Below are 288,358 nucleotides of genomic sequence, written 5' to 3' on the forward strand. Positions count from 1 at the left end.
TGGGACTTGTGTCTCTCAGCAGAGAAGTCCACCAAGTAAGTATTTCAACGGTTCAAGATTTTACAAAACAAATCAAAGGTGAATACAGTGACCTTTTTTCTAATGAGCTTGGAAAATTACCTGTCACATATTCAATGACCCTAGACCCCGAGATAAGACCCGTAGTTCGACCAGCACACCGCATTCCAGTTGCAATGAAGGACCAAGTCAAAGCTGAACTGGACAGAATGCAGGAGCTAGGTGTAATCACACCTGTCTCGGAGCCCACTGACTGGGTTTCCTCAATGGTTGCTACCAGCAAAAAAAAGGACAAAAAGAAAATTAGGATCTGTATCAATCCTAAGGACTTGAACGTTGCTTTGAAAAGACCACATCACCCAATGAGAACAGTAGATGAGGTTGCATCTCAGATGTCCAACGCAAAAGTGTTCTCAGTCTTAGATGCAAAGAACTCATTCTGGCAGATATCCCTTGACCAGAAATCCTCAATGTTAACCACTTTCAGCACCTGTTTTGGCCGTTACAGGTTCCTGCAGCTGCCGTTTGGAATCAGCTCTGCCAGTGAGGTGTTCCAGGGCTCCATGGAGCAGATTTTCGCTGGTTACCCCTGCGCAATCATTGTGGATGATATACTGATTGGAGGCAAGGACATTGAGGAACATGATGCACATCTGAGAAAAGTACTCAACCGAGCTAGAGAGGTAAAGTTGAGACTCAACCCCCTCAAGTGCAAGTTCAGGCTGAACCAGGTCAGTTACGTCGGTCATGTTTTCACTGCTCAGGGTCTAAAAGCTGACCCATCTAAGACTAAAGCGATTAGCGACATGCCGGTGCCAACCGATGTAGCAGCCTTGGTATGGTGAACTTCCTTGGGAAATTTATCCCCAACTTCAGCCAAATCGCTGCTCCACTTCGACAACTCACACACAAAGATACTGAGTGGTCATGGTATGAACAGCAGCAATGTGCTTTTGACACGCTGAAGAAACACATGTCTAACCCCCCTGTACTGTCATATTATGATGTTCATAAACGGGTGACGTTGACATGTGATGCTTCGCAATTTGGACTTGGTGCAGCGTGCTTGCAGGAAGGCAAACCTGTAGCTAATGCCTTACGTACCCTCACGGACACAGAAACTCGATACGCACAGATAGAAAAAGAGCTGCTAGCAGTTGTCTTTGCATGCTCAAAATTTCATGATTATATTTATGGCAAACCAGTCACCATAGAAACTGACCATCAACCTCTGGTTACAATCATTAAAAAACCTATTCATGCAACACCAGCAAGATTACAACGCATGATGTTGAAGCTCCAGAAGTATAACATCAAGCTCGTGTATAAAAGTGGAAAGGAAATGCACTTGGCTGATACTTTATCACGGGCTCCCAGTAACACCAAAACTCAGCTGGCGGACGAAGTTGATGATTTTGATGTGATGTCAGTGTGTTACATGTCTTCTGCTCATTTACGGGAACTAAGAGAACACACTGCCACTGATCCGACTCTCCAGATGCTCAGCAACTTTATAAGACATGGCTGGCCAGACAAGCTTCATAATCTCCCAGATGCGGTGCATCCCTACTTTACTTTCAGGGATGAACTGATCATTGAGGATGGCATCGTCATGAAAGGACAGAAAGTGGTTATTCCTCTATGCTTACAAAAACTGTACACTGGCATTTTACACAGAGGGCATCCAGGTACAGAGGCCACAAAACGGAGAGCAAGAGGAATAGTGTTTTGGCCGACAATGACTAGAGATATTGATGAGGAAGTGCAAGCATGCTCGGTGTGCAACAGCACAAAACCACACCAACAAAAAGAGTCGCTTCTTCACCCTATTCCAGAGATACCTTGGTCGACTTTGGCAGCAGACATCTTTGACTGGCACAACCGACAATACTTGGTACTTGTAGATTCCTTTTCAGGCTGGTTTGAGATTGACCTGCTGCGTAATCTCACATCAACAACAGTCATTGGTAAGTTGAAACGTCATTTCTCTGTCCACGGTACACCTCACACTCTCATCACCGACAATGGACGACAGTTCACAAGTCAGCATTTCAAGGACTTTGCAAGGCAGTGGGACTTCACTCATGTGACAAGCAGCTCTGAGTATCCCCAATCAAATGGATTGGCGGAGAGAGCTGTCCGTAGTGCTAAAAGCCTCATGGAGAAATCTCACAGAGACAATACCTACATCTGTCTCAACCTACTCAATTTAAGAAAAATTCCTTGTGACACTAAGCTTGGGTCTCCTGCACAAAGACTAATGTCGCGACAGACGCGCGCTACTCTCCCTGTCTCCAAAATGCTGTTTGAACCCGACACGTGCAAGCTGGAGGACGTACGTGCTCAACTTCTCAATAAAAGACTCGCGTAAAAAAGCTACAATGACAAAACGAGCTGACCTCTGAAACCTCTAACGGAAGGACAGGTAGTCAGGCTTCAAACACTGAAAGAATATGACCGCACAGGAGTTGTGAAAGAAACATGCAATGAGCCCAGATCATACCTGATTCAGGACAAACATACAGGAGAAACAGAAAACACATCTTAACTGTTCCTGAACCCGCACCGACTCAAGTTGACCTAAGATACTCTTATCAGGACACTGGACCTGATCCAACAAGGCGTATGACAGTTACCGGACATGGACATGCAGAACAGCATGCGGACTCTGAGTGCCCAGCGGATCAAGGCTCTGCTTCTGAACCATCAGTAAACGTGGATGTTTATAGAACGCACTCAGGTCGCATCAGTAAACCTAACCCCAAGTACAAAGATCGATACTGCTAAGAGGGTATTTTGTTAATGTCTGACTAAGTTACATGTTTCCTTTTTGAATGGTTATCACAGTTATTTGCACACTTCTTTTCATTGTTTGGATATGTCGTATTTCATGATTCAGTCACATAAATATGGAATAAGTTTAACACTGTATTACTATTAAGATGTTGAGACAGTGTTCATGGTTAGAGGTTCCAACTAACGAAAGGGGATGTAGAATATTGACTGTGGACACAGTAATATTGAACAATTAACCATATATGTTTACTTGCAATCTGCACCTGCGCAGACTCTCTGTAGGCGGGCTCATGTCTATTGGTACGAATTGCTATCATCACCTGTGCTCTGCTCTTCAGTAAAATAAGTAAGTGCTACTCTAATATCTCCGGTCGCCTTTTTTACGCAAGACACAACAGAATACCAACAGTTTTATTTCACGAGCATTCAAAAGGCCCTCGGGAAAATGACTAAAGCCCACTCAAAGAAACGCCACAGGCAGGTAACACTGAATGTCCTCCCGGGAGGATTTCAACCGGCCACTGCACAACTAGTATCGGAACTAGCACGATCACGGAGGATGCTGATGTCAAGTTTAAGTCAACAGTGAAGTCAATCACAGAAAGTGAAGGTACAACAGGCTCTCTGTTAGCAAGGCAATGCAATATCCCGCAAGCACACCAGCTACTTTTGTCAACTCATGTCTTTGTTCATTTTCATTTCAAGTACATTTTGACTTAGGTCTTCGGCGTTATCCGTTGTCTCACTCACATCTCTCAGATTCAAATGGAGAGGTTGTACAGATGACGTTTTTGCTGTGGGACCGAGCCCGATCGGCCTCGGGACATCACTACCCAGACAGCGTCGCTTCGTAACAAGAGCAGCCCATGAGTGAAGTTTTTGCACACCTTTGTTACAAAACTATGGGGGCCCTGGGTTCCCTAAGGCTCTGGGTGACCCTGTCAGTGGTCGCCACGTAATTCGCACACAAAATACCAAGAAACTCCCCTTTTAAGATATAATAAAGTTTATTTGACAATCCAAGATCCCAGTGTGTGTGTGTGTGTGTGCTGAAGGACTACAAAAATGGCGGTTGCCTCAGAATACTACCAAAATGGCGGTCTGAATGCAGAACTGCCAAAATGGCGGCGGTTGTAGTCCGAAGGCTACCAAATGGTGCTACCATGTGACCGGAGGCGGAGGGCCAGAAATGAAACAGGAAAGAATGAAACGCCAGCAGTTAATGCCCCTGTGTAAAAATTACGTGGAGGTGCGTCTCTGTTACGACAAGAAAGTGCAGTCAGTTACACGGGCAGCGAGTTAACAAGGTAACAATAATAATGACATGGGAATACAGTGATCACCCAAGGCATTGTCAGGAAAGCAGCTGTTACAATCCTTCCGCAAAACTCATCAATAACTCATGCTTGCCCAGATGCTAATATTAGCCCCTTGTAATGGGCCGATCAGGGGTGTGATATTCCGGGCCGGAAAGGCCGATTCCAAAGACAATCGCGTAGGACCGCAATGGATTTGTGGTCGTCAACAGGATATGTATCCTCTGGGCATACCACCGGGGGACGGAAGGCGGTTGGCTCTTGGAAATTTTCGGATGTAGTCTTCATGTCCGGTAGTAGGGTCGGGACATCGAGCTTGGGACCACGGTCTGAGTCGGCGAGAAAATTTGCCTCTACATATCGTGAACTCGATAGTAGCTGCTTGAGCAGCGTTTCCAAAGAGCTGACGACGACACAGCATGTGCCCCGTTGTGGTCCAATGGGTGGGGCACAGAGACGGCCCCTCCCCGTCGTAGGCGGCATCCCACGCTCATCGCTCGCCTCCGGAATGAGTTTACGGCAGGGGTCGGGAACCTTTTTGACTGAGAGCCAAAAAACCCACATATTTTAAAATCTGATCCTAAGAGAGCCATATGTATATTTTGATACCAAAAACAGCTAAATGGAAGAGAAAGACCAACAATTCTAGTGTACAATAAGACTGAATTTATTTTGAACAACATACTTTGCTATAACAAAGTAGCTTAATAACAAGAAAAGTGCTTCTTAATTATAATGCTACTTAATGTGACCGCAGGTTCGTCTTAATGTTTTCTAGGTGCGAGAACGACTGTCCATTGTCAATATTATAACAAGCAGCTGGTCTGCAGGCTGAAGTTTTTTTTCTGTAGATTTGTGTTTACTTGCCAGCTCTGCTTATTTACCCACATGTCCGAAAACTACTGAAATACTTAGCTGCATTTATGTCATTCACCTGTTGTTTCACTTGATTTGACATCATAATGGTACGATCATGTACAGTTCTTGCTGAGAAAGGCATATCTTTTATCCGTTTGATTATCTTGTCTTTATCCTTAAAGTCGTCAAAAAGCTCGTTGGCCTCATTAAGCATGAATGATTTGGCGTATTTGCCATCTGTAAACGGCTTCCCGCTTCTCACAATTGCTAAAGAACCAGCAAAGCTAGCCGAATTGTAATCACCTTGTTTGGCCCAGACACGGAGATGCTGCTGACTAGCCTGCACTCTGGACACTTGTTCTTGACAGGCCTTCTTTCTGTCATCTCCCGCAGGATATTTCTCTGCAAACGTGGCATGGCGTGTGTCAAAGTGTCGCTTTATATTTGAACGTTTCATCGATTAAATTTTATCATTGCATAAAAGACACACTGCACAACCCGCTCTCTCCACGAAGGCGAATTCTTCTGTCCATTCCTGCTGAAACATACGGTAATCCTCATTATTTTTTCTTTTCGTCATCTTCTTGGTTAGAAGGGTTCACTGCATAAACAAGCTAACCAAAAACGAGGGAATATTACTTCTTGGCCTCAAAGTGACGTGTGCAGGCTGTTGTAAATTATCCAATAAAATCAGACTTTTAGGGTATCGGACCCTCCCGCACACCGGAGTACAGAAAGGATTGGCTCTTTGTTGCATGCCAGCGCGAAAAGTTGCGGGTGAAAATATTTTAAGATTAAAATGTATGTGGATTTTTTTTATTGTGATGGCTTTTCCTGTATTTTTTTTTTTTTTACTAAAGTGACATTATTAGTAAAATTATAGATTAATTTTTCTGTTAAGGAATTTTCAAAGAGCCAGTGGCAGTCATCAAAAGAGCCACATCTGGCTCACGAGCCATAGGTTCCCGACCCCTGGTTTACAGGAAGGTGAGAATTAGTGATTGGAATTCCGTCTCTTTTTAGAGAAACGGCTTTTTCGGCTCGGCTCACTAAAAAGAGCCGGCTCTCTCGGCTCCCAAACGGCTCTTAAGATTTTTTTGTTGCTTTAATCGATATATTACCAACAATAATGTAACATTATGCACAAAATGAATTGATAATTTATAAAAAAAATATATTATACTACTATATTATAGTAGCCTTTATTTTTCACTCTCCAGTGAACTTTTAACTAATTTAAACTTTTAACTTTTTTATACTAAGCAACTGTAAAGTCAAGCAACACAGAATCCCTGAAAAACACACAACAAAATGTAAATTAAAAATATTTACTTTTCAGTGCAACAACAAATAAACTATTTAATACAAGAATAAACTTTTAGCTTTTTTTATACGTAACAAATTTAAAGTGAAACACAGGATCCCTGAAAAACAAAGGAAATATACATTAAAATATTTTCAGATCTATAAAAAATAAATTATAAAATACAAAACAAATTTTAGCTTTTTATACACTCAACAAATTTAAGTCAAAGTCAAACAACAACACAGAATCCACAAAAAAATGCAAAACAACAAAATACAAATCAAAAATATTACCTCTTCAGAACTCACAAGAACTTTTAACTATTTACAATTTAACTTTTAACCAATTTAGACTGAAACAACACAGAACCCCTGAAAAACACGCAAAAAATATAAATTAAAATGTATAAAACAAAAAGAAAAAAGATCAGCAGTCTCGACTGAAAATTGAATGCAGCCACAGGGCAGCACTGGCCTGTGTCTCTCCAAGCCTGCCTTGGGGGGGCACGGAGCAGTGTCTTCCTGTGCTGGTCCCAAGCCCGGATAAATGCAGAGGGTTGCGTCAGGAAGGGCATCCGGCGTAAAACTTTTGCCAAAACCAAACATGCGAATCAACCAAAACTATACCATACCGGATCGGTCGCGGACTGGGTTAACAACGACCGCCATTGGTACTGATGACCTACAGGGTACTAATGGAAATTGGGCAACTGTGGGTCGAAGAATAAGAACAAGAAGAAGAGGAGGAGTGCGTGTTCGGAAGCAGAGAGAGAGGAGGAAAGGAAAGAGTCTGGGACTAAGAGTAGGGACTTTGAATATTGGGACTATGACAGGAAAAGGTAGAGAGTTGGTCGACATGATGCAGAGAAGGAAGGTGGATATACTGTGTGTCCAGGAGACCAGGTGGAAAGGTAGTAAGGCCAGAAGCTTAGGAGCAGGCTTTAAGTTGTACTATTATGGTACTGACAAGAAGAGAAATGGAGTAAGAGTTATCTTGAAGGAGGAGTTTGAAAGGAACGTCCTAGAGGTGAAAAGAATGTCAGATAGACTTATGAGTCTGAAATTAGAAATTGAAGGTGTGATGCTCAATGTTGTTAGTGGTTATGCACCGCAGGTGGGTTGTGAATCTGAAGAGAAGAAGTTCTGGAATGAGTTGGATGAAGTGACACAGAATATTCCCAGAAATGAGAAAGTGGTAATTGGTGTAGACTTCAATGGACATGTTGGTGAAGGCAATAGAGGGGATGAAGAAGTGATGGGCAGATTTGGTATCCAGGATAGGAATGCAGAGGGACAGATGGTGGTAGATTTTTCAAAAAGGATGTAAATGGCTATAGTGAATACCTCTTTCCAGAAAAAACAGGAATATAGGGTAACTTATAAGAGCGGAGGTAGGCGCGCGCAGGTAGACTACACCTTGTATAGACGAGGTAACCTGAAAGAGATCAGTGACTGCAAAGTAGTTGTAGCTGAGAGTGTAGCCAGACAGCATAGGATGGTGGTTTGTAGGATGACTCTGGTGACAAGGAAGATGAAGAGGACAAAGGCAGAGCAGAGGCCAAAATGGTGGAAGCTGAAAAGGGAGGAGTGCAGCATGGTTTTCAGGGAGGAGTTGAGAAAGGCTCTAGGTGGTCAGGGTGAGCTTCCAGATGATTGGACAACAACAGCTAGTGTTATCAGGGAGACAGGTAGTAGAGTACTTGGTGTGTCATCTGGAAGGAAAGTAGATAAGGAGACTTGGTGGTGGAATGAGGAAGTGCAGGAGTATATACAGAGAAAGCGGTTAGCGAAGAAGAAGTGGGATACTGAGAGGACTGAAGAGTACAGACAGGAGTTCAGGGAGATGCGGCGAAAGGTAAAGATAGAGGTAGCAAAGGCAAAACAAAGGGCGTACGATGACTTGTATGCTCGGTTGGATAGTAAGGAGGGTGAGAATGATCTATACAGGTTGGCGAAACAGAGAGATAAAGATGGAAAGGATGTACAACAGGTCCGGGTGATTAAGGACAGAGAGGGAAATGTATTGACTGATGCTAGAAAAGTGATGGGAAGATGGAAAGAGTACTTTGAAGAGCTGATGAATGTGGAAAATGAAAGAGAGGCAAGGGTAGAAGAGGTGACTATTGTAGACCACAAAGTAGCAAAAATTAGTAAAAGTGAAGTAAGGAAGGCATTGAAGAGGATGAAGAGTGGAAAAGCAGTTGGTCCTGATGATATACCTGTGGAGGTGTGGAAGTGTCTAGGAGAGGCAGTGGTAGATTTTCTGACTAGATTATTCAACAGGATCTTAGAGAGTGAGAAGATGCCTGAGGAATGGAGACAAAGTGTGATGGTGCCTATTTTTAAGAATAAAGGGGATTTGCAGAACCCCTGACGGGAAAAGCCAATGACAATGTTCTTTCATTTGTTGTTGTCGTCCTCCTGTTCTACGTTCCTGTGCCTGGTGGTGTTTTATTTGGCAAAGGCCCAATTAGGGTAGCCACAGGCTCTCTAGGGTTTCCTAACATGATGTATCTCGGTCTTGCTACGTTTAGTGGTTGATGGGATGCTCTTGGCCCGGTGGGGTAGAGTTCTTATTACTCCTGGTTTGTGCTCAAGGTGGTGGTGTGAGTCGAAAAGTAGAAACTGGACGGAAGTGACGTGCTGTCAGTAGAGGCAGGGGAGGCTGGGCCTCACCTGTCATCATGGAAAGACAAAAATGCATAATGAAAAAATAAATTAAATGGTTATATTTACACAGTTATTTTTAATATAAAATTATTTTCCACATAGCTTCACCATTTTTAGTTCTTTTTGTTCAAAATCACAAAAAAAAATCACATTTACCATTCAAACATGAAGAAGAGACATGCAGTGACGTGGCAACCAGCTGAGCCTACTATGTGCAATGATTCTGCTAGCTGTGCTGGCATGCTATGCAGAGACTGTATTGCTGTCTTTGTGGATATCACTATTAAAAAAACACTTTTAATATATGAACTGAGTTTCCATAGTTTAGCTGATGTGTCGAATGTTTTCAACCATCTCCATGTTGAGGAGAGCAACCACTTCAGGGCAGGACTCCAAAGTCCATCTATACCTGAAGGACAAGGGCCATTCGTCAAAGAAGCCATCTTTGTCAAAACAGAAAAAACATCTCTGAACAGAGGAGGGTGCCTCAGACATAACCTTTCTCAAATGTACAACGGTGTGCGGGGATCAATACCAAGACGGATTTGCACACACAGACCAGGCCCATCTGTACCCTCCAACAACAAAGAAAGACCCACCATCAGAACCAGCCCCCGGCAACATCCACATGAGCCTCAGTTCATGAGATCCAACAGGTTTCACTGCTTTGTTTAGCTTTACCTTTTCACATTGCAATCCAGGTAATCCCACCAATTTGCTCTTTTATTCCAACAAATGACAACCCCATTAGCCCCCTTACACCTATTTTCTCCAGATCAACGCTTCCACTTACATAACAAGCCACCATAATCTAGAGTCTAGATAGCTGCCAAGTTTTTGGCAGCAAAAACTTGGCAGTTATATTTAGAAACTCCTCATAGGTCATTAAAACTGAAGAAGCTTCTCAGATGAGGGGTGAAATGTCTTCAAGAAAAGAAATCCAAGTTGCCAAGACAAGACGATTTCGACAAGAATTCAACATGACCTGAATGACTGAGTGTCAGGGTTCACACCTGATCCCCATTGTAATCGGCGCCAGCTGCAGCAGATGCCGCTAATCAAGATCCCTATAAAGGGCAGCGGCACGCTCTGCTTAGTGCCGGGGGATTGTGGTCCTCACAGACCACTGTGAAGCACTGCCACGGCTGGACCCCATTCCTGTCATCGTGGCTCGCAGTGCCTTGCCACGACCAGGACCCCAGGTGTAACCTCTGTCCCCTCCCTTGTTATGACCGGACCAAGTTGGCCGGTGTAACCTCTGTCCCCGTCTGCAAACCGTCCAGTCTGCCTCCAGTCCACAGTCCAGTCTGCAACCAGCCCCGTCTGCAACCCATCCTGGTGAGCCCCTGCATCCCGTCCAGTCTGCAACCCGTACTGGTGAGACCCAGCCTCTGCAGTCCCGTCTGCACACCTGTCCCCTCTGCAACCCGTCCTGGCGAGACCCTGCAACCCATCCCGTTCCGCCATTTCAACCCCAATAAAAACGCTTTCAACCCATCTCTGCCCCGAAGCATGGTTCCCTGCTCGAGTCCGCCCCAGCGCCTCGTGACACTGAGAACCTTCACAGACATGGAGCAGTTATGACTCTCAAATGATGAAAAAGACAAATGGACCTGGTTGTCTTTTCACAGGGAAACAGCCCCGGGGAAGAGACTTAATGACAAGTGTCTGGTGGCCAAGCTTGCACCCATAGAACCTGGCTGGGCTAAGCCCAAAAAGGCAACATTGGTCCCCCTTCCCTTTGGACTCACCAACCATAGGAGGGTCCATGGGGGTCAGGTGCAATGTGAGTTGGGTGGTTGCCAGAGCAGGGGACCCTGGCAGTCAGATCCACAGTTGCAGAAGCTGACTAAGAACATGGACCATGTTCTGTGCTGCCATTGTTGAGGCAGCAGACCGGAGCTGGTGGTTTGGTGCCTGTCAAAGCGCTAAGTCCCAAACCTGTTGGTGGACCTAAGTGGTGAAGGATGCCGTTAAGTGGAAGAAGGCCTGTGGGGATCCAGAGGCAGCTGACTCAGGCATGGGAGGTGCTTAGTTAGCCCATGGAGAAAGACATTCGTAAAGCACCAAGGGGATTCTGGTCCGCCATCCGGCTGCTCACAAGAGGGCAGCAGGATGCCATCAACACTGTGTACAGTGGAGATGGTGGGATGCTGACCTCGACTTGGGATGTTGTGGATCAGTAGAAGGAAAACTTCCAAGGTCTTCTCAATCCTGACAATACACCTTCCAATGAGTAAGGACAGTTGGTAGACTGTGGGGTGGACTTTCCTATTTCTGGGGCTCCTTGGTGCCCCGGAGAAAGCTCCTCGGTAGTGGAGCCCCGGGGTTGGATGAGATCTGCCCTGGGTTCCTTAAGGCGCTGGATGTTGTGGGCCTAGCCTGGCTTACAGGCCTCTGCAGCATCACATGGAAGGCGGGGACAGTGCCACTATATTGGCAGACTGGGGTGTTCATCCCCCTCTTTACAGACAGGGATCGAAGGGTGTGCTCCAACAACAGAGGGATCACATTCCTTAGCTTCCTCAGAAAAGTTTACTCAGGGGTGCTGGAGAGGAGGGTCCAACAGGTCGTTGAACCTCTGATCCTGGCTGTGGAACAGTGAACCAGCTCTTCATCTACAGCTGGGTCCTTAGGGGCACATCAGAGTTTGCCCAACCAGTTTACATGTGTTTTGTGGACCTGGAGAAGGCATTCAACCATTGTCCTGTTTGAAATACTGTTGGGGGTGCTCTGAGAGTATGGGGAGTACCTTGTAATACAGGCCATTTGGTCCTTGTATGATCATTGCCAGTGCATAGTCCGCATTGCCAGTTGTAAGTCAGACTCGTTTCTGGAGCAGGTTGGACTCTGCCAGGGCTGTTCATTGTCTCGAATTCTTTTCATAAGGTTTATGGACAGAATTTCAAGGTGCAGCCAGGGTGTTGAGGGGATTCAGTTAAGTGACTTCAGAATTGGTTCTCTGATTTTTAGTGATGATTTGGTTCTGTTGGCTTCAATACACTGTAATCTCCTTCACTTGCAGGAGTTGTTCACAGCCAAATGTGAAAGGGTCAGGATCAGCACCTACAAATCCTAGGCCATCGTTCTGACCCACAAACCGGTGGAATACTCTCTCCTGGTTGCGGGGCGTTCCTGCCTCAAGGGGAGAAGTTGGAACAGGTGATTGACAGGCAGAACGGTGCGGTGTTGGCAGTGATGCAGACTCTGCACCAGTCTGTCCTGATAAAGAGCTGAGCCAAAAGGCAAAGCTCTCAATTTACCAGTCAATCTATGTTCCTACCTTCACCCATTATCATGACCAAAAGAACAAGGTTGTGGACCCAAGCAGCTAGAATGAGCTTTCTCTGCAGAGTATCCAGGTTCTCCCAGGCCCTCCCCTAAAGCGAGGAGCTCGGCAATCCGTAAGGGGCTCAGAGTAGAGTTGCTGCTCCACCACGTGCAGAGGAGTCAGATGAGGTGGCCCTCTCCCATCTGGTCAGGACGCCTCCTTGGTGAGGTGTCAAGGATGTCCACTTGGGAGGAGGTCCGGGTAAGACCCAGGACCCACAGGAGACACTATGTCTCTTGGCACGCCTGGAAGCACCTTGGATTCCCCCCAGAGGAGTTGGAGCAAGTGGCCAGGGAGAGGGAGATCTGGGCCTCTGCTTCAGCTGTTGCCCCAGCTTTATTTCTGCACTTCTGCCACTTCAGAAGAGGTAATTGTGTGTGGGTTTAGATGTGTTTAACACATAACACATTCGGGGCAGCATTGTGCAGGAGGTAGAGCAATTGTCTTTGGAACCAAAACATTCCTGTTTTGATTCCCGGCTCCTCCTAGTGTGTCGAAGTGTTGTTGAGCAAGAAACTGAACCCCTAACGGCTCCCCTGCCACTGGTGGACAGCAGCCTACTGCTCATGGTTCAGCCATGGTGGGTGAATTGCAGAGAAAACATTTCCCCACAAGGGATTAATAAAGGATAAATTACTATTAAACAATGGTCTGTATGAATAAACAACAGAGAGAACCTTCATATTCACACATTTCTTTATTCTAGCAATACTGTTTCTGATAAAAGCTCATGCACAATTTTAGAGGAAAACTGCACCTAACAAGAACACAACAAGGAACTTCTATTTGAATATGACGCTTGAGATCATGTTGGCCAATTCTTGGGCCTACATACAGATTATAGTCAATATAAAACATTGAATGTACAGCAGGATACTTCTCTTTGGTATGGATGAGGACATCGGGAAAACAAATTTGAACATGAAACACATGAAGACAAAGACTGTTCATTGTTTGTCAGATGTGCGTTGAAACTCAAAAAGAAATTACATTGATAAGGTCAGAGGTCAACTTCATTTCAATACAAATAAATGAGGGTCAGTTTTAATGCTGGAGGGCCATTGCTTGTTTTATCAATTTGCAAATGCCTCTAAGGCACCTTTCCCTGTAATGAAAAAAAAACTACATTCCCTATGTAATAAAAAAAAATACTGACATTTTTTTGGATTCATCTTCAACACAAAAACAACAAAACAGCTATTTGTAACCAATACTAAAAGACCATCAAAAATATGAAAAGCCATATTCAAACATCTCCCCTTTTATTCACATCTTCTGCACATCACATGTACAAAATTCATGTGCAGTGATGTGCTCTCCTTTTATTCTCAAAAAGCATCCCTATAGATACAAAACTAAATACACAATGATTCAAAACAATTCAAAAGTGAAATACTCAAACAGTTTACATCCCTTCATTACTAAAAATGCAACATGAAAAGCAAAACCTGACACATGAAAAGTTGAAACATGAGAAGCAATGAGAATGGTTTGGTGCTTTACATCTAGCAATGCACCTACGATGATTTATTCTAAAGTTGAATGGACATCCAGAAACACTTCAGCTGAAATTCAATTTGAAATTTTGCCACTGGAAATAAACTGCTCACAATGCAACAATGTTCTTTTTGTAGTATAGAGGATTTTCCTTTGAACAAACATTAAAAACATTAACATAATATGGCTCAAACGCAATTCAGAAGATTAAAACAGATCTGAGATCTAAAGGAAGATCCTGTTGAATAAAAAGTAGAGTTAGCAGCTAAATACATGCTACCCTGACACATTTTTAACAAGCCAAGTGGAAACTACTGATAAACAAGGTTTTAGTTTAAAGACCACAGTGGAAGGATTATGTTCTAACAAGTTTCGCTGCTGACTATTATTTGCTACTCAGGGCTTTACAAACTTAATTTACTCAAACTTCGTGTTAGATTTAGGCAGCGAAATGTATTGGTCAGGTTTTGGAGAACATTGTGACTTAGCTGAAAACCAGGTTCCCAAAACTATAGTCCCTGGATCAGAAACAATTTGCATCTAACATCATGAAACACCCAAAGTAACAGCAGAAAAAGGCATAGAGGGATTAGACCTTTTGAATGTAACTTGAGTTTCCAATGGTCAATAAAAACCTATCACAGCGGGTTTATGAAATAGTTTTGAATCAAGGTTCCTCTGCACATCAATGTTCTTGTGAGTCAGTTTTCATTTCATGGGACCTTTACATTGTTTAATCAACATATTTAGCACTAAGCTACTTTCGACACTTTTAAAAAGTAATCCATACACAGCATGCCACTTCACAATTACAGTCTAACTATACACTAATCAGAAGAAAAGTCAACAGACATGACAGAAGATGCTGTGTTGATCTAGATGAAGATGCAGAATTCTACAAGTATGCTCTCTTATACAACTTAAAACATCAAGTTGCCATTAACTGAAGAACACAGAGCTGAGTGTTACAGGCAAATACTGAATGCTTTCAGAGAAACATTACCTGTCCTACCCCACTCCTTTACAGAGGTCAAAGTTCAGGGGTGCAGCAGGAGAGCCTGATGGAATAGGCTTAAGCATTGGGTGAGGGAGAATGGCATTGTGCTCGCTGGATTTTTAGTTCCCAATCCGTTATTCACTATCAGCATTTCAACGAAGCTGGGTGTCACTCAGATGTTGGCTTGCCAGTGGAAGATCAGTCATCCTGCTGCCCTCATTGTGAAGTATACACAGTTGGCTCCAGAGAATGGGTGGATGTTTGCCAACCTTGAAATCTTGAAAGTTTAGCTCAAGCAAAATGGGTTAATATGTTAGTATTTCAAAGTTGAAACATTTCCAAGACGGAAGCTCCTTCCATCTGATTGGTTAGTAGAAGTCAGCTACATACAAGCAACTGTGGAAAATGTGAAAAAAAACTAAAAAGTGTGTGATGAGAGAATAGCATTCAAAATCATTTATATCTGTGCTATCAATGGATTTATTTTCTGCTTATTTTTGCAGACGAAGCAGACTAATCATACCATAATGTGGCTCTGATTAGGCAATAGTGCAAATGTTTACAGAACAAGTAAAAATCACAGTAACAGAGCAAGCTAACTGGCAGTCTCTTTAAAGGTGATGGTAGAAAATGTAAGGCACTACAGTCTAAGTGTCTGCCTCCTTCAGATTTCCACTCAACGACTGGGGAGATACTCCGATCATCTCTATCCTCAAACTTAAAACTTGCATAATCAGGCGCAACAGGGTTAATTTCTAAAGATTTCTAGCAGAAAGATGTGTGGGAAATGTGAATTACAATTATAGACTACTGCTGGCATGTGGTAGCTCTCAGATTTAGGAGAAGGGTGGAGTGTGGAAGAAGCTTCTAGTAGGGACTGTTACTGTGTGTTTACAGTCGAGTGAAGGGGCCGACATGAAGTGGCGCTCTCAGCTTTGGAGAAGAGCAGGAGTTGGTGGTGGCCGTGAACGTGGAGGATGGGGATGAAGAATAAGGGGAAAATGAAGCAGATGACTCACTGCTGCTGTTGTTCAGGATAAAGACACTGGAAATGGCCACATCCACTATGCCTTGACAGAGCTCAGGGTACAATTTCCTGCAGGGGAATGATAAGACATACAGTGAAGAAGCCAGCAAAACCTTTATTATTATAAAAATCAAAATAAATAACTTAACCAACAACAGTGGAAGAGACCATGTTTTTTTTAACGGATTTACAATTTAAATTAGCAAAAAATGAGGCTTAAAACATGTCCTTTATTAGTTGTGCAACAACCTGGGTTAAAAAAGAAAGAGGAAGGCATCATCATAGGGCAGAGACAGAGAGAAAAGGCAAGAGGACAGAGTAGGAACTTTGGATGCTGGGATTACAACAAAAAAGCTAGAGTTGGTTGACATGATGCAAAGGAGAAAGGTGGATATACTGTGTGTACAGGAGACAAAGTGGAAAGGTAGCAAAGTTAGAAGCAGGATTTAACTTGTTCTATCATGGTATTGATGAGAAGATAAATAGGAGTTATCCTGAAGTAGGAGTTTGCTAGGAATGTTCTTAAGATGACAATTCTGAAGCTAGAAATTAAATAGGAGGATATTGAAAAGAATGAAGAGTGGAAAGGCAATTGGTCCTGGTGATATACCTGTGGAGATATGCGAGTGTCTAGGAGGAATGGCTGTGGTTTTTGACTTTATAGCTTAACGGGATCTTAGAGAGTTTAGCCGAAGCAAAGTGGAATATCCCTGTAAATGGGAGGGACCCAAATGGAAAGCAGAGGTTACAGGTAGTAGAGATAAAAGATAAAGAAGTGAAGAAAGGCATTCAAGCCAGTCGTAATGAGTGGAGATCAGCATCAAAGGTAATGTGAGATAAAGAGTACCAGCGAGAATGAAAGGAAAGGTATACAAAACAGTGATGAGACCATCAGTGCTATTTGGTTTAGAGACAGTGGCACTGAGGAAATTAGGAAGCTGAGCTGTAGATAAGGATAGATAAGGATGTTGTTGAGGTTCTCTTGAGAGTGACAAGGATCAGGAATGAGGCCATCAACGGGACAGCACATGTTAACATGTTCTGGAGGGATTATCAAAGAAGCCAGCCTGAAATGGTTAGGACAGGTACTGCGAAGAAATAGAGAATATACACGTAGAATGATGCTGAGGCAGGAGGTCCAGAAGAAGACCAAAGGTGTGTAAGAAAAGAGGATGTACAGAAAAATAGTTAGATGAAGGCATATGATTCACTGTGGGAACCCCTGCAGGGAGGGAAGGAAAAGAAGAAATAATAGTGCAACAAAATCCAAAGTCCCCTCATGACTGCATCTAAGCATGAAGTTTGTTTTAAAGACGACTTGTTTAATGACTTTTGAAGTAATGCATTTTTTATTTGAATGGAAAAATATTCTTATCGCAAGCAAAAAAACATAACAAAAAAAAAGATTGTTTGTCAGATATCACAATCTTGTAAGGCTGCAAACCTTAAGACTTCAGACTTTGTTAAAATGAAATAATATTCTCATAAATGCAAAGCCCACTATGCGACTGGCACTAAAGTGTTAAAGAAATCTGTCTTGTAACATTTTTCATGAAATCACCTTAACTGAAATTAGACAAACTTTCTTGACAAGAGTTTGAGTTGTGTTATCAATCAATATGCACACATTAAATTCCTGTCCTCTCCTTACAGGATTAAAAAAAATGTGTACAAAATGGAAAAAAAAACATCAATGTGTGTGTTTACGGGCTGCAGAAATTTAAAAGCAAGCATAGAGCCCATTGATTACTGCTTGTGTGCGACGGTGCACCATTTATTTATTCATTTTCATCTTGCCCTCCTTTCACCACACAACAAAAATATTCAATCAATGAAAAAGAAAATAGCACAAGCTAGCAAAATTTTTAACATCAGCTGATACTGACTGGGCACAGGCTGGAGCTCCATTAATCTCAATGAGCCACACTTTGAAGCTCTCGTCCACCATGAAATCGAATCCGAAGAGCTGGAAGCTCTGGTAGGATAGATGCTTGGTGCTGATTGCTGGCTCAATGCATGTCAGACAGCTCCTGTAAAACCAGAACATAGCCATTCCAAAGTTAAATACCACTCCATATGACTTCATATCCTACAAAATCGGAGACAAACACTTTGTAACACAATAAATGGGGCTTTAAAGGCATAAAACAATCTCTTGAACAGACACCAGATTTTTTTCTCCACTGATAAAGATTGATGACAAATATAAAAAATATAGCTATATATATCCAACCAGAAATTCAACATAATATTTTTTAACTCCAAACCCCCATAATGTTGTTTTTTCCTTATAATGGCAGAAAAAAGAACCAGTGAAAGTCTTAGCAGTAGAAACAGGTTGTCCCCCTGGTAGACTGCTGTGTCACATGTAATTCAGCTGTTACAATTTCTGTGCTGTTTAGGTGCACTGGTGTGAAATTACAGGCTTTAGAATTTTGCAGACAAATGAATTTCTCAAGTCATACATGAAAAATCTTGACTCTAACCTCTTGACCTTATCATCACATTTAGAAAAAAAGAAACAATGTTAATGGTTAACTGTCAATATTAGCAGACAAAGTTTGTTGTTTTGTTTAAGACATTGAGGAGAAAACCAAGTTACTGAATTGGTTTGATCAAATACTTGAAGCAATAATGAACTTACAGTATATCTATACGCAAGACATTCTGCACATTGAATTGTTAAGGGGCGTTTTTGATATACCATGGAATTATTAAATTTTTGGTATCTATCAAGTTGTCTAGGTGGATTTTTTTTTAATTAGAAAAGACTTCAATTTTGAAATTATTTCAACTTCAAGTCTGAGCTGAAAAGGAAAGTCAAGCTAACACCCTTGTTAGTAATCAAACAAAGAAAGAAAAGAAAAGCTGTAAAGCTTAAAAGAAAAACAGCAGTAAGATAGGGTTGCTTACTTTATGATCTGCTTGATCTGAGGTAATATGGTGGTCTCCAGGGCCACTTTGTGGGTGTGCAGTAGATAAAATCGGAACTCATCAAAGAACATCTCATTTCCTTCCTCATATCGTCCGTAGTTCTGGGAGTGCTCCTTTTGGATGCAATGATTGGTAAGGTGGCTGGTCATGTCCTGGAGATCAGAGCTATTGTAGGGCTCAGACGAGGTCCTCAGTACACCCTCCCGATATAAATAGATGTTGTACTGGTGGTCCACTAGCACCCAGCTCCTGGTTAGAGATGACAAACAATCTTCCTGAATTTGCAACTGGAAGTTCCTTCGATTGAGATTACCAGGCAGACAACTCATTGTCTTTTGGTTGGCATTAAACTGATAGACTTGCCTGATATCAAATTTCCGATGTCCAGGCTCCAGAAGTAGAGGTTTCTCAAGGTACTTCTGAATAACATGAACCTGACCTTGATTGTCAATGTACTCCAAAAGCTTATTAGCATCTTGGGATATCAAAATACCAGCACCTGTTGCAAATAAACTGAACCTGTTATTCATCATGCTATGGTAACTTCCTCAGTTGCGACAGTTTGCAGAAATTGTTTTGCAATGCAGCAAGGTTTAAAATGGATTAAAATAACCATCTTTCCCTATAATAGAATCTGCGACACTGTTATAGGGAACTGGCATTTAAAGACGTGCCAACATTTTATGTGCAAACAGAGCTATTAATATTACCTTTAGCCCCAGCAGATGACTTGGCTATCCATACTGTCCCCTCCCCACTCTCCTTAGTAGAGTGATAGGAAGCCAAGAAAACCTCTCGTTCATCAGTTTTGGGATTGTTCTTCAAATGGCTGATGCCGTTTCTTGCTGGAGCAACTGGGGTGTTAAGATTGGTGGGGTATATTATGTAGGACTCTGGGAACCAGTTGGAGGAATCAGAGAGCTCTAGACTGGTCTTCATTAGTCTGATGGTTAAGGGGGGAAAATGTCAGCTAATGTAATATTTTTTGAATTATTTACTTGCAATGTTATTAGTAACATTTAGGGAGGCAGGAGAAACAGAAGCATACAACAATACGGATACACACTTGACCAGAGAAGCTTTCCTGCAGAGCTTGTCCGCTCCTCTGTAGTAATTCACCAGCTGCACCAGTCCTGGTTCATGACCTAATAGATTAAAGTGAAAACATCTTAATTCAGATAACAGCACGTCACGACCTGAGTGCAGAATGTACACGGACAAATTATCTGTCACCGCACCGGACCTAGCAACGCAGCTGGCTCATCGGATGGGGTGGACATTTACATTAACCCTTTACAAAACAAGACAATTTACCGAGGCGTCCGAAGGGCAACCTGTTCCGTTCACCGAGCATTAAATTGAATCTGGGATTGTCTCTTTTGAGTCTCTTCCATTTTCCGGTTGACAGAAGAATTTTGGAAACTTCTGCATAAACAGTGCTGTTGTCATCGCGGCTGACAAAGGTGTACATCGGGCCGTTCATGGTGCCACGGTGGAGGGGAAAATATGCCAGAGGAAGACAACAGACCCACACAAACTTTCGAGCTAGGTTGTCACTAGGCTGTTTGGCACTGCAGCGGACGGGTTGTCGCGGGTTATCTCCTCGGTCCGAGCCATGATGATGATTCAGTCATATCCAGTGCAGACCTCCCGGTTAAGTTGAGAGCCGAACCACAACTTCGTGGCCGTGGCAGTCGCGTTGCTATCCAGTCACAACACCATATCGCACTAAGAAGAAGAACAACAATTCTGATGACATGAATCGTCCAGTGGCCACAGACTCACGAGGGTGTGACTCCTGCCACAGGCTGACGAGGTTAGTCCCGTCTGGACAGCTCTATTTATCGTATCCGGTCTAGCTAAAGGACTGCGACTGTTGTGGTCGGCTGCCGGGGAAATATTTCTGAGACCTGTAATATAACATATCTTTCAACCTGAAAAATACTTGACGAGAAACAAGAGCCAAGCTTTCAGGTGAATGCTGTAACAATAAAAGTGCAGCATTATTCTGAAACAGCGGCGTGTGATGTCATTTTCTATAGCTCAGCGGCCACTAACCTATCACCGATAGCATAACCGCAAGTCTGAATGGATTTGGTTAGTGTAGTTTCGTTATATTTAAATATTTTCTTATTTTATGTTTTGCCAAACTTATTTGCTCTACTTTCAAATAGAGGATATTTTGGAGCATGACATTGATCAGTGTTGCGTTTTTGAAAGGATATGTATGTCAAGATTTGGTGGCTGGTGGATTTTCTGTTGAAAATGTAATACAAATCCCAAAATGCAATGGGGCAAGAGCGCTTTTAATCTTCATTGTTTTTAACCATTTGACACCGCAAGATGGCGCCTCGCACTTCACTAATTAACGGTGTCGCTTGGTGTCGCAGATAATCCTTTAGAAAATGATTTGCAACCTTCTAGAGGCCACGTGGCCAGTAATGGCAGGCAATGCTGCACTTATATGATTCAATATCAAACCGATTACTTTTTTGACATATTAAATTGATACCGATCTCGATTACTTGGCTTCATCCTGATCAAAATATTAAAGACAAACACAATGTTCATTTTACAGCTTTAATTTGCAAAATACATCACCATTAACAAATACATAATACTGAGTTAGTATTGGCAGGCCAGTCGCTGAGCTGCTGGTTATGTGGCATGGATGGACAGGTTCAGTAGTTTGTTGCCGAGCGGTTTGGCACAAATTCATACGTCACACTCAGACGTCCGGAAGTGACGCTTTTCAGTCAGTATCGACTCTTTATACGTGTACGTGATACAAAAATGAATATCCTCTTATTAGTAATATTTAGATACCACGGAACCGATGCTCCCATCAATATTGGCCAATAACAATGAGTTCTATATTAAAGGTTATGCTCGAAAATGTATTACGCCTTCTATTAAAATCTAGATACATGGTTACCAGTCTCTCGACTAACCTAGAGGGTAAACTGAGCACTCCCAAACTATAGAGCCCTGTTTCTCGCTTTTAATTCCTCAGCGTTACCATAATGCACCTTGAGATTGTCGAAATGAAACGTATTGCGTCGCATATTGGCTTTCCGTAAATGAGTTTGCTGAGTTTATGATGTAGACGTGGAACTGTACAGGAAGTTGCGCAGATGACGAAGAAACGTTGTGGCGGGAGCAGAATTCGTTTGGCGAGGGTTAGTAGATGAGCAACTCTTGTTGTTTTGTTACTTAGAATATCACGTTTCTTAACAATGCCTTTTTTGGGTGTTAACAGTAGTGAAAATCAAGTGTCTGTTTCGTATGCTAGCATGTAAAGGGAAGTGTAGCCGTGACATAATGTTAGCTTGATATTTTCAATGGTATGAATAAGGTTACTGGATTAAATTTCCGGAGCTCCAGTAATAAACGTTTCTTGGTTCCAGCTTAATATGTCAACGCATGACGAACATTAACTTCAGACTGTGAACAGGGTGTACCGGGTTCTAGATCTATATTACGTACAGAGGGGATGGAACAGACCATAAAGGAATGAGAAAAATGTCTAACGCCAAATAATTTATTTTCTCACGGAATACATATGGTAGAACTTACAAGGCATTGTTTTGTCAAACATAAACTACAGAAGTTTGTCAAAATGGATCGGAATAAGCAAAATTGGTTTAATAATGTAAAGATGCAGCTTTTGAAATACCTACACACCACAATCAAGATTAGAAGGTCATTTGTCAAACACACAACACAAATGCATAAACGTCCCCAAAGAAGAAATGGGGAATAGTTTAATTATTTGCTTTAAACAAACATTTTGCATGATATCAGAGGAGTTATAGCCGATTGAAAGGCACTGTCATGCCACTTTTCAAAGTGCACTGTCATTGGACTCATGGCATATTCCAAGAATAGGGAAAATTAACACAACACGAGTAAATATTTATTAATAGATTTACCAAAAAAAGGAACACTAGACAAACAAACAAAAAACAGGATTGTATCAGAAGTTATGAAACAGAAAAATTATAGACTATACTGTGTATATACGCATATGTGTTGGAGGTTACTATGTCTGCGTATTGTTGTAGTTTTGCTACAGCTTTTTTGACATATTTCTTTACGGGAGGTTTTTATTTCCTTTCCTAAGTGTCTTAAGTATCTCCTCGAAACGGTCCTTGTATTATGTGTACAGTTGTCATCAAACTCAATGTTATTAGATATTATTATGTAAAGATCACACAAAATGTTGTCTTTTACTGATGTCATGTTTTTTTTAATAATGTTTGTCCTCTTTCATTCATCAGGCAGGAGCAGTCCAGGCATGAGTCGCGCACACCTGGACGAGTGGCAGAGGAGGTCCTTTGACATTTCATCTGGCAATTGCACACCTGAACAGACGGCTGAAGTCTATCGAGCCCACATCCTCTCCATTCAGTATGCATGGGCAAACACCCAGCTCTCTCAAGCCAGCATGGCCTGCCTGTTCAGGACCTACTCTGAACACTATGCCACAGTGCTGGACTCAGATGACCCCTGCAAGGGTCTTAACAACTATGCACAGAGCACCCTACATCTGGCTCGGAATCAGAGGAACTATAGCGACACATGGGAGTCGTCTCTGACCATGGAGAATGTGTTGGAGCTGTCCTGCGTGCAGAAGATGTGTCAGGCTGTTCGACAAGGATCCTTGGTCACAGTAGCAGATATGAACATATCTGTTGGACAAGAGAGCAGAAACAGCTCTCGTTCTGCTTCACTCTTGACCACTCGATCAAAGAACATACTTTTCAAACACTCCGCAGCACCGGAGTCTAAAACAGGGATTTACAATTCCCTCTGTAACCTAACAAACAGATTTTCTGCCGTAAGAACAAAAGGCCCAGAAGGGTGTGTGTACCCTCAGTCCCCCTGCCTCCCTGCCTCCAATCTGTTGAAGTGCAAGACTGTGTACAACTCAGAAGGTGGTGATTGTGGTAGAGGACATGAAGGTCAAGTATGTTCTGCCCCAAGAGCTGTCAATGAATTTAAAACCGCTCATGAACAGCTCATTGTTGATCGACAGAAAAAACATTCCCATCATCCCCAACGTAGTCAGGCCCCTGGGGTGGCAGCAACTGTGAAAAAATCCCTGGGTACAAACCGACCTCGAGGTACATTTTCTAAATTTGTCTCACCTATGCCTCGACAAGAGGAGGAAGAGGGCGGAGCAAGGCATAACTTTAATCAGGAACCAGAAATTGTGGATGACCGTTTAAAAAACTTTGAGTCAAAGATTGTGGACCTAATCATGAGTGAGATCATGGACCATGGGCCTCCTGTAGTCTGGGATGACATAGCAGGCTTAGAATTTGCCAAGACAACCATAAAGGAGATTGTGGTTTGGCCTATGTTGCGGCCTGATATCTTCACAGGTCTCCGAGGTCCACCTAAAGGCATTCTGTTATTTGGACCCCCAGGAACTGGGAAAACTCTGATCGGAAAATGCATTGCTTGCCAATCGGGGGCTACCTTCTTTAGTATCAGTGCATCATCCCTTACATCCAAATGGGTAGGTGAAGGGGAAAAAATGGTGCGAGCATTGTTTGCCATTGCTAGTTGTCACCAGCCTGCCGTTATTTTCATCGATGAGATTGATTCGTTGTTATCCCAGCGGACAGATGGGGAGCACGACTCTTCTCGTAAGATAAAGACAGAGTTTCTGGTTCAGCTGGATGGGGCAGCCACAGCAGCAGAGGACCGTATCTTGGTGGTTGGGGCTACCAACCGACCTCAAGAAATTGATGAGGCTGCCCGTAGACGTCTAGTGAAGAGGTTATACATCCCCCTCCCAGCAGCAGCTGCTCGGCAGCAGATAGTAACCAACCTCATGGCTCGAGAGAAGAACCAGCTGAAAGCAGAGGAGATGGAAAGCATAGTGATGGCAAGTGAAGGCTTCTCTGGAGCGGATATGACTCAGCTGTGCCGAGAGGCAGCACTTGGGCCCATTCGCAGCATTAAGCTCAGTGACATCACTACCATCACTGCTGAGCAGGTGCGCCCCATCCTGTTCAGCGACTTCGAAGAAGCCCTGAAGAATGTACGACCCAGTGTCTCCTCTAAAGATCTCGAACTGTATGAAGAATGGAACAAGACATTTGGATGTGGACGATGATGTAAGAGTTTTGTCTTCCTGTTTTTGAAAGACGTCACATCTGGACAAGAGATGTGAGCAATTTTCTGCTATTGTGTTATAGCATGTCAATAAACACTTTTAAGTATTATTAATGAGTGATTATTGATTCTTTGGTCAATAAAATTTTCTTGAACTCTAGGAAAAATTTGTTCTCGGTTTTTAAAACTTTGAGAAATCATCACATTTCATAACTCTAAAGTTTAGAGTTATGAAATGTGATGATTTCTCAAAGTTTTAAATGTTTAGAGTCTAAAAATCAACCTACTATAACAGGATGGGAAAATTCACCAAAATACTACTACTACCAATAGTATGATTAATTGGAACTGGATAATTTTGGTTTCATGTCTTGATATTTGATCGAAACAGGTGATCTCTTCTGTTTGTCAAATATGCTTCCATTCTTTGTAATAATAAAAAACTGAAAATGTTATTTGCAACTGTTGATCAAGATGTGATGAATCACATTGGACAGTGTGCATCACTGTCTAGTCTCCGATATTTAAACGATAAATCATTGAAAAACAATCTCCTCAAAAAACAAGCTTTATCATTATACTAGCTGTTTAAAACGTCATGATTGAAAATTGAAACTGAATGTTATGTTATTGATTATTAAGAATTTTTCTTTTTTAAATTAACAGTTTTGTAATTAGTCCCTGGATTTTTTAAAATTTTGTTCTACTGTTTTATGGAAATATTTTTTAATTGTGCTTTAGATTAGGCAATGACTTGTAGCACCATAATAAAAGCTAACCTTTGAACACATTCTCTCATGTTGAGATTTAAAATAGTCACTACTGCATTTCTTTCATTGTCTCTTTTCATGACATCACCAAATATTTTTGTCATATGCTAGATTGTAGTTAAACATGTCTTGTATTACTATATGGTTTAATGCAGTAGAACTGCAATGCAGCAATTGTTTGTGTATCTGCAGTAATATCCACAGAGGGCAGTGTGTGCACTTCTTCAGCCAGCTCCCCTCTCACTGTGTCAAAAATTTTGAAGTCTCGTCCTAAAAATCTCCTAAATGTTAATCATGTCCAGAGAAAGTTTGGCAACACTAAAAGAATTATGTGTCTCATGTTATGGAAAGAAACTGCCCAATTGCCTTTCTTTCTATTTGTAAGACTTGGAGTGGACTCAGCAGGAACATATTGTATTTTACTGCAACACAACCAGGGAGGGACAAAACAGTAATCATTTAAGGAAATTAAGAAATACTGTTCCCTCAATTCCACGTAAGACTCAATTATTTAAAATGTCACTTGAGTGAAACTATAGACAGATCTGCAAAATCTACACAGTAAAAGTACTCACTCTGTATACTGCTTTGTATTACAGTCTGCTGTGTCTTAATGACAAACCAATCCATTGTAGAGCAGTGTGACAGTATTTGAGATATTTTGAAAGCATCAATTGCTACTGCGAAGTATTTACACAAACAATATCTATTTAACAAATTGATATGTCATAATTTTACTGAAGAACACTGCCTACTTTACATCACAGAGTATACCCTGACATACATTTAGTGTCCTTATGACAAAAATGTATGTAAGAGCACCTAAATGTAGTTCAGATACTTGATATAAAACTGCACACTTTATATAGCAGTTCAAAAGTTAAATACAGTGGATAAGAAAGTGTTATAGTTGCCTGTACATATGTTTAATTCTGAATTAGTATAAAACTAAACTTCTTAAAACTAAGAAGTGTGTTTTGCTGCACTTTTGGATAAACATACTTTCAGTCGCTGCCTAAGTTCCTTTCTGATGCATTTAAAAGATGTATATCTCTTTCTGCAATTTCTCAGCTGTCAGTCTTACTTTATTAAAACAAGTCCTGCAGCTGATGACATCTCTTTTGCCAATATGTTTTCAGAGTCTCACTGGTCACACACACACTGGGCTGTTGAGGGGACAATTATAGAGGCTGTGCACATGAAATGACATTATCATGTAATTTTAATGATACAATCTTCACATATCTGGAAGACCATGAAAAAAGACCTTCATTTATTTTTCATCTTTTTGTCCAGTCCCTAATAAATATTTCAGACTTGTGTGGTTGGCCACTGTATTTAAACTTTGTTGGTTTAGCCAGCAGTGAAAGTGGTCACATAACCCCCCAGTGTGTGTGTGTGTGTGTGTGTGTGTGTGTGTGTGTGTGTGTGTGTGTGTGTGCGCGTCTTGTCACAGCTGGACCAGGACAGATGTGCAGAATTCCTGTAGTGCTGGTGGGATCCATAGAGTCTACAGAGGATGGACTGGAAACTCAGCCATATGGTGGTAGCTTGTCTCTTAATTTCAATTTGGCTGTGCAACACTGTTTACATATTCATAAACACACACACAAAGTACCATCGACAACCACAGCCATGTAAAGTCTAAAATATCATATATGCATCTTTTCTTTGTTTCCACAAGACAAAGCGACCAACAAAAAATATTTAACTGCCTGAGCTTTCTCAGGTCTTGCCAACTTAACATCCAAAATCTTTGGATATTTAACAATAATTGAATCTTGTATGTTAAGGAAATTTCTGTCTTGGTCTTATTTGGGAAGGATTATAATCTATTTGGCATTCTTGTCAGTTGTGCAATATATTATCCATCCATTGTCATCCTCTGCTCCACTTAACCTGAACTCAGGGTTGCGGGGTGCTATTTAACTAATTTAAATAGGGTCAATAAACAGAGCCAATTGAACTCCTTCCCACATGAAGATTTTTGTTTTTCTAACTTTCTCCATCAGTTATTCTTTTGCATATAAAATGAAATAAATGGGGAATATCGAAGTTTAATGGTAGACAGTTGTAGAAAATGCTTCTTTTCTGGATATATTCTTATTTTTGTTATGAAACAATAGCACATATGTGTTTCAATATATTCATTGTTTGAGCATTAGTATCATGATTGTCTGAAGCTCTTCCATCCTTAGCTTCACGCAACTCCCGGAAAGAATGACCTCATATAATAAACTGAATGTGAGAGAAAAAAATTCTTAATCTTTCAATGAACCATTTGATATGCAAGGAACGTAACATTTCACAGAGTTGGGTGATTTGCAATGTTTTGCTTTGATCAAAAGGGCAATACCAAAAAGGTGTAAATATCAATCCCAGCCCCCATATTGAAAATATCCTCACAGAAAGCAAACATCTGAGGAACTGGAATCAGGGAATTCCCTGACAGCTACACATCTGCTTAGAGTTGTTGTCTGTTAGTTGAATGATAAAATTCTTTTTGATTGTTTTTTGTAAAACAAAAAATAGGATGTTTGAGACATTTCCATTCATATATTCCTTTGTCTTTGAACCTTACCCATAAAGTTTTAGTGTAATCACTTTATTTAGTAGCAAATTTAAGAAACTTCTCATGCTTGATTTGTGCATATAAATCAGTGTTTTGTGTTGTTTGAGCTACTTTGTTTGTTTTTGATGTTCAAATTTTTCTTTGATCCTATCTTCAAGAATTCATGAGACAGACACCTCCAAAGCAATATCACAGGTGAATATGTAAAAATTATATTCATAAGTTTGCAAGACATTACCTGAGGGTTACACTAGTAATGATGTTTAAAAAAACAGCTTACTGTTCAAAAGCTAAAAAAAGAGTTGCAATCAAAACAATTTGGTATAGATATTACATTGCCATTAAATTCTAATTGTGTGTGTGTGTGTGTGTGTGTGTGTGTGTGTGTGTGTGTGTGTGTGTGTGTGTGTGTGTGTGTGTGTTTGTGTGTTGTTTGCCTGTACAACTTCTTACATTACTGTGGATGGGGGTACAAATCCAAGAGGTCCATATCTGGTGGATCCGGAGCGGAATCATTTTATGTTCATCTTTATAAAAATTTGTAAAAGATACCAAATATGTAAAACTGGCACTACATTTGTCATTTCAAACATCTCAGACCCTTAATTGTGAAAAATCCTTGAGCGCAGCCATCTTGAAGCTGCTGGATGGCGTGAAGATCACACCTGGATTTATGTGATTCAGTCAACTGTCTGAAAGAGGAAGTGAGATCTGGGATCCTGGCAGTGGGAGAGTGGGTTGGCCAGATTATCCCTATCATGCAAATGTCCTCTCACCCCTGTTGGTTCCTAGTCAAGCGTGGGGGCTCAGCGTGGGCCACAGCTGCTTCCCATTTCTGCTAAATCACATTGCAGCCATCTGGACACGACTGCCACCGTACAAAGTTGCTGAGCTCCTTCCCCCGTCCCCTCCCAGGCCGCTCAAGACAGGTTTGGCCCTTAGAGACCATCCTGCCTTCTGTTCCACTGCCGGGTCCACTTTGTCCCCACTGCTCTCGCTGTTCCCCCAGGAAACCCCAGCCTCCTCAGGTCGTAGCTCTGGCACCTGCTGATGTCTTCATGTCTTCATGCTCCCACACACCGTTCCTTGTATGTACTTTTTAATTTTCTCTCTTGAGACCACAATTTTAACACACAGATTTCGATAAAGGGAAGGGCTCAGCACAATAAGTAGTATAAAAAACAAAGAAATTGGAGCATTTTTGTTTTGGAATTAAGAAAGTATTAAAGAGTGACCCTCTTTTGTCAGATGTGACAACGTTTAACCATATTTTCTATTCATTTATTCACAGTTGTTTTTGTTATAGCTTGTATAGTGCTTCTGCAGTTTGTTTGCAAATGGTTGTCTCTCAGTCTGTTTGAGTTATGTTGATTTGCAGGAATGGGCAGTGTCCTGAGTGACTTGAACTTAATTATCTCACCTGGCTCCTTGGAGAGAAATCAAATTTTCATATTTCTTTAGGTCAATTCAGAGAAAGATTCTGCTAACACCCATTGTTATTTACAGTAAATGGGTGTCATTTCCATATCATTTTGTTAATTTTCTAATAAATCACATTTATAATAAGAAACTTCATTGCGATGATATAAAAAACTACCATATGAATGCAAAGACATCCCTCTTTCTTGGCAGCTCCCTCTTCATTAAAGAAGTGTAAATTTCCAGTTTGCATCTCATTACATCGAAAAACAAATCACTTTTACACTGCAGGCATATATAAAATATATTTTATTATTTTTTTGCAAGCATTAAGCTCCCTTCAGACTTCCAATGTCTCTTGATCTTGGAGTGAAGTTATGTTTTGCAATTCCTGGTGAAAGACCGAGTTGACATTGAACGTCCAGCAGGCTTCATGTTTCACCTTAAACACCTTTAGTACAGTTAAACAGAAGTGGATGCATTTTTTTGTTAACTAACCTACAGACAAACATCAATCATTGTAATAAATACAAAAAAAAACAGAGAGGCAAGTAAATGTAATATAAATAATACACAGGTTGGTAAAAATACATGAAGGAAGAATTGAAAGTGAAATAGAACACAGTTGGATTTATCTATAATGACTGCAATATCTTTATTGAGTTTTGTACCCATATTTTGTTTGCACCTAAATCCACTACAGTCATGTTTCTTCAAATAATTGAATGCATTCACCAACTTCAACATATTTCTATTTAATCCTGAAACCTGAATAAAATGCTGCCAGGTTTTTGGAAAAGAAGAGACACATTTCTACACTTTATACAATTAACAAGTGATGAATAATTCAATATAAAACTTGACAATATCTTCGGTGAACATCATTACTTGAAATGAAAATAAATGAATTTTTAACATTTGTATTAATTTGTCTTCAACAAACATGCACACTTTGTAGAAAACACTTTCACACATCAACAGTGTATTTTTGACATGTATTTCTATGCATTTCTTTCATGTCTAAGAATATGTTTGCTCAGTAGCGATGCTCCCCCCGTGTTATATGAGAAGAGAACTCGTAACGGTCTTGGCTGCGATGGCCACACAGGTTGCACTCGAAGGGGTCTCTGAAACCGTGGCAGCCCATGTGAATGGTGTACATGACGTGGTCCAGGAAGAGAACACGGCAGTGTTCACAACGGTATGCCTTCACCTGCTCGCCATCTGCTGTCACCACCTTAAACCCTTCAGAGGCCATCTCCATGCTGGCCCTGATGGCCTCATACTGCCTCTGCTGTTCCTCCTTCACCAGGGGCAACACACCATTCCTCACACCAGGGGTGATGTGGTTGGTCAGGTAGATGAGGCCTGATGCAGCACCGCCTGCTCTGTCCTCGTTGTTGCTCTCAGTGTCAGTGGAATCTTGGCCGCTATGGCTGGGAGAGCCATCCTTCTCACTGGATGCAGACTTGGACTTGGAGAGGAGAAGAAGGTTCTCAGCCGCACTGTCTTTGGCAGACAAGCTGTGGCCCGTTGCTGTGTGGCCCTCAGGTGGAGGCTTGTGGAGTGGATATATGGTGCCAACATCAGAAGATGAGGCTGGAGAGGTTTGAACAAGAGGCCGGAGCGACTCAGCCCCAAGGTAACTGATGGCACTGTTAATGGCCTGGTCAATGACGTGCGGCTGAATCAACTCACTTGATCCTCCATCGTAGGAGAGGTCTGGCAAACGCTTATCCCCTGGAGGCCACACAGATGGAAGAAAGGCATATGAGGCTGACCACAGTCTATGCGCTGTACATTTAGTACATTCACACCCAACCTGCCCCTCCTTCTGAAATGATTACTACAGCTGGTATCTTAATAAATGTACAGGACAGAACAAGATAAAAAAAAAAAAAAACAGTGGAAAATTATAATTGTGGAATAAGTTGGGCACAGTTTGCAGACAAGCCTTTGAAACACCTACATATGTAAACACAAACACACGGACTTGGTAAGAATTGTTTTCTATTTTATGAATTATTTCATTTCTTTCATTTTTTCTTATTTCGTCATTGACTCATCACCTATTCTGATTTTTTAGATCGTTTTCTAACAACCCCTGGAAAGCATCCTGTGTATCAGGTAAACATCATATGAAAATAAGTTTAAGGTAACGATGACTTTTCAGGAATTAGGAATAAATCATTAAAATACTGTCTTGTCAATATTACTTTCTTTCAAAACACATAACTTTGAGATTTATATTATAAGTCTCACTGGAATTACTAACATTTTTTACACTTCTAGTACTGATTTGACAAGTAAGTACGATTAAGGTCTGAGCTTTACCCAGAATATTCTCAGTTGGAAAGTATTTATTTACTGTTTCTTGAAGAGCATTTCACAGAGCCACAGTGGTACATCAAAATTAAGGAGCCATCCGAGACTACACTCAGGACAGCATTATCTAAAGGGTGCAGCAGCTACACTTGTTTGTCAGACACAATAATGAGAGCGTAGTCATACAAAGGAAGCAGATTTAAGCCCTTACCCACAAACTTCTGTGGCATTGTGCTCTTACGCTTAGCTACATTATTAGCTAATCTGTCTAGCACCAAGGCTCTGTCAGATCCCGTTTGGCTTAAGTCTTCCCTCTGTTCACTCTGGCTGCTTTCTTCCTTTACTACTGGAAAGCAAGACAGAGAAGTATATTTCAGTCAGTATATTTTTTAGGCAATGAGCAGTTATGACAGTGCTTTTTCTGCCATCAGTAATTTACACATCTGTCTTTTTTCTTAGAGAGATTCTGACACATGTGAAGCACTTGGTCTTTAAACACAGAATTTGTTCATGCACACAGATGGGAATGCTTTTTTTCAATTCAAGTTAATCCAAGTAGTAAGTGCCTATCAAAAATAACTATAATCATACAGAAACGTAATTACTTTAACCTGACCTTTTGGAAAACTCATAACTTTGTAGTGTGCATGGAGAATGGCGTGGTCAGGTTAAGATTCTCATCAGACTTGGCTGAAAGGGAATGTGAGCAACCACCAACCTGTGTAGATGCTGTTTTGCAGCCCCATGTATTGTAAATAATTGTGACATCGCTCCTTGTGCTCCTCCAGAGAACTCCTTTGCTTGTAACTCCGCCCACAGTATACACACTTGTGAGGTTTTCCAACTGTGCAAAAAGAAATGTCACTATCTTAGTAAACCCAACAAAACAAAAGAAAAAGAAAAGAGGGAATGAGGATACAATTAATTTTATTGATGGAAGATTTATTAAAAAAAAGGAAAGGGCAGCATGTTGTTACAGTGGTTAGCCCATCCGCCTCAAAGCAAAAAGGTTCCTGGTTTGAATCTGAAAGGGGACCTTTCCATGTGGAGTTTGCATGTCCTCCCCTGTCTCAAAATCCAACAACATAAAAATAGGTCAATTGGAGACCCAAAATTGCTCAATTGTGTGCCCAATTCTCATTCCAGAATGAGAGAGAACGAATGAGTGTGCGTGTCTATATGGGGCCCTTTAATGAATGAGCGACCAGTCCAAGATGTACCCTGCCTCTCGTCCAATGACAGCTAGGGTAGGCTCTAGTCCAGGGGTGGGCAACTACAGCCCGCAGGCCACATCCAGCCTGTTGGCCTTTTTAATCTGGCCCGCCAAAAATTGGTACAGAATTCACACTTGATGTGAATGACTGGATAAATGAATGTGGGAGCTCAAACAGGAGATTATTTAATTTTTGGAGCTGCTTGAGAATTTTCCTGAGCTGAATGACACAGATTGGCTTTGTGATTTAGCCTTTACTGTGGACATACTGATAGACACACATGAATGAGCTGGACGTGAAGCTACAAGGGAAAAGCTGGTTTGTGCATTAAATGCAAGCAAACGTCAGAGCCTTCAAAACCAAGCTGGTTTTATTTTCAAAGCAAATGCGTAACAAGTCTGATATGTACACTTAGCAAATGCATTTTTTTTATATATATATCGTACCTTGTGCTGACTTGGCCCGTCTGTCAAATTTTAGTCAATGCCGCCCCTGAGCCAAAAAGTTTGCCCCCCCTGCTCTAGTCCCTCTGCGACCCAAAGTGTAGTGTAAATGGTGTAGATAACGAATGAATGAATACAAAATTTGGATGATTCAATAAAAATTGAATTCAAGGACTTCAACATTAAAATATTTATTTATTTGATTATTAATGGAAAGGTATATTCATTAAATGACATTCTGATTGCAATAACTGCATCCTTGATTATGAAAATGAATGGCATGTTGGAGGATAATAAATCAAACAAACAAATAAATGGATAAATTAGTGATAACTTTACTATAATGATGGTGATGATAATGATGAAAATTAATGTTATTGTTATCATTATCAATTCCACATTAATTAATTAAATCATGTTTTTTTCTTCTCATGAGCATTAATAATAATGAAAATTGTATTTATTTCAATATGTTATATTTTACTTTTTGAGTGTATAATTGAACATTCTAAACTAAATCTAAACTAAGGCAAAACATATGTAGTGTCTGATTAAAGGTTTGTGTTTGGAATTTTGATATTTTCACTGATAAGTGACTATTGCCTTAGACATGAGCCACTATCACATTATCTGCCTTACCACTGTTCTTTCAAAGGCCATAGTTATATCCTTAACATAAAACTACAATTGATATTGATTAACAACACTATGACACAAAGCCATTACAGGAAATTAGATCATCAACTCCCATCAGCTGCTGTAGATACAGGCCTTTTGTATTAATGTGCATACATTTTAAAAGTATTGCAATAACTTTTTTGGAAGGGTTTCTTAAAAATTAATTTTAAAATAAATGGGTTTATATCTTAAATGATCAGTTTTACATTTTGTGGTGTGACGGTATAATAATCTATAGTAAAGGGATTTTTATGAAATCACTCACTTTTAAGCACTAAATATATAATGATCCTTCTTACTAGATTATTCTGAGCATGGAGTGCTTCTAAACATATTATTAACCTTCACCTCTGAAAAGGTTGAGTAAAAAGTGACAGCATGTTGGCACCCTGACAATTTCCTCTTACCCACTTGATGAACTGCAGAACTTAAGACTTTTTTTTAAACGTTTCACCCACTTACAAGGAGAGGCAAAACAGAGCTTGCGGAACACACAGATGCCGTTACATAAGTTCTCAAAATCAAAGTGAGTTGAAAGATATCGTTAGAAATATCAGATTTTAGTGATTAAAAAAGTAAGAAAATTACATTTACTCAAATCAAGAAGTGTTCATAACAGTTTTAGTACATCTCTATAATGGTATAAAAATTGGATAGACCTGTGTGAGCATACTTAAATGCTTCAAGCACATCAGAAATGTGGGGTTGTAGTTCAATTTTTGGAATCCAAGCTTTGAGGATAAAAGTGTGCTTAGCTCTGGTCTCTCACCGGAGTGGGTGCGCAGATGTCCAGTGAGAGCATCCCTCCTGCGACAGGCGTAGCTGCAAAGGTGACATTTGAAGGGCTTCTCCCCAGAGTGGAGCTTAATGTGACGCAGGAGGTTCCCTTTCTGGGTGAAAGAGGCACCGCACTGGCTGCACTGGAAGGGGCGTTCTCCTGAGGAGAATCACAACAGACAAACACTAATGTAAAAGAGGGCAGCGGAAACACAATGGAAAGAAAAAAATATGGATGTATATTTTACAGGAAGTGGGATAGCTTTAAGACCCTGCTGCCCCTTATCTTTTTATGTGATGCCTTCACTGACACTACAAGCTTCCCACGTGCCAAAACAAGCCAGATGACAGAGTGTCCCTTAGGGCAGGGAGCAATTCCCCAGCAACCAGGAGGGTTTATCTACAAAGTGACACCCCATCTCTCTGTGCCCCCCCTGCCCCACCTAGTCTGGCGCACTGATCGAACAAGAGCCTTTCAGACTCAGCCTGCCAGTTCCGTAATGCACCATTGCCTAGGTCAATTTGATCTGAAAATCTCATTTTTTCCTCTTCTTCGTCTCTAAAATAAGAGCAGCACTTCACAATGCAAATTCGGCCTCATTTGAATAAAGTGAAGGAAACACTTTGTGTTGAGAGCCAGTCTTCCTGATCAGCGCGTCTGGAATAAACCAATATCCAGCCTCTCTGAGTGTTGTGGCATTCTCTGAGAACGTTTTAATATTGCCTTTTTTTCAAAGGCCCCCCATAAAATAAGAGTCACCAGTGAAGCAGTAAAATATATGAAAGGAAAATTCATTAAAAATGCATTTCAGGAGAAAAGTCTCAGCACAGAATATTTTCTATTTAAATAGGAGGCACTTCATTATATCCTTTATTGTACTTTCTTTTGCATTTACATCAGTCTAGTGTTCCTTTCTTCCATTTTGAGATTCATTACTTTCTAAAGCTTGACAGTTAGCATTTTTTTAATGTTCCCCACGAGTGGTTTGGGTTCATTATAGCGGAATATCAATTTTGAAATTTGAAAACGTTTCCATAGCCAGATAATTGTTGCTCTGCTACGATTCTGTTTAATTTCAGCCTGTTCCTTCAACTTTTCACACCAAGATAATTTTAATAATTGAATCAGTTACAGTTTCTTGTTCAGAGTTAATTCATAGTCATTTAGACAAGCAATAATGAATGCCAATGGCTTGTTGAAAGTGCATTTGTCATGGGAGGAAGGTCTGTGGAAGGAAAGCCAATCACAGATGCTACCACAAATCTACCTGCAAACCTGTTTTAAGAAGAAGCTGAAGTTTATTCCTGCTCTCAGATGTGCATCAACCCAGCATCCCAGAAACTGGAAAAGGGGCTATTGGCTTTCTTTAATACTCTTGAAACAGAAGCCAGAGCCACAGCAGACAACGTCCTACCCTTCATCCATCCTCATCCTCAAACTCACAATAAACATGGGTGCAAAGGAAGGGCAAGAAGTATTGCAGATGGCTTACCAGTGTGGCTTCGCTTGTGCACCATCAACACATTGGGACCAATGCAAACTATCCCACAGATATCGCACTTGAGCTTCCCGTTGGGCAGGCGGATACCGCCAGCTGAGGAGAAGGCCTTGGCTTCAGGGCTCGGCTGTGAGCCGTTCACCTTGGCCCTCGAGGCATCGATCACGCGCAAGTCTTCCGCGCACTCCTCCTCCTCCACGCCATTCATGTCACAGGCCAGCCCATTCTCCTCATCACTGCGAGCCTCAACTTTAATGTTACAGGCTGGAAAAGAGGGTAAGGGGGGCCACGGTTTAGAATACGTGCAAGGTTCTTTCATACATGCTGGGCAATTTATCAGTGACATGAGAATAGTATGATAGAGCGGTACATTTACCTACACCCCATCTTCAACATACAGCTATGAATAATTTTTTGTTTCAAAAACTTTAAGATTGTTCAAGGTTCTTCTATAAAAAGTAGGTCATTTGGCTATCCTAATTTCCTGGTTAAATCATTCTATTACTAGCCCTGAGTATACCCTTTTGTGATTGCCTTTTTTTTTGCTTAATTAGTTCATTTAGTTAAATTTGAATATATTAATGAATCACTTAATTTACCATTAATTTGACTTCATCTTCATTCTTTCATTTATTTTTCTGGTTGGACTCTTCGAGGGTTTGTATATATGCTAATAGCGAAATTCGTGTTTGTCCTGTATTTGTTGAGTTACTCATAAAAATATAAAACTACTGGTTCTTTTTACAGAAATACTATTTAATACTGTCATAGCCATTTTAAAAAAATGCAATGTGGCTGTATCTGCACGAGGACAGCAAAAAAATGAACCTCTTCCTACACTTTGCTGACAAATTTCTCTAAAATATATCTAATATTTTTGACGTGTTGAGTTTGAGGATGTGAGCGATGAGATGAAGAAACATATAAATCATCTCACACCATCACACTTGAAACAAATGAAAGCGAGATGAACAGGAAACAGTCAAGAAGAAGCGTTAAACTAGGGAAGGCAAAGTGTGATGCGCACACTCACTTTTGTTGATTGCATTGTTCAACAAATAGTATTGCATTAAATGTTGTTGATTGTTGTAGAGTGGAGATTTAAACTTCTTTCCATTACATACACTAGAAGCCAAAAAGCCCCCCTTCCATTTAGGTTTTCGGTGTTCCCAAGAAATGAGAAGTGTGCTTGAACCACTGTCTCCCTCTTTTATTTCAAAGGAACTGAAGAAACATTAAAGAGTGTAGGCAAGTCCTGCAACCTCCATTCTGTGGTTTGCATGTCTGGGTCTTGGCCTGATTTCCCCATGCGTCCAATCTGTTTGTACAACCAAAGAGCAAGAAGAGGAAATCATGAAATATAGGAATCCATGGAAAAGGGGAAGCTTCAGAAAGAGGGCCTGTGTCTAACTGAAATACCAAGAAGTATGGAGAAGTGACAGAAAGGGAAGCATGGGAAAGGAATTGTAAAACAACCTGTAACTGTAACAAGATAGTGTTATGTTACAGGAGTCACTGAAAGAGCAAATGATCTCAGATTTAAAAAAAATGTAAAGAACTAGTTAGAGCAAAACAGGAGAACTGAGTAATGATAGAATCACATGACCCAATGTTACAATCTCCCACAAATACTTAGATCAACCAGCTGGGCGAGCAATTTCATCCTGTGTTGAATTGTGACATTTGTGTACTATTTTGCTGTACTGATGAGATAACACTCATGGATAAGTCATGGGCACATCAGAGAGGAAGGCTTGAGTAATGCTCAAGGCCTGTTTCAATGTGATATGTTATTACGGAATAGCACATGAACAACCAGTGCATTTAGAATATAATTATGTTACAGTTTTGATAAATAATACATTTTGAGGGCCTCAATCACCCATATTTTGAGACTGCTATGCTACAGTAGAACTTGAATGAGTTAGTATCTTTGTTTCACCCCAAAATAGACACCCATATACAACTCCATAGACCTCCCATCCAACTATTTCAGGTGATGGTGTTTATTTATTTGTATTATACCTTATCATTACATCATTATATCATCACTACATATCTATGGCACAGATTAGAGATATATAATATTGGCTTTTGTAACTTAAATAATCCATTTCATACATTATATTCAACATTTATGAAATCTCCATTACTTTATACAGTTATAAGCTGCTTTATTGTTGTTATTTTTAATTATTACTTAAACAAAATTTAACATTATTATTTACTGCCCATAAAAGCTATTTTAAAGTTGTCTGATATCTGTGAATGTACATATTTTTTTTCTGTTGTCTATGTTTATTCATTTTGGAATTAAAAATAATTTAATTCTAAAAAAAAACTACTAATTGGCCCAGTGTCTGGGCAGCCATGGATGCCAGGGGTTCGTTTGCACTATCATCTAAGTTTAACGAAAGCTCCTAATAGTGGTACACACATCATCTGTATCAGATGCTTTTTTATTTTGTAAAGTAGATAGTTGAATTTTAAATATATGGCATCTCAGGAATGGTTAACAGTAACATAGTTGTGATTAAAAATTAGGATAGGTGAATTTTGTCCTATTTGCAAACTGTGGAACTACTTCAGTCCTGCCAATTAAATTTACAAAATTTCAATCAACAATTTCCTTTTGTCATGTCATTTGTACAATTAGTAACTTCTTTAAAAGGCATTCAAAACATAAGCTCACTAGCTATGTTGCTAAAGCATTCCAAAACTCAATTACAAAAGCCTTAATTCATTTGTTTGTGCTGCTGAGTCTCAATCTAGAGACACAGATGAGCTGTTTATCAGTCAGTTTCATCAGCTGAATCAGACAGAAGGGCAGAAGAACCATGAGCTCTTCTGACACCTACGTCTCATGGATATGGGGAAGTTAGGTCTGAATTGGAAGTAGGAAGAAGGTTTTTTCTTTATATCATATTTTTAAGGGTCACGTATCCTGATTTGCTTTTTTGGGAAGTGTCAAATAACAAAGACAAACAAACCACATGCCACTAAAACAAGTGGCAGCCTGATCTAATCACAATGGGCTGTGGAATTAATCATTAAGGCATAGAAATAGCATAGAGAGAACAAATACAAAACTGAACTTGTGGACTTTTAGTGATAGTTATAGGAAGTAAGTTCTGCGTGAGCTCTCGTTTGCAGTGTGTAGACACGAAGAGAGTTCTGGTGGTTCCTGTTATAGAGCTCTCACTGCCTGAAAATAACTTTTTGTGCAAGTAGGAACCACATGTGTTAAACTGCACCAGAGATACAACTTGTAGGAAAAATAAACTAAATTTTCATACAATCCTCTGTTCTTTCAAATCTTTTTGATTTTTTCCCCAGAAACATTACATCTTAAACTATCTGTTCATTGAAATTTAAAAGAACCATGTGTTCAGATTTATTCCAAGCCACAACAAGATGATAGATCTACAATTTAACAATGAATAGCAAAAATGTTTGGAGAAAACAGTCACGTTGACATTTACACATCATTATTTGTGGATCGCTGCAATGAGAATGCAAAGCAACGATCTGTGGCTGTGAAGATTGCTTTTCAACAGGAAACAACCTGGTTTGAGCTTTTGAGCATTTGGTACTTTGAGGTCCCATGTCCCATATATGGTCCCCCTGCTTCTGGCCTTTTTCACAACAGAGCATCTCATGATCCTGAGTGATAATTATAACTAGCTTTTATCAAAGACCCAGTGATGCATAGATGTGCAAGATACTTACACTTCCCTTCTTTCTCTCTCTCTGTCACTATATGGAGACACACAAACGCATGCATGCATGCATGCATGCATGCACACAAATGCAAGAACACACACACCCATAAAATCTGCAGGAATTAACAGAACCCTTTATTAAAATGTACCACTTTGTGCCTGGGAAAATTTAAATAATCAAATATTTGAAGTTTCCCCCAGTTGTACCTCCATTAGTCACATCGTTATTTGTTTGAATGTGTCAGTTTTTAAGATGTCATCACATGAATACCCGACAGTGATCTTATAGAAAAAGAATTTTCATGTGCATGCCCCCTTATGTGTGTGTAGTCCTGTGTGTTTGCATATCAGTATGTGTGCATGTGCGTGTGCATGTGTATGCATGCGTTTGCATGCGTGTGTGCAGGTGCATTGTGACGCATTGATCTCATGTGCTCAGCTCTGTTCCTGAGCTCTTTATCTCCAGGAGTGTTGAAACCATCTGACTGCAAGTTCTTCTTAGGAAATTCTTGCACATCCTATTTCAGTTTCCTCTCATATCTTATTTTTTGACTTTGCGCAGCTAATCTTTGCCATTCTGGGTAAGATGAAAAACACTTATAGGATTGCTGAGGCTCCACAGTCAAGTGCCAAAGATGACAATATTAATTTGCAATAAAATCTATAATAACACTCTTTCTTGATACTGGGTTGTACATATTTAATGATATTTAATGTTCTAAAGGGCTGTCTCACAGCTATTTTTCTGGGATATGTATTTAGATATTTATATACACTAAAATTATGAAAATGCCCCCTCTCCGTGTATACACAGACACACACACATATATATTTGTGTGAAACATTGAGAAAAATTGAGTGGGTGAATGGTTGTCAGTTTTCTGTATTTGGCCCTACAATGGACTGGCGGCCACTGTGTACCTGATGACAGTTGGGATAGGCTCCAGCATCCCCCGCGACCCTGAGTGCAGGATAAGCGGCAGAAGATGGATGTATATATATGTGTGTTTGTGTGTGTGTGTGTGTGTGTGTTTGTGTGTGTTTGTGTGTGTTTGTGTGTGTGTTTGTGTGTGTGTGTGTATGTGTGTGTATGTGTGTGTGTGTGTATGTGTGTGTGTGTGTGTGTGTGTGTGTTTGTATACAGCAGGTATATATGTAAATTTGTGTCCCTCTCAATGTGATCTTAATATTTTTATCATCTCAACGCATTAGAAGTTTTCAAAATGTTTTTTTATGAAAATAATGACATCATTCAAATGACAGTCCTGATGTTCCACAATTTTTTTTTGTTGTACTGATAAGTATTAAGTTTGCTGATCTGTGCTGTTGCTGATTTAGTTTCCAAAATGTAGGTGGTGATTTTTTCTTCTTTTCTTGTCTTTTGATTTTTTTTATGTCCCATGTACTATTGGTCAGGAAAAGATGATCAGTGATCACTGTCACTTCTCAACCTGAACTCCCTGTTTCATTAAAACTAGAAAGGCAAAATGATCCCACATATCCTGTAGATTTGTAAGGAAGAAGATATATCATAGCCTGAGGTGAAGTCAATATGTTAGCTGTAGATTCAATATCATCAGGATTAGAATTGCTGTTTTTAGAAATATAACCAGTTTGTCAAACTGGGGTGGCGTGGCATAGGAGGTGGAGGAATCGTCTTTGGAACAGAACATTCCTGGTTTGATTCCCGGCTGTGTGCCAAAGTGTTGTTGAGCAAGACATTGAACCCCTAACTGCTCCCCTGGCTCTGGTGGACGGCATGCCTACTGCTCATGGTTCATCCATGATGAGTTAATTGCAGAGAACGAATCTCCCTACAGGGACTGACAAATTAATTTGTTAATTTTGTAGTGATTGAGTTAAGGAAGTGCAACTGAATTCACATTAAGGTCATTCCGAAAAAGAATGAGTGTATATTGATTTGTTAAATCCAAAAAATGAAGAGAAAAAAAGAGAATTCTCCACCTAAACCTCTGTAAACAATTTTCACATAGCCTGATTTCTCTTTTGGATTTTATTTTCTATTTTACATTTATTTACTAGTTCTGATTGGGGTGTCCTAATTTTAACAATTTTCTCAAAAGTCATATTATTTTTAATATGATCAAAATTTATTCCATTCTGACTTCCGTGAAACAAATGAATACATTTTCATGTGATAAACAGTGATAATATTAAAACTGATTAATTATGGGAAACTATTATTCCTGTATTGCTACACCAACACGAGTAGAGGCTTGATATAAATATACCCTTCAGATGTGAATTCCCTCACAGACTCCATCTTTAATTTCAATGTGATATCTCCTGGCTAGATGTTCACAAACTCAAATCAAGGTCACATTAGCTATTCCTTAAGATTTGACTTGTGAATGACATGCCATGGATCAAAAATATGTATTTTTAAATTTTTACTGCCAATGACCCAAATGTGTCCTTGTGCAGATTTAAAGCAATTTTTTTTTCTAAACGATTTGGAGCATCATGTATCTCCCACTGGATGTGCCAGGAATTAAATTCTTAACCATTTGTTGCTTTTTTATGTACCCTTGACATTGCTTTGATACTACCATCTACCTTTGATTTGGCAGCTTTGGGACCATTTTGAAATGGATATGCTCCACTTAATGCAGTGGTTACACAGTTCTTTGCATTAAATTTTAAATTTTTCCTGTGATGTTTTGATTTCCAATGGGTACATTCGGACAGGTACCGTTTCATACCTTTGTCCACTCTGTTGTTCTGCTGGTGGCCAGTGCTGGAGCTGGACAAGTCTTCTGGGACAGCCATGGGCTCCTCAGTTTCCTCTGATGCGTCATTGGTGGGTGGGCTATCCCTTCCTGGGTTGGCATACACAGCAGCAAGCATCCATCAATCACCAAATAACAAACTGACCAGTCTAATTCTGGAGAAAGAAAATTGCCTTTTGGTAGAAAGTTTTTTTTGTGCTCAAAGACTCAATCTGGTAATCGTTTACCTGGCATCTGGGCCATTTCCTGGGCCTCCTCTGTCTCCATGCGTTGCAAGTACTCTAACAGAAGAGAGATGGACATTTAAAAGTATGTGAATTTAATCAAGAGCAGCCTAAGGACAAAACATTATACAGGCTTGTGTGGAATAAAGTCAAATTCTCCGTGACCCACTCTGTCACCCAAGTGAGATCACTCTTGTCACAATTGCAATGTCCCTCACATCACATTACAAAGAATTACAGACATTTTCATTAACTCTGATGGAGAGACTGAGCTTGGAGAATGGCTCAGCTCTGGCTGATGGGCCTGCTAGTAGTAAGGGGTCGCTGGGAATTGGCTTTCAGACCACATTTGTTATTTATTGTTAATTTCCTGCCACGTAATCATCCAAAAATGCAAACTGACTGCCGCAAAATTAAGCAGAAAATTAACTGGCCCCAGGTCACTGAGGATGTGGATGTTTGCCGTGCCCAGCTGATCGGTGCTCGTGTTCTCTCTAATTTACTAACCATGCATCACTGAGCCCGCAGTTCAAGCACAGATGCATGCAAGACACAATCAGAAACAAAGAGAGGGGAGAGGAAAAAAAAGAAAGAGTGGGCCACCAAGACAGCAAGCTGGGCAGAAAAGTATATTGTGATGGGGGGCAAGAAGTCAGAGAAGCAGAAGCAACAGGAAGACAAGAGATTAAGAAAAGAAGATAGAAAAGCAGGACGAAGAAGTTCTCTTTTTTTTCCTTTTTTTACAAGCGGAAGCAGTTGAGTCCAGAAGCAATTCTCCGGCCAGGGCTGAATATCTGAGGAGTAACCAGCGCTTATGGCCCCATTAATAATGGATGGCCCTCAAGCTTGAAGCAGATGGGCCTGACAGTCTCAGCCCTAGCTCCGCCACTTCAAGAAGCCGTTGGTGGGGCTGCTGCCCAGTCCAAGCAACCACACAGGGAGAAGTGAAGCTCCCGAAAATAACGAAACAGGCCCAAGGGAAAAGGGGAACCTAGGCCTTCCTGTTTTACTGACAGATGGCTCCACACATTTGGAACAAATTGTGGGAAGCGACAGGCTGATATGTTGCAATGTGTCGAATTTTGCGGAGTCAAGTCAGGAGCTCAGTGGACTACAGACGCCCAGGATGCAAGTCTGAAGAGAAGGAGGGGGGCAAAGGGGGGCAAAGGGGGCAAAGGTCACTGTCAGATGATTTGTTCTGCACAACATGGGTTGTTGCGTGCTACTTTGCTAAGCCCGACTCCATCACTATCGTTCATCATCTGGAGTTTGGAGGTCAAAAGCATAGAGGGGTATATTCGCATGTACCTTTTTTCTGGGCGGATAATGTGAGGGGAAATATGGATTTGTTGGTAGGGACAGAGATATGACAGAGATAAAATAGAGAGATCCCACACTAAGTCAGAACACACTTGTGTAGGTATGTGGAAAGTATGGTGCATGACAAAATGTTACAAATTAAATATCTATTTTGCTGAAACGGGATATCATAATGTTTTTTATTTACATTTTCAACATATAGGTCATTAATTTGAATAACATTTGTCTGCGTTGCTGGTACTTTTACCATATAACTGTCATTTAATTTAAAATTGTTTATGTATTTTAAAAGTAAGTAAAATAATAAAAAGTTTTTAAAAAGAAACACTTTTCTATGCATATCAATGATTTTAACCTAACTGAAATTTGAAGGTCTGTCAGGAATTAGGGCAATGTGTGGACACATCTTTCATTTACAAACAAAAGCAAGTCCACATGTATATACATTATCGATATGTTAGATTTAATGAAAGCTTAATAGAGACAAAGACTAGAGTATATATCCTGAAAATGAGCACAAGGCAATGATGCAAATATGAGTGTGTGTCAGTGTGCGATGGCGTGAGTGTGAGTTTGAAATGGGGCAAGTGGAATCTTTTACCAAGCAAGATAGATGTCTTTGTAAAGAGTTCTGACCGCAGGGGGGCTGGAAAAGTTTTGGTCTGAGTGTGTCGAGAGGTGAGGAGAGGCAGGAAGAGGCTTGTGGGTTGAATTCTATGTCGTCCTCCCTATTTGTATTGTGTGCGTGCGTGTGCATGCGTGTGTGTGTGTGTGTGTGTGTGTGTGTGTGTGTGTGTGTGTGTGTGTGTGTGTGTGTGGTTGGAAGAGGGAAGGGTTGTAGATGGGGGGGGGGCAACTGCACATATTGAGGTGCAAAGTTAGACCAGAGCACAGGGTGGAGATGAGAAACAGTGAAACCGTTAACAGATACAGAGGACCACGCCATGAAACTATGATCATCTGTTTGTTTGTGTTTATGTGCATGTGTGTGTGCATGTTTTGCAACGCAGCAATAAATGTGAAAACAAGACGAAACAAAGACATCAGAAAAAAAAGAAAAATAATACTACATATGTTCATAACATTTCTGTAATCGTTGAAATTACAGAATGAGTCGTTTTCTTACAATTAGTAAGATGTGAGCCATGTAAAAGAATTAAAAAATACATTCAATTTTCATGTTACATTAAGATTTCAATATGATATGCCTGTGCATTTGCGTACATATGTGTGTTTTTCTGTGTGGTTGTGGGACATATGCTCTATACATTTTAAATAAAATATGACAAAGAATATTTGAAGCAGCAAAATATGGGTAAACAAGATATAAAGGCATTTGAAAAATAACCTAAAAAATGACACTGCATGTGTTTATAAAATTCCATAATTGTTGTTGTCACACCATGATTCTTCTTCTTTACTTGTAAAACTACTAAGACATAGTTACCACCCACATTAACCCAAAATGACTGAGTTAGAGTTAGATAGATTTCGATATGAAATCTAACCAGTACTGCAATAAATATCTGCATTAATAATGGTAGTATTGTAGTAAGGCTGTTGGCACTTGTTATCAATTATAAGAAGGGGAATATTTGACCAAACTCAGTTATGCGTAACTTTGTCCATTCAGAGATTCTCATCAGTAATTGATGAAATATACGGCCACTGGGAGGGGGGATGTGTTTTTGAGATTATTGACCAGCCAACAAGAGAGTAACTGTATGCTAAGGAAAAGTTTCCTTCATTTGCATCTGACACACTTCACTACTCTGCTTTTCAGACAGTACAATAATTTTAATAACTGCCTGTCTTCCTTTGCGACCCCCTTGCCCCCCCCCCCCCCCCCACACACACACACACACACACACACTTCTGTTCTTACTGACAAGGAAAATGACTTATCTGCAGACGGATTCTCAGCGCTGCTATTCCAGTTTGCGCTGTGAAAAAGTCCAATTTGTGCAGGTGCATTTCCATGTTACAAGCAGTTGTAACAACCGACAACAAATACATTTACCTAATGCAATTTTATATTTAAAGCTGTCTGTTCTTTGAATAATTTCTAAAACAGAATTTTATTGTTGAAATAGAAATGATATCAAAAGAGGAAACTTGACCATTCAAGAACAATGTACAACAGTTGGCTGGCTCAACTTAAATAAATTCCAATGAAATATGTCGTCCCCAAACTGACTATTGTTGTTAAAAAAAATCAGGATTCAACCAGTATGTCTCATATTTACACACTGTTGAAATTGGGACAAATGAAAGAAAAAAAGAAGTTGGTAGTGTGTTTGCTGAGCAACTTTCCTCCTCAGTTTACCTCAATCTTGCCTCCTGAAGGATTAAGAGACTTTTCCGCTCTCGGCACAGTCTTCAACAATGACCAGATTAATTTAACACGTGTATTGATTACTTTAAATCACTGGAGTGTGTTTAGTCTTTGCATACGTTTTTTTAAAGTTATGCTTGACTTAGGTTGTGTATTTGGCCGCAGACAAGTGTGTATTAAAATGTTAAAAGTCGGTAAAATAATCGAATATTGTTAGTATAATCATTTTACGACTTTTAACGAATGAAATAATTGCGTCGAGCTATGAAATCAATGGCTCTGTGGTGCTGCTGCAACAGGTGCTACATCGCAATGATATAAAGTATGAAGCCTATTTAAGCGATTAAAATTGTCACCGATGTATTGAGTGGCAGCCAGCAGAAGTTAGAATAATATTTTTCAACTATTTTTGAATAGATATTGCAGACACAATTTTCCCCAAACAATCCAAAAAAATGGAACACGTGGAAAATTGGAACAATTTGACGACATTGAATAAGCGGTTGGTTCTCTAATTTAATATAGCGCAAGCACGCGCCCGCGCGCGCACACACGCACATATGTGGAGATATATACACACATATTCATGTATATATATAAAATGTATAATTCTGAAAGTACATTGTTTGGTTGTTTAAAGTTTAGTGTTGGTGTGGAATCGCGCGGCATCAGACGGGATATGATGCTGCGCCGCACCTGCAGCCGAAGTGTAAGGAGACTATTCCAGCAGGTGCATCTCTCCTATAGACCGTGAGACCGTGAAAAAACAAGTCTGAGGATTTGACCTCACCCTTGAAAGTGATGCGAAGCTACAAAGCGCGGTGGAAATGACTTTACCTGCTATTCCTTGTGTTTGCAGTATGAAGTTCTTCCAACTCTCCCCGGTTCCATGTGCAGAAGGTCGCAACGCCGAGGCGGCCCCATGGAGCGGCACCCTCAGTCCCTCCCCTCTCCACTGCACTTCCTCGTTCCAGCCCAACATGACTAAGTCTTTGAGCTCGACTGAGGCATTTTGCTTGCTTTTATCCACAGGCCGAGTCTGCGGCGTGGAGTCGAGCCACTGAGCCTTTGGCACTTGCTTTGTGCCGTGCCAATAAAAGCTGACACCCAACAGACCATTACTGGCAGCCATGCATGAGATGGGATGAGGCGCGCAAGAAGAGTGGACCGTTCATTGTTTATTTATTTCATTCTCACAGAGGATGGGGGGGGGTTACTTGCATATGCCCCCCTACCTCTACCCACCGAAAATCATCACCTGTTCTAATGCACAAAAGCAGCCCATAAAATGAACGCAAAACAACATGAACACAAAGGGGTCAGGGATAAAGGTTAGGCATTTTGTTGTTAAACTACAAGTGGAAGTAAGTTAGTGGCACCCACAACCAGAAGATTCTTACTCTGCAAAAGATTGGGCAGAATTGCAGTATTTTTCAATATTTTTTTTTATATTTTTTATGTGGCTTTGCCCCCAAGTTTGTCACACAGGAGTGCTAAAAACAGAGTCACCGACCTTCAGGTCATATCCTGCCACACACAAAGTCATAAATACACACAACTTTGCATGATTCCAACAGAAAACACGGGAGATTTCGATGCAAAGTCAGTCATCCTGGAAGTGGGTTTTACAGTGTTGCAAGAAGCACATTACTCTCAACATCCACGCTGAACACGAGACAAGTGCATTTGGCTGTGTTGAAGCAGCAGCCCCCTATCATGACCAAACCTTTTTAGCTTTAGAATAATTACTGTCTAATTTTTACCTATACTCCCAATATGAGCTTCTGGGCCAGTGCAGTTAAAACTGGAGCAATAAATGTCAATATATGGTGAGAAATTATCAAAATAAATATAAATTGGAGATTAATATTGATAGAAATGTTAAATAAATAATGAGTTTTGCTTTGGCTAAAATAACTTACTCCTGTATATTTTACTCCTCTATATTTTCTCAAAAATCTATGATGATCTTTGCAATACATTTTATATTTTAAATCACTGGGAGTCTTTAACTGCCTTGGAATATTTCCTACAATGAGTAATGCTTTACCTTCTGTGGATTTTTTTCCATTCTATTCACTATTTTTCCTGGTATCCCACTGTCCTTAGGCCCCACTTCATGCTTATCTTAGGAGAAGCTGCGTGTGCTGGACTGCTGAGTCACCTTTCATGTGAGGCTCCCCTTATCTCCTAAGAAGCACAGCATTAGGCAGTTGGTTGCAAAAGGAGGAACTCTGATCAGGAGTAAGATGATCTGCTGTGTCCTCACAACTTGAAAATGTATTGCAGCAATATCTTTTGACTTCCTCATTGCTTCCTCTGCTAGGTTTTTAGGTATGAAAAGATATAGATCGGGCAAGTCCTGGCACAGAAGGATGTCTGTGCTTGCTCTATCAATTAGTCATCCAATCACAACTATGATCTTCCATCATTAAAAGACACTCTCACATCATGGTGATGCCGTCACTGTAACTGCTGAGCCTTAATCAATATGCAAAGTTTATATCATAAAACAGCATTTAAATTGATAAGGAATGGATCAAATCAACTTTTTTCAGCATTTTTATGAAATCCAAAACATTTAGACTCTAATTTGCTTTGGTATCTCTAACTAAACACAAAATTCTGTCCTACAAGTTAATTCTTCTGCAAACTGTGTTATTGTAATTAATATCAACACCTGGCAAAACATCATCAAGCAATGTTGCTGGTTGACCAACTAACAATAAGCCCCGACTGCTTCTTATTTCATGGATCTTTAAGCTGTATTCACTGTTTCACACTTCAGACCAAACCGGCACGTAACACTTAATTGGTTTTAACACCTTAATAAGTCAGAGACATTCAAGACTGATAATCACATTTAATAGTCCAATTTCTCTAAAAATTCAATCACAACTGAAAAACTCCCTTTCTTTTGGAATGCATTATGCAGTGTGGATGTCAGGGTAAATTAAATTTCCCTCTGTACACTAAAGCATCAATTTCCTTATGGTAATTATACTGCTGGAATAGACGTGTCACTTGAAGGAGTCAGGCATGCTTGACATTTAGCCTTTTTGTGGAGAAGCAATGAGAGAAAATTAAGATGAGGAAAATAAATTAATCTCCAGCCCAGGCAGGCATTGAGAGATCCTGGAGGATAGTGGCTGAATCAATCATTATGTTTCTGTGGGTATTTTGAAAAGGAACCAGTGATGAGATTCAGTCCATGAGCTGGACAATCCGAGTGGCCGGGTGGTGGAGGGGTAGATTATGTGTGGCTTTCTTTCTATTTTCACTAATAGAGTCATAATTGTAATGAGAAGGTTTATGTCGTTTTATTGATACCAAACACAACTGCCAACACAGACAATTGGGGAACATTGTGAATTTATAATTGTTGCAATTGTTGTCAGTGACTAATTCTTGTGTAGATCCTGAGAAGAGCTGGTCCTATACAAAATTCTCATATCAAACTATCAGCTGAAAATAATTATAAATTAAATTAAATTTAATTATATAATTAAAAAAGTCCTTGTTAAAATACTGCTATGTTCTTCTAGGTGTTCTTTTACTATCTGTACTTGAAGTGAAATGAGAAGTGAGGGATGCTGCTGGTGATTTAGGGTTTAAAGACCCTCACAGCTTTGATGGGAGATGAGGATAAAAAAAATACTTTAATACTCTGTAGAATGTTACTCTCACATGTTGTTGCTGTAAAAAATAAAATAAAGAAAGTGGAAAAAAAAACTATCTCCTTCTCTTTATTGTGATGTGGAGAATTCAAATCTTAGTGATAATTCTGTACATGGCTACAAGACATATGTGATGTAGCAAATAATGATCACAAGCTCAGATCTTAAATACTTATATTTACAGTCCCATCTAAAAACTCTGCAAAAACATCATCAGACTCTGAGGCTCAAATATCCAGCAACAGCAGTAACCAGAAAAATGTGCATTAAACAGAAACAGGAACACCTAATGTGAGATTTACAAATTACTAGATTCAATAGCCAGCTCACATCAAGCCATTTTGAAGCTTATTGTCACTTCATTTTTGGAGATGTTTATAGAAAAGGCTTCATCTTCACAAGTGTATTTTGATGTTAATTATAGTTTCGAGAATACAGGTTTGAATTAAGAGAGATGATTAAGAGAGATTTATTCCTTTGGGATAAATAAAGTTGTTCTCTCATCTCATAACAGACAACTTTAAAGCCTTGTACGTGCTAGTGCTCAAGTAGAAATCCTTGTCAAATAGAGTTAAAATAAATATTAATAAAGACAAACAGGAAAACCGGCACATCCCTATTTCCTGTCTAAGCGTGAGAGTGACACAAACCACAGCTATAAAGCAATAGCTGGCAGACACTTCTTGATAATGAAGATTTGCATGGCAGTCACATCTACAGAACTAAGAGTTCTGAATTATTTGTGGAGTCTGGACTGCATGCAGTTTTGAAATTGTTTTTCTGCTATGATTAGTTGGGCTTGATATCAAAACTTTCCTTGTAAATTTGTATATTAGACGTTTATGTCCAATAGGTGACATTAATTCTGAAAATGATTCATTTGAAGTATTCCCATTTTTTCTCCAATTACTTAACTTTCCATGGCAGAAATAGTAAGAAAATGTACTCAGGAAATGAATGAGAGAGAGAGAAAGAGAGTGAGAGAGAGAGAGAGAAAGGAGAGAGAGAGAGAGAGAGAGAGAGTTAGAGGGAGAGAGAGAGAGAGAGAGTATATTTAAAAGGAAGATGCAATGCCAGAGCTCACTGACAAGAGTTAGAAAACCACTCATCTATATCAGGGAAATTATGATAATCGAGCATCTCATTATTCTCTCACTCACACCAAATCAGTCACTGACATAACATCATTATAGACGTATTCATATAAACTGATTGGAAGGGATGAAGTAGGAGCCAAAACCTTCAAAAGTTTCTCATCTGCTTTGGCTCATGTCTCCTTGTGTGTTTGTGCATGAGACAGGAGATACAAAAGTCAGTGATGAGTTGTACTGGTCAGCATTTGAGACATGGGGGACATGGCAAAACACAGCTCTCCCTGCATCTCCAACTGGCCTGTGGATCTATGAATGAATTGTATGATTTATATACAGTACAGGAATCTACCAGTTATCTTCAAAGTGAAAGCAGTTTGGCAGGCTGACAGTCAGTAGTCTGCACCATGCTTCAGGTGGTAATCTTTATAAAACAATAATTACCACACTGAGAAAATACTTCATCAATATTTTGAATTAAAAACCTGGAGTAAGCAAAAGTATGATAGTATTATTATAAAAGCACTTGGCCCCCTTAGACTGCAGTCTTTGTTCATTTTTCCTTCTTTATACAATAACTGCTAGCACTTTTACCACAACATGATAAAACAAAGTCTAAAATATTAATAATTGCCTTTTAATATGACATATCTCTTGAAAATGCATATGTATTTTATTTCAAGTACTTATTTTATTTATCACATTTCATTCACCATCATAATTTAGTCACCTTCACTAGCTTTCACTTATTATCATTTGGTCTAGAAGATAAGAGTCGAACAATGGTTGTGTATAGTTTGCAAGCACATAGAAATTACATGCCAGAGTGACTGTTCATTGTCACTGTGCAAGTAATTTAGCTGCCTGTGCATGGCCCTGCAAGTGCAGAATTGCAAGCAATGCAATAAATTCATTGCTGTATCCCCTGACAGGCTCACTGTTACTATGGGCACTGCTTTGTGGAATCAAGATGAATACAATCTTCATCATTTGGTTTATCACCCACAGGGTTCCAATCAGACATACCTCACATGAGACTTGTCTCCTGTAGCATTTCAGCATATGACAGAGAAAATATGGGCTTTGAATGTATCACACAAATTTATTTGTTTAAGTTATATAATAATGCAAAGTAATCGATAAGTTACTTTAGATGTCAGACATGGGGTGATATGTGCTAAGAGGACATAATAGTAGACGAAGTAATAGAAACACTCAAGCAAAGTACAGGCACCTTAGATTTACTTTGGGATAATGTGCTTGATTATATGTCCTTAGTCACTGTCCACTTGTGATTTCATCTTGAAAAAAAACAGCAGTCGTTTGGTTGAAGACTGAGCTGTGACAGAACCAAGAACAAAAGGACAGCTGACCGTTGCAAGAGACAGTTAATCACTTCAAGTGCTTGCTTTTCTCTGTTTTGGGGAGAAAATATGGGAGGCCAGTCTAATCAGCAGAGGAAACAGATCTTGGGGGGGTGTAGGGTGAGGGGAAAATGGATCTGGGTTGTGAAAACCACGATTACCGCGAGCTGCTCTGGATTCTGCCATCTGGAGCTGGCTGCTCCAAAAGCCGGTAGAGTTTGCCCAGCTGGGGCTTGACTAGGAAACAGGTTTGAACCTCCTCAACAGACACTCAGCTCTTCCAGAGACCAGGGATGTGTTACTGATACAGACAAGCGGTATAAAGAGATATTGGTGTTGTGGAGCAAACAGTCAGACCCTTATTTATAACATCATTTTCAATAAGTGTGCACCGATATAGTCCTTATAGAAAAAAGGGAGAAGATGCTAGCCTCAAGTCAACCTTCTCCTCACTATTATTTACAGATATTATTCCCAAATCATTTCGAGTTAATATCCTTTGTTTTTTCTATCTAATTACAGAGAACCACAAGTCTTTCCTCCTGGTAAATTAGCATTTTATTATACCTTCTCTTAGCAATACTAAGCTACAATGCTGCAGCAGATTAGCAAATAAAAAGCAAAACAGAAAAAATACTTCAGTTAGGTTAACATAACCTAACATACCACATTTCTGTATCTCTTTTCCTGTTGTGACTTTATGTCATAATTATTGCAATTTTGAGATGAGATGAGATGAGAGAGAGAGAGAATCCAGATATTTCATTTTCAATTTTTATGGTAGTGACTTTCACTTAATGCCTTTGTAGCAAACACAAATAAATGAAATAAATAAAAAAATGAGCAAACAAAAACAAACAGAGAGAAAGAAACTAAAAAGGGAGGAAAATGAAGTGAACCCTTTACTGCTGCAGCGAAAAATGTCTCACTCGCAATGACAGGGTGTCATACTTCTCTCACACTCCTGTGAACACACTGTGTATGACATACATTTTCAGCACAAAAACATTCCATTCAACTTTTAAAAGTCCAAAAGGTTTCAGTTTAGTCTCAGGTTACTTTTGTTATTCTTGAAGTAACAAGTTAGTGGACCATATTGTCCCTCAGCTGAATCATTCTTTCTCATGGTTTAAATTCCCCCACCTGTTCAGCACACACTAATACAATGCTGACAACCTAAAACCTGCTGACAACCACTCCATCCTCCCTGCACTTTAGTCATATTCAGATCACCCTTCATACCATTAGCAACGTGTATATAACTATGCACCATGTCAATGATGTTTCTGTCTACTTAATTTTATTTCTATCAAAAACCTGTACATGCTCCAAGCCAGGAGCTCTCATTGCAAAATTCCACTGTGCCTGGACAATGCCAATTAAAAAAAATCTTGATTCTTGATTCTTGAATTCAGCCAATTCTTCTGAATACAACTGAAACCATTAAAGAGATTTAACTGCTTGGGTGGCCATGTTTACAAGAATTTTGACCGAAATATCTGTCAGTTTGACTCTCACATACGTTGCAACACAGTGTTTCATCATGTGTAACTTTGAGCAATGACCCTGAATCCTGCCTCAATAACAACACAGGCAATATTTCCTAGACTGTTTGAGTTTCTGTCCTCACTACACTACTATTTAATACAATCTTGATCTTACATGCCCACTCCATAGTAACACTAGGTACCCTTCATCATTTTGTTACTTCCCTTAAAGACAATATACCTTAATTTTTTTTTTATTTTTTTTTTTTGGTGACTTTTTGCAATTTGCTTCTGTTATTGTCCTCTGTCATTCAAATGAAGGCACCAAAAGCAGCCCTTTTGTCTTTGGACTTGTAATAAATTATCAGTGAACTATGTACTTGTAAATCTTATCAACCTGCTGCATTTTCACCGTTTTGAAAAAGGTTGAAAAGATGTGTTGTTTTGTTCAAAAGTTCAAACTTTTCCTGCATATCACAGGGCCATCCTTGAGTTCCTCAAACAACCGTCATCTCATAAATTTGATAACTTTATTCATTGCAATTTTTAGAAAAGCTTGTGATGATTTAAAAGAATTGCTTGAAAACAGTATAAAAAAATATTATAAACATGAGATATAATTCCATAGCTGAGGCATCGTTTCAAGATTTCAAGAGGGCATTATACCGCCCTCGAGTGGCCAGATGTGTACTTCTGATTGAAATGCATTAGACTGCAAAGTAAAATATCTGATAGGAGACACACAAAGAAGCACCAGAAGGGGGTTAAAGAATAAGTCTCTCATTACCTTTTTTATTTTAATGATTTTTCAAACAGTTTAAAGGATTTTGCAATGAAACCAGAGCCTTTTTACAGACTTGGAATCAAAAGTCTTATATGTCATGTTATGATTAAAGAAGACAAAAAAAAAAACACAGGACATTTCAGCTTTTTGTCAATATAGCCTTTTTTTTCTTAGTTTAGGTATCACCATAGAGTATTGATAATAAGCGTATATGTGTGTTTTCACAGTATATGCTTACTTGCATTGCAATTTTCTACATACAGTACTTGTCGCTCTGGCAGCATATGCAGTCCATCATCATGCTCATGTCATGGGACTGAAAAAGTGACAAAGGATTTGTCCTATATAAAATGTATAACTAATGCCAAAGAGGATCAGAGCAGAACTCATTAACTGGATCACTTCATGATTTTGTTGTTTATCACCTCTGCATTTGTTTACTGATGGTATTTTCTGTGAATGAGAGAAGATTTTTTTTATTGCAGATCTTTGAGAAAGTTACAAGGATCAGCAATTTTGAGACTTCTTAGTTATTTTTTCAACTTTTATACACACAGTTTCAACATAAAAGTATGTCCTTAAGAACCAGTAGCAGATTGATGCAGCCCCATTATGTGAACTTTTTTCTTAACTTTTTTCCTCAACTTTTATTCCTTTTTTCCTGGGTGATGGACCACTGAAAATTCACCTTCAAGGAGCTTTCCGCTTGAAAAAAAAAATTAAGTAGCAGTAGGCAGCCTTGATCCTGTTGTGCCTGTCTCACCTGCAACAGCTGAGGTTTTTCTATTGTAGCACCCACTTGAGGGAAACTCAGCTACAGGGTCAGCAGTTGTCTCCAGAGTTGCTGTCCGATTACTTCAATTTAGGAACAAACATTGCATGTCAGCCAACATCCTCATAACTCCTGCTAATGAATTCTGGTCATTACACATTCAAGTCAGAGTCAAGATCATTGTCAGGACAGCAGTAAATATAATGATATTTACTGCTCTTAGAGTGGGGTTGCCATAAACAAGAGAAACAAACATGTTTATTTTGCACAGGTAAGATGAGGGTCCTTGAAACATGATGGAAAGTACATGGAATATTTTCCTGTTGAGCAATAAACTTTGTGCTTCACCTCCCACTTTAACACCATATGAACATAAAAATAAAATCAGCATGTAAGATGCTCAACTGCTGTTGCACAGGAATAGCATTCAGACTATTATCTTTTATCAATTATTATGTTTCACAATAAGTAAAAACCAAACACAGGGAATAGTCTAGGGGCAATGATACTGTCTGTTATGTCTGTCATGACTTCCCTTGCTGGTGGAGTATAAAATTTGGATTTAAGGAGAAATTTTAAATCTTTACACCTTGTCACACCTATTTTCCATCACAATATTACACTGCATCACATCAACCCAAGCTCCCATCAAGGATCTTTTTAGATTGTTTCTCTGCTGTCAGTGTTTAGTGTTGGCCTGTATTTTTGATATTCCATTTTGGACACCCTTCCTCTTGACATTTGCATCTTGGATGTGGAAAAGCTTTATTTACAGAGACTTGAGACATACCCTCATCCTTTATTAGACTTAAGATTGGAGGCCAGTGTTTCATGCAGCCTTGGGATGGCACAGGCCAGTGTACCCCGGAGCCGATCCCAAGCCCGGATAAATGCAGAGGGTTGCTTCAGGAAGGGCAGAGATGAGAGAGTAGTAATTGGTGCAGGCAATAGAGGGGATGAAGAGATGATGGGCAGATTTGGTATATAGGATAGGAACACAGAGGGACAGATGGTGGTAGACTTTGCAAAAAGGATGGAAAATGGCTGTAGTGAACACTTTTTTCCAGAAAAGACAGGGGAGGTAGGGGCAAGCAGGTAGACTACATCTTGTATAGACAAGGTAACCTGAAAGAGATCAGTGACTGCAAAGTAGTTGTAGGTGAGAGTGTTGCCAGACAGCACAGCATGGTGGTGTGTGGGATGACTCTGGTGACAAGGAACATCAAGAGCACAAAGGCAGAGCAGAGGACAAAGTGATGGAAGCTGAAAAGGGAGGAGTGTTGCATGGTTTTCAGGGAGGAGTTGAGAAAGGGTCTGGGTGGTCAGGGTGAGCATCCAGATGATTGGAAAACTACAGCTAGTGCTATCAGGGAGACAGGTAGAAGAGTACTTAGTGTGTAATCACTTGATGTGTAATCTTGAAGGAAAGTAGATGAGGAGACTTGGTGGTGGAATGAGGAAGTGCAAGAGTATATACAGAGAAAGTGGTTAGCAAAGAAGAAGTGGGACACAGAGGACTGAAGGAAACAGACAGGACTACAGGGAGATACAATGTAAGGTAAAGATAGAGGTAGCAAAGGCAAAACAAAGGGCATATGATGACTTGTATGCTCGGTTGGACAGTAAGGAGGGAGAGAATGATCTATATAGGTTGGTAAAACAGAGAAATAAAGATGGAAGGGATGTACAACAGGTCCAGGTGATCAAGGACAGAGAGGAAAATGTAATGACAGATGCTAGAAGAGTGATGGGAAGATGGAAAGAGTACTTTGAAGAGCTGATGAATGTGGAAAATGAAAGAGAGGCAAGGGTAAAAGAGTTGACTATTGTAGACCACAAAGTGGAAGAGATTAGTAATAGTGAAGTGAGGAAGGCATTGAAGAGGATGAAGAGTGGAAAGGCAGTTGGTCCTGATTATAAACCTGCGGAAGCGTGGAAGTGTCTAGAAGAGGCAGTGGTTGAGTTTCTGACTAGATTATTCAACAGGATCTTAGAGAGTGAGAAGATTCCTGAGGAATGGAGATGAGGTGTGATGGTGCCCATTTTTAAGAATAAGGGGGATGTGCAGAATTGCGACAACTATTGAGAGATGAAGTTGATAAGCCATACAATGAAATTACGGCTTCCACTAAAGACTAGTGGAAACTAGACTGAGAGCAGAAGTCAACGTTTGTGAACAGCAGTATAGCTTCATGCCTAGAAAGAGTACTACAGATGCAATATTTGCTTTGAGAGTATAAATATAGACAGGGTGCCTCGAGAGGAGCTCTGGTATTGTATGAGGAAGTCTGGTGTGGCAGAGAATGTGCGGGACATGTATGCTAGCTGTGAGACACAGCTGCGGTGTGCTGAAGGGGTAACAGAGAAGTTCAAAGTGGAGGTGGGACTCCATCGGGGATCAGCTCTGAGCCCCTTCTTGTCTGTAGTGGTGATTGACAGACTGATAGATAAGGTTAGACAGGAATCTCCATGGACCATGATGTTTGCAGATGACATTGTGATCTATAGTTAGAGCAGTGAACGGGTTGAGGAAAATCTACTAAGGTGGAGGTATGCGCTGGAAAGGAGGGGAATGAAGGTTAGTTGCAGCAAGAGAGAGTATATGTGTGTGAATAAGAGGAACCCGGATGGAACAGTGAGGCTAACGGGAGAGGATATCAAGAAGTTGGAGGATTTCAGGTACCTGAGGATTTCAGGCACTGGGGGTCAACAAGTCCAGAGCAACAGAGAGTGTGGAAAGGAGGTGAAGAGACAGGTTCAATCAGGTGGAAAAAAGTGTCAGGGGGACAATGCTATAAAAGACTATCAGCCAGAATGAAAGGAAAGGTGTGCAGGACAGTGGTGAGACCACCGATGCTGTATGGCCTAGAAACAGTTACAATGACGAATAGACAGGAGGCAGAGCAAGAGGTCGCAGAGATGAGGTTCACTGTAGGACAATCCAGGATGGATAGGATCAGGAATGAGACTATCTGATGAACAGCACATGTAAGATGTTTTGGAGAGAAGGTCAGAGAAGCCAAACTGAGATGGTTTGATCAAGTACAAAGGAGGGATAATGAATATATTGCAGACCGATGCTGGAATTGGAGCTACCAGGCAGGAGGTCTTGAGGAAGATCAAGGAGAAGATTTATGGATGTCGTGAGAGAGCATATGAAGGTAGTTGGTGTGAGAGAGGAGGATATAGAGAATAGGGTTAGATGGAGAAGGTTGATTCGCTGAGAGGAAAAGCCCAAAAGGAGAAGAAGGAGATTGGAGGCCAGTGTTTAAAAAAATCCTACTATTCAGAATCAGTCCAATATCCATGATCTGTCCTTTTTACTGGCCTGAGGACAGTATCCCTATCAGGAGAATGGATGGCTCGGTGTTGCATCTTTTGATTAAACTGAATCTGAATTAGCTTTGCAAGATCTCTCTTTTTGTGTAAAGGTTTGCTGTGATTGAAAAAAATAACTTGAATTGTAATTGCCAAGCCAGACATGATGCATTCGCTTCTCTTTTCAGACTTGGAAACTTAATCAGCTTAGATGTTTTATTGAGTTCCTGAATGTATTGGGAATCATCATCCAGAAATGAGTCTGTCTTTGTCAGCCATCATTATCCATTCAGGATGGTTGGTGAAATCTCAATCCTTTGCAAAGGGTTGAGAAATAGTGGCATAGTCAATTATACAGGCACACTGCCTGGCACAGATCATTGTCGGATGTGCAGGATGTTAGCATGATAGATAAATTTTGACAAATGTCTAAGAGGAAATCTTGAATGAATCAATGATTCAATCATACAGTGTTTCTTCAAATCAACAGGCTGGAGGAAAGATTCCACCATTGTAGTTAGAACTCTCCTCCCACATCTCTGCCGAATCAAACACACACACACACGCACACACACGCACACGCACGCGCACACGCGCACACACCCATACATTTGGACACATAATCAGGCGCAGTTTTTAAATGCACTCATCGATCAACCCTTTATTAGCAGATGACATTTGATAGCCGTCACAGCGAAGTACTTGTGCAACTTATTTCGAAACATAACTGTGTATTTCAAGACAATCTATCGAATTGAACAGATTGAAAGAACAAATGATAAAGAATGATTATGTTTTTCAGCAACAACACCTGCCAATGTAATATTGAGCAGGTGTAAAGCTTAAACGTGTCAAAAACGTTCAAATTTAATGTGTGTCTACATTAGTCGAGTGATTGATTCACTGTCTATCCAAGCAGGGGAATGATAAATTACTGCTTATGTGCTTAGAAATTAATGGAAAAAATATTTTAAAAAGCAGACAAGCGAAAAAAATATGATGGGCTCCATGTCGGGATTATGAAAATCACTGTGTGAAGAACTAGTGCTCCACTAAAAATTACACACATATCTAAGACCCAATTGAGCTGTAGTGTTGTTATCAGAGAAACAGCTATGCATCATTGCTTTTGTTGGAGGTATTGTTGAGCGGTTGAATTTTATCAGGTTCAGTTGAGCTTTAAAAAAGACAACAACATCCAGTAGATCATTGAAATATGGGAGAACGAGTCCCAGGATCTGGAGGATGTATCACATCTTAGCCAGATTGCACTCAGTCTCTGTTAATTGTGTGGAAATATTCAATACTCATCAAGTACAAAGAACTTTAAGGTTGAAAGAAAGCAAAAGAAGACAAGTGTCAGCACCGCTACAATAAAAAGTACTACCACCACTGCAGTACATTCCTACCGTCTTCTTTTTTACTTTCCCTAATTTCCCTTAGTTAAACAAATCAGTTACACTTATTTTTACATAACTTTTCCATACTGACTGACTATGCAGGTTGTTTCGGGGAAGACCGAAGAGAAGATTTATGGACTTAGTGAGAGAGAATATGAGGGTAGTTGGTTTGAGAGAGGAGGATACAGAGAATAAGGTGAGATGGTGAAGGTTGGTTCGCTGTGACAACCCCTGAAGGGAAAAGAAAATACCTTTCACAATGGATGTCTACGGAAGATATGTCGCATTTTTTTTGGCCAAAAATCTCCAATGTGGACTTGTGCAGAAAAACAAACTGTTGCAATGTCGTGCTGAAAATTAAGCATCACCGACTCAGATGGCACGGACATGTCCTCCAAATGGACCAGGACTGCATACCTCAAGTAGCCCCAAGATGGACCCCACCTGGAAAGAGGAAACAAGGAAGGCCAAAAACAACCTGGCGGGGAACTGTGACCTCAGAACTGATGATGGCAAGCCCTACATGGGACGAAGCACAACATGCTGCACAGGACAGGACCAGATGGAAGCAGATAGTCGAGGCCTTAAATTCCAGGATTAACTAACTAACTAACTAACTAACACTCAAAGTATTTTGAACTTTAAGATGACAGAGAAAAAAAACATCATTAAATGTACCGTACTTTGAAGAATAAGGCCCCTAGGAAGGTGAGCTATGACAGAAGCAAAAATTAGAAGTACATCCTAACATGGAATAATTTATGAACCCTGTATAAAACATGAAAAAACGTGAACAACATGGATGATGATGAAACTGTTAACTCTGAAAATGCCTATAACTAATATTTATCAGTAAAATTGATAATGCAAATGTAATGCAAATCACAAGTTACAGTTGTTTCAACGACGTATCATTATCTTAGTCGGAACTTTATGTTAATGAGTTTTATGCACTGCTGCTGGCGACAATGACAATGGACAACCTGATACCGTCCATCTGATAACATATTGTCAAAATTAACAACTGCACCACCTTGAAGACAGAGTGTCCTGCTCACCAATCAAATCAACTGGATATATATTTTTATGGTTATAGTGTAAATCAAAAATAAGAAATATTTTAAACAGCAGTCATAACAAATGTAATAGTATAAGATTATAGTGCCAATGTTTGCGAGCAAAAAACATTGCGAAGCAGTGATTTAGCATTTATCAAAGCTAATACTTACTGACAAAATGTGTTCATTTAAAATTGTAAAAACAAATTTGCACAATTCAATTACCTAATCTTATGTCAGGGGGCATAAGTGGATGCAGTATACAGTAGGTCAATAAACAAGACTTAATGGCCATGTGCACTCAGAGACCAGCAGCACACACACAGCTCTCTTTTCTTTAAGAAGCCATTGTGGTAAATAGATTAAAGAACTAACCAAATAGATAGCAGAGCAGACTAAAATTATACTGAGCAGCTTCCAGGTTTGATGAACCCTGGAGTTTCAGTGCAAATCTTTGTTAAGATCAACGCAGGTACCAGAAGACTTATGGCTTTTTCAGTCCTGTGTCTTAGACACAGTGACACAAACAAAGCAGGTGGCAAGTGGTGAAAATCTATTAAGTTGAGCCCTGGTTGTTGGGAGTCTTTCTCTGTTTACTGTTTGGATCAAGTTACTGACATGCCCAGGGTTCACATGACCTGCTCGGTTGTGGAGGTTTGCGGCATCGCAAACAAAATTTACAATGAAATTGCTACATTAACTCATGGTAAATAAAATCTATCAGACAATTTATAGTTTTATTGCATTTGGCAAATGTAATACAGGAAGTGCAGGACCATATTGTATATGGTCCAATATGACCCCTGTAGTCATATTTCATTCTGCGATTAATTTCTTAGAGTGAACCAGCCAACAATTTTGTCAATCAGTGAAGAAGATTTTTACTTCTGGAAAATTACTCCACACAAATTACCGAAGACAAAAAAAAAAAACAGAGGGGGAGCATGAAAGATTTTAGTCATCTCTTTGTTAAGTAAATAACGATCTCCAAATTATACTTTGCTTATTTGAGAAGATCTTTAATTTGTTGTTGATGGCAGAGTTGTTTCATCTTCTTTTGATTGATCACTAGATGGGGTAAAAGAGCTTGTAGTGGACGATGGTAACAGCAGCAACAAGTCTACTCAAGCTGCTTTGAGACATGACACAAATGTCACTGCATCAAGACCCTGAAAGAAAGGTTTTGATAATGCATTGTAAGTTTAAAAATAGCTTAATGGCACAGGAAGCTGACCAAAAAAAGCATTATTGATCATCTACCCCAGACACCATTGAAATATGACATTTTTTCTGTGTGTGTAGGCAGGAAGATTTTATTTTTATTTCATTTTTTCTTTGTGAGTAGGACTGCACCTAACAAAGATATATCTAATGTTGGTAGTTGATAGCAAACCAAATGGAAAGTTATGTAAATCACAAGGATGTTAAGTGTTTGTCTTTACAATGGGTGCAATCTGGTCTTTGTGGAGACTTGAAAGAGATGTCTTATATTCATTGGAGAAAAAAATACCACATACTATATGCCCGGGGACCTATTAATTAGTTAACCCTGGCTGACTATATTGTAATACAAAAATATAAATATTCAACTTAAATACATCCACCCTGATGCTACACTGTTTCATGTTCACAGACAGGCTGTGTGGCATTTTTCTTGGGAGAGCTTCATGCTAATATGTCAGTGATGATGATGATGCTTGCTGAGAGATGATTTTTACTCAGGCTGTCATTAGGAAATACAAACACCTACGGGCTGTTGAGAATGATGTGTTAAAAAAAGCCTAATTAGGGTTATTTTGATCACAAAAGTGGTGAATATGCCTCACACAATCTTCTTCCACAAAATGAGAGCAGAAACGACACTTGTGAAATCTGTTGAAGGCTTGGTTTTTAAAATATCCCTGGAGATGAAAAAGAACTAGTCTTTGCATCTATGTTGCATCCATGAGAGCAACATAGATTGTATATTGTATACTGATTGTATATTCATAAATTTATGATAAATGTAGTTATAGAGGTTTCCATTATTTATTGCATTTTGAGTTATTAATTGTGCTTAATTTTGAAATACATCATGTATCATATCATATTTCCCCTATGCTTTGTATCCCAATTACACAGATCTCAATACATACTCCTGTCTTGAAAAGCTATGTTTTGTTTTGTTTTACAGAATTTGATATTTTGGGCAGGGGAAGTCATTACTGTAAGAATAGCCCTTGTGACAAATACCTGGGATACTTAACTTGGCACTCTCAAGACTCCACCACAGCCTAAAAAAATCTAAAATACAACTTTTCTAAAAATATCAAATTCCCTGTACCAAGTCAATGCCACTAAATTTAGACAAGCCATGCTTTTGTGTTATGCAGAGAGTCATCAAAGCAAAGTCACATTGCTGTGGCTGACAACAATATAGGCAGCTGCTATGGCCATGGCTTTATTTTTGTTATATTTCAGTAATCAGACCACCGGGAGAGGGTGACCCGGAATGACACCTAAGTACCAGACAGTCAAGACCTGCAGGTAATATCTCTACTGGGCTAAGGGAAGAGGTAATCCAGAGAGAAGAATCAAGAAAATACACTGACAGCATTCTCCGTGGCTGAGTGTGCCAGGGATTCAAAGACACAGTTAAAAAGATTCATTGGAGCAGATGATTGATACATTTTACATTAGTAAAACAGCACTTCAAATAACTTATGAATGAAACTTTGATACGATTGCTTGCATACAGTCCATTCATATGGGACTGTATCACATAAAAGTCAAAACTACTTCCAGTTGTCTCTTTGTATGTAGGAAATGAATCACATTTGTATTTAACATATCTTCCACTGGGATTGTGTACATATCTTGCAAACTGATGAAAATGCATGACCCTATTTATAACACAAGGGCTCTGGGTCATATCACATGCCTTCAATTCATCACACTTTAAAGGCAATTAATTGATTACTACCCGATGCCCATCCATGTGCTAGATTAAAGGGCTAAGAGGCTGAAGTGAAATCTGTTTTAAGATGTGCACGGCTCCCTCAGCAATTTGGATAAATCCAAGCAGAGTGCATATGAAGCTCCAACAAGCGGCAGGGGTAGCTATGTCCTCAGAGTGTGGCCTAAGGCTGTATTCTAGGCTGCTTTCCTGCCCCCGGTTGCAGCAGCTCTCCACTTGTCATACTCACTTAGCTCAGTGAAGTAATGAGTATGCTGCTGTGCATTTTTCATGAGGGGAGGTAAGAGTGAAAAATCTGCTTCTTATAATGCTTTGTATATGGACATTCTCACACACTCTGCTGCTGCAAAGGATCCTCCAGGCTATCATGATGCTGCATGAGCATGATGTTTAATGTTAACATTCCCCAGGGGAGAGCCAACATAATGCAATGTCACATTCAGTGATGATTATGTAAGATTTAAAAGTGAAGTAAATCATTATTATAGCTAAACTGGGACCAGAGCAGCCTAGGGTGTTTATAAAATTCACAATTTGCACTTTCAAGTTGCTAATTATTATTTAGATATTTTTGTGTTAAAATCAGTGGCATTAGAAAAAAGATAGATTTTCACACTTCCTTCCCTTGGTGTCATTTCTTCTACTTCTGATTGGTCAGTTAATACACATGTGGTTACAAGGTTGTTGTTGTCAAGCTACAAATGCATGGATATTTAAGCTAAGTGCTGCTAAAAAGAATTCCATCTCCTTCCTGCTGTCTCTCCAATGCAATTGTTCAACCACCACACAATGAGCCCATGTTTATGTTGACTATATGGCAAACAGCCGTCAATCCTGAGTAGGTTTTGATAACAGTGTCTGTCCTCCTTTGCAAACAGACAGGGAAGTAAGAGGGGACCCATTAGAAGATCTCTTGATATTAAGATAGTAAGGTCTGAAATCCTTATGGTTATTTATTCATTTACAAGGATCCATTCTCCCGAGCCTCCAAAATTGGGAACTTTTCAATGAATGAATAGGGGCAGCAATATGGACACCAGGTCCCCTCAACAAATTCAAAATGTTAAGAGGCAAGGGTATCTTGTCACCTGACAATCAATGTCACCTGACTAGAAAGACTGTAAGTAGTGTGTAAATAGCTCCTGAGGGAAAACCATCCTCAGCTTTAAAGAGGGCTACTCGAGGTAAGATTGATTGGGGGTCAGCATTATGGGACTGGGTTAATCTGCTACAGTTGCAGGTACCCCATCCCATCAGTGAGTGGATTACAGATTTTCTCATCCACAGGAAGCAACTAGTGCTTGTTAGCAGCTATCTGTCAGCGCCCCTCACCACCAACAGCGGAGGCTTCTCTACAAGATGAACATCTCCCCCAAAGTTCGCACCCATTTCTACAGGGCCACCATCAAGAGTGTCCTCATCTCTATCACTGTGAAGTACCCTGCATCATCTCCACATCATATACAGATTGGAACGCATTGTGCAAAAAGCCAGTCGTGACATGGATTACAAATAGGAACCAGTGTGTTCTACAAAATGGCATATCCAGGCAGCCGGCTAGAAAGATGGTGGGGGACTCATCACACCCAGCTCACTGGCTGTTCACAACCCTTAGGCAGCAGGTTCAGGTCCATCAGGCCTGGAACCACAAGACATTTGAACTTTTTTTTTGTTTGTTTGTTCTCACTGCAGGCCATCACTAGCATCACTTATTAGCTAATATGTTACTGGCATGTTATTCTTACTTACTCTCTCATCTTAAATTTCCTGCAATAGGGTGTTGTCACATTATATCAAATTCCAGTGTACATTGTACATATTCTATTCTGGAGAGAAGGAGAAGTTCTGGAATGAGTTAGATGAAGTGATGCAGAATATTCCCAGAAATGAGAGAGTGGTAATTGGTGCAGACTTCAATGGACATGTTGGTGAAGGCAATAGAGGGGATGAAGAAGTGATGGGCAGATTTGGTATCCAGGATCGGAATGCCGAGGGACAGATGGTGGTAGATTTTGCAAAAAGGATGGAAATGGCTGTAGTGAACACCTTTTTCCAGAAAAAACAGGAACATAGGGTAACTTATAAGAGCGGAGGTAGGAGCACGCAGGTAGACTACATCTTGTATAGACGAGGTAACCTGAAAGAGATCAGTGACTGCAAAGTAGTTGTAGGTGAGAGTGTAGCCAGACTGCATAGGATGGTGGTTTGTAGGATGACTCTGGTGACAAGGAAGATGAAGAGGACAAAGGCAGAGCAGAGGACAAAATGGTGGAAGCTGAAAAGGGAGGAGTGTTGCATGGTTTTCAGGGAGGAATTGAGAAAGGGTCTGGGTGGTCAGGGTGAGCTTCCAGATGATTGGACAACAACAGCTAGTGTTACCAGGGAGACAGGTAGAAGAGTACTTGGTGTGTAATCTTGAAGGAAAGTAGATGAGGAGACTTGGTGGTGGAATGAGGAAGTGCAGGAGAGTTACAGAGAAAGCGGTTAGCGAAAAAGAAGTGGGATACTGAGAGGACTGAAGAGAACAGACAGGAGTTCAGGGAGGTGCGGCGAAAGGTAAAGATAGAGGTAGCAAAGGCAAAACAAAGGGCTTATGATGACTTGTATGCTCGGTTGGATAGTAAGGAGGGATAGAATGATCTATACAGGTTGGCGAAACAGAGAGATAAAGATGGAAAGGATGTACAACAGGTCCGGGTGATAAAGGACAGAGAGGGAAATGTATTGACAGATGCTAGAAGAGTGATGGGAAGATGGAAAGAGTACTTTGAAGAGCTGATGAATGTGGAAAATGAAAGAGAGGCAAGGGTAGAAGAGGTTATTATCGTAGACCACAAAATAGCACAAAGTAGTAAAAGTGAAGTGAGGAAGGCATTGAAGAGGATGAAGAGTGGAAAAGCAGTCGGTCCTGATGATATACCTGTGGAGGTGTGGAAGTGTCTAGGAGAGGCAGCGGTAGATTTTCTGACTAGATTATTCAACAGGATCTTAGAGAGTGAGAAGATGCCTGAAGAATGGAGACAAAGTGTGATGGTGCCTATTTTTAAGAATAAAGGGGATGTGCAGAATTGTGGCAACTACAGAGGGATAAAGTTGATGAGCCATACAATGAAGTTATGGGAAAGAGTAGTGGAAACTAGACTGAGAGCAGAAGTCAGCATTTGTGAACAGCAGTATGGCTTCATGCCTAGGAAGAGTACTACAGATGCAGTATTTGTGTTGAGAATGCTAATGGAAAAGTACAGAGAAGGCCACAGGGAGTTACATTGCGTTTTTGTAGACCTAGAAAAAGCATATGACAGGGTGCCAAGAGAGGAGCTCTGGTATTGTATGAGGAAGTCTGGAGTGGCAGAGAAGTATGTTAGACTGGTGCAGGACATGTATGCTAGCTGTGAGACACTGGTGCGGTGTGCTGTAGGGGTAACAGAGAAGTTCAAGGTGGAGGTGGGACTCCATCAGGGATCAGCTCTGAGCCCCTTCTTGTTCGCAATGGTGATGGATAGGCTGACAGATGAGGTTAGACAGGAATCCCCATGGACCATGATGTTTGCGGATGACATTGTGATCTGTAGTGAGAGCAGACAACAGGTAGAGGAAAATCTAGAGAGGTGGAGGTATGCTCTGGAAAGGAGAGGAATTAAAGTTAGTCGCAGCAAGACAGAATATATGTGTGTGAACGAGAGGAACTCGGGTGGAGCGGTGAGGCTACAGGGAGTGGAGATCAAGAAGCTGGAGGATTTCAGGTACTTAGGGTCAACAGTCCAGAGCAACGGAGAGTGCGGAAAGGAGGTGAAGAGACGGGTCCAAGCAGGTTGGAATGAGTGGAGAAAAGTGTCAGGGGTACTATGTGATAGAAGACTATCGGCCAGAATAAAAGGAAAGGTGTACAAGACAGTGGTGAGACCAGTGATGATGTTTGGACTAGAAACTGTTACAATGACCAAAAGACAGCAGGCAGAACTAGAGGTTGCAGAGATGAAGATGTTGAGGTTCTCTTTGGGAGTGACGAGGATGGATAGGATCAGGAATGAGTCTATCAGAGGGACGGCACATGTTAGATGTTTTGGAGAGAAGGTCAGAGAAGCCAGACTGAGATGGTTCGGTCATGTACAGAGAAGAGATAGTGAATATATTGGTAGATGGATGCTGGAATTGGAGCTGCCAGGCAAGAGGTCTCGAGGAAGACCAAAGAGAAGATTTATGGATGTAGTGAGAGAGGATATGAAGGTAGCTGGTGTGAGAGAGGAAGATACAGAGAATAGGGTTAGATGGAGAAAGTTGACTCGCTGTGGCGACCCCTAACGGGAAAAGCAGAAAGAAGAAGAAGAAGATTGTACATATTCTATTCTATTCTATTCTTCTAAAATCGACGTTTTCTAGAAGAACAAGCAGCCGCTCTCCAAATTAAATAAAACAAATGCATTTGGAGCAGATGCTGCTATATTTTACAAAGTGCTGTTTTGGTTGAAATTGTACTATTAAGTGTAAAACTTGTAATTTCTTTAAGTAATGTGGTGTGTATGTACTGTATATCGTTTTGTATGTTTAACTGTAAGTTGCCGCACTTGTACAAATTCATCTAAGAAACTATATGTAGCTGTTACTTAAGTAATTGTAACTGTTTGTTTATGAGTCACCCAACCTTACTTTCATAATTGTCAGTATTATTAGTATTTTAGGAAACTAGTTGCTGAAATCTATCAACACTATGGAAAAAACATTTTGTCTTGGATTTATAATTCAGTTCTCTTTACACAGCCCAAAATTTTGAATAGATATTTGTCGTGAATGTAAGCATGTACCCTTGAACGCTGCAAGGCATCACACTAAGACGCTGTTTAATTTATTTTCATTTGATTTCTGTGTTAATTTTTTTTCTGTGGGCATCAGTCAAAAACATTAGCTACCAGTTTTAGACCCTTCCCAGATATAGTTTTAAGGTTCTCATTGATTTGGTGACTGCTCCTATTTGGTCAGAACTGTAGCATATAAGCACCCTGTAACTAAAGCTAGTAACATCCAATTTTTTATCATTATGTTCTTTGTATTTTGTATTTTCATTTGTCTGCTGTTTAACAACCCCCCCACCCCACAAACACAAGCACACAAATACTGTTCTTTTTAATGTTCTCCAAACATTGATGTTCTGTTTACATTCACAGACCTCTCATGGAAGGATTGAAATAATCTCAAGGTAAATCAAACTTGCACATGCCCAAAATAAAGCACCACTGTCACAAATACTTATTAAATCAGCAGCTTTTAAGTCTTTGTTCCCCCAATGTCAACTCCATTTAAGTTTTGTCATTTACTTGGCGACATTTGCCCGTTTAGTTACATTTTGAATACCAGCTTATTCACAAGCAAAAAATGCATGTATTAACATACATAACAGTTGTTAAATACAAGCTTGGGATAATTTTTGACTCTTGATTCAAGAAAGTGTTATCAGTCAATTCTTGAGGTGAACACTGAACATATATTAGGTGACTAAAAATATAAAATGAAAATATATTCAATAGCAAAGAGAACAACTTGCAGAAAAACAACCCCTGCTATCAAGTGAAGTTGGCACAAACAGATGTCCTTGCGCATACTATTTTATTTCTTTTTGTATTATCAATAATCAGGTGTACTAGTAGCATTCTTGCTCTTGTGGTTATTGACACGGGCCGGGGGTGGCGGACTCGGAATGGGAACCACATCACCAAGGCTGAAATCAGGGTTGGAGCTCTTTTATTTAGGTAGGCAGGGCACCCCAGGCAGGGTTGCAGGAAGGGCCCCAGGCAGGGTTGCAGGCGGGATCTCAGGAAGGGCCCCAGGCAGGGTTACAGGAAAGGGCCCAACAATCCTTCAGCCCTGGGACCTCCAGTCACTCCTTCCTTCGAGCCTTCTCGATCCCTCACAAATTCCCCGGCCCCGAGCAGAGCATGCCGCTGTTCTTTATGGGGCCAGGTAATTAGCGGCAGCTGGCGCTGATTACGAATTTGACCCAGCCGGGTAAGACCCTGACAGTTATTTTACTAGTTACTATTTTCCTATTTTACATTCACTTCTTGGAATGATTTAATGCCTTGTATGTCTGTCATGTCAAAGGGTTTTTGGCTGATCACTAACACAGACACTTTTCATCTTGGTTTTTCTTATTCTCGTATTTTAGTTGTAACATATTTGTAGAACTCTCAATGTGTTTGGAATTTTGAAATTCATTAGTATATTGGATGCATTTCAAAATCATTATGGCTGCTATGAAATTGAGACAATTTTTAGAGGCCAAAGTATAAGATAAATATATCAAAAAATTATTATAGTACACAAGTAAAAGAAGGAAGTGCATTAATAGCAGTGTGTGTGTGTGTGTGTGTGTGTGTGTGTGTGTGTGTGTGTGTGTGTGTGTACGTGTGTGTACGTGTGTGTGTGTGTGTGCTATGAGAGGAACAAACAAGCAAATAATTTCAGACTTCGTGGTGTGGATGGGATACAGTAGGATTCATATTTCACTTTTCTATAATGCTATATTTGTGTCTCACTGGTTTTCTTCTGTCGTTGCAGAAAATTACACATTTGGCAGCTAACACAGCATTTTCATTATCTTCCCCAGCAGGAAGGGGCAAAGGGAAAGACAGAACCTCCATGGTGGAGAATTGACTCCCTTTGAATCAGTTCTGAACAGGTGTTCCATTCAAACTTGGTTTCATGTAAGGATTTGATCTACAGTGGTGTATCCAACACTGTTGATTTATGAAAACTGACAGATCTACAATTGCAGCTGCCTGGGTTTCCCATAATTTGACAGTTTTTGTGCCTTGAGCATATTTACAATGGTAGCCTACTGATTCAGCACTGGGACTGATCCTCTTCACCAGCTTGTGACACATGGTGGATTCTACAAAGCACATCCACAGCTGTATGGACTAGAAACTGCTACAATGACCAAAAGACAGCAGGCAGAACTAGAAGTTGCAGAGATGAGGATGTTGAGGTTCTCTTTGGGAGTGACCAGGATGGATAGGATCAGGAATCAGTCTATCAGAGGAACAGCACATGTTAATTGTTTTGGAGAGAAGGTCAGAGAAGGCAGACTGAGATGGTTCGGTCATGTACAGAGGAGAGATAGTGAATATATTGATAGACGGATGCTGGAATTGGAACTGCCAGGCAAGAGGTCTCGAGGAAGACCAAAGAGAAGATTTATGGACGTAGTGAGAGAGGATATGAAGGTAGTTGGTGTGAGAGAGGAGGATACAGAGAATAGGGTTAGATGGAGAAAGTTAACTCACTGTGGCGACCCCTGACGGGAAAAGCCGAAAGAAGAAGACAGAACACTTCTGCTCATCCTGATTCTTGTAAGAGCAAGCCGTTTTTGGTCAAACACTCTATTTCCACAACTATCTGTGAATGTAAACTCGGCACTGAGTCATTTCTATGGTAACTTTTGTGATTTATATCTCTTGGAGAAGCTCTTTTTTCTATATTATTGTACCATATACTAATTATCATATATCAAGATAGTTGACTCTTGCAGCACATTTTGGAGACAAGTAAGCAAAAAATAACTGCTTAAACCTATCAGGTTATGAACATCTAGCTAACACTGGTAATATTCCAATTAAAGAAATAGTCATGAAACCATGGCTTTCAGGAGACATTTGGCTTCATCCACAGAAAACACAATGTTGTTGCAATGACTTTGGGAAGGACAGCTATCTCGCGAACCTATGTGGACACAGCACAATCCAATTTCAAATTCAGCACGTATGGTTAAATGTTCAGAGTGCACAGTGGTTCAGTTACAAATATATCTTAAGGGAAGAGCAAAAATAAGTTCCACTATAATCCATCCCTTGTCTTAAGGAGTTTGATTGTGGCAGATGGGGTAGATTCAACATTTCAGCTTCTAAGATGTGCTGAAAAATACAGCTTACATTTTCAATTACAGGGAAGACATTGCATTAGCAAAAAGAAACAGTGCAGGTAATGGATTTTCTCTGTTGCTGTGAAAGATGGACTTGACTCCCTCAAGACCTTCCTTTTCATTATTAAAACTACCCACAAGTTGCCCACAAAAACAGTTTCCATTTCTTATTACTAGACTAAATCTGCTTTTCTGCTTTGGAAACTTAAACACAGAAAACATCACAAAATCAGCAGCTACACAAGTATCTACAAGTTATACAAGTGAGGAATTCTCATGTTTTTGAAGGGAAGAACCCCCCAAAACAAATTCAGTAGAGTTGTTTGCATTGAAGGATGACATCAGTTTAGTTTTTATATACACAATGTTCAGGGAAACCCACAGCAGTGTGTGAACTTTTGGCTAATACATTCACTGTATTGCAAGACCCAGAATGATGAATTACCATAGGAGAGCCATTGAGAATGAAAAAAATGGCCTTCCTCTAGATGACCGTGTTGCAAATTCAAGCACTTAGTATTCTGCTGGGAGGAGACAAAGCTGCTTCTTTTATGATAATCTAGCATCGGCAATACTATCACTAGTCTGACAGCAATTTATGCAGATGTGGCGTAGCTCTGTGTAATTGATCACCCTACACCAATTCATTCAGTAAGCAGGTCACATTAGTGGAAGCTGTCTGTCATGGATGAAATGATGCCATTTGAGATGCTCTAATCCTTATCAGTCACCTACCTCACCCATAACTGGTGATAGATGGGAATGGAGTGATCATGCAGTCATCTCTCAACTTTAGTCATTTGCTCTTTCCTGGGCCAAGATCACTTCATTACATTACGCAAAGGTAAGTTAGTTGTTTGCATCCACTATGCTGTCTTTTACAGCACAGGCAGTACTGAAGCATGTTGGTCTCTGTCTGCTCCACACTTGAATTTATGAATGACAGTTTGACAAAGGAATACAGATGACACCCATTCAGAGACAATAGATGGGGAGGAGGGTAAACTGAAAATGTGAAAGTCTGGCTAATGACACTAGGCAGAGCTTGAAATACAATACCAGATCTATAAAAGACAATTTCAGGCCCCAGACTCAGGAGAGGCTTGCGCTCAATCACCAAGTGATTCACTTGGATTGATCAAGGAGCATTGTAATCATTTGGGAATGTTACATGTGGCTGTGAGGATGACTTGCCAAACTGTCAGGAGATTTAAAGTAAGACTTCATGGATTTGGTATGATGATCATTTGAGAAGCAGTGGAAAAAAATACTCCGCAAAGCAGTATTACCAGCTTTTAGGAGCTGTCGAGTGAATTTAATGTCCAGCGCAGTGCAATTCAAAGGAAAAACAGAGGGCTGAAATTCACCCTGTACTCAGAGACAGGCTGGGCACTTTGAAAGAAGGATAAGATATCTACAAATAAGTCACATTACTGATAATAGTCCCATATTAAGCAGAAGGTCTGAATACACTTAGATATAACAAATCTTCCTTTGTTTCATAATTCTTTGTAAGAGCCGATTGTTCAATCTCAAAATGAAATAATTACAAATGCAAATTGGAAATATATGACCTTCAACTATTATTTAGCGCTTCCTGTTGGGATCTAAGGTTATGTGTCTATGTGCGCCTCCTTTTGACTTAGTTCTTCACCAATCAGCCTGATTGAGCAGGAAAATGGATTTCAGCCGGGGTGCAGTGCACACCTGCGGCTCATCGAGGGTTGTCAGGCCAAGCTTTAAAGGAGCCTGTCAGCAGCCTTCTGGTGCCAGAGTGTTAAACTACAGGGGCCACATGGATGTTGTGCCATGGGTCCAGTTGTGCCTTCCTGGTGGATAGGAAGGGTTGGTGCAGTCCTATCACAATTTGTTAACTCTGATGAGAGGTTCACCCCCGTGCCTTTCTCCTGCAGGTTGTCCCCTGGCAAGAGGAATTGCATGTGGGGACCGGGGAACTCCTAGCATCAAATTTGCTTTGGAGGAGTGGTGGCATTGGTTGGAGGGTGCTTAACATCTTAGCTAGTCTAGTCAGCTAGTCTAGACTGATCATAAGAACCCATCTTGAACCCATGTCTCAACTTGTATCAATCCCATTGGTCCTTTCCCAGTTCAACCCCTTGATCTCATCGCCAAGGTGCCCAAAGCCCTAAGCCACAACACCGACAAGACCCCGGCTCCCATCCTGCTGCCTAACTGCACCATTGGATTCTTCCTGGGACATAGAAGATGTCATCAACCAGACACTACAGATGGAACAGACAGGTCCACCCAGAGGGAAATACTTCCCTATCTGAGTGTGCCTTTGTCTCATTCAATAGGTCCACTCTTCCAAATTGTCTGTGTATGATGGTATCAGCTGACCTTCCATCGGCTTTTCCCGTCAGGGGTCGCCACAGCGAGTCAACTTTCTCCATCTAACCCTATTCTCTGTATCTTCCTCTCTCACACCAACTACCTTCATATCCTCTCTCACTACGTCCATAAATCTTCTCTTTGGTCTTCCTCGAGACCTCTTGCCTGGCAGCTCCAATTCCAGCATCCGTCTACCAATATATTCACTGTCTCTTCTCTGTACATGACCGAACCATCTCAGTCTGGCTTCTCTGACCTTCTCTCCAAAACATCGAACATGGGCCGTCCCTCTGATAGACTCATTCCTGATCCTATCCATCCTCGTCACTCCCAAAGAGAATCTCAACATCTTCATCTCTGCAACCTCTAGTTCTGCCTGCTGTCTTTTGGTCATTGTAGCAGTTTCTAGTCCATACATCATCGCTGGTCTCACCACTGTCTTGTACACCTTTCCTTTTATTCTGGCTGAAAGTCTTCTATCACATAGTACCCCTGACACTTTTCTCCACCCATTCCAACCTGCTTGGACCCGTCTCTTCACCTCCTTTCCGCACTCTCTGTTGCTCTGGACTGTTGACCCTAAGTACCTGAAATCCTCCAGCTTCTTGATCTCCACTCCCTGTAGCCTCACCGCTCCAGCCGAGTTCCTCTCATTCACACACATATATTCTGTCTTGCTGCGACTAACTTTCATTCCTCTCCTTTCAAGAGCATACCTCCACCTCTCTAGATTTTCCTCTACCTGTTTTCTGCTCTCACTACAGATCACAATGTCATCCGCAAACATCATGGTCCATGGGGATTCCTGTCTAACCTCATCTGTCAGCCTATCCATCACCATTGCGAACAAGAAGGGGCTCAGAGCTGATCCCTGATGGAGTTCCACCTCCACCTTGAACTTCTCTGTTACCCCTACAGCACACCGTACCAGTGTCTCACAGCTAGCATACATGTCCTGCACCAGTCTAACATACTTCTCTGCCACTCCAGACTTCCTTATACAATACCAGAGCTCCTCTCTTGGCACCCTGTAATATGCCTTTTCTAGGTCTACAAAAACGCAATGCAACTCCCTGTGGCCTTCTCTGTACTTTTCTATTAGCATTCTCAACGCAATTACTGCATCTGTAGTACTCTGTCTAGGCATGAAGCCATACTGCTGTTCACAAATGCTGACTTCTGCTCTCAGTCTAGTTTCCACTACTCTTTCCCATAACTTCATTGTATGGCTCATCAACTTAATCCCTCTATAGTTTCCACAATTCTGCACATCCCCTTTATTCTTAAAAATAGGCACCATCACACTTTGTCTCCATTCTTCAGGCATCTTCTCACTCTCTAAGATCCTGTTGAATAATCTAGTCAGGAAATCTACCGCTGCCTCTCCTAGACACTTCCACACCTCCACAGGTATATCATCAGGGCCAACTGCTTTTCCACTCTTCATCCTCTTCAATGCCTTCCTCACTTCAGTTTTACTAATTTTTGCTACTTTGTGGTCTACGATAATAACCTCTTCTACCCTTGCCTCTCTTTCATTTTCCACATTCATCAGCTCTTCAAAGTACTCTTTCCATCTTCCCATCACTCTTCTAGCATCTGTCAATACATTCCCCTCTCTGTCCTTAATCACCCGGACCTGTTGTACATCCTTTCCATCTTTATCTCTCTGTTTCGCCAACCTGTATAGATCATTCTATCCCTCCTTACTATCCAACCGAGCATACAAGTCATCATAAGCCCTTTGTTTTGCCTTTGCTACCTCTATCTTTACCTTTCGCCGCATCTCCCTGAACTCCTGTCTGTTCTCTTCAGTCCTCTCAGTATCCCACTTCTTCTTCGCTAACCGCTTTCTCTGTATACACTCCTGCACTTCCTCATTCCACCACCAAGTCTCCTTATCTACTTTCCTTCCAGATGACACACCAAGTACTCTTCTACCTGTCTCCCTGATAACACTAGCTGTTGTTGTCCAATCATCTGGAAGCTCACCCTGACCACCCAGACCCTTTCTCAACTCCTCCCTGAAAACCATGCAACACTCCTCCTTTTTCAGCTTCCACCACTTTGTCCTCTGCTCTGCCTTTGTCCTCTTCATCTTCCTTGTCACCAGAGTCATCCTACAAACCACCATCCTATGCAGTCTGGCTACACTCTCACCTACAACTACTTTGCAGTCACTGATCTCTTTCAGGTTACCTTGTCTATACAAGATGGAGTCTACCTGCGTGCCCCTACCTCCGCTCTTATAAGTTACCCTATGTTCCTGTTTTTTTCTGGAAAAAGGTGTTCACTACAGCCATTTCCATCCTTTTTGCAAAATCTACCACCATCTGTCCCTCGGCATTCCTATCCTGGATACCAAATCTGCACATCACTTCTTTATCCCCTCTATTGCCTTCACCAACATGTCCATTGAAGTCTGCACCAATTACCACTCTCTCATTTCTGGGAATATTCTGCATCACTTCATCTAACTCATCCCAGAACTTCTCCTTCTCTTCAGATTCACATCCCACCTGCGGGGCATAGCCGCTAAAAACATTGAGCATCACACCTTCAATTTCCAGTTTCAAACTCATAAGTCTATCTGACATTCTTTTCACCTCTAGGACGTTCCTAACAAACTCCTCCTTCAAGATAACTCCTACTCCATTTCTCTTCTTGTCAGTACCATAATAGTACAACTTAAAGCCTGCTCCTAAGCTTCTAGCCTTACTACCTTTCCACCTGGTCTCCTGGAATCACAGTATATCCACCTTCCTTCTCTGCATCATGTCGACCAACTCTCTACCTTTTCCTGTCATAGTCCCAATATTCAAAGTCCCTACTCTCAGTCCCAGACTCTTTCCTCCTCTCTCTCTGCTTCCGAACATGCACTCCTCCTCTTGTTCTTGTTCTTGTTCTTCGACCCACAGTAGCCCAATTTCCATTAGTACCCTGTAGGTCATCAGTACCAATGGCGGTCATTGTTAACTCGGTCCACGACCGATCCGGTATGGTATAGTTTTGGTTGACTCGCATATTTGGTTTTGGCAAAAGTTTTACGCCGGATGCCCTTCCTGACGCAACCCTCTGCATTTATCCGAGCTTGGGACCGGCACAGGGAGACACTGCTCCGTGCCCCCCCAAGGCAGGCTTGGAGAGACACGGGCCAGTGCCGCCCTGAGGCTGCATTATGGTATCAGCTGACCATTGCCCTCATAAACTGCTACTTTGGGTGGCCACCCACAAGGATATTAGAGACTGCATTCCCGCTTGTCCTATGTTGTGCTTGCAACAAATCCTCCCATCTACCACCCACTGGACTCCCTCAACCCTTAACCATTGCTGCAAACACCTGGTCCACTACCCAAGCCGCACAACACACCTGAACAGAACTGCTGCTTTGCTGACCAGGAGCGGAGTCTTGCTCCTGTTTATCTGCCTGGGCAGAGGGTTTGGCTCTCACTGCAAAACAGATTCATCGGTCCCTATGCAGTGAATTCTAATCAGTCACACTACAGTTCGTCCCCATCTATCTCCTAGCCTCCACATCCACCCTACCTTCCATGTGTTTAAGGTCAAAACTGTCCTCCCGGGCCCCCTCCACCCTTCCTAGTGGATCTTCAGCTCCTCAGTAAGATCATTATCTATTGTTCCTGAGTCCAGAATACCTGTCTCTCCGGTTTCCTTGCAAGTTCTAGAGATTTATGCGTCAGCTTTCCTTGTTCCGAAGTCAGTGAATAACGCCCCCTCCTTCCTTAGAAGTTCTTGAGACTCCCATGGTTCCAGAAACAATGCAGATCCAATACAGCTCCCACTAACACGCCTTAGCTCCTGAGTGTATTTGCATTCAGGTCAGGCACACCCTCTCAAAACCATTACACTTCCTGTGCTAGAAAAAACAGAATCTGACAAATGTTAATTTAAGTTTAAAGGAGCTCATGATGGCTCTGTAGAGCAGCAGATGCTCTTGAATCTTTTTTTTTTGATCAGAGATCCTAATGCTTCCCTTATTCCAGGGTCATTTGCCAGTAAAAGACGGAATATTGGATGCCTTCCACCTATGCTTACTTTTTGCTTTTATATATCAGATCATTGCCTCAGAATTTGATTTTTGGATACCAGACAGTCAGACCAACAGTCATGGAGTTACTTTTGTGTATGGGAAGTCAAACCTTTGCTTTCAGAGTGTTTGCTTGCAGCTGCCAGTGAAACTGATGGCTCTGAAAGCTTGACTGAAACATTTTTACATCTTGAAAAGCTCACTTCAGTATTATTATGGTCCATGATCATTCAGCAGGACAATGTATTACAGGATTACTAGCTTTTGTGAAACAATAGTCCATCTAACTCTTGCTTGTTCAGCAAATGTAAGACCTGGTTCAGTTCCCTTCTGATGTGTCATCTGTATTCCACTGTCAGTAACAGTAAGTGCAACTGAAGTGCTAAGAATAGTCATTGGGTGAGTCAATCTGATCAGGATAAGATACAGGATAAGAAAGAGCTGAATGCGGTCCGAAGCGCTGTTCATTCTGATTATGGTGGGCACAAAGGAGCGTTTGGGAGTGTTTAGTTCCAACTTGGCAGCCGAGGTGGAGGACAGAGACTGGAGGTTAAGGGTGTGTCCAGTAGAGATGGGGTGCAGGGGCTTTATAGCGAGCTCAACTGCAAAGCTCCTGAGGGAGGTTGGAGTCAGGGGACAGGTACACAGGCAAACCCTTTAAAAAAACCTTTAAAAAAAATGAAGAACTGTCCAACATCGCCGAAAGAATGAGCCACTGGCTGTGGCTGAAGAGCAGTGACACCACTTCTGCCAGGGCACACAGCTAACTGTGGGACACACAACCATGCTTGATTAGCCTGTTGTGGGACTGCCTCAGCGGAGTGTGTATTGTCATAAGTGGCTGAAACACCCTGTGATGCTGAGGTATGCAACTGATGATGTGTCCCACTGGTAAAGCTGTGTAGCAGACATCCCTAGAAGAACTCCCAATTAAAAATCGTGCAAACACTAGAGATTGTAACATCAAGTCCTTTCGACAAATCATGTACCAGGGTGGGATAATCCGCTAGCTGGATGAGCTGTTGCCTATCAGTCACAGCTTGTTGTGAGGAGGGTAGATTAGAATAGAAAACTGTATCAATCCTGAGAGAAATTATTTTGCCTCTTTTGCCTTAGGCTCCAACATTACATTATAGTCATAAAAGATGATTGTTCAGAATTGCACAAGGTTTGTCGTTCACCCTCCTCTCAGCCACTGTTTCCAAACAGTCCAAGTTCAATCCCACCACAGAGCGGGGTGTCCTCACCAGCTTGTTGAGCCTAACCAGTCTTGGCACCGCCCCCCCAGCACAGCCATAAAGAGCTCGGTGGCATCCATAGACCGCTTGAAGGTATTGGGGTACAGACATCCAATAACCCCAGTCTCCTCAGGAAGAACATCCTACTCCGTCTTTTTCTGTAGAGGGCGCCTGCTTTTGGAGACCAGTTTATTGTTTATGTGGACCCCAAGGTACTTGTACAAGTCCACAATCTCCTCCCCCTCACCCTGGATGGTGACTGGGAAAGATCTCTTCCAGTTCCTCTTGTGGAAGGTCAGAAAGTCCACCTCCCTGGTCTTTCTGATGTTGAGTTGTGGGTGGTCTAGATACTTAATGCAAATAAAACTTTCAATCACTCCTTTGTCCTGCTCCTCATTATCACTGCTGTCGCATCCGACATGAGACGAGTCCAAGAAAAACTTTTAAAGGTTGCAGGAACCAGAGTTGTAGCGGACATTGGTGGTGAAGAAGTTGAAGAGGAGTGGTGACAGGGCAGTATTCAGGGACACTCTGGTGTTACACATCACAGCCTCAGATACACAGCCCTCTGCCCTAACATACTTTGGCTGTCCTGTAAGATACCATATTTTCCGGACTATACGTCGCTCCAGACGCAGTACAAGTCGCACCAGCCAAAAATGCATAATAAAGAACGAAAAAGACATATATAAGTCGCATTTTTGGGGGGGAAATTTATTTAATAAAATCCAACACCAAGAACAGACATTTCATATTGAAAGGCAATTTAAAATAAAAATAGAATAGAGAACAACAGGCTGAACAAGTACAAGCCTATAGCCTATATGACGCATATACGCAACGAACTGAGAACGTGTCTGGTAGGCACATATTACGTAAGAGTAACATATTACGGTAAGAGTCATTCAAATAACTGTAACATATCTTTCTTTTCTTGTTCCGATTGTAAGCAGTAACCACAATAGATGATTAGGGCTTTTATTGTGAAGCCCTAAGAGAGGGCGGAAGTGTGGCATGCTGTGGGGAAGAAAAAGATTGACGGGCGACGGAGTTGAACAAGAATAAAGAGACAGGATCGTTACCCCAGAAAGCTCGGGAGTCTTCGCTTTAATTGTTTTGTGGATTCAGTGAATCAGGACACTTCCCCCAATAACTCGGCTACATTGGTGGCAGCGGTGGGATTCTTACCGCAGTCAGAGAGACAGAGAGAGGCGGTTATTGACCGCACAGAAAAGTTAGTGAGGCAGCTAGCGTTCTCGTTAACACCTGCTAGCGCTCGCACCGGCTAGCGGGGTTAGTGTTGGAAACCAGCGCAGACGTGTTGTTGTTAGATTAAAAGGTGACCTACTACTGTCCAACGGGGATCAACATGTACCGATTTGACGAGGACCCACTGGATTATAACTGTAAGGAGCAACGAGGAGGACCGCTGGTCTACAGCGGCGTGAGAATTGAACTCCCGCCGCCATTCTCCGGGGGGGGAAACTTTGTTTCCCCTGCTGGGCCCGACAGTATGAGGTAGCGGTGAAGGCATTGATCGGAGGCACTGGTGATAACCTTGACTGTGAGTTATCAAGGATTTTGCCACCACGCCTGACAGAAGCAGCTTTTCTTTTTTGGGACAGCTTACCAGCAGAGGACGTTCACCTGATCGTGGCTGGCGTGAGCGGAGAGCAGAAGGAGGGGCCAGGGAGAAACAGGACTGCGGTCCCCCTTACCATCACCGAGCCCACTCCCCAAAGTGGCGAAGTCCCGGACCCTCCAATGATGAGCCACAGAGACAGCGAGGGGTGCGTTTCCTTTCCCCCACGAGGGAAGACTCAGCGTACCAGTCGGGAAAAGATCTGTAGCTGATGTTGCGGCCCAAACACCAGCTGGAGAGCCTATGGGCCCCCTGGAGAGAACAATTCTCGGATCTAAGACATTGACTCTGGACCTGACAGAACAGCCAACCTCGTATGTGAGGGGATGCATCGAAGGGACAGAAGTGAACATATTGGTCGACTCTGGAGCAACGGAGTCATTCATTAGTGATCATCTTCGCATGTCTGTTCCAGCACTACACAAGCGACCCCTTAGTACGGACTTTATTGCTGCGCGAGCGGTAAATGGACAGATGCTTGACACCCTGGGCGCCATAAGAGCTACACTGCATCTAGGGGATACTTCCTTACAGCAGGTCTTCCACGTCATTAGGGGATCCACACAAACAGTCTTGCTGGGTCTGGATTTCCTTGTTGCCAACCGTGCCCTACTAGATTACGCTCGTGGAAAGCTGCACCTATGGGACACTGTACTCCCTCTGTTGAGTGGCAAGGACCTAATACCGGACTGTTGCAATGCTTCTGTCGCTACAGACACCAAACTGGGTCCCCTCTGTGAGGCGCTGGTACCTGTGAGGGTGTCCCCACCTGGACTTGTCGATCAGCTCCCTAACTTTGTGGGCTACTTATCACCAAACCCGAAAAGCCAAAGTGATTGTGTCATAGCCCACACTGTGACATCGGTGGAAGATGGGGTTTCCATAGCCCGGGTGTTGAACCCCACCAACCAAGACCTCATAATAAGAGAAGGCGTGCACCTGGGAGAGGTGTTTGCGGTGGGTGAATCTGACATTGTGTTGCTCCCGCAAGACACTGCTGTTACGGCCTCTGCTTCTGCCTCCCCATCCAGTCCTGTGCCTGTCGTGTCCCTGGAGGAATCCCCAACTAGTCAGCGGCAGAAAGCGCAACTGACTGCACTGCTGGTGGAGCACCAGGAGATATTCAGCACAGAGGGAGGAAGACCAGGCAAGTGTAACCTTATCCAGCACCATATCAACACTGGGAAACATCCTCCCCTCCGGCAACGTGCCTACCGGACCTCGCCTGAAAAGAGGGAGGAAATAGACAGACAGGTGGCTGCTCTGCTGGCGGACGGGGTAATTGAGGAAAGCTGCAGCCCCTGGGCCTCACCTGTTGTCCTGGTGAAGAAGAAGAATGGTGAGTGGAGGTTCTGCCTGGACTATCGTCGTCTGAACAGCGTTACTGTGAAGGACTGTCACCCCCTCCCCAGGGTGGACGAGACCTTGGACGCCCTGGCGGGCTCCAGGTGGTTCAGCACGTTGGACTTTTCAAACGGTTACTGGCAGATTGAGGTTGCTGAGGACGATAGGGAGAAGACGGCGTTCACGACAGGCCGGGGCCTTTATCAGTGGCGATGGATGCCCATGGGCCTTACAAACGCACCGGCGACGTTCCAGCGCATGATGGAACTCGTGCTCAGAGGGCTTCCATGGCAGGTGTGCATGGTATATCTCGATGATGTCCTGATATATAGCCCCACCTTTGAGGACCATCTCTCCAGCTTGCGTGAAGTCTTCTCAAGAATTCAAGCAGCAGGTCTCAGGCTGAATCCTAAAAAGTGCCACCTGGCGCGGGATCATGTTGTCTTCCTAGGGCATGTGGTCTCACACCACGGATTGCAGCCTGATCCCGGAAACACGGACAAGGTTAGAACTTGGCCCACACCACGGAATCCGACCGAAGTGAGAGCATTTGTGGGCCTATGCTCTTACTACTGACGTCTCGTAAAGGATTTTGCTCTGCGTGCAGCTCCTCTACACTGCCTCACCAGTAAGGGCACCCCTTTCAAGTGGACGGCTGAATGCGACTTGGCTTTTGAATACTTGAAGGGGGTGCTCTCGTCAGCCCCAGTCGTCACCATGCCAGACTTCAGCCTTCCATTCAAGGTATAAACAGACGCCTCCACAGATGCCGTTGGGGCTGTGTTGGCCCAGGACAGTGGCGGGCTAGAGAGAGCGGTGGTGTATGCTAGCCAGGCGCTCTCTTCAACAGAGAAGCGTTGGTCGACATTTGACAGGGAGCTGTGGGCGATAGTGTTGGCTGTCCGTCAGTTCCGGCATTATATTGGGTCAGCGGCATTTACCATTGTCACTGACCACAAGCCTCTGCTCGGTCTTCGTGGCATGTCCATCGACAAGGACCCCACAGGACGCAAAGCAAGATGGGTGTTGGAGCTAGATCCGTTCAACTGGGTTCTAGTGCACAAGGACGGGCAGCACCACACTAACGCAGATGCACTCTCGCGGCGTCCATCCGACCCTGAGGCCGAGGTGGTAAAGGCTACCTCACTCACAGTGGCTGCATCGGTATATACCATTGACTGTGACAGAGAACCCTGTACTCCCCAAAGAGACTCTCTACTAATTCCGTCACTCACCGTGCACCCTACTACCTCGGACTCCACCCCCAGGGAACACCATGAGGCGGGGGATTGCGAGGCGCCGGACTCGTCCTTTGTGCTGGCACTCTCCCGGGATAACACAGAAATGAGAGCATTGCAACAAGTTGATCCAGATATTACCCAGGTATTGATCTGGCTGGAGGGCAGTGGCTCTCGACCACCTAAAGGGCTAATGAGAGGTAGCTCCCGGTGGCTGCGTAAATTATGGACAGAATATCCCCGCCTCTCAGTTGTCAATGGACTCCTCCATAGGACCGTAGCCTCCCCCCTCACAGGAGATGTGCTGTGTCAAATTGTCTTACCCTCTTCGCTTATCCCTGAGGTGCTGCAGCACCTACATGGGGTGTAGCTTCAGCTCATTTCTCAGTGGAACGAGTCTGGGAAAGTGCACGAAAAATTTGCTACTGGCCCTTCATGTTCAAGGATATCCAACAGTGGTGCGAACAATGCATTCCATGTCAGACCCGCAGGGCCCCAGTGTCAAAGCATCGCGCACCGATGGGGAGTGTTCAGGCCACCCGGCCGTTTCAGAGAGTGGCAACAGACATTCTGGAACTTCCACTAACATCTAAGGGGAACAGATATGTACTGGTGGTGGAGGATTACTTTACTAAGTTTGTAAATCTGTATGCTCTCTCTAACCAGACCGCCCCATCAGTAGCACAGTGTCTGTTTGAGGATTACGTGTTGGTGCATGGTGTCCCTGAGGTGATCCACAGCGATCAGGGACGACAGTTTGAAGCAGAAATTGTACAAAGGCTGTGTCGGCTCTTGAGAATTAAGAAAACACGTACCGCACCATATAATCCCAAATCTGACGGAATGGTGGAACGCTTTAACCGCACCCTCATCGACCAGCTAGCTAAATTGTTGCTGGCCTGTGGTGGTGAGTGGGACGGTTACCAAAAACAGGTGGCATTCGCCTATAATACGCCTGTACATGCCTCCACCAACTACACCCCGTACTTCCTGACACATGGACGGGAAGCCCATGTTCCACTGGATGTGCTGTTACCACCGTCAGCGGTGCATTCAGACTTGCCTTTAACTCATGCTGACTTTGCAGCCGCGGTGGCAGCTAAACTGAAGATTGCTTTTGCTGACGTGAGGCAGGGTGTTACCGAGGCCCACGAGAAACAGAAACTGTACCATGATGGCGTGGGCCGCCACCGACCATATATAGAGGGGGACCTGGTATGGATGCGTAACCCAACGGAAGACCGGATGAAACTTGCTCCCCATTGGAAGGGACCCTTCAGGGTCCTGTCTGTGCTTGGGTCCCAGGGGGAACCGGGGCTCACCTATCATATTGCCGGCCCACTGGACCTTGATGGGCAGGGGCAAGTTGTGCATCATGATAGGCTGAAACCTAGCACATGCTACAGCCAAACAATCTGTGTCACTCTTAATCACTAAATCCAACGAAATCTTCTTCTTCGGGGTCACTTCTGAACATCACCGCCAACTCAGAAGGTAGACAGTTCGCCGCTTCCTCATCTACCGGTACGTCGCTTACGTCAGAGTCATCGTCACTTGCAGTTCCAATATTCCAGCCTTTTTGGATCCCGACAGGATGGCGTCCTTACTCTGATATAGAGGCGATTGCGTTGCATGAAGCACTAACACCAGGAAGGTCCTCCCGCGAAGTAATTTCTATTCATCTCCTTGGCAGACGCAACTGTCCTGTCGACACGCCTCTCCTGGCAGGACGTTGTTCAAGCACCCAAGCGTGAACTCCTTCCTATAGCTGTGGCCAGCTAGCTTTTAGCCCGCAATTAGCTTTTTTAGTTTTCTTCATTTCAGTAAGCGTGACCTCCGCTTTTCGCCAGTCCCTTACAAGTTTCTCACTAACTTCAAACTTTCTCTCTGCTGCTCGATCGCCATTTTCAGCTGCATATTTCACTACTTCCAGCTTGTAACCTGCAGAATATGATTTTCTTTTCGGTGCCCTTTTTGTTCAGCCCTTCTCAGTTGTTTTTATAAGTTAGCCCGAATGTGGAAATGATCAATTTTCATGGGTACAGAAGTTGCTGATAGCTTCTTTTTTCACAACGCACTGCTGCCATGACCCGCCCCCGCTGAATTGTGATCGGTTGGCGTGTGCGTGTGACGATCGCTGTGATGTTAAAGACAAACACGCAGACACAGACATACACACATCAGAGCAAGAGAGCTCAAGTATTTCACACATAACAGTATAAGTCGCATCGCCCGTCAAACTATAAAAAAAACGCGACTTATAGTCCGGAAAATATGGTAATCCAAAATCCAGGCAGTGATGTCAGGTTGCAAGTGCATAAGCAGAAGCTTGGCTCTCAGGAGGCCAACCGCTTTTGGGGGCGGTTTGTTAGGAAGTCGTTGATCCAGCGGCAGATGGGGTTAAGATGTCCAAGTGGGACTGTTAAAATCCCAAACCACAATCAACTTGTATTATGCTTTTGACATTGTATATGTCTTATCTCACGTAATGGCTGCCCAGGCCAGGGAGCCGAGTGGAGAATTTCCCTCCACCATTGATCAAACAAAAACATGTAACAAGGCCAGCAGGTTTTTCGCTCCACTCAAGTTCACATTTTATATGACATGTAGTTCTTCTTATCACCTACTACGTTCATATTTTTGTATAACATGAAGTCTTTCGTTCTACATACTACATTTATATTTTGTGTGACGTGAGGATTCTCACGTCAAGAGAGGGACTTGCAAAATTCCTTACCTTACATTAGAATTCCTATGTTACCAAGTGTACTTGCAAAAACTGTTAAAATTTGCGTGAGATTCACGCGCGGGAACGCATCACGTGATGGCAAAAGTGCACCCAACTTTGTATTTTTCCACTAACACCCCCAATGCACTAGCAATGACACAGTTCATGACACAGCCTGGTACCTAGTTGACCTCTTCCAAAGGGTGTGAAAAACAACTCCATATTAGGAAGAAACCTTGACCATCCAGATAGTGGTATAAATCACGGCCACTCCCTGAGGTTGGGGCTGAAATCTCCTCATCTGCACATCCGACTGGACGCGCCTCAGCGGACGTCTAGAGAGGGTGAACGATCCCCTCGGGGTGACATTCATTTCGGCCCGGGAATTCTCGTAAGTGTATTTCTTGACCTCTAATAAACCACTCATCGCTTAAACAGTTCCTGACAGCGCTGATGTTTTTCTTGGATCACATCTGAACACACCGGGACAACAAAGTCCGGTCCCGTGGTGGAGGCCACAAAAACGGACAGGACAATTTTGTCACCTGGATCTCCGTACTGATGGTGTTAAAGGTGGAGATCAAATCTATTAGGAGTATCTTGACATAGTTCTCTGGGTGCTCTCAATGGCACGGGGGATGAGTATGGTGTGGGGTGCTGTTGATAGCATTCTTGGTGGAACTGTTTGCTCTGTAACCAGTCGAGGTCGAGGGATGGGGGCATGGTGGACCTGATTTGCTGTAAGACTAGTCTCTCAAAGCTCTTCATGACCACCGGCTTGGGTGCAGTGGGTCTACAGCTGGCATTTTGAGGATGGGGATTATTATAGATGACTTCAGGTATGGAAGGACGATAGTTTGTGACAGGGACCAGCACAAGACTGTGGTGAAGACACTAGTGATCTCATTGGCACACACTCTGAGTACCCTTACAGGTACTCCATCAGGGCCAGGAGCTTTCTTGGGGTTCACTGGCTTTAGCACCTGCCTCACTTCATGTTCCTGAAGTAGCTGTGTGTGTTTGTTTTGAGCGTTTGATGGTAGCTCTGTCAAGGGCCTAGGCTTAGAGTTCCTAAGCCTGCGTGGCATCAGTTTTGACAAATGTAAGTTTTCTGCCTCTGTAATTGGTAATGTGGTTAATGCCCTGCCATAGCTTTCTTGGATCCTTCTCTAGGATGTGGTCCATGATTTTCCCTTTGTATGCCGATTTGTCATCTTTAATCCCTCTTCTCAATTGGGACCAGGCCAAGCATTACAGGGTCTTGTCTCCTGATCTAAAGGTGGAGGCATGACTTTTGAAGAGGATTTGGACTTCACTGCTCATCCAGGGTTTGGAAAGACACTAATCTGAATGTTGACAGCTACAGTTTCTATGCAGTATTTGATGTAATCCAGTATGGTGTCTGTATGTTTCCTGCAAGTTGTTGTGGTCAAATATACTCCTGAGAGTCTGTGAAAAATCAGTCCTGTAGGTGACAGTGCTTCCTCAGGCCACGTTTGGAAAGTCTTTGATTGAGGAATTGATTTCCTCCGGAGTGGGGTGTAGGTAGCCATGAGGCTCAGGCAGAGATGACCATACTGTATCTGGCACGATGGGGGAGGGGGTGGCTCTGGAGGTATGTTTAATATTGGAGTAAACATGTTTAGAATTTTGTCTCCTCTATTAGTACATTCCACATGCTGGACAAATTTGGGTAGCACAGTCCTTAAACACTTGTGGTAACTGACAATAATAAAAATGCCATCCAGATGGGCAAGTTGTTGTTTGTTGATGGTTGCGAGCAATAGCCTAAGCGCCATGCTAACGTTAGCACTCAGTAGTACGTTAACAGCCCTCACTATGACTTCTGTTCCCTTGGGAGATACAAAAGTCTGCACAAGACTGCCAAAACCTCTAAATCACGGCTACAGTGTGTGTCAATGATCCTGCTGTTTGTACACCACTCGTTATTAACATAATAAGCCCCTCTTGTCTGCTCTTACCGAAGTCTTTGTTTCTGTCTTGCCGTCGAAGCATAAGGTTTGCTAACTGAACTGCAGTGTCTGGGATCTGCAGGTGACGCCATATGTCTGTGATGACAATCATGCTGCAATTTCTCACACAGCTGTTTGATGGGATGTATAATCCCTATTCATCCATTTTGTCAATCAATCTGGCATTGGTCATGTGGATGCTCAGTAGAGGTGATCTGTAGGGGCGTTTCCTTAGCCTAGCATGTAGGCCTGAGCAGCATCCCCGCTTCTGTCCTCCGCCGCCTTCATCACTTGATAGGTAGGTCGATGATCCAGGGTGGTGGTCTTGCTATGTCCTTGGGGATGTTTTGAGCTTTGTGAAAGTCGCTGGATATGGCGATTATGGAAGCTTGGCTAAGGTTGATATTGTGCATGAAGTACAGACTTTAAAAGAAACTTATCTCTGTTAACTCAGCCTATTCTGTTCGTTTAAACGAACATGTGTTGATCAAAAGTTGTTGAATTCTTTGTTCCAAGGATCGACCCCCACGCGTCAATAAACTAATTCTCACCTTCCCGTTAACTCCAGTGCACACTCTGGAGGCAAGGGATGAGAGTGGACGCCACCTACTAGGGGGCGGGGGGAGGGGGACGTCCCAGCACCCTCAGCCATTGGACCACAACTACGCACACGCTGTGACTTCATCAACCCGTTACAACCACGTGTTTTGAACTGAAACGCCGCTGTAACAGCTACTTTTTAACAGCTACTCTCAAGTGCACAAGAGGTGGCTGTATATTTATGCAAAGACAATTTTTCACACCGACTTGGACTGTGGTTCCAAGCACGACATCCCGATCCAACCAACAGACCTGCAGACTGCACCCAAACATCTCCAGGAGCCAACCACATCTCTAGATCGCCAGCTGTCTCTCATCCCCAGTGGTGCGCCTAAAGGACACCTCACTCCTGTCGATGACCACAAATCCATTGTGGGTCCGACATGATCGCAAGTCCACCTCACTTCAGTTTCTTCCTCAGGAAGCTGCATTGAGGTGGACTCACGATCAATCCACTTCACTGATCGTGATGACTTGTGTGGACTTCAGCTTCGTCCTCAGAAAGCTGAAGTGAGGTGCACTCTCCTCTCAGCTACTTATCAACTTCTACAGATTGACGATAGAAACCATCCTCTGTCTCAGCGCTACAGTGTGGTACGGCAGCTGCATGGGACAGAAAGGAGTTGGCCCATGTGGTGAGAACAGCACAGGGCATTGCGGGCTGCCTTCTTCCGGATCTAGGCTCTATCTACAATACCCGGATGCAGAAGAAGGCTAAGAACATTGTAATGGATCCCACCCACCCGGACAACAGCCTGTCTGTGCTGCTCCCATCAGGAAAGTGGAAGAGGACAATCAATACCCACACATCTTTGCTAAAAAACAGTTTCTTCCGAAAAGCTGTAAAAGCAATCTCTCACCCAAACCCTACCCCCCTTGCAAGCTACCACACAGCAGAGGACTCATTCACACCTAGACCCACACACACCCAGCTACAAACTAATACAATGCCACCCTGCTGACACCCCCCCCTACAGAGAAAATACCTTGCACTAAGTTTCTGCACTTGAAAGTCATTCATATTCATATCACCCTTAATATCATCTACATCAAGTAACTACCACTGTGTAAATAACCTGTCAGCCTATTCATTTCTATAAAAATCCTTTACATGCTCTGAGCCAGGAGTGCTCATTGCAAAATTTCAATGTGCCTGCATAATGACAATTAAAAATATCTTGATTCTTGATTCTTGATGGTTATTTGGGATGAAATGATAATTAGTAATTAATGGCTTTCTCTTTCCATATTTTCCACAGTCAGGTGAAAAAGAGGAGACTGATGTTTCCTTCTTCCAATATCTGCATCTTTCTCTTTTTGGAGAATCTACCAATGGACACTAGAAAGGACAGGTAATGATGCAGATACATCATTTTGTGGGAGTATGTGGGAGAAAGTTTTAACTGCAACTCCAGAGAAAGCTTCAGTTTAGATGCTTACATCTCATACATCTTGATATAGTATTCATGCATAGCCTATAACCCTTATCCTGCTCTCAGGGTTGCAGGAATGCTGGAGTCTGTCTCAGCTATTGTCGTATACAACTTATGGTGAAAGCTTGACCAGATGTTTCAGTTCTTGCATCAGACACCCAGTGGAGGCAGCCAGGGGTGATCAGGCCTCAACTTGTGTCCAAGTAGCACACTACGCCACAAGTCCCCCGCCCTTATCTAGAGCCACCAAGAAGCCTTTTCAGCAGCCCCCAGGATGTTTTTGATTGTGTTTTGCCTGTGCAGCCTACAAAACCCTAATGGCCCCAGGCCCCGGAGATCGGCCTGCAAAGCCCCTGCAGCCCACTTCAACAGTCTCACAGTGGGCTTTCACCTTATTCCTCCGACACTCAGCCACCCTCTTCCCTCACCCTCTTCCTTTTGTTGGCTTCCTTGATCTTTCCATTTGGACAGTTAGCTCAAGCAACTTCACCTGCTTGCTAGCTGAGCTCAAGGTCACATCAGGTCGGAGTAACGTTGCTACAGTGATGTCTAGGAATCTCAAATGTCTGCCTGGGTCGACCATGGACTGCCAGTCCCTTGCTGATGCAAACACCCCCCGCCCACCCCACCCCACCGCCACAAGCAATTGTGGACTTCACCAGTGATACAACATAAGGTAAAGATAGAGGTAACTTGTATGCTATGGTGACTTGTATGCTCGGTTGAATAGTAATGAGGGTGACAATGATGAATACAGGTTGGCGAAACAGAGAGATAATGACGGAAAGGATCTACAACAGGTCCGGGTGATTAAGGATAAAGAGGGAAATGTATTGACAGATTCTAGAAGAGTGATGGGAAGATGGAAAGAGTACTTTGAAGAGCTGATGAATGTGGAAAATAAAAGAGAGGCAAGGGTAGAAGAGATGACCATTGTAGACCACAAAATAGCACAAAGTAGTAAAAGTGAAGTGAGGAAGGCACTGAAGAGGATGAAGAGTGGAAAAGCAGTTGGTCCTGATGATATACCCATGGAGGTGTGGAAATGTCTAGGAGAGGCAGCGGTAGATTTTCCAACTAGATTATTCAACAGGATCTTAGAGAGTGATAAGATGCCTGAAGAATGGAGACAAAGTGTGATGGTACCTATTTTTAAGAATAAAGGGGATGTGCAGAATTGTGGCAACTATAGAGGGATAAAATTGATGAGCCATACAATGAAGTTATGGGAAAGAGTAGTGGAAACCAGACTGAGAGCAGAAGTCAGCATTTGTGAACAGCAGTATGGCTTCATGCCTAGAAAGAGTACTACAGATGCAGTATTTGCGTTAAGAATGCTAATAGAGAAGTAAGGAGAAGGCCAGAGGGAGCTGCATTGTTTTTGTAGACCTAGAAAAGGCATATGACAGGGTGCCAAGAGAGAAGCTCTGGTATTATATGAGGAAGTCTGGAGTGGTGGAGAAGTATGTTAAACTGGTGCAGGACATGTATGCTAGCTGTGAGACACTGGTACGGTGTGCTGTGGTGGTAACCGAGAAGTTCAAGGTGGAGGTGGGACTCCATTAGGGATCAGCCCTGAGCCCCTTCTTGTTCGCAATGGTGATGGACAGGCTGACAGATGAGGTTTGACAGGCATGTCCATGTACCATAATGTTTGCAAATGACATTGTGATCTGTAATGAGAGCAGAAAACAGGTAGAGGAAAATCTAGACAGTTGGAGGTATGCTCTGGAAAGGAGAAGAATGAAAGTTAGTCACAGCAAGACAGAACATACTGTATATGTGTGAATGAGAGGAACTCGGCTGGAGCGGTGAGGCTACAGGAAGTGGAGATCAAGAAGCTAGAGGATTTCAGGTACTTGGGGTCAACAGTCCAGAGCAACGAGTCTATCAGAGGAACGGCACATGTTAGATGTTTTGGAGAGATGGTCAGAGAAGCCAGACTGAGATGGTTGGGTCATGTACAGAGGAGGGTTAGAGAATATATTGGTAGACGGATGCTGGAATTGGAGCTGCCAGGCAAGAGGTCTCGAGGAAGACCAAAGAGAAGATTTATGGACGTAGTGAGAGAGGAGGATACAGAGGATAGGGTTGGATAGAGAAAGTTGATTCGCTGTGGCGACCCTTGAAGGGAAAAGCCGAAAGAAGATGAAGAAGACTTGATGCTGCTGCTTGCTGATGTTGATGCCAGTGCAGATAGTGTCTGCTACTGCCTTAAAGACCTGGTAATGGTGCCAACTACAATGCTGATCTTCCAAGGCATTTGGGCAGTAGCTGGGGATGTGCTCTAATGAGTCTTTTTTCTGTCAGAGTTGGCAAGCTTTTTAGTCCATCAGGCCCAGGGTGAACTGGTTGATATGGCTGAGGGGGATGTCATGCACGGTTTACACTAAGAACTTAAATTGGAAGTATGACTTCCAGAGATCGCCTTCCAGTGATCTGTGCAGTGGCCCTAGGGGACAAGGGATGTTGTCATGCTGGTAAATCCAGGCCTGGAACTTACCAGGAAGTCCTGCCTTGTTCACTGCTGAGACTCATGGGTTGAGGTGCCTTGAGGTGCAGGTGCCTTGCCATACAGCGGTGTCCTTCAGGTTGCCAGTGAAGAGGTTGCCCATGCTCTTCATTGGCTTTTCTGACACTGATGGAATTCTGGTGTCTCCCAGCTTAAAGCAGAACTGGTCAGTCACACTTCCTTTCCTTAATACTAAGGACTATCCAAACATAAATCTTATACTTGCCCAAGTAATGAGCTGATCGGGGCATTGAAGTCACCTGCATCCGGGCACTTGGATTTTGGTGACAGTGATATTGTCCGTGTACACTCTAATCCGTGATTATCTGGTGCCAGATCTGGACTTATAACCGCTGTGTGTTCAATGCACCCTGGAACCCCTGGGACCCCTCCCTTCTGCACAGAGGTGTCTATATAAGTGTTTTTTAGGAGGAATCCCATCAGGCGATTGGAAACAATCCTGAATAAGATTTTGCATCATATTCACCTCCTTGAGAACCCGGGGGCCCTATGTGTATCTCCACAGGAGGATATTGAATAGAATGCTTCAGAAGTGAGAGATGACACAAGTCCTTTTCCAGACTTATGGAAACTTTTGATAAAAATGACAGAGTTGGCCAATTACTAAAAATGTATGATAAATTTCATCAGCTACAATAAAGTAATCTTAAGTTATATCATCATAAGTTATTGAAGTGCTGCTGAGTCCATTGTCCAGAATTGGCCTGAACTCTAATTAGATACATCACTTGGGAGACTGGGATCTTTTCATATGACTTTTGCCTGTCCTTGAAGCAAGACTAGTTTAGATGGCATGCAACCTGGGAATTTTATTTCAGAAAACTATCCTGTCTTAAGCACTGTCTTACACAGAGACAAAATTTTAAGTAACTGGAATATGAACCAATTACTGTAAGGCATTTGTGAATATTAATGACACGCATGACCAAGAAGGGGTTACAAGTCAACATGGTTAATTACAGTAGTTTCAGTTGCTGAAGGTAAGCAGTTAAGCTGCTTGTTAATTTGGCATCATGGAAAATGAGGGCAACGACAGATATCAAGGTATTCAGCTCTCTATAGAGCAGAAGGCAAATGAAAATGAGGTCTCAGTATTGTAACTGAGGATCAATGACATACACAGTAACATGTCCTGTCATGGAGACAGGTGAGTTAAGATTGACCAAAAACTCTAATGGATGTGTGCTACTGTTCCCCTGCGTCCCTGGGATAAATTCATTTAAGCCTTATTTACCACAATCCTGCTGGCTGACTCACAGGCACGTCTCACTGCTGGATATGCATTGTTGTCTGGCAACCCTCTGATGAAAGACTTTTGCTGTATTACTGGTGTGCACTAAAGGTAGACAGGGATTATTGCGCCAAAGCACATCATCTGCTTCCATTTATCATGGGCCACCTTCCAGTTCTCATGACCTGCAATTATTAAGTGTCATTTTGACCTGGTGGTCAATAGACCCTGAAGCTCTGCCACAGTCATACTTTCATTATTACCCAAATTTGGATGGAAGATAGGAACAAAGACGTGCTCTAAGTAAATGCTAGAAGCCACGCCGTTGCCGCAACACTGCAGAATCCAGTCTGACCATTATTAATAGTCATATATCCAGAAAAAAATTTAATGGCCTAACCATTATATTAACTTGGATTATGATGCATTTTACTCATCCAGCTGTTACACATTTGATAAGAGATTATGCCATCTCTGAAATTAGAAAAAATCAGATACACCGGATATTGAAGCATCATTTTGAAAAAAATGGAAGACCTTTTAACAACTTCCAGTAGAAATGCCTGAGTCTTAACTTATCTGCCTGATACTTAAATCTTAGTTCTCTTATTCAACTCCTCTTCCCTTTAACTTTCATTTTCTCATTCTTATTTGTTTTTTTAATCCATTGTCCCTCAAACCTTTAATAACTTTTTTAATTTTCACATTTCAGTGTAACTAATTTATCTTTGAAAATCATTTTTATCAAAAGTAAATTTTACTGGGGTGGGGCAATGTGTGAGAAAGAGTTGTAGCTGAGACACAGGCCTCTGGTACACAAAGACTAGGACCTCGGAAAATTACTGCTGTGGTGCTCTGGTGTTGCGTTGCTACTTTGGTTAGGTAAGTCAAATCCAGCATGGCACCAAACACCATGTCGATCAGTGGTAAACAACAAGCACTCCCAGTAAAATATTCTTGGTTCTATGTAAATGGATGGTTGGATGAGCTTAAGTGGGATTTAGCTGTTTTTTGTGATATGTGGTGTAGATTGAAGGAATGTCAATGACCATTGCAGAGCACAGAAGTCCTGAATGATCAGTTCTTGCTTTACCAGATTACCAGAAATATAATACAACCCATGAGAACAAGAGCCACGTGATACACAGCTATGTAATTTTTTGTTTTAATTTTTTAGTACCAGTCAATGGTAAAAAATCTAACAAAATTGTATTTGCACCAACAATTGCTTCATTCTGTTATTTTTCAATTTTATTTTTCCATTATATGATTCAAAGATGACCATTATTCAAAGGATTACAGCAAGATTCTCTAGCTAAGAGTGCTTTTTCTCTAAATTTTGAATACACATGAAACACATGATCATAATTTATATATGTTGCAATAAGTGCTGGCACTAATGATGGGCCCATTCAAGTCTGTATAATAGCTTTTTATAATCCTCACAGCTCAGACACCCATCTATGGTTTCATTTATGCCCTCACTCTGTTAGGCCACCAGTCCCACTCAAAAACTCCTTTTACCAGGTCAAAAGACTTTTTTGGTGGACTCCATGTTACCATAATATCTGTAACACTCTTGCCTGAATGCCACTGTAGTGAGATTAAGGGGATAAATTATGGCGTTATGAATGACTCCATATTACCATCAGGTTGAAAATGAAAATTTAACTTGTAAAAGAGTATTCAACAACTTAACAAACAACTGAGATTGCTTACTTACATGCTTACTTCAGTGTAAGAGCGAGAGACAGAGTGAAAGTGTGTGCGTGCGTGTGCGTGCGCACGTATGTGTTTTTGTGTGTGTGTGCGTGTGTAACATTCAGGGTTTACATGTGCCAGGAGTTCATTGAGACATTTCAGCACCATTTATTCATTCAAGTTGAATGGGACATTTTCTTTAATTGGAAGCCTGTAAATTTAAACACCACCGACTAGAGGGAAAAGTTGAAAAGTATCTTTTGAGTATTTACAGAGCACAGACTGGCGTTTTTTTAAACATGAACACACTGGGAAAAATACAAAAAAAAACCACTCTCAAATCAAGACACATCTTAAAAGAAATGGAAATCAGGAAACAGTCACAATTTCAGTCTGGTCATTGTAGACTCTGTACTTATCCTTCACAGCATATCTTTACTGACTACCAAAAAATGTGTAGCAACAGTCTAACGTCCACTTTGGTTGCTCAGTGACAGGTACCAGGATTGGTCACATGTCATGAGGTTTTTACCTCCATAGACAGCTGTGGGTTCTATACATTCTGTTGTTTTATTGACCTTTGGTCCAATACATTACTTAATAAAATACAGAGCTTTTGAAAAAGAACTAGCCCAGTGTTAATAGTATTTCTGCCATTTTTGTTTTTTTCATAAATAATTCAATACATAGATAAATAGATATTCTGTGTGTGGATTATAAATCTTCATAAAATACCTTTTTCTTCAATACAGGAGTGACTATAAATGTTGAACTATTGTCTGGCTCCTGATGTCCGGCAGCCTGGGTTGAAAGGCCAAGTTTTACATGCAGATTGTGTTGTGAGCCAGTCTTTAGCTCCATTGGCACTCGTTCTTGCTGCAGGTGGCCTGACGTTCAATCTGCCATGTGCCCTCTTCATATGTGCAGTAGCAGATTGTGCAGTCATCAATCTTCACCTCCCGGCCAGCCGGTATCACAGCTGTGTCTGCATAGCAATTTGGCCCTGGAGAATGGAATAAGAATGGAAAAAGTAGGGCAAATGACAAAACACATATTAGTATAAGGAATTTTCCTGAGGCTTTATTCAATGTACACCATAAATGAAAGGATACAAAGTCGACCTCGAATTACATCCAATTAGAATCAGTCTATAATCATTAACTAATTTTTCATTGCTGGCTATCAATGTAACCCATATATTGGTGTTGGCCGTATTTCAGCGATCACAATCTGTCACTACATGAAACCAGAGGTAGTTGAATTCTGAGCATAATAACGTCAAAACAAAAAAAAAAAAAAAAAACAACATCCTAATGCTTTTTTTATCAGTGTAACTAACTTTGGTGTGAATTTTGGCTAAATTTAATTTCTCTTATGGAAGTCATGTGACAGGAAATGTTGGCCCTTTAATTTTTAAATGGTCTTATGGTCATGTGAGATGACGTGACATAGGTAGCTCATGGCACATGATTCTTTTTTATTTTTTTAAAAACGCTTTCACGCACCAAAAATGCTGAAAAGCAAGCTCCAGTACAACTTAGCTGTGCCGGCAGCGTGCCAAGACAGGGAGCTTCTTGCATTTTAGCGACTCATATTCAGTTGAACGTGAAACAGACAGAAAACAGCACTTACACTTATTTTGCTTTCTTGTTAGGTTCTCCATCCTTGCCATCTCCATTGTTTTGTTTTGTTTTTATCAGAAATCAACATATGAACGCACAATTTCACCTAATAAAACTTATTACTGCACATAAGCTTCCTTCCTTTCTTCAATCATTCTATTGAATAACTCAACCTGTGTAGTGATCCTAGTGGCCTTTAGGTAGGTTAAATTTCTGGCGATGCAGGCAGGATTGGAGGCTGTGTGTTTATTTTTATTTTTTCCTATACTTCTGTTTTTCTGGTTTTGTTTTGGAGGTGGTTAATAGCGAGTTATAGTAGGGTGGGAAGAACACTGGTTGCACTCCCATCCGTTGTACTCAAGGACTCCATCCATCGTACTCAAGTACGCCAGGTCTCTCCTCAACATGTCTGACTCTGAAAACGTGGAGGACCGGGTCAGGTCCCTCACAATGTTGGTGAAGCAGTTGCAAGCTGATACTCAGCAGCTCCAAGGGACACCACCTTCCAGGGGCAGATGACACTGTCTGGCCCAGCCTTCGTAGGGATGTAAAGGAGTGGGCTGCTGCGTGTGTGGCATGCCAGCGAGCCAAGGTTCATCGGCACGTAAGAGCACCCCTTGAACCATTTCCTATTCCAGCCAGGCATTTTGACCATGTCCATGTCGACCTAGTGGGCCCCCTCTCCCGTTCGCAGGGCTTTACCCACCTACTCATCATCGTGGATCGGACCACTGAGTGGCTGGAGGTGGTCCCGTTGTCCTTCACTGCTGCTGCGGACATATCTCTGGCATTTCTGTCTTCTTGGGTTGTCCATTTCGGCACCCCATCAGATATTACTTCAGATAGGAGTCCGCAGTTCGTGTTGTTGCTCTGGTCGGCGTTGGCTGGGTCTTTGGGGAGGACAGTGCACCGTCTGACACCGTACCACCCTTAGGCTTACGGTCTGTGCGAGTAGTTCACCGGTCCCTAAAGGCGGTGTTGCGGGTTGTGCTCTCGGGCAACAATTGGATGGACCGTTTGCTGTGGGTCTTGCGAGAGCTACGCTCCGCTCCTAAAGAGGACCTTGAGCTGGTGCTCAGTTAGCCATTACATGTGCCAGGGGAGTTTTTGCCTGAGAGGTCTGCTCCACCTTCCTGGCTGTTTGCACCCCTAGGCTCATGTTTTCTAGGCCCTGCCCACCACTGTTTCCCACTGTCTTTCGTGCCAGCGGTGCTCATGGCGGCTCGTTTTGTGATCGTTAGGCATGACAATCACCGCTCGCCTCCGCTGCCCCCATACGATGGGTCGTGCTTGAGCCAGGCACCAAGAGTTTCATGTTAGATGTGAGCAGGAATAGGGAGCGCATCACGCTGCATCGGTTGAAGCCTGCACACAGAGTGGCAGGTGAAGATCTGTCCCCTTTCCAGGCCTGCAGTAGCACTCCCGCAAGCCCAGTGCCTCCCGTCGTCATGCCTGATGGACGTAGCAGCCATTTCGGCAGACTTATCAGGACTCCCGTGCGGGGCTAGTTGTGTTTTCTGAGTTCCTTCTGGGTGTTTGGTGGGGGGCTGCGTGGTAGACATGAAAAGGTGTGGCCTCTCACCCCACGGGACTAAGGGTTGGGGGGTGTGGTTAAGCTGGGTATACATGGGCATTCCTGGATTTTCAAGTTCTTGTTGTTGGTTGGTGTTTCAAAATTAAAGAATCAAACTCCTCCACGCCTCAACCATTATTTAATCGCTGAAACCCCACGACATTAGTTAGTGTGGGGAAAATCAGGTTATCCTTGTTGTGTAACAGCTGTGCAAACTTGTACTTTTAACTATCTTTTTCTGTCTGTCTGAAGTAAATCTATGATATGTGTCATTGACATGACATACCAATTTATCTAAGAAGAAAGTCTTAACTAGCTGACAAATATGCGCACGTGATCTTTCTCCCCTTGTCTCTATAGAAGATTGTCTATAACATCAGTTGGTGTCTAGTCTGTGGGGAGAATTGAGCTCTGATTCTGGCTGCACATGACTGCCGATCACTACTGATCATTGTTGTTGACTGTTGCTGACTATTGGTGGTTGTTCATTGTAGAGCAGGGGTCTCAAACTCAATTTACCTGGGGGCCGCTGGAGCTAGAGTCCCAGGTAAGCCCTCTGGGCTGGGCTGCATCAGCTGCATCAGCAGCATCAGCAGCCCTCTGCAGCATCAGCAGCCCTCTGGGCTGGGCTGCATCAGGTTTTCCACAAGAAAAGCTCTGATAAAACATTACACTGTTCTCAAATATTTTAAGTTTTATTTTTCTACACAAAATAAAATGAAAAAATAAACAAATCAAGAATCAAGCAAACCACATAGCTAGCTTTGACTGCTGCGTTATTCTCTTTAGTTGCTTTCTTGAAGAAATCTTGTTGCTTCAGTGAACATGTTTTAAGATTGGCATCTTGGTTAACTCTCATCTCCCTGGTATTTTGCATAGTCCTCAGCATGTCTAGTTGTGCAATGACGTTTCAAATTGTATTCCTTGTTCAACTTTCTCTGTGCAAATAAGACACGTCGGGGTGCCCCTGTGCTCCACAGAAATATTGAACTTCCCACTTTTCCTGAAATTGTCTGTGCTCATGACCAACCTTTCTCTTCACTGCAGGCTTTGAGGAAGACATGTTTGGGGCTGTGAAATGTATATAATTCCACTAGGTGTCACTGTCGCGGCGAAGTTTCAGTAATTTCCGCTGGTACCAGATCGGCTCAGGGTCCTGTGCCTTCATATGACGTCGAGCACGGCACAGTTAGTGATTGGTTGAAGGTCAGAAACCATGAAAACACTAAGTGTTTTCTGGTGCCCGTTTAACGTTTAATTAAACTAAATAAGAAGTTTAATAAAGTTTGAAAAGTTCGGCTCGTGGCTAGCATGGAGCTAACGCTAACATGGCCACACACATACAACTTGCGTGTGTGTGTGTATGTAATAGTGTTAGCTCCGTGTTAGCCCTCATCTTCCCCATTCTTGTGCATGTGTAATGTCAGGTCTGGTGCTTCGGAGCACCCAGCTCCGGTGACAGCCACACCGGCGTGTTGTTTATCTGTTTTAATATGTATTCAGCAGCACGGCAAAGGCAGCAGCGGTTTGTTTTCATCCATGGTTTAAATGTGTATTCAGGCTGGTGCTGGGCGCCGTGGGCAACATGACAGTACCGGCACGGTATAGTCTGGGTGCTTCTGAGCATGCAGCCCCCAGAATGAGACAGACATAACGATTTAGCACAGAGGCAGTGCTAACATATACAGCATCAAACTCGCGCAGGCCGCACTAACATTAAACTTTCATATTAAGTCGAGGGCCCCAAACTACCGTCCCGCGGGCCAACAAATTTGAGACCCCTGTTGTAGATAGAGGCATTATTTCAAATCACAATTCCAAGTCTTAATGTGAGACAAGAAATTAATGTCTTGGGTTGGCTGAATGTCAAATATGTGGAAAAATATATTGGACATATGTATAATAGATATAATAGTAAGGTTTTCAAGCATCACTGGCCTTATGAAGGATTCTATTAAAGCTTTACCATAGGTATTTCAAATTCCCAGCTCAGTAGTTCCATCTGTGATCCATGTCCTTGATCTTGCTATTGGTCTGTTGCTGGGCTGCCAGTATCCTTTAGAGCTACTTGCCATTGGACCTTACAATTTTCCTCTGAGAAAGTTTATAGTGGAGGCTTTACAATACCCCAATCGGTAAACCTCAAACATATAGAAAATCTTTATCATTTACTCCTTACAATAGATCATTTGGGTATTAAAATTATTTTCAAATTGTGAAAATTTAAAATATTTTCATATTGGTCTTTTCTTCCTACGCTTCTGGACTGTCCAGAAGAAGCTTAACCTGCTCTCAGGGTTGCGGGGGATGCTGGAGCCTATACCAGCAGTTATTGGGCGAGAGGCAGAACATCCTGGACTGGTCACCAGTCAATCGCAGGGCCACATATATGGACAAACAATCATTCAATTCCTCATTCGGGGTAATTTTTCCAATTTTTTCCAATTAACCTGCATGTTTTTGGACTGTGGGAGGAAACTGGAGAAACCAGAGGAAACCCACGCAGACACAGAAAGAACATGCAAACTCCACGCAGAAAGATTCCTTGTTGAAATTGAACAAGGGTCCTTCATACTGTGAGGCCAAAGCACTGCGCCACCATGCCACATGCTTCTGGTATTCTAGTGTTGTGTATGATGATCATAGCATATTTATAATACTATGAGTACAGCAGAGTTCATTTAGTTGATATTAGTGAAAATGATAAAAATATATATTATTTTGTACAAATTCATAATTCGTTTTGAGTTCTTATCAAATCAGTTCTATGAAAGATTGTCCGTTACAGACTCTTGGTAATAAGTTATTTATGCTACTGTCTGCTTTTACTATGTGGCTAACATCAACAAGTCATTTTGTTGAGTTTATGGCTTCTTTTTTAGTACCAGTACTTTTTTAGTACTTTAAGTCTCACTTTGCAACAAATGTTGTCATCAGGCCTCAGTGGTCAAATGCAGTGTTTCTAAAATGAAATCAACTTTTCAAGTACCATTTTTCAATGGAAAGATTTCTTGTCTCATGGCCTTCATTTCACAATTCTGTTGAGCATGGTCAAGGTTAATTTGATTGACAGTTCCAACAAAATGACAGCTGCTATTTATCTAACACTAAATGTATTCAAGTTAATCTTCAAGGTTTGTCACTCTAAAAAAGGAGGCTCACGGAGACCTATAACCATGCAGCACATGAATAAAATTATTGTGGCTTTCAGCTAATATGGTAAATGACCAGCACAACTGCCAAGCTCAGACATTATGCAATATAAAAACGATAAGATGTTCAGCCAGCACTTTTCTTGTCAAATCTTATGATGTACTATCATAAATTGTCATTGTCATTTTTATTTTCTATGTTTTGAGTTACAAACCCTACAAACAGAAAAGCGCTTTTCTTTTTTCCACCAGAGTGTTAGGGAGAGGTTGTCTTTAAAACAAAACACAGCCAGACAGGAGACAAGGGAGGTGTTATATATGGGAGATGGACAACAAGAAGCAACAGGACTGGGTACGGAATTAGCAATGCAGTGGTTTGTTCATGAGGATGCCATTGCAAGATCTGGTGAGGGAGTGGATTGCTGAGACATCTTATTGGCAGTGTGGTGGTGATTACGGGATTGGAGACAGTTGAGCTGGTGATTGGGGTGATTGACTGGAGGCAAGCTTGCAGTGTTGGTCCTCTCCGCACATTGCTGATGCTGGAGGGCGCTTCTCAATCGGGCAGATATACCCACATCCTCAGCAACCGTCTTTGGAGTGGGTGGGGGGTGTCACAGGGAAGGTGCATATGCAGATTGGTGAGCCGTAACAGGACCACCTCCCCCACCTGGCATGAGCCACCTGACGACCTGGATGGGTACAGCAGGATGGACCCGGTAGAACTCCCCCTGGAAACCCAGGATCCATAATGAAGGACAAGGACACAAAGCTTCGTTTCTCGGATCCGTGCTCCTCCCAGTCAACGACCATGTCTTGGAACCCGTGCCGTTGGCAGTGTACCGGCAGTAGCCACTGTGCCACCCACTGGGGGTGGCCGTCAACCATCTGTGGAGGGAGTTTACAGATGGGTGGTGACAGGGGACACAGGAATGCAGCCTCAGGGCGGCACTGGCCCGTGTGTCCCCAAGCCTGCCTTGGGGGGGCACGGAGTAGTGTCTCCCTTTGCCAGTCCCAAGCCCGAATAAATGCAGAGGGCTGTTTCAGGAAAGGCATCCCGCATAAAACTTTTGCCAAAACTAAACATGCGAGTCAACTTTAACCATATCATACCAGATCGGTCGTGGACTGGGTTAACAATGACCGCCATTGGTACTGATGACCTACAGGGCACTAGTGGAAATTGGGCTACTTTGGGTAGAAGAACAAGAACAAAAAGAAAAGGAGGAGTGCCTGTTTGGAAGCAGAGAGAGAGGAGGAAAGGAAAGAGCCTGGGACTGAGAGGCAGGGACTTTGAATAATGCGACTATGACAGGAAAAGGTAGAGAGTTGGTCGACATGATGCAGAGAAGGAAGGTGGATATACTGTGTGTCCAGGAGACCAGGTGGAAAGGTAGTAAGGCTAGAAGCTTAGGAGCAGGCTTTAAGTTGTACTATCATGGTACTGACAAGAAGAGAAATGGAGTAGGAGTTATCTTGAAGGGGGAGTTTGTTCGGAACATTCTGGAGGGTAAAAGAATGTCGGATAGACTTATGGAAATTGAAGGTGTGATGCTCAATGTTGTTAGTGGCAATGTCCCACAGGTGGGATGTGAATCTGAAGAGAAGGAGAAGTTCTGGAATGAGTTGGATGAAGTGATGCAGAATATTCCCAGAAATGAGAGAGTGGTAATTGGTGCAGACTTCAATGGACATGTTAGTTAAGGCAATAGAGGGGATGAAGAAGTGATGGGCAGATTTGGTATACAGGATAGGAATGCAGAGGAACAGATGGTGGTATATTTTGCAAAAAGGATGGGAATGGCTTTAGTGAACACCTTCTTCCAGAAAAAACAGGAACATAGGGTAACTTATAAGAGCCAAGGTAGGAGCATGCAGGCAGACTACATCCTGCATAGATGAGCTAACCTGAAAGAGATCAGTGACTGCAAAGTAGTTGTAGGCGAGAGTGTAGCCAGACAGCATAGGGTGGTGGTTTGTAGGAGGACTCTGGTGACAAGGAAGATGAAGAGGAGAGGACAAGGGCAGAGCAGAGGACAAAGTAGTGGAAGCTGAAAAGGGAGGAGTGTTGCATGGTTTTCAGGGAGGAGTTAAGAAGGGGTCTGGGTGGTCAGGGTGAGCTTCCAGATGATTGGACAACAACAGCTAGTGTTATCAGGGAGATAGGTAGAAGAGTACTTGGTGTGTCATCTGGAAGGAAAGTAAATACGGAGACTTGGTGGTGGAATGAGGAAGTGCAGGAGTATATACAGAGAAAGCGGTCAGCAAAGAAGAAGTGGGATACTGAGAGGACTGAAGAGAACGGACAGGAGTTTAGGGAGATGCGGCGAAAGTAAAGATACTGGTAGCAAAGGCAAAACAAAAGGCGTACGATGACTTGTATGCTCGGTTGGATATAAACAGAGATAAAGATGGAAAGGATGTACAACAGGTCTGGGTGTTTAAGGATAAAGAGGGAAATGTATTGACAGATGCTAGAAGAGTGATGGTAAGATGGAAAGAGTACTTTGAAGAGCTGATGAATGTGGAAAATGAAAGAGAGGCAAGGGTAGAAGAGGTGACGGTTGTAGACCACAAAGTAGCACAAAGTAGTAAAAGTGAATGGAGGACAGCATTGAAGAGGATGAAGAATGGAAAAGCAGTTGGTCCTGATGATATACCTGTGGAGATATGGAAGTGTCTAGGAGAGGCAGCGATTGATTTTCTGACTCGATTATTCAACAGGATCTTAGAGAGTGAGAAGATTCCTGAAGAATGGAGACGAAGTGTGATGGTGCCTATTTTTAAGAATAAAGGGAATGTGCAGAATTGTGGCAAATATAGAGGGATAAAGTTGATGAACCATACAATGAAGTAATGGGAATGAGTAGTGGAAACCAGACTGAGAGCAGAAGTCAGCATTTGTGAACAGCAGTATGGCTTCATGCCTAGACAGAGTACTACAGATGCAGTATTTGTGTTGAGAATGCAAACAGAGAAGTACAGAGAAGTCCAGAGAGAGCTGCATTGTGTTTTTGTAGACCTAGAAAAAGCATATGACAGGGTGCCAAGAGAGGAGCTCTGGTATTGTATGAGGAAGTCTGGAGTGGCAGAGAAGTATGTTAAAGTGGTGCAGGACATGTATGCTAGCTGTGAGACACTGGTACGGTGTGCTGTAGGGGTAACAGAGAAGTTCAAGGTGGAGGTGGGACTCCATCAGGGATCAGCTCTGAGCCCCTTCTTGTTCGCAATGGTGATGGACAGGCTGACAGATGAAGTGAGACAGGAATCCTCACGGACCATGATGTTTGCAGATGACATTGTGATCTGTAGTGAGAGATCAATACAACAGACCCAAGCTCCACTCCCAGGACAGACCCAGCTCTCCTGATGAGCTTGTTGAGTCTGTTGGCGTCAGCTGTCTTGAGCCTGCTGCCCCACCACACAACAGCGTAGAATATGATGCTGGACACCACCGAGTGGTAAAACATCTGCAGCATGGTCCTGCAGACGTTGAAAGATCTGAGCCTCCTGAGGAAGAGCAGGCGGCTCTGACCCTTCTTAAAGATGGCATTGGTGTTCAAAGTCCAGTTTATTGTCCAAGTGGACACCCAGTTACTTGTAGGTGTCCACAATATCCACTTCTGTACCCCTGATGGTGTCCGGGTTCAGGTGGGTTCTTTGTTTCCTGAAATCCAACACAAGCTCCTTTGTCTTAGACGCAGGTGGTTCAGTCCACACCTCTCCACAAACCTGTCCACCACGCTCCTGTACTCCTCCTCCTGGCCTCCGTTGATGCAGCCCACGATGGCAGAGTCATCTGAGAATTTCTGCAGGTGGCAGGACTACAAGGAGAACCTGAAGTCCGAGGTGTAGAGCGTAACCAGGAAGAGAGACAGGCCTGGTCCCAGTACCATGATAGTACAACTTAGAGCCTGCTATTAAGCTCCGAGCCTTACTACCTTTCCACCTGGTCTCCTGGACACACAGTCCAGGGGACAGTCCACCTTCCTTCTCTGCATCATGTCGACCAATTCACTAGCTTTTCCTGTCATAGTCCCGATATTCAAAGTCCCTTCCTCTCAGTCCCAGACTCTTGCCTACCTTCTCCTTTCTCTGCTTCTGAACACATCTTCCTCCTCTCCTTCTTTTACCTACAGTAGCCCAGTTTCCATTAGTACCTTGTAGGGCATCGGTTCCAAAGGCAGTTGTTGTTAACCTGAGCCTAGACCGATTCGGGATGAGATTATTAGGTTAGATTCGCATTTTTGGTTTTGCCAAAAGCTTTACACCGGACGCCCTTCCTGACGCAACCCTGTGCATTTATCCGAGCTTGGGACCGACTCAGGAAGACACTGGCCCGTGCCACACTGAGTCTGCGTTGGCCCTTATACTTCAGACATTTAGATTTAAAAGTTGATCTAAATAGACCTAAATTTTCAGTTGTATTGTTAGCTAAAAAGCCTACATATTTCAAATGTAGGCCTTGTATTTTCATACAATTTTTAAGAAGCACCATCCAATCCGCATCACTGGTGCAGCTTGGTCACGTCCTCAGTAAAGAACCAAGGGTCACAGGATTTTTCAGATCTCAGATCTTCAGATACCCTCACCTGGGTGACTCAATTAGGTGTGATCAATCCTCAGTTTGTGACCAAGCAGAATGTTACACCATGTATCCCCCTGATTCACAACTACCTGGAAGCCTTCTTTGCAGAATCACTGATGTTCTTGGTAGCTTTCCTATCCTGCAACCCTCTAATATCAAGGAACTTGAGAGCAGGAACTGCCCTGAAAATCCCCTGCAGCCAACACAATGGGCTTCCTCAATCCGTTCAAGTCCAGGGGACTGTGGGTTCAAAGACCACCATTTGCCTGGAGGAGTCAGATGTTAAGACTATGTTCAGCCTTGGAGCAGATGTGGCAATGTGCTCTGGGAACTTCAGCTGTCTCCCAAGGTTCACCCCAGCTGCCAGTCACGTGCTATGAGAATGAGCAGGGTAGACAAACTGTGCTGCCCTGCATTTAATTTTTCTCAGTGCAAACTTCCATATCTGGGTTTTTACTGACACAACCAGTGTTCTGGTTATAGAAAAATAAGAGATACAATATAATTGGAAAGAAAAGATGCACAAGCACGACACACTGTAAGCAGGTCTGTAGTTTTGTCAGTAGCCAATTCTGACATGATTTCAATGAAAAGCAAAAAGATCTTTGAAAAATATAAAAAATGATTAAAAGGGAAATTTACACTGTCTGACATTTCTCCCAGTATGCCATAAATCAGCTATAGGTCTAAAATTTTCTTATCAAAACAGTCTCCTTGAACTGTCTTAGCTTTGTTCCTGACAAGATGACTGATGCCATTTGAAAAAGAATAAATTCTGGGATTAACATTGTGACAATGAATTTCATGAAGAGTCACAGTATCCTTTGAAATCAGCTCTTTTGTTACAATTTCTTTGAGTTTTGAGAGTTTTCTGTTGAAGATTTTCCCAAATATATAATATTCAAATGTGCAGAATAAAAACTATTATTGTTCAAGTCCAAAGACCTTATTGACTATGCAACAAACACATGCTGTATCTAGCAGGAAGCAGTCTGTTTCAGATTTAAGTTTGGTGTACAAAGTAGGAATTGAGTGTAGAAACCTGCAAAAGCACCACTTTAACAAACTTCTGAAGGGATTATTCTGTTTTTAAATAATTGCCTATTTTGGAATTAATAGCATTAATTGCTTAGTTTGAATTCATGGTAAATAAATGTTCAAATACAACTGCAGGCCATTTTTCATCTTACATCCCTTCTGCCAACATTCAGAAATTCCCTTTGTAAATCTTCTGTCTGGTGAAAGTGCCTCTGTCCTCAACTGGTGGCTAGAAAAAGCCCTCATAAATCATCCATTATCTCTCAAACTGCATGGCAAACTATAAACACGGTAGGTGTTACATCCACAGCATTAGGTATAGCATAACAATGACTTTCCCTTTGACTAAAAAGGTCTTGAGCCACTGTGTTTTATAATTTAGATAATGATAGATGGGAAGTGTTGCAGCTACTGCATTTCATTGGACAGCAGCACCCAGAAGGAGTATGTGGGAACATCGATCAATGGAAACAGTTTGCAGTGGCCTGTCAAAATATCAACCTTAACACATATATAAGGCTTCACGAGTGGTGGGCCTGCAAGCCCTTATCTGCTGGCCTTAAAACATATCTGGATCAGAGACTGATGTTAATTATATTTTGTCCATGAATACTTATTAAGTAATTCCCTGCTACTGGGCCAATGAAGTGGCTAGACATTGCCCACCCTACAAGCTAGCCTCAGGTCGGAGAGGGGTGGCTTTAAAGTACAGGGGTCTGCTTAGGGACTGAGGTCTTCAGAGGAAGAAAATAGGTACCAATAAAAGACTAAATTGGCACAGGTGGCTACTGCCTCAGCTGTGGTGGTGGGCCATCAGAGCTTGCAAGGCCTTCTCTGCTGAATCTGTGATCAGATATTTTTATGTTTTCAGATAAATATATTTTGTCCATTTTAAGATGCAACACCATAGCCTTCTAGAACGGTACAGTAATATCAGTGTGTCACATACCCCTTGATTGGATAGCCAGGGAGTATACTAGACAGCACTAACAGGCTGCATCTGTAGCAACCTGCACAAACACAAATATAGTTGTGTTGATAAAATAGTTAATTTTTCAATCCATGATGGCTAAAGGAAGAAAAGAAATTGATGTGGTTGCCGATTTATTGTCAAAGCCATTTTCAAGTCGGACTTTCAAGAAAAGCTGGGCAACATTGTGAAAGGTCGGTAAATTCCGAAGCGAGCAGGCCTGTTACAGTGAGATTTGTTCGCCACTTTCAGTCATAGTACAAATAATCTGAATTTTTGTTGAGTTTCTCTTTTCCTAAATAATATTGCAATTTTATGATGGTATTTTTGTTGCTTGTTTATGTGTGTCACAGTTGTAGCTGCAGTAGAAGGAGACTTGTGAACTCCAGATTTCTTTCTTCATCTCTGCCATGTAACAGCTCTTTATACTGTATTTCTGCACGATAAGATGGTTTGTATAGCCATAAAACAGCTACTGAGGGGTGGATTGATAAATGGGGCACTACTGAAGGCTTGGGTGTGAAATGCATAGCCTGCCAGAGTCTTCAAGAGAACAGACCACCACCCTATCTGATCACTGCTGTCACACCTGATTCATCATTAGCTGTGATTAGAACATAGTCATAAGTACAAGACACATATGTGAAGAGGGAGATCATTTTCAGGGAAAAACCCTGAATATCTTCATACATAAATGGAAACCATGTTGTGTTTCGATTTCAGCAAAGCATGTCACGAAGTCATTCACAGTCGCATGATATGTAGTTGTGCTAATTGACGTTAGGATTTGCTATCAACCTATTATTTCGCCATGCAATCGTCACCCATCATTTTGTCAGTGCTTCATTAATATAATATATCTCTTCATCACTCTGTCAATTCTGCCACTGACATTTTGAGGCATGGACACATTTTTATGGGTGCATCAAGCTTCAAAAGAGCATTTCAACAAAACCTGAAAAACCAAATGAACTGTGCCCGCACATGAACAGCTGGACCCAAACTGTCACTACAGCATGTTGGCCATAGGCATGGGCAGTATATGAGAATGATGGCCATTAGCACAAGTAACCTTTGGCTCTATAGCAGCACCAGATAATGGAAATAGAAGTAAGGACACATCCCAATCATCATAGCACCCAAATACTAAAATGTTAAAAACTGTGCCTGTCTGCTGCCAGCGTGAAGAGAACACCCTCCACCATCAACATCTACAAGGCAGCAGGTCCAGACAACATCCCTGGTTGGGTGCTGCAGGACTGTACAGAGGATCTAAGGGTCATCTTCGCAGATGTCTTTAACACTTCCCTGAGGCTGTCCCATCATGCTTCAAATCCACTGTCATCATACCCATGCCAAAGAAACCCGCTCCATCCAGTTACAATGAGTCGCCCCGTGGCACTGACCCCCATCATCATGAAGTACTTTGAACGGCTAGTCATGGCACACATCAGAACCATCCTCCAACCTACTATAGACCCCTACCAGTTTGCATACCAGGCCAATCCCTCCACAGAGGATGCAATCTGCTCAGCTCTCCAAAAAGCCCTCACCCACCTGGACACCAAAGACTCTTATGTGAGAATGCTGTTCCTGGACTTCAGCTCAGCGTTCAACACCATAATCCCGCAACAACGACCAATCACATAATGAAGTTTGTGGACGACACAACTCCAATGGATTTCGTCACCAAGGATGAAGAGACCTACTACAGAAAGGAGGCGACCTTCGTGGTGCAACCTCCTGCTGAACAGCAGCAAGACCAAGGAGATTGTTGTTGATTTCCAGAGAGGCCACACCAAGCACTCCCCACTGACCATTAATGGCACTGCTGTAGAGAGAGTAAGCAGCACCAAATTCCTGGGCATGTTGATCAGTGAAGACCTCTCCTGGACCACCAACACCGAATCTCTGAAGAAGAAGGCATGGAAGCACTTCCACTTCCTTCACAAACTCAAGCAAGCAAAAGCTCCCACACCCATCATGCACACCTTCTACCAGGGCACCATCGAGAGCGTCCTGGCTAGCTGTATCACTGTTTGGGGCGGGAACTACATGGACTACAACAGAAACGCTCTGCAGCACGTCATGAACACAGCTGGAAGGATCATCGGTGCCCCACTCCCCTCCCTGAAAGACACACACACCACCCGCCTCATCCGTAAAGCGCCCTCAATTGTGAGCGACACAAGCCACCCAGCACACAGCCTGTTCAGCCTCCTGCCTTCAGGGAGAAGGTACCAGAGCCTCCGGGCCAGCTGTCGAAATGCTGAACTCTCTTCCCACCATCCCACTTTCTGCATTCCGCTTCACCCCAGGATGCTGACCCTCCCTCTCCCCCAACTGCCCCACCATGTCTCTCCCCCAGTCTTCATTGGACTTTGATAACATACCAAAACATTGTCACTGTCTTATCTTTTTTTGCACCACTGCTACTTTGCACTCAAAACCTTCATGCTGCAATTGCCCACTTATAATTGTGTTACTAAAATGGGAAAAAAAAGGAATTCTGCTGCTATTCAAACATCAGTCTGTACCCTGGGACTTCATTCTTATCATGGGATTGTGAGAAACGTCATCTAGATTCTTCTGCATGTTAAGTACATGCAGAGAAATTGAAAATAAAACTGACTTTGACTTTGTCTTTTGACTTTGACACCCTCGACCCCATGCAGTACGCATACTTGCATACTAGCATACTATTGCACAATAGCTGCCACCCTTCATTATTCCCTCTCCCACCTAGAAAGACTTCAACATCAGGGTGCTCTTTCTGGATTACAGCTTTTTCTTTAACACAGGCATCCCCCACAAACTCAGCAACCAAATGTTCATACTCTTGCCTGCTCTTGCCTCATTCTAGCCAACTGCCATCAGACTCCTGAATCACAGACAGCTGTTAATAGCCTGTACTACCTCAGGACAATCACATGCACCTGAATGCACATGTATTTGGGCAAAAAGATATGTCTAAGACCCCCTCCTCTGTTCAGGAACAGTTTTTCCAAGACTCCTCTCTCAAACCACCTGTCTTCTGTGCCCAGGATTACAATGCTGTCTTCAAAGGAGTGGCCCTTGTTCTTCTGGTATAAGTGTACCACAAAGTCCTATCCTAACGGGGTTGCTCTCCTGTGTCAGGCCATCCGTTCATGTTGAGGTTTTTTGTCTCTCCAATATAGAGGTCATCACAATCCTCATTGAACTTGACAGCAAACACCAAATTCTGGATTTTGTGCCATGCTCTGTCCATGGGTTACACCTGTCTTTGCCTTGGGGTGTGAAATGTACTAGTATTTGTTTTTTGTCAAAGACCCTTCTGACTTTTTTTTTTCCAAAATACCAGTATCAGTACCATTTTACTGCAGTATCAATAAGTCCCCTTACAGCAGGGATGTCAAAGTCAAATACACGGAGGGCCAAAAAAACACATTTGTTACAAGCCGAGGGCCAAACTAATTCAGTGTTTATTAAAACATATTGAACTGACTGAACATAGCCTATTGAACCAAGACCTAAATGCATAAATTAAACTGCATGCATTATCAACTGAAAATGCAATATCATGCTGCTCTATGATCATATCAATTACTGCTTTCAAATAGTAAAATAAGAAAATAAAAATAAATAAATCAAATCAGTTGTATTCTTTCTGATGGCTCCAATCTGCAATTAGTCCATTAACTGAAAAAATAAATCCATTAACTGAAAAATAAATATAAATAAATAAAATACAATGAATTAAAATACAAAAATCTATGGCACACAGCCAAAACAATACTTTCTGCAAAGAAAAATCACATGTCTTGTAGAGAAAAATGTAAAAATGTAACTGAATTAAAAAATAAAAATATGTTCATGCTCTGTTATGATCACTTGTCTGAGGCTGAGTCTGATACTTTGTGGTGTCTCATCTTTTGTACAAGTTCATCAATGTTTCTGGTCTGGCTCTCAGATGAGGAAATCATCAGGATTGAGTGAAGGTGCTTATCACTAAGATGGCTCCTGTGTGATGTTTTGTTTAGCTTCATCAAAGAGAACAGTCGTTCACACAGGTATGTGCTGCCAAACATAGAGAGCATCTGAGCTGCTTGAATGCACAGCTGGGGCGTTGTGTTGGGAATGAAACGTCCAAACTCAGCAGCAGCCACTCTCATATATTTTCCTTCAGTGCGTCATTGCACTGGAGCACAATCAACTCCATTTGCAGGTTTGATGGTGTGCTTTCCACGTCAACTGCAAAAGGATTGTGGAGCAGTGCAAACCTGTTTTTTTGGGCTACAAAGTCGGCCGCAAGTATGTTGAGTTTATCGGCAAACTGTGCACTCGGGAACACAGCGGTAGAGAGCCTCTCTTTCATGGTCTGGCAGCTGAGAAAGTGGCTCATGTTTTCTATCCGCATCTGCAGCAAAACTTTCCCCACAGGTTTGCCATTTACCTCCGTGAACATGTACTCTGCCTCCCACCTGGCTTGAAATCCCCTGTTCTCAGCGTCCACCTTTCGTTTAGCCATTTTTGGGGAGGAGGTAGCTGAAATTTGACATCTGGGATGAAGTATGAAACTAAAGCCTGCTAGCTGCGCTGCAGTGAGTTCACGGGGTACCGTTGCATTGTGAGGAATGTAGTATTGGTGCGTTCAAACACCAGAAGGCGGCTGCGGCCTTCGGGCCAGTTCTAATAATAATCATTTTCATCCCAGGGGGTAGAGATACTTTTTTCATGGGCCGGATTCGGCCCGCAGGCCTTGACTTTGACATATGTGCCTTACAGGATTATTAAATTGTCTCACCATCTCCGTCTGTGGCTATCGTCTGAGCAAGGCTTGTCTGAACTTCCTGACTTTTCACTCTAACCCCGAAATACCGTGATAGCATGATCACACCATTGCTAAACATAAGCTGCCCAACAAAAAAATTAAGCAGGCACATAAACAGGGATTCTAAGACAGAACAGTTTTTTTTTTATTAATTTAATTATTACCATTTACCACCTGGTTACATAAATATGAAAAATGGGACGGCTCTATTAACATAATTTGAGGGGACAGGGCTTCATAAATGGAGCATTCATGTTCTAGATGAGCTGAAGGCTGCATCAAAATAGGGAAAACGTCATGCATTTCCAATACAGACAACCTTCATTTCACGCTAGTGTTTTTTGATTGGTTTCTATAAAGAACCTGACACATCTTAAAAGGCCTCTGATGAATCATGTTTCTCTTTATTCAAAGCCTCTACCACTCTTGGCAACCAAGTTACTATGTCTAGTGTTGCCGTATTTGAAGTGATTCTGGCTAACATTCAGAATGTTCATCAATTGAACATTCTGAGATTGGCAGTGCTGGTGTCCATAGTGTTCGAGTCTTGAAGGACATTCCTTGTTTCCTCATGCGTAGCCAAGGTGATACCCTGAGTAAAGACAGCAATGACAAGAGGAACATGGCTGCTTCCGAAGTGCTTAGGAGGCTCTTCCTGCAATTTTTTTCCTAAGCAAGTACAGACTTGATTAAGGATTTACAACCAACTTTGGATTTTCTATCCTTCAAAGTAAGAGGAACCTTACTGCCAAGCTAAAAATACTCAGCTAGAGTTTTATTTAATTTTCTTTATCAACATTGTTCAGATAAACCTCACAACAGGGTGAATGATGCACAGCAACTTCAGAGGGTACAAAGACATTTGATTGTGATGTGTTCCAGTGCTTTAAGATAATGAATATAAACTATGAGAACCTGCTTACAGATGTTCTTTGATATTCATGAACAACTGTCTAAGGTGGACGTTAGCGATACCTCTCACTTTCATCTTCCTCCCCTGGCTCTTCCCCAAATGTCTCGTTGCATACCAGCCGAATAACACATCTGAGACAGGATGCTCTGCCATAAGCACTGACTCTGCATGCCTGAATAGACCAAGATAATGCCTGTGCATAATTGATGAACTTATGAAGCACTGAAATACTTTGCTGTGACTTAAATCAATAATGAAGAAGGTGAACGGGAGAAGACCTGTTAAGGTAAAACATCCTCACAGCTGGAATAAATTGTTGAATCTCTTTTTTTGTCACTTTTTTGAAGATCCCTTTTTTGAAACCTTCAACTTGTTTGTTCAACTTTCTTATCTTTCTTATCTTATCTTTCATTAATTGCCATGACATTACACGGATGAGTATTTAGCACCTTTCCCATTAGCTAGGTGGGCTTTGATGTGAAACTTCAGATGGAACCCAGATCCTAGAGGTCCCAGCATCTGTCTGAACATCAAACAACATCTGTGGACAAGACAAACAGCACCTGAGAAAGAACTCCCTGGGACCCTCTGATCACTTTACTTCACATTATTTGAATTTTATTGCAATGGTTTTTGCCTTGTGTCGAGTGTTGCACGATCATGGGAGATGGGACCTGACAATCAATGATTCTTGTCATTTAAGCCAAGGCTCCTGGCAAAGCCACAACTATAAAACATGGTGAAATTCAATGTCCAGCTGTTATATTGACATAGGATGAGTTGTGCCATTTAGAGTGAGCTATCATTTATCTCTGCTTATGTTTGGTTAATGTATTTTCCAATTATCTAAAAAGTATTCCCCATGTAGCTATGTTTTACTTCTTATTCATTAACTGAATGGTCTCTAGTCTAGTGTGAAATTAACTCAGAATAAAAAAAAAAGAGTCCAAAGGGCAGTAAGAAACACAAGGCCTCCCAAGGCCAAAACAAATGTTGAAATACTTGTTCAACTGCTCAATCCTATCCAGACTCAATCTTAGAACACCTTTATGACACAATCATGGTGTAAAAGCCCCCATCTCACTTGGTAAGCAGCTGACTGTCAGATGAAGTCTGCAGCTGATATTCAAACAACCCTTTCAGTTGATGTCAACAAAAATAGACATTATCCTTCAATGTCAATTTGGTGTGTTTAGTCAGTACACTTTAAGCTTAAGCGGCAGTTGAAGTTTATAAAACGCCTTCATAAAAGTGCAAAAGTTCGAAAGGCTAAAATCTTAGAATAAAGCAATCAAGCACAAGCATTCAGTGTGATCGAAACTTGTTAAACCAACCACATTTTTGCCTGATGTGAATCACAAATACCTAAAATAAATTATCTTCTGTGAAGCCAATATAGAGTGCTAAAAATATGACTCACTCATCTGCTCACCATTATTGCTAACCTGCCTGTGTGTTCATTGAAAGAGAAGATCTTTTCACGGGAATGCTGTCCCTTGTGTTGGTAAAATTTTTCACCTGAAGAGGAAAAACCCTGAAATTTAAAATGGCAAAATCCCAACAAAAGAAAAAAACACATCAACACATATTGTCACTTTGTGATATGATTGCTACTGACATCTGTGTGAATTGAAATAATTAGAATCGGAATATTTAGGCTGGATTGCCTTCTTCAAGCCCTGCAACTGACTGGCGACCAGTCCAGGGTGTACTCCGCCTCTCACCCAATGGTAGCTGAGATAGGCTCCAGTATCTCCCACGACCCTAAATCTTGGATAAGCAATACGTAATGGATGAATGGGTGGATGCCTTCTTCCACAATTTTAATTCATAATCATAACTTGCTAGGTTTGCAGTGAAGGTCGCAGCTCATACGTTAGCATTTATATTTCTTATATTCAGGCTAGAGGGGGAACTAGGACAACCAGCTGAACTAGTAAACCAGTGGATGTAAAAATGTCTATCACTCAAGCCAGAGTAAAATAGAAAAATATAGAAAATAGAAATAGAAAATAGAAAAAAACTAAACAAGCCAAAGTTTGTGATGAGTAGTAAACGGAGAAGAAAAGAAAGATAGATGGCAATGAGGTAAGCGGGTACTGCCTAATGTTTCAAAGGTAGGATTAGAATTTTGTTCATGTGCAAATACTGACCAGAACCAGTTAGTCTAATTACCACGGATGTGTTTTTTGTTATTGAGGTGGAATTGCGATTGGTGGTCCAATTTAGAGACAGCACACCACCACTTTACAAGTACATTCTATTCATTTAGCATTATTGTAAATTGTGGTATGAGCAAGACAATTCTAATTTATGGTACGAGACACAGACAAAATAAAGAATGTGTGTTCAATTTCATATTTAAACCTTTTTTTTCTATATACTCTGAACGAAACCAAACAGATTGATTGTATCCACTAATATTAAAATTTATTGAATCAATTGACCCTTAGAATCAACAAATTTAAAGAATGACTCACTTTGAGACTAGCTCTGATTGGAGCTAAGAGAGGGGATAAGTATTGGGAAAAAAAACAACATTTTTTTTGGACTCATGAAAAAAAAACCCAGCAGAATCTAGCAATAGCAGATAGATGTAAAAATACATGAGCATTAAAATCAACAACAAAAAAACCCATTAGATTATTCATAGAAAAGACATCAAACATAATTCCCAACAGGAGAGTGATTCCAAGTAAAGCAATAAATATTTACCCAAACACAACACCTAGTGATGAAATAAATGCTACACAATGTTTACTCAGCTTTTCTCCAGATTTTACGAAACTCCCCGAGACAAACATAATACATCATACAACTATTTATATGAGGGCGGCACGGTGGTGCTGACTCACAAGCAGGAAGGACCCTTGGTCTGATTCAGACAAGGGGACCTGTCTGTGTGGAGTTTGAATGTTCTCCCCATGTCTGTGTGGGTTTCCTCCGGGTTCTCCGGTTTCCTCCCACAGTCCAAAAACATGCAGGTTTATTGGAAAAATTAATGAATGAGTGAGTGAATTATTGTTTGTCTATATTTGTGGCCCCGCGATTGACTGGCAACCAGTCCAAGGTGTATCCTGCCTCTCATACAATGACAGCTGAGCTCCAGCATCCCCTGCGACCATGAGTGCAGGATAAGCGGCAGAAGATTGATGGATGGATGTTAATATGAACTGAGCCTGTCTCAGGCTAAAAATCCTTGTTGGCTGATTGAGCCCATGGATTTGGTGGCATGTTTGAATACAGATGCACACCCGTTTCAGTCTGCTACATCCCACGTGCCGCATTGTAACTAGACTGATGTGCCTGCAGATGTAGATCGGCAAATCCACAGGGCATTTCACAGGGGGGATATGGAGTGCTACCCAAAATTCACAGAAAACACTCTCAATATGTGCATATATAAAAACAGGATGAACAGCAAAAAGGGGGAAAAAAAGCTCAACGAGTCTTCACCAACATTACAGCAGGCAAATATTAATAGCGGTAGCTGCATTCCCTGACTACCAATGTTTTGCCTGGGGGGCAAAGTTAGGCCAAAATTTTCAGACCTTTGTCAGAAAAACATATAATGAGCACTGATAACCTAGCACTCCTTGAAAATGTAATGTTTGATAGTCACTAATGACATGTGAATTATTACATCATGAAAGTGCACTTCTGGTTAACTACTGATGAGTGAAGATGTTGGTCTTTACCACTATTTAAACAAATTTATATTGTCTGTGAGCAACGCCACAGGGTTACATGAAAAAGACAGCCTCCTGTACAAGAAGTTGAAGCAGACGGATCATTGCAGAAGATTGTATGCAAAAATCTCTAACAACCAATAAAGTCACAGCCAGAAACTGTCAGTCTTTGGATCACAAATCTTGTTTATTATGGAACAGTGTAGATTTATGTCCAAGCAACCATGACACTGGAGAAGAGGCTGACTGCCATTGCCATGGCTTTTCTAGGAATGCACGGTCCAACCAAAACAAAAACCAGAGACTGTGCAATTACTCAGGGTAGTGTTGTGACGCAGGTTGGTTCATGACATAATTGATGTCATACAATAGGGTCAAGGATGACATCCTCGCACTAAAACAGGGCCAAACAGCAACTGATTCAATGACAAAAATAAGTCTACCTTCACAAGAAAACATTTTTTGGAAATAGAAAGACATGGAACATTTGAGAGGGCACAAATTTTTTGCTTGTCAAAACTACCAAACACATTAATTAGCCACAACCCTTCGCCTTGTTAATAAAAAAAAAAAAAAAAGAAAAACAATGAAGAACATGTTGAGCTTGAAAATATCAAAATAATTTCTGTGACAAAAACCCAGTCATCACAGCTTTTGGTCTGTTGATTATTTTTCCAATTAAAGTGACATACTTTCAAGTTAGAACAATCTTCTCTTTTTTTAGACTAACAATAAAACTGGTTCTTTTTATACTGAAAAACTTTGATTCTTTTATAATGATCTTTTGCTTAGATATTGCATTCACTTAACACTTTTTAGTCATTGAGCTTTTTTTAATTTTGACATAAATAGTAAGGAAAGAACATGTTTTTGGGGCAATACATTTGTTTTTTGCATGCAGTTATATGTGTCTATGTCTTTTGAGAGCAATTGCACTGTCTAGGGCCTAGACAGTGGAAGACTCTTGGCTATGGTCTCCTCTCAAATATACCACTCCTGACATATGACTTTTTAATTATAGAAGTAATAAACACCTCTTTTGATTACAGCGTAAATCTCTGTAAAATGTGTTTTTCATTAACATTTCTCACGGAGAGGGGCCTGGGAGGTAAGAGATATACCCTGGTGAAAAAAATAAAGAATTGAAAGATTATGCTGGAGTGAAGACAAGACACAGTAAAAATTCACTTTCAAATTGCACCAGACCTCTCATTGTAATGAGCTGGAGGTTTTAATTCAAATACATGATCGACAACATGGTGTGAAATCACCATGCAGGTCAGAGATGGTGAAAGTAAAACATTTAGATGTAGATTTCCTATTCCAAGTTTTACAACACAAATAGAGACTCCAAACTCATTTGTAGAGGCACCATGTTCTAGGCAGCATGGTGGCTCCTCACAGCATGAAGGACCCTGGTTCGATTCTTGCCTTTGTGTTTGCCTTTTGTATGTTCTCCCAGTGTCTGCATGGATTTCTTCCATGTCCAAAAACATGCAAAAGTTCAATTGGAATAAATGGGGAAAAATGCCCCGATGTGTGTATGAGAGAGTGAACTGTTGTTTGTCTCAATATGTGGCCCTGTGATCAGCTGGTGGCCAGTCCAGGGTGTACCCCGCCTCTTGCCCAATGGCAATTGGAATAGGTTCCAGCATCAGGGAAGCCAGACTGAGATGGTTCGAGGGATAGTGAATATATTGGTAGACGGATGCTGAAATTGGGGCTGACAGGCAGGAGGTCTAGAGGAAGACCAAAAAGAGGATTTATGGATGTAGTGAGAGAGGATATGAAGTTAATTAGTGTGAGAGAGGAGGACACAGAGAATAGGGTTAGCTGGAGAAGGTTCATTCGCAGTGGCGACCCCTGAAGGGAAAAGCCAAAAGATCCCATGTCCACATAGAATGAAGACCTATTCTAACTGTGAAATGACATTAGCAATGCTGTCACACAACTGGCTCACCCTTCAGGGCTTTTTGCCATAGAATACCCTACTTCTTGTCACAATCAAAAATATTTATTCTACATGTAGATTGCTTGTTTATGACACAGACAGGCTGCGCAGATTTAAGTTTCCAAGTCTGATGTATCACAACTCATCATTCTTTTTGCTGAAGGAAGCAATGTTGCTAATGTGTCATGATGCATTACAATCATGCAAGAAAACAAGGAGACAAGATCTAGGACATGTTGTCTGTAGTCATTGGAGATGACTTCAGATAATCGACTCTGAGCTACAGAATACTTTCTCAGATGAGCCAGGGCTCTAAAACTAAAGGATCTTTGACTAGCAGTTCCACAAATAACAAACTGAAAGCAAAGCTTCATAACACATAAAATGCACACATCCACAACCAGGCACAGTCGATTTTCACTGTAATGTTTTCATTTATCTACAAGACAACAGATTTTAGCATGCCATTGGCCTTTTTACTAGGCCAATAGCTCTGTTGAGGTTTACATGGTTCAGGAAAAGATGTTGTTTTGGCTAAGATAGGTGAAAATCATGTAGTTCTTTGTTGTCCATAATCAGGCATTACATCTGGGGTGTGATGACCTCTGTTAAAGATATTGTTTCTTGACATCTTGAATAAATATGCTGCTATTCAAAGGTTATTTTGATCCAAAGTTGTTGCTAACTTGTGTAAAGAGACATATTTCTGGGCTTGCAATAAAAGGAAAAAAAAAAGATTAATGGACAATAAACAGTTATCAACAGAGAATGTTAAAGCATGTAGCAATGCATAACTGAAGAAAAAGTCCTTATGAAGCTGCAATAAAAAGAAGTGAAAGCTTGTGAAAGCATTTATAGTATATAAGTTCACAAATCAACTTTGTGGCAGTGACGTGCGGTGAGGTTCATGGCTGTTCAACTGACTCTTTCAAAGTCAGATTTGCTATCATCTCCTTCTTTCTGCTTTTCCCTTCAGGGGGCGCCACAGCAAATCAACTTTCTCCATCTAACCCTATTCTCTGTATGCTCCTCTCTCACACCAACTACCTTCATATCCTCTCTCATTAAGTCCATAAATCTTCTGTTTGGTCTTCCTCGAGACCTCTTGCCTGGCTGCTCCAATTCCAGCATCCGTCTACCAATATATTCTCTATCCCTCCTTCGTACATGAACCCTCTCAGTCTGGCTTCTCTGACCTTCTCTCCAAAATGTCTAACATGTGCTGTTCCTCTGATAGACTCATTCCTGATCCTATCCATCCTCGTCACTCCCAAAGAGAACCTCAACATCTTCATCTCTGCGATCTCTAGTTCTCCCTCCTGTTTTTTTGTCATTGTAACAGTTTCTAGGCCATACATCATCGCTGGTCTCACCACTGTCTTGTACATCTTTCCTTTCATTCAGGCCGATAGTCAATTGCACATTGTCGTCTGGTTGTTTTATATCCCTTATCAGCATTCTTTACACACACATAGGTAAGGTACATATTTAGCAGAACAAGCTTGTGTGCTAACACATGCCCCGTTCAGTGAGGCAGAGGTACAAAGAGTGTTCAAACATTACATTGGAGACATACAGAGAGATCAAATGCATGTACTCAATATGAGTAAGAAAATTATCAGCTCAACCCAGTCTGTGAGGGATTGCCTGAGCACTTAGCGCTTTTCCACCTTATTTGAGCAGGAAAATACACTAAGTCAGTGATAGTGACAATAAAAATAATCCTAATGATTGGAATCATACAATTATAACATTTTTATCACAGGCACTGCCTCCCCGGACCCCCTGTCACTGTTTTGTGGGTATGGTTCATTTACTGGGATATAGATACACTCCACAATGTTTGTAAAAACAGACTATGAAGATATAACAGACAATGCTAGCTTGAACCCTTCATGAGGAGCTTATCATTATTACACCTTTTTTTCCGTCAAACCACTTAACATCGATAACCAATTTGTTTATATAGGAATTAAGAAAAGAATAACATGAAATGCCCAAAATGTGACAAAAATGGATTGTATCCATTTTCCAAATAGAATTAAAAAAAAGAACCAAAAATGAAAATGTAGTCACTGCCCCCCAGCTTAAATGATGTAATTAAGAAACAACAAACAGATGGAAAATTATCAATCTAGCTTTTCATTTGAGGGTGAGAAAGCATTACATCAAAGTCTGATCTGTTCCAATAGATTGATTTCCTTTAAGATTCTTAGTGTGAATGTAAAAGTTGCATGGAAAATAGATTTCATACATTTCATTCAAAATGCAAACTAGAACAAGTTTCTGTGTGTAAATAAAGCCTTGAGACTGCTCCGTCCTTGGTCCTCTAAGACTGAGTAAATTTTTTTTTTTTCCTTTTTGTTCCAATGGTCAGAAACCATAGAGATGATTTAATTGATGGGATTTGTCACATCACAGAACAATATATTCATATCTCACCTTTTACTCAGATTGGATTATTAAACAACCATCAACTATCTATTTTTTCTTTCTGTTATCCATGCAACTTGGTTGGCTTTGTTTTAGCTGTTAGTAAGTTACCACATAATTCTGTGCAACACCTGTTTTGCAAAAACTTGATTTCACCTTGGAACAACAGCATAGTACAAAGTCTAAGTAATCACAACTTGAAAATTACAATTCATCATGTTTCTGTAAATGTAAGCACAATGTATAGTTGGGCCCAGCAATATTTGGACATTGACACAATCTTCATGATTTGGGCTCTGAATGCCACCACATTGGATTTGAAATGACAGAATTACAACGGAATTGAAGTGCAGACTTTAAGGTTGAATTCAAAGGGTTGAACAAAAATATATGATTAAACATGTAGGAATTGTAGCTATTTTTATACAAACGCTCATTTCAGGGGCTCAAAAGTAATTGGACAAATAAACATAACCCAAAGTAAAATGTTACTGTTCAATATTTTGTTGAGAATCCTTTGCGGGTAATGACTGCTTGAAGTCTGGAACCCATGGACGTCACCAAAACCTGGGTTTACTCCTTTATGATACTTTGCCGGGCCTTTACTGCAGCTGTCTTCAGTTGTTGCTTGTTTGTGGGTGTTTCTGCCTGAAGTTTTGTCTTTGCCATGCTCGATTGGGTTGAGATCTGGTGATTGACTTGGCCATTGCAGAATATTCCACTTCTTTGCTTTAAAAATACTCCTTGGTTGCTTTTGCAATATGTTTTGGATCATGGTCCATCTGTACTGTGACATGCCGTCCAATCAACTTTGCTGTATTTAGCTGAATTTGAGCAGACAATATATCCCTATCCACTTCAGAATTCATCTGGCTGCTTCTGTCTTTTGTCACATCATCAATAAACACAAGTGACCCATTGCCATTTGAAGTCATGCATGCCCATGCCATCACGCTGCCTCCACCATGTTTTACAGAAGATGTGGTATGCTTTGGATCGTGAATTGTTACGATTCTTCTCCAAACTTTCTTCTTCCCATCATTCTGATACAGGCTGATGTTAGTCTCAGTCCACAGAATGCTGTACCAGAACTGGGCTGGCTTCCTCAGGTGTTTTATGGCAAAGTCAGTTCTGACCTTTCTATTTTTGAAACTGATTAATGATTTGCACTTTGTGGGGAATCCTTTGTATTTACTCTCATGAAGTCTTCTCTTTATGGTAGACTTGGATACAGACACACATACTTCCTGGAGAGTGTTCTTTACTTGAGTGGATGTTGTAAAGGGGTTTTTCTTCACCATGGAAAGGATTCTGCGATCATCCACCACTGTTTTCTTCCATGGACTCCCACGCCTTTTTGAGTTCCCGAGCTCACTGCTGCACTCTTTTTTCTCCGAACGTAACAATGTTGATTTGGCCATTCTTAACATGTCTGCTATCTCTGTGATGGATTTCTTCTTTTTTCAGTCTCAGCATGGTCTGTTTCATCTCCATTAAGAGCTCTTTTGACCACATGTTGTGTGTTCCAAGCAACAGCCTCAAAATGCAAACACCACACCTGGAATCAACTCCAGACCATTAAACTGCTTAATTGATGACAGGTTACAGAGGGAAGACCCCTTGCAGCCTTGTTATTTTTTTGCAGCCTTCTGAGTCAATTGTCCAATTACTTTTGGTCCCTTGAAAAAGAGGCAGCTACATATTAAGGAGCTGTAATTCCTAAACACTTGCTCCAATTTGGATGTGAATACTCTCAAATTACAACTGAGAGTCTGCACTTTAAGCCCATATTAATCATCTAATTGTATCCTGAATATGTTTTTATAAACAGCTAAAATAACAGTACTCGTGTCACTGTCCAAATATTTCTGGGCCTAACTGTGCCCATATCAAGAAGCAACCTGAAATACTATGGTAAAATAAATGCTGGTGCATCCCATCTTTTATTCATTCAGATAAACATAAATCACAGGATTAGAAGGCATCAAGCTTTGTGTATTTTTTGGTAGATTTATTGTTAAAGCTGGAGGACATGAAAACTAAGCATGAAGGTGTTGCACAGGAAATAGATTCAAGAAACACTTTACATCAATACCAAAAGGATCATCATTGAGAGATATTTACACAAATCTCATTGACAACGTGTCAAGAACCCACAACATAGGTAGAGTTAATGGGAAAATAGCAATTTGATGTTTTGAAGAGGGAGCACTGCCCTCGGTCAGCATTGTGACTTTCTGGATTTTCTGAATTGTTCCAATTGGACTAGTTTGGGTTAAAATTATTATTTGAGCAACAGATAATAAAGGCAATTATTTTGTGTCCATCTTAACCAGAGCAGGTTTCATTGTTTCACACCCACAGTAAGAGCAAGGCCAGTGTTCTGCAGGTTGTGAAATGTATGAGAGAAAAGCAGTCCTAGTGTGACCACCTCACCATGCATGGCTTGGTCTAGTTCGGACCCTTGAAACCATTTACATCCATAATATTATAGTTGTACTGCCATAAATTTGCCTCTTGTCAGCTTGTCAATTAATTTAAGCGGTGAGTAAGTAAAAGTCATTCCATTAAGGGGGTTTGTCTGGACTGTTTCTGAAGGGACATTTAAATATTATGCTATAAGCAATAATTTGTATTATTAATAATAAGTATTATTATTAGTGATGTTGGTATGGAGCATATCCTTGTTTGTTCCCTTTTCTACTGTGAATTTATTTATTAATTCAAAGTAAATAAATTAAAATAATTTTGCCAGAATGAATGAATATATGAATGACCAATATCATGAATACATTATTTTTATAATGAAAGCACAAGGACACACCTGTGAGCCTAGTTCTTTGAGTTACCCTGACGACTGAAAAAATGCAATGGCCTTGAAAAATAATGTTTGAGAAGAACTATAGAAAATTTCCATTGATTAATTATGTGAATACAATGTACAAATATTTAAAAAAAAAAGGAGTCCATTCCTTGAAAATATCACTCTAACTTCTGTAATAGGCCCCTTAGCTGGGGCTCTAGAAAAGGAACTGAACCTGTGCCCAGGGATTGGAAAGTGCAGACCAGCCCAGACCGCACTAGGAAAACATCAAATAAGTACTCTAATAGAATTATGTTCAAAAACATAGTTGGAGACTGAGCGGGAAACATTAATCAGGACTGTTGCAAATATGTGTTTGTGTTCTCTTTAAAAGCCTAGCAGCTGAATTCTGTACTCAGTGGAGTTGATCAATAGTTTTTTGGTCCAGGCTCTTGTCGTAATCCAGGCATAATGAGATAAGACTGTGTTTTAGCTTGTCTTTAAAAGTCAAAATTGACATTATTGCTGAGATGTTCTGAAGATGGTAAAACACAATGCAAAGCATTTGTGATGTGGGTCGAAGAACAAGAACAAGAAGAAGAGGAGGAGTGCGTGTTCGGAAGCAGAGAGAGAGGAGGAAAGGAAAGAGTCTGGGACTGAGAGTAGGGACTTTGAATATTGGGACTATGACAGGAAAAGGTAGAGAGTTGGTGGACATGATGCAGAGAAGGAAGGTGGATATACTGTGTGTCCAGGAGACCAGGTGGAAAGGTAGTAAGGGTAGAAGCTTAGGAGCAGGCTGTAAGTTGTACTATTATGGTACTGACAAGAAGAGAAATGGAGTAGGGGTTATCTTGAAGGAGGAGTTCGTAAGGAACGTCCTAGAGGTGAAAAGAATGTCAGATAGACTTATGAGTCTGAAATTGGAAATTGAAGGTGTGATGCTCAATGTTGTTAGTGGCTATGCCCCACAGGTGGGATGTGAATCTGAAGAGAAGGAGAAGTTCTGGAATGAGTTGGATGAAGTGATGCAGAATATTCCCAGAAATGAGAGAGTGGTAATTGGTGCAGACTTCAATGGACATGTTGGTGAAGGCAATAGAGGGGATGAAGAAGTGATGTGCAGATTTGGTATCCAGGATAGGAATGCAGAGGGACAGATGGCGGTAGATTTTGCAAAAAGGATGGAAATGGCTTTAGTGAACACCTTCTTCCAGAAAAAACAGGATCATAGGGTAACTTATAAGAGCCAAGGTAGGAGCATGCAGGCAGACTACATCTTGTATAGATGAGCTAACCTGAAAGAGATCAGTGACTGCAAAGTAGTTGTAGGCGAGAGTGTAGCCAGACAGCATAGGGTGGTGGTTTGTAGGAGGACTCTGGTGACAAGGAAGATGACGAGGACAAGGGCAGAGCAGAGGACAAAGTGGTGGAAGCTGAAAAGGGAGGAGTGTTGCATGGTTTTCAGGGAGGAGTTGAGAAAGGGTCTGGGTGGTCAGGGTGAGCTTCCAGATGATTGGACAACAACAGCTAGTGTTATCAGGGAGATAGGTAGAAGAGTACTTGGTTTGTCATCTGGAAGGAAAGTAGAAAAGGAGACTTGGTGGTTGAATGAGGAAGTGCAGGAGTATATACAGAGAAAGCAGTTAGCAAAGAAGAAGTGGGATACTGAGAGGACTGAAGAGAACAGACAGGAGTTCAGGGAGATGCGGCGATAGGTAAAGATAGAGGTAGCAAAGGCAAAACAAAGGGCTGATGATGACTTGTATGCTCAGTTGGATAGTAAGGAGGGTGACAATGATCTTTACATGTTGGCGAAACAGAGAGATAAAGATGGAAAGGATGTACAACAGGTCCGGGTGATTAAGGACAGAGAGGGAAATGTATTGACAGATGCTAGAAGAATGATGGGAAGATGGAAAGAGTACTTTGAAGAGCTGATGAATGGGGAAAATGAAAGAGAGGCAAGGGTAGAAGAGGTGACTATTGTAGACCACAAATTAGCACAAATTAGTAGAAGTGAAGTGAGGCAGGCATCAAAGAGGATGAAGAGTGGAAAGGCAGTTGGTCCTGATGATATACCCATGGAGGTGTGGAAGTGTCTAGGAGAGGCAGCGGTAGATTTTCTGACTAGATTATTCAACAGGATCTTAGAGAGTGAGAAGATGCCTGACGAATGGAGACAAAGTGTGATGGTGCCTATTTTTAAGAATAAAGGGAATGTGCAGAATTGTGGCAACTATAGAGGGATAAAGTTGATGAGCCATACAATGAAGTTATGGGAAAGAGTAATGGAAACCAGACTGAGAGCAGAAGTCAGCATTTGTGAACAGCAGTATGGCTTCATGCCTAGAAAGAGTACTACAGATGCAGTATTTGCGTTGAGAATGCTAATAGAAAAGTACAGAGAAGGCCAGAGGGAGCTGCATTGTGTTTTTGTAGACCTAGAAAAGGCGTATGACAGGGTGCCAAGAGAGGAGCTCTGGTATTGTATGAGGAAGTCTGGAGTGGCAGAGAAGTATGTTAGACTGGTGCAGGACATGTATGCTAGCTGTGAGACACTGGTACGGTGTGCTGTAGGGGTAACAGAGAAGTTCAAGGTGGAGGTGGGACTCCATCAGGGATCAGCTCTGGGCCCCTTCTTGTTCGCAATGGTGATGGATAGGCTGACAGATGAGGTTAGACAGGAATCCCCATGAACCATGATGTTTGCGGATGACTGTAGTGAGAGCAGAAACAGGTAGAGGAAAATCTAGAGAGGTGGAGGTATGCTCTGGAAAGGAGAGGAATGAGAGTTAGTCAGAGCAAGACAGAATATATGTATGTGAATGAGAGGAACTCGGGTGGAACGGTGAGGCTGCAGGGAGTGGAGATCAAGAAGCTGGAGGATTTCAGGTACTTAGGGTCAACAGTCCAGAGCAACGGAGAGTGTGGAAAAGAGGTGAAGAGACGGGTTCAAGCAGGTTGGAATGGGTGGAGAAAAGTGTCAGGGGTACTATGTGATAGAAGACTTTCAGCCAGAATAAAAGGAAAGGTGTACAAGACAGTGGTGAGACCAGCAATGATGTATGGACTAGAAACTGTTACAATGACCAAAAGACAGCAGGCAGAACTAGAGGTTGCAGAGATGAAGTTGTTGAGGTTCTCTTTGGGAGTGACCGGGATGGATAGGATCAGGAATGAGTCTATCAGAGGAACAGCACATGTTCGATGTTTTGGAGAGAAGGTCAGAGAAGCCAGACTGAGATGGTTCGTTCATGTACAGAGGAGGGATAGTGAATATATTGGTAGACGGATGCTGGAATTGGAGCAGCCAGGCAAGAGGTCTCGAGGAAGACCAAAGAGAAGATTTATGGACATAATGAGAAAGGATATGAAGGTAGTTGGTGTGAGAGAGGAAGATACAGAGAATAGGGTTAGATGGAGAAAGTTGATTTGCTGTGGGGACCCCTGACGGGAAAAGCCGAAAGAAGAAGAAGAAGAAGAAGAAGATGTGATTCTCAAAGCCTAAATTCGCATCAAATAAAACAATCCTACGGTGCATGCAGAGGATTAGGAACCTGTTATCCTTTTTCGGTAAGATTAATCATGGTTTTTGGTATACATAACTAGACACTTTCCAAGTCTGTCATTTTTGTTAAATGTTGCAGGTGCTTCAAACTTATAGGCACGAGGAAGGGGGACGCACACTGATATCTGTGAGTTGAATGCAGAGAATACTACATCTACAGCCTTTTCCCAATAATTGTGTGTATGTCCTGTGTCTTCTTTTTTTCACTTGTAAAGCGTCTTTGAGTATCATGAAAAGCGCTATACAAATCTTATGTATTATTGTTATTATTACATCTCTTGTTAGAGATACATTACTGATAGCATCTAAGATTGTGTCAGCACGATGTGAAGAATATGATTCTTCCAGATTTTAATAAGATATAAAGCGTATATGTCATTTTCCCAGCACAACTTTGGAGGATAAATGAGGAGAGTAGTTGAGCACAAGTGAAACTAAATTGGAGAGCGGGCAGCCTTGACACACTCCACAGGATAATTGAAAACAAAATGACGTAAGAATCCTTACTAAATAATTATCATTTCATAGAAGTAATGGCCACCAAAATCAAAGTGGTAAAGGACAGGAAAATATGCATGTTTTATACAATACTAGTGATTATGACTGTGGAGGTTCTCAGTCATCCAGGTCATAATGCATTCTTGTCGAAATATCCTTGTTGCAACTAGACTTGAATTTTTTCTTGAAATAAAGGAAGCATTGGTCAGACACGAAAAAGACTTTTACAAAATGATTGAATGAAAGATTGTCTCCCATTCTATAAATATAAATGTAAAAAAATGATTTGGTCTTATTGCAGCACCCAAATGTGCCCAAATATCTCAGCTTCGTCTTCTGAATTAAAGAATTCACCGATAGGTCTTGACTGGAAGGCTGCACGATTGCGCAGTGCAAAGGACCCTGGTTCCATTCCGACCAGGGGACCTTCCTGTGTGGAGTTTGCATGTTCTCCCTGTGTCTACGTGGGTTTACTCGGGGTTCTCCGGTTTACTCCCACAATCCAAAAACATGCAGGTTAATTGGAAAAAAAAATGAATAAATGTATAAGTGAGTGGGTGAATGGCTGTTTGTCAATATATGTGGCCCTGCGATTGACGAGCGACCAGTCCAGGGTGTACCCCGCCTCTTGCCCGATGACAGCTGGGATAGGCTTCAGCATTCCCCGTGACCCTGTGTGCAGGGTTGCAGAAGATGGATGGATTGATTGAGATTTAAATGATGCTGTTGTGTTTTTTTGTTTTTCCTTATTGTTCAGGTCCAGCACCTACTATGCTGTGAATGCACCCTGCCTGTAATTTGCAAATTCTGGATTGGATGAAATTGAGGCCATGATCTATTAAATATGAATTGATATGGAAGTTACAATAAATATTCAATTATTTTTGCAGTAAATTAATGCAAATCACCTAAATCAGATTATATTCCGTGCATTTATTAGCAGCCTGGTAATACTATTACTGCCTCACTGCCTCAAGTCACAAAATTAGGGTTACAACACTTTAGGGAGAGAGGAAATTAACCTGTATTCGATCTCTGCACAACATAACTTTTTACCTGAATACAAAGACAATTTCAATTGTCATGTGTGAATATTTGTAACACCTACAGTTCACCAAATATAACTTTAGGGACAAAAATTATATTTAACAATCCATTCCGTTATGCAGAACTTACTTTATACTGCTGTGATAGAGACAAGCTTTGCCCTCAGATAAATTAAATCAGGAAAGTGTATTATATGAATCTAATCAATGGGATGGAATTGTCAGGACTTGTTTTTTCAGGTTCCATTTCCATAAATTCCAGCAGTGTATGGAAATCCAAAGGTCTTGACCTCACAACAAAATTTTAAGTTATTTTTAACTCAAACTGAACTGTTTTTTTCAGCATTATATTGAGTGAGTGCTTTTAGCTCAAAGAGAGACCCTTGTTTTTTCTTAATGAGTCTTAACATTATTCATGACACAAACAATATTAAAACACTGCATTACCAATATGGATGCAATACTGCTACTCATACTGATATAATTTCTGCTCAATATTTGTATTAATAATTCAAATTAGTAATTCTAGAGAGAATTGCATTTCACATATAAATAGAAAATATTTTTTAACGAAGTAAAATTAATTTATTTCAGCAAAACAATTCGATGTAATAATTCAGATAAAGCACTCAACAATAAAGTTATTTTCATTATTACCTGATTGTACTGGAGTGCAGTCTCTTATGCTGGTGTTGCCAAACAAACCTCACACCAAATAAACAAAAGCCTTAAATTCTCTTAATGAAAATGTTAGTTGCTTTTGAAAGTGTTCAACTGTATTCAGTTCTACTCTGAACATCAAAGCTTTTTTGTTATTCAGGTCTAGAATTGGCGCATATACTTAACCGTCATGAATCATGTTTAATGTGACTTAAAGTGAGCCAGCCATCACCTTCACACAGTCAGGGTAACCTGTCCCCTAAAATGCTGGAGAGTGCCAGGTCTTTGGGGGCAGTATAGGATGCAGAAAAATAGACCTTTTAAAATATGTATTCTACTTCAGATCAGCAATTTTCTCCAGTACCTGACATTACTCAAGAATCGTCAAATCTTGACTTTGAAATCACCAGAAATACTACATGAAAAATACAATAAAATCTGTAAAGAATTGACTATTTTCAACCAACAACTAAAATGACATAAGACCTTTCCCCTTGGTTTTCAATTAGTAAAGACATTTTTTCATTTTACATTAAACAAAAAGGAGGATACATAAAGTGCAGACAGCCTAGGGTGGCAAACTATACACAAACCTCTCAAAAGACCAAACACCAACCATTAGGCAAAACAAGGTTCCATGTTATTTAGTTTGAGATATTAAAATTTCAAATTACATCAAAATAAAACTTTCTGCTGAAGCAAAAATTGTTTGCAGAGCTGTGTCAGACATTTATCTGAACTTAAAATTTACATGCATAGCAACAGTGATGACCCATTTCATTACCTATAATTGTTAATGATCCAAAGACCGGTTTCATCAAGATCTTGCGAATAATGGCAACGTGATATTTACTTTACCTCAGATAGTTCAGCAGTTTTAAGAACAGAGTCACCATTTACAAGCTAGAGTTAATGATTCATCAATATGACACAGTATGAGCATGATTTAAATGATAATTGTACTTTTACAGAAAATACACAAGGGTAAATTTCTTTTGTTTATTCTGTGTTAGGTGCAGATTAGAATATGTGCATTTGGCTTACTATCTGTGACTAAATGAACACAAATGTAAACTGTCTAAACAAAGTGTCTTATTCTAAACACTACCTGAAATTTATTGGAACCAATGTTAGTCTTAACTCACTTTGGCAGAAGTTCAGGCCCCATTATTGCTCGGCTTACATTCTTTCCAAGAAATGAAATTTCATCTGGTTCTTTGCTTCTTCAAGTTACAAAATACATTCTGCTATGTGTAAATGGAGTACCTTGAGGCCACCGGCTGCCAATACATGCAAGTGAGAAGTCACAGACCTTGAGACAGGACTTGAATTTTTCTGTGTAATTACAGGATGCAAATTTGAAAATCATTGGCAGATATTGGGGAAAAACAAATATGGATGTATTTCTTAAGTATTTCTTAATTTCATTTAGTAATGATAATTAGCAGCTGGTATACATATTTTCAGCTTGGTACACCTGTATTGAAGTACTTCAGATTGGGAGCCTGACATGGCATTCAATATTGTGGGGATTCAAATATGATATCCAACTCTGCATTGTTAACAAATGATTTTGTTCTTGATTCATAAATTAATTAAGAAAGGCTTCTTTTTGTTGAATAACTTAAATACAGTCATTAATATAAGATGAATATCCTTACATTCGATATGCATCATCAGATGATTTCTCCTTTTAATGATGTACTGGAACTAGAATTATCAGTTCTATCTGGAATCATTACAGAGAAACAACAGAGCCATTAAAAGGGCTGTCAACCTATAAATACCTTTTATGTAGAATACAGATATTTTCATAATTTCACATGGGGAAGGTCCAGTCTGAGGCAGCTGTTCTCTAGTTTTATCCATAAAAAAGTATATCAGATTGTGTAGGATGGTTGAACTTCAGTGATGTCAAGTAGCACTATCATTTGAGAAAAAAGACAGGTGGTGGGTTGTATGTGTGGGTTTTATTGCCATTTATAGTCTTTGCTGTCACACATCAATAGTTTGTATATCTGTAATTTAACCCTACCTACTGACGACTGTATACAATTGGTTATAAAAATATGATGATACAGTCTAAACCTAGCTGTTGGTAAGCAGAGGGCTCTTTGTATTCATAAAAAAATGAGCTGAAAGAGCAAAATAATCAGTTGTAATGTATGCAATCAGTGATATAAAAAGAGTTTCACAGTAGCTATTTGCTGTTCTGCTGAAGGCAGTCACCCCATCCTCGCACCAGGCTGGTTCTGGTCATTTTAGCCTACTGAACCTTTGTCAAGCGTTACTACAGACATCAGAGGCAGTTTGCAGTTAAGCGTTTGCTTGTGTGCGTGCGCGCGTGCGTGCGTGCGTTTGTCAGTGTCTAACTACTATTAAGTATCTTTTCTCTCTCCCTCTCTCTGTCTCTCTTAATCTTTCTTTTTTCTCCCTCTTTCTCCCTTGGCTGTAATTATTTATTCATATATCATTAGTAATTTTAAAACCCCAATGATGCTGAGATAATCACTTGAGCCCTCCATGCTTTTCAGGTGCCCTAAAGAAAAAACCTCACAGTAGCGTTGTTAAAGAAATAGCTCTCCACTCACCACTCTTGCAGATGGGACAGCACTGATCTGGCTCATACTCCGGGTCCACACATTCTGTCTGAGGGCAGGCTGACACAGAACACAGCACCTCCCCACTTGGCTCACAGCGGCACTTTTCACATGGAGACACCTGAAGAGCAAATAGGAAACACTAATCAACACACTTATAAACAATTCAAGCACAGATACATACAGACAGACATAACAGTGACTCCTCTTAATTCATTTCTTGCAATCCGTCTGTTCTCTACTTTGTTCTTTACTTTATCTACACACACACTCACACGTGTGCACACACATACAGTGTCAAGACCTAATTCAGACAATGTGCAGTGTATGCTTAGATTGACACAATATCAACATGCAGGTAAGCAGACAGTGCAGTGTCATACACATCCAGTATCCAATCAGAGAACATGGTTGTTAAAATTAAAAACTTTTAAATGAATGTGTGTCTGTTCAACACACAGCCTGAATATAACGAACAACTAATACCATCGACTCATCGTTTTCAACTCGATAAATTTGGTGCTGATGTGGAAACACAGGGGGCAGTATCAAGTGTATCAGTGCTTTTTGAACATTTCCTGCTACTGCTTGGAAAAAAAAAAAAGAGTATAGTGGCATTAATTGCAATGCTCTTTTTCAGTTAGGAAATGAATCACTACAGATTAAGTTGCATGACAGATTTGCACTTACCAAGTGCTATGTAATGACTTTTGTATCATTACTTCAAAATAATTGAGAGAAACGATATGTAGCTCAGAATCAATGCCCTGATATTAATATATAGGGTAGATTAATTTCATTAACTTTATTACAGAAAATTGAAAAAAATGTACTTAGATAAGTGCACTTATATCTAATGTCCTTCTGATTTGGGTAAGATCTGATTTGCACTCAAATGATTTTCAGGTTATTATTTATTAATTTTACTATTGAATAATTGCCAAATTACTCGTGTCATTTTCTGATTACTTTTAAGACAATTAAGTGATTTATTTGTTTTGTAGAAAAAGATTCATTGACTGTTCTTAAGCAAAACTCTGTATAACTATTGAGATAAGGACTCATACTTAAAAATGGACATGGAAGAACAGCAACAAGCATTTCGAAATCCAAAACACCCAAATTAAAAAAACAGTGTTTTGCCATATTGAGGATAAATCAAATATAATCTGCATTATTTTGATCGGACTTTAAGAATTAACTTGATTATTTTGATTCCCGTAATGAGGATGTTAAATATTATGTCATATTGTCTTTCTAAATATCACTTTCATTTCTATTGAGATCCACATTGGTGCAACAGAGCAACAATCAGGACCTGGGCTTCGCTCATTGGTCTGGATTCTTTCATAGCAGGGATTGAAACAGAAAGCCCAAGGAGGAGAGCCAATACTACTGGTGTTACTGGAAATCAGAGCAGCTGTGAGGACAGTCCCCCGAAGATCTGAAACTGTAGAATCACTGTTATGAGTGTGAAAGAATTAGGGTATGTTGAAAGAATTATATGTTGAAATCCAGGATATAGGAATTCCTGGAACAAAATTGATGTCAGGAATGGAAAAGTGGCTTTGTCACATCTTTCTTGGTAAAATACAGAAAGGATGCACAAAAATTTCTCCGTAGATACTTTGGGCTCTCAGTCACACTTTGGTATGTATCACTGTAGTACATTGTTATTTGTTTATGTTAAAGATGATATGCTCTACAGTCTATGACTGTGTCTCTCTTGATTGAATTCAGTATTTAAAATCTCAATAGACAAAACAAAGAAAAAATGTGTTTGATCCAATTTAATGTGGTTTTACTCCATTCTTTAGGATTTGGTTTTTCAGCCCTTCGTCTGTGTCAATTTTGGGGTTCAGCTTTACAGCTTGGGCTAGAACCCATCCTTCCACACCTCTGCTGCCTCATATTAATCAGAGCCTGATCAGAAGGGTGAGATGTAGTTACTGACATGAAGACTGGTACTAATTGCACGGGGAATACAGTTCCAGACTGTGTCTCCTCCAGCCTACCAAAGAAGACCTCAACAAATCATGCTCAATTTCATTTCAAATGAAGGCATCATCCTAAGGGGGACAAAGTTGGCTATTAAACTTCTCCATCTCATCAGAATATGGTTGAATGGAAAATCCAACATATGGTGCTTACAAGGAAACAGGTGCCGAAACAGAATTCACAGTGTCTGAATAATCCTATATTTCTTAACTAATGGATCAGCGATAGATTGTACACCCATATCCTACATACCCAGGGGTTGGTTTCATTTACCAGAATCTTGTATAAAGCACAACTTTAGTCACATAAGGATAGCAAAATATCATTTCAGAAGCATTGCTGTGGATTAGAGCATTGCAATTTTTTGCCATTTGTTCTTTGATGTGTATATAAGTTTTATGTCAGAGTGAGAAAATCCCACATTAGTTAAAGCCCCTTACTTAAAGTGTCTAACAACCTAAAGCAAGGCATAAGTGATAGTAAACGAAGCATCTGATAAACATAATCCAAACATTGTAGTTCAGACCGATGCCAGTCTTTCGGAATGATCACAGACACATTTTTGATTGTTTTCCTGGCGCATGACTTTGTATCTTCACAATCACCCAAATACAGTGTGTAACATTACTATTAACAATAATATGAATCATCAAACTCAATATGAAAATACCCTGCTGAAAAAAATGACCCTCCAGTAATATTCCAGTGTTGTGTGTGAAAAAAGACAAGCGCTGACCTTTGCCATTATAAATATGCCTGCCCACTTGCATGCTGGAAGGTAACTTGTTTCTATGTAGTGCTTGTGATGAAGTGTACAAACACAGAGGACTGTTTTGCCATCAATTCTTTCAAGTCTGAGCAAAAATGAGTGAATGCAGTTGATGGTCTCACCTTAAATTCTTCCAGTGAAGCGTAGCTCTTTCCCCGAAACTCGCAGTAGTTCTTCTTCTCCTTGCACTGCGGGCAGCACTGGCTAGTATCCAGTTTAATGCAGCGAGGATGAACCTTTGGACATTCTGGCTTGCTGCAAAGAGGGCCCTCATCTGTGCAGAGGCAAGGGCACGTGGAGGGTCCAGGGGTGAACTCCTCACCAATAGCAAACACAAAGCCACTTTCATCCATGCAGCCTTTACCCCTGTAGTCTGGATAGGCGTATTCATCAATAGCACCCAAGGACAGGGTGACATCACTTGTGGGGTCCTCATCTAATCGGTTCAAGCTATCTTGCTCAGTCCACAGCTCCTGGGACTTTCCACCCTTAGATCGTGACTTATGGTTGGGCCTGCTGCGGCTCAGGGCAGTTCTGTTTGGGCCTGTGACATTGATTTCATCCAGTTGCTGCTGAGCAGCATATCCCAATGGCTTCTCAGGGGCCGGTTTGTCGTCCCTGGCTTGGGACAACACACTTTCCAGACGTTCCCTGCTCTGTGGCAAAGTTGTTATAGGATTAAGCTCAGTGCCACTCATCAGGAAGCAGAGAATAAAGAGAACTTCTGCTGTCATGGCAACGAAGTGCAGCATCTCTCCCCACCACCAGTGAGGTGGGAAAACACCTTGGCTCACATAACACACTTCACATCTCAGGTGTGAGCCAATCCATCTGCAAGGAGAAAATTAAACCGGGGTTATGTGCTTAGTATTTTGTCACATTCTATCCCAGGTGCAGGCTGGCTTTGTATAATTTAGTGATGAGAAGAGTACAAGATATTCAGATGACTGCACAGCACTGCTCCATGCTATCAAACTAACATCCCTTAAATGTGATGCGGGTCTGTGAAACCAGTGAATTGGATCATCAAGCTACAGAGCATTCACTGGGCTGTGTTACGAAATCAATACTGCTTGGTACAGTAACACTTCCCCGCATCAATCGGTCCCAGCAGTGACTGAATCAAAGAAAAAAAGGCAAAATAGGAGTCAAACACACTTCAGCTCCTGCCCCTCTAATGGAACAAAGACTGCAGATCAATCCTTTTCTGTATGAATCACAGTCAAAAAAAAGAAGAAATTGATTTGTAAATTAGCTATAATTCCATTCTGGGTAGATGAATTCACTTGACAGAAGTGCCCCTATAAATTTCAGGATAAAGCTACTCCTGCTATTTTACTGAGCATCTGTACAACAACCCCACAATAAATCTTATTTTGTTGTACTCACAAGCAGTGGCGCATTACTTTCTGTTTTGTGCACAGTGAGGGTTAGTATAATAGCTCAAGTGCTATAAAATCTGAGGATCAACTATAGACACTGCAGTGATAGCACCTTTTTGAAAACAGAAGTCAATATTGTTGTTTTTGTCTTTTGCCTAACTTGATTTACTGTTGCGCTTTGAAATTCAAATGCCTGCCATGATGCTTTGCTGCACTCGTTGCCCTACTTCCATTCATTTCCTTTACACCAAATACTTGCTGTTGTCTTTCAACTCTGTCAAGCTAGATGCAAACATGTTGACATTTTTAGCTTACTCTGAATGGCGATGTTACCCTGGATTGACTGGCTCGCCAATAAAACGTAAGATCCTGTTTGCACAGATTTTAGAATAGTTTTCAGTATTGATGACTTGATGAGAAGCTGTGGTGATAGGTGATATGCACAGCATCAATATCATAAATGTGTTGGTATACAGAGTCGAGTTAATGCAAGGTCAACTTGTACTTAATTCTGTGTCATTTCAACAATGAAATAGGTTTTCAGCAGTCATGCATTTTGATATTTATGAATTCTGTTCAGTTCTGAGGGGAAAGAGCCGAAACTGACTGCTGGCACAGCAGCTGTATTGGAGCTGTGTTTTAGCTGAATTGCTATGTTTCAGACAGAATTGTGTGGAGCTGAGAGGAGACAGAACAGGCTGCATAACACTGCAGCTGGAGGGGGGTGGGCCTCATTAGTAAAAAGACCTCATTTGGCTTTTCTCAGATTCACTGCTCCACCTTAACAGCTTCTACAAGCTGTTACTAGATGCTACTGCGTTTCTGTTCTATAGGACGTAAAACTGAGCGGGCTTTTTCTCAAATAGACACAAACCGGTCACAGACCCACACCCAAAGGAAATTTTTAGAGTCAAAAGGTCCAGCTACCAAATATTTATTAGTCATGTTCAGAGTCTGAAAAATAAAGTATTCTGAGCTCCATTTAAAGCTGGGCAACAGTTCGTACTATTTTCTGAAACTTGCTTTTCAATATCCAAATTTTTTCCTGACAGAGACAGATAATTTAGATCAAATCAAGTAGTCTCTTGCTCATTCTTTGATTTCTTTACCATAACATTTAACATGTTTTTTGCTTACTTTTCTTTCTAAAACCTTTTTAAGTTTTGTGGTGCTTAAGGTCACTTAATACTGATCATATGTCCTTCCACAACATATTAATAATAACCATTTTAATATGGATACAAAAGGCAAGGGCATCAGACATTGAACTGTGTTTTCATCAGGGTAAAGTTTCACAGCTCCTTAAATATTGTATCATAACCAGCTCTTTTCCAGTGGAATCAAGTCTGTGCCCTTATTCAGAACAGGATAGTAAAGGCTAATGATAAGCTCAACTAAACTCACAATTTAGTAAATAAACAAGGCTGGGGTTAAGAAACTCACAGGACATTTTTATTTCTTTTAATGCACTAAAAAAATTGGAAAGTCTAGTTTTGTTTCCTAGTTCCATCCCCTTATTCTGTAAATCAAGCCCCAGAGCCAACAGCATAAGGATTTTTTGAGGATTTTTAGACAGATTTTTAGACAGATTTTTAGACAGATTTTTAGTAACTTTCATCTAATGCTGTTTGCCTAATAAATGGCTACTAGTTAAAACACTTCAGCTTATAATGTATTATTTTTAATAGCAAATGTTTTGCACAATGGTACATTATTACACAGCAACAGGATTTTGCCAGGGAGCAAAATCAAAAGAAAACGAAGAGTGATGACACACTACTTGGTTAAGTTTTCAAGGCCAGGAAACTAATGCACCACTTAAAACTGATCATGAAAATAAATCAACATACAATCTTGCTGTCTTTAAACTGTATAATTTTTAATGTCTAATTCAAACTTAGCTTCAGTGTCATCCATACAAATTCTAACCCTTTGGTTCATATCCTCACTGATAGGAGGCCTTTATAAATACTGTTTCTACATGCTCCTCAATTTCAAGTGATGGCATACTTTCTTATGGTTAAAATGGTTGCATATAAGCCATTGGAGAAAGGTCATGCATTTATCTTTGCCCTGCAGCCCTGTTGAGAGTTCTTTTTTCCTTTACTGCTCTGTTTCCTTTACAGTCTGACTGAAAGAAAAAACACAACTGCAGCAACATGAAATAATAGCTTGTATGGACCATTAGATAGACAAATTATAGTTCATGATTTAGAGTACTGAGCAGGAAATATGGAATTAACTGAAACCAGCATCTTTTTAAATATTAGAAATGACAATCTAATATCAAAACTCCTTTTACCAACATGACAGTCAAATTTATACTTAACCATTATCCTCCATAAGCCAATGTAGCCGTCAATCAGGGTTTGTTATTCTGCATCGTCGTCTTCATTCAAATTTCTGACACATACAAGCCCAAACAAGAGCAAACTTGATCAGTACTGTACATGGGAAAACAGCTCTACTATTAACACCTCTCATCGATAAATAATAATTTCTGGGAAAAACAAGTATTTATTAGCACAGGGAAATTAGTTGCTCAGATTTTTTTTATGTTGCACAGCCATTTTTTGAAACCTGTGAAGTAAGCTATAATGAGGTTTTCACATTTTTACATGGGCTTGTCCTCTGACAGGACTCCATAGGGTTCCAAATATTACAACAGCCGAAGCAATTACCTACAGACATTGCAGTGTTGCAATGACGTATTAGCACAAGCAAAAATGGTCAATTAAAAAAGACAAATACTGAATATGAGTCAGAATTCCAATAGCAAAACAAAGCTTTTGTGGCTTGCCGCTCAGTTATAGGTAAATGCTCAAATGTTTGAGGAGAGTGGGCAGAGAACCTCCCATGGTTAAAAACAACCCCTCTGCTTAGCTTTTCGGTTCATATTTATATATGAAATATTTGATCAATAATTTAGACCTCAATAGCCTGAATTAAGTATATGTGTAAACAAACAAACCACCTCTAAGTAAAAAAATAAAATCTATTAAATATACATAGTGGTTTCACTGGTCAATAAGGTATACTTTAAACTGAACCAAACCATGTGCAAGTCCAAAACTGAGATCTGATGTATCAAACAGCAGGAACTTGGACAATCAACAGGACATTTTCAGGAAATGGAATATCACATTATGAAAACCTTGCACCTCTGACACAAAATAATCATTCTGTTGCCAATAATTTTCTATGCATTATATCAAGCAGCCCTTAAAACAACTGAACAGTTTGAGGTTTGTGCCTCTAAAAAAACTCTTTAACTTGTGAGCTCTTCTAATTTTAAATAGAGAAGATTTTGGACAAAGAGCAAAGGTCCACAAATTCTTCAGAAAGTCAACTTGATATAAAATGTGATTGTCTTGTACTCTCCATCAAACAGTGGTGTTGAGGCCTTTGGGACATAGCTATGTTTATTGAAGTAGTTTACAATTAGAGCTATTCCTACGTTGTTGAATGATTCTATCATATAATATGATGTGACGTGACATGATGTGACGTGACATGACGTGACGTGACATGACGTGACGTAACGTATCATATCATATACAAATATATGCATGCACATATGCATGCACATACATATGAACATATGCATGTTCATTGATTTTCACTCTCACTCTTGTTATTGCTTTTAAATGTCAGGCGATTTTCAGAAGTCAGTCATAGGGAGTTTACATGTGGCTTTTCTTGGTGATAGCAAACAATCACACAAATAGACTCCCCAAACTGACCAGAAAATTTACAAAAGTATAACATTAAAGTGTCAAATATATAAAAGAGGTTTGTTTCATTACACCAATGAGTAGTGTTTAGATACTAACCTTATAATGTACAACAATTTTCACCCAAAGAAATCCATGAGGCAATAAGATCATCTAATGAGGTCAGAAGAAATAGAACAAAAGGTAAAAGAGGGAGGAATGAAATTAGTGTGTGTGGGTGTGTGTGTGTGTGTGTGTGTGTGTACATTCGCCTGTATGCAGGTACGCTATAAAAAGGAAGGGCTAAAACAAAATTCAAATAAAAAAAAACTCTGAGAACTTTAAATTATGTGGACACAGTGAACAAATAACAAACAAGAGATGGATCCTAAACAACAGTACAAAGTGAGTCCAACCCCTGATCGATTTCAAACTTCACAATGATAGATTTGCATTTTGTTACTTGTCTCACATTAAATTTGTTAATTACATCTGTATTCTGTCGCTTTACTGTTAGATCTGAGGACTGCATATTTCCAGTCACCACTGACTTAAACGTACCAATGACTTCCTGCAACAAAATGAATTAACTAAGTATGTCTGCCAGAGTACAAAGTTCAGTCATCAAAGATGTCACATATATACATTCTTATGTCAAAAGCCATGATTTGCTTACAACTCATGCAGTTGAACTTGGTTGCCCACTGAGGTGCAGCAACAATGATTTATCAAGTTGGGACTCAACATAGCTGTTAGTTCATGGTTCAGTGATGCTCACCATCACATTGATTTATGACTCATAAATTATTGTTGATTTCATTACCCAGCAGAGCAAATATGGCACATACGTCCTGCAACAACAACCAAAGATCTTGGAGGTTTTTTTTTGCTGTACCCTGACAAATCAAATACTGTTATTGACAGATTGAACAGATTAGCTTCAGTGACGCAGAGCATGGTGGTTGACTCAAGGGTAAGCTGCGTTTTGCTTGCATCGTCAATTTAATTCATAAAGGTTTCTTCCAGGATGGCCGATAGGTATCCCTCATATATTAATGCTATAAATAGGTACTGAGGCAGCATTGTCATCCCTAGGAATTTCCCACATGTTTAATCTCAAAACAGAGCAGCATTTGAAAGAACTGAGGGGTTAATCTGCAAATATCATCCATGTGAATAACACTGACAGGAAATAATGTCAGTAGAGTGAGAGCTGTCTTTCTTGAATTGATTTCTATTAAAAACCAAGTCTAATATCTTTCTGCTTTTGAAAAAAAAATCACAATCTAATTGTCTTGGGGAACAAAAACAATGCAATGTCCCTTGAAATTTCGACAACGTGTCATTGAAAGGAAACCCATCACCTCAGGGCTAGAATTAAGTCACACACAATTTGGCCTCTGTGCACTTCATTCACTGCAAATGACAAATTCTCCTACTTGCACATCTCCTACATCCCTACACAATGCTGCTCAGACACATTTCGAAGGCAAAGTCTTCTTTGAGGTCTACTTCAATGAACAACTAAACACATCATCAAGGATAAGATGTGCGATTTTAAGACAGTGGTGCTACTGGTCTCAAATCTGGCAGGGGTGTGAAAGTAAACACAAACAGTGTGAAATGATGGAATCCAATTAGAGCAATAAGGGAATGCTATAGCAAAATCCAAGAGTATTAAGCCATCTGCCAGTGAGTAAAGACTGCTGCAGGGCTGTCTTATTGAATCTTATCCTGAGACTGTAAATCTAACAAGTGACCTAAATCAAGAGAAAGTTTGCTCTAAACATGCAATGCATAACCAACAGCCCTTGCAGCGCTGTCATGTAATCTTAGGATTTTGTAGCCTTGAATAAGGTGAGAATTTGCTTGTACACACGAATCTCGCTGGGAAGAGTAATGGAGCCAGGATCCCATTAGAGGGCATGGTCTACTTGTACAGCATAAAATCACACTGTAGAGCAGCTGATTTTATGCAAGTACGAGAAAATGTATTGATGGCAAACAGCCGTTTGGAATTGTCACGCCCAAACATGTAGTTGCATTTAAGCAAAAATAAATAAATAAATAAATAAATAAATAAAATTAAGTGAGTGGTAAAATTCAAAGAACAGCCACTCTTCCATCATCGTGCAATGATCTAACACCTACTTTGCTGGCCACTGCGAACTCCGAAAATGATGGATATATCGTATGATGTGTTTCGACGTCCTAACCCCCCACCCTCCCCCCCGAGAGAGGTTGCATTGCCTGGATGTGGGATTCAAAAGTGTGTGTCTTTGTGCAGGCGGTAAAATGAATGTGCACCTAAACCATTTTTTAAACGTCACAACAGGTATACCCATTTAATTTCCTCATTAAGATCAACGCAATCCATAAAGGGGTTTTATTGTGAGTGGAATCATCGAATGTGCCTCTTTTCGTCAGACAATTAAATCTCGGTCAAGTAAGTTTCCGTGAAACCTTGACACAACACACTAAGACCACCGTACACCGTTGTCTCACCTGTAATGCTTGAAGTCCGTTCGGATCCGTCCACGCTCCAGAATGCAACACAACCGTTGAGCAGCGATGGCCGAGGCAGCAACAAATGATTTGCGGTGAGGAGATGCAAAGTGACGCTCGTTAAAGCCGGTCAAATGCACACTTTCCCCAAGGAGGATGCTCGTAAATCAGCGCGCACCAACTTTAACTGCCGCGCCGGAATGAAAGCACCGCTGTTTGCGAGTGCCGCGCATCCACTGAGGTTCCTGCTGCACGGTGGCACTTTCGACAAAATAATAAATAAATAAATAGATAAATAAATAAATAAATAAATAGATTGTGTGGGGGGGGGGGGGGGGGTAAATAAATAAGTGCAGTCTCGTTCGGCTGTGTGGCCACTAGATGACGTACTTCGTCCGAGCGGAAGCGCGTTCGACGAGGAGACGTCACATGGGTCGTGGATACTGTGGGATGAGGAACAGGTTTTGGTCTCCGTGCAATCGGTCGCCAACCAGGAGAAGCACACCGTGAAAAGGAAAATTTGGTGCAATTCTTTATTAATTTAGTCTCACAGTGCTTTATCATTCATCCATCCACCCATCCATCCATCCATCCATCCATCCATCCATCCATCCATCCATCCATCCATCTTCTGCTGCTTATCCTGCCCTCAGGGTCACGGGGGATGCTGGCGCATCCCAGCTGTCATCGGGCGAGAGGCGGATTACACCGTGGACTGGTCGCCAGTCAATCATTTTTTTCCGATTAACCTACTGCATGTTTTTGGACTGGGGGTGAATGTTTGCTGTTTATGTGGCCCAGCGACTGACTGGCGACCAGTCCAGCGTGTACCCCGCCTTTCACCGGATGACAGCTGGGATGGGCTCCAGCATCCCCTCCGACCCTGAGCGCAAGATAAGCGGCAGACCATGGATGGAGGCTAGGAAAAAAAACAGTCAAGTAGAGAAAGTCAAGTATGCCACGTTAGTCTGTTTGGTTCTATCTTTTTAACCTGACTGCTAAAATGTAAGATTATATATATAAGTTAAAATCTTCTCAAAACTGGACTTTCAATCAAGACTGGAAGTGATAAAGAATAGAAGACTGGCGCTAAATGATTTGCTTCAAACGATGGGACAGAAAAGAATACTCTCTTTTCAAACAGAGTGGTACATATATAGCATATAACTGAGGGCAGCGTTCCTCCCTAGCAATAATCTCTACTGAGACAGAGAGATTTTTAAAATAAATGACGGTAAAGAGGACTTTTACACCAAAATCATAGTGATATTTGTTCCGAAGGATAGACAAATGGATTTCATTTACAAGTAGAGGTAAGACCGCGCTTACTCTGCTGTGCAGTCCATAACAAAATTTAAATTAAACATTCAAACTTAGACCTTAATTATGTGTGTGTAAAGAATGCTGATAAGGGATAGAAAACATAACCAGTAGACAATGTGCAAGCAGCCAGTTGGTAAATGGCGAATTTACGCTACTCTGTTGAATTCATTTACAGTACTTGTTAATATGACTTTGAAAGAGTCAGTGCCTCCCCTGCCACGAACCTCACCCCGCATCACTGACACCTAATAAATCTGTGTCTGGGGATAGTCCTAGATTTAAAAAAATAAGTGCTGGCTTTACCTTTGTGGTCCATTATATTTATCATTTGGAAGTAATCATTTGTCTCTACATATTTACCTTATTTTTTTATTAGTTTACTCACATCCCATCCCACTTCACCAGCAACCCCCAACTTCTGACTACATCAGGATGTATCAGCTTGAGTGGCTTGCTGGGAACTCATAATCATTCTAGGTTACATCATGTCAGCATACATGGCCTGTGCTGCTACTCCTTCCCTGAGGTTGAAATGTCCTTTACTGTCATTGCATTTCTGCCTCCATTAACTATTGACTATTTCCACTTCAGCATTTTTGAGTAATGCTGTGTAAATGGCCCACATGATTCTACTCACACTACACGCACCAGGCTGATCAGAAGTGCCCTGCTCTTTGTTTTTATCGTGAAAAGCGGTGGGTGTTCTTTATCAGGACCAGTGAGAATTTTTCTCCGATATGTGCTCAAAAATTATGGAGAGGTTTGTTTAAGTTTACTTCCTCTTGTCCTGGAAGTGCAGGTGACAGTTGTCTTATTGTGAACTGAGTGCATCCATACTTGGACTTGATTGACTCGGTGTATCTCTAAACAACCTTTATGAAGTTTTCTGTTCTTTGTTATATTACAGTACCACTGCACTTTTATATTAGACACATGAGAGATGTGGAGGAATGTCTTTTTTCAGAGAGAAATTTAAGGATGGAGACATCTATCCATGTCTGTCACTGTCTGGTCTTTGAGTTTTACACATCTGAAGAGTGAAAGAAAATATCAGTATGTTTATGAGTTCACTTGTGTGTGTAGAGGCATCAATTTTGTCTGAAAATTTGACATATATCAAAACAGATGTTAGCAGGTGCTCATTTTATTAAATGCATGTCTATAAGTTAACTGAATTCTATTTTGTTCATTTATTTTATTATTTGTAGATTTTCATGAACATTGATGCATATCGTGAGGGCAAAAGTAACAATAAACCACAGCATTTTAATAAAACAACAAATATTTATTCATAAAAAATCCTGTTGATTTCACAATCATTTAATAAACAACAATTATGACAAATCTGCATTGTTTGTGGTAAACTCACGATGGAAACTGCTCATTTCAGATGCTGAAATATTTCATTCACTTGGGTTGGAGAGTAGACAATAACAAACTAGTGTAATAAAACAATAAATGAGTTGGTTAGGCCAGTCCAGCTCTACGGGATTACTGTGTAGAGGGAAATCCACTAGAATCCAATGAGGCTTCAGGATAATCCCATCAGAACTGCAACAGTACAATGCTACTACAGAACACCCAAGCCTGTTAGCACTGATGAGAGCCTAGTGAAGGAAAGGAGGAAACATGACAGGAGAGTGCAGCATTCTTTGTTGAAAAATACTAATCACACTGACTTCTAGTGTACAAGACAAATGATGTATCTCTCTGCTGTGTCTGCTGTACAAAGCTTTCTTCATACCTGTTTACAACAATAAACGATTGTAATCTAGTCTCACAGACAGAATACTAAGCTAATACTTGCATCATGGAGTTCTTAATATAAAGCTCTGTGACATGAATCCAATAGAAGAGGACATTTATCTAGGACACTAATACAACCCACCTTGTTATGCATGTCCATAAGGTAGCACTTGGTTAATATGCACCTTTGTTGCCTGCTTTAATGAGGACATATTTTGATACTACAACTCTTTCATACTCTAACACTCTTCTGATATATGGAAACAACAAGTGCTATATTGTAAACACACTGATATAGCCACATTTAGCCCTAAATACCAAACATATCTAATTTGCCATCCCTTTTTAATGTCTTGTCAGTCAGCCAGAACCATTAAGCAGACATCAATAAGGAGCAAACTTTTGTCGTTCAGATTTTTTGACACCAGAGGTTTGGATTTTTGGCGTATAAGGGGATATACCCTGTGCTAGACTGGAAGCGGCTGCTGGGTGGACAGCCAAGACAGGAAGTGTTTTCATACCAAGCAGGCTGGAAATAGGGACAGCATAGTGTGGGTTTTGGATGGTTGGCAAGGTGGAGGGAGAGTGGACATTAATGGTAGTGGGGGCTGGGGTGGTGGCCGCCAGGACAGCCATAGAGGTAGCAGCAGTGGAGGCAGTAGGAGCAGACTGAGAGTAGTTCATGTTGAGGTCAACTGGGGTTGCAGTGGAAGCAGCCTGCATGGTGTATTTAGCCATCTCTAAGCTGCAGATCATGACGTTTGGAGCAGGAGTTGAGATGGCGTGGGATTAAGAGAAAATAACATAAAATGAATGGGGGAGAGTGGGTAAGAGAAAGGAGGAAGGGAGTTGGGAGAGAGGAGAAAACATAAGAGTCAAAGTAGGAATGTGTTAAAAAGCAGAGACAATAAGGATTTTGATGCAATCAAGGGACGGAAGTGGTAAACTGGAAAAAAAAAAAAAACGCCTCACCCTGAACACACTAACTCTGCTCTCATACAGGAGTTTGTGCTTGGCTGTCATATCAGGTAACGATGTAAACCCCTGCAGAAAATGGTGGCCCTACATTATGCCTTACCTGGCATTGATGAGATACTGAGCCACACTGATGCTGGCCGGTGAACCTGTGATCGTGACTTGGCGCATGGCAGATCCATCAGTGGCACTGGCAATTTTAATGTGTGCTCCGGAGACCTGCCGAATCTCATTGATCTTGCTGCCTTGTCTTCCAATTATGCAGCCAATAAACTGAGAGGGGTGAGAGTAGAAATGTGTAAATAACAAAGAAGTCAATGCCTCTGTGTTTTCCACAAATTAAATTTCAAAACAGCATATGGAAGTAACTGTCGCGGTAATAAAAACAGTGTTGTGCCTGGAATTACATTTTCAGCTGTTCCATGTTTTGACAACACAAAATATTTACACAAATTGCTAGAATAAAATGAGTTGAAACACCCAGCATATTGTAACAGATTTGTTTGTGAGCTGTTTTCACAATTTATTTGCCTTTTTTTCATACAGATAACTAAAATTGGAGATGACAGCGGAGTTACTCATACAGACAACGATATGAACCCCATAAGGTAAAGCAAAAATTATATATCAATCAGAAAATTTCATTCTATGATATCTGCCTTTCACAGATTTACTGGAATTATCATCCATATCGGTAGATATTGAACCCTTAAATCTAATTATTTGAATTTAAATATCTAATTTGTGTTTATTATATTAATTCCAAGTAGACATCCAGTTGGATGCCAGCATTTTTTAGATGCTTATTCAGTTAAATTTAGGTTTCAGCTAAATCTATATTGGAGGCATAATGTCAACAATTCTGTAATTGTATTGTTTTTGTGTTTATTTCATGTTGTTTAGTTGCTGTGAATCTAGTGTCTTTAAAATGTCTAAATGTAATTACTGACATGGTATGTTTCAACTGGGGTTTTGAAGAAGAGTAGAATTAGAACAGATTTTTAAATCCAACCAAAAAGATTATGTCAGTCAGGCATCTCATTAAAATGTCCTCTCCCTGTCAATAAACTAGGATTTTGCGCATCTTGTTTTGTACTTACCACTATTTCAACAACATTGGATTGCTACCCTAATATTTGATTTTTTGCGTAAGAGTTCACATATTAGCTCCAAAGCTGTATTGGTTAAATTCAACTAAGTGGGACTGTAATATCCCAAAGACACTAAATGCGTCATTGAAGATTACTTGAAATTGCAGTTGAGTCAATAAGCTCATAACAAAAATACTTACAATCATCAATTAATGTAGGATAAGTTCTTCAAGATTTCCTCACAAACCATGTTAGTTTTGTAATCATTGAAATCATTCCCTGCTGATGTGATACAAGTTAAAAAAAATGCAGTGGTGATATTGTTCAGACCAGGATAAACTTATAGACCTCATTCTCTGTGCATCAGTTTACATAGTATCACACACTGTGAATTGCAGATTTAAATTAGTGTATTTACATCTTCTCCAGGGCACTGCATATATAGCCTATCTGTTCTCAGGAATGTTATATTTTTCAACTCTGCTCAGCAAAAACAACATAACTTGCAAATCAAAAGCCAATTTTCAAAATTTTGAGAAAGTATTCACAATGGTCAGATGGTTATCTAATGGCTCCTCTGCTTTTGTAATCTACATGCATGAATCCAACAGTTGAGAAGATTAAGCAAAGTTTGGTCACGCTATCAGTTCAGATTGAATTCAACAAGATATAACTCATAAGGTCAAGCCCATTAAAAATACTGGTTGAGTTTAGTTCACAGTCAGCGTGCCTGTTCCTACTCATTTATTTTAAACTGACATGTCTGCTCACAATTTTCTTAAAGTATTGGAGTAAAAAACCTCGTACAATATATATTTGTATCGCGATGACGTATGATATGAATTCAGTCGCATATGAGCTACAAAAAATGCAGAAAATGAATTATTCTCTGAGTAGATAAAACTCTTAGTACAAGCATTCATTCCCTTACACAGTGTTAATTGAGTAAGCAACATTAGGATTATCGGTGTTTTAGTGCCGGAAGAGCACAGTATGCCACTTACATCATTAGGTATTGCCAGCTCTTGTGAACTTGTGGGGGCAGATGCATCCAGTCCTGCAAAGTAGGACAAGGAACGCTAACAACATTATGGTGCTAATGGCTTCAGCTTTTATATTTCGAGTTGCCCTACTTAGACAGTTTTTTTTACTTTGCACTGCTAAATACAGACCATAGCTGTGGGAAAGATGGGCTAAAAATACCTCCAAGGTCACACTTATACAAATATTTAGCACACATTATGCATTGCTATAATATAAAGCCTTGTTCATGATTAAAAAATTAGAATGTTTTCATGACTTCAGTTACATTAGTCCTGCCAACCTTTTTATTAAAGTTTTTCAGTTAGTTGGGGTAGATGAGTACATGGGGTGGTTGAGGTCAGGGATGGTTTGGTTGATATTATATTAGAATGTTGCCAGGGTGGAGGATGGGGTAAAGAGATTAGGATTTTTTTTGGAGAGGGAAATCAGGCAAATGGTAATTTATGAGGTCATGAGAAAAAGTAAAGTGAGAAATGGTAAAATATTTACTTAACTGCAAATATGTATAGGCATTTTTCACTTTTCCCACTCAGAGCATTGTGCAATTCTTCATTTATATTTAATTCTGGCTCCTCATACATTTTTGGATGAAAGTCTTGGAATTTTAAGACCCTGTCATCATTAGGAATATTTTGCCAAACTAACCCTCTAATCTGTGTGCATTCCATAAACCTTCCTTTTTGGTGATATTCTTTTTTTCAATAAACAACTCTCCAGTGACAAAAGAATCTTCTGCTAGATCACTTTTCTTTTCTTTTCTTTTCTTTTCTTTTCTTTTCTTTTCTTTTCTTTTCTTTTTTTTCTTTTCTTTTCTTTTCTTTTCTTTTCTTTTCTTTTCTTTTCTTCCTTTTCTTTTCTTCTGATTTTGTTATTCTTGCATGATCGTTAAGACATGCAAAAACATATTTTTGAAGACCTATTACCACAATACTTGAGTGCCATATTGTTGCTCTGTGAAATGATCAAGTGACTAGACAGGTTATAGTTCCTCTGACTCCCAACTTGGTGGCTAATATGAACTGTATTCTTTGCCATCTGCCATCTGCTCATAACAGTTCTTCTTGCCAGATCAACAACACTTCATCCAGCCCAATCTCTATGACAGCACCCACATATAGATTCTGAAGGGGACTTTAGATAATTGCTTATCTCTCCTCAATATAATGATGTAGAAAACAAGTGGGGTGTTTAAATCAGAGCCAATGTTTCAATGTTTTGCTGTTGCAATCAATTTCTTAAATATGACTTCTCTGACTGAACTTTTATGTCTTTATTTTGTTTTTAATCACTACCAGCAAAGGAAATCAGCTCATTTAATGAGTCACCAATGGATGACTACTGGCCATGCAGCTTTATTTGAGCATTTGTTCTCTCTTTGCCTTGTCTATGGATATATTTTAAAATATTAGGTTTGTGTAGAGTTGATCGGTTTATTTGATTGGAAGTTGCAATACTTCATTTGGAAATTTTTTCATTCACCGTACATGCATACACTGTAAATCCTAATCCTCAAAGTAAATTAATAATTGTAGAGCGTAAACTAGACAATTAAAAAAAGTTATTGTCTACTCCATATGATCCTAACCATGTTTGAGTTATTTGAATTGATAAACTCTGATAAAATGTACATTATCAATTACTTTTAGCACATCTTTGAGGATTAGGTAGCTCTAACTTTCAATAAAATTGGGTGGTAAAACATTTGGAAATAAGAAGCAACAGCAGTCACTAGCTACTGTATATTGATATATTATAAAATAAAGTTTAAATTTACTTCAAAAATTTAAAGTGAATCTTGAACGAGACAACACTAGCTGTGAAATGAATAAACTACTGTTTGTTTGTTTTTTTGTTTTTTTTCCATTTGTTTTGGTGTTACTTTAAGAAAAGGGAGCCCAAATTACCAAGCATTAAGTAGTTTGGTGATTTTGCGAACATAATTTTCTTTGTATTGTTTATTGTATGATACAGACAATGTGAGTATACAAACTGCTTGTGTTTTCGTCTGTGAGAAGCCACCTTTCACCTAATCACATCTTATTACAACAAGAAGGGAGAAAACTTTTGATCGGCCCTAAAACTGACAGGGATGTTTTGATGGTGTGATTCAAAGAGGAGTGAAGACAGAGGGATAGATGGACTTCCCTTTGGGAGCCATGGGTACGTACCAGGGAAGGTAGGGTTGCTCTGCCCAAGGGAAGGGAGGGGGATATGCTGCATAGCCAACTGGTGAAGCTTGGTCAACTGCAGGGTAGGAAGGTAGTTAGAGCTAACCAATCAAACTGGATTATTTCAGAGGAGCTAACCACTACAATACAGCGCTGAATCTGAAGTTCACGAGCATTGCAGACGGCATCAGTGTGAAGATTCATTATCTTCAGAAAGCATGATAGATATTTATATTAGTAACTGGAAAATACAGTCACTTCTCTTTCTAGGTTCTATAGTAATATTTATTTTAATCAATGCATGCTGCTGTTGTGTGTTATTGTTAGTAATGTTAACAGTTTGGGGTTACTGAAGTTTCATCTTTACTGTGTAGGGATGAAAGAGGGCATCATAGAGGTTTGGGAGGAGTGGGGAGGAGCAGGTTATTAGAGTGGATGTCATTTGTTCAGATGCATTCACTTACATCTTGATGGGTAAAAGCGTACTGCCCTGGAATTGTGAAGGCCTGGAACGAGTAAAGGAGGGTTGTGATTATATGATCAAGATATGTTATAGCAGGCCACTTGAAATGTGTTTCACTCTACTTATGAAGAGTAAAATCAGGCAGAACATGCTTTATAGAAAATCCATGCCCACCCTCTGTCCCATAATGCTAATGGGTATATGTTTAATGAAATTTCATCAAAATGTTATATGCTGTTTTATCCTCTTGTTTGACCATTGCCAGAAATTCAATATGAACTGATGTCTCATAGGCCAGCACAGACTGTGCCAATTCCAGGACAGCAATTAGCCTGCTCATGGAAAACATCAGCTATAGTCAGAGTATCTTTCAGGTTTAAAGTTGCAAAGAATTATGAAAATAAGCAGCTGAAATTCATATCTGTGACACGTTACAACCCAATAATTCTAGTACCTTTGTGCTTACAGCATTATGATATGAAGCTCATCACTGTTGAATTAACAGCGACATTTCCTCTGGTGAAAAAGGATTAGTGTTCAGCTGGAAACTGAGGTACCCTTAAAAACTGTCCATTCAATTGTTACATTCCTGCAAAATATTCAAAATTACATCCAGATTATTTCCATATGTATACTTACCGGTGCAGAGTGTTGTTGTGCTAGCACAGCATGGGCTCCTGCAGGTAAAGCCTTGGGACGATAGGGAATAGTTGCTCCCTTTGGAGGTGACTGGAAACATAGGCATTCAAACCAAAAACGTAAATAAATGTATTCATCTCTGACATGGTGGAAAGAATTCCAACTGAGTAATGCATATTATATCACTTGCTGAATCTTTCCATACCCCATTAGACTGTTGACAACGTTAGGCATCAGAATCTTTGCATGCTTAAGAATAAAGTAAATTTTTGTAACAGAATTTAGATGCTCTAAAATGGATGAAGGTGTATAGGTGATTATGTTCTTTGAGTATTTCTGGACCATCAGTGCAAAGCAGAAATGTGTACTGTAATAATAATTACTTCATAATAATCTATAGAACCAAACTGATCCAGGGTCTTTGAACGGCATTGGAGTGGAGTGGAATGGGGTTTACAAAATGACAAAAACTAACTGAAGTGATATTTAAGCAATACTTAAAATATTAAATTGTTACTATATGGAGCATGGCCAGGCACAGCCCACAGACAACATTTGTCTCCTTTTCCATGGGATCTGCATCCCTAGGAGGGGTCAAGGGGGTAGAATGGATTATGAGATGGGTGGTGGTCAAAGGCTGGAAAATTTGTGGTCTGATCCTCGGCTGCAAGTACTGACTCTACGGATGAAAAACATCACCTCTCTGGCAGCAAAGAAACCGCATCTGGTGTGCAAAGCTAAAAGATGTGTTCCAACTATGGTTGGATTAGATTCCTCAGCCTCCCTGGTAAGGTCTATTAAGGGGTCTGCATCAGTCTATCATGGTAGAGAAGAAGCACAGCTGAAAGGCGAAGCCCTCATGAAGAGCATGAGCTGTGGGCCTTCTGCACACTGCTCAGCTGTGACTGTGTCACCTCCCACAAGGACAACATCATTCTAAAGTTTTTGGATAACACCAACAAAAATGGTGGGGATGAAACAGACTACAGGATTGAGGTCAGTCTGGTATAATGGTGTGAGGACAACAAACCTCCCCTCAATACGGACAACACAAAGAACAAGATCGTGGACATGAGGAAGAATAGGAAACAGTTCAGCCACTGTTCGTCCAGGAGGTTGAAGTAGAGACAGTGAGCAGTTTTAAATGCTTGGGGGTCCCTATCAGTTCAGACCTCACCTGGTAATCAACACCATTCAGACAGTTAAGATGGCTCAACAGAAACTGTATTTTCTGAAGAGGCTGAAGAAGTTTGGCATGTCACCTTAGATCTTCAGCAAGTTCTATAGCTGTAAATTTCTGAGCATCTTAACCAGTTGCATCACCACACAGTACATTAGCAAAACTGTTTTGGAACCCAAACGCCTGCAGTGAGTGGTGTAGAAAGAGGATCTCCTGAACCCTGCTGCCTTCTCTATGAAGTGTTTATGACCAAGAGAGCTCCATTGTCAAGTACCTCTCTGATCCCCAACACAGACTGTTCACACTTCTACCCTCAGGTTGGAGGTACAGAATTGTGAAGTACAAACCTTGAGACTGAAGAACCCATTCTACCCAACTTCTATCAGACTCCTAAACAACTGACAGGAGTTTACAATCGTGGACTACCCGTGAACAATCAACTGGATCTACAATAAATTCAAGGTCCAAAACGGTATATCATATTTATTTATCACCTAATTAATATCACACAATATACACTGTGTGAAATATTTAGTATTGCATTATCCATCCACTGAGCTGTTTCAATCCCAAAACAAAATGTTCCAGAAATAGTTGTTTATATATTTTCACACAAATCCACATGCATAATTCACTTTTTTAAGTATAGCCCAACATATACTCTTAAAAAGTAAATTCAGAGGTTTCGATGACTATTTTAAAGGATGCATCAGGTAAAAAGGAGCACTGTTGTATATTGTCAGAAAAAGTAGCAATGGAACACAAAATAAACCATCTAGAACTGCACATCTCATGAGAATGCAAAACCACAGTAACCTTGAATACAATGCCTCCCTGAATGTGCTTGTGAATACATTTTTCCCCATCTAAATTTGATGCAACATACACCATGCTTTTGTCCGCTTTTCATCAGTGCTTACCTCCAGCATGATAGAGCAGATGTGCTTTACACATTGAGTGATGGCCTGTGGAGTGCCGGAGATTGTGACAGCCCTCTCTGTGGAGTCTGGCAGCATGTCTCCTGCCACCTGAACCTGGGCGCCTGTGGTCTTAACAACAGCAGACAAAAGGGAAAAAATATATATTGCTGAAAAGAGCACACCCTAACCTTATACGAAATACTGTTCCAACTTCTCACAAATTTATCCTGAATCCATTTAACATGCATAGAGCAGCTGCACGCAAAATAGAAATGTGTGTTCCAATATTTGAAGAGGCACACATGAATATTGCCCATTCAGAACGAGTTTTCAACCTCCCATTTACAAGTTTAATAAGTTACAATTTAATGTGTAACAGCAACAAAATTGCAAGAAGCAAGAAGGTTATATTAGATTATGGGAAATTAGCTATTTTTTTCTTACAAAATCGCCAAAAGAAGGCATCTCACCTCTCTGATCTCTTTTATTTTAGAACCTCCTTTACCAATCAGGGAGCCGCACTGGCTCCCTGGGAAAACCAGCCGGAGTGTCACAGGTGGCTTACTTGTCACATTGCTGTTTGTCATTGCTGCCGTAATATCCTGAGGGAAGTCGGAAAAAAATGTTATTTTCAGGTGAAACTGTAAGAGTGTCAGTCCCATGACAGGCCTTTGCAAAAATTAGGGCTTCACCGTCCTTCAGACGATATATTTTAAAATATTACATTGGGGTCCAGTGTAATATTTGAGTTTTGTTTTTTTTTTTATTTTAGTACCTCCTCAAACTTTTGTGCAATCATGGAGAAAGCTCTGAAGATGCCCTCTGTGGGTCCTGTGATGGTAACTATTCTCTCAGGGGAAGAGCCTTCTGATATATTGATGCGAGCCCCACTCTTAAAAAAGATATACCATTTTAATTATTCTGACTTTGATCTGGTATAATGCATCACATTAAATTTATGTATGTTTTCAAATCATAATCACTCAGGCTGGTACTTACCTCTTCCCTCATTTTTTTTACTGTTTCTCCTTTCTAGATTCATATAGAAAAGTGAAAATTATTTTGCTTGATTAGTTTTAAGAGAGGAAGAGAGGAAAACAAGAGGCAATAGAAGGAATCAATAAGTGCTCATGGATGGTGAAATAGATATACCTTTCCAATTATGCTGCCAACCTCCTGTGAATGTAAAGAAAACAATGCATGATAAACTTCAGCATACCTCATTCACAGCAGAAAGAAAATAAGCAAATGAATAATCTATCCAATTAAATAATGCACTGAGATAATATATATGTTCTTTTGTATCTGTTCATTACCTTTCCATGCATCAACAGCCTAAGTGTCAGTGTAACATTCAGACTCCCATCAGAAGCCATCTCTTCCTTGTCAGACATAGTTGGTGTTCATTCAGCTTTAAGCAAGCACTCTGGAAAAAAATAAATATATTATTTAAGACAGATCTGGTGTTCAATGAGGTCTTTTATATAAGATGAAAAATCAAAGTGAAAATAAGTTATGACACCCAATTTAATCTGTTTGGAAAAACAATGCGGGCAACTTAGATTATAGTTTTAAGGAGTCTGAATTTCTTGGTACAGTGAAATCCACACTACTTAGATTTCCCAGAGAAAAGCTTCAAGACTCAGAGTACATGCAACCTAGATACCACCATGCCTTGAATGTTTTAATAGTCTATAGCTGAAATATAAGAGATATCTACCTGTATTGTTAAAGAGTATTAAATGCAGCCTCAGGGCGGCACTGACCGGTGTCTCCCCGAGCCAGCCTCGGGGGATACAGTGCAGAGTCTCCCTGAGCCGGTCCCAAGCCCGGATAAATGCAGAGGGTTGCGTCAGGAAGGGCATCCGGCAAAAAACTTTTGCCAAAACCAAACATGCGAATCAACCATGATAACCAGATCATACCGGATCCATCAAGGCCCGGGTTAACAACGACCGCCATTGGTGCTGATGACCTACAAGGTACTAATGGAACCTGGGCTACTGTAGGTCAAAGAAGGAGAGGACAAAGGTGTGTTCGGAAGCAGAGACAGAAGCAGAAAGGCGAGAGTCTGGATCTGAGAGTAGGAACTTTGAATATTCGGACTATGACAGGAGAAGGTAGAGAGTTGATCATGATGCAGAGAAGCAAAGTGGATGTACTGTGTGTCCAGGAGACCAAGTGGAAAGGTAGTGAGGCTAAAAACTTAGGAGCAGGCTTAAGTTGTACTATCATGGTACTGATAGAAGAGAAATGGAGTAGGAGTTATCTTGAAGGAGGAGTTTATTCTGGAGGTGAAAAGAATGTCAGAGACTTATAATTCTGAAATTGGAAATTAAAGGTGTGATGCTCAATGTTACTGGTGGCTAGGCCCTGCAGGTGGGATGTGAGTTTGAAGAGCCTCTCCAAGGTGTCTAAGAGAGGCAGTGGTAGAGTTTCTGACTTGATTATTTAACAGGATCTTAGAAAGTGAGAAGATGCCTGAAGAATAAGAATAAGAATAAGAATAAGAATAAGAATAAGAATAAGAATAAGAATAAGAATAAGAATAAGAATAAGAATAAGAATAAGAATAAGAATAAGAATAAGAATAAGAATAAGAATAAGAATAAGAATAAGAATAAGAATAAGAGTAAGAATAAGAATAAGAATAAGAATAAGAATAAGAATAAGAATAAGGATAAGGATAAGGATAAGAATAAGAATAAGAACAACTTTATTTATCCCAAAGGAAATTGTTGAATGGAGACGAGGTGTGATGGTGCCTATTTTTAAGAATAAGGGGGATGTGTAGAATTGCGGCAAATATAGAGGGATGAAGTTGATGAGCTGTACAATGAAGTTATTGGAAAGAATAGTGGAAACTAGACTGAGAACAGAAGTCAGCATTTGTGAACAGCAGTATGGCTTCATGCCTAGAAAGAATACTACAGATGCAGCATTTGCTTCGAGAATGCTAATAGAGAAATACAGAGAAGGCCAGAGGGAGCTGTATTGTATTATTGTAGACCGAGAAAAAACATATGACAGGGTGCCAAGAGAGGAGCTCTGGTATCATATGAGGAAGTCTGGAGTGGCAGAGAAGTATGTTAGACTGGTCCAGGACATGTATGCTAGCTGTGGGACAGTGGTGCGGTGTGTTGTAGGGGTAACAGAACAGTTCAAGGTGGAGATGGAACTCCATCAGGGATCAACTCTGAGCCCCTTCTTGTTTGCAGTGGTGATGGACAGGCTGACATTCCTGAGACAGGAATCTCCATGGACCATGATGTTTGCAAATGACATTGTGATCTGTAGTGAGAGCTGAAAACAGGTAGAGGAAAATCTAGAGAGGTGAAGGTATGCGCCGGAAAGGAGAGGAATGTAAGTTTGTCGCAGCAAGACAGAATGTGTGTGAATGAGAGGAACTCAGCTGGACCGGTGAGGCTACAGGGAGTGGAGATCAAGAAGCTGGAGGATTTCAGGTACTTGGGGTCAACAGTGCAGATTGTGGAAAAGAGGTGATGAGATAGGTTCAAGCAGGACGGAAAGGGTAGAGAAAAGTGCCAGGGGTACTATGTGATAGAAGACTATCAACCAGAATGAAAGGAAAGCTGTACAAGACAGTGGTGAAACCAGCAATGCTGTATGGCCTAGAAACAGTTACAATGACCAAAAGACAATGGCAGAGCTAGAGGTCGCAGAGATGAAGATGTTGAGGTTCTCTTTGGGAGTGACCAGGATGGATAGGATCAGGAATGAGTCTATTAGATGAACAGCACATGTTAGATGTTTTGGAGAGAAGATCAGAGAAGCCAAACTGAGGTGGTTCGGTCTGAGGAGGGATAGTGAATAGACGTATAGGGGTAGACAGATCCTTGAATTGAAGTTGCCAGGCAGGAGATCTCGAGGGAGACCGAAGAGAAGATTTATGGATGGCGTGAGAGAGGATATGAAGGTAGTTGGTGTGAGAGAGGGGATACAGAGAATAGGGTTAGATGGAGAAAGTTGATTTGCTGTAGCGACCCCTGAAGGGAAAGGCCGAAAGGAGAAGAAGAAGATTGTTAAAGAGCATTAACTCTGGAACAAATTAATCTAACTTTTAAGAAAGAAAGAGGCAAGTTCCTAAATAGGATTGTGATCTAAAATTCACGGGCACACTCCTATAAAAGCTTTGGAATCTTTGTTATTTGATCCCATAGTCGAGAGGGAAAGGTAAGCCTGTCACTAGGTACAATTTCACATGAGACCGTATCTTAAGTTCAAGTTAAATTTGAGTTGTGTGACTCCTGTGGTTAAGATAAGATATGAAAGAAGCTACTTGTGCTCTGAAGGCCAGAGGATCAAATGACGTATGTGTGACTGCTTTTATCCTGATGACAGACAATGCTCATTTATTGCTACAGGGTCAGTTGGGACAAGGGGTTTATTGCTCCTGACAGATAAGAGAACTTTGAGTCCAAGGAGCAAGTTTTCTTTAGTCATAGATCATTTAGAGTGTAAGCAGTGCCTCATAATGATAAAGAGTGGTTCTTAACCTGCAGTTAATTATAAAATGGAAGGAGAACATTGGTTTTTTTATATATCAAAGAGGAAACTCTGAAGTACAGAGTTTTATGTAATATTTTCTCAGCAATTAATCAATACATAATTATATGAAGTACAAACTGTATTTGCAAAGGTAATAATCAAGATAAGAAAAAAAATATTTTGGAGGCTCATCTACTGAAATTTGATAAATAAGTTTTGTATTCTCTCTATGCTGACATAGAGAGAATATTGGAAACATTATATGGTTGTAAGTTTACTAGTTGTTGCCAACAAATCCAGTTGATGTCAATCCCACTACAGGACTGCAGAGGCCCATGAAATGAAAAATAATTTTCAGGCCACAGGAACAGTTGTTTTAAGTGTTACAGGTGTCTAGAAAACAGTCACTAGAAGTGCATGTTGAGAGACAAGTATTTTAGTATTATAAAAGAAAGCTGATACAAATGAAGCAAGCAACAAATTCAAAAAATTAAAAAAAGATTAAATTTGAAAAAAAAAATTGGTTGAATCCCATGCAAAAATCATGACTTGAAATATCTACATAAATTATAATTGCCAAATGATTAATGCACAATTTGAGAGCAAAGATTTCTTTATGCCCCTGTATTTAATTAAAGGTGAACTTAAGTTAGGACTAAATAAATTTGATTTTCAAAACTGTATATTTGTATTTGTATATATTACACAAATATTACAAATACAGATATTATTGTTATTGTTATTGTTGTTGTTGTTGTTGTGTAAACCCACAACATCACCAACATTACCTTTGACCCTTTCATAGGCCCCACCCTCCTCCCATGTAGATACTCACACAAAACAGTAAATAAAGAACGCACTTCTTCCATCCCACACCTGAAAGAAAGGACCAAAAAGGAGCATAAGTTTAAATTAAGAAAACTCATGCTGATAGCTATACAATGTCAGTAGTCTTCGAAATAAGTTGAGACAACAGTTGAGTGATAATGGGTTTTTTTCAAAGCTGCGCAGTATTTACAACAAGGCATTGTTCTTGCACATTCCAGCAACTGAGCTAAAAGGCATAATCCAAACAATATCATGAATAAACAGACCCTGATTAAGTGTAACAGCAAGCAACACAGCTGTATTATATTTCTGTGTATCCCTATGAAGTTACAATGAGTACGTCAAATAAACAGCAACATCTTTGTCTAATCCTATAGGCCGGGATTTGTTTAGTTAATGCTAAGACCCCTTTGACCCATTTCTGTCACCTCTAGCATGTCAGCGCCCACTCAAGACTCCTGAACAAAACACTGGCGCACAACAGCACCCATAGAGCGTACATGATAAAACCTATAATCTACAGGAACCCAGCTCTCTAAGCACAACCATGCTGCAAAGTGCTTCAGACAATAAAAAAGCAGGAACTAAATCCTTGAGGGAAATGGAGAACAATAGCAACATAGGTCGCTTGATCAAATGTAAAGATTTTGAGGACACAATAAATGTAACTTCATTATTCTAAGAATCGTAATGATAGGATTAGCGTATTTCATTTTACATAACAAAGCTCTAGATGTTTGATATCCTGCGTGTTTTAAAAAAACTTGTTCTTTTATACATCTTTATATGAATCAAACATTTGTAGTAACCCATCATTTTTCAAATATCTGAATAATGTTCTATAAATAACTATTTGTAAGCCATACCATATCAGACAGTGAACACAGCCTAACAACATGGATTTCCTACATGAGCAGAGAGTTTGTAAAACTGAACATTCATTGTATGTCCAGGATGAGGAGTCGATGGAATGTAGGGCTGAAGTAAAATTTCATGCATTTATAATGCAAAAGGTTTCAGAAAAACAAATGGTTCTACCTGAGTCAAACTAGTGGAGATCAAGAGTTGAGCTTGTAAAAAAGACACACAATATTAAACTTTTGCTAAAAGTAGTAAGAAAAGAAAGTAAGAAAGTAAGAAAAGTTTCAGGCTGTCCCAACATGACAGTAGTCCGCAACACTGTTTGAAACAAATTATACAGTCTGGCTAAATGAGAAGATTGTAATCCATAAAGAACAATTTTAATATATGACTGACCTTATATACAGTCACTCACTCCTCTTCTTTATTTCTGGTCGATCCTAATTGACCACCCTGATAGTTTGTAGTCCGTGTCCAGTGTTCTCCCCCTTTGTTGTCAATTATCCACAGAATGGACAGATGGCTCCCTGTGCCCTCAGACTGGCTAAAGCGAAGGCTGGCTTTCCTATTAGTCCCTCAGCTTAGCCCCAGATAAGCCCCTACATAGGGCAAGTGAACCCGCATCTCTTGCCTAATTCTCCCTGTCACTGCCACCAAAGAGGCGTTCCTCTGCACGAAGATGTACAAGCTGGAGGCCTGAGGGCAGGGCAAAGATGCTCTTCGGCTGGACACTGTCCAGCACAGATAGAGCAGTCTACATTTACAGCCCCAACAACAAAATGGGAAGGGCTTGCCTTTAGCGGTCATCAAACATGCTCACAGAGACACAAAAGAGGAGCTTTGTTAACCAAAGTTAGACAGACTAACAACACTGCAAGACTGCTTTATTCCTCATTAGATTTCCAGAGAGCTTCCTGCATCACGGATTTCTCTTAAATAAACCTCCCTGTATGAAATTGGCACTTTTTAAAATGAAATTAACAAATAAAGGGCTAGGAAGGACAATGTTGTGTTTGAGCTATTTAGTGATGTTCAGCACAATGTTTTTTAGGGGTGCAGCCAGCCACCCCCCAACCCCCTGTGCACCCTCCCCCACACTCCAAGCCTCCCTGGCCTTGAAACGAGGCCATACTGGATACAATGAAGCCCTTCTGCACAGAAAAATGTATTCAGCTGAGCTTCAAAATTGTGAAGGAAATTAATCAGTGAAGCATAAGTGGCATATTTCATTACTCTTCACTGTGTTGCACGGAAACAATGATGGCTGCTGTGAGCCTCATGGCAGTCAAACATCTGAGCAGCCCATGTTTCAGTCACTTCTCAACTAGAAATTAAGCACAGCTCTAGGTTATGAAAAAGTTGTAATATTGTCATGGGAGGAGGAAGACATTGCTTTAAGAGTTCTTGGCATTTTAAAGGACATTTTCAATGTTCAAGTGAAATTAGGATTAGCAGGAAAATAGAGGAGGTCATTTAAAGTTCATTCATGCATCACTGTGTATCAACTGTGAGCAGAATGTGACAAAGCAGTTAGAGCATGGCAAAGTGTGTGACAGCTATTTCTGTCATAGACTGTGACATGATAGCGCATTTTATGCCAATCATTTGTGACTAATTTCCTCCTCCTTCATGTACCTTGTGTGTTGATGAGATTAAAGAGTCTGGGATTACGTGTAATGGGATTAATGTGAAGTAATTACTGAGACCTGTTGGTACCACCAGTTACAAATGGATTCCAGATGTCTTCTCAATCTAAACAAATGGGAGGAAGGGGTATATGTCTAAGTTCACCCAGAGTGAAAAATGCAAAATGATAAATACATTATGATAAAGTGATGGTCACACATTATTGCCTATGCTCTTCCATCACTTTTCAAGTTTAGAATAAGGTGGGAAAATACATGTGAACAAATAATGATTTATAAATATGTGGTGCCATTTATCCTTTCCTTTACCAGATTTGGTAAAGGAGTATAGAACATTATTGGTATGTGGTAGAATATGGACTGAAGTCTCATAACTTGCACAAAATTTGGAATCAGGGACACACATAAGACTGCTACAGACTATACGTCCTTGAAGGGATGGAAAAAGCTTGAAATGTTAAGAAGTGATAATGTTATAATCTACAATGAAGAGCCAATCGGTTAAAATAAATATAGTGCCACTTTGGACTGCAGGCTGTCATTAATCTGGCTGTCACATTTTTTGAGAAAAAGAAAGAAAAGTTCACTTTTGTTTGCACTGTCTAAAATGGAAAAATGTTCTCACAGCATTGTTATTTTCCTGGTATCGATTAACTCACAAACCCTCAAACACAAAGAAACATCTCACACAGAACCACACACACAGAGAGAGAGAGAGAGAGAGAGAGAGAGAGAGAGACAAAGAGAGAGACAGAGACAGAGACAGAGACAGAGACAGAGACAGAGACAGAGACAGAGACAGAACTTTGACAGTTCTTTGTAATAATGTTAGCTAAGCCATGTCAGTTTCCCAAGCATGGGATCATAAAAGTACTCCACATCTCATCTCATCTCATCTCATCTCATCTCATCTCATCTCATCTCATCTCATCTCATCTCATCTCATCTCATGTTGCCCGACAATTATATAATCACACTCTAAGTATTATACAATCAATTACATTTAGCAAAAATGTATTGCAAAGGCCTACCGGTACATGACATCAACAATATGCAATTTCAGATTCTTTCAGATTTTCTTTTTTGGAAAACCAGGAAGAGTCAGAGAGAGATGATGGGTCACTGCTCAGAATTTCCCAGTCAGGAGCCAGTCCAGTTTGCATTTTATAGAATAGAATAGAATAGAATAGAATAGAATAGAATAGAATAGAATAGAACTTTATTAATCCCAAAGGAAATTCTTTTGCCGGTAGCCTCCAACATTACATACATTCACTCAAAACATGATATTGATTTTAATACTGTCAGGTTTCCTTCTTGCAGAAAGGGGAGGAGTTATATAGTTTGTTGGCCACAGGTAAGACAAACCTTCTGTGGCATTCTGTGATGCTCCTCAGTGGTCTCATTCTATGGCTGAAAGTGCTCTGGTAGAACTTCAGTACAGAATGCAAGGGGTGAGAGGTCCCTGATACTGAGCAGCTTCTTCAGGATACTCCTCCCAGAAACCTCCACTAATAAGTCAAATTCGACTCCCAGGACAAGGCCGGCCTTCCCGATGAGCTTACTTAGTCTGTTAGCATCAGCTGCCTTCAGCCTACTGCCCCAGCACACGACAGCGTTGAAGATGACACTGGACACCACCGTGTGTTAAAACATCTGCAGCATGTCTCTGCAGATGTTGAAAGACCTGGGTCTCCTGAGAAAGAACAGGCGGTTCTGAGCTTTCTTGTATATGGCATATGTGTTTTTAGTCCAGTCTAGTATATTGTCTTTATGGATGCCCAGGTACTTGTATTTGTCCACAATGTCTACATCTGTCCCAGTGATGGAGATGGGGTTTGGAAAGGTCGTCTGTTTCCTAAATTTCACCACCAACTCCTTCATCTTCATTTTGTTGAGTTGCAGATGGTTTAGTCCACACCACTCCACAGACCTGTCTACCCCACTCCTGTATTCAGCCTACTGGCCGACGCTGACACAGCCCACAATGGCAGAATTGTCTGAGAATGCAGTATAATGAAGTGCATCTCATCTTCAAGGAACAGATTACGTTATTGATTGAGGATTGTGGTGTTTTGCTGTTTCAAAAACTGCACAGCAACATAAGACTGAGAATCATGCTGTTAGTTTATATCATGTTGACTCACAAATAGTATCACAATCAGACAAAGACCTTTATCCCACTGTCAAAAAGCACTGATCTTACTTTGATCTATTTGTTGCTTGTTAGCATATCGACCTGATAATATTCACCCCAAATAAGTTAACACTATAATGTCACATTTGTGGCCTCCTGGTGAACTGTAGAGATCATTGAAACAATTCCTCTCCAACTATTTTTGTATTTATTGCAAGCAGTGTCAAACATGTTTAAAAGGATACGTCAATGAACTCTGTCCATGCACCACATTAAGAGCACACCTGAAGAACCCCCTCCCTGACCTAACATCTGAACAATTTAATTCCAAATACTTGTTTAAATGCTGGTTAAATGTTTTTGGTAAGACAAACATTAGATAAGATGGCAAAATATATATGCAGATACAAAATACATCTTGTCAATTAAAACATTTTTGTAGAAACGTTCTTGCAAATGTTTATATTTTGTGCAGTTACTAAACTGTATTTATATATTTAATTTTTATGATTCTTTAATGTGGCTGAATATCAGGACTTGAGGTGATTATTTTTTTCAGATTTTTTTTTTTCTCGTAATGGGTTGTCAGGGTACATTCTTGGATACTTGAATGATCTAACTCTTTTAATGTAGAATTTGGAAATGCATTGGTCTGTCTGTTATTTTTGTGGCTAGGGACGTCAAACCCTTATCTGATCATCTTTAATTTTTCATGAATTGGTTTCTGATAATCAAATATCTGTGGGAGACGAGCCAGGAAACATAGAAATGTGATATATGAAAAATCTGAGAAATAAATATAAAAATATTTGAAAGGTCGAGTCGCTCTGGTGCCACAGGTGCTCATCTGAGGCTGTGTGTGGATAATTCAAAGTACGTGAAGTAACCGCAGTCAGGGTCAGGGAAGTTGTCAAATGTTGTTCAAACGACACAGCTCCATCGGTAGGTGGGGATTGGTTTTGGAATGTGGTCACAATGTAACTAGCTTGAATATAATCTGCTGGACAGACTGTGGTGTGGGATGAACTTTGAAAGCTGCACAGTTTTGTAAAATAGACAACTGTTCCCTCTTTTGACGTATCTGTGACGTAATTGTGCGATTCTTGCCGACAAAAATATTCCATTATCTTTTTATCAATATATATATATATATATATGTTAATATTAACCCAACATGAATTCACTTATTTGTTGCTTCGATTTTAGCAGCGGTTTCACCGATGTCGAGAAAATATTCCTGACTGCAAGCAGTTTTGTGAAAGTGAAAGTATCGAGAGAAACGCTGAACGCTGTCACATGATCGCGCAGGGGTATTTACAGCGTCTACAGTTTGTTTTTAACGCACTTTAGCATATTGAGTTCTGGGATACATGTTTGTTAGGTTGTAAGCAAAGTCTCTTGGGTGTGACAGAATCATTCCGAGAGCGACCCCGAGTTAATGTGTGCCAGAAAGCTGTCAGTTAATCCCGAAACGCGAGCGGCTTTCCCCCGCAGCTGCCTTCAGACCCCAAACGCATAATGGACTTCCACAAACTCAACGCCGCTGAAACTTTCAAGGAGATATGGAGTCACTACGGTTATGGAGAGGACTTTCAAGTTATGATCGAGCGAGAGTTTTCTCGTCTCAAAGGTATTGTTTGAGGTTTTGGATGATCAGTAGTAATTAGCTATTGACACTAGCTAATAGGCTTTCATGTATGCGCTTGTTATTACCAACAGACTCGGTGTATCTGGATCATGCAGCGGCCACTCTATATCCGGAGTCTCTTATAAGGGAATACTGTCAGGATATTTCTGCAAATGTATACGGTAAGCGTATCAAACTTTATCCTTAGTATTCAGTCGCTAACTGAAAATGATTGAGTTTCGTCATTACTTCTTACAGGAAATCCTCATAGTCAGAACCCCAGCAGTAGTTTGACACATGACACAGTGGAGAGTGTCAGAGAAAGGTTAGGTTTACACGTGCCTCAAAACATACCAAGGTCCCTTGGGGCCATTTTGAATGCAAGTACGTTGACTGGATCAACTGAGTGTAAAATAGTGAACATTATCTTACAGGGTGTTGCAGCATTTTAATACCACCTCTGAGGAGTACCGCGTGATTTTCACTTCTGGTTGTACGGCAGCTCTCAAATTAGTGGCTGAGAGCTTTCCCTGGAGGCCACAAACTGAGAGCCAGCCGGGAAGTTACTTCTGCCACCTCACAGACAACCACACCTCTGTTGTTGGGATGAGGGGACTCACTTCTTGTCGGGGAGTAGTCACCCTGCCCATCAACCCACAGGAAGTGGAAAATAGGGCAACGGATGTAGCTCAAGCTGAAGATGTTATTTGCGAGACTCCACATCTTTACTGCTATCCAGCACAGAGCAACTTCTCTGGGATTAAGTATCCCCTAAGCCATGTAAAAGGCATCCAGGCGAGACGCCTTTACCCGGCATGTGAACACCAAGGCCGTTGGTTTGTGCTGCTCGATGCAGCCTCTTATGTTAGCAGTTCTCCTCTTAACCTCAAAAACTGCCCAGCTGATTTTATTCCGATCTCTTTCTACAAGATATTTGGCTTCCCTACAGGTCTCGGGGCTCTTCTAGTCCATAAAAATGCGCAAGGCATACTAAGAAAGACTTATTTTGGAGGAGGCACAGCAGCAGCTTACCTCTCTGGAGAAGATTATTATGTGCAGGCAACAAACATTTCTGACAGGTAATGAAATGTGCAAACCTCCAAAAGCCTAGATCTTCTTTTAATATTCACAAAGACTTAAAAGAAGCCCCATTCTTGTTGTGAAATGGAATGTTTATTTTCTTCTGGCTAAAGATTTGAAGATGGCACTGTCTCCTTCTTGGATATCATCGCACTAAATCACAGTTTTAATGCACTCTACAGGATCACAGGTACTATGACAGAATATGTCAGGTCATATAAATCTTAATAATCTGATTCAGGTTAACAGTCTTGTCTTGAGTGATCCAATTTTTCCTTTCAGGGGGTATGCACAACATCCAGCTGCACACATTTGGTTTGGCACGGTACACTTACATGCTGCTGTCAAGTCTTTGTCATAGCAATGGGCAACCAGTGGCTCAGATATACTCTTACAGCCAGTTTGAGAATCCAAACAGACAGGGTCCCATCCTAAACTTCAACCTCATGGACTCACATGGACAAATAATCGGGTATTCCCAGGTGCATTAATTGAAAATTCATTATTCATTATATGTAAATTATTACATGTATATCTATAGCCAATGCTAATGGATATTGCAAATTTTTTGCATCCTATAGGTGGACAGAATGGCTTGTCTGTACAATATTCATATACGCACAGGTTGCTTCTGTAACACTGGAGCCTGTCAGATGTTCCTGGGGATCACCAATGAGCAGATGAGGAAAAACTTGCAGGTAACAGTTTAAGTGACTATAAAACATGTCTGGCATCATTGACAGATGAATAAAATGCTGTCTTTTCCTCTTCAAGTCTGGCCATGTCTGCGGGGATGATGTTGACTGGGTGGACGGACAACCAACTGGATCTATTCGCATGTCCTTTGGCTTCATGACAACATTTAAAGATAGTCAAAAGTTCTTGAATTTTATTGCAGAGTGCTTTGTAGAGAAACCTGTGATGGTGGACAAAATGAGAATAGAAAAGTTGAAAGCAGCATTAGTAGCGCATGATCTTCCAAATCCAGATCCTGCAGTCACATTCCCAAAAAATGAAATATGTGATGTAATTCAGTGGGAGGGACACAAGGAAGAATCAGTAAAGGAATTTGAATCTTCACACTTGAACAGCCATGGAGAGACATATAGGCTGACCAACATCTATATATATCCTGTCAAATCATGTGGAGCCTATGAGGTTCGAAAATAAATTTCCAGCAAGGTTTTTTGTTTCTGTCTTTCATGTTTCCCAACTTCTGTTAACATTTGTACTTCATCCAGGTCAAGAACTGGCCATTGGGCCCCCTGGGTTTGCTTTACGACAGATACTGGATGGTGGTGAATAGAAACAGGGTATACTTGAATCAGAAGAGAGAACCACGTTTATGCCTCATTTGTCCACAAGTCCACCTTCCCTCGAAGAAATTGCTCCTGCGGGCATCAGGTCAGTCAGGGTGTCAATCGCAAGCCCAAATAAAACACTTTTTAAACAAGAAGACTTTTGATCTGGATGATTTTGTCATACAAATTATCTTATTTTGATGTATTTCAATTTCGTTACAGGGATGGATACCATTTCAGTCCCACTGGAGACCAAAACTCAAATGAAAACGACCCATCAAGTGTGTCACAGTAAGGTTTGTGGTGACAGGTGAGTGGCTTCAGGAAATATAATGTAACGTATCATTTCTTCTATATTTTTCACACAAATTTATAGTGTTATTAATGGTACCCTCGTACAAAAAATGGCCTTTTAACCCCTCACACAATTTCTTGTTTAATTACAATTCTTTACTATTTATTTATGGGAAAGCAAAGACTGTGAGCTGATATTAATCTTCTTTGACAAGTACCTCCAGGACCAGGCATGAGATTAAATAAAAAACTATTCTTCCAGTGTTTCTTGTTCTAGAATTGGTAAGCAGCATCAAACTGCCAATATCCCTCAGGTCTCCTAAATTTAATCCTGCTCCCTCTCCCAGGGTGGAGACTGTTGACTGTGGCGATGAGGTAGCTGCCTGGCTTTCAGAGTTCTTGGGACAGTCATGCCGCCTGATAAGGCAAAGTCCTGAATTCACCCGGGAAATGAAGAAGAAAAAGTCTGGCGGAGGTAAGTACATACTGTAACCAATTTACATGCAGTTGCCCAGTTCTTATTCTTTCAACTTTTTGCATTAATGTTCTGTTTGTATTTCACATATATTTAAAATTTCTTCTCAAATCCAGATTTTTTCGAGCCAGTTTTTTCACACCAATGTGTTACCACTAGTTCCTCTTATACTGATCCTTGTCTTCCATGGGTTATGCTCATTTCCTTGCTCAGCTTCTTCTGTAGTTATAAACATTCAAGTAAGCATTTCCTCAATGAAAAGTCAGATGACAGCAAAAGTAGATCATCACTTTTCATAAATAGGCTTGGCTCAGGGGGTTAGAGCAGTTGTCTTTCAACCAAACATTTCTGGTTTGATTCCTGCACTCCTTTTCCTGCTGAAGTGTTTTTGAGGAAGAGATTGAACTCCGAAGTCCCCCACTGGTGCTGCTAAGTGGGCGCCTACTGCTCATGATTCATTCATGATGGGTGAAATGCATTCGTCACATTTTGCTGATGTTGAGCTTTATATATAACTGAATATGACAAAATAAAGGACTCCCTCCTCTTAAAATATTTTTCCATGGTATAGGATTTCACCATTTATTTTGACAAATTTTTAAACTGCTGCATAATTATGATTTTACTGCTATTAGAATTGTCATGTTCATTGAGGATTTTTTAAAATATAAAATAAAAATGGAAAAAAATAATAATTGTGGGATTTTACTGTACCAAAGTACAGTACCAAACAAACTGGGGAGGATGAAGCACTTAAATTCTTACTTTTAACAAAAACACTAATACCACCAATGCATTAGTGTATGATTGTAATTTGTATTTTGCAGCCATAGACGTTAAAGGCTAAATCAATTTTAAATCTACTGTTGACTCTTTGGGGTGATTTCAACTTCAATATAATCGTTATTTGTCTTTTATGTCCTGTGACAATTGACTATCTCTAAACATCAACTTTTCATGAAATGATATAAATAGTCTGCTTTCAGGTCATGAATAAAATGTCAGTATTTAATTTAACCATAATCATTGAAGTCAGCTCATTTGGTGATGCATGGTTTTCATATAGACATGAAGGGTTTGTAACTAGTAACTAAGCTGTTTGCCAGGATTCCCTTGTAAAACTTAGAAGGGAGTTGAATGAGTAGAAGTACAAAAAGGAATAAAATAAAAAATAATCTTGTGAAATACAAGTACCTTATTTTTGTAGTTGAGAATAATACTCAAGCAAAGAATTTTAGTTACTGTCCAGCACTGCAATTTAAAGTCCCCTTCAACCTAAGAATACAAATTTCGATCCTGTGATTTGGATAAGTACTTGGCCATTTTGAGAATTTGATCAGAATTAGAATTCTCTTGTACAGCTTAAGGCTTCATAAATACTTGTGAGTACTTGTCAATATTGACAAATGTACTCTTCTGCCAAATGCAATAAAATCAGAACCTAATTTTCAGACTCTTGAAGAAGCAGACTGTTTGAACCAAAGATCAGTAGATAATTCAATAAACACAGGACAACATGTTGTAATCCTTAGTGCCAAATGACAATCCTTACCTTGGTAATATAAAGTGTCTCCCTTCTAGCTGCCTTCTCCACATCCCTCTCCCTGGTGAATGAAGCTCAGTATCTCATGATCAACCGTGCTAGCGTGGAGCTCATCCAGAACCTGATGAGCAGCAGGTTTGAACTTATGCCTTATTCAAAATACTCAGTACTCCTGTTAACCCTCGAGAATGCATCAATGCCCACATATTTTCATGACAATCCAGAAATTAATGTAATACAGCAAATAATATGCAATTTGCACAATCCATTTCTCAGACAGAACTATTCTGAGGATGATCAATACCTTGACACACAGAATATTATCAGCCGCTTCCGGGCCAACTTAGTCATTGCTGGAAGAGAAGCATTTGAGGAGGATAATTGGTCACACTTGATTATTGGCAACACTCAGTTTATGGTGAGCTGACACATGAGATAAATGAATATTGAAATGTTAAGATTTTTCCATGATGAATTTTTCCATCTGCGTTCGGCCTCAAGGTCGTAGGTCTCTGTGGAAGGTGCCAAATGATCGGGGTAGACCAGGATACAGGCAATAAAACAAGAGAGCCCCTGATGTCTCTTTCAGCCTATCGCGCTGGGAAGGTCAGTTGAATACCACTGTGAATATGGATATGGTTGTGAATTAAAATAATCTCCTCATGTTGGGGAGATATGACTCTTATTTTACTGACACATTCTGGGGGCTTGGATGTGTATGTGGGTGTCTGGAGTGATGGTGGTAGGTAGGTAGGCAAAGTGAATGTGCATGAAAAATCAATCGCACCGCCTGTTATCTTCCTATATTTTCAGGTGACTTTTGGTGTGCACTTGTGCCATCAGCTACCGGAGAGCTCCATTCCAACCAGTACTCTCTCTGCTGGCTCACTCATAGTGCCAAAGCCTCATGCTTCATGAAATACTCTTCTATAACATCCTCTCTTCCTCGCAAACAACAGACATTCCTTGGACAGTCACTGTGATTTCTGTGTTTGCAGATCCTTGGGGGCAGTTACAGGGGCATTCTTATTTTCCTGCAGCATTTTCAATATGTCAAACACTGTAGTACAGTATATTTTAAATTTGATATAAAAATGGTCTTATTATGTTAGTATAACCTTCAGGTTTTTGCCTTTTGCATGACCTGGCATTTACACTGCATTCTATCCATGTCTTTCCACAATTAATTATGATTATTTGTATTTGCATTATTATGGTCACAAAAGAGGTTTTGTAAAGTGTTAAGTACACAACAAATTGATAATTTTGGATGTAAATACCAAATGTCTCCAACATGATGCAATAATCAGTGCTTATGTAAACCTGCCTGCCCAAGTTATGTTTCTGTGTTTTCCAAAGACACTCATGTTGCTGGCAGAAAAATACAAAAAACAACAAGGCATACAGCATGCTATATATACGCTCTCATTATGATGCTGCAATGGACATTACAGATCACATAACTTGTATTTCAGTACAAATGATGAAATAATGTAAACAAGAATTATATGCTCCGGGAGACACTGTTTAAACAAACCACAGTCTGTATCAACTGATCTGTCAGTGCCCCTCACTCTTCAGTGTGAAGGCAGGGACGCAGTGCGACGTGAGTAATGCTACGTTTGAACAGGTAGACGCATGGATGCCAAAATATTTGTGTGTTTATTACTGGACAACCGAAATTGTGGTGTCACATTCCAAGTGTTGCCAGTTAAGTGTTGCACCTTCCCATATGTACTAGGACAAACAAAAAAGCATGTTATCTGAACAGATAAAAGATTAATAATACATACCTTGCAATTTTTTATGTAAAATCCTTAGCATGCAACTCACACATGTACACATGCACCATGCAACACTTTTTCAAACTTTAATCGACTAAAAGTTCGACACTGAACTGAATACCTCATGTTTATACACCATCTTTCCGCCTTTTAAATTGTGGACCGAGATCACCCTCTGAATAAAAGACCAATATTAATTTAATGCCAAATTATGTTCATGGCGCTTCCTCTTAAAATGTACATTCTAATAATACATAGAGAAATTATACTCTTTAATTACTGCATGTAAAAAACAACTCCCCAGAGTTTGAATAAGGGCGTGTTGACAGCATAGCTGCCAGATGACTGAAGAGTGTAATTTAGTAACGTAATGTTGTGACGGACACTAAGAGGTGTGGCCTCAACATCCTAAAGGACTGAGGGGCTGGGGCGTGGTTTAGGTTAGCAGCGTTATGGTCCACGAAAGTTCACTGTCATTTTGGTGTTGGTGTTAAAGGAAAGAACTTGGCAGTCGTCTTCATCTCAGCAATCCTTCCTTTTCACACCACAATGTATTAGTTTTTCATTTTGTTCTTAGCTCTATCCAGCACTTTATAGACGGATATTATCGTATCCAATATTTAAGGTAGTTGCATTTAGACGCATTGTACTAATCGTTCCTCAACATATTGTACTGGTTGGTGGGTAGACTGGCTGGCGGGACCCCAGAATCCTTCGCTAGTGATGATGACTGTTGGGACTCTCTCATGGTTCTGTGTTGGAGAGCTTCGTTGTTGAATAGCTGTACAATGTCGTGTATGATGTGTGACAGTAACCTGTACTATTAGTTCTCGTAACAAGGGGTGCACCCTCAGTCTGTTAGCGCTGAGAACATGATCCCTGATCATTGACTGTTGACTTAAAACCATTTCTTAAAGAGCATAATCCTGAGAGCATGTTATCCTTGACTCTGATTGTTACTTTGTTAAACCCCAGCTCACCACAATATCTAATTTGGCAAGACCTTAACACTGGCACCCACCTGGCCTGGATGTTGGAATTGTTCTGTTAAAAGTTGGGTTAGGAAATGTGGTTCTAGATGTAATGATGTTAGAAATTAGGGGACTATTCTAACTTTTTACATTTGCACACTACTGAAATTTCAAAAATGTGAACAGGTTGGATATTATATATTGAACATACTGTTGGATTTGTTCTCTCCAGTTGAGAGGACAAATAGAGTTCAGCGGGAGGAGAAGACACTGTGAGTCGGCTAACGTTAGCGTATACCTTCCAACGGTGATCGCTTACATCGAATTCCAACGTTATATCATATTTGGAGGAATGAACTTCAAACAATCGGAGAGACTGTATTTGATTATTAGTGGCCATCCTTACTCAGGATGTATGGCACATATAACGTCAAAATGTATTTCACAACAAACGTTTGGAATATTTTATTTTTCACAAAGCAAGGAGTGTTTTAAGAAAAAGATACTATATATTTGGTTGTCTTCAAATTGATGTTTTGTTTCAAACCACAAATATATTTATTTTATACACTACTGCAAAAGTTGGCGGACTTAAATATTGCATTGCCCAGTAAAAATAAAAGTGATATTACATATTAGTGCAACTATTATTCATTGTCCGCATGTACCTCCTGGTAGGAAGTTAATCCTCTGCATTTAGTTCATGATCACCCAGCAAGGTGCACAATTCCTGCAAGTCAGTGAAAAGAGGGACCAGGGAAAGACTTATCATGGTACCAAAGCACATTGAGCAGTGGATTCCAGTTTTCACGCATCTGCATGGGAACACAGGTACAGGGTATGATAAATAATGCATTTGTATTAAAGTTTCTGGAAAACAAACAAAGTAACATATTTTCACAAATAAGATATGGCTTTTGTGGGTAAAGTAGCAATTTAATGTCATCAACAGTGCAGCCACTCATCAGGTTCACGCGGCAAAAGTAAGTGAGAACCTGGAGATTTAATAATCATATAAAAGTCTGAACTGTCACTCTAATTACAAATAAACATCATTTGTTGATGAGTGTTGCATGCACAGGGTTACATTGTGTTGGTACTACACTGCAGAGGTTGGTGAAAAGATTAACTCTTCTTTTATGCATATTTTCAAATTCTACTCTTCTTTGTTGTTTCCTTGATTACAGCACTCAACCTTGCTACACTGGTTAGAAATATCATTTGCACCAATGTGGTTGATTTAAAGTAATGCACTTTTGCTTGACAGTGTTGTTTGTTGAAAGACAATGGTTCAACTTTGGGTCAGTCTCTAGTGTAGGTTTTGCTTGCGTGATTGCCCCCTTGTGGTAGCAAAGATACTCTGTCTGGCCTGTCCATAAGCGGTGACAAGAAAAGACAATTTGGCAGGATTTGGTGATTCCACTTGAGAGCCGACTGAAATTGGCCTCACTACGGATGCTCAGCACTTGTACACCTGGGTGAGGGAACGCAATGGAACCATCCTCATCCTCATCTGGAGACACTCTTGGCACTGGGTCTGTAATGTTGCAACTTTATTTCAAGGTTGAAATGTATGATCTGAATTTTCTATTTACTCTCGTGATGTTTAAAAGGTAAGCTTCTCAAGCACCAGCCTGAGACATTGGCGACAGCAGCTTACATTTCAATATTTCATATTCTACATTTTTGCTTCAGGACTTTCTGTGTTGACAGTGACTGTGATAGACTGTTTCAGAAAGTGTGTTTTGTGTAAAGACAGGCTTGTTAGTGTATTTGGAAGTCAAACTTTGCATCCGTACACAGATAACAAAAACATATTTAATAAAGGGATTTGGGTTAAATATGTATATGTAATTGATCATTTCATAAAAATAATACAATGTGGGAATATATATTTTAGTAAAGCTTATCTTAGTACTTTCCAGGTATTGCTCTCAATGGTGTGATTCTGGAGGGTGCATTTTGTAGTGCTCAGCACAACACTAGGTCATCCTTTTTCTTGGGTAGGTTACTCAAAAATTTGAAAATCTCACAACTTAATCATTTCATTTGATTCGACCACATGCAAAAGACACACATCTTGTATCATCTTTCTGTTTCAAGTATTAATGGAAATTTCCAGTCTTTGAATACTTTTTTCCTGCACAAAGTGGAACATAAGAAGGTTGTTTTCCCAGTGATGAAAAGTAAGTTTCTAAAAAGGAAACTAATGCAAATCCTGACACTGATGCCTAACACATCACTATGTCCTGAAAATAAAGCAGGTATAATAGCATGACTTAATGTCTGTGGTTTAAAGAATATTAGAAGCCCACTGCTTTTCCTTCATACAGAGGATGATCACTTATTTTCCATTTGGATTGCTCAATAGGTAGTACTGTAATGTACAGTGTTATGGACCTACTGTAAATCTAGAACCAGTCAAATTGCTTCTTGATGCCAGGTGTTATCAGTGTGGTTCTGCAGTGTTGGTGGGTTCCCAAATGTTCAGTTAGTAATTGATTTAGTTACCTTGTAGAGAATTTCTGCAACAGAGTATTGTTTTTTTTTTCCCTTTTCCCGATTAACTACACAAGGTAGCAGGGATTGTGCAGAATGCAGAGCAGGTCAATGTTATATCCTCTGATTATACATTTGATGTATGTAAACTTCATTTTATTTTCTCTGCTGGAATAAGAATCTGATACAGATTGGCTCAGAATTGTGTGTTATGTACATTATATGAATTCCAAAATAGCTGTGACAGAATGATGCAAAAACGCATTCGAATATTTAAAAAAAAATCACCTTTGGTATCAGTGTCATATAATTGGCATTTGATTTATATTTTTTGATAGTTTTTGTCATTACATGAGAATTAAGATTTTTCAGACTGTTGGTCAGTCTAAATGGGTTACATGTCAACATGTCCATGAGTTACATGTTTGTCTTACATTTTGAGCATTCCAATTAAAAAACAAATAGATTATGTTTTTTTCCTGTTACGTAGAATCAACCTCTTTTGACATACTAACACAAATTGAACTCTTCTTGGAATTTATGCACAAGAAATCATACTTCACACTCCTTCCGAGATACATCCATTCATTGACATGGAATACCACACGTAATATACTTGAGTATACAAGTAATATACAAGAATTCCCCATGACCTGGATGACCGTGAACCTCCACAAACACAAGTAATATAAAGCGTTCATGGGAGGAGTCACAAGGGGCAACTTTAGGGGTTAGTGTTAAGGGAGGTTAGAGATAAGCTAAGAGCATGCCTCTTCCTGTGTATAGGAAGCAACCCTGTGCATTGCAAAGGCACAGTGTTGGAATTGAGGGTCGAGCTGAGTTTGTTCACTGGGTCATAAATACACATTTTCCTCAACAATACGAGTATACAAGTGATAATTTCATTACTTACATAGACAAATAGTTTTAATTAAGTAATTACAATTCAGGGAAATTACCCTGATTATAATATGTAATGTAATTTTCAATCTAGAAACATGTCTTATTCAAGTCCCTGTGTAGTGAAATGCCTCGTTGCAGTTTAGCTGTACTCAATGCAACATAAAAAAGTTAGTAAAGCAGGATGATCACACGTTGTTTGATTACAACAACTTTTTCACATACGTCAGTTTGCTGTATATTCCTCTTGAAGTGGGCCGGATCAGAGAACTAATTTTATTCATAACGACGAACGGAAACTTTGGGATCGTATTTCTCGTGACGGTGATGAAGTTTTTTTTCTCTACTCATTTTCGTCTATGGAACGCATTGCAAACGAAAATGTCATTTAAACAGCATGTCACGGCAAAGTTTAAATGAGATATTCTCCAGGCAAGTTGAACCCTCACGGAGACTTCTTCAGAAATGAAATGCCGTATCTGTCACGTTTCAGGCATCAGAGTTGTCCGAGAGGCTCCGGTTTTGGCAGTCAGATGACGTGGCTGAAGGTTGCGGACGATGTGCTCACGGAGTTTCTGCATTCACCGTTTCATCAACCGCTTTCACAAATGACTGGACTATCCTAGCCACATGACATGTTTCAGCCAATCCGATGAGTGTACGATGAGTGCTCATGAGGCACTTACGCCATATACGTACGAGAGAGCATCCCTAAAATTTGCCTCTGTCATACAACCAGGAAGAAGGTGGGATAGCCGTGCCAAGCTAACATCCCCGATCTTTTCGGTATACTTTCAACGAAAATATGGGGTCTTCCAGGTGGAAGGTGGCAGCGGCGGCGTTCCTTACAATAGTGGGCTCCATAATACCTGTCGAGGCAGATGAACATGAACATACGGTAAGGCAAGGTTTCAGAGGCCGAATCAAAAGGGGGAGCCTTGAAAATAATGGACGTTTGTGTTCAGTGCAACCTGCTAACCGTAGCGACGAAAGCTAATTGCACACATGAAAATAGTGTACCAGCTACTCCAAAATATAAGTTCAGGCTGCCGTGGGGTCAATTGATACGCAAACGGCCATCAAATAAATTGCATTCAGTTAGCTTGCTAGCATCTCTGTCTTATCCGCCTATGTGCTTATGGCCAATGTTTGGTTGCTAGCTTGTTAGTCTTCCCCAGAAGTCTGCACAAGCCTCCCCTGGACACCGGCCTGTGGAATCTGCTTTGGAGTTTGACTAGTTACTAGTAAGATCGGTTGGCTTCTAACCAACAGTTAGAACGCTGTTGCGATATCTTTGCCTTCATCGTATTGGGTAGTCGACACCGAGAAGTGACGACAACCATGGCTGTTTTATTGTGCTATTAAGTTGTATCTAACAAGAGCATTTCGCTTCTTGATATTTTCTCATTCTTTTTCATTGTCTCTTCGAGGAGCCCTAATTACAACGTCCGAACCAGTTAATAAGCTACTCTTAGCATGTAACGTAAGCTACTTCAAGCTAGCGTCACATAGTTCTTTGTTGACTTAAATGGTGACTAGTTTTAATTTTCAAATGTGCTGTTTGTGTATGAGTGAACTTTTCTTGCATAACATCCCATTACTAGAATCCACTTGCTGAAGAACAAGTAGAACTGGTATTACAACTCAGGATTTCATTAAGGGTCTTCGTATTTCCTCTGCAGTACACAGATAAAGAGGAAGTAGTTTTATGGATGAACACAGTGGGACCTTACCACAACCGACAGGAGACCTATAAGTATTTCTCCTTGCCCTTTTGCGTGGGCTCCAAGAAGACCATCAGTCATTACCATGAAACACTCGGAGAAGCTCTGCAAGGTGTGGAGCTGGAATTCAGTGGCCTAGACATAAAGTTCAAAGGTATTCACTTATTCCAGTTGCCCACGCCTGTTAAAAAGTTGAAATTAAGGATATTCTCCTTTTTGTTGCTGAATGCACTGATGAATTGTTTTTTCTATCATCTGTTATATCTCATGAGATGTTGCATTTTTGAACTCTGTAGATGAAGTCATGCCAGCGACATACTGTGAAATTGATCTGGACAAAGCCAAACGAGATGCTTTTGTGTATGCCATAAAGAATCACTACTGGTACCAAATGTACATAGATGACCTGCCTATCTGGGGTAAGTGGTTAGTTGATTCATTTTTTACAAGATGGAGGCAAAGAGAAGAAATGTTTTTAAGCTCAATGGCCAGTAATTGCTGCCCCTGCCTCTTTATAATAATATCTTAAACTTCTGGTGACTCAACGTGTCTGTTATTCCTTTTGAGATTCATTAATTACATAGGTGGGCAGTGACACTGACATATTTAACTTGAATCTCATCATTTGATGGTAGAGTCACCAAACCAGTTTGTAACTTGTTGGTGAACCTGTTTGTTCATCTCAGTATAAGTTTCTACTGGCTAAACAACATAAGCATATCATCTATCACACAGTTCAATGAAATACCCTCAATTTAGGTGTCATGAGCAATTATCAAAGCATCTAATGTTGTAGATAGATTTTGAAAAAGCTCTTCCCCTCCAATATGGCCTTTAAACATTCTAAATAAACTGTTTGAATTATGTTGTGAATTACCTTGGATTGAAAAGTAATGTTGAATGGCAGTGTCAGGTGTTCTTATTGCTCTGGAAGAACTATTATATTTGCATTGTACGCCAAGCCATCCTTGAATTTTGTGCCTTTGAAATGTAGACACATTTCTGTAATCCTGTACAACAAGGATATTAATCAAGCTGCAGTTTGCTCCTTACTAACATACTAATCAGCTCTCTGTTGTCATTCACATACTACTATAGACGTTTGTATAAAGGTACCACTCCTTCAGTTGCTCAAATATCACAAGATGATATTGTTTGCTATAGGTGTGTCATGGGCCTTAATGCTAACAGTTATCCCTCTCAATTTTCAGTCTCATGAGTAACCTTTTTTTAAACTTTTCAAGGTATTGTTGGTGAGGCTGATGAAAATGGAGAGGATCACTACTTGTGGACATACAAGAAACTCGAGATAGGCTACAATGGCAACAGAATTGTTGATGTAAATCTGACCAGTGAAGCCAAAGTTCGACTTGTCCCCAACACAAGAATTGCAATGTCTTATTCTGTGAGTACTTAATCCACTGTGGTGGTCAGTGGTCCTTTTGAAATTACTTTCTGTCTTGAATATGAGTCTTGCAGAGATTATTTCAGAGAAGCGAAAAACTTTAACTCAACCTCATCCCATAACCCAGGTAAAGTGGAAGAAGTCAGATGTGAAATTTGAAGACAGATTTGACAAGTACCTTGACCCATCCTTCTTTCAGCACAGGGTAGGTTGATGTTGTGTTGCCTATATCAAGATCTTGATATACTTAGAACCAACTGAATGTATTGACTTATTTGGATAAACAAAGTACATAATTTTTAAAAATTGTATTGAAATTTGCAAAATGTTGATTCTTGAGGTAAAAAGGTCTGTAATACAGGACAAACAAAGGTGATTCTATTCTTATCGTTTTAGATTCACTGGTTCTCCATCTTTAATTCCTTCATGATGGTCATTTTCTTGGTGGGTCTGGTGTCCATGATTTTGATGAGAACTCTCAGAAAGGATTATGCCCGATACAGCAAAGAGGAAGAAATGGATGACATGGTTAGTTTCTCCACAATATGTTAATAATGAGTTTCACCATCTCATCTTCATAACTGATGAATTTTGCTATTTTTTGTGGACACCGTCCCTGTGTAAAAATAGGACAGAGACCTGGGAGATGAATACGGTTGGAAGCAGGTCCATGGAGATGTGTTTCGGCCATCAAGCCATCCACTGATCTTCTCCTCGCTTATTGGCTCAGGCTGTCAGATCTTCTCCGTTTCCCTCATTGTCATTATTGTTGCAATGGTCGAGGATCTGTACACAGAGTGAGTCACACGATTTTTAACAAGCTTTACACATTGTAGACATGTGTTTTGACGTATGCTTCGTTGTCTAACCTGACTCCAAGCTGGTTAAAATATCTTATGGGACTTTTTAGAAAAAGGTATAGGAATTTAGGTCGTTGTTCTGAAATAGCTAATACAGGACTGTCTCAGAAAATTAGAATATTGTGACAAAAACAAAAATGTCATACATTCTGGATTCTTTAAATCAACTGAAATATTGCAAGCCTTTTATTATTTTAATATTGCTGATTATGTCTTACATCTTCAGAAAACTCAAAAATCCTATCTCAAAATATTAGAGTATCATGAAAAAGTAATTTTTGTTTTTTTAATTGTATCACAGGAGATAAAGAACTTTATCACAATATTCTAATTTTCTGAGACAGTCCTGAACATGTTTTGTTGGTTAAATGCATTTCAAGTAGGGTAAATGTAGTTCCTTTCATTCATATGGTTCCAAGTTACTTGACCACCTTAGTGTAGTTTCAGTTGTTGTGTTGGTTTATCTAGTTAAACTGGTATTAATTTCAAGCAAGGTATGACATTGTATTTTATTGTCACATCTACCATGAGGAATAAGGTCCCTCACAGGGTTACTAACCTCACTGAATATATTTTAAAGGGGATGGTAAAGTTTTACAAAATGTCATTTGTGTATAGAGGTTACTTGTTTTTAACTGTTAAAGATTCTAACTTTATGGTGAAACTTCTCATAATCTTTCATATATATATCGAACATGCAGCAGCACACAACATTTAGTCACACCATCTCTAGTAGCTGTTAGATTTTAGCATTTTTGAAATCAATTTGCTGGCAAGCAATAAGTCTTTGAGGAGGTAGGAGACACTAAAACGTTTGTCAAGCCACTGTTGTTTATGACAGCAACACTTCCCATTTCTCCGTGTGTAGAGAATGTATGTTTCAGAATTGAGGTCTTCAATGTGTAGCAAAATTGAAACAGGTTATCTGATTATTCCATGAAAGGCAAGTGTTGTCCAGACATTAGGAACGGTAATACATCGACTATAAATGACAGGGTTCTTCTTTACACAGTGAGAATAAAATGGTCCAACAAATGACACTTAGAGCTACATATCCATGGGATGAACATCCATCCATCCAGTGTCTGCTGCTTATCCTGCACTCAGGGTTGTAGGGGATGCTGGAGCCTATTCCACATGTCATTGGGTGAGAGGTGGGGAATACGATGGACTGTTTGCCGATCAGTCGCAGGGCCACATATACTTACAGACAAACATTAACTCACTCACTCATTCGGGGCAATTTTCCGAATTTTTTCCAATTGACCTGCTGCATGTTTTTGGACTGTGGAAGGAAACCAGACAACCTGGAGGAAACCCACGCTGACACGGGGAGAACATGCACACTCCACAGAGAAAGGTTCCTTTGTCGGAATCGAACCACGGTCCTTAGTGCTGTGAGGTTGAAGCACTGAACATATTTTAACAAAACAGTTTGGAATGATTTGAAAAAGAACCTATAGAAAAGTTTTAAATTTTGAGTATTGTGTTTACATTTTTGCAGTTGGATCCATGATAATTTTTACATTGTGAAACAATTTAATGTATTTCTAAGGCCTATATTTCACAATATTTTTTTTCAACTGTAATTGAAAAACAACCCCAAACCTGATTTAAGACCCAGTTAATATCAATAAAACATTAAAAAAAAAAAAAAAACTTTGAAAATTCCTTAAGACACTGAAGTAGAAGAATCTTCATTCAAATTTTGGGTCATACTTTTAAGCATCGTCTTAATGTAAAATGTTAAAGGAATAATTTGAGCTTGAAGAAGCTACAGTAAATTCCGTACTATAGAGCACACCTTTTATATAGGCAGTACCTACTATCTTTTTGAAGAAAAAAGAAATTGTTCGTAAATAAGCCAAACTTGTCCATATGCCGCTTGTGTCTCCGTTGAAACGCGAGATATTAACACAGCGAGACGTTGCACGAAAGGTTTTTTGAGAATATTTAAATAAATTAAATAAATTTCTAACATCTGCTACTACCGGTACAAAACGCAAATGCTTTTTTTCAGAACAAATGCCGAACTTTCGTCCAAGAGCTCTATTTCCTTCTGAGACAGCCAGACTGATCGCTTTCAATTTGAAAGCTGTTTAAAATGCATTTTCTGCATTTCTCAAAGCATGTGAAAAAAGTATCAGTTTATTGGCCGGAATTGACAGTAGTCACTTTGTGATTCAAGGTGTGGCATTGAGTCTGTTAAGAAAGGAGCTCTAGCTCTACCTTGAGTTGCTCTTTCCCTTGATACATTCACTGTAAAAATGTGAGTTGCGCCTAACCTGGTATAATCTGTCACCACTGAATTTGGCCATAGGTAATTTCAAAAGCAAAAGTGAACAGTCAACTGCTGAACGGTTAGTATGATTTCACATGAGAATGTGATATCACATAGAGGAACAGGATATGGGAACACAAGTGACTGATTAACATAGGGGTGTGTATGGGACGATGTGTTAGTGTTTATTAAATTGGAAAGTACAGTGCAATACCCAGTGATGGAATGATCTGTTTGATGTCATGAGACTTCATATGCTATAAATGTTGATATTAGTGTTTACAATTGAACTTGAAGTTGTGGCTTAAATAATTCCTTCAATTATCATAGTGTCATCTGGACTAAGTCTTTAATTTTACAGGCATAATTCGGCATAATAAAAACTCCTAAAATGGGGTCAGAATAATCCCAGGATATGAATGTCAGATGGAATACACCTGAATTGAATAATATCCAATTTGCATGAATAGGTGAACTACAGTAACATTTATAAATAGATTTATCAAGCAATTCCCATCAAGAGCCTGCCCAAATAAGAGAACTAATAGTGACAAAAAAACTGATCTTGTTTGCTCTTACAAGAAGCACTTGAAGTATTTTTTTATGATTTTTTTCTTTTTTCAGATACGTGGATTTTAAACGACATGAAAAGTCCTTTTTTTTTCTCTCCTCAAGCCGTCATGCTCATATTTACACATTTTGCAAATGAAAAAATGTGATCTAAACCACCTTCTACTGAAATACTTACTGCATTTTAGGACACAACTGAGCAAGACTCTTAACTGCAGATATTGCATGTTGAGTTGGGAAACTCTTGTAAACTAGATTGTACCACCATTAGATTTAAAGAATGTGAGAGAAAACAAGTAAAACAAAAAGGATGGAAAATTTTCGAGGGTTTAATTTTCCAAAGTGCTTATCCAAACAATCAGGTACACGTAAAATAAAGTTGGTTTTTTTTTTGTTGATTAAACACCTGTCCTGCAGCATCAACTACTATGGTACAAGTAATACATAAATATCCATTGATTCTATTTAAGATTAATGAAACAATCATCCATAAGAATCCTAGTGGAATTCACAGTTTGTCATCGTAACTTAATATTTTAGAACCACATCCCTTACTGTTTAAAGAGTGAACAGTCAACTCCCAAAGTGGTTTGTAGTGCAGCGTCTTGGTTCTTTGCGTGGACCCAAATTCAATAAGAGGGCGGCTTTCCAAATGAAAGGAGTCAACAACTGATTTTAAAATGTATTAATCAGCATATTATGCTACGGAGAGAGAAGTAGGAAAAGAATAAGGTACTTCATGTCATTACTATTACTGGTCAAACCTGTCATTTAACTTGATAGTCATGAAAGAAAAAGTATATAAGAGGTCAACTGCATGTTTGCAGTACAATATAGACGACCAGGTGGGAAATTCTTAAGTAATTTTTCCTCATAGTGTTTTGGGTTTGATTGTAGCAAGTAAACTTGAAGTGCCAGTTGTAACACTTTCCTTCGGGATAAATAAAGTTGTTCTTATTCTTATTCTTAGAAAAAAAATCTAACTCAGAGGAAGTTAAAGGTTTGACAGGGTCTGATTGGTTATTTTTCTTTGCAGGAGAGGATCCATGCTCAGTACAGCCATTTTTGTCTATGCAGCCACCTCTCCCGTCAATGGGTATTTTGGGGGAAGCTTGTATGCAAAACAAGGCGGTAATAACATATCTAATGTTTTCACTCATACTTTTCAGTGTTTGGATATCATTTTTTCCTCTTTTGTTAAACAACTTTTTGACATGTTGCTTTTGATGTTTTTAAACTACGCAGGCAGAAGATGGATAAAGCAAATGTTCATCGGGGCCTTCACGATCCCAGCCATGGTGTGTGGAACCGCCTTCTTCATCAACTTCATCGCCATCTACTACCACGCTTCCAGAGCCATTCCTTTTGGCACCATGGTGGGTCTTACTCAACAACCCCTCCCTCAGGAGGAGTCTGTTGGAGGAGTCCTGTCAAAAGTCTGCTATTTATCTGTGTGTCTTCCTGCATGGAGCCATCATTTCAGATGAGAGGATCTAGGGTGTGGTCTTTGTAGCAGCTCACACTGCATGATCTGGTACATGCAGGCTTGAAATTTATCTCTTAACTTTTCAAGAGCATTTAAATCACAGAAAAATGTAAGTCACATTTACCGATAGTTTAAAACTTCCTTGCAGGCCTGTTCAACTAAAGTGTTCTTGTCTCAAGGTGCCAAGATTCTTTAATCTATTTACTCCAGGGCCCCAAAACCAAGATGTCAGGAGTTTACTATCCCTGAAAGCAGTTAAGGTATTTCAGTGTTATGCATGCTAATGGCATGCCCCTCGTGAGCTTCCACCCTAACATGGTGGAGGGGTCTGTGTGTCCTAGTGATCCTTGGAACTATGTTATCAGGGGCTTTATGCCCCTTGAAGGGTCATCCAAGGCAAACAGGTCTCAGATGAGGGACCAGACAAAGCATGTCCCACAAGACCCTCGGGAACAACACAAACTGTGGACCAAGTTTTCACTTGCCTGGCGTGGGTCACCAGGCCTAGTCCTGGAGCCAGGTCCGGGGGTAGAGCTTGATGAGATTGGTTTCAAAATATTGTGACTATCCTAATTAGAAGCTAATACTGTTATGGCAACCAGACATACTGCAATGAGCAGCTTGTCAGCTTTATTAAAACCACACAAAATGGGTGAGTTGTGCATTCAGATCAAGCATATACAAAACTTAGAAATGCTATTATTTTTCATAGCTAAAGCTGAAAGTCACCCAGTAATAACATTCAACATGTAAGTGACAGTAACCTTTTACTCAGCCAGCCATGGGGCTTCTGTAATTTGAAGGATCTGACATATCAGGTTAGGAAGACTTAAGAGAAATGCTGTTGATGCGTTATAAGCAAATGTCAGTTCTACGTCATACACACATAAAGACACACACACAAAAAAAAAGTTTGTGAGATTTCTTAAAACACTTCAATGTTTGTTGTCAAGACTCTGAATTGATTATTAATTTTGATAATTTGTGTCTCTGCAGGTTGCTGTTTGCTGCATCTGCTTTTTTGTCATTCTGCCACTGAACCTGGTTGGAACCATTTTGGGAAGAAATCTGTCTGGCCAGCCAAACTTTCCCTGTAGGGTGAACGCTGTACCACGACCAATTCCTGAGAAGAAATGGTAGGTGTGGTGAGTGGTATGGTGTTGTAAAGCCACTAGCACTGTCACTGACAGGCACATGCAGAGACAGATTACTTCGCTGGAATAGAAGTTCAGATTTGAAGACAAACAGGTTAATCCATCCGTCATGCATTGTTAACAGATTGACAGTGGCAAAACCATAACGTGTATTAATGGTGCTGTAGGCCTGTTGCTAAGGGTGCAAGTTGATATGACTTTTAATTTTAAATATGTGCTTATCTTTTTTTTTATTAAATACTCTAAAGAATGCATCCTTATCTGGCCTCTCAGGTTCATGGAGCCGGCAGTCATTGTCTGCCTTGGGGGAATCCTCCCCTTTGGTTCCATTTTTATTGAAATGTAAGTCCTTGTTTTTTTAAGTGTTTGTCCAGTATCATTATGGAAAGAAGATGGTTGAAGACAATGCGTCTCCTTTGCTCATTCTTCAGGTACTTCATCTTTACTTCCTTTTGGGCCTACAAAATCTACTACGTGTATGGCTTCATGATGCTCGTTCTGGTAATCCTTTGCATTGTGACTGTGTGTGTCACTATCGTATGCACCTATTTCCTGCTCAATGCCGAGGACTACAGATGGTAAGAACAGTAACATTCTCATGCCAGTGATTCAGTAATTTTTAAAAAAAAAGAAAAAAAGTTTCAGTATTTCTAATGATCAACTGTATTCAGGTATTTCCTAGAAATGTTACCTCCTGATTTTCCATTAGTTTTCCCAGAGCTATAAATGTAAATCAGGGTGGCTGTTAAGTGATCCATAATACAAAAGCATGAAATTATGAAATATGAAGATGAAAGTGTAATACAATTTCAAGTCAAATGAGTTGAGTCAACTGCATTGTTTTAAAGTTAGTTTGTGGGTCTCTCTCAGGCAATGGACAAGCTTCCTCTCTGCTGCATCCACTGCTGTATATGTCTACATGTACTCCTTTTACTACTATTTTTTCAAAACCAAGTGAGTTAACCTTTCTTTACTTTGACTTTAAAAACCTAATCAATATTTTTGAAGTGAACAGCAGTCTATCTTTTCACTGTTGTGTTTCAGGATGTACGGGCTATTCCAAACATCCTTCTACTTTGGCTACATGGCTGTGTTCAGCACTGCACTGGGAATCATGTGTGGTGAGTCCGTTCATGTTCGGACCTGTGGGAATTGCATAATGAGTACCTTTATTTTTTATTACATTTTGAAGACATAATCTTCATTTTGGAATTTATAAAGACTGTCAGTTATCATTTTCCTAAATATAGTTTTTCACTGGTTCCAAAAATGCCGTGTAAAAGGAACTTGGAATAACTTGTGGAGAAAAGACCAATTCTCCTGCCTTAGAAAAGTAAAGATCCCCCAAAAATCTAGTTTTATATCAAAGTTTTGTAAACTGTTTGCTATTTTTGCATCAAAAATGTTTCACTCTTTAAAAAGACATTAATATTTTTACAGAATGTGATTAACTGATAGACGAATAGGTGATGTAAAAGTATTGGATATTTGAGTTTTTTTAACATTCTGGCCCCCTCTCTTCCCTTCCGTTGAAGCGAATATGTTTGTACGTTGGATTACTTGAGAATTTCAGAACATCAGGTAGTAGAAAACAACATGACTGTTGTAGATGAAGTTGTTGGCAAAATAACTTGTAATAGTATCTGAGGTGTGCCATGAAGTGGATATGTAGGCTGAAATGATGTAGGACTGAGATTCACCACGTCATAGCATGGCATACCCCTGCCACAGGTGAATTTCCATTACATCTGGACTCTTAAATTTCAAAATGTATGGGTCACAAGGATCCACTCACTTTTGTTTGATATAAACAAAAGTATCCCAGTCATAACTGTCAAAGTGGCTGGCTTCTATGTATGCCGTACATCGCCTCATTTATCAGCCAGGAATATGAAAAACAAACATTACCAACAGCTTTGTATATCCTCCTGTTAGGGAAAGAAATCTCAATTTACCATCTTTTAACCTAAAAGGAGGAAATGTGTCTGAACTAATAAAAACATAATTATCTGCTACAAGAAAGAACATAGCACTGAAGAAAAATAGGCAGTTCAAGCATCCTGGGCAAAGGCATGAAGTTGTATGGAATTGGTGAAAACAAAACTGCTAAAAACACCTAATCCTGAAAAGCAATTCCTCATAGCTGTTGGAAAACTCACATGAGGGGATGAAAACGCACCTCACAAGGGACTAATCCAAGGGACTTACTTGAGACTACTCAGACAAAATTTAAATTAACCCACACTGACAATGATATCCCTACATAAAACCTCCCTTATTCAGCCAGTAAGAATCATTCATTTTGTCTGTTTGGTCACTCATCTGTTTGGTACAACAGACATTCTACTTCCCTTTTTTGGAGATGTCCTATTTAACTGATCTCTTCAGGAGTGATTAATCATTGTCAGGGTGACAGGACTGTTTTTCTTTTTTTTTGGTTTGTTTTCAATTTTGGCTTCTAACCTGGAGAGGTTAGCTAGTTAGTTAGTCCTCTTGCACGAGATGCGTAGAGCCAACCGTGGCTACCAGGTTTCTCCATCGGGGTCTGTGGTTGGCAAGTTGCCGTGCCTGTGCCAGGCTCACATTGCAGGCCCTGAGGTCCTGGTCCACAACATCAAGCCAGCGGGTGCGGGGGGCACCTCTGGGTCTTCTCCATCCGGCTAGCTGGGGATTAAAGGCCAAGATGGAGCTTGTGGGATGTTCGGCAGGCAAGCAGATGATGTGGCCATACCATCGAACTCGCCGCATTGCTGCGAGGCGAGATGCTAGGGGCTGCTGGGTTCGATCCCTTAGGCTCTTGTTGGTGACATGCTGGGTCCAGCTGATGCCTTCTAATGTCCTCAGGGCCCTGGAGTCAAATTCCATCAAGCCTGGCTGCCAGCGTGTTGTTCAGCGGCCAGGTTTCGGAGTAGGACAGAGATGACTGAGGCATTGTAGACCCGGAGCTTTGTCATCCGGGACATGTGCCGGTGGCGCCACAATGGTCTCCACAGGGACTGTATGACTGACGCCGCGAGGGCACGGCGGCGGTCAATCTCAACTTTGAGATCTCCGGTGTTTGACAGGGTTGAGCCGAGGTACTTGAAGGTAGCGACAAAGTGGACAGGGGTGCCGTCGAAGAGGAGTGGTGGTGGATCAGGTCCCTCTCCTATATGCATAAGCTCGGTTTTTGGCCAGCTTATCTTCAGGCCGAGTTTCCTGGACTCCTCATCAAAAACAAGGAGGGCTTCACGAAGCTGGTCAGCGGTCTCACTGAACAGCGTGGTGTCATCCGCATACTCGAGATCCCTGAGGGTGTAGCTGCCTATGGGGACCCCAGGGATCCGCTCAGAGACTTTTGTCATCAGATGGTCAATGACACAATTAAAAAGTTCTGGCGCAGCGACACAGCCCTGCCTCACCCCGCTGTTGATGGGGAACCACTCAGAGTCCCGGCCATTCACAGCTTTCGGCTCCTTGGTAGAGCTGCCTCAAGAGTGTGGTTATTTTGGCTGGGACTCCGAGGGATGTCAGGATGTTCCAGAGAGAGCCGTGGTCCACCGTGTCGAAGGCCGCTTTCAGGTCGATGAAGGCGATGTAGAGGTGCCGGTCCTTCCTGAACTCCCGGGCCCCCTCCGAGAGGAGGGTGATTCCTCTGTGGTTGCTGCAGGCCAGCTGATCGCCCTTATGCTTCCAGAAGGGAATTGTAATGCCCCGTCTCCAGTCATCAGGCAGCGACTCAGTGACCCACACATGGTCGATGATTTGTGTGAGCCAAAGGATGATGTTGTACCTTCAGCATCTCAGCTGTGATGGAACATAGGCCAGGGGCTTTGCCGTTTTTGAGCTTTGACAAGGTTGCCTTCACTTTGGCTGGGGTGACCGGGGAGATGAGACAGTCCAGGAGAGGACTCTTCGATAAACAGACAAATGGTTGTCAAGAAAAAAAAACAAGTCAAGTTGCTACTACACAATTTGACAATTACCCATGACACTTGAGTGATTATGATCTTTATTATTATTGACGTTTAATTTCCCCACTTCAGTTGCATGTGTGTTGTTTTTACAGGTGCTGTTGGATACATGGGAACAAGTGCCTTTGTGAGGAAGATCTACACAAATGTGAAAATAGACTAAGGGGCAAAGTAGCATGGCAGGGATTTCAGTGGATTTGCCAACAGTTATCCTGGAAGACAGCAGGCACAAGTCATTACTTTTCTTTCTTGCAAAGAGCTAGTGAGAATCTCACTTTGTAAAATGTAGTTTTCCATTTTTCTGAATTAATTTCAATACTGCGCCACAAAGTGAACAGGAGCATAATCGGCGGAAGAGATATTAAACAAAGGTTTTGTTTTTATCAGTTGCTTTCAAACAGTTGGGGGGCAAATGTTGAAGGCTGACATGGTATCTTTCCAAACCCAGTCCCACCTGATACTATAAATGATGGAACAGTGTAGCTCTCTTCAGTGAAGAGGCCTAAGTGTAATGAAAGCCTTTTGTTCTATTGTGTCAGAATATTGGAGAGTTGCGTTTGTGCCCATGTTCTGACACCATTTCTATTTTGTATTCTTAAAATCACTTAAAAAAATTGTTCCTACTCAGTAGTTTGTTTCAGATTTACTTCCACTGCAAAAAAATCCTATAAAACCTTGTTACTTGAGTCATTCCCCCCTTTCAACGATTCTGAATTCCCTGTTATAGTAGCAATCCATCCAGGTGAAATGTTTTAGTCCTGCTGTAGTTTACTGTGCAGACAAGAACAGAGGGTCTGAGGTACAGCAAGAACAGATTTTTAAATGGACAATTGATTAAATCTCATTTCCCCAGTTAGTCTTAAGTTCTCAATGTTTGGGTTTGAATGAAGTCTACATGTAAAGATAATATATGTATGGGGAGTGTGTATATAACATTAATAATGTACCTTTAGATGTAGATCCCAAATGCATATTTTGTTGTACAGATTTACTACAGGGTTTTTTTTTTTTTTTTTAATGAATCCATTTAAGAATAAAAAGGTATGTTTTGTTCTCGTCTAATTGATGCTTGGGGTGGGGCTGGTGGCATTGATTCATCTTGCCTGAAAATGCATGACTTTTGTTCAACAATCTGCTCATCTTGTTTGTCTTCAGTCAATGTTACTTTTTGTTATATTTTTTTCTCTGTCTCATAATGTAAAGGTACATTGAGATGACAGGCAGGCCTTTATTGATTTCACAGTATTTAAAGCTTTAAAACGGCTCTACATCTTCTGGTAAGCCATTGCCCTCACTTTCTATTGCCTAACCTGAAACATAATTTGTGAATGTCAGGAGAAATGAGGCAGTTGCTTTGTCTCTGCAAACATACTGTACAAAGTGAAGTTTATGTACACTAATCTAAATGTTTTCATAACCACACACAGTGCTGCAGTGTTTCAACTGTTTTCTTTCTCCATTTTGTGTAAATACGGTATGTATCCTACTTGTATGAGAAGTGGCAATGCTTCCTCTCCCCCCACATTTCAAGTTCTCCCACTGAAGTTAATTTTGGCACCACCTCATGTTGTGTACTGATGTCTGATCAGACATTTTGAACTTGCATATTAACTTGCTGTAAAAAGAGAAAATAAACATGTTTATGTACAGGGGCTATTTTGTGTGCTTTTTTTGCCTTTGAAGTTAAACCATTTGAATGCTTATCTAAATACAGCAATGAATTTGAGTAACAAAACACACAGCTGTGGTGACACTTGTCTGTTTTATGCAGATAGATAAAATATTTTTCAAACATTTCATAGCCTAGTCAGCTGTGTAAGAGTTTATACAGCTTAAATAAACAAAAACAATGAACATGTATTTGTCTTAATGTATACTACGGGGTATGACTTCTGACTCAGTTGACTTTTTCAAAGTACTCCTTTGATCCCTCCGGGGTTGGTTTGATCTGAAAGAGCAGATAAGAAATTAGTATTTCTGTAGATTTGTCACAGACATACAAATCTGTTACATCTATATATTTAATTGGCTGAAAAGAAGAGTGCACTCACTGTTGGTGACTTAGGAGTCCAACTGGCCGGGCACACCTCGCCATGGGTCTCCACAAACTGGAATGCCTTCACCAGACGCAGAGTCTCTTCAACACATCGTCCCACTGGCAGGTCGTTGACACTCATGTGCTTCACGACACCATGTGGATCGATAATGAATAGCCCCCTGAAAGCCAGCAATTTCTCTTAAAGACTTTAAAGATCCATGTATGAACAGATAGGTGATCGACAAACATGTGGAGCAATAACAGCTCTGACTAAACTATGGGTACAATTTCCAACCCAACTTTGGCAAAAAAAAAAAAAAGGATTAGAACAGTACAGAATACAAGTGTACTGTTTATGCCTAAAGCACAATTATAAAGGGCTTCTGCTACCTAAGTGCAATGCCTGGCCCCTCCAGCAGCACGCCGTAGTCTCTGGAAATCTGCTTGTTGAGATCAGAAAGCAGGGAGATATGGATACTACCCAGACCTCCGACCTGCAGAACCAACATGCAACAATATTCTTGACCAGGTTGCTGAGACAATGCAATTCATACAGCACTTTAAATGATTTCAGCCTTTCAAAATGCTGAACGTGTCATAGGCAAACATTTGCTTTAAGGGCTAATTTATGGTCTATGTAGGCATGAAAATAGATCTGCATGTTAACGTCACTGCCTTCATACATGTCTTCCCACACATCCTTGGCATTAGAGTGAACATCCTACAATAAACACAAAAGGAATGCAGGATGTGCATGAATTGTTCATTCCTTATACTGCATAGAGGATAAATGAACCATTAGGCACAAACCACAAAGATAGGACTATAGGTTTCTTACTGAAACTATTTCCCATGAAGGGTTTTACCTTGCGTGGTGTGTTCGTCCAAGCCAGGTGTGTGAAGTGAGAGTCCACAGACACACCCACAACCTCACAGTTGATATCATGGAATTCATTTGCCTTGTCACTGAATGAGATTATCTCTGTTGGACACACAAAAGTGCTGCAATACAGGGGGAACACAAAGGGAAACATTTAAAAAGGTGCCTTAAAGTTCTATGAACCCAAAATAAAATCAGTAGAGGTTGAGATTACGGTTTTCATTAGCAGATATTTGGATGGTGTTTTGTGTCGTTACCAGGGTTGAATGCTTGGTTCCTCTGACTACACAAGGTAAATCTCCATCTCCAGGTGACAAACTCACACAATGACCTGATTAGATTGACTACTTTCAGATCCTTATCAGACATGAAATATAACCACTTTTGGCACTTACTATAAAACAAAAACATCAGTATTTAATAATATTTGGAATAATCTACCTGACATAACTGATAATGATAATAGTGAGAATAAATACATTTTAGAGCACCTTCAATTAAAGTTATCTTGAAATGAGGGACTCGAAGAGGTTAGAAGCTTACAGTAATTCGTGAGGACTGTGGGTGGAAACCCACACGGACACAGGTAAAACATGCAAACTCGACGTAGAAAGGGCCCCTGTCCGGATCAAACCAGGGAACCGAAGTGCTTCCCACTATGCCACCGGGCCAGCCAGACAACAACAAAAAAAACATATTCACACAAACACCACTCAGGACTTGTATACAGAAATTTAATAATATTTAATGAGAGGAACACTTACTGGAAATTTGTATTATTCTAAGCACTAATTTAAATGAATGAATAACTATTGTCAAATAAGTATGACCTTTACCTGCAAAATAATGTTTATATAAATATAAGCACTAGCTTTGACCTGCAGAACCAACTGCCATTCCACTCTTCAATGCCTACCTCACGTCACTTTTACTAATCCCTGCTACTTTGCGATCTACAACAGTCACCTCTTCTACCCTTGCCTTTCTTTTTCCACATTCATCAGCTCTTCAAAGTACTCTTTCCATCTTCCCATCACTCTTCTAGTATCTATCAATACATTTCTCTCTCTATCCTTAATCACCAGACCTGTTGTACATCCTTTCCATCGTTATTTCTGTTTCGCCAACCTGGATAGATCATTCTCTCCCTCCTTAATCTCCAACCAAGCATACAGGTCACCGTATGCCCTTTATTTTGCCTTTGCTACCTCTATCTTTACCTTATGTTGTATCTCCCTATATTCCTGTCTGTTCTCCTCTGTCCTCTCAATGTCCAACTTTTTCCTTGCTAACTGCTCCTGCACTTCCTCATTTCACCAAGTCTCCTTATCTACTTTCCTTCCAGATGACACACCAAGTACTCTCCTACCTGTCTCCCTGATAACACTAGCTGTAGTTGTCCAATCATCTGGAAGCTCTCCCTGACCACCCAGAGCCTTTCTCAACTCCTCCCTTTTCAGCTTCCACCTCTTTGTCCTCTGCTCTGCCTCCGTCCTCTTGATCTTCCTTGTCCCCATCTTGTCATCCATCTTATGCTGTCTGGCTACACTCTCACCAACAACTACTTTGCAGTCCCTGATCTATTTCAGGTTACCTCATCTATACACGATGTAGTCTACCTGCATGCTCCAACCTCCGCTCTAATAAATAAACCTATGTTCCTGTCTTTTCTGGAAAAAAAGTGTTCACTACAGCCATTTCCATCCTTTTTGCAAAATCTACCACCATCTGTCACTCTGCATTCCTATCTTGTATACCAAATCTACCCATCACTTCTTCATCCCCTTTATTAGCTACACAAACATGCCCATTGAAGTCTGCACCATTTACCACTCTCATCTGTGGGGATATTCTGCATGACTTCATATAGCTCATTCCAGAACTTTTCCTTCTCCTTTGATTCACATCCCACCTGCGGGGCGTAGCAACTACTAACATTGAGCATCACACCTTTAATTTCCAATTTCAGACTCAGAAGTCTATCTGACACTCTTTTCACCTCCAGAACATTCCTAACAAACTCCTCCTTCAAGATAACTCCTACTCGAATTTCTCTTCTTGTCAGTACCATGATAGTACAACTTACAGCCTGTTCCTACGTTTTTAACCTCACTACCTTTACACCTGGTCTCCTGGACACACAGTATATCCACCTTCCTTCTCTGCATCATGTTGACAAACTCTCAACCTTTTCCTGTCATAGTCCCAATATTCAAAGTCCCTACTCAGTCCCAGACTCTTGCCTTTCCTCTTCTCTCTTTGCTTCCGAACACGCTTTCCTTCTCTCCGTCTTTGACCTACAGTAGCTCAGTTTCCGTTGGTTCACTGTGGGTCATCAGCACCAATGGCAATTGTTGTTAACCCGGGCCTCGACCGATCCTGTCTGATCTGGTTATTAGGGGTGATTTGCATGTTTGGTTTTGGCAAAAGTTTTACGCCGGATGCCCTTCCTGACGCAACCCTCTTGCATTTATCTGGGCTTGGGACCGGCTAAGGGAGACACCGGCCCATGCAGCCCTGAGGCTGGATTACCTGCATACTTGCACTTTATAGCCTTAACTTTGACACTTTATATTTTATTTGTATTTCTTATACTCCCTCCTTCCTACTATTATCTATCATTGTTATGTTTTACTTAAAACTCTGGCACAACAATTTCCTTCGAAAAAATAAAGTTATTCTTATTCTTACTAGTGATACCTGATCTAAGAGGCTTGTAGGGTATGAATACCAGTGAGAAAATAACAGCCTTATTAACCTAACTACTTGCCACTAGATGAATCACATACACTGGACATAATGAGGGCATGATATCATTGATATTATCTCACAGGTCACTTCTGAGTTTGATTTGACTCTGTCAGTGACATACTTCTTTGTTACTATATGGAAACATGTTTCTCAGATGGTGCCTTGGTGTGTTTGCACTAACTGCTATGAGGAAAAAACAGTACCATATTTCCCTTTGTGCCTAGCCTGTGTCTGGTTTTCCTTGAAGCTCTAAGTGGCGAGTGAGAATGAATGGTTGTTAGGATTGTCGAACATGCCATCCGGAATCAAAGCAAATCCCAACTGTCACTGGGGTTGAACCTGGAAGATTCGTCACATATTCATATAACCACTCACCCTCACACCCAAGTCCAGACTATATACAGTCATGGCCCAAATTTTAGAGAATGACACTTTCACAAAGTCTGTTCCTTCGGGGTTTTTAGGTGTTTGCGAGATGTTTCTATGGTTGTGTCATTCTCAAAACGTTTGGCATCGACTGTACAAACGACTATTGACCTACTGCATGTTTTTGGACAGTGGGAGAAAGGCAGAGAACCCAGCTGCCTTCTTAGTTAATGTTGGGCGGAACTCGATGACGGGCTGTGCTCCAAATGTGCACTTCTAGTTCTGCATTGTCTCAATAAATTCTCAATGTCGAAACAGACTTTTTGATGTCAGGAGAGAGACAAAAAAGCAAACATCTTGCCACCACTCACAAGTCCAATGGGTAGAAGAAGAGCACCAGGTATTTGCCCTTGAAATCTGCCAGACACATCTCTTTAAACTCCCCATTGAAGAGGGCTGTGGCCTTGAAATCAGGAGCTGGCTGAGTGACAGCAGGGACCCATCTGGAGGAGCCTGAAAAGTAAACACCACTTATTAAGAGAATTTCTTTGCTCAAAAAAACAGTTACATCTGCAGGATGCATGGAACACTGGGTACATCTGCTAAAGATGTGGGTTGAATTTATGGAAAACAAACAGTACTACAAACATTACACTGCTGTTCGAAATGTACTGTTCATGTAAACTAAGTTTCTATGGAAAAAATATATACGTTTGAATTCTTCATTTCAAGGTGCATGTGCTACATGAGAGCAACTGAAAGCACATATTGTGATCCATCAATAAGGTTTTCAACAAAAAAGATTTTTTTCAGGACTGTGCTGGTACATTAACTACTATCTGACTGGGAAACCATATTGGTTGTTTTTCTTTAATGCTGGACATTGTAACAATTTAATATCTAAGTATGATTCTGAATCTGATGAAAAATCTGACAGAGGCTGATCAGTAATGCTGAGAGATTTTTTTTATATAAATGCCTGTGAAAGGCTTTTGAACATTATATGGAAAAGAAAACTTAACTTTAACTCAGTATGATTAGGACAACTCTATGTGCTTGTCAGTATATCAGACATGAATTTCCAAACCTAATCAGACATCCCAGAATGTGTCACTAACAGCAAAAGGCTTAGGAATATCTATTTTGTCATCCAGCTCATAATGTTTTACGATTTTTTTTTTTGTACATACCGGTTGAGAAACATGCTGTCTGGTGTAGGAGATATTTTCGAGTGCCCAAGGCTTCATGCTGCCGAGCTGCTGTGACTCTCAGCCCTCCTTTTGCAACCCTTGCCTATAAAAGTGAAAGATATGGATCCAGCACTGAAGCATTAGTAAGATACACATACTCAAACAAAACACGTCTAAACGTGTCCGATTAGTGTGGTTGAATATATTTGAGGCCTCAGCAATGACATTTAGACTCGGTGAATTTATTCTCACTAAAATCTAGTCCTTCCTCTATTTTATATCAGCTTCTTTCAGTACAACTAATGCTTGGTCATTCTAAAGAGAAGTCACAGCTTAAAACTAATTTGAATAGGGCAAAGCTCCTAAAAGTAATGTGGTTGAAACAGGCACTTCAGCATTTGCAGAAGACCTGTTCGGTGAATTCGGGCTTGCAAGTGACATAGACATGTCTATTGCTTGGTAAAGCATATATACAAATCGTCGGCGACTATAAAAACCTACCGCTTACTGTCTGGTTAATTACAAACACACGCTAACAGAGTTTGTATGAGCGTTAACTCACAGACGTCCTGAGAAACCTTCCAAAGCTGGCCGCCATGTTGAATAATGTCACTCACTGCTGTATTTAGCAGGTTTACGTCAGGTTGCCGCGTGCGACTTACGCACTTCCCGCTTTCTTAAGCTTCCTTCAAATTCATTCTTTTGACGCATTTTTACCTGTTTAGGGAAGTTGAAGTATCAAGCGACTCTTCGACCGAATAATTCATGTTTGGTGTAGCATTATGAAATTATACTGTTTTTGTGGTATGAAATGTGTTAATAGTGTTGTCAACGTTTGTCACATTCAACACACGTTCAACGCGGTAGGTAAGATCCCATATTTGCAAGGATCTCAAATGTATCAGACACATGGCCGTCATGGAACGCGTGTTTTAAACGTGAAGTTGGTTTTGACACCCAAATCACACAGAAAACAACATCAACATAAGCCCCAACGTTCGTGACTCGCTACAATGTATCAAAACAATTATTTGAAATATATTTGTTGGTTTATTAATTTAAAGATATAGCTAACAGTCCTTTTCACACTTTTTAACGTAACCCAATACAGAGCAAACCTTCGATCACATTATTTTGATTTCACTGTTTTATTATAGTTGTTTTGTAGGCTATTCTAGATACCATTCTTCAAATTATTTTGTTTATTTATTTGATCATTTAAAAAATAAACAAACTAGTAGTTGTTCTCCTGTTAAAGTATCAAAGTTTACAATGCCCATGGTATCTTCAAGCTGGTTTGTACTTTATAGTGATGAATTACTACTTATGTCCTAAGAAGACTTAAAACCTCCTCTAGTAACATGTTCATATGATATACTGTTTCAAATCTGAGTTCACGTAGGTGCTACCACATGATATTGTTGTTTTGTCTCAGATTAGTGTACAATCTAATTCTCAGTAAAACTGTAATACTTAAATGTGATATAGTGTTGTATTATGAAGAATCAGCCGATTTGAAGGAAGTCACTGTTGTCAGTTCACTTCAATTCTATATTCATAACATTTATTTCATTCTCAGGTTGTTGCCAGTCTTCTACCACACACTCGTCTCAAATCGGCTTTCTTCTGGAAGATACTGTAACACACTTATAATGTTGATGTAAACACTGTTTCACATTAATGTTGCTGTGTCTCCTCCTCGCAATTTTTGCTGCACTTACACTATATGAATAGAAATTCCAGAGCATGTAATGGGTCAGGGGTCAATTTCTGATTTTGATGTGACCTCTTGCGTAGAGAATAGGGATAAGTAAGTTTTCCCCATTGTTAAGATTGAATTACTGCATTTATTGATGAATTAGTCCAACCTTGCCAAGTGTGGTATGTGGGCAGTTATCCAGTGTTTCTGCTTCATTTATCAGGACCTTGTCTTTGTCATTCTCATGCAGGGTAAGAAGGCATCTTTGAAGCAGCTCCTCAATGACGAGGATGATGGCCTATGCAACATGTGCTGGGGTATGTGCAGCCTGATTGCTGAATGGTAGTCTTTCTGTTAACTGTTGACATTCACATAAACTCCTTTATAAAATACAATGCGGTCTGATTTACATCAATTTTATTAGGTACAAAATGTCAACAGTGGTACCGCTTCCGGTTGCCTTCAGAACACCAAGTGAAAGCACACTTCGGTCCAATTTGAACCTGATATCTGGAGAACTTCAGCCATTTGACTTCAGTGTGCTCCTTGTTTGACTGTTCTGAGTCTTGACCCCCATAATAAGAGAGGAAGTGTAATGGGAACCTATTACGAGACTAGGAGTCACAAGCATAGTTTTGCACAAACATAAATTTCAAAATTTCACATGAAACTACTATCTTTCTGTGTGACAGAGGTGGTTATTTTCAGTCAGTCTTCAATTATGTTGACTTTTTTTTTCCTTCCTTTTATTGCTGATGTTTAAGCTATTTCTTGTTTATTAGGTAACTTCTTGCAGATTTTTAGGAGATAATTTGATGACTCTCTTTGGTCATGTCTTACCTTTTTGGGTAATTATATAACGTTTATTTGGTAATATCTTGGGACATTCTTGCTGATATAGATGTCTTGTACTGTATAATTTTCAATCTGGGCAACATAAAGGATATGCTAAAACTGATATCAGTGAAATCAAGCATATAAGCATTTGTTGAACATGTCCTTTTCTACTCACTGTGACACTGCCTTAGTGGAGCCTCTTGTCCACCTTTAATTGCTTGCTCTTCCTCCATTTGTCATTAACCGACTTGGTGTAAGAATAGTTATAGTCCCCAGAGTTGACTCTCATGTCAGTCTCAAAACAAAATGATCAGTGTGCTGAAGTTTGCAAGGTCTTTTTTCCCTTCATTGTTGGCAATTAAAACAAAACAAAAAAAAAGAAACATAAACAGGCACACATTGCATGGGTTCAGTAGATTCACTGTGGCAATTTCAATGAATTAAAAAGTAACAATTTGCCTGGAAACAATCTAGTAATTACACAAAAAGGAACAGTGAGGAACAAAATTAACTGAAAGTTAGCACAAGTTACCAAAAAATAAAAATCACAAAAATACTGCAACATAAAAAAACTCATGCTGAAAAAATGTTAATACAATACTTTTTTAATATTTAAAACAAGTTTAAAGATTGTTCTTATTATAAAACACACCTAGTTAAAAGCCTGATTTGTTTTTGGATTTTGAAACATGTTTTAAAAAGCGAAATTCTTACTCTGTTATTAGTCTATCTATTTATTTCATGCTTTTAATTTTACTCGTAAGTTTGTTCCGCATAGCTCAACCTAGAGGTGAAAAACTGCATCTGCTGGTAACAGTTTTTTCTTGACATATTTCGAGCAGCAATATGGCGCCCTTGGTGGCAGATGCGTTAGCTTGCTCTGCAGTTGGACGCTGGCCAAATGCACTGTGGACCGCGAAGTAAGAATTTCATTGTACCAGGAAATACGTTTCCACACTGTACATATGACAATAAATGCTTTGAATCTGAATAGCCTTGTTCAATGTGTTGACCATTAGAAATGAGGAGTCTGAATCTGGGACCCAACTGTTTGATTCCAATAGGAATCCAGTGGATTTGTCAAAAGCAGCAGGAGAAAAAGTGAGATGAGCAGATAGAAAGGAAACTTTGTGTCAGTTTAAATTGGCATGACTGAGCTGTCTTTGTCAGGCTGTGAAAGAAACTGCGATGTCCAGAACTGCACTGTTTGGCATAACAGCTGCTGTTCCTATCCTCCTAATTCTATTACTCCAGAGGTCAGTCTTTTTTTACATTTGGATTTCAAATGAAAACAAAAAAATAAAGAAAAGCCCACTTGTTACTAAATTGAACTTGTCTCTGGCAGTACTCTGACAGGTAGCTCAATGTCATATAGTCATTGTAGTGCAGCTGAAAATATAAGACATGAACCCAAAGTACAGACAGTTTGTTTTTCTACTTCGAGTGTAGAATGTACTGTATATTCATGGACAGATGAAGCAAAAATATTTTGACAGGAAATATATCTTATTAAAATAACATTATAATTTATCTATATAACATCATTCTTGAAAATATAAACACATTCTCAGAAATTACATGATCATTTCATTATGGAACAATCAGGCATTTCAAAACAGCTGTTTGGAAATGTGTTTGAAACTTTTCCTGAAAAGAAAACAATAGTGCTGTATACGAATAAAAATTGAATCTTATCACTGAGACACACAGAAAATTTTTGTAATGAAAGTGGGAGCATTGATCATTACAGATTGACAGAAAGATTACTGCTGACTGCAGATTGGGCTTTCACTGTAGATCCAAAATGGATGACTGTATGCCTACATGAATGGCAACTACAAAGTTAGTCTACATTGACTTTTTAAAAAATACAGTGGCAAATTTTAATATATTTCTATACTTTGTGTCATTTCAGAGAATAAACACCTATTTAAATGTTCCTTAAGGCATGAAAAAGTAATTTTTCAATTGATAAAAATGTCAAAACACAAAATCTGAAAGTTAAAAAATTAAAAGTTCAACGAACAAGTTGTGTAATGCCTATGGCTGTTGTAATCTGATGAACATGAAAGGTTTGTTCAGGTGCTCAATAAGGGCAACAACAATCTCAGCTAATAATAATGCCAATTTGTGTGTCAGTGCTTTTTACTGGAAGCTTCTCAAAACATCTTTTATGAATGCTGTTAAGAGCTGGGTTCACAAACAACAACAATATTTTGTCTTGAAGTTGTGGTCAAATCAGGGGGCATGTGGTCAAGGCATCAAGCATGTTATTTCTCACTTTCTGAAAAAAGTGTGGCATGGGATGCTTTGGAAGATAATCCTTATCTCATTAAGTTAAAAAGTAAGAGGAAATTCCATTAATTCTCTGCACTAAATATGAAGAGCATTTTGTGAATCATGATAAATATGAACATAACTCTTCATTTCACACTTAATTTGCTAATATTCAAAGGAAAATGCTTGTATTATTTTTACATCAGGCATCAGTTTTACTGTTATTTAATAGATTTGGCAAAAGCCATAAATCAACAAAAAAATTGTTACAGGGTGTATGTAATATGTAATATGTTTTCCACACACTTTCTGACAAGAGGTTGAGTGCTTTCTATTGTGGCAATGGGATTGGTTGAGAAAAAAAATAATGCATATCAGCATGGAACCAAAACAAAATGAACTAGAATTGGTTCAAGTGACTTGTAAGCATGATGTTGAATATTCTGGGTGTGATGTCATGGCAACCATAGGCAGCACAGCTGCTGCGAGCCACTTCACCTGCTGTACAACATAGGGCGTGATCTCATATCCTCAGAAGTTGCTCAGCAGCTGCCAGATGAAAGAGGAAGTTCTCAGTTGCTGGAGGGAAATTATGCTGCTTTAACTCCTGCAGTGTGATTTTAGCACCGCCACACTGATCAGCCAAGGCCACCAAGTTAGCAAGGATCTCTTTAGTCTTGACTGCAATGTCCTACAATTGAATGTGTGGTCAAGTCACAGTTATGCAACACATCACAATTCAAATATGGTGCAGAGGATCCTCACTTTAATGACCTGCCTATCGGAGTGGTCAGCATCCCCTGCAGACTGCACAATCAGCTGTCCGACATCCTTGTGCAACTTCCCCATCATCATGGCCTCTGTGGGCCAGCCCATCATCAGTTACAAGGAAAAGCCTTCCTCACCATTTTCTGAGCTCAATATTGCTCAACACAAAATGAGTCAACATTTTCTTTGAATATACTGCACCTTTGGCACTCTGCGATATCGTGATGACACTGTCTGGGAGGTTGACATACACATCGAACAAGTCCAATCTGTTACTGACTTCTGGATCTACAAACCCTGCTACATATCCTGTGGGGAAACAAGCATGACAGTGGGCTTGATTACTTAGGGATGGGTGTGATTTGAGTTCTGAACCAGATATTTACTTAGAAGAATGGGGCCGCCTCACCAGGGCATTGCTTGAGATCCTCCAGTTCTGTTTCGGTTAGGTGGACGTGAGGATGCAGGATGGACCAGTCTTTCCTGTGCCACGTCAGAGCAGGGAGAATTCTGAAGGGAAATGAGGAGAGAGGTTTGACCACAGTTGAGTTGACTGTGGAGACTTTTTCTCTGTGATTATGGGTGTTTAAGGGATCCCCCAAACAAATGCAGGCTCGCACAGAAAAAAAAACAGGTTTACTCTTGTTTTAAGTGACATTGAACGTCATAACATTCTGATGTGAGTGGGTGTTATAACTGTATTGTGTTCATTGAAAAGGAGGTGAGTAGCTATAGGTGCTCTGTCTTTAGAAGCATGCACTCATCTGGGACATATTAACTTCAGACTTATTTGAATAATCAATCACTCCGTTGATTCCTCTCCTATTTCACCATTTCCATGGCTGGTCTGCTACAAATCAGCAAAGTTGAGAAAATCATAAATTACATATACTGCCATAAATTAAAAAAAACGAAATATTCACAGCTGATGAATTGACATCCAAATATCCTCAAATGTTTGAGCTGATTATCAAGGCAATTGAAAACTAAATAGTCCAATGCTGATGGGTTTATGATTTACCTGGTAAACTCCAACAAGGCCTCAACCCGAGGGTGGTGGACAACTATCCTCTTCTTGAGCATGAGAGCAGTGTAGAGGATGACAGTTTCCATCCCAAATTTTGACACTACATCTAAATAAATAAATATATATATAATTATTAGTAACAGAGATGCAACATAGTTTTATCTGAAGAGAACTGTGTTGTTGATACTGCCCCAAAATGCATAATATGTTCTATGTGTTACTATAGAAAATGGCTTTAAGAAAACCTTTCTAGCCACAGATCTCTGCACTAGATCACCTCCATGCTATCATGTAATCTCAGCCCGCTGCCTGATAGGGAAACTAAGTTCACTCAGGCAACTACTTAAAAATACCGAGCTTGTTCTTCGGTTTGGTTTGTATCAGAGTCCAGAAGACATTAATCAAATGATTCAATGTCATCAAGAAGGATAGTAATTTTAGATCGTAGGAATTTCCATACTCTATGGATAGTTATTTGTGTCATACCGACTAATAATAAGGGCTATATTATGTGTGTTATTACTATGTTAAACCACACAATCTGACACATTTTGCTCTCCCTTATGAGCAATTTTTCATGGCACTTTTGTTACTTTGAATTACATACAATGAGAAAGAAGAAATAGATGAATAAGAAACTGGTCATTTCAGTTTTCAGTTAAATTCTTGCTAATCTTCAGGTAATATCTTAAATTATGGTAATTTCCTCAAACTTCCTAAGTTTTTGCTAATTTTAAAGTTAGTCTCAGATTTTTCTTTTAATTAAGGAAAAATAATAGCCAAAACACTCATGTAATTTCCCATGATGTTCTGAACATGTCTAGGAATTAAACAAGGAGAATTTGATTTTAGGGCGAACAGTAAAATTACGTATACCATTTGGGTAACACTGGATATGCAAATGTATATTTCACAGATGTATTGTCTCACCTTTGACTGAACCTGCCAGATAAGCATTCCGAACATCATAGTCCTTGATTAGGAAAGAGCCATTCTCATCACTCTGGCAGATACCTTTGATCAGGACAGTGATGTAAGCCTCCATCATTTTCACCGGGCTGCCGTATTTGAGATACGTCCTGCATAATAAACCAAATCAGATCACTTATCTGCTCATGGGACAAGGCTGGTCTTACTCGGCTTCATTTGAACTAATAGAAGCACCACTTTACCTGCAGAGTATTCGACTGAGTGCAGCATATTTCTCTGGGTTGAAATCTTTTGCTGTAATAACTACTGAAAAGTGAGTGACCTGTTAAGGAACAAAATTAAATGCAACATTCTTCCCCATTAAGTAAGTTAATGATGAGTAAGGGTTGCGAAGAGCTGCACAAAAGAGCGATGTACCTTATTTAGGATGATAGGTTCTTGTACCTCCAACGTGGTGATGTAATACCAGGTGCGACAGAACTGGCCAAACACAAAGGTGTGGAAGTCTCCCTTGTGCTGGGTAAGACAACACTTCCTTAGCAGGACTTGTCTCAGGTTCGATCCCACAGAGGGATAGCACCACACCCACAAAGAGTCCCCGTTCAGGTCTTTCTCTGAGGACGGGGGGAATTCATACCCGTCAAGGCTGGAGGATGAATCCAATTTATGCCATGTCCAAATCACAATCACGTAGCGTGACTGCGCTGCAAAAACTGCAAGTTTGATTCTCACGACAAGAAACGGCCAATGACTGGGAACTTACCGATCAAACCGACGCTTAACATAGACTCTGTTTTAGTTGCTGCCATATTACATACCTGAGAGTTCAACACAAGGTACAAGTTAACTGGAGAAACACCCGACAAATTGTGTCGACACTGGTGCAACAAGATAGTACCTTAGGAAGCTTCCGCGATTCTGGATGCACCGTACGCTGAATACAGAACGACAAAACTCCCCAGGGAGCTCTGTGGCCTGAATTGATTTTTAATGTTAAAATACTTTCATGACTGTGAACGATCTCTTCCTTCTTCCGGTTCGGGACCAGTAGCACTGTGCTCCAAGTGTTGCGTTTTGCGTATCGTAAATCTGAGAATGTATTCAGATAAAAAGAACCCATCAATTTGTCTCTCAAAAATCAGGGCCTGGTTATCTTTTGATGAACTACAGTTGTACGTGTAATTTAATAACCCCACCCCAATCAGAGCTGTACCGGGCATATTAAAACGACAGCATGTCAATGTAAAAACGTCTCTAACAATAATTTCGAGACAACAATTAATTATTAGAAATTTATTGAGGGGTAGGTGCATTCAGATGTTGCTGCACATGACTTCACAGGACTTTGACGATGTTGTGGGGTGCAGGAAAACGTTTTTGTGATACGAAGCTGAAGTTTCGAGTGTGTCTTGAAAGCAGCACGTAAGGGACACATACGGGAACTTGAAATACACTCAGGACTTCCAGGGTTGTGGAAAACCCTCCTTTGGTAATGTAAATTTTGCCCACGGTATCACAATGTCACTTAGAATTAAATTAATGCACATACTTCGAGACATCATCAGACTGGTTGAAAGTAATGGTATGCGCAATAAACTATTTACAATACTATTCAACCGGCCATCCCATTGCAGTAGCTATGGACAACATTTTTTGTTGTAATACAAACAGTTCACTAAATTTAACTAAAACTAAACTAACCAAAACTGAATACAACATTAACATTTTTTAGCAATTACAGCCAAATTGGGATACAAACAAGTACCAAGCAAACAAGTACAAACAGTAACGAGTTGTGCAACTACCAATAACAGTCATTTTTGTATTTCATCTTCGAACAAGGAAGGGAGGGGAGTGTTTGATGAACCTGGCAACCCTAGATGGGCCGCTCACGAGGCTCGTCCTTTCTCAACTAGCGCCGTTGCAGTGTGTCAGTGCGTGGCCTGGATGGACTGGTAAAATCTGTCGAAATTCAGTCAAAATAGGATATTCCAAGTTTCACTAGAACATCATCAAAATGCCGGCGTATTTTCAACGCCCAGAGAATGCCCTCAAACGAGCAAACGGTGAGTACAAGTATAGTTTTATGTTTTACATATGTCAGGCTCACATGCTAACAGGCATGTTGGGAAACATTAGCTGCATTAGCCCAAATGCCCTATAACCGAATGCGTTGGCGATGTGAGGCGCTAATGCTAACTACAATGGCGGTGAAGCCATATCTCCTCAGTACAGCTAGCGCGAGTGTCTAAGCTAGTCAGCTTGCAAACCAGGCCGCTCTCCTTTAGGCTTTGGTGTTAGAACGCAAATTCTATGGTTTTGATAGAGATTACTTCAATTTCGGAAAGTGGTTGTGTGCACTGCATACTAAGTTTAGTTCATGGTTGAGAGTATTCGTTGAGGGTTTGACGTTCATTGTGGTCATTGGTATATTTTTGTATACATTTCGTGATTATACAGAGTTTCTGGAAGTCGGTAAGAAACAGCCAGCCTTGGATGTTTTGTACGATGTCATCAAAAGCAAGAAACATCGAACATGGCAGAAGATCCACGAGCCCATCATGCTCAAATACTTGGAGCTCTGCGTCGATCTTCGCAAGAGCCATCTGGCCAAGGAAGGTCTCTATCAGTACAAGAACATCTGCCAGCAGGTGCTTGTTAAGTGAAAACACACACACACACACACACACACATATCTGCAGATTTTTATGTCTACAGTATATTAAAATAATTATTATTTGGTCTGCCTTTGTCTTTCCTTTAAGGTGAATATCAAATCTCTGGAGGATGTGGTTAGGGCTTACTTGAAGCTGGCAGAAGAAAAGACTGAGACTGCTAAAGAGGAATCCCAGCAGATGGTGCTGGACATTGAAGATCTGGACAACATCCAGACCCCAGAGAGGTGAGTTTACTGAATATTTCTGATTTTGTTCAAGTTTCTAATAATTTGATTTGTTATCTGTCATGGTATTTCAATAAAGCTGCTGGTACTTGTTAATTGAGGAAAGTTTACTGTCTACTGTTTGACTTCAGTGTGCTACTGAGTGCTGTAAGCGGAGAGGACACGCAGGATCGCACAGATCGCCTGTTGCTCACACCCTGGGTGAAATTTTTGTGGGAGTCTTACCGTCAGTGCCTGGACCTGCTGCGAAACAACTCCAAAGTCGAGCGCCTTTATCATGATATTGCCCAGCAAGGTAGAGATATACTCAAGAGTGTCTATTATAAAAATTTCAGAAAGTTAATGAAAATCAAAAAAAATATGTTCATCATATTTCATAGGACCTAACACGTATCAATTATCTAAGTGATTCATTGTGCATGTCAGAGTGGACACAAATAAGTCTTATACTTTCAGGTAATCCCTTCAGGGGTCACCACAGTGAAATCAACCTCCTCAATTTAAACCCGATTGTCACTGTCCTCTTCTCTCACATGTGCAAACAAATAAGAATTCTTGTATTATTTAAAAATGCAAAAGAATGGAAAACCACTGGATAGACATGAACACATTTAACTGTATGTTTCCCAGCATAGTGAGTAGTGTAGGTAAAAATTTAATAAGGTACGTTTTAAATCTATAACCTAGAATTTAAGAACGGAAAACTCAGCCCTCTAATATTGTTCTGGTCCTGTTCCTGAACTTATTCAGTCAATCCTTGCTTGTTTGATTAATTAAAAGCTACTTTGCTACTTTGGACTATCTATAAATTGCCATGATATCTTGCCATACTGTATTTAATAAGGACTTAAATATGGCCCTCACAAATAGTTTGAGTATCAGTGATTTTTTTTTTTTTTTTTTTTTAGGAGGAGGCTCAAAGCTTTAATCTTTTTTGCATTGTTCTAAACCTTTACAAAATAGTTATTTGTAATAACCATTACCTGTAATAATAATTTGCTTCATTATTTGCTTCATTTTGACTCAGTTTTCAGATGAGCAAGAGATGACAAAATATATAATCTTTTCTGTAGCATTCAAGTTCTGCCTCCAGTACACTCGCAAAGCAGAGTTTCGCAAGCTGTGTGACAACTTGCGTATGCACCTGGGTCAGATCCAACGACACCACAACCAGAGCACCGCCATCAACCTCAACAACCCTGAGAGTCAGTCCATGCACCTTGAGACGCGTCTGGTACAGCTGGATAGTGCCATCAGCATGGAGCTCTGGCAGGTCTATTCTTTAATAAGAAATCTCTTAAACGTCTGTATGTTAGTATTTTTTCTGTCAGTTCATTACAAATATATTGAAAAGATAAAGAAAAAAAAATGCTGCATTCATTTGTGGTAGATTGCTACTTTTTTCCCCTCACACTGTACTCCCAAATAATTGAAGATCAAATCATGATCAAAAGTGGTGTGTGTGCGTGCGTGCGTGCGTTAGAAATGAAACAACTACAATGGAATTGAAGTTCAGACTTGAAGGTTTAATTCAAGGGGTTGAACCAAACATGTAGGAATTGTATCTATTTTTATACAAACACTCCTCATTTAGGGGCTCAAAAGTAATTGGGAAAAAAAGCATAACCCAAAGTAAAATGTTATTTTTCAATATTTTGTTGAGGATCCTTTGCAGGCGATGACTGCCTGAAGTCTGGAACCCATGGACATCACCAAATGCTGTGTTTCCTCCTTTATGACGCTTTGCCAGGCCTTTACTGCAACTCTCTTCAGCTTTTGCTGTCTTTCTGCCTTAAGTTTTGAATTGAGGAACTGAAATGCATGCTCGATTGGGTTGGGATCTGATTGAATCGGCCATTGCCGAATATTTCACTTCTTTGCTTTAAAAAACTCTTGGGTTGATTTTGCATTATGTTTTGGATCATTGTCAATTCTGGCCCTTGTATTTTTGAGGCTGATTAATGGTTTTCACCTCGTGGTGAATATTTTGTATTTACTCTCATGAAGTCTTCTCTTTATGGTAAACTTAGAAACTGATACACCTACTTCCTGGAGTGTGTTCTTCAGTTGAGTGGATGTTGTGAAGGGGTTTTCCTTCACCTTGGAAAGGATTCAGCAATCATCCACCACTGTTGTCTTCTGTGGACATCCAGGCGTTTTTGAGGTCCAAAGCTCACCAGTGCACTCTTTTTTTTTCTCAGAATGCACCAACCTGTTGATTTGGCTACTCCTATTGCAAGGGACCAACTACTTTTGGTCCCTTGGAAAAGCAGCGGATACATATTTAAGAGCTGTAATTCCTAAACCCTTGCTCCAATTTTGATGTGAATACTCAATTACAGCTGAGTCTGCACTTTAAGTCTATCATTATTATATAATTGTATCCTGAATATGTTTTTGTAAATAGCCAAAATAACAAAACTTGTGTCACTATCCATGAATATGTGTATATATATATGTTTGTATAGATAGATACATAGATAGGTGTGTGTGTGTATATATAAGTAGGTCAATAAGTATTTGATCCCCTTGTGATTTTGCAAGTTCTCTCACTTAGAAATCATGAAGGGGTCTAAAGTTTCCATTGTTGGTGCATTTCTACTGTGAGAGACAGAATCTAAAAAAAACAATCAGAAATCACATTGTATGACTTTTTTTTACAATTTATTTGTACTTGGTGAGTACTTGGTGTGTAATGGAAGGAAAAGTAGATAAGGAGACTTGGTAGTGGAATGAGGAAGCAGTTAGCGAAGAAGCGGGGCACAGAGGACTGAGGAGAACAAACAGGGAGTACAGGGAGACACAATGTAAGGTGAAGATAGAGCTCGTTGTGGCAACTATAGAGGGATAAAGTTGATGAGCCATTCAATGAAGTTGTTGGGAAGAGTAGTGGAAACTAGACTGAGAACAGAAGTCAGCATTTGTGAACAGCAGTATGGCTTCATGCCTAGGAAGAGTACTACAGATGCAATATTTGCGTTGAGAATGCTATAGAAAAGTACAGAGAAGGCCAGAGGGAGCTGCATTGTGTTTTTGTAGACCTAGAAAAAGCATATGACAGGGTGCCAAGAGAGGAACTCTGGTATTGTATGAAGAAGTCTGTAGTGGCTGAGAAGTATGTTACACTGGTACAGGATATGTTTGCTAGCTGTGAGACAGTGGGGCAGTGTGCTGTAGGGGTAACTGAAGTTCAAGGTGGAGGTGGGACTTCATCGTGGATCAGCTCTGAGCACCTTCTTGTTTGCAGTGGTGATGGACAGGCTGACAGATGAAGTTACACAGGACTATCCATGGACCATTATGTTTGCAGATGACATTGTGATCTGCAGTGAGAACAGGGGACAGTCTGAGGAAAATCTAGAGGTGGAGGAATGCCCTGGAAAGGAGAGGAATGAAGGTTACTCGCAGCAAGACTGTAGATGTGTGTGAATAAGAGGAACTCGTGTGGAACTATAAGGCGGCAGGGAGTGGAGATCAAGAAATTGGAGGATTTCAGGTACTTGGGGTCAACAGTCCAGAGCAATGGAGTGTGTGAAAAGAAGTGAAGAGATGGGTTCAAGCAAGTTGGAATGGATTGAGAAAAGTGTTGGGTACTGTGTGATAGAAGACTGTCGACCAGAATGAACCGAAAGGTACAAGACAATTGTGTGACCAGGGATGCTGCACGGCCTAGAAACATTTACAATGACGAAGAGACAGGAGACAGAGCTAGAGGTTGCAGAGATGAAGATGCTACGGTTGTCTGTGGGAGTGACCAGGATGGATAGGATCAGGAATGAGTATCAGAGGAACAGCGCATGTTAGATATTTTTTATTAGAAGGTTAGAGAAGCCAGACTGAGATGGTTTGGTCATGTACAGAGGAGGGATAGTGAATATATTGGTAGACAGATGCTGGAATTGGAGCTGCCAGGCTAGAGGTCTCAAGGAAGACCATAGAGAAGATTTATGGGCATAGTGAGAAAGGATATGACGGTAGTTGGGGTGAAAGAGGAGGATCCAGAGAATAGGTTTAAATGGAGTTGGTTGAGTCGCTGTGGCAACCCCTGAAGGGAAAAGACTAAAGGAGATTGTGTGTGTGTGTGTGTGTGTGTGTGTGTGTGTGTGTGTGTGTGTGTGTGTGTGTGTGTGTGTGTGTGTGTGTGTGTGTGTGTGTGTGTGTGTGTGTGTGTGTACACACATACATATATATGTATGCGTATATATATACACACACGCACACATATATTTACATGTATATGTTCACGCGCATATATATATTTTTTGTTTTGTATATATATATATACCTACACTTGACATACTTATGCTTGTGTGTTTGTGATATATATATATATGTGTGTAAATGTGTGTGTGTGTGTGTGTACATATATAAATATATATATATACACACACACACACACACTTTTTTTTTTTTTTCTTATTCAGGAAGCATTCAAAGCTGTGGAGGACATCCATGGCCTGTTTGCTCTCTCAAAGAAGCCACCTAAACCCCAGCTTATGGCCAACTACTACAATAAGGTGTCTACTGTGTTCTGGAAATCAGGGAATGCCCTGTTCCATGCCTGCACCCTCCACCGGCTCTACCATCTCTCTAGGGAGATGCGCAAGAACCTCACCCAAGAGGAGATGCAGCGGTATCTTACTCATTCACCTTGCAAAATTACCTGAAATACTTGATCTTAGTAGATCCTAAATGGTAATGCCACTCTCCTCCCATTTTCAGGATGTCCACAAGAGTTCTCTTGGCAACACTGTCAATTCCCATCACCCCTGAGCGCACAGACATCGCTCGCCTGCTGGATATGGATGGCATCATTGTAGAGAAACACCGTAGGCTGGCCACCCTTCTGGGCCTACAATCCCCACCAACCCGCCAAAGCCTCATCAATGATATGGTACATCCTGTAGATGAGAAAGGAACTTAAGTATAGCTCCTGAATATTTAATCAGGGTTGGGATATAGGCTTGCTTCAGTTGAACTGATAATTGAGGTTGCTTGATTATGAACACTATTTTTTCCATTGGTAATTTACATTTTCTCTAACAAAAAATAAAGAAGACAAAATGGGGTAAAAATGAAATTAAAAACCATTATCATTATATGATCTTGGTTTTATTCTTTATAAAAAACTAATGTTTACTGCCATTTTAACAATAATTTACAAACAAAAAAAAGTTGCATCAGGTTGTTGGAAACCTCAAATGGCTCATGACAAGTATTTTCATTGACTTTTCTAGGTGAGATTTAACCTGTTGCAGTATGTGGTACCAGACGTGAAAGAACTTTATAACTGGCTGGAGGTGGATTTCCATCCCCTGAAGCTGAGTGGAAGAGTAACCAAGGTACAAATGTGATAAGCAAACTAAAGCAATGTTGTTATTGGTCACCTGCAGCGCATAATATGCTTATATTACACTTTATTTTCATCCTGTCTTAGGTGCTGAACTGGGTCAAAGATCAGGCTGAGAAGGAGTCTGACCTCCAGCAGTACGTGCCTCACCTGCAGAATAACACCATCTTAAGGCTCCTGCAACAAGTAATTACCTTCATTATTTGTTCCCTTATGAAGGTTTTACAGTGACAAAATCTGGTTTTGGTAACCTCATAATTTTTCTTTGTGCAATAAAATCTAAAATCTAAGGTTGCACAGATCTATCAGAGTATCGAGTTCAGCCGCCTTGCATCGCTCGTTCCCTTTGTGGATGCCTTCCAACTGGAGCGCTCTATTGTGGATGCAGCCCGGCACTGTGATTTGCAGGCAAGGCCATGATCATGTGTCATTAAATATCAGGACTGCGTGATAATTTCTTGTCAAAAGTTTAGCCCGAACATCAAGCCTTTGTTGTTCTGCTAAGTCGATACATCCTTCATATTTGTCTTATAGGTCAGAATAGATCATACCTCTCGCACTCTAAGCTTTGGATCTGATTTGAACTACTCAACCAAAGAGGATGCTCCAGTTGGTCCTTTTCTGCAGAACATGCCTTCAGAGCAGATCAGGAACCAGTTGACTGCCATGTCTGCCTCATTGGCCAAGGCCCTACAAGTCATAAAGCCTGCATCTACCTTGGTGAGTTTAACATCATAATGAACAAGAATTGATTGGCTGTTGTCCAACAATAATGATGTGTTAAACTTTAAGTTTAACTTTCAGTTTAACTGATTGCTTTTGGCATGACACTTGAAGTTTTAATCTTAAGTGTGAAATCATTTTTGTACCCATTTGTCCCTTTTCAGCAAGAGCGGGAGGAGCAGAGCCAACAGGCTATCACTGCTTATTTGAAAAATGCCCGTAAGGATCACCAGCGTATCCTGGCTCGGAGACAGACTATTGAGGAGCGCAAGGAACGCCTGGAGAGTCTGAACATCCAGCGTGAGAAGGAGGAACTTGAGCAGCGGGAAGCCGAGATGCAGAAGGTTCGCAAGGCAGAAGAGGAGCGTCTGCGACAAGAGGCCAAAGAGAGAGAGAAGGAGCGCATTATGCAAGAGCATGAGCAGATCAAGAAGAAGACAGTGCGTGAACGGCTAGAGCAAATTAAGAAGACTGAACTTGGAGCCAAGGCCTTCAAGGATATTGACATTGAGGTAAAATGTAACCAGTACAATGGATTTGATTAATCATGTTGAGCTCTGTTTTGCGGAACCAGATTAAAATTAATTTGTGCAGGACCTGGAGGAGCTGGATCCAGACTTTATCATGGCTAAACAAGTTGAGCAGCTGGAGAAGGAGAAAAAAGAACTTCAAGAACGCTTGAAGAACCAGGAGAAGAAGGTAATGCAATGAAACATTAATGCGCCGGTTTCCAACCAAATGGTTTTGGTTCTCAAATTTTGGAGTATCAGCAACAACAAATATCCCTGCTTTGGCTTGCACTTACTTTTGCATTGTTAATATCACAAAGCAGTCATATACAGCAGGACACACAGTTTCTTTCCCTCATTTACTCAATCCAAGCTGTATTAAAGGGTACTAATTAGGTGAGGCTTATCATTAACTTATTTTGCCATTCTCTTTTACTCTGATTAATTAAATATTTTGGTATCCCGCACATCAGTCATTTGTGCCCTAAATTTCACATTCATGGTTATTTGCCTTTTGACATACTTGATGTTTCTTTACAAATTGAAAATGCAGATACAAAAACGACTTGATGGAAACTGTTGTTGTCTGCACCTTAACGTGACAAGAGTACTGCTTTTTGTATTTCATGCAGATTGACTATTTTGAGAGGGCCAAACGTCTTGAAGAAATTCCACTTATCAAAAAGGCCTATGAAGAGCAGCGTGTAAAGGACATGGAACTATGGGAGCTCCAGGAGGAGGAGAGGGTACATAGAAAAAAAATCTTTTTGAATGTGAAATTCTTTGAACTTTACAGTAATGTTTATATACTTATTCATAGTATCATTTATTTATTTTGTAGATCAGCAACATGAAAGTTGAACGAGAGAAGGCTCTGGAGCACAAGAAGCGCATGTCCAGAATGATGGAGGACAAAGAGAACTTTTTGTCTAAAATAACAGCTGCTCGTAGCTTCATTTATGAGGTGAAATAAATCTACTGATGTTGTGCTCAGGTCACTGTAGGATCCTTCACAAATATACTGTTCTGTCTTAATAAAGGAAAAACTGAAAGCATTCGAGGAGCGCTTGGTAGAAGAACGAAAGTTGCGTCTTGAAGAAAGGAAGAGACAGCGTAAAGAGGACCGGCGCAACACTTACTACCGCCAGAAGGAGGAAGAGGCACAACGTATTCATGAGGAGCAACTCAAGAAAGGTAACTATTTTGTGTTAATATGGGTCATGCACTGAATAGTCACATGAGTTAAGTAGGCAAGTTGTTGGCACTTTAAACTGTTAAAATTTTGTGAATGTGAAATGGTAGTAGTTAGAAGTGCTCTGAGTTATCCCAGCTTTTCTCTTGGGGTTGGTTTTAATTTTCCTCAAAATTGCCCAATAATTACTTGGACAGTTTCCCTCAGTTTGCCCATCAGCTTCTAAGGTGAACCTGTCATTGTCCCAGGTCTACATACTTGTCGACTCGGCCTGGAAAAACTGCATCTTCTTCTTTCTCTTCGTCTTCTTTCGGCTTTTCCCTTCAGGGGTCGCCACAGCGAATCAACTTTCTCCATCTAGCCCTATTCTCCGTATCCTCCTCTCTCACCTCAACTACCTTCATATCCTTTCTCACTATGTCTATAAATCTTCTCTTTGGTCTTCCTCGAGACCTCTTGCCTGGCAGCTCCAATTCACGCATCCGTCTACCAATACATTTTCTATTCCTCCTCTGTACATGACCGAACCATCTCAGTCTGGCTTCTCTGACCTTCTCTCCAAAACATCTAACATGGGCTGTTCCTCTGATAGACTCATTCCTGATCCTATCCATCCTGGTCACTCCCAAAGAGAACCTGATCATCCTCATCTGTGCAACCTCTAGTTCTGCCTGCTGTCTTTTGGTCATTGTAACAGTTTCTCTTGTCAGTTTTCTCAGTCTTTCTCTTGTACACCTTTCCTTTTATTCCGGCTGATAGTCTTCTATCACATAGTACCCCTGACTCTTTTCTCCACCCATTCCAACCTGCTTGGACCCGTCTCTTCACTTCTTTTCCACACTCTCCATTTCTCTGGACTGTTGACCCAAAGTACCTGAAATCCTCCAGCTTCTTGATCTCCACTCCCTGTAGCCTCACCGTTCCACCCGAGTTCCTCTCATTCACACACATATATTCTGTCTTGCTGCGACTAACTTTCATTCCTCTCCTTTCCAGAGCATACCTCCACCTCTCCAGTTTTTCCTCCACCTTGTTGTCTGCTCTCACTACAGATCATAATGTCATCCACAAACATCATGGTCCATGGGGATTCCTGTCTAACCTCATCTGTCAGCCTGTCCATCACCATTGCGAACAAGAAGGGGCTCAGAGCTGATCCCTGATGGAGTCCCACCTCCACCTTGAACTTCTCTGTTACCCCTACAGCACACCGTACCAATGTCTCACAGCTAGCATACATGTCCTTCACCAGTTAAACATACTTTTGCCACTCCAGACTTCCTCATACAATACCAGAGCTCCTCTCTTGGCACCCTGTCATATGCCTTTTCTAGGTCTACAAAAACGCAATGCAACTCCCTGTGGCCTTCTCTGTACTTTTCTATTAGCATTCTCTACGCAAATACTGCATCTGTAGTACTCTTTCTAGGCATGAAGCCATACTGCTGTTCACAAATGCTGACTTCTGTTCTCAGTCTAGTTTCCACTACTCTTTCCAACAACTTCATTGTATGGCTCATCAACTTTATCCCTCTATAGTTGCCGCAATTCTGCACATCCCCTTTATTCTTAGAAATAGGCACCATTACACTTTGTCTCCATTTTTCAGGCATCTTCTCACTCTCGAAGATCTTGTTGAATAATCTAGTCAGAAAATCTACCGCTGCTTCTCCTAGACACTTCCACACCTCCACAGGTGTATCATCAGGACTAACTGCTTTTCCACTCTTCATCCTCTTCAATGCCTTCCTCACTTCACTTTTACTAATTTGTGCTTTTTTGTGGTCTACAGTAGTCACCTCCTCTACCCTTGCCTCTCTTTCATTTTCCACATTCATCAGCTCTTCAAAGTACTCTTTCCATCTTCCCATCTCTCTTCTAGCATCTGTCAATACATTTCCGTCTATCCTTAATTACCCGGACCTGTTGTACATCCTTTCCATTATTATCTCTGTTTTGATAACTCCTACTCCATTTCTCTTCTTGTCATTACCATAATAGTACAACATAAGGCCTGCTCCTAACCTTCTAGCCTTACTACCTTTCCACCTGGTCTCCTGGACACACAGTATATCCACCTTCCTTCTCTGCATCATGTCGACCAACTCTCTACCTTTTCCTGTCATAGTCCAGATATTCAAAGTCCCTACTCTCAGTCCCAGGCTCTTTCCTTTCCTCCTCTCTTCCTCTCTGCTTCTGAACACGCACTCCTCCTCCTCTTGTTCTTTTTTTCAACCCAAAGTAGCCCAGGTTCCATTAGTACCCTGTAGGTCATCAGTACCGATGGCGGTCGTTGTTCACCCGGTCCACGACCGATCCGGTATCATATAGTTATGGTTGACTCGCATGTTTGGTTTTGCCAAAGTTTTATGCCAGATGCCCTTCCTGACGCAACCCTCTGCATTTATCCGGGCTTGGGACCGGCACAGGGAGACACTGGTCCGTGCCCCCCCAAGGTAGGCTTGGGGAGACACGGGCCAGTGCCGCCCTGAGGCTACATTCCTGGAAAAACTGCATATTGCACTGATATATTCTTGAGTCAGTTCACTTTAATTTTGCCATACCATTTTTGTCTGACTTTCTGCCCCACTCAGTGTGTTGATGGGGTGTTTGCTTCTAGTAGACCAGAGAAGGAGGCTGCTTTAGCATTCCAAATGATACCTGCTTCGGCATATGTGTTTATTATCAAGATCTGACCCTCGTGGTAATTTGCCATAGAGCGCGAGGAGCGTGAACGCCTTGAACAAGAGCAACGAGAGGAGGAGGAAAGGGAGTACCAGGAACGTCTGCGCAAACTGGAGGAGCAGGAACGAAAACAACGTGCTCGTCAGCAGGAGATTGAGGAACGTGAACGTCGTCGTGAAGAGGAGAGAAGGGCTCCCCAAGAGGATAAGTCAAAGGTGAATTTTTGTTTTGTTTTGTAGCCTGACTGTTATGCTGCCTTGTTTCAATGGTCCCCAACAACAGTATATTTGTTCATGGTACAGGACTGGGGTGAAAAGGAAGAAGGCGGATGGAGAAAGCGCACTGATGGAGGTGATTCAGACTGGCGTCGTCCTGTGGCTGACAGGTATGTAATGATAACCAAAACCTCTCTCCCTAATCCTAATTTGTTCAGAAACTATATTTGTCTCCTTTATTTCCACTGCCTCTCAAGGGACTGGAGACAAGAAAGTCGTGATGACGTCAAAGACGATAGAGACACACCCTACAGGCGGGGAGAAGGTCTGCGCAGGGGTGCAGATGATAGGCCTCGCCGTGGCTTTGATGATGACCGTCCTCCACGTAGAGGAATGGATGAAGACAGAGGTCTACGTCGAGGCTTTGATGATGACCGTGGGCCAAGGAGGGCTGGAGATGAAGATCGTGGCCCAAGGCGTGGTTTCGATGATGATCGTGGTCCCAGGCGTGTTTTTGATGATGACAGGGCTTCACGAAGAGGCATGGATGACTCAAGGGGTCTAAGGCGCGGAGATGATGACTGGGGCCCCAGAAGAGGAGGAGGAGATGATGACAGAGGAGGAAGGCGAGGTATGGACGATGGACCACGTCGTGGTGGTGGTGATGATTTGAAACCCTGGAAGCCTCTCAGTAGACCTGGTGAGAATTTAACTATCTCCAAACTGTTCAGAATGGCTTTTTATATTGTTGTTTTGTGTGTTCCTTTTTCTCTCCAATCCACTTTTGAGAGATGGATTGACAAGTCAGATCCTCTGTTGCAGGTGGCTGGCGTGAGCGGGAGAAGGCTAGAGAGGAGAGCTGGGGGCCTCCCCGTGGCAGTGCACATGATGAGAGAGATGATGATGATGATGCTGAGGAAAGATCCAGTGAACGCTTTAGAGAGCGTTTTTCTCAGAGGTGGATCAGACATGAGCATGTGTAGAAATTATTATAAGGAAGTTTCACAGATGGGGTAACAAGTGTGACTGTACATTCAGGGAGGATTCTAACTGGAGGAGAGCTGGTGGAGATGAGGGAGGAGGCTGGAGGGAATCCCGTAGAGAGGACGTTGATCGGGGTGACCGTGATGAGCACCGAGACCGAGACCACGATGAGCGCAGAGCCCGTCTTGACAGAGACCGTAATGATGAAACTCAGAGATGCCCACCTAGAGATCAAGATGACGGTAAGTAGAGGAAATATAAGTGCTATGTAAAATGCTGTGTACACATTTTTTTAAACAGCTTAAGAAAAAAAGAAGTAGTACATGTATGTGTATAAATGTAATAATATATAATGATTGATCTGAATCCTGCAGATCCTGCTTTGATTGTCATATACCCTCACAGAATGTATATGGTAGACATTAACATAGATTCATGAGTGCAATAAAGTACAAAATAATGAATCGATATTGGTTGTGTATGCTATAGATGACATCAAGATAATGTGAATGACTTAAGTGTTCCTTAGATTTTCACTGAAAAATCCTTCAGGGTTTAGCTTAGCAAATGAGGGTGAAGCAGTACTGTATTACTTTTCCAACAGCCAAGCAAAAAGCAAAATGCTGGTTAAAGGTATGGCTAATGGTCCTACAGTAGTACTGATTTTTCTGATCTCTCTGTTATGGTCATGTCAAGTGTTAATATTAGATTCAACAATTGCTTATGAATTAACATCCAGATGGATCCACGGCATAAACTGTTACATTACATTACATTATAGTCATTTGGCAGACGCATTTATCCAAAGCGACTCACAAAAAGTGTAAATCAGTCACCAAAGTTTCAAAGCACCAGTAGTTGGAAGTCAGAAGTGACCACTCTACCAAATAGCCATCTCAAAATCATATACATACATACATTCATTTCTTCGTTTTTTTTTTTTTGTTTGTTTTTTTCGGGGGGGTCTTAGTGCGATTACTGGGGTAGTGCTTGGTGAAGAGGTATGTTTAAATTAGTAGTGAAATGCTTTTGCAGAAGAAAATTTTGAAGAATCTTGATCTATGTGAGATGGTGTGTTCTCAGCTAGCAGGCGTCACTATAATCCTTTTCACTGCAGAGGAAGGTTTTCCCCTTCCGACGTACCCCTGTCATAGTTGATATGGTTTATGTTCTCTTTATTTCCTTAGGAGGCTCTTGGCGGCGTGGGGGTGATGAAAGGCGTGAAGAGCGAGAGCGGCCCAGGGACCGGGAGCGTGATCGTGAAATCCCTCGTCGCACTAAGAACGAAACTGACGACGATGGCTGGACCACTGTCCGCCGCTGAGTCCTAATGTCGGCATCAACACAGTTCAGATTATAATTTCATTTTGATGAATAAACTTCACTATCTCATCAACCATTTAGCCAAGCCACAGTGATGAATATATGAGAAGCTTCTAATATTCTATTAATTTTGATTGAAATATTTGTACACCATAGATTACCTGAGGATTTTTCTTCATTCTGATGGGGGTGCCTATTACCTCATGTGAACTATTATTATAAACATGACTGCCCCTAGTGCTTAGGAGTGCAAGTGAAGAGAAAAAAAAAACAAAACAAAAAAAACAAATTCCTTGTATACCAATCTCAGATTGCAATGCAGACTCACTGAATCACCAACTGCCTCGTTTGAATTAACCTTTGGATAGATGTGATACTGTGGCTAATAACCAATACTCGTGGTAGTAATGAGTTGAAATCTGTCACCTGCCTCAGTGATCTCTGCAAAGTTTCAGAAGCTTTTGAGATGATCTCATTTGGATGTGCATGCTTAGAGTATTAAATTGTCTGGGTTTGATATAAAGTGTGCTTCTATCTTACTGAAATCAATGGTCTCACATGGTCGCATGTGTACAGATAAAGCCTTCATTAAAAAAAATAAACACTTCCTCTGTGCTTCCTGTATTTGGTCAAAATTCAGCAATCTGCGCTTTAAAGAAGGATGTCTGAATTTCCAAAAAAATTGTCTCCAGTCTGTAGTGATCCTGTCTCCACCCAGATAGACTTAGCTTGGTGTCACGGTTTAAAATAGTTGACCGCGGCACTGCTACGAACCAATTATTTGTGTCCTTGTTGGTAGTGAATCTCGATAAGACCACAATTCTCTTAACCCCCCCCCCCCCAAATTGATTGTTTTGTTTAGCGGGCTTTCTCACAGCCTACAATTTGCAACATTAACTGGTCTTATTGAAATGTCAAAAAACACATGTTAAAACGAATGACAAAAATTTTAGGGAACTGGTATTGATAGATGCTCAAAGCAGAAAGCCAAAAAAGATGGTTGGAAAATGTGTATTCTCTTAGACCAGGAAAGATGAATTCATTAATTACCTGAGAACCAAAAGGGATTTTTTAAACTACAAAATTTATTTAGACCCACCAATGATAAAGAAGTGATAGAAGATGTATGTTTGCGGTGAGAGAATATGAAGGTAGTTGGTGTGAGAGATGAGTATACATAGATGGAAAAGAATTATTTGCTGTGGTGACCCCTGAAGGGAAAAGCCAAAAGGAGAAGAAGAGTACGATGCAAGTGATAATTTGGATAATAAGACAAATCTCAGGATGTTAAGCTGATTTCAGCTCCACGCTTGTCTGACATCCACCCGTCACAGCCACTTAGATGAACTTAGGTCTTCATTGTGAAGGTGAGGCCCATTAGATCCCATTTTTTTTATTTCTCATTTTATCACGGGCCGTCTGCAGCCACTAGAGGGCGGAAACGTATCGTTAACAGGCCGAATACCCTTCGCACGTCGCACATAACGCGCGCGGCTTCAGAGTATGGAGTTTTTGATGGCAGTGCAAATTTGGGGACGTAACGTTCGTGGCCCACGTGTCGTTAGGTAGTCATCCACGGACAAGAGGTAACCAAACGAAAACATATTCCTCCAACGTGCAAGACATTTCCATAGAATGTAATTTTTCGCCAAGCTCCGACTCCTGATAAAAGAATAGAACCATTATTATTATTTGATTTTTGTTTTTTCTTGTTTTTGTGCTGTTATTAAAACGTGATATTAAGTACTTGATAACTATATTATTAATCATTACATATACAAAATCTATATCCGTCCAAATGAAAAAGTCCGTGATGGCGCTTAAATTATTCACCGTTGAACTGCAGAATCCGGCAGATTGAAAAATCTTGTGTTATTCTGTGGCTTTTGAACTCTTGACATTCCTTTTTGAAATCAGCAACACGCCGACACATCGACAACGTCTGCATCAATAGCGATATAAAAGACAACTTAATTGATAATACTACAGCTAACACTACAACTAATGGTAATAATAATCATCATAATAATAATAATTGTATGATAATAATTACTATGGAGAATACTACATTTAAAGACAACTTTGATTATATTTTTCTCAGGGTGATTTAAAAAAAGGGAAAAGACAAAAGAATTTAGAATAATAAAATCAAACCAAATAAAAAAAAACAAAAAGAGGAGAACAGTGAAAGCGAGGACGTGCTGTGATGGCATGAATCTGCGTCTTATCTGTGTATTATTCATCGAGGGAGGCCCTCGCAGACACGGGAACACGTCTCGATTATACACGCGTGCGCGTTGCTGTGGGTAAGTCAGGCAAACACACGCGCGCGCCTACACACAGACACAAACATGGGTGCGCGCTGATGGTGGAATTTGGGCTTTTTTGGGAGTTAGCGCGGTGAGTAATGCCTTGGAGATGAGATTCTCCACATCCAATCCCGTACTCTTCAAACGAAAAACACACAGTAAAGAAATTATGACAATTCTAAAAACGGTTAATCAAAAAAGAAAATAAATGAAGGGGGCGCAGTTACAAATAGATACGTGCGCCAGGGCAAAACGCAGAAAAATGGCTGATAAAAACGAGGAGCAGAGGCCTCCGGAGCGGGTCCGTATGACTGCGCGCGGTCGTGTGGATGCGTGCACGCGCGGTAGTGGTGGTGGGGGGGTCCTCTGTGGACGAATCCTCTCTGCGTCGCATGTTCGAGTCCGCCTCTCCGCGCCCAGGCCGCTTCCCATTGACGCACTTTTTAAGCGTCTTCCTGTACTGAAGCTTAAGGCGAGCAGCCGCGGCGGAGAACGATCACCATGCCTGTACAGCCTGCGCAGGAAGCGCCCTCTCGAACAAACGCACCGTCTGAAGAACCTGCACGCATCGAGCCGCCCAGGAGCGCCGTCACATCCATGGATTAGTCTGGGAGTATCTGCGTACTTTTTTTCCTTCCAAATTCGACGTTTTCAACATCACTGCCCCTTCACCCCTCAACTTATCCGTGTAGAAACTTCTCTCCCCTTCTTTTTCCTCAACTGTGGAGTATTTTTTGAACCAGAGCGTCTTCGTCAACTTCGACTTAAACTGGGGAATTTGGACTATCAGACCATGTTCCAACCAACACCCAAGAGGTGTTTCACGATAGAGTCATTGGTGGCGAAGGATAACCCGGTACCGGCGTCCCGCTCCGAGGAGCCCATCAGGCCGGCGGCGCTCAGCTATGCAAACTCCGGCCAGATGAACCCCTTCTTGAACGGCTTCCACTCCGGCGGAAGGGGCGTCTACTCGAATCCGGACTTGGTGTTCGCCGAGGCGGTGTCTCATCCGCCGAACTCCGCTGTACCGGTGCATCCGGTGGCCCCGCCGCATGCCCTGGCGGCTCACCCGCTTTCTTCCTCACACAGTCCGCACCCTCTTTTTGCCAGCCAGCAAAGGGACCCTTCAACTTTCTACCCTTGGTTATTACACAGATATAGATACTTGGGTCACAGATTTCAAGGTGAGTTTATTTTTCTTTTCGTTCGGGTCACTTTCACGCACATTTATAAACATTGGCAAGTGGCTTTTTTTCTGCTCTGTGGTTGGTGGAAAAAAAAATGTGCCTCGTCCTCAGGCCACTTTTTGTGTGTGTGTTTGTGTGTGTGCGCGCGTGGGTATTTGTTTATTTGTATGGATCTATTTGAACTATATTTCGGCCAAATACTGAATGTATTTTCATGCGTTGATTAAGTAATCTATTTTTAAATACCCAAATTAAACAAACCCCGAACCTCAGAATGAACGCTGTTTCAACTGAAGCCCAGATATACTGTTCAGGGTTAGGAACCTGACGGGAAAGAATGTTTGCATACTGACAATCTACAACTTAAATATTCTGTATTCTTAAAAATGTAATTATTGTTTTTATTACCACTACTGTCACTACAAAAACAAGATTTTTTATTGTTTTTAAAAATTGTTTTATTTATGATATTCGTCGTATTCCTCGTATAATTTAAGTATAGAAGAACAAGCTGTTATAAGAAAAATCCTACGACAGAATTTATTTCAATTGTTTCATTCAATAAGCTGAACTGATTGGCCGACAAAGGTGACAGTGACACTTACTCTGCTGTTTTCGGTCAAATTTTCAGTATATAATATCTTGTTTTATTGCATTTTTCTGACTATCAGCTTTCACTAAAATTTGAGACTTTAAGTATTTTTGAAATTGACAACCTCTTTTTCTTATTTTTTCTCTCGCGTCCTTTTCGTTATTGTTTATTTAAGCTTTACTTGACCTGAGGATGTGTTTACCATCGTCGGGGGTTTCAGCGTTAATTTCATTACAGGCCCAGGATTATGGTCGATTTCTGCTCTGTCTTCGTCCTCTGATTCCTACACGAGAATAATCTGTCAGTAACATCAAGCATAATTATTTATATTTGATAAATATATAACATATTTTGGATCAGTTTTCTGTCTTTTTGCAACCCACTCGGAAATAGTCTGTATTTGCGCCAGCTCTCCACGCAGGCCTGTCAATTGTGCGGAAATGTCAACATCTCACAAATAAAAACTAATAAGGAATAAAAAGAAAATCATGACAGCTCAAAACTCAAGATATTAGTGAACTTTCTTGCTTGTCCCCAGGTAACGAAACGAGTCCAGAGAGCTTTCTTTTGCACAACGCGCTGGCCAGGAAGCCCAAAAGAATCCGCACGGCGTTTTCCCCCTCGCAGCTGCTGCGGCTCGAGCACGCGTTCGAGAAGAATCATTACGTGGTGGGAGCAGAGAGGAAGCAGCTCGCCCACAGTCTTAGCCTTACAGAAACTCAGGTAAGAACCGCGCATTTAACCCCCCAATGATGCCCTTTTATTGCACCTGCACGGACGCGTCACTTTGTTTTATTTTATTTTATTTTATTTTATTTTATTTTATTTTATTTTATTTTATTTTATTTTATTTTATTTTGAAAGTGCGTGGTACTTTTCTGACGCTTGCAGGCCGCTACAAAAGTTGAAAGCGGTGTGATTAAACAGTTCGAAACATATTTCCTCTCCATGTCGATATGTAAAAAATGTACGAAAATGTACGCAAAACAAAAAATTAAAGCAAAGAGATTCTAGTCATTAGCTCGGACTGTCAGTGGTAGTTGAGGGGAGGGGATTTGCTGGCCACCGTCATCGTACAGGCCTAACCTAGTTTAACAGAGGCTGAATTACTCTGTTTTCGGGGGGGGGGTGCTTTTTAAAATGGGGGGAAATTAAGTCGTTAACAATTTTATGCGATGGTACAAAGAGAGAGGGATGAGAGAACCCCCGACATATTTAAGATGCTGTTTGAGCCCATCACCCCGTCTTTTGTCTGCTGCGTCTCATTTGGTCGCGGGGGCCTTTGGAGGAACTGGTGGGCGAAACGAACCATCACCTACTTCAGTTAATCCACGAAGGGCTCATTAAACGCTCCACGGCCCGGTGTGACAAAGCAGGACTCGGCAGATTATCGATTTAACACGATGTCCGGCCCCCACAGACCCTCCGATCAATACAACGGACACTGTGGAAGCACGTGTTAACGACAGTCACTTGTCTACTTTCGTTCAAACAATGGGATAAAAACACTGTATGTGAGAGGGAAAACAAAAATATAGAAATATTCATATTCAACATTCCAGTTTTATCATGCTTGTTTCATTCTAGTGTTAAAAGTGAAATACCAGTTTCCTTTTAAGATGCTATTTTATTTAAAAACAATAGCAGTAATTTAATAATTCATCGTCTTTGTCCTCGCAGCTGCTTTATATATATATATAATTTCCTTGTTGCTCGTCTTTAACCCCGCCGCACAAACAACGCGGCCCTTATACGCGCCCGACCAATCGGCGCCGGCCCGCTGATATAGTGATCCAGCGTATTGTGCTCCTCCGACTCACCTCCTCCTCCTCCTCCTCACAGGTAAAAGTGTGGTTTCAGAACCGGAGGACGAAGTTCAAGCGGCAGAAGTTAGAGGAGGAGGGCTCGGAGTCTCAGCAGAAGAAGAAGGGATCGCATCACATAAATCGGTGGCGACTGGCGACGAAACAGGCGAGCCCGGAGGAGATCGATGTCACGTCGGACGATTAAAAAAGACTAATTTCATTGGACATGGATACTGGATGAAAAAAAAAAACAATGTGAGGGTAAAAAAGCCAATGCCATATTTGAGTTCTCCGAGAATCGGCAGCTGAGAGGGCGAGAGAATCCCTGCTGGCCGCGCTGTCACTGCGCGGCTCTGCCAGTCCACACGAGCCGGGACCATGTGACACCGTCTCAGTACCTGAACCCTTCCGCAACACCACCTCCACCACGATCAGTAGATTTATTTTCCCTTCCGATTCATATTGGACGTTTGCACTTGATATTTTATTAAGAAAATTAAAAAAAAAAAAAAACACAAAAAATTTCCAGTCAAGATACCAAACACTTTTGTAAAACCTGCATTGCATGCCCCCCGTAGTTGTTTTAATTTGACACTCCCAACGAGAGGTAAAAAGAAAAAAAAACATATTTTATCTCTATTTTCAAGCGGAGAGATGTCGTGCTTCTTCCTTTTTACAAAGTGTGCAGTCTTTCATTAATGATTCTCGTGTTCAAGTGATTGTGAAAACATACGAAGTAGCGGTGCTGCGTTATAGTGTTTTTTTTCTTGAGTAAAAAAGAAGAACAGCATTTTTAGGACTGAAAAAAGGATAATCCAACCAAGAGGTCAAAATATTCAACGGAAGGTATCAGGACATTCCTTTAATCTAAAGCTTTACCAGTGTGTCGCTGTGGCCACGCAGCTCTGGTCAGGACGTGACCCTCCAATGGAAAGTTGTCACGAAAGACTAAAATAAAAGAATTGAGACAAACATAAACCGAATAAAAAACAACAAAACTTCAAGCACTGAGCGTATTCCATGTACAGAAGTGATTACTGTTAAACCCTCTTTTACAGAATGTAAATAATTTTTGTGTTTGTGTTAAGTTTGCTACAATTTTAACACAAAGTATACTTCCAAGAAGTATGTAATTGTCAATATTTTGTCAATAAAGTTTTATCAGTATGTTGCGCGCAGTAAAAGAATAGGCTTTTGCTTTAATGAGTGGACAGGAAACGGCGACTTTTTTCTAAATTCTGGAGTTCTCGGCTCTGCGGCTGCGACGGTTTGATTTAAAGGGACAGAAAGAGACCTTGGAAGCTTTTGTGAAAGTGCAAATCAGTTTGGGCAATTATCATGCGAGTAATATGTGTGTGTGTGTGTGGGGGGGGGGGGTAGCCCAGTGGTCCACTTTAATCTCTTAATCCACGGATCCAAGGGGGCTTGGTTGGACATAATTTAGTACAATCTGACTACCCCTCACGACGCGATAAGGGAAGGTTGCAATGGGCAGTAGAATGGGATCTTTGTCTAAAATCTTGTCTTGTGCCGCAAGAGGCGCGAGGAGAAATTGCTGCGCGAGGACGCATTCGAAACGACAGAAATAAAAAATAAACAACGGTACTATTTTAAGTAATCTTACAATTTGAACGTGCGACATTTGTTCAAAAAATTAAGGCCGATGTTTTTTAATTACCTCGTGTTTACCCTTTTTGTGTGTTTTGTTTAAATGGTTGATGGTGGGGGGGCATATAGGGAATTCTTAATCGTTCTATAGATTATAACAGCAATAAAAAAATCCGAGAATACCATTAGCTTTGGAGGAAAAAAAAGAAAAAAAACTAAAAGCTTTATTACAAACCCAGCTTTGAAAGAGGGGGGGATTAGAGGACTGAAAGGGTCCCACAATAGTTAGAAGAAAAGGTTTCATGCTAATGAGGTTAATGCCCTTTGTATCTCCGGACTCCACAACTTCATTACTCCTATCTCGGGCAACACGGAGCGGCTCAGAGCCTCACAATCCACTCGAGCCTCTCCCTTCCCTGCTTGCAAAGAAGGATTTGATAGCAGCCCTGTTCAAACTAGATAATTATATCTTTTCAAGTTGGAATTAAGATAAAGAAAGTGCAGTGGAGGCGGTGAGCCTTGATCCACCGCAAACAAATTTGGCGCACCGCGCACCCCTCTGCTACCTCGCCCCCCCGCCTCCCAGCGCCCTCTTCCTCTACCTCCTTCTTCTCCAGGCACGGACGCGGTTGAGACGGGACAGCTTCTCATTAGAGCCCGGAACCGTGACCGGGTTTGAATTGTTTTGAAAAAAAGACGGACAAAACAGAGAAATAATGATAATTTTAAAAAGACAAAGGGCGATTTTAAGCGCATTTGTTTTATCTTGAAAAATATATAAAACGTGTACGCTGATTAGAAATAGGTAGGGATTTCAAAAGCAACGATCGAATAATTTTAACGAACAACTGCCGTTACCTACTGCGTTATCCAAGTATTTTTTTTTATTTTTGCGTTGTTTTTATTTTTCTTTCTGCGAGGTTAAACATTAAAACGCGCAACACAACCGTTACTTAAACGGCGACGAAGCGCAATCTGAGAATAAAGGTCACGTTAATTGGTAATTGGTTTCGACAAAATTGAAAATATGTGTGAGTGTGAGTGTATGTGTGTGTGTGTGTGTGTGTGTGTGTATGTGTGTGTGTGTGTGTGTGTGTGCGTGTGTGTGTGCGCGCGCGCGCACAGACCCCTTTATATAGTTGATCCTTTGCATCGACACGAGGGGCCGTGAAGGCATTAGGGCCCTTCAGTGACCCGCTTATCTAACACGTTGTGTCCAGTGCCAAACCGACAGTAAAATATCCGAATTCGTGCGGCATTTACTGTACGTCCATATTTGACCGTAGTCCTGCTGCATTAAACATTAACTGAATTAATTAAGCGCCATTGAAAAAAGTAGTCCCTCCTATCAAGTAACCCCCTCTGACCCAAACCTCTAATCTGCAATTAGTAGGCATAATTAGGCCCGCTGACACAAATTATGGGGGTGAGATGTCGGGGAGGAGTATCAGTACTGATATTCAATAATTGATCGAGATCAAATCTCTTCTGGTGTTTTCGAAGAAGCTCTCAGAATGGTTGTTACCTGTGGAGGGTATGTCAATGAGCGCGCGCGAGGGCGGGGTCTTGGGTCGGCACCTGTAACCGCCCCCCCCCCCCCCCAAAGCTACGTCACCACAAACTTGATCTGTCCAGTTTCCACAAATTGCTGGTGAAATTGATCTGTGAAAGGAGAGATCAGGCCCCCCGCTGCCCCCGCGGTATGACAGCAGGCGCGGTAGACGCGGCCGTAAATTTACAAGACTGATGGTTCAATTGCGTCAAATCACATGACGCTCCGATCAATCCATATTTTCGATCTAATGACCTGAAACCAGGGATTCCGATTCCCAGTTTGACGTCGAGACCAGTCCACATTTCTTGACGCAAACTAAACTCACAAAGTCTCACAAAACGGATTTCTTTTTTTAATTCGATTTTCAATGCAGACCCCAGGAGAAAAAAGAACAATCAAAAATGAGATGTAAATTCCATTTTTGATTATTTTTTAGTTAAATGTAATTATTTTTATGTATATTCATCATTGCATAATGGAAAGGTGGCACAGATGTGGTGGTTCACAGATGGATGAATAGCTTCACCTGGTCCCCACCTAGACAACCTGCCAGAAAGCAGCAGGCTTTACCGATATTCACGTGGAGCTTCTACTCAGCAACTTCTTAGTTTTTTTTTCCCCCACATGCACAGACGCCTTTCGTTTCCCTCTGTCAGTCTCTTTTGGCTTCTCTATGGCTTCAATCCCGAAATGCCCTGTGCCGGAGACACCCCTAACATCACCTCGCTTCTTGCTGCTGTTGCTGCAAAAAAAAAAAAAAAAAAATACACACACCAAGAAACCTCCAACTTTCTGGTGCTTATTAGCTGTTTATTCCTCTTCTTCTCTGGGTTGGCCGCATCAAACATCTACTTTCACAGTGCTCGGTTTGTTGTTGGCCAGCTGCAGCCTCGGCAGATTCCTGAGGTTTATTTCTTTAATGAGAGGGGGGATTTGGGGTGTAATGCGATGCAGTTTCATTTGCATATAAGTGGCATGTTTCCTATATATCCACCCGCTCTAAAGAAAGAATTGTCGACCCTCTGTCCTCTGACGTTGCAATCATTTTATAACTTGTATCTGCAAGCAGCATTCTCCTTGCCGCACTAATATGTAACATATGGCGGACTGTACACCTGATAAAATACCTCAGGGGCCCCGCAGTTTGGAAAATCCTCAATTCGCTCCCTAAATAAAACAAACAATGGCTTCACTAAATATATCACATGTGGGGCTGAACTATTTTGTGTCTCTTGACCTGCGAGTCCCCTCTCTCATCATCAGCTCTGACATGGGGTGCATCTGTTTGCCGGCTGGTGCAGTTGCTCAACTGGCATGTACTCGCGCTGCAGCTTTTATAAGCTTTCCCTTTCATCCGCTTTGGCTAAATAGCCTGTAGCTTGTTAAATTTACATCACACTCGTGTCTAGTGCTATATTGGCCATGCAAAAACCACACTATTCTTCTGGTCAGGGGGTTGTGTGATCATATCAAATGGAATGACAAATTTAAACGAGACTCTTTGTTTCTCCTGGTGTTTTATTGGAGATCTACAATTTTGGCTCCACTCAGAGTTTGAAATGTAATATATGTGGCGGTCCGTAAGTTCTTGAAGAGACAGGTGCGCACCTGTTCTCCTGTCCCCACTCTGCACCCTCCTCAGCTTTACTGTGTCTCCCCCTCTTGGTAGCCAAGCGGAAGAAAATTCTGCACCCCCCTCCCCCCCGAAAACATGAAATATCAAGTTTCTGTTGGCCGAGTCTGGCAGTAGTTGAATGCTTAGTGTCTGGAAAGTGAGGCTACAGAAAATAGTAGTGGTGGAGTTTTTGGATGGGGGCTTGTTTGCACTTGGATGGATGGATTGCCTTTCCTTGTTCTGTCTCAACATGCGAGCGAACTAAGCCCGAGAGACACGGTTTAAAATCTAACTTAAGAGTAGTGGATTTAGGAATATTTGGAATAAATTGAGTTGAGTATGTAAAGCATTAAAAACAACTCAAATAAACTACACTTTGAGACATAGTTTGAAAACTGATTTAATTGTTTTGTCAGGGGAGTTGAGCAAATTCATTGGCATAATGCTATAATGCAATTTATGTTTTGAAATTATGATTATTCAATTCAAATGTATAAGCAATGTAAATATAATTTATTGTCTCATTAAATTGGTTTGTTGAATTGATTGTACTTCTTAATTGGTTTAAAAGACATTCCCCACATAGTACCGCTACGTATCTGTTTGTGGGAAGATGAAGATTTACTTACATCTAATGAGCAGGGATGTGAAAACTTCGAGTTGTTTATAAACAATATGGGCAACAGTGATTATGAATCAACAAAGAGGTCGATGATTAATTGAAATGTTGATAAGTTATTATCTAAATGATTACTCATAACTATGGCTCAAATTTGTATAGTTTTCCTACGCATGCACTGCAGAGCAAAACAATCACCCCTTTCTATTTGTCCAATTCTATATCACAACATTTAAGGCAAACAGCATGTAAACAATCATATGGTTACAAATCAGAGAGACTGAAAAGACTGAAGAGAATAAATACTCAAAGTAGAACAAGCTTGATATTTCAAGATCTAAAGGTAGCTCACATAAAAAATAACGACAGTGACATTATTATTGTTCCTGTATAAAATGTGTTTCTCCAAAAATTATTTATCGCTCGATCAAATCGGTCTCTTTATCCAAATTTATGTCATAAAAACGTGAATGTTGGACAAAGTATCGAAAATTTGCTCAAGAGTACATGAGCTTTATGATTGCTCTTGATGTTTTGAAATACTGTCCCTAGGTCTCTGCCAGATCTTATTGGGTCTCATGTAACAATGGGGTGAACTATAGCCTCGAAAATCTTGCAAGTTTTCTGCTCAGTGCTGAGCAACAGACACTCAAGGTTAGTTTTCACATGTCTAATACTTACAAATGCATATCCAATCTTTTTGTTTTGTATGGGAGTGGGGGGGGGGGGGGGTTGTGTGTTAAGTTTCTTGCGTGTTGTGAACGTGGTTACTAGTGTCACTGCATTTTTGCATGTCTCAGGGGAGATAAATACTCTTCAACATTTGACAGAATAGTCTGTGGATTTAATGGCTACATTGAACGCTCCATGTTGTGGCTGGGGACACTACAGTTGTATGTTAAGCACAAACACCTCAGTAAAGAAGATGTTTTCTATCATGAACTGGAGGGCGGGCATTTCCTCTCTAACTGGAATGAAGAGCACAAACATGGAAGTCATATAGAGAAAATGGCAAATAATGTGGAGATTATGAGGTTGGAGAAATTATGAGGTTTATGTTCGTTAGTCCTTTGTTAAATGACAGATGTTCCTGAATTGTCTTTTGTGAAATAATGCAACCATGTGTGCACAATGTGTTGGTGGGGGGAAATACAGCTTGGTGATGTGTCTAACATCTGAACACTGACATATTTGCCTGACAGAAAAAGGCATCCAGATATTTTTTTCTCAGCATAGATGTGGAGTGCAAGATTTGCTTGACAGAAAGTGTAAATAACTGGCGGTTTCAAATTGGGTTGTCATTTGTATTATGGGCCAATGAACACCTTAGAATCTCAACATAGATACTAGCCCAAATTATACTTGCTAAACATTCACTCCCATAATGTTCCACCTCAGCACAGCAGAGCTTAACCATTGCAGCAGGGAGATGCTATAACACTGTCTAATGATCTCATGTGAAGTTTTGAGGCAGCCTTCTAATTAATGGCAAGCACAACTGCTTGTGGACGGTTTGTTTTAATCTCCAGGTGAGATAAATACTTACATCTCTAGTAGCAACGAAGAGCTCCTGCCCACACTTTGAAATTCCACCAGAGATAGTTGAGACTTGACCAACATTGGCTCTTTATGCAGCATTCCTTTATGCATTACAAGCAAGTGAGTACTTCACCCAATTGCTACTGCGGGTAACTCCAGCTGGCTAATGTGCTCCCTGCCATGTAATTGCATGGTAGCGTGAATATATGAAGTCTAAATGCATGTTATCTATATATGAGTGGCAGCTGACTTTGAAGCTGGAGCATCACTTCCATACAGTAATGCTTCTGGTTTGTAAAGCCGAAGTCACACATTGCAAAAGAACAACTTGAGTATCAAGTACAGTATGTGGAACATGCATGACACACACACACACACACACACACACACACACACACACACACACACACACACACACACACACACACATACACACACACACACACACACACACACACACGCACACACACACACACACACACACACACACACACACACACACACACATGCATCTATCTGAATTTCATTGTTTGCATTGAGTAAAAATTCATAATCCTGTTTTGGAGACATTTAGGTGACTTTTGAGATACATACATGTTTAATGATTTTTTTGGATAATTTCTTGATCATCTTTTTTAAAGTAATCTTTTGTGACATTGGAGGCAGTTCCTTTAAATGTTTTCAAATGAATTCCTGGTGGTTGTCAGTTAGGTCATAGAGATACACAATTTTATGTTTTCAGAAGCAATACGGTTGTAGGGGGTTTAAGTGTTCCAATTTGTTTTTTATTCAGATGTAAGATGTCAAATTATGGCACTCCACACATGAAAGACATTTGTAAGTCCATTTAATTCTCTGTGCCTCTTTTACCCTGGATCTCGCTGTCCTTTTAGGGGGACTCTAGAGGCTAGTTAAAAGGTGTCCGATTCTCACCATGAATCTAATTAGATTTCTGACTAAGATCTTAATGGCTCCTTTGAAAGGAAAAAAAAGAGATGCAGGAGGAATATGGTGCTATAGCACCTACCCCTTGCCTGCGCTGCGCCTTGGCCCGAACTGTCCCCTGCTCCTTCCTTTGCCGGTGAAAAACAAAGTCCTGCAGGCTAATGAAGATTGTAATTAAGGAGATTCTGTCAGGCTGAATGAGTAATTAGGATGGGGTTTCTCAGGGGTGTTAGTGGTGGTCAGGCTCAGCTGAGCACAGGCTGTTTCCATGGCCAAAGACTTCACCAGCAAACCAAACACAAATACAAGGCCTCTTCTTCCTTTTCGCACTAATTCTGGTTCACCACATTAGAGTTGAACTTGCCACAAGTAAATTTCAAGAGTTGCTAATGTTAAATAATTGCAATGTATCACAAGGTCACAAATGACCAACTGTGTCTCTTTCATCACCATGCCTGTGCACCTCTCAGCAATATGTTGCTATAGATTTCTGATGTGTTGTGAAATCAGATATAATTGGAGGAAAATGGCTGAAGGACAGGGCTGCGCTCTGTTCTTAGTGAAGACATCTCCATTCTAATTATCACATTTACTTCAGATTGGTTGACTGTGCAGCTGATAAAGAAAGTTCACCTGGCCTCAATTAACTATATTTATCAGAGATTATTCCTCCATGAGATTTCTGCTTTGGCAAAATAATTAACGTAAGTAAGAGTTGCATACGCAGAATGAATACATTCTCAGACAAAATGAATACATTCTCAGACAAAATGACATCTCTCATTGATTTAATTGAATCAATGAAAAAGGAATGAAAAAGGAATGAAAAAGAAGAGCAGTGTTTTCTTAAGATTCTCTGTTGGCATTAGTTTTTTTTTTCCTAATCCACTTGCATTATTCTCACTTTGGACAGCAAAAAGATAAATTATTTTGGATAATTGTAATTGCAGGTGGCATGGTGGCACAGTGGTTAGCGCTTCTGCATCAGAGCAAGAAGGTTTGTGGAATGATCTCGACAGCATGTGTGGTTATTGCACGTTCTCCCACATATCTGCAAGGGTTTCCTGTGGGTACTATGAGGAGACATACAGCCTCATCCGTGTAAATGAGAGAGAACATGGTTGTTTATGTCCGTATGTGGCAAAGTGGTTGACTGGCGACCAGTCTAGGGTGTACCCTGCCTCTGGCCCAATGATGATGGGATTAGACTCCAGCTCCTCCATTTATCCTCCGTGAAGGATAAATGGTATAGATTATGATTTAATGATCAAGTGTGACTGCTTATCTATATTATCTAATTCTAAATAATTTATGTTAAATAACTTTATAATAGTTTGACATTTCTGAAATAGGAATAAGGGAACTATGATACAGTTCAGCAAAAATAATCTGCAATTTGGGAAAATCAGTCTTAATATTTTTCTGAACAAATTCACTTGAATGTCTTTTTGAATGACAATGACATACACTATCTAAACATGACAACATTTTCTAAAATAAAAGTAGCTGGTGCAGAAATTGCTTATAACTTAAAAATATTTACAGATTTTTTTATTCACAGAAATGAGCTAGAAAATACAGTATGTCAAGAAATAATGTACAATATACAAATTACTTGAAGTTCATATTTTGCACTGAACCACTTCTGGGGCTCACTGAGTTTATGCACCTTCATGTTAAGAGTTGGGACCTGATGGGTACTTCTAATTAAGGAAACCTTTACCCAGGGATTTCAATCAATCATAGAGTTTTAATGCAAAATTTACAGCTTATGTGTCATGATGTCCTTATAGAGCAAGTACTTCACAAGTGAGAAAAACATGCAGCAAAACTAATCTGATAAATGTCTTCATACGTTTATTCTTTAACAGATACAGTAGTGAGTCTTGAGTTTGAGGTGGAAGTCTTTGATCTCAAGGTAACCTCCACATTCTCAAATAGCACTAACACTGTTTAGAACGGCCAGTGTCCTGCTGCGAGGCACAGCACCTGGGCTGTGAACCCTTGACCTCACATCTGAGTGCTCTTGCCGAAACCCCTACTGCTTCCTGGTCAGCTGGAGGATCAGTGTGGACAGACAGGCCCCAAACTCTTCATTTCCTGCTTTGCTTGCAACCAGCCCTCCTCAAACTAAAAAAAAAAAAGAAACAAATAACCTACCTGTGTATCAGGTAATATAATCACCATAACCATGACATGACTGTGATGATGACAAGAATTGTTCTGCCTAAAAACATACAAACCTGTCTAGTAAGTGAACTGGGAGAATGATTGTTGAAATACTAAAGGAGGGAATATTATTGATGAAATTATTCCCACTTTGTTAATCATTGGACATTTAGGTTCTGACAAAGAACCAGTCAGTTCTCATGTGCAGACTCATTACAGCTTAAATAGAACAGGTGTTTGTCAGCTCCAGGATGACCTACATGGATGAAACCTTTTCATGTGGCTACGTCCTGAGTGGAGGCTTTGCCCAGCCCATCCCTTATTGTCTAACATGACCTCTCTCCCCTCCAACACTGGAGGCGAGGCGGAAGATAAAAAAAGCTGAAAAACAGCTCAAGGAATCCTAAATATTAGAGGTTGTAAATCAGCCCCCAGTGGCCTATGAATAGCAATTATCTTTTTTTCACTAATAAATCCTCTCAGTCAAAGATAAGATGTCAAACCCGCAGTAACAAAGAAACAGCGAAGTAACATATAAGCAAAATGTGAGGGTTGCATCAAACAAATTAGTGTTTTTTGCCGTGGATAACAATTCAGTCACAAAAGAAAATATGTACGCTTTTGTACTTGTGGTTTGCAGTATATCATGTATGCACTGAAAGGGAAATAGCGCCTGATCACAGGACTTTTACAATTCAGATGATTATTGAGCTAATTATTGGGGCCTTATCAATATTTGCTACACATGAATCTCTTCAGTTCACCATGCCTTTCTACGAATAAAACCATTGATATTTTCAAAATGTCACCAAAACAAGGTTCCATTTGATCTGATCGGAGCACTCAGATTTGTAACTTGTTACAGGGTGACATGAATGGGGTGCACTTTCACTGAGGGTCAAAGTGTAAGCTTTGCCTTTCCCATGAGAACCCATTCACTTTTTCTCTACAGAGCTTCACACCTGCTTCATACTCATCTCTTATGTTGAAGAAACAGCATTCAGGTACTCCTTTACCCTATCAGTTAGCAAGATGCCCATCCCATGTAAAAGACTCAAGTTGACCTCATTAAGTTATTTCACAACTGAGATACATAATTATTCCTGAGAGGACAGCTATGGCTAATACAAATTCCAAAGATAATTAAGCTACTGAGACTGCCCATTGCATCTCCTAGAGCATTGGACCCAAAGAACCACTATAAGTAATTAGAGTCTTTGTTTACCATTGCAAGTGCCTTTTACCCATAGATGTGTTTGTAGGTCGAGCTGCTCATCCTGTGTTCAGGCGTGCCACCTTATATTTTGTTTATGATGCCTAGTTTTGGGCTATCCCACGTAGGGAGGGCTGCACTTGGTCAAGAGAAATGTTGCAAGTTGAAAAAAGTATAATGAAGAATTAGACACTCTTTCAGAGTGTCATTCCCTTTTAAGTTGAAATGAAAAAGCAGTGGCTGTCTTTATGAAAGTAAGTTGTATTCAGTTTGTCAGTTGAGAAAAGATCCAAGGCATCTGGAGACAAATCAAAAATAATTTAACCTAACATGGTGAGGTAATATGTTTAAATCATTCTGGGAGTCAAAACTACTTTTGTTTTTAATAGAATGACTTATCCATCATGGTGTAAAGGAGTTTTAATTTATATACAAAAAGCCTTTGATCTTTTCCAGACTGCCAAACTGACGACAATGGACTATGGCTATATATCATAGTAACTGTTCAGGTATACACAGCACAGATGCGTTCACCGTGTACCCTCAAAATTATAAGAAGTGCTTTATGTTTGTTATTTCAGCATCTCTGATCTGACCTGTGAATATGCTCAAGTGTATGAGCCATGTTTCTGATGTGTTTTCTGATTTGATGAAATAACTTTAAATTTTCAGGGGTTGTTCTTGATCTTCATAATCTTAGCATTTTCCCCCTTTTCTTTATTTTTCTTTAATTATATATGGTGTGTTTAAAAATCACAAATGCTCTTATGTTTTCATATCAAGATCAAAAAAAATCATCTTTACTTAAAGAGGAAACATACCAATTTATTTATTTTCAAACCAGAGATTATTCTGGACGATGAAATTATCAATCACTTTTTTTTATATAAATGAAACCTCAACAGTTAGGTGAATCTTGATGTATACATATTGATATATATATGACTATATGGCCAAAAGTATTCGCTCACCTATTGGAATGAGGGGTTACAATTACTTCCATGGCCACAGGTGTATAAAATCAAGCACCTAAGCATGCAGACTGTATTTATAACCATTTGAAAGAATGGGTCGCTTTCAGGAGCTCAGTGTATTCCAGCGTGGAGCTGTGATAGGATGCCACCTGTGCAATAAATCCGGTTGTGAAATGCCCTCGCTCCTAAATATTCTACAGTCAACTGTCAGCTGTATTATAAGTATATGGAAATGTTTGGGAACGACAACAACTCAGCAATGAAATGGTAGATCATGTAAACTGATGGACTGTTGTCAGCAGATGATGAGGCGCAAAGTGCAAAGAGGATGCCAACTTTCCTCCAAACCTCCAAACCTCAAAACTTTATGTGGCCTTCAGATTAGCTCAAGAACAGCTTCATAGAATGGGTGTCCATGGCCAAGCAGCCGCATCCAGCCACACATCACCAAGTGCAATGCAAAGCGTCGGATGTAGTGGCGTAAAACATGCAGCCAGTGGACTCTAGAGAAGTGGAGACGTTCTCTGGAGTGACACATCCTGCTTCTCCATGCCCCTTCTTTTTCCAACATGACTGTGAACCATTGCACAAAGCAAGGTCCATAAAGACATTGATGACAGAGTCTGGTGTGGATGAACTTTGCTGGCCTGCACAGACTCTTGACCTCAACCTGATAGAACACCTTTGGAATGAATTAGAGTGAAGACTGAGAGCCAGGCCTTCTCGTCCAACATCACTTTGTGACCTCACAAATGCGCTTCTGGAAGAATGGTCAAAAATTCCCATAAACAAACTCCTGACTCTTGTGGACAGCCTTGCCAGCAGAGTTAAAGCTGTAATAGGTGCAAAGGGTGGACAGACGTCTCATTGAACCCTATGGATTAGAAATGGGATGTCACTTAAGTTCATATATGAGTCAAGGCAGGTAAGCGAATACTTTTGGCCATAGAGTGTATTTCCTTGCCCAACAATGGACATCCATTGCTTGAAAAGCTGGACAGTCTTTGTTTTTTTATTGACTCAAGCAGGTGTTTGAGACAAATCTTTGGTGAGGGGAAAAAAATAAATTCCTTTCTTTTTCAGAGTCAGGCCAAATTTCCTAACCTTGCTGAATGCAAAGACCCACCAGTCCATTTCAGAGGAGTGCCTTTGGGCGCTCATAAAAATTCAATCTAAATGACAATTCATCTCTGCCTTGTACAATGCATCTGGCATTCTCTGTAACAATGTAGTTTAGTGCCCTGAAAAATCCTTCAAAGATGCCTTAAATGCTTCCTTGAGAGAGAGGATACATTTCTCTCCTTGCTTTTGTGAACACACAGCCAAACAGGAACAATAAATCTGGATGATTTCTACATTCCTCTTAAGACAATATGATACCTGAACAGCAGAGTCAGAACCCAAATTACCCCAGCCTGTGCATGTCAAACATATATGTGAGCTAATCTGTCTGCAGTGTCATGATTAGATCAGCACCTGACTTTTTGGTGAAGATATTCCATGCCGAAAAAGTATACAAAGCTGGATGGTTTTTGGTGACTTTTGTCATAGGAAGAATGTGTAAGGCTTGAATGAAAAGGTTGTAGAGTTTAAGTGCTCTGTTGCAATTGTAGGTAAATTATGACATGGGCTTTAAAAACACAGCAAAACAAGCTGAAAAAGTTTTTGGCCCTGCACAGAGGGTTTCTTTTTTATTAGTCTTCATGGTAAAGGGAGTATGTAGGAGAGGAGCACGCGGCTGGTTGTGTGCCAGCTCTGTCTCCTGTGGTTTCACGCATAACAACCTTGCATGTGCACAACTCTAAGTAAAGCATTGATTTAAGAGGGTACTTCTTCTTTCCATGGCTTTAGCAAAACAAGCCCCTATGTTTGGATAGACCCGGTAAGCAGCTCACTGACCTGAGCAATGGGTCAGATTAAGTTAGACGCCCCCTCCACACACACACACACACACACACACACACACACACACACACACACACACACACACACACACACACACACATTACTTGTGTGCCCCTCCTTCCCCAGTGCAGAATGAGGAAAGGGAAAGTGCTCTTCAGGGCGGGCAGGCCTGCCAGCCAGGTCAAGGGAGTTGCTCAGGAAAACAGGAAACTGACAAGAGAGACAAATGATAGTTCTCACCCAACCACAGGCATTAAAGCATTTTGCCACAAAGGTTGATCATCCATAATTGCCTCAAGAGTAACACTTAAGAAGTCTTTGAATGATAAATGTCTTCCAAGATTTAATTTTAAAATGGACCAGTTCTCCCAAGCAATTTAGCTTCTCCTATCTCCCATAATTAATTTTCCACCATCCACCTGTCACCCAGTTAAGTAACCTCTGTGTTCAGACCGTCCCAGTCCAGGTAAATCTGTCACCTGTGAAACCACATGGGGTCAAACCTGGGGTTAAAACCTTTAAGGAAGCTTTTTAAGTTTGTCATAAACACAGTACACCATCTGTTCTAATGTAAAATTAAAAGAAACATTAACTTTGTGTTTGTTTTTGTAGAAAACCAGAAAGCAAACATTGTGAAATAGCAGCAGTCCACCATGATCATATCATATTATCCACTGGGCCTTTCAACAATAGATTAGGTATAGATATGTATACATTATAATTTTCTCTTGACAAACTGTGGGTGGGGGGGGATGTATTGTTTGTGTGTTTTTCTGTTTGTGTATGTGTAGGTATGGGGAGGTGACCTCTGAGTGGGGAGGCTGTTTTTGGAAAAAGGCAAAGATAAGTGGTGGGGGGCAATGGATTGAGCCAGGCTTGTGTTGTAAGATCTGCTAAACTAGCCCTAATTTCCCCTTTTGTAGGTGATGTGTGAGTTGAGGTGGAAAGGGGCAGGAGGAGGGGAGGCTTTTGGTCTGTCAGAGTGGAGTTAATCTGAACCTCGGGCAGCACGTTTGCTCTTGATGGAGGCCAGAGAAAGGACATGGACATGCAGGAGGGAGGATGAAAGATCACACACACCTGCGAGGGGCTGCCAAAAGTTACAACTCACTCAAAGAGGCCTTTCTGCTCTGGCTCCATTTGTCATGAATGATGGCGGCAATGGCAACCTTAGAGCATTTCTGTTTTCACCGGTGACTCATCATATACACTCACTGCCACAGGAAAAGATAATTTTGATTTGTTTTGGTTGAGTGTTTAAGCTTTCCAGATGCAAATATATTCAAACAAAAAGTGATAAGGACAAATTTTTGCCAATTTATTTGTGCCCTTTGTTCCTGATTTCTTCTAACCAATCATATCTGATTCTCACATACCATATTTGATTCGTCTTTTTGGTGTCGTGACGTGTCCGTGCATAAAATCCCCATAATCCTCAAATACCACCCCTTGAGGTTTTTCCTCTTTGGATCAGCATCTTCCTGCACCATATGATTAATCTGTGTCATTAAGAGCATCTGTTTAATGATTCTTGTCTTCATCGAACTGAAGCTTCTGGTTTTATCTCCACGAACCGTTACATCACAGTGACCAAGCACAATCATAAACTGCAGAATTTCATCAGCTTCCAAAAGAAAGTGATGTTGTTGTCTGCCTCTGAGGCTCCGTGCAAAATACATTTGGCGCACAAGAATGTGTGCTCTTGGTTAAAGTGACAGGCCAGTTGTGAGTGCATTATGAGTCAGTCATGCTGTTTGTGGCAAGTGCCTGCTAGTGCGGCTTCCCAATAAAGATGGGAGGGGAGAATTAATCCCCCTCCTCTGTCTGTTTCATCTGGCCTTTTTGCTCTTTGCCAGGGTAAAAGCTCTTGCCTCAGCTGGCAGCTCAGACTATGCCGGGAGCACTGCACATCTGGATCTGAGGATGAGGGAGGGATGGCATATGTGTTTATTACGTATTCAGAAAAAAAAGGGAGTGAGTGTGTGTGTGAGATGGACAGGTGGGCAAAGCTACATGTATGGGCATATCCTCTGAGCTATGAAGAAGAAGCACATGCCCTCTGTGTCCCAACATGGCGGGGTGAATTTCCAGGCAGAGGTAGCTGCTCATAAACAAAAACATATGGAGGGGAATAGAATCATAAAGATTTTGTTTCCACTGCCCAGGAGTCCCACTGGGACTAAAGTATCAGCTTAAGCCAAAGAATGAGTGTATTCTGCAAGACAGCAAATCTGTAAATTATTATCCAGACAAGCGGAATAAGTATGTCCTCTCAGAAAACAATGCAAGCTCCCAGTTGGGAATGAAATTGATTGTACTCTACATGCGTAGGTTTTAAATGAGTCACGTAAATTGCACTTTCATGCTAAGATATTGAGATGTTTTACAAATGAAACATGCCTTGCTTTGACATTCCTGCTAAACGCATTACCTTACAGGATTTGCGATGCTGCGAGTGATGCCTCTCCTCGAGACCACCGAACTCAGATGTGGAATGTTTTTCAAGAGTGTGGTTTGGATTTTCATGCTTTTGAATTTCACTTTAAAATCAATTTCCATATGTTCACCTGAGTGTGCATGTAAATGTGTGTATATGTGTGTGTGTGTGTGTGTGTGTGTGTGTGTGTGTGTGTGTGTGTGTGTAGTACCACACAATTTCACTATTTCTCTCATATCTGCATGAAAACTGGTCAAATATTCCTGGCATGTATTTCAGTAAAGCATAATTGTTGCATTGAAGGGTGGGCTGTGCCTTTAAGATTTTTTTGAGATTAAAAGTGAGGACAAAATTCTCTGTGATTCTGACAGGTCACAGGCAATCCATTTTATGATAGAATAGTATTGTTAAAAACAAGTCAAACCCCAGCCTATAAACCATGTTCCACACTCAGGGCCAAGTAAGATTGCTCTAAAAGATGTCAAGAGAACATGAAAATTAGCAAAGGTTAGAGATAAAAGAGTCTTAACCTTTACCATTACATCCATAGACGTCTGAGTACTCTTGTATTTAGCAACACGTGGCCAGCAGGAGCCATACATAAGACAGTCTGTTGATGAAAAATAATGGGCACAACTCTATACCCAACAGACTTCCACACTTCCAAACCATGTTTAGATGAAGTGTCCGAACTAGCGAGGAAAGAATACGTTTCAGACCGAATGACCTGTAGGAGCCTGCTCATCCCTTCTTTTTGTTATTTTTGAAAGCGGCACTAGTTCATGAACAGCTAACTGGTGACACTGGGTGTGAGAAAGGATTGCTGGGATATTTCCCCACATGGAGGCCAGGCCAATTGTGTGTGCAGCCACCTTCTCTGCAGGGATTAGTGGAGCCATTAAGTGGTGATGAATTGCAGCAGGGGGCCACATCCCCTGCTCGCTCATTAAATCGCCAACAGCTGCCCTTTATCATAGTTCCTCTCACCACTGTACCATGCCATCAGCACCCTCGCATGGTGCCAGGCTAAGACTCTTGACCTGCACAAAATGGTAAGAGTTTTACAGGAGTCTAATTGCAGGCTCTTGCAACAATAATACATATTGCTTTTTACATATTCAAACACAAATGCCTATTGGTAGGGGAAATTAAAGTTCATAATTCATATTCTGGAAACAATCTTACTTTGCTATTAACAATTGGAATTCTTTGGGCTTGGCATTAAAAGTATTAAACTGACTGAGGAATGATGAAATAAAGAAATAAAATATCAATTACCTATTTTCTGCTTGTTTTACATTATGAAATTAAAACCTTTAACACATACTAAAATCTCTTAATATCGGGAACATTTTACTGGTTAACTGGAAGGGTTGTCTCAGTTCATCTTGTGTTGCAACTTTGTGCTGTCTACTTAACTATTTGGCAGTTAACTACACATTAAAACTACATTGGTATTTTGATTAAGTTATTTTCATCTCTGACAATGTATATTATCTCACATACTCTCTGACCTCTATAATCATCTCCAGAACTGTATTCTGAAGTCAAGAAATTCAAAGTTTCAGCTTGGTGTGTATGTGTGTGTATGCTGCTTTTTGGGTGGGTTTGTGTGCCTGTCCCACACTGCAAAGATTTCAACAGGGATCCATAAATTTTCTTGAGTGCAAAACAGCTTTTGAACACAGGGGACAGGGGTGTGTTAAAAAAACTACCCACTTTGCTATGCCTGGGGCTTTGGCTGCAGGACAGAGATGGGCTGTCTTGTTTACAAAAAAAGGAAGAAATAGGTGGGACAGACAGTAATGACAAGCTTTCTGAAAACACCCACCTTTGAGACATTTGTCATTTCCTTGAGGCATGCCTAATATCTGGAAGCGTCCGACTTTACTTTCAAATCAGGATCAGTTAAGGCACAGTCGGGACCGTCAAAAATCTCTTTACAAGTATCTTTTGTGGTTATTGATAAGTACTGTTGTACAGACACAAGAAGTTGTTCTGAGCTGGGTTAGTTTCTGAGTGTGGCAGTTTCATAGTCTCTGTCCCTGAGGAGACACCCATGAAGTGAGGTCTCAGAAATACAATCATACATTCATGGATTTGGGGAAAATTAGAGTTTCCAATCAATGTAAGCATTTACAGGGGATAAATATCATTTTAGGAACGTAGAGGCTTCAGTGTTTTGCCTACCAGCTGCAGGACATGATGACACTCACATTTTCACACACACACACAGATACTTGCGCACGCACACACACACACAGACACACACACACACACACACACACACATTTTTGTAGGAAGTGATTTTGTATTCAGTATTAAGCAATTCTATTCTTTTCATACCTTTAGTTTTGGCTAGTTTACACCTTGAAATAAACACAATGTAACTGATATGCTGTGCAACAATACTAACTGTTGTATGCAATATACAGCAATCAGCAACCCAACTGCAGGATAAACAACTGCAATCTTTAACCTATGTCAGTTCCTCATATCTGCTCCATGGAATATGAGTCTAATTTCAAGGTAATTAGGATGATCTCCATCCCATTTATTTTTTCAATTTTGAGTGCCTTTTTAGTAATATCCTTTCCAACATTCTCCCTGGAAACAGTTAAATCAAATTTGTATCCCTTGAATCGGGTATCACCAACCTGATTGCATCTGTAAATCCACTAATTTTCTGGGGTTTGACTTAAGTCATGCTTCAGGTAATTACATGGGGGAGGGTGTCGATGACACTGGAGACAATGGAATTACTTCAGTATACTGGCTGGAGTAATCGCTCCTTCACACTGGAAAGTTTTCTCCTGTTGCCTGAAGTTCGAAAATCTTTCACGACGGTGGAGCTGAGATTGTAGAGGTGATTGCTCACCTCCATTCGTTATTGAATACCTGTAGAGCTACTGTAGTTAAAAGAAAGTAACAGCCATAATGGAGATCTTTATCCAAGGTTATATATCTGATTGAGATGCTTTAAAGATCAAACAGTGAGGCAAACATTTGGCATTCCTCACTCAGATTCTTTTGATGTGGCAGACAGCCCCACCTCAAAGGTATTGTCGTCATACCTCCATAAAGATGTAAACATTATTACTCTTAATCCATTTGCTGCATATTTTGTTTGCTCTCAGGGCAGAGTGACCTTCATAATTTGTATGAGGCTCTGATCTCTGTTAAAACAGTGCTCAAGACGCTGAGTTTAAAATACATAAAATGAACAGTATTTATAAGCTGTGGCTCACATGGGAGAGAGAGAGCTATCATTGTGAGAATATATTTACATATACATGATATGATTGCTGAAAAGGTAATAAGGTATAAGGTATAAATGGATTTATACATTAATACCAGGAACATCAAATTCCATTGCATTTTGGGCAACAGTGTGAATGGATACAGCCATAAGGGGAAGGGGCCAGTTCAATTAGTAGGTCTTTTTAATAAAATATTTAATTGCATTAATGTATTTCCCATATAAGGTATACATGTGCCTTTTATGGTAGACACTCAAAAGTCTATAACAAAACTAAAGTCCTGTTATGTCACCTGCCAATAGCTTAATTTTGTCTCATTCTGAATCAATGAAGTCATTTCTGTGAAGTACCACATATTTCAAGTAGAAACTGTCAGATAAAGTATTAATGTTTAATGATCAAGGATTTGTTTGTCAATCCCCTTTGTGAGCATTTTTATTTTCTTTAACATGATGAATTTCATTACTCAACAACATACAGACTTCAGGTGGATTTGCTAATTTCCAGAGTAACAGTTTTCTCTGGGGTGCATTTAGGAAAAAGCAATAATTTTGCCTTTTTTTCTGAGTTGGCGACACGTAATATGGGTACTGCTGCTGCCTTGAATTAAAACTTAAAGTTTAGTACACAAAGTGTCAGATGCAAAGTGCAGTATGCTGCCAGAGTAGGACATGATCAGGCCATATTCTGATGTTGTTTGAGGTGTGACAACACAGCTTGTATCTAGAATTGAGTAGATTTTAGACCAATGTATGAATATAGAATGTAATATTGTTGTAAAATATATTATAATAAAGAGATCTTTAATGGTACAAAAAAAGCCCTGATCCTGAAAATAAGACACCAAGATACCAAGCCACTTAGTGGCGCAATAGATTTCATTTTGAGAAAATGCAGACATTTAGAAGAGACATAACTCATATTTTACTTGACTTGTTTTAGACCAAAGCAGCAATGATGTGGTAAATTATCATTGAACTGGACTGAATTTTAACAATAACTGTAACACATGTCTAATCACTTCCCGGGAAAAATTATAGAGGATTATTTCTGAAGGCAGAAAACATACCGCTTATTAAATCACTATCCCCTCCTCTTCATCATGCTTTTCATGGGTCAACAGTAATCAGTTTACTGTCTGGCTCTTTCAGGGTGTTAAGACATCTACTTTTCATTTGCACAAACAGTATGATAGTTTAAAACCCATATCAATTAATCCCCCTTAAAGTTTTGTGCAAAGCACCCACTTTTAATCTGAAACCTATGTGTGCGTCTTTTTCCTTCTTTTTTTTGGGAGGGGGTCGGGGGGTAATTTAACTGCAATTGTCATTGATTGCATCCCTTCCCCCACTTGCATGAAATATATCTGCACCTTGTTTTTGACACATGCACACGTACACACGCATTTGTGCGCAACACACACTCTCACAAACACGCACAAACACACACTGTATAATTGATAAAGCCTAAGCTCTTTCAATACTCCAAAATGCAAGATAAACTTTTCGCATTTGCTCCTAATTTGGTCACACAAGATAATGCCAACATCTGAAGGCTTTTTAAACTGCTTTTTAAAATGCATTCCTGAAAGGAACTGGCACTGGCACCTCTGCACCTTGTCAGCTCCAATAATTATTTCCAAACCAGAGCTAGCCCTTAATGTGCTGATTAATCCATCCCTCTCCTTACTGTGAGATGCATTCAGCTCCATTAATTTTTCAAAAAGGCCTCGCTCTCTTTGCCGGGAGCCCTGCAGATGTCAGGGCTGTGGCACAGAAAGCCATTAGAAGTTAACACCTCCCACTCCCCAGAGACTGGCATGGACTTTACCCTCCCTCATTCTAATGCCAAGCACCCGCATTAGGGACATCAGCTGCCAAGCTTGGCATTCCCTGAACTTGGACATCACTATCGAAGCAGCCCTCACCCCACCCCATATAGAAAACACCCTTAATAAGAGTGGTTTCATGACACCAACATAATGAGAGAAGGAGGGAGGTAGTAGGCTGCTCATGAGGCAATGAAGCTCTCACAAGCCATGTCACCATCTTTGCTTTGCTGTCTCCAGTATATTCAGGACTGGTGGAGAATCCCATGTCGTGTGTCACCCCTCTTATCCAAACCACAAATTCCCAGCCAGGTTTCAGCTTGGCCTCTGAAACGTCCATTAGAACAACTCGCTTGCCCATGTGTTCCAAATCAAAGCAATTTGAAATCTGTGCTCCAACCTCCTCTCACCACAGAGCTTTGTGTTACCCCCCCATACAGACTGGTTACAAGCTGTCTCAATTGAGGAAATCCCCCCCTTCAACCAGCTTTTATCTGCCGATAGGTAAGTGAATGGTGGAAATTAGGATTCCTGAAGAGACTTGGGATGGAGAGAATAGAAACAAAGACTTCCCCATGTCGGGAACCGATGTCTCTTTTTCTACTGCTTTTCCCTTTCATCCCAAGGGCTCCTGCCAAACAGAGAGAAGGAGAACAAGAGCACATATAATACCTTTTAAGAGCCTGCCAGTTCTCTCCCATGCGATAAGCTCTGCTCAAATCACAATGGAGTTTCAGGACCCTGCAGTCACCCCACTGTAGGCCTGAGAACACACTCCAACAAACACATCAAAAGTGTTATGCTCTGAAATAAAGGACAGCAGTGATTTAAGACATACAACAACAAAATCATAGAAATCATATTCTCCAAATGATATTTCGAAATATCTTATAGGTTCTGACATCATTAAATTCCATAATGAGAAACCAGGATGGATGATTAAGAAAAAGAACAAAATTCAAAGACTTTGTTAAACTAGTACATAGTGTAATCTCTGAAAAATCTCATGTTGTATGCTTAACCATTCAAGATGAAGATGTTCCTATTTCTTTAGTATTTATCACTTGCTCAAGCAATTAATCATCCCAGCTGTCAATGAGCGAGAGACAGGGCAAACCCTGGACTGGTTGGCAGTTAATTGCAGGGCCTCATACAAAGACAGTCAACATTCACTCACTCATGTACGACAATTTTCCCAATTATCCTGCTGCATGTTTTTGGACTGTGGAGAAAACCCACGCAGACACGGGGAGAACATGCAAACTCCACACAGAAAGGTCCCCTTGTTGGAATCAAACCAGGGTCCTTTGTGCTGTGAGGCCGAAGTGATAACCACTGTGCCACCCAGCGATTGATAATTCCAAATGTTGGAAATATGTTAAAATGTCTTCCACATTATTTTCTAATGGTTTTCTATTCATTTTCTCATAATGGTGTAGACATTTTTTGAGCATATTTTTAAAAAAATGCACCTTCAGTTCCTTTGAAGAGAATGTTACCCACTTTAGCTTTTATATTTTCCAATGATTTGAACAAACAAACAAACAAATAAACAAACAAACAAAAAAGTACATGTCCCCACGGTAAAATCATACAACAATGTCAAAAGCAGATTGATTGGTGAATTCTCTGTGTCTAGATTATTTAAACAGTGACATTATACAGCCTTATTTCTTCTAAAAAACAAACAAAAAACTAATTTGGCATCTCAGTAAGATTTAATTAGATTAAATATACATAAATACATTTCCTAGCCTTGATAAATACATGGTATAAGCGGCCATCATTTTTGATCAATTGCCCATCTATACCTTAATGCAAGGTTGCCAAAATTAAAGTGCATGACTCCATTCAGCTGCTGAGATACTATGTATACAATATTTTGTATACAGTCCTCATTGCAACATATTCAGAAATCTGTATAAACAGAGGCAGTGTCAAAATCCTAGCCCTTTTGAATGTTAATGAAACGGAGGTGTTAGGATGTCAGAAATCTGTCCAATAATGATAACAGTACAACTCCTGTTTACACTGAGCACGCTTCAGCTCCCAAAACCCAAAGTGCAGCCTCATTTACGTGCTAATGTGGGGAGGCAGATAAAGGACAGAGGAGCGATCACATGCCCTGTCAGAGAGTCACCCTTTGAACCATCCCTCATGCTGGTGAAGAGGGGGGAAATTAAAGAGCCTCAGCAGGTTTACCACCTTTCAAATACAAATCATACTCCACTGAAGTCCTTAGATTTGTGACAGAGAGAAAAATAACTGTGCTACACATACAGACTCTCATGTATTCATGGTAGGAGTTCACAGGCGCGTTTGCGGGTGTCTCCGCATGTATGTGGAAGAATTGTGTGTGTGTGTGTGTGTGTGTGTGTGTGTGTGTGATTCTCTTTTGACAATTTATCCAAATGATTGTTTGTATGGAGAAAAATTAGGCTGAGGCTGATGTAATTTACATGACAGAGCCAAACATGGCTTTAAATATATGCTGCTATAATAGACGCTTTAGGTGTCATGAGGGAAAAGTGCTCCCAGATTGTTGGACAGTTTGACTTGCTGTCAAGCAGATGTAACTCACTGCTCACTTTACGGGGACTGAGAAGAATGAAGACTAAGTTCCTTTTAGAGGCAGAAACAGATCCGCCAGGTGCCACGTTTACCTCAGCTTCCCAGATCATCAAGTATTTTTTCCAGAAACTGTAGCTTTTTTGATTGACCATTTAATTTCCTCACACATTGAACAAGAATCTGTACATTTTAAAACAATTAAACCTTTTGTAGCTAAATGAGATCTAAGAGGGATACAAGATATTTTAATTGATCCTGCTGAAAGGATAATACAATAGGATAATACAATTCTGTCTCGGTCTATTGGAGTGTTAAAAACACATAGACTTCCAGGTTCACGGCTAGGGGTGAAATATTTATTTGTCTGGCATTGTTTTGTTGGGAATCTTTTTTTTTTGTATATTACTAATTCCTTATTTTGTCAGCCCTAAAATAAAATAAATCCTCATTACCAAAAGATTAGAACAAAGGGCTCTTAAAATCAATATGTAGGTAAAGTCATCTCATTTACAGCTGAACCAGGGACAATATCAGGCCAATACAGATATTAAACATATAAATCTGTAAATTCCTAGAAAACTTAATAGCATGCAAATTTATTCCTCAGCTGCTCAAAGAGGTGATAATAGGTTGTTGTTTTGTGTGTGTGTGTGTGTGTGTGTGTGTGTGTGTGTGTGTGTGTGTATACATGTGTATATAAACCCAGAAGGTTTAGAAGTGTTGAGGCCGTATGAAATATTCAATGTAGGGTGTATTCTCTTAATGGATGAATAAAAAATGTCAATCACAAAGCATAGGTCTACCAATAAGTTAGTGCCATGTTGTCTGGACTGTGCAAGCTACATTACCACTTCTAAGCTACTACCAAGAAAAACTCCATACAATACGACCCTGATCTGTTTAAAGTTCATAAGAGTGGTAGAATGACTCATTTACCCAGACTTTGAGAAGTTTCTTCTTTGGATTGTGTAATGACTTTGCAAAATCTTCATGCGGCATTAAGTATTGGTTGAAATTTTGAACAAACAATCCTGACGGTCTCTGTCTACCTTCACACAGGCTCTTCTCCTAATGATAGGACCCAGTGAGGCCACGATAGTGGTTGGGCGTTAACCATTCCCACATGGTGCTGAAATCTTAATTAATGCACCTGTAATTCTTCCTCCATTTGTTAATATTTTACTTGCAATGTTACTGAGTCTGAATGGTTTGAGTAGGCCTGTGGTCACAGTTTGATACCTCTGTTAAGCTCTCACCTGCTTACACTTTTACAGACATCGACTGCTTTAACTTAGTGCGGTTGTGTAATGTGTCCACATCACTCCTAATAACACCCACATAAAAGCACACAGTATAACTCATGGGTCATTTCACAGTGCAATAATTTTCCATCTGTCTGATGTTGTTCATATAAAAATGGTCACCAAAAATATATGAGCAATGCAGAGCATACATGTTTATTTCGTTGGGCTATGCCTGCTGCTGTGATTGCTGTAGTAGGAGACATTGCGGTTTTAGTAACACACTATGCTTTTCTGAGTGAAAAAGGAACCTGTTCCATGTATAGTTGCTAGGGTGGGGGAGCCTGGCTCCAGGGCACAGTGTTTGATCCCACTAAATAGGTAAATTAGATAGCCCAAGACCAACACCAAAGCATTTTACAGCTTTGTTTCTGTCTTTGAGACCAAAAAGTAATGTAGTGACCCCATCCGTCAGACCTTGGGCCTTGTGGGCATGCCTTTCATTCTTTATGTCCACCAATCATAGGCAGGGATGTTGTGTTGGTAAATGAGTCTCCTGCTGATTGGTTGAACTGAGAAATGTACTGGGATTTTTATTTGATGATTTCAGGTTAGTACAGTTTTGGAAAGCCCATTCTCTTTGCCACAGTTTTAATTGTGCTGAGTGGCTTATACACCACTGTCAGAAATGGTCACACACATGTTCCATCATGTGACTAGATCTTTATTAATAAGGTGCATTTTGCAGTGTTGCTGAAATTTTCAGTCAGTCAGTTTGTAGCAACAAAGCTCAAAATGTAATTCAAGAGAACAGTGAACACCCCTAAGAACCAGGACCTGGTTAGAGCTGCCATCAGCACATTATAAAAAAATTGATTATCAATCCCTGTTTAAACACTGTTGCACCTTCACTTCTTTTACTGCTGTTTTTGTGTTTGGATTTAGCACTTTTGAATGTTTGTCTCTTACATGATGTGTACAGAAAAATCTCGTGATCACAGGGCCATCATGAAATTTCTCTTACTCATTAATTACAAGGAACACAATGAATATATAGAATTGTAGCCTCAGTTATTACATCATTCACACTTGCCGGTCATTTCCATCCCTTTTTAAGTTGCCTTCCTTTGTACTACCAGCAGTAAAGTAATCTCCAAGGTTATTGCAAGATATGTATACATGCGCACACATGGCAGGCACGCATATATATTCGCACTGAATCTTGATTTTTATTTAAGGTCAGTACTTATGAATGTTTGTTACTTGATGGGTTTTGACCACTTGGCATTGACTTTTTTGATTGCTTTTATCGTTTTATAGCTCTTATAAATCCATAATTAATTTTCAGTGATATTTTGGAGTCCGTCACTACTTTTTCTAATTAATTTGAAATGGATTGGGGTAGAACATTCTAATTCTAATTCAAAATTCTAAATGGTTAAGAATTTGTCTATAATGACATTATAGTTTATAAGTGTTGGGGAAAAAGTAGATTGTGGATTGTGATTCCCCTCAACAACTGTCATCTTTTGGTAAAAGCAGCAATTCCTGAACGGATCATGGGCATTAAAAAAATCCCAATTGGGAGGCCCAAAAATGGCTTGCACATGACTGCGTTCTGACAGCAACAGTATAATGCTGCAAGCTTTTTGTATGATGCCGAAACTGCATGAATTCAACAATCTTTCACTTGCAACGACAACAGCTTGCTATGATGTGAGTATGTAAGACAGTGCACACTTGTCCTTCAGGCTTTTCATGAGAGATTTTAGTTTTTTTTTTCTATAATAAATCATGACTAATTGAGCCAAACCTGGAAATCCAGCTTCTTGTAGCATTGTCATCCTAACCACCTGATTTTGGAGGCCTTGCCAAAGAGAAGCAGCTCCAGGAATCACATTGGATGAGTTAGCTTTATCTAGACCATGTGTTAACCCATGGCATAACAGTCAATGATAAGAGAAGGCTCCCCACTCCATCTACATGGTAAGCAGGGCGCCTGATTAACAAAATTTCCTTAAACTCTTAATCTTGATTATTTATACATTTCCACTGTGGTCATTTAGGGAAAATCTAGACCTTTCTAAACCTAAATCTAAGCTGAACGTTTAGGGCGTTAGGCCTGTGAATTCTTCTGGGAATTAATGGCCATAGATCTATCAAAATTTGGCAAGAACAATTAAGTAATGCCCAAAATGAATGAACCTATCAACCTTAAATCATATTTAACGCAATCATTTAACTTCCCTGCATTTGATTAACTTTTGGGAGTCGTGCAATTATTTTCTGGCAACACAGAGAGATGAAAAGAATTAATTAAAATGTTTTGCTGATGTTGTTATGGATAAAGCAAAAACTGGACTCTGGAAAAAGGGAAAATGCTCGGTGTCTTCTTCCCTTTATTCAGAGATATTCTAGCAATGTAAAAAAAGAAACCCCAATGGCTGGAGTTCAGAGAAGGGGCAGGCCAGATTGCGAAAGAATTGCTTTGAGTGGTGGATCGGCATTGCAGGAATTTTTTAATTTCCTGTTACTCAATAATTCTGCTCTAGTTAGGTTCTTGGACAACATCCTGCACTGTACCTTGTCTGATCAGCTATATCCATTGGACAGATGTGGGGGAAATATGCTTTAATCCGCTATCACTGGTCCATGCCGTGGTGGCCCTGTGTGACTGACCTGGCCAATAGGGATTGAGAGTTATTTGGGAGGCTGTTGCACAATCTGGTCAGGCTCTGTGATGTCACACCCTGGGACATGCCCCAACACCCCCAACACCCCCCACACATCATAGTGGTGATTATTTTATCCTCCAGGCTTTTTATGAGCTCATGGTGATAAACAGGAACAATGCATCTGTCTTCTATCGGGGAAATAAAAAAAAAAAGTCAGATGAGAAGCGTAAGTGAGTGGTAAGTGCTTTACAGTGGGGGTGTTGACTTCCAGGCCTGCAGGGCTGCAGACCTGCTTTTTTGCTGGAGATATTCCCTCTTTAACTTCCACCCAGGCCCTCTCCTCCGTGCACTCGTCATTACTGCCCACGGTCAAATAAATCACCTTCCATCACAGGTGCTGACCTGTTGTTTATTAGTAGATGTCTAACCGACAAGCTTTCAGGGGGGGAGGAATTGCAGAGGGGTAGTCAAGGGGTTAAAGCACTAGTCTAAAGTCTTAAGGTTGATTTAGCTGTCCCTCAGGGAGACTGCTGTACTACCCTGAAGAAATGAATGCTAATAAACCCTGCACTGACTGGTGTTTGAGAATGCTCTAATTATCTTGTTATAAAGAAAGACTATCACATGCTGCAAAAAAAATCCGCTTTGAGTTTGTGAGGCAAAAATCTGGACGTCACGAAGTGATTTAGAGCAAATATATGCTACTGTTGCTCTTTTTCAGTGCCAGAAATTATTTTGATAATGCAAGGTTGGTTGTGAATTTATCCGCTGATCCAGGATGGTTTGCTAAGTTTGCTAATTTGGCTAAGTTATTGCTTAAAATATTTAGTTTTACTGTTTTCAAACAAATCTTGGACATTTTCTGTTTTTGATTTTCAAAGCATTGACCACAAGTTATCTTTATTATTGTTTCTCAGAATTAATTTAATTGTTATTTTCAAACTTTATTGATAACATATAAAAATAATCACATACATAGTGTGTGTATATGCATATAAATACAGTATATGTATGTACATACTGTAAAATAACACAGTATACACACATGTATATATCTGTATTTGCATAAACATAAACAGTACACAAACACACGCACACACACTCACACACACACAATGAAAAAAATCATCAGACCAAGTATTTACATTTATTTTCATAGTTTCACTTCAAATAGAAGTTAGTATGATCATTGATAATCTTGTCTTTTATTATCTCGGTGGGAGAATTAAAAATGATGCGCTTGATCAAAAAGAGGTATTGTATTGTAGAAAAAAGACAGAAAAAAGTCAAACATAGTATGTGATAAAGTTGGTATATAAATGGATTTCTAAATTAAAATATGTTGACACAGCAAATGTTGGGGCGGTATATCCCTTGAGACAACCCTAGATTGTCAGGAAAGCCTAATTTTCAGCCATGTAACAAAATTCACTATTGTCTCTTCACTCTTGATTTAAGTTTCCTGAAGCATGCGAGCTTTGCAGAGATCAAAGCACTGGAGGCCTTGGCATTTATTACGTACTTCGAACTGCCACAATCCACCAACCACTGGTACCTACTACTAAAGGTAAGTCAACCTTAAAATTGTAAAATTAAAATAATGATTGTCTAAACATTTATATATTTGATCTATGTGTACATATGCCTTTGTCTAGACAGTACCTAGTCATGAAGCTGTTGAAACAACATTAGGTTGCAAGACTGGTGCAAAATATCAGTATCAAATGATGTCATCTGCCCATGCAATGTAAAGCTAAGATCGAGCTCGATCAATTAGGATTTGCAGTGGAGCAGAAAATAGCTTATGACAGTGCTGAGGTGGAGGAATGTAGGAGGGAAAAAATAAACTTTTACCAATAAACACTCTGTACCTTTGTAGATTTGCAATGCAGCTCTGTGCATGGAAGTACCAGCACTTCATACTGTGTTTGATGCAGTGAAATCATGTATACAAGTTTTTGCAAATATTAATTTTATTGTTGCTCTCGTTAGCTTTGCAGTGATGCATGCTATTGTGTTACTCAATACAAAATCCTTCTCATGCCCAGAAAATAATTGGTTCAGTTTCACACTCAGATTTAATGAGGTGAGTTGAAATCTTTTCAGGTGTTAAATGTTTTACAAAGGTGTAGCCTCACTTCTAGATGTGGCTTATCAACTCTGGGAACTACAGGTCCTTGTTCATTTAACAGGATTTTGAGTGACTGGCAGAACATGCTGAGACTTAGAGGCCAGAAACCCTAAAAAGAAACACCTAATACAACACCCATTAAGCTGCAAGCCTGCAGCCTGACACTGACACTTCCTGATTTCAAACTGGTTAAATTTGCAACCAAGCAAGTACAAGAAAACTACAAATAACGGTATATTCCAAGGTTAATTACTTCAAGACAGGTTATTGCTGTTTTGCATCGCCATTTATGCATTCCTTTATGGACTCCAAATACAGCGCTACTGCTGTACTATGTATTATTTTCTGTCACAGCAGCAAATGTATAGTACTTTTCTTTCACCTAAATCACAGGTGTAGCTCTTTCATGGGAAAAACCAAATGGCAAAACAGAAATTATGTCATTTTCTAGGCTATTTATCCCATCACTATGGCTGTGTGGATATAAAAATTTGATGAGTCTTAGATCAAGTATGCAAATATGTATTAATATGGGGATTAATGGACAATGTCTGCTTTTCTCGTCAGGTACTAAGCTGCACAATGAAACAATAAGTTTCTAGCTTTACCACAAAGAAAATAATTTGGAAATGAATATGAAGAAAGGAATTTAATTTAAACTATTATTTTTCCACGTACAAATAAAAGGAGGTAACGCCTTGCAGGATGCTGGAGATAAATCACGACCTCTTGCAAGCTAAAATTCTGACAGATGCATTGCTAAGGTTTTATGACCTACAGGCAAAATCTTTTGCTGTCACGTCCATGAACCTGTAATTTTGATATTTTCACAGCCTATAATTTGTAGCAGATATTATCAGTACAGATATCAGTGAGTCAGACTTAAATGACGAATCACTTAAAATGACTCATTACCTGCACAAATCAGGCTTATCAGCTTGATCTGCCTTCAAAAGCCCTATATTAACAGAAAACTTCCTCTCAGGTAATTCTCAGTGACAGCTCAAGTCATGTTTGTTATGGAGCAAGAGGTTGAGGACTGTGGCTTGATGGGCAGGTGTAATAAGCCAGCAAGTTGAAATGTCACCCATGGGTGCAGCCTGGGGAAAATAAGGCCTGGTGAACAGCCAAGGATTCCCAGGCTATAATGTAACTCTTTGTTTGTGTTGTATAGCAGAAATTAGAAATATGTTCGTGGTTGATATGCTCTTGTAATGTGGAGGTAATGAGTGTCAAAAAGCAGTGGCCATTCAGAATACCTTTTGATATCTATTCCTTTACTGTCAAAAAACACAATCCAAATGCAGGTGTTGCTGTAATCGTTTCACTTCTATTAATTCATGAATTTTGTCAGCTGCAAGCTTTGAAGTACATGAAACATAAACAAATCTCAAAGTAGTAATTTCCACACCTATATCATTTTTATCAAGACATGTTGTAAACATAAGTTCCTGGCAGGAGCAGGCTAAAAAGTTTGGATAATACTGACTGTCACAACGCCCCACTTCATTAAGTGTCGAGCACTTACTGTGAGAGGAGCATTCAGCTTTAAAAGCAGATGCATTCTACATGGATCATCAACTAATGACTGCTACGACTGATATGTTTTTTGAGAAATTACATAAACATGTCACAAGCTTTTTCCTCTCTGTGAACCACCACAAGCAAACTCATCTACTCATGTTTTTTTATCTTCCATATTTAAGGGAGGCGGGGTAAGTTCCACAATACTAAATGTTGTTAATCCTGGCCTGAGGCCTCAGACAACAGAAATACAAATTTGCAGCTGCCTTAATTACAAGATTTCAAAACCAAACAATAAATCTGCCTTCGATAGAGAAGCTTCTGAGAAACAAACAACCTCTGGGCTTACACACAATTTTCACTATATTCTGATGTCTTAGAGAGATTAGAAAAACGTCAAATGTATTTTGAAAATCAGTGTGTATGAAGGATGTGTGAAAAGAAACTCGGGATATCATATTTTTCTTAGTTATGGTGCAGGTGGCCGTGATGGTATTCATCGTTTTTGGTGCTATTTTCCATTTTAAAAGGAGGGCAAGTTGATTGAGAGCTACATCCCAGTCATCAGAACAAGGTGTGCCTGTTTCACACACGAATAAAAGCTCTCACAGAACAAAGATCTGCTGTGTTCTATCGTGACCACCCGAGTATTGGAGCCCAGCTTTGGAGGTTTTGATTATATTTTATGAGTCCTAATTGTGACTGACCTGGCCCGTAGGTGGCTTCATTTCATCTGGGGAAGACGGGTTCAGTCCCTCCTGCTGATTAGAGTGTGGCTGTCTGCTGACCTCGAACCTTCACAGGACGGTGAGGGACACATCTCAAGTTCATCCTCCCCTTGGGTGGTACAGCTCTCAGTTTACCTCCACCTGACCTTTGGGGTAGCTTCTCCCTTCACCCCTTACCCTCTAGCTTCTCCTCCAGATTGCTAACCATACTCTGCTCTGCTCTATTTACAGCTCTTTAAAAAACCTTTACCTTGCTTACCAATAAGGCTGTGTCAGATGGTTCAATAAGATGCCACTAAAGATTTAAATGACCTGAAAGCTTACATGGAGACTCAAATCTTTTGCCAGAACATGGCAACTCCAAAGCCTTTTTTACCCTGGAGTTGAGTTGCCTTTCCTCTCTTTAGGTTGTAACATAAGAATGTGATCTTAACCCTTCATTAAACTGCAGATTCCTCTTTGTTTGTATAACCTCAAAGTGACTCCAAAGTCACATTTGTTCTCTAGGCCTCTGTACAACAGAAATTGCCCGTTGCATGACCAGATTCTCTTTGATGCAATGATGAAAACAAATGAGTGTAACATGATAATATATTGAGGAGTGCTGCAGTTTCAAAGCTGACATTGGAGGGAATTGAGGTGCAACCAGGGAAACACTAAGCTATGTTTGTCATCACTCTCTTCATTGTCTCTCACACAAATTATTTCCTCCATTTCACTTCAGAGTATCCGTCTTAGACGTTCAGTTAATCATAGGAAGCACAGTTCCATATGCCTTTGCAAAGCAATGCTGACCAACCCCAAGCTATTCTTTATTTTTTTGTTGCTGGATTTTTTCAGATCATACAACTTACACGTTTGACAAATTTTATTTATAGAAAAATATTTCGAGAAATGTAACAATTTATTGCCGGAAGTTGTTGCTTAAATAGGTGTGCAAGGAAATCATGACTGGAAATATTGCTCTGAAAAGGTTAGGATATGTTGCAATGTGTGAATTCAGCTATAGAAGAGTGTCCTCTTTATTTCCATAAATTAAATTTCATCTTTACAGATTCACTGTTAGCTTCTATTTGGTTAGACTGCAAGTTATTTTCTACGTGCTCACCTGTTGTTCTCATAAGGAAATCAATGCCACTCTCTGGCAGTATAATAACATTCCCGCTGGAGAGGAACAGCTTAATTCACTCTTATCACTTTTGGTTGTCTGGCTTCCAGTCAAACTGGGGTCCAAGAGGTGAAATGAGTTTGGCAACCTCAACTCCAGACACGACAAGAGAACACACATCATGGTACAGTTAGTGGAAAAAGAGAGGGAAAATTGCCTGCATAAGCAGGAAAGATAGAGTTTCATCGTCATCCCACTAAAAACGCATACTCGTCTTTGGCAGACTTCAAAAACTTAATCGGCAATCATTTTTCAATGAGCCCCAGAGGAGCACATTTTAGTACTCCACCAAACAGTCTGCTGCTTTGTGCTCTCTAATCCCTCACAGTTATGCATCATGGGGAGCCAGTGGTCGTTCTTTAGACGGAGGTTAACCCCCACCTCCAGAAACACAGACAAGCAGACAGAGAGACCCACTGCTGCCTTCTCTTCTACTGCCTCTGCTCTGCTTCACCCGCAACATCTGTATCCATCAGGAAACACTCACTTTCTATTGGCGTGGCCCTCAAATTTAGATTGTCTTTTGATCTGGAGGCTGGACAAAATGCAAATGAAACGTGATCCCATAAATGGCCTTCTCATCTGCCTCGTTAGGCACTATGAAGAGGCTTCACCGGCCCCTATTGAGCCCTGCCTCCTCTGGACTTGTATCACACATGTGACTGCCTCACTTCAGAGACACCTCCCACCCCCTTTAAAACACACACACACACACACACACACACACACACACACGCACACGCACACGCACAAGCACACGCACACACACACACGAGTCATCCCTTAACCCCTGCTCCACTCCTGTCTCATCTTTTGCTTGTATTCACAATGTGAGACATCCTGGTCATGAAAAATCATATGCAGGGTAGTCAGTAATATAAATAACACTTAACCTGGTCGATGGAGGAGTGTATTTGTGCGATGAGAAAATCTCCAGGCTCTGGATCCGAATCATTAATGAGAAAGAATGAGCGTTCCCCACTGTAATTAAGAGCTGAGCTCCTGCATTAACTCGCTGCCCTGCAGCCACACACACACAACACAAAGACAACAGGCCATCCCCTGTCACTCATTTTCCTGGGATGCAGCGTGGGGAGCACTCGTGAGATAGATTAAATTAGATGCTCTGTCTTTCTGGGCTCACCTGCTGCAACCTAAACCTGAAGAATGCAGTGAGGATGCGCAGTAACTGCAGCTCCAGCTCTTTTTGACATGTGATCGTGTCCCAGTGATAGATTTTGTGTCATGTATTATTATTTCATGTTTCCAAGCAATCACTGACAATGGTCACTTTTGTCACGGTGGACTAATTGAATTGATATATGAACAGGAAAAGCGCAGGTGTTACAAATAATATTAACAATATTTACAACAGAAGGGTTCTGAAACTGAAGATGCATCAGTTTGAATATTTACAATTGTGCTTTTCCTGTGTGACTTGTAAAAATGTCAAACAGGGTAAAGGGCCAATGAAGCAATGAGCTGAGAGTTTTATCTGAGTAAAGAATAGTTTCAGGATTGTCAGCTCTGAGCTCACCACAAAACATTTAAGGTCTCAAATCTTTTAAGGTACAGTTTTTACAGTCAGGAAAAATACAATTACCTATTTAGAGTGTATTTTTAGCATTTTAGTGAAACACCTGAAGTACTGAGAAGAAGTGGTTTTTATTGAAACAAAAACACAAACAATTAGAAATGGAAAACATATTACAAAATATAGAAACTCTCCCTCTCACTCTCTAACACGCACACACACACACACACACACACACACACACACACAAACACACACACACACACACACATATATATAAAGTATATATTGGCAATTAAATAACAGAAAATAATTTTAAAAAATCACACATAGTGTCTGGTATTATATCACTTGTAATCACAGCTTAATTGCACAAGAAAAAAACTGCAGTTGGGGTTTCTGGGTGTAGCGTGCTGTAACTTGAAGGGATCAGCAATTATCAGGAACTTGAAGACAAGCTGATGGGGCAGCAGCATCATTAGCAGTGTTGGGGCTCTATGTTTGTTTTCTCAATTAAATACTTACAATTTCCCAAAAACACGTATTGTTTCTATACAGTGGGGATTTTGTGAATTGTTTCCAAGTATATTTATTTATTTTTTTATCCAATCCTCCTTCAACATAATGTAATGTAATTTCATGAACAAAACAAACGTGAAGTGACAGGATTGCCAAGAGCAGCCCAGCTCCAGAAATCGCCAGTTGATGTACTTCTTGGCTGCTTGATGTACATCTTGATCTCAGACAAAACCATCTGACGACTTGTTTGGTCATTTACTGCTGACTGTGATGTTTCCAGAGCATCTTGATATGAATCCTTTTGGAAAATAAAATTTGCTCTCCCAGATGAAATCTAATATTGGCTGTTGCCACTTGAGGTGGTAAAAAGTACTGGCTGTGGGAACACGTTCTCACCCCTACGCGCTTGCACGCACGCACACACACACACACACACACACACACACACACACACACAGAATCTTACATATAAAGGTAGGTTTTAAATATAAGACAGATTAAATGTATTCATCAAAGCAATGAAACAATACTGACTGCCAGCAACAGTTTTATTAGATAAGATGAAAAACAATGAATCAGCGTTTAATAAAATAAAAAAAAAAAACAACAAAAAAAAACATGTAGATTTACCTAAAGGATATTGGAAGTGTACAAGAAATTAAAATGCAGCCTCAAAGATTATCTTTGACATCACTTATCCTAATGTTGGTTGAAGGGGTGAATACAGTTTGTTTATTTCAAACGTAACGGGAGTAAAAAAGTTATTGTAGTATCTTTTTACAACAGTTTACAAATAATATATAAACTAGCTCACAAAGTGTAACTGTTGGTAAGATAATTACCTTTATCGGGATATAAAATGCCAAACATCATTTGCACTGACCTTAGACAGACAATAAACCCACCAAGAAGAGATCGAGCATAGCACAGATATCAAACAGAACTTGTGTTTAAATTGTGTTCCCCAAATAGGCTGCGAGAGCGGATAGCAGGTATCCAACAAGGAATAATTCCCTCTCTTTACAAAATTATCTGGCAACTGAGAAACGTTGTAGCTTGTCTTTCTTTGTTTAGATTGTGTTCACATTATAAACTTGCACACTAGCTCAGAAAACTGAAAAACAAACCAAAAAAATCCCAAATGGTGCTCCATAGCACTACTAATGGCCACATCTAGAAGCACAAGGCTGTACTCATGTCTGCAGCATCAGTTAAAGCCCAGTCAGAGACTAAATATTTCAAGGACCCAAATTTTTCATGCTAGCTTCCATGTGCTGGATTAGCTAACCATCTCAGCAAAATACAAGGATGATGACTGCCATCACCGATTGAGTACTGATTTTGAACCAAATTAAGAATGTAGGTGCTGAAGCACTACCCAACATAAACGTTTGTCAGTAGAGGTTACTAATATTTCTGCAGGCTCTGACAGCTGTTCGATCTATCATTAAAAAATGAGGTCCCCGGAAAAGCACTCCTGAAACTGCAGCCTCCTCTACTGTAGGCACATGATATTGCATATGCTTTAATTCTCATAAAAGAAGATTGTACATATGTTATATTTGTTTTGGTTGAAACCATTGGGTGATTTTTTTTTCATTTAATTTTAAAGATATGCTCTACACATATTATAAAAACTGCTGGCTACAGCATATGACACTATTTTAAACAGCAAAACACAATGCGCAAAATCAGGTTTGGGCAACTCAGTATTGTAATATGAACAGCAAACATCATTAAGCACTCAAAATGCAATATTCATCAAACAAGATTACCACAGCACTCAAAAGGGGGGGCAATGACAGACGACAACAAGCAGGCAGTCATTTCCAAGAAGGACGCACTGAAGGCGTGGCGGGAGAAAATCTTTGCAGCAAAAGGGAGGATAAACACACCACTCGAGACCATTATTCTATTTATTATGTTATACCATCATATCTTTGCAGGATGGGAAAAGCAAACCGGGCCTACAAATGTTTTGTGTGTGTGTGTGTGTGTGTGTGTGTGTGTGTGTGTGTGTGTGTGTGTGTGTGTGTGTGTGTGTGTGTGTGTGTGTGTGTGTGTATGCGCACAAGAGGGAGTGAGTGTGTGTGTGTGTGTTGAGGGTATTCAAGAGTCTGTCAGAAAATAAGAGACAAGAGGGAGATAGGAGATTGAGTTGGGGTGGGCTGGCATAATGAGTGACATATTGTGAAATCTTTACCTACATAGCAGAGTCTTCTTCCATGCAAATGAGACTCACTTGATAAGGATCTGTTTGATGGGACACATGCAGAATATGAGGCAGTTAATTCCCTCATTAGTATTCCACACAGCTGATTGGCAAAGACCAGGGAGAGACAGACGGAGAGCATGTCGGCAAAACCCAATATTGATTTGTTTAATGGTGTCAGGGAGTCAAAAATCACAAATCTCCTGTCAATTGTTTATGAGGCTGTTTAGTGAGCCAATAGATGCCCCTTGCTTAATTAATACCTCATTACAGAGATGTGATTATATGCTTGAACTGTTAATGGGATCGCTGAATTTCAAAGACCACCATAAAAGGTGTTTTGACAAATGGAGCTGGGGAAAACATAGCATTTGATGAGTCTCAGAGTGTTTGTTGATTTGTGGCTGTTTGTTTTCACCATTTTATGCTTTCATTATTCAGAGAGTCAAAGCTTGAATCTCAACATTTTCCTTCAGTCATGTGTAACATTTTCTATGTCCATACACCATGAAACTGCTCAGGTGTATTGTTATACCACCAAAGTGACAACAGGGTTAATTTCGCTATTGTTTAAATGCAAGAAAACATACACATGGATCATACATTTCAAATATTTCCTTTTTTCATACATTTTGGAAAAATGGTTTCTTCCAAAATTTCCAATTATTTGATTATAACTGCAAATTAATGTCTTGTCACAATTTCAATTTCAATTATTTCTTGCATATTTTCATGTATTTTCATATTGACTGTTAGGTTGCTTTTTAAAACAGATTGTATCTACTCACTGAAATTTTTAAACTTAATACATTATCAATAAATACTAAGTCAGCAAAGATTTTCGGAAAACATTTTTGGGATGGAATTGGAAGTTATGAGTACACATTTGAGGTATAAAATTCCTATTATTCAATATTACATTTAGACAATAGCTATTTCGCCAGCTCAAAAGAGCATAAAAATGATCAGGAAAGCACTGGGGCTAATGTACACCCAGGCAAGCACACATGACTGATCTGAAGAGCTCTCTATTTAAAGGTCCGTAAAGAGTGTGATAATGGCATAGGTTTATGAGGACTCAGCCCAGTGAGACAGGCTGTTACTGCCGTGGCTGCTGTTGTTGTTATTCCCACTGTTCCTCGATGGCCACTAAAGCGGAAAAATGGATCCCCACTTTGGGCTGAAATATGATGCTGGGCTTATTCTCCCTCTCTTTCTCTTTTTGTGTGAAAGGCACCCAGGCATTTGCCTGCATGGTTATGGAGTTAAATGCTCAGCTCCATAGCAGAGCTTCTGCACGGTTCCCCCCTCCATTTCATTCCCCCTGACAGGATTAGCAGGTCTCCAGTGTTAGAAATACATTAAGTGGACCTTTGCAGTCACTTATTATGCCTGATTATGCAGCTGGAATGGGGAAGGTAGGCTCTGTTTGTAGTTAAATAACTTCTCAGATGCTTTTTTTTTACAGCAGCAATCTTCAAAGCATGAATGGGTCAGTGGCTCAGGCACAAAGCTGAGATTGATTTCCACCCTCCTACTCTTTGTTCCTGTGGTTTAAAGAGGACAGGTTCTACTAAATTAGTTTGCAGTGTTATTAATGGAATAGCCAATTAAACTCCCATACAGTGGTGTCATTGCCAAACAATGAAGCCAAACAGCCTTCCCACAGCAGTGGTCTGTTCAACAGGGTTAATGAAATGGTTAACTTATGGTGATGTATAGATAGGATTAGGCTCCATCTGGGCAGTGTGCCATTCTGTTAGTGTGAAGTCTATACACTTGAAAAAAGTCCCAACAGCTGTCCATTACCTAGACCTGAATCAATCCCCAGAAAAGCGATGCATTCTGGGATCTTCTCAGGTTGAGCCGATATATAATATACACCAACAACACACACCAACATCAGTCAAGATGCCATATGTGCCCAATGTTGACGGCTCTTGTTTTGACAGCTGGATAAAACAATCTGAGAGTTTTGAGCTCAAACAAGAGGACAATTGAGCATGGTCTGAGAAAAAATTCTGTGAAATCCATGGTGAAAGTGAGATTGACAGGGGGAAGGGACCAAAAAATTTCACCAGAAAAGTCAAGCAAATGTGTATCTGTGTGTGAAAAACTCTGGTAAGGTGTTTGTGTGAGTTCGTGTGTGAGAGAAGGAAATGAGAGGTTTGGCATCTGTTATGAGGTTGGCTTACTGTCATTTGCTCAGATTGTTGCTCAGAGGGAATACTTGATGTCCAACATTGAAACCCAATCTTGTATTCCTCTTGCCCACTTGACATATTTTTTCTAATGACAGCAACATTTACCGTTTTGTTATTCATTCATTATCTCTGACAATGTAAATGACTCACGCTTTAAACAGCTCCCAAAGGTCATTAGACCCTGGACATGAAATCATGGGCATTTAAGTTCCATCCCAGTTCTCTTCGCCTGAAATTCCAGTCTACGGCATTGGGGTATAAATGAGTCTTACTCACTTGATGGAGGTTATAGTTGCCTATTCCCTGATCCACTGTGATTAAGACTCCCATCTATCGTATTCATCCATGTAAAAGACAGCACCCATGCAAGTAAGCAAAAATGCCTGAGGTGATGAGTGTTGGTGAAATGAACATGCTATCATTATGTCCTGTCGCTCAGTTGTACAACAGATCATTGCCTCAAACTGCTTTACAAACTGTAATCAAAAAGGCCAGTTTGCTGTAGCTTATCTAATCTTTTTGTTCATGTCTCATTCTTGTTGTGTATTATTGGCAATGGGAAGACTTAGCAAGGGCTTTTCCTGCAGAGCAGTTGACACAAGAAATCTGTTATTTCTTCAAGGGAAGGTCATGCGCATGGGGCCTCCAAACATCACACACCTCGGGCCATGACTGTGCAGTTGCACCCTCCTCATCCTGAGTCTGGCCCTGTCACATCTGGCCCCACAGGCCCAGGACATTTTCTTTCCCTTGTTCAAAATGCACCAGTGGTTCCTATTTAACACCTGTTCAACCTAATTTCCATTTTCGGGGACGCTGTGGATTTCAAATCATTTATCACTTCCCAAAGTGCTTCCACATGTGTGTTGCCTTTCTCAGTATGCAGGGTTTCTGCCTCTGGCCAACCTTTTCCAAATGTATTAAAATTCAGTTTGGTCCAAAGAAGTTCAGACACTGATGTTTCATTGTGGTGATGTCTGGTAATTATTAGTTTAAATTACGGTTCCAGCATGTGACTTGTCAAGGTGGACTCCATGTTTAAAAGGAGAGATGGGGTGAGGAGCTAGGCCCAAGGTGGTCTGTCACGCTTTGTGCACTTTTATAACTGTGTTCACCAACACTGGGATGTCAGTCAGACTGAAACAGTTTCGCCACTGTGGAAACACTTGTGTGGTTAGGGACCTGAGAGGGTCCACTGGGGCCCACTCTGGGGCAGCTGGGTGAAGGCCGTGTCAAAAGCACTCCACTGTGAGGGGAAGACTCCCACATTGAGCTGTGACGAACATTAAATACCGACTGCAGTCCAGTTGATATTCAAGGTCAGGGTTCATATTGTAAAACCAGGATTAGATCTCAAAGTGGAAAACGATTAGAATGAAAGCGAAATCAGATTATGCCTTAGGGGTCTGCGGTCCACAGTCCCCAAGCCTCAACACACCAACAGTGTGTAATTGGCCCTGACAAAATGGGACAGAAGACATGCAATCAACTTGGAAGAACATGTTATGTCATTATGTTGGGATATTGCTTAAAGACAGAGACATGTTGAAGAATCAACCTGGAATTGCCCCACCCATGGATTCTCAAATCATTGTATATGAATGGGCTCCAGAAGTACTGACTACAGCTGTAGCTCCATTAAAGCAGCTTGATTCAAGAAAAAAAAAATCAATTTTGTTTTCATCACAACAATTAATTCAAAATACACTGAAGGTAATGAGAACCTTATCAATGCCTTAATCAAGAGCATATACTTCACAAGCGAAAGGAAATATATTTCCACACACACTCAGGAAAAAAAAGTGTTATTCAGATTTGGTTTAATTAAAATAAGAAAATTGCTAAATTTCTGTTTACAAAGTATGTTTTTGACGCACTAAGCTCCATCTTAAAGTGGGGAATGTTTGAAACTGTATTATAAGTATGCTTAATTAAAGTCGGGCTGTAAAATGTGCACTAATCAGATATGGTTAGTAACAAAGTCCATGAAATTACTAATTAGAATTTCATTAAAAGGTACTGCTTTATCACCTGTAGAAATCATAACCTTTAAAATGCTTTCAGTACGGCAGTTGCCTCTCTAAACGGGGTAAAAAAGAGAAAATAGCTGGCTTTTGATGTAATATCTCATTTAGGATTTGATAAAATTAGACCATTTCTAGATGTCATTGTTTTGACGTAATTTATCTGACTAATTAATGACAGTTATTGCCTGGGTTGAGCGGCGAACAGAGCACCAGACTCCTCCAGGAAGAGATCACAAAGACAGACGTTTTCCTTGGATGAACACACACACTAATAGGAAACATTTGCCAAGAAAGGGAGCCACGCCTTGATTTCTCTTTCAGTTATACAACATCAGATGGGTAATAATAGTTATCAAAGTGCTGTGGAGAACACAGAACATATACAGTCACGTGTAGAGAAATTAAATATTCTACATCCGTTTTGGGTAAGTATAGTTTAAAGAGTCAATCCGATGGGCAGTACAGTATGTCATCCATGTGACTGCCTGCTTGATTACTATTCCTCCCATCACTTGGCCAGCATTCACTGCTGGGATCATATGTCAGTACTCAGACCTGTTTATCTGAAGGACACAGGTCCTAGAAGAAAAGACATCTGTTCTTCCTCTAACCACTGCTTGATTGTAGCATCCATCCAATTCTACACACACTCGTAAAGGAAGAGAGTAACAGGCAAACCTGTCAACTTGTTGAGCAGATATGTGTAGGAAAGCTGATTAGTTGATAGTTGACCATGGTACCACCCATGAGTCAGAGGTGAGTACGGGTGAAATGTGAAAAGTAATACTGTAGGTTTCCCCTGATGTTATGCCCTCTGCAAAGGCACTGCTGCAGATGTTGAAGGGAGAGAAGCTTGGAGACAGAGAGGGGCTTTACAGTGTGAAAGTTTTCTTTCTTATGCAGTGGTAACAGTACAGCCAAATCAAATCAAGGCTGATCAAGTCCTATGGACCATGAGGAAACGAAACGAAACGAAACGAAACAAAACGAAACAAAACAAAACAAAACAAAACAAAACAAAACAAAACAAAACAAAACAAAACAAAACAAAACAAAACAAAACAAAACAAAACAGGAAACTAAATTAAACATGAGGCTCACACCAAGTTGAATTCCAGGAGGGTGCAAAGGAAGTTATGTCAAGAATGCAGCTGTTTAATTTTCCCTCCAGGCTTCATAAACCTTTGCCTTTGAAATACCAAGCTTGGTGGCAACATGCTGTCCAATCATCTACATGTGTACACATGTAAAGGAACACAGAGTATTTCTTCAGAAGCATTAATTCAAGTCAAGTGTTGAGATTCAGATACTTTAGGAAATGAAAATAAAAAATGTTAAGCAAGTTGAGCAAGCTTTATGTCCAAGCCTGTTGATGTCATTAGCCTGATTAGGTGGCACACCCTGATTTTTTAAATGGAAACTAACCTTTGCAGTAGTGAAACATTGGCATAAACTTGTGTGTTGGTACCTGTAATTAAAGCAGATGGTCAAATGACCCTGTCAGGACTGTTAACTAAGTAGATCCTCTACATGGTATTAATTCCCTGCTGTTTGTAAAGCCACAGCCAATGCCCCCTGCAGAGTATTACAAAGGAGTTTTTTTTTCCTATTGGTTTGGACCTTGTTAAAGCTGCAGCTATATGTGTTGTGTTTGGAGAGACGACTCAATTGGCTGGAGATGTTTAGGTGACAGTGTCTGTGACAAGTCACATGACCTTAAATGACTACAACTAAAGCTTGTTAATGGCAGACTCCTCTTGCATTGTATTCTTATCACTTCTCATTTGTGCAGCACTTTGATGTAAAATACTCTATAAATATATTCATTATTATTAATTAGATCTAAAAGTTAGTGTGTTGTAAGGCTCATATGTGAAAATAACCCAGCAACTTTGTTATCAGAGTAAATTCTTTGAACTTGTTCCAGGATTTCCCCCTATTTTGCAAGATGCTTTTAAGAACACCACACTGTGAAATGTGCTAAGTGCTAGATGAAAAAAATCTCTATAAACATCATTAAAAGGATCATAGGATCATAATCATCATTTTACAAGATGAACGGGCGCCGTAATGGTACATTCAGCAGCCCCATGCAGTCACTCTACTTTCTGACATGATACTACAGCACATAAAGCAGGCTGTAATTATCTGCTTCCTGAAGGTGAAGGGCTGTGTAAAACTACCATGAGGTCCTGTGTGCTTTTCATAATATGCTTTTCTTTTCTCTGACAATCATTGCCCTTATTGAGTCACTGGGACGAGGATGACAAGGAACTTAAGCAGGTTCACTCCAGGAGGGACAGCAGCGGAGCAGCCATCTGCTGAGAACAAAGACACACAAAACACAGAGCCTTCCTCCACATGAAATTCTAGACAAACCCCAAGGCATTTTTTTGCTCAGTCATCCAATCTTTGATTTATTTGTGAACCAACTAGACAGTCATTTTATTACCATCTAAACAGAATATTTTAGTTATGGCCTATACACGACTCTGTATCTGGAAACAAATGCGAAAAGCTAGTAATACCTGACAGCCTCATGTTCAAATCGCATCATTTTCAAGACATAGAATAAACATAATCAGCACAGGCGATAGAGGTGTTGCCCATTGCCTTATCTAAAAATACTCCTGTGAGACATCATCATCGTGCTATGCAGATTGGTTGAGGCACTGGAACGCTTTTTAATGATGCTATAAACCAAAGGGAGGGAGTGTCTCTGTTCATGGTGCAATGGGTAGTGGAAAGGGAGACAGAGTGAGGTTTAAAGAAAAAAAAAACATTAATTATTAGCCCCAGTGGGATCTCTTATATTCTGTCTGGTCTGGACAAACCCAATTAATACATCAATTATCATCCTGCCCTGTAGCACAGGGTTGACTAAGCTGGCTTGTCTTCTGACAATTATGGCATGAGGGGAGCAGTTGAAGAGAGGAATGCTGGAGCAAAATGATTAATCTCACACTAAAACTGCGCTTTTGTGATGCATGTGTGATTTGGAGATAAATGCAAAGAAGAATTTGGCCTGCAAATTTCAACTCAGCATTATTGCATTACAGTCTAACGATAGATTATTTTCTGTTTGGGTTGGAAGTGTATGGGAGCACAACTGTGATAAAGAATGAACCTTCCTAGATATTTTTTTCAGATTTTGCCCTCCCCTGGAGGAAAAAAAACTACCCTAAAGCTGTACTTCTAGTCTGAGACCATCCGGATCTATGTGACAGGTGCACAGTTCAGAGGGCTTGCGCTCCTCTTTTTCCCCCACGGTCTTATTCTGTGAGCAGTGACCCAACTCAGCACCGCATACATTTCCCAAAAATTGTCTTCTTCTCTCTTCCTTTCTTGGCCCTAATACCTCTCAAGAGTATGCAGATGTAAGCAATAGCTCCACCTAGTTTCTGTAGCAGCCCTCTCGCTGATCCACAGTCATACAGATGACTGAATGAGGCTCTGATGGAAGAAGATTTGCCATTTCAAACAAAATATTGCTCACATTTATCCCCCCACTCCAGTCAAATTATCCACTGTGCTCTATTCTTCCCCATCATCCTTTTGGACATAGAGTTATCTGTCTCTCTTGTTCTATTTTTTGCGCTTTCCTGTCCTCGTCCCTGCTCTGCTGCAATGACAGCCTTTGCAGGAGCATCTTAAGCACATATGCCCTCTTTACCCATAGCCACTGTAAAATCTGTGCTGACAGCCAATGAAAACAACACGGATGTTTGCATGTTATCTTGACATGGCCATGTTAAGCCTCTCTCTCATGATGCTAAATGGTCGTCATAAACCTTTTAGGAGCAGCACAGCCTAATATGGACTTTTATATAAACATTATGCTGTGTAATATGTTTAGATTCAGAAGGAATATACAGAAAGCAGCCACAGCTTGCTGTCACAACTCCAAAGACAAGTACTTCAGCAAAACAATATGTTTTTTTATTCCCCAATAAACTAGTAAAATGTCCATGCATACTGTATATCTATATTTTTCCATTTATTAATGTATCCATTTATTGGTCCCGTGCGATACAGCACATTTTTATTTGAAAGAACTTTATTTTCAAATAGTCGTATTTGCCGTCTCTTGCTTTCTAATTTAATCTCTGCTTCTCTATGGATCAATTGACAAAACAATTACAGTCTGCAGGATCTTGTTTAACAAGCTCTTGGAGTACTAAGAATGATTAGATGGCTGGTATTACATGAGGAACCCATCTCTGGATTAGAGATGAACACAATAAAATTCTGAAATAAGTGGAGGAATATGTACATCCCCTTCATGGAAGACGCTTAGGTGATCGCTGCCACGAGAGGATTTGTCAGCATAACATAGGATCTCCAACAATAATGTGAGTATGATAGGACACCATGGAACACATTCATAGACGAATGTGTTGTCTGTTTAGTAAATGGATTTTTCTGCCATCAAAACAAGCAAAGGGCCAGAAAGAATTATGCTTGATTTCATCATCTTGTAAAACAGCATTTAAGACAACCACAATACTACCAACATCAAAATGTTGTCCTATCAAAATCACAACGGTGAACAGTTTCTAGATCAGAAGTTTTACTCAGTAATAGGAAGTCATGCTTCATGTTCCTTTCCAGAGTACCTTCATTTTCTAACAGGGGTTTCCTTTGCATGCAGTACAGAAAAGCAGTCAGGCCTTGAAGAGGAGATGCTGTCATTTCACTGTGAGGTGTAAGATAACAGCTCTTGAGCAGGTTGTAATTAGAGTGGCTGAGGTGTAATGAGGGTTCAAGATTCCTTCTCCTGAAGCCCTAGCCAAACTGGACAAGGGCGCTGATGGCACACAGTTGAGTGCCATCCTAGGAAGCGTGACATAGTATCTCTACTTGTGACTCAATACAGCGCTGTGGGCACCTGATACTTTTGAACATCACCAAATTGTTTCCGATTATAACAACATTACAACATCAGGTTAGCTTCAGGTAAGCTTTTAGTAATAACTATCATAATCCAGAGAAACAACGATTATAATTTATCTGTGTATGATTAAATATGTGGTTAACCATTTGACTTGAAATTGAAAATCATCCTGGATGTTTGAAAGCACATTTTTTGCAGAACAACCCCATCCTCGCTGGCCAAATTTGACTCATATTTACAAGATGTGTACACTCAACACACACAGATATACACACACCCACATACCCCCCCCCCACACACACACACAAATGCACACGTGCCCTTTTTGCACTCTTGGCAAAATGAAAACTTCTGTCAGAGACAGATTGAAATTTATATCAGTTTGTCAGGCGAAAGCAAAAAAATGATCTTACTGCACATTATTTTGATAAGTTTGGTGCCAGAGATAGAGAAGAAATGGAGGAAAAGGGAGGAAAGAACCCCACACTCAACACACTAGATAAGTGCGCAAGCCAAGATCCTTTTTGCTGCTCCATCCATAAGTGCTTGACCTAACCCTTAAAAATACTTTTGTTAGAGATGCTTCTTTGCATAAATTCCCCTCAGCTATATTCTCTCAAGTGTGCACAATTTTCTCAGAGAAGAAATGGCATCAATCACTCGCTGAATCTTAGACAACAATTTGGCTTCACAGTGGTGAGTGTGAATTCAACACTTACACAGCAGTGACCTAATTCTCTATTTCATTTCTTTCACATCTCACGCATTTGTGTCTGTGGGTATGTTTTTGTTCAGCAAGTAGTACCTAGGTGAATAAACTTCAAATTTGTTGGTGAACATTTGTTCATCAGAGATTTGGGAGACAACACAGCAGAGGAATGATAATAAGATGAGGAGAAATGCTATATGTATAATGTGTTGAAACACAACATTTATATTTTGCTCTACTTGTTTATTATTTATTTATGTATTTATTTATTTAACTTAAATCAGTAGAACATTTTATCTGTTGTTCAACAAACCACCATGAAATTCTTTTCTTGGCTCCGTGTAGAGTCAGCTGCAGTGTTACACAGTTTCACCATGTCAGAGCTGCATCTTGGTGCACTATGACTCATTTCATTCTGCTGGGGAACATAACCTAAATAAAAATGGTCTGGCAGTTTAGGTATGGAACATGGTTAGACAGTCGCACATACAGCAAATGAAATCGATCCTTGCTCTATCTTCTATGCTCTTTTGTTATGTTTTTATGCTTGTTTTAGTTCCTTGTTAAAGCGAGTGTTGGTAATGTTCTCGGTAAACTGTCTGATGCATCTGTTGTGTGGTAAGTCCCCGCAATGGTCATGGACTTCATAGTGTGGGCCATCAATGCAGCTCAACAGTTAGTCTGACTTAAGAGGGACTTTCCAAAATACCATGACAGCAATTTCGTCCCACTCACACTTTTACCGACACTCAAGTCAGCCACAAGAATGTCTATATAAATGAAAGAATGTCTCTGGAAAATGCAGAGAGGATTAATCAACACCTGTACATCTTGGATAAGGATTTATAAATGTCTTTAGACAAACAGACAGTGAAACTAAGCAAAGCAAGATGCTGGGATTCATCATATTATGTGCAAAAATGAAGGCTTTTCCGCAAGGCTTGAAGCAAAATGAAAAAAATTATAATTGTGATTTCTTTTCAAACATTCTGCACTGACAGATGAGTTAGGTTGAATGTGTGCTGTGTGTAGACTGATAAATGTAGCCAGGTTGGCTTACTATAACAGAGTTCAATGTTTAAATTTGTGGTATAATTCAAAATAACTGTTACATTTTAACATTTTAATTCTATTTGTGTAAAATTGTGTAAATAAAATTCAGTTTATTTCTTTTGGTGCATTTTGTTTGGTGCATAGGAAACTTTTCTAGTCAGGTGATTTCTGCTCCTTTTCTCAAGGTGGCTACTGAACCTGAGAATGATATGGATCAGAAATGCGCTTATTGGTACTGACACCTATTACATCCACACTTATTGTAATGAAGAAATTACACTGCATGAGTACAGCAAATGCATCTCTTGACTGAGCAGTAACATGCTGCTTAGTTGTCTATGCTGATATTTAAAGCAGATAAGATAACCTTTATGATGATGATGTTATAATGATGATGTTATGGGGTGATAATGACCAAGTTAGGGAAATGGCTCGGCCAATAAGACACCTGTCATCACTGCACTATGATTATGTAATGGACCTCTCTCATATTGAATATGTGAAGCGAGTGGGCCAATTCATTGGTGTATCCCAGAACAGACTTAATTTACACAATAAAAACATCAACATTAGCATGCAATCAAGACAATAGCTATGGCAAAACAAACCGCAGGTAAATATCCACTTTAAATATGTCAGAACTATGAGCCCCATGGTTGATATAACTAGCAATCTCATTGAGTATGCTGCTTCGACTGAGACTTATACAGACTTTATTGTCATTCTGTACGCAGCAGGTGTGCACAGAACGAAATTTCATTTGCATAGGCATCATCTACAGCATCAGCATATAAAACACAGAAAAGTGCAAAGTGGGTAAGGTGCAAGTTGTAGATGTAAAGAATGTATTTACTACAGTGAACAGCAGTAGTTATACGGGGGTGCAGCAGATATATGGCAGTGCAGTTAAATAGTTGCATTGAGTTGTATGTACTACAGAAATAGATATCTAATTAAGCAAATGCACAAAAAGTGTAGCTGAACAGTGAGCATGTGCATTTTGGAGGTAGTGGGCTTTGGAGGTAGTGCATTAGTGCCACTATATGGCAGTTCAGTTTAAAAACAACAGTGGGTTGTGTGTACAAAGTAGAAAAGACAAATGCCACAGCAGTGGAATATTCATTTACAAGTAAATGAATATATAAGTATGTGGATATCTGAATGTACAAATATACATAAAAGGGCGGTGAGATTTCAACCGTAAGGGCAGTGGACATTTGCACCAGACAATTTTTTTTACAGCAGTATTTCATTTGATGTCCAGATGCAGTGTATATTGTCCAAAGTTTAAGCATTTAACAGTTTAACAGTCTGATGGCCTCAGGGGACAAAGCTGTTGCAAAACCTGGTGGTCCTGCAACGAATACTGCGCAGTCTTTTTCCAGAGGCCAGCAGGGTAATACTGCTGTTCGATAGCAACAGTATTGATATTACATTTTTATGTCATAGCATTTGATAAACTATCTATGATTAAACAAGGTTTACCAAATGTGGTTGTCACCATATTGAGGATAAAAGGAATTATATTAAGTCCTGTTGAGCTTCATGCTTATATTGTCTCAGTCAGTTATATGATGATAAACCGACTTTCTAGCTTCAGCATCCAGATCAAGAATGACTCCAAAATCAGACTTTGCTGTGGGAGGGGAAACACTTTGTGTTTTGTGTGTGTTAGCGTAAGTGTGTGCATGTGTGTGTTTTGGAATTGTAGTTTAGTCTGTTTAAGTTTTCTATTTAGAATTTGGCAGTAGGGAGATTTGGTGTAAGTATTGAAGGGTTTAAATTTCCCCACTGTGGGATGATTAAAGGACTATCTTTTTTTGTATTATCTAAATATTTTGTCAGACTTATGAATTGATGAAGGGTTGGCAGAATGACTTGGCTATGCCTAATATCACAATCTTATGCAGGATGTGTCCAAACCTTTAGGCCACATAGGTGTGAAGTCAAACAATCATCAGGAAAGTGAGGGGTGATTGACGTTATCTTGCATTTGGCAGGCCATACTCTCCAGTGCTGGCTTTCTGTATGATTCAGAATAGAATTTAAAATTTTTTGCCTCACCTTTAAAGCCATAAATCACCAGACACCTTCATATTTCAATGAACTCATAGAACCCTTCCCGAGTCAGATATCTTGACACCAGGACGCCGGGGTATGTGTTGCCCCAGAATCTCTAAAATCAGTATGGGGCCAGAGCATTCTGTTACAAAGCTCCTCTTCTGTGGAACCATCTTCCAATCTCAATCCAGTTCTCAGACACTCTCTTTTGTTTAGGAATAGGCTTAAAACCTTTCTTTTTCACAACGCTTATAGTTAGCACTAGGCTAGCCCTTAGTTATGCTGCCACAGGCTTACTCTGCTGAGGGATACCTGATAATGCACTTCTCTCATTCCTCCTCTCCTGAGTCCCTGTGCTCTCTCATTTCACAGATTCCAAGGGGCTCTTGCTTGATCTAATGAAGCCACTATTATATCATGCCAGCTGGACTCATGTTACTGTTAGTGCCACTGATATTATTAGTGATAGATCATTTGTGCCTGTCCCTCCGAAACCCTCTTACCCCTGTCTCTATCACACTTTCTTTTTATCTCTCTGTCCCTCTCTCTTGCTCTCTATTTATTGACCAATATATGGCTAATATGTCTGGCATATTTTCCTGCTAGTCTACTGAAAGTACTAAAAATTGTCGATCTGGTTCATTCAGTCAATTCCCACAGCTCGTGATTGTGAACATAAATCACCAGGTATTTGGGAGCTTTGCCTAATAGCACAGCTCCACCACAACAGACCAATGGAGAGTCTCAATTGTGACAAGACCCCAAGATACCTGAACACCTCACCTTGGGGCTGGATTGAATCCCTGACCTGGAGAGGGCACTCCACCTTTTTCCACCTGAGAATCATGGCCTCAGATTTGGAAGTATTGATTCTAAACCCAGCTGCCAGTCATTTGCCTGAAAATGTGTTTAACCATCCAACCAAAAAGAGGAGTAAATTCTTGAAAAGTCCCGTCCAGCCCAATGAATCGTTTAACTGCCATAATTTGTTTTTTATGAGCACAATAAATTTCTTATAACTACAGGGAGATGTTGTTGACAGAGGTGTCTGGCAAACTATTTTTACAAAATCACTGCTCCGTATACTGTATCGAGGTCCTATAGTTATCTATGTATTTTACCATCAGTACATTATTCTTTGTACAGAATTGAAAGTAAATTATAAGAATTAGTGCTTGGCCTTATGAACCAGTTGAGGTGGATGGAAAGCACAATTTTGCCTTTTGTTACTTTGCTAGATTAAAACCGTACCACTGTTGGTAAGTCCTTACTTAAACATCCGAATAAGTTTTACATCAATACACTGAGCAATCAATGGGTTAAGACAACCAAGAGATTTCAGTCTTGGAACACGTCAGCTACATCACTTGCACCCAATTGCCTTTTCACCAATGAATGTCAGCGTAGTGAGAACAATGAGCAGAGACAGATCACCCTCAAATTAGCAGAGCAGGGACTTGTCTCACACTTCACTGGTTGGACATCATCTAGCTTCCTAAACAGGGGGGATCGTCGATTTCTAAGTAAGGTGTAGCACTTTGTGTCAACGCCCACCTATTCATTGCTTGCACCTGCTAAAACATTTGATGCATTTCAGAAAAAGGGCAACACATTTGCTCTGCATTTAACCTGCCTTTGCAGACCTTTGAAGTAAATATTGGCAGAGCAGTATACTCCCCCTCCTCATAACCCCCTGAATCATTTACCTAGTAAAGACACATTCTCTGCAGCGAACCCTTCAAGCAGAAAACGAGTCTGGCCTGCTATTTCTCTCCCTCTCTAGCCCCCTCCCACCTTTCCTCCCTTGCTCTCGCTCCCAGCCTGTTTTGCTCTTCATGTGTCACTCTTCCTACTGTGAGGTTTTCTGACTTTACTGTATGTGAATGGGGAAGGCATGGAGCCAACCACTGGCCATATCCGATGTGGCTTGAAGCCCACAGATACATTGTGGGCAATTATCGTCTGATCATGAGAAAATTTATTGGCAATGGGAATAGGGTAATGGATTTTTGGCACGATAGTTTGACATTTTTGATTTAACACATAATATGAACAAGATCCGTTTGCCAATGTGAGTTGAGAAAGGAACTTGATTTGGTCTTAATGTTTAATCAACAGCTCTGATAAAAGCATATGTTTCATTTTGGCTTGTGAAAATCCTCATTAGACAGATGGGCCCATGTTGATGTGTGTGTGTGTGTGTGTGTGTGTGTGTGTGTGTGTGTGTGTGTGTGTGTGTTATATTACCCTTAATTAGAACCAATTAAGTGAATGTTTGGCTTAGAGGATTCGGGGAATAAAAAGCGCGGCTGAGATGCAGCTTCTGAACATTTCAAATAAATGCTGTGTTGATGGACTTTCTTGGAGATGTAGTGATAGTTGTCTGTCCTTCTCTCAGGGTTTTACATCCATATCTGTATATCTGCTCCTCTCAAATACATGATGATGGTTCCGTAGGTGGTGGCATTTATCACCACTGATTATTTTAAATTCATCCGCAAAATTAGTGAAGAAAAGGAGGAACATAAAGTCATAGTCCTCACTTCCCTAACAGAGGTAATGAGCAGACGGTTGGCAGAATCCCATGCCCATATCCTGTTTTGTGTGAGGAATACAGACAGTTTTTCCTGTATGCAGCAATGATGAGGCTGCAAGACAGATGAGGAATGTAGGAGGTTTAAAGGTTGAGAGGTACTTGCTGCTATTTACAGTACCAGGAGATACATATATACTAAGTGCAAGGGAAATGATATTATTAGGTATTAAGTATTAAGTATAAATGGTGAGACCTTCTGTCCTTGACCCTACAAAGCTTTGTTTGTTCTTTCATTTTTGGTAAAGAAATGACTCCAAGTGGAAGTTTACAGTTTGAGTTTTAAGTTGGAGGTACTGAAGATTCACATACAGATTCACATAGATCCATGAGTTAAAGTTGAGTTGCTTTAATTTCCATGTTGACAGGAAAAAAAAAAAAAATTCAGATTTTATGTTGTTTTCTTCTATTGACCATGCCAAACCTGGTGTGGTGTGACACATTACAACCTTGTCCAGTTCATTTCTCAGTAGCTCTGCAACAGACTCGATCTCGGTTGCCTGTAAGTTTCCTCTACATCTTTGGCTCTATTGGATTGTCCCACCCATGGCTGTGGTTGACACTGACAAGAGCGAGCAGATGAAATGTGTCCAGGAGAAACAGTGACTGGAACTCACAATTTTACCAAGGAACTGGTACTTTTTAATTCCAGCGATGTCAAGAAAAGAAAACCTGTAGTGTCATCAGTATATGAATAAAAGATATAGTCAAAGGAAAGACAAATACATATATTTTAACTACAGTTAATTAAAAATGATACAAATGTATTTTGTAATGAATAGAATTCATTTTATTGAATTCATTTTTATTTTTATTTGCAAAACACTGTTATATTAACTGTGTTCATTTTGCGGTATCAGTGTCAGTCACATCTCATTCACTCTTTACTGGGGACCTGAGCTGGTTCCTATAAAATGCACAATGCACGACTACTGTAAGAAATGGTTGCCACAGCCACCTGGCTCTTGTCTTTCAGAGGACACCATTCTAACTTTCAAACTTGTGACCCCTGAAACATATATTTTTTACATTTTACTATGTAAATAATTTTGTGGCCATGCAAAGGTAACACATATCCCACTTAAGGTGCCGCCTGGCTCATTTTGATTATTATTTAACAGGGCCTATCTGCATAATTTATACATGCACTTTTGTCAGTTAGATTGAATGCAAGTGCTGCAATGAAAACACATTTGCATTATGATTAATCAGAACAGTTGAATATTAATTCGATAACTGATATTTGGCTGTAATTGATAACAAAGTATGCATTCTAAACAATTTACACGCAGACAAATATAAAGCATAGTGATTAAAAATCATACGTCTTTTTTTGTTTTTTTTTGTTTTCATAACCATGACATTTATCACACTTATGTTAATCAGGGCTAACTGGCTTCTTAAAAAAGGGACAATCTTTTTCTTTATTTGTGAATCCTAGATAATTGGTAGGGGGGAAAGATGAAAATCTGATATGAGGCTTAATGTATAAATTACATCTGGATCCTTGCTAAAACTGGTGCGGCACTCCTTATACTGCTCTCAAATTATTCCATTTGTTCTCTAAGATATTTTAATCCCGACTGACCTCAAACTTCCCATGAACCACAGCTTGAACAAAAGGCCGCCCACTGTCCTTGCAGTAAATCTGTTGTCTCCCTTCTGGGCCCTCAACAGGGGGTCATAGATCAGCCCTGCTGTGCAGCTTGCTTCAATTTACTCAATTAACTCTGGTAAAGTATTTGTAAGTTTTGCAGATGTTGGTTTATTATTGAGGCCTGAAATGTACAAGTGGGTTCAGGAGCCCGGGGTTGTGGCAAGGTTCACATAGAGAGGGAAGGGCAAACTAATTTTAACCCTCAATTTTGGCAAAGAACATGGATTATGGTAAGTAAGGGAGTGTTAGCGGCTGATGTGACTGTTTCAATGAAACATTTAAGAGTTTTTTTTGCCCCATTGTCTAAAATAAAATCAAGCCTCAATTTATATATTGAAAGAGGGAGATTAAGAGGTTTCACTGAAGATGAGCAGTCATGTCATGAATTATTTCTGCTCCTGCAGCTGTTAGACTTCTGACCAGACTTTGTAAAAAACTGTTTTCTGATGATTTTAGCTACATGAAATGGCTTGGTCCCTGGCTTGGACCATTTACAAATGACAATCTCAAGAGGTGAACTGTAAGTCAGGATCACAATGTTATTGCAATCCTTATAGTTATCTCAAGAATGACCTTGCACCAAAGTAATGTGAAAAATATTTCATGGATTTATCTCTTTCCCATTATCAGAGAATCTTTGATTTGTTAAAACATAAAACATCTTTTTTTCTTCTGCTATCCTCTCATGGATAAATCAAATCAAAAGTGACGTGAGGAATGTAAAGTATACAATAAGGAGGATGCTAATATTAACCAGGTGTGTTTTGCCATCACCGTAAAACATTCTGCAGACACCATCCATGTGTGCTATATATTTCCTCGCTTGGCCAACTACATTTCAATTAAGAGCAGCAACACAGAATGACATTCATTGTGCTTTAAAATAAGGTTTTGACAAATTATTTTCCTCTGTCACGCTAATATGCTAACTACGGGCTTAGTTCTATTGAGTGTGTTTTTATCGCAGGGTGAGCCACAGTTAGAGGCTCTGCACTCATTCAATTGCATGCCAGTTGATTTTAATGGGTAAATTATTACTTGTACACAGGTATAGCAGCTTTAACCACAGAAATTTTTCTAATAACCTCCATCTCACAATCACAAAACAACACAACACAACACAACACAACACAACACAACACAACACAACACAACACAACACAACACAACACAACACAACACAACACAACACAACACAACAGGAGATAGGCGAATATTTGACTTCTAGTTTGAGACAAATGTTTGAATCAAAGATTCATCTGCAAACCCATATTGCTAAGAATGGGCTTTTGATCAAGGCGGTTGATAACACGCATGATCACAGTGACTTAAAGGTCATTAATTTGCTGGCACAAAAGTGTTACTGTCTGATAGAAGTAACAAATATAAAAAAAAAACTACAGACAAAACTGCCTAATTCAAAAAACAAAATTTTAAGTGAACTCAGGTGAGTTTACACAGGGTTGGAATCAATTCAGTTAAAATGTCTGCCTCCGATCAAAAATGTGTTGTATGGGTTTATTAATCCAGACATTGGCAGTCTTACTCCTTTCTTCTTTGTAAATGTAATCTAGATATATGAATGTAATCAAACGCCAATGCTCAACTTTTTATGTTTGGTGCATAGCTATTGTCTATTACAAAGTGCAGAAAGGGAAAGAGGAAAAGAAAAAATACCCTTATTTTTTCTTTTCCTCTTTGGGATGGATGGCATGCAGCAAAGGTCCCTATCTGGATCTGAACTGGGAGTGTTGTGTCATGGTTAGTGACTTAAAGCCCTGCGCCACCATGTCAGAATAATACTTTCCATATAAGGAGATGACCACTGAAATTGAATTATTCAGTGCAACATAGAAGTTTACGCTGCAGATATTGTTCCTTTCGAAATCTTCTTGTCTTGGCAACTGGCAACTGACAACTGGACTTGAATATTTTCACTTCAAGACGTTTCACCCCTCATCCAAGAAGTTTCTTCAGTTCTAATGACCTGTGGGGAGTTTCTAAATACAACTGCCAGGGTTTATGGAGGTTCTAGGTTATGCTTGCTTGTTGATCCTACCAACAGTATAGATGAAAAGTAAGAGAAAGTCTTTTGGGAGGCCTTAAGAATGAATTTTGCACTGATGATATTTCCTGTGGGAAATGTGTAATTTATTCCAGCAAATGCGTCTTCTTTTCTGTTCAAGGTGTTTTCCATGGAATTAGCAAATAAATGTAATTGTTAATCCATCTGATTTGAAACAGCCATGATCTTGTTCAATAAGCACTGAGTCAGCTTGATCCAATTATTCTACAATTGAGACATTTGTAATCATTTGCCATCGCACTAACCCTGCAGCCTAGACAAACACACACTAAAATGGCTTACGCTTTTGTGGAGAGAGCATGAAGCTTGTGTCGGATGAGCATCAGAGTAATAAAAAAGTTTCACATGAAATAGTGGCCCAAGAGAGTTTGAGGTCAACGGTCTCAGTTTAGGAATTGTAAATGACATTTTGACCCTGGGGCTTCTTCTAATAACTTTCTGTGGATAGGATGAGGCCCGCTTATTTCTGAACTGTCTTCATTGATGGGCCTTTGGGGAGAAACGTGCAAGTATGGAAGTGTAATGAACTTGTTTTCCTTCTCTTAACCCCCTTGTTGTCTCCTAAATCACTTGTGAGCCACCATCCTATTCCTCAGCTGCACTTGCTCTCAAGGCCTGGAATGCACAAAAGGTGTTGATTGGTAGCAGACACAGACTTCCTATTCTTGTTAATTCTACATTTATGACAATGTAAGGCTTGTAGACTAAGCTTTGAGGTCAGTATAATCGCGTTTAATAGCGCTTGTTACAACATTTCTCTCTTGGTAGACTCCTATTCATGTTGGATGTTATGATAATCAAACACGTTTTGTATAGTACATTTCCTATGTAAAATGTGTGCAAAGTACTTCTCACACTGACAGATAACATGTTCATGCTACAATAGAAGAGAAATGTAAAAAAAGGATTAAATGAAATACAAATACAAACACAGACAACAGCAAAAAAAAAAAACAAGTTAAAATGCAATGTATAATATGTATAGAATAAGACTTTTAGAATTTTTTGGTGTTGGAAGAGGCCTCTCTTATATTTAACAATTTAGCCATGAATATTTTTATATCTGAAACAAATCTGATACATTTTCAAAGAATCCCACTTGTCTTTATATTTATTATGTATTCCAACAGTCAACTGTCTACAGTGGAAACCTATGGCCTTACAAGAAAAAAAAAACACTATTCAGATATTCTGTTGAGGTGAATACTTTTTATCATTGCTCTTTCCAAAATGTGGTAATTTGATGTTTCATTTATTCTATTTCTGTGGTAGGATTTTCTGTAAGCTTGGTTCCTGGCCCAGCGTTACATCTCTTTTGACTTATGTATCAAATGTGTACAAATGTAAATCAGTCTTTGAAAAACTAATGAACACAGTGGAAACAAAACACAGGAAGCGCTTCTCCAGAAATATGATGGAATATGAGAATTGAAAAAAAAAACTTGCAGAGGTAATACTGAAAAAAAAACAGTTGAAAAACAGATGGCTTATCAAAATTTGACAATTAAAGACGACAAAGACATAAAATCAAATTGATTACAATCTATATATTCTGAATGGATAACACAATGCTATATATGCTTTATAAATATATATCAATCTGAAATCAAGAAGTGGATTTGAATTTGGAAATAAGTTGTAAAATAAAACATCAGAGCTGAAGGAATAGAAAAGACTGAAATGACGGATGAAATGAGAAAGTCAGCAAAAGAAATTTGGATTTTTTTTATGGCTGTTTATCTAAAAAGCTATTAACATTAAAGAATATAAATAACTGAACTGCAACTGCTCAGAAACAAAAATCTGTAAAAAAAATCAACATATTACAATGATTTATTCATCTGACTGTGCAAAAGTTGAAGCATGGTAGAGGAAAAAACTAACAACTTTAGGCAGTTGGTACAGTACATTAAAAGATCATATAATCTAAGACCTTATAGTATGCATTAGAATGTGTCATGATGAGGTAGAGTATAGTACAGGGGTGGGCTAGCTACAGCCACATCTGGCCCGTTGCTCTTTTTAATCCAGCCCG

General features: G+C 40.4%; 11 protein-coding genes across 24 annotated transcripts; 5 read left to right on the forward strand and 6 right to left on the reverse strand.

The window, feature by feature from the left end:
- Positions 1–12,972: 12,972 nt before the first annotated feature.
- On the reverse strand, positions 12,973–20,780 carry ttl (tubulin tyrosine ligase). The gene is made up of 7 exons (XM_086165227.1): positions 20,064–20,780; positions 19,816–19,894; positions 19,460–19,692; positions 19,113–19,248; positions 18,729–18,998; positions 17,702–17,845; positions 12,973–15,884 (listed from the first exon to the last, which is right to left on the reverse strand). The coding sequence occupies exons 1-7, from the start codon at positions 20,230–20,232 to the stop codon at positions 15,680–15,682; spliced, it is 1,236 nt and encodes a 411-aa protein (XP_086021353.1). The 5' UTR covers positions 20,233–20,780; the 3' UTR covers positions 12,973–15,679.
- On the forward strand, positions 20,373–24,985 carry fignl1 (fidgetin-like 1). Of its 2 annotated transcripts, none has more exons than XM_086165212.1 (2): positions 20,373–20,565; positions 23,030–24,985. In XM_086165212.1, the coding sequence occupies exon 2, from the start codon at positions 23,047–23,049 to the stop codon at positions 24,874–24,876; it is 1,830 nt and encodes a 609-aa protein (XP_086021338.1). In that variant the 5' UTR covers positions 20,373–20,565; positions 23,030–23,046; the 3' UTR covers positions 24,877–24,985. The 2 variants fall into 2 exon arrangements, with proteins under 2 accessions (XP_086021338.1, XP_086021328.1); XM_086165202.1 differs by lacking the exon at positions 20,373–20,565 and adding an exon at positions 21,554–21,928.
- Positions 24,986–30,266: 5,281 nt separating this feature from the next.
- ikzf1 (IKAROS family zinc finger 1 (Ikaros)) lies at positions 30,267–48,055 on the reverse strand. Of its 6 annotated transcripts, none has more exons than XM_086165239.1 (8): positions 47,761–48,055; positions 43,272–43,325; positions 43,018–43,134; positions 36,567–36,836; positions 35,066–35,233; positions 32,680–32,805; positions 32,173–32,304; positions 30,267–31,376 (listed from the first exon to the last, which is right to left on the reverse strand). In XM_086165239.1, exons 1-8 carry the CDS (start codon positions 48,053–48,055, stop codon positions 30,673–30,675), a joined length of 1,866 nt encoding a protein of 621 aa, XP_086021365.1. In that variant the 3' UTR covers positions 30,267–30,672. The 6 variants fall into 6 exon arrangements, with proteins under 6 accessions (XP_086021365.1, XP_086021375.1, XP_086021403.1 ...); XM_086165249.1 differs by having other exon boundaries at positions 32,173–32,307; positions 47,761–47,910; XM_086165277.1 differs by lacking the exon at positions 36,567–36,836.
- Positions 48,056–96,539: 48,484 nt separating this feature from the next.
- On the reverse strand, positions 96,540–145,315 carry vwc2 (von Willebrand factor C domain containing 2). Of its 3 annotated transcripts, XM_086165350.1 has the most exons (5): positions 145,094–145,315; positions 141,206–141,278; positions 137,616–138,324; positions 134,718–134,847; positions 96,540–97,809 (listed from the first exon to the last, which is right to left on the reverse strand). In XM_086165350.1, the coding sequence occupies exons 3-5, from the start codon at positions 138,243–138,245 to the stop codon at positions 97,658–97,660; spliced, it is 912 nt and encodes a 303-aa protein (XP_086021476.1). In that variant the 5' UTR covers positions 138,246–138,324; positions 141,206–141,278; positions 145,094–145,315; the 3' UTR covers positions 96,540–97,657. The 3 variants fall into 3 exon arrangements, with proteins under 3 accessions (XP_086021476.1, XP_086021469.1, XP_086021485.1); XM_086165343.1 differs by lacking the exon at positions 141,206–141,278; XM_086165359.1 differs by lacking the exons at positions 96,540–97,809; positions 141,206–141,278 and adding an exon at positions 120,738–120,903.
- A 2,374-nt stretch (positions 145,316–147,689) lies between these two features.
- On the reverse strand, positions 147,690–163,531 carry LOC147236231 (poly(rC)-binding protein 3). 2 transcript variants are annotated; one of them, XM_086165308.1, is made up of 14 exons: positions 163,237–163,531; positions 161,987–162,027; positions 157,959–158,068; positions 157,795–157,818; positions 157,642–157,674; positions 157,418–157,534; positions 157,113–157,244; positions 156,643–156,771; positions 154,543–154,632; positions 153,905–153,946; positions 153,441–153,516; positions 151,233–151,285; positions 149,241–149,410; positions 147,690–148,023 (listed from the first exon to the last, which is right to left on the reverse strand). In XM_086165308.1, exons 3-14 carry the CDS (start codon positions 158,034–158,036, stop codon positions 147,987–147,989), a joined length of 981 nt encoding a protein of 326 aa, XP_086021434.1. In that variant the 5' UTR covers positions 158,037–158,068; positions 161,987–162,027; positions 163,237–163,531; the 3' UTR covers positions 147,690–147,986. The 2 variants fall into 2 exon arrangements, with proteins under 2 accessions (XP_086021434.1, XP_086021425.1); XM_086165299.1 differs by having other exon boundaries at positions 147,690–148,907; positions 163,237–163,524.
- A 4,345-nt stretch (positions 163,532–167,876) lies between these two features.
- On the forward strand, positions 167,877–178,592 carry mocos (molybdenum cofactor sulfurase). Of its 3 annotated transcripts, none has more exons than XR_015107544.1 (15): positions 167,877–168,253; positions 168,343–168,432; positions 168,509–168,575; positions 168,685–169,329; positions 169,444–169,520; positions 169,613–169,812; positions 169,912–170,028; positions 170,105–170,488; positions 170,572–170,734; positions 170,854–170,941; positions 171,273–171,400; positions 172,982–173,361; positions 173,445–173,549; positions 173,757–173,924; positions 175,946–178,592. XR_015107544.1 is itself a non-coding variant. In XM_086165332.1 (15 exons), exons 1-15 carry the CDS (start codon positions 168,142–168,144, stop codon positions 173,859–173,861), a joined length of 2,520 nt encoding a protein of 839 aa, XP_086021458.1. In that variant the 5' UTR covers positions 167,881–168,141; the 3' UTR covers positions 173,862–174,916. The 3 variants fall into 3 exon arrangements, 2 of the variants coding, with proteins under 2 accessions (XP_086021445.1, XP_086021458.1); XM_086165332.1 differs by lacking the exon at positions 175,946–178,592 and having other exon boundaries at positions 167,881–168,253; positions 172,982–173,078; positions 173,220–173,361; positions 173,757–174,916; XM_086165319.1 differs by lacking the exon at positions 175,946–178,592 and having other exon boundaries at positions 173,757–174,916.
- Positions 178,593–179,798: 1,206 nt separating this feature from the next.
- Positions 179,799–194,182, forward strand: tm9sf3 (transmembrane 9 superfamily member 3). Its single transcript, XM_086165372.1, has 15 exons — positions 179,799–179,995; positions 180,780–180,975; positions 181,118–181,240; positions 182,066–182,226; positions 182,354–182,431; positions 182,623–182,754; positions 182,857–183,023; positions 186,974–187,068; positions 187,183–187,313; positions 188,420–188,559; positions 188,851–188,919; positions 189,009–189,155; positions 189,448–189,531; positions 189,622–189,698; positions 192,626–194,182. The coding sequence occupies exons 1-15, from the start codon at positions 179,903–179,905 to the stop codon at positions 192,691–192,693; spliced, it is 1,761 nt and encodes a 586-aa protein (XP_086021498.1). The 5' UTR covers positions 179,799–179,902; the 3' UTR covers positions 192,694–194,182.
- A 93-nt stretch (positions 194,183–194,275) lies between these two features.
- Positions 194,276–200,428, reverse strand: prdx3 (peroxiredoxin 3). Of its 2 annotated transcripts, none has more exons than XM_086165394.1 (7): positions 200,318–200,428; positions 199,756–199,858; positions 198,937–199,078; positions 195,435–195,570; positions 194,959–195,008; positions 194,582–194,747; positions 194,276–194,478 (listed from the first exon to the last, which is right to left on the reverse strand). In XM_086165394.1, exons 1-7 carry the CDS (start codon positions 200,351–200,353, stop codon positions 194,428–194,430), a joined length of 684 nt encoding a protein of 227 aa, XP_086021520.1. In that variant the 5' UTR covers positions 200,354–200,428; the 3' UTR covers positions 194,276–194,427. The 2 variants fall into 2 exon arrangements, with proteins under 2 accessions (XP_086021520.1, XP_086021510.1); XM_086165384.1 differs by having other exon boundaries at positions 194,959–195,062.
- A 4,349-nt stretch (positions 200,429–204,777) lies between these two features.
- On the reverse strand, positions 204,778–208,364 carry dennd10 (DENN domain containing 10). Of its 2 annotated transcripts, none has more exons than XM_086165417.1 (10): positions 208,192–208,364; positions 208,057–208,111; positions 207,711–207,907; positions 207,536–207,615; positions 207,294–207,442; positions 206,358–206,469; positions 205,746–205,846; positions 205,538–205,645; positions 205,334–205,428; positions 204,778–205,259 (listed from the first exon to the last, which is right to left on the reverse strand). In XM_086165417.1, exons 2-10 carry the CDS (start codon positions 208,100–208,102, stop codon positions 205,092–205,094), a joined length of 1,056 nt encoding a protein of 351 aa, XP_086021543.1. In that variant the 5' UTR covers positions 208,103–208,111; positions 208,192–208,364; the 3' UTR covers positions 204,778–205,091. The 2 variants fall into 2 exon arrangements, with proteins under 2 accessions (XP_086021543.1, XP_086021534.1); XM_086165408.1 differs by having other exon boundaries at positions 205,343–205,428; positions 208,192–208,324.
- Positions 208,365–209,186: 822 nt separating this feature from the next.
- Positions 209,187–223,783, forward strand: eif3a (eukaryotic translation initiation factor 3 subunit A). Its single transcript, XM_086165461.1, has 22 exons — positions 209,187–209,359; positions 209,754–209,944; positions 210,059–210,195; positions 210,327–210,490; positions 211,269–211,468; positions 214,620–214,828; positions 214,918–215,089; positions 215,433–215,537; positions 215,633–215,731; positions 215,837–215,953; positions 216,080–216,265; positions 216,433–216,780; positions 216,863–216,967; positions 217,410–217,523; positions 217,619–217,741; positions 217,818–217,971; positions 220,688–220,869; positions 220,957–221,039; positions 221,127–221,569; positions 221,692–221,827; positions 221,908–222,095; positions 223,041–223,783. Exons 1-22 carry the CDS (start codon positions 209,311–209,313, stop codon positions 223,175–223,177), a joined length of 3,642 nt encoding a protein of 1,213 aa, XP_086021587.1. The 5' UTR covers positions 209,187–209,310; the 3' UTR covers positions 223,178–223,783.
- A 2,116-nt stretch (positions 223,784–225,899) lies between these two features.
- emx2 (empty spiracles homeobox 2) lies at positions 225,900–230,344 on the forward strand. Its single transcript, XM_086161254.1, has 3 exons — positions 225,900–226,669; positions 227,803–227,987; positions 229,107–230,344. The coding sequence occupies exons 1-3, from the start codon at positions 226,279–226,281 to the stop codon at positions 229,272–229,274; spliced, it is 744 nt and encodes a 247-aa protein (XP_086017380.1). The 5' UTR covers positions 225,900–226,278; the 3' UTR covers positions 229,275–230,344.
- The last annotated feature ends 58,014 nt before the right edge of the window (positions 230,345–288,358 follow it).

The sequence above is a fragment of the Fistularia commersonii genome, chromosome 2 (genome assembly GCF_037954325.1).
Source record: "Fistularia commersonii isolate RoL2024-O1a breed Wild chromosome 2, RoL_Fcom_v1.0, whole genome shotgun sequence".
Classification (NCBI taxonomy): Eukaryota; Metazoa; Chordata; class Actinopteri; order Syngnathiformes; family Fistulariidae; genus Fistularia; species Fistularia commersonii.

Excerpts from the sequence above, each read along its gene's own strand:
- LOC147236231 (XM_086165299.1), bottom strand. The coding sequence starts at position 158,036 with ATGTCTGACAAGGAAGAGATGGCTTCTGATGGGAGTCTGAATGTTACA. Across the intron at positions 151,286-153,440 it reads GAGCAACCCTACCTTCCCTG|GACTGGATGCATCTGCCCCC; the intron begins GTACGTACCCAT and ends CCTACTTTGCAG. Across the intron at positions 149,411-151,232 it reads AGCTGGCAATACCTAATGAT|TTTATTGGCTGCATAATTGG; the intron begins GTAAGTGGCATA and ends CACCCCTCTCAG.
- eif3a (XM_086165461.1), top strand. The coding sequence starts at position 209,311 with ATGCCGGCGTATTTTCAACGCCCAGAGAATGCCCTCAAACGAGCAAAC. Across the intron at positions 209,360-209,753 it reads TGCCCTCAAACGAGCAAACG|AGTTTCTGGAAGTCGGTAAG; the intron begins GTGAGTACAAGT and ends GTGATTATACAG. Across the intron at positions 214,829-214,917 it reads ACCCAAGAGGAGATGCAGCG|GATGTCCACAAGAGTTCTCT; the intron begins GTATCTTACTCA and ends TCCCATTTTCAG.
- ikzf1 (XM_086165239.1), bottom strand. The coding sequence starts at position 48,055 with ATGGCTGCCAGTAATGGTCTGTTGGGTGTCAGCTTTTATTGGCACGGC. Across the intron at positions 43,135-43,271 it reads GGAAATGGCCCAGATGCCAG|GAAGGGATAGCCCACCCACC; the intron begins GTAAACGATTAC and ends ATGCCAACCCAG. Across the intron at positions 36,837-43,017 it reads GAACAACAGAGTGGACAAAG|CCTGTAACATTAAAGTTGAG; the intron begins GTATGAAACGGT and ends CCTCTTTTCCAG.
- fignl1 (XM_086165212.1), top strand. The coding sequence starts at position 23,047 with ATGAGTCGCGCACACCTGGACGAGTGGCAGAGGAGGTCCTTTGACATT.
- mocos (XM_086165319.1), top strand. The coding sequence starts at position 168,142 with ATGGACTTCCACAAACTCAACGCCGCTGAAACTTTCAAGGAGATATGG. Across the intron at positions 169,521-169,612 it reads TGCACTCTACAGGATCACAG|GGGGTATGCACAACATCCAG; the intron begins GTACTATGACAG and ends TTTTCCTTTCAG. Across the intron at positions 170,489-170,571 it reads AATCATGTGGAGCCTATGAG|GTCAAGAACTGGCCATTGGG; the intron begins GTTCGAAAATAA and ends TACTTCATCCAG.
- dennd10 (XM_086165417.1), bottom strand. The coding sequence starts at position 208,102 with ATGGCAGCAACTAAAACAGAGTCTATGTTAAGCGTCGGTTTGATCG. Across the intron at positions 207,908-208,056 it reads GTTAAGCGTCGGTTTGATCG|AGAAAGACCTGAACGGGGAC; the intron begins GTAAGTTCCCAG and ends CCCCGTCCTCAG. Across the intron at positions 205,847-206,357 it reads GCCTTGTTGGAGTTTACCAG|AATTCTCCCTGCTCTGACGT; the intron begins GTAAATCATAAA and ends ATTTCCCTTCAG.
- ttl (XM_086165227.1), bottom strand. The coding sequence starts at position 20,232 with ATGAACGGCCCGATGTACACCTTTGTCAGCCGCGATGACAACAGCACT. Across the intron at positions 19,693-19,815 it reads AGGAAAGCTTCTCTGGTCAA|ACTAATGAAGACCAGTCTAG; the intron begins GTGTGTATCCGT and ends CTTAACCATCAG. Across the intron at positions 15,885-17,701 it reads GGAGCTCCAGCCTGTGCCCA|GAAATTGTACCCTGAGCTCT; the intron begins GTCAGTATCAGC and ends ATTCCCCTGCAG.
- emx2 (XM_086161254.1), top strand. The coding sequence starts at position 226,279 with ATGTTCCAACCAACACCCAAGAGGTGTTTCACGATAGAGTCATTGGTG. Across the intron at positions 226,670-227,802 it reads CTTGGGTCACAGATTTCAAG|GTAACGAAACGAGTCCAGAG; the intron begins GTGAGTTTATTT and ends GCTTGTCCCCAG. Across the intron at positions 227,988-229,106 it reads TTAGCCTTACAGAAACTCAG|GTAAAAGTGTGGTTTCAGAA; the intron begins GTAAGAACCGCG and ends TCCTCCTCACAG.
- tm9sf3 (XM_086165372.1), top strand. The coding sequence starts at position 179,903 with ATGGGGTCTTCCAGGTGGAAGGTGGCAGCGGCGGCGTTCCTTACAATA. Across the intron at positions 181,241-182,065 it reads AGATGACCTGCCTATCTGGG|GTATTGTTGGTGAGGCTGAT; the intron begins GTAAGTGGTTAG and ends AAACTTTTCAAG. Across the intron at positions 187,314-188,419 it reads CCATTCCTTTTGGCACCATG|GTTGCTGTTTGCTGCATCTG; the intron begins GTGGGTCTTACT and ends GTGTCTCTGCAG.
- vwc2 (XM_086165343.1), bottom strand. The coding sequence starts at position 138,245 with ATGCTGCACTTCGTTGCCATGACAGCAGAAGTTCTCTTTATTCTCTGC. Across the intron at positions 134,848-137,615 it reads CTTCACTGGAAGAATTTAAG|GTGTCTCCATGTGAAAAGTG; the intron begins GTGAGACCATCA and ends TTTGCTCTTCAG. Across the intron at positions 97,810-134,717 it reads CTGTCCCATCTGCAAGAGTG|GGCCAAATTGCTATGCAGAC; the intron begins GTGAGTGGAGAG and ends TCCATTCTCCAG.
- prdx3 (XM_086165384.1), bottom strand. The coding sequence starts at position 200,353 with ATGGCGGCCAGCTTTGGAAGGTTTCTCAGGACGTCT. Across the intron at positions 199,859-200,317 it reads GAAGGTTTCTCAGGACGTCT|GCAAGGGTTGCAAAAGGAGG; the intron begins GTGAGTTAACGC and ends TCACTTTTATAG. Across the intron at positions 194,748-194,958 it reads GGGCCAGGCATTGCACTTAG|GGGGCTATTCATTATCGATC; the intron begins GTAGCAGAAGCC and ends GCTGGCTTTCAG.